Source organism: Miniopterus natalensis, chromosome 4 (assembly GCF_054644295.1).
Source record: "Miniopterus natalensis isolate mMinNat1 chromosome 4, mMinNat1.hap1, whole genome shotgun sequence".
Lineage (NCBI taxonomy): Eukaryota > Metazoa > Chordata > Mammalia > Chiroptera > Miniopteridae > Miniopterus > Miniopterus natalensis.
Window position 1 is genome coordinate 11,745,518 of NC_142084.1, and position 288,358 is coordinate 12,033,875.

A 288,358-nucleotide genomic window follows, 5' to 3' on the forward strand; every position below is an offset into this window, starting at 1 on the left:
GCCAAGGGGACAGAAAATATCTATAGTTCTAAGGAAATAAAAAGAATACAAACCAACATATATATCATAATACAGCGCTCTGAAAATAGCACATTTTTCAGGCTGAGTCCCCACCACCACCACCTGTTGTAAGAAGAAAAAATTCTGAACTATAACTAATGCAAAACAAACCGAAATCCTGGGAAACGTAACCTGAAGCAATGATGACGTAGCAGCCGCAGTCTTAGTGACCCCCAGGGAAAGAGTTCTGAAAAGGCACAGGGAGGTAGAAGAGGGGACAGTGTAACACACAAATTGCTCTAGGCGGAGGAGCAAGAGCTGGTCTTGAGGAAGCAATTACGATGCGGGTGAGTCCAGGCATTTCCCAGTGACATCGCTCAGACCCAGAAAGGAAACGGCATTACTCCTGGACCTCCTCTTTGTCCAAATTCCCAGGAGACATTCTGGCTGATTCTGCCCTCCAATGGCTTCCTCCCCTAAGTCAGGTGCCCACTTCTGGTTCCATCGCCTGAGGGGTCACAGAAGGACAAGGTCACGTCATCTAAAAAGCGATGCAGGAGCCCAGCCCTGCGGGAGGAGAGGACAGTTAAGAGAGGCAGGGGCTGGGAAGGGACATCTCCCGAAGCAGGGCAATTTTAGCACAAGACGGGATTAGAAAACAGGTCTGTAGCTCCCAGACTAAGGTTTCAACTACCAGATCACATCAGCACTTAGAATACAAGCTTTATGAATGAGGGTCACGTCAGCTAATTTTCAAAATCCTGCCAGCAACAGGGCACTGAGGTAAAGTTCAAGGACAATCTGAAGATGACTTTGTTAGTAAACAAAGAACGCTTATCCAGGCATGCTTCTGCGGGGGAGGGTGCACTGCACAGTGACAGGGCACAGATTTGGGAGTGAGGCCCCCTGCGCTCAGTCCTGGCTCTGCGGCGTGTCTCCAGGTCCACAGAAGCTCTCCAGTGCCACCTTGTATGTTTATTATCAGGGATACATGAAACAACCGATGCAAAGGACTCATCGCAGAGCCTGGCATTTTATTTTTATGAAACATAAACATTTCACTGCTGTTATAGCAGAAAAAAAAAATGTCTGAACCACAGTATTTCTTTCTCTCTGCCTAATTTCAGTTTTTAATCCCTAATAAAATCATCATCTGACATCAACCTTTTGCAGTATCAATCTGATCTCAGAAATAATTCCTTATTATAGATGGTGTCTTAGGACAAAGTGGAATGTACAAAGAAATCGTTACTTCATCATATAAGCATTGATAATTGACTTTGGTTTTTTTTAACTGATGAGAGAAAAGAACCTTTCTCGAGAAGGTCCCGCCTCCCGCAACCGCATCAAGATCACAACTAAAATACAGAACCACCATCACCCAGAACCTCCTGAGATCTGGCTGCACAGAAGCCCCACAACCAGGGAGCTGAAGAAGCAACAAGACAGGGAGGAGGGGCGGAGACGCGGGCGGATCGGGGCTGGATCCCAGAGACGCGCTGCGGGCCCACACCCGGTGCCGCGGGGTAAACCAGGAGGGAATCTCGGCGGCGGAGGTCTCCCGGAGGAGCGAGGGGTCCCAGCCCCACAGCAGACCCCAGCCCAGGGCTCCAGGCCAGGAAGAGACGTCCCCACAACTCCGGGCTGTGAACCCAGCGGGGACTGTCCCTGAGGGTCGCGGAGGCCGCGGGAGCCCCAGCAGCTCCCCTTAAGGGCCCGGCACAGACTCACCCGGACGCTCCCTCTGAGCCCAGCGCCGGGAGCAGCTTGAAAGGACCCGGGACACTCGGGGAGGAACTAACCTGCCTGAGATCCGGGCGAGAGGCGGAGGGCGGCTTCCTCCCGGGCAGAAGGGCTGGCGGAGGCCATGGCTCCTGTGGCGAGTCCTCCCCGCACAGACGGCGGGCAGGCGCCATGTTTGAGTCGCCAGCACCTGACTCTCACCTTTGGCCCCGCCCCGTGATTCCCGGAGGCCCCGCCCTCCCCACCTGCAGCTCATCCAGGCCATTTCCAGGGGCTTTTCTGCGCATGTGGCCTCAGGAGCCTCATGCTTAGGACTTTCCTAAAATCTCTCAAACAAGCAGCAGCGGGCCCCAAACAGCTTGACAAGTGGCCCCAGGCCTGGCACTAGCGGCAGCCTGCATTGGCTCATAGCTTGGCCTCTCCTGGGCACCTCCAAGCCCGGCACAAGGGGCAGCCAACTAGGTTTGCGTGTAGTTCATGCTGGGGGACCCTGGGCAAGGCACTGGCACAGGCTGACTTTGCACCTCCTGGGAGGCCCCAGAGACAGTGCACCTGGTGGTCAGACTCGACCACGCTGGATTACAACCCTACCACATCCACGAGTGACACACTCAAGGGGAGCACTTGGTGAACACCAAAGCTCCACTGAAGTAAATCCTGCTCCATAGGGGTGCCTCCAGCACAGCAGCTCTTTGGCTGTAGTTGCAGCTGGTCCTCACAGCCGATTGGCCTGGGGGTCAATTCCTCCCAGTGACACCAACAGCAACCAAGGCTCAACCACAACAGGACAGTGCACACGGCCCACACAGGGGAGCACCCAGAAGGCCCAGCTCAGGGGACTGGGGAGGCTGAGCCACTGGACCCTACAGGACACCTACTACACAAAGCCACTCTACAAATTCCAGGAGACATAGCAGCTCCACCTAATACATAGAAACAAACACCTGGAAGCAGCCAAAATGCAGAGGCAAAGGAACATGTCACAAAGGAAAGAACAGAAGAAATCTCTAGAAAAGGAACTAAATGAAATAGAACCAAGCAAGCTAACAGATACAGAGTTCAGAATTTTGGTTATAAGGATGCTCAGGCATATTAGTAAGAGTATTACGAAAACAACTGAGACCATCAATGACATAATAAAGTACCAATTTGAAATGAAGGCTACACAAACTGAAATGAAGAATAATTTACAGGGAATCAACAGTAGAGTAGTGGACGCTGAGAATCAAATCAGCAATTTGGAACATGAGGGAACAAAAAACACCCAACCAGAAAAGAAAAAAGAATCCAGAAATATGAAGATAGCATAAGGAGCCTCTGGGACAACTTCAAGTGGCCCAACATTTGTATTATTGGGGTGCCAGAAGGGGAAGAAAGAAAGCAAGAAATTGAAAACCTATTTGAAAAAATAAGGACAGAAAACTTCCCCTACCTGGGGAAAGAAATAGACTTACAAGTCCAGGAAGCACAGAGGGTCCCAAACAAGAGGAACCCAAAGAGGCCCACAGCAAGACACATCATAATTAAAATGCCAAAGGTTAAAGACAAAGAGAGAATCTTAAAAGCTGCAAGAGAAAAGCAATTAGTCACCTACAAGGGAGCACCCATAGGACTGTCAGCTGATTTCTCAACAGAAGCCTTTCAGGCCGGAAGGGAGTGGCAAGAAATATTCAGAGTGATGAAAAACATGGAACTATAACTAAGATTGCTTTACCCAGCAAAGCTATCATTTAGAATTGAAGGTCAGAGAAAGACCTTCACAGATAAGAAAAAGCTAAAGGAGTTCATCACCACCAGACCAACACTGCAGGAAATGTTGAAGGGTCTTCTTTAAGAAGAAGCTAATGAACAAAAGAATCTGACAAACTAAATAGATCCAGAGACATTGATGCATGCAATAGACGATCATATTTCAAAGGGAAGAGGGAAGGGGGGTGGAGGGTGGGAAGAGATTAACAAAAGAAGTTATATGCATATATGCATGGACACAGTCAATAATGGGGTGAAGGCCTGGGGAGGGGGTGGGAGCGAGGTGGAGGGGGTCAATTGGGGGGGAAAATAGCACACCTGTAATACTTTCAACACAAAAATTAAAAAAAAAAAAAAAAAGCAGAAGGCCACCCCCTTTTTCATCCTGAGTGCTCTAGCTACACAATTGTTCTAAACCAAAGCACAGAAAGAAGGAAAAAACCTAACCATTTGATATGAAGAACTAATTCACAAATTAGAATTTCTTTAAAACTGTTCACAGGAATAGGCAGAATTATGAGTTACTCTCAATTTTTATAATTCTGCAATAATTTAGGTCTTTTTGCAAAAAGCGCCCATTACTCTAGTAATCAGGAAAAAAACAAATAAAGATACATATCCACAAAGAATTTCTTGGGTCATGTACAGTACTAGGTCATTGTGGGGAGGCCAATGTTTAAAAAAAAAAGAAAGAAAGAAAGATAAGAACCTTTCTCACTAAACCCTGGTCCACACAGTGAATATTAACACTGCTGGCTGCTCCTCCCAGCCCCCCCCCCCCACCACTCCCACTCCCTCCTTCCTTCCTTCCTGTTAGCATCTCCCCAGCATTGTCCCAGCTCCTGTGATGTACCCTCCCAGGACTACCTTCAATAGAGGAAAAAAATACACTTTTTATTGATTTCATTTCATATACATTTATGCTGCTGGTTGGCCGCTTTCATGTTACATCCAGCCTTCAGAATCCAGGGTGAACATGTCATGCCACGGCATGCAGGGGGCCTGCCGAGAGAGCGCCCCTGGACTTTAATGGGAGCCAAGGACATTCAAAGGAAGAATTTTGCTTTCAGTGTATTTAACACTGTTTGCCTAGAGCTCTGTCCCCACAGGGGCTGACATCTGTGTAAGGCAGCGGGGAGAGGGGCTCCCGGCCTAGAACAAAGCCAGTACACCTGGGAATGAAAAGTCCAGAGGTCCCTAAGAGCTGTCACCCCTGCGCATCCCGACACTTTCACCACCTCTGTAGCGTCACTGAAGAATTCATAAGCAGCAGCGCCGTGCAAGTTTATACACTGGATATAAATGGCTTCATATCGCATGCATCCTATTGCTCCTGGTGATCCGCGTGTTTTTGAGATGTATCCGTGTCGCTCAAGCTCGTTCATGTTAATAGATGCATCGCATTCTATCATCCATAATGTTTTATTTCTTAAGCTGAGTGGTGGGGACCTTTGGTGTTTATTACATTATTTTCTAAACTTATACGAAGTCTGAAGTATCATGATTTAAAAATTAAAGCGAGTGCTGTCTTTTGGGTTTTCCTAGACACGTAATACCTCTTGCAGTAACGCCTGGCTGTCCCGGGTAGCAGAGGTCAGTTGTCCCCAGGTGTCCACGTTCCTGACTCTGTAGGCTTGAGCTCAACAACTAACAGTTTTATAATCATGCGTAGCTGTGTTTACCGAACATTTGTGCTGTGCCAGGCCCTGTGCCAAGTGCTTTGAGAGCGCGATCTCATTCAGTCATAACAATACTACGGGGGGGGGGGTGACTATGGCCCGGCATTTAGAGCCCCGAGGTGTGGTGGCATGGCCAACATCTGACAGCAAGGAAGGTGTGGAGCCAGTGTCTGAAAGCAGGCCTGGCGCCAGGGTTAGTGTGGCCGCCACCGTGCCACAGTCTGCCACGGCTGGGGAGGAGGGGTGGCTTCGGCTTGGCGTGGACCCTCAGTTGGCCTGTTCCCTCCACAAGATCCTCCCCCCCAGGCACCTCCCAACCCCGCCTTCACTGCAGGTCCAGTGACAAAAACACACTTCCCGACGGTCTGCTCTACACGTTAAAATGATTCCAAGGCCCAGCTCTTACCCGGTCCCCACTTGGGCAGGACACAGGCGTTTGCCCAGGGCTGTCCTCCCACACTAGGGCTCGGGCCCTGCCACGGGTGGGCCAAGAGGCTCTTCGGGGTGGGCCTGTAGGCCACCGAGGATTTTCTCCAATTGAGGTTATTATACCCAGAGTCGTCGTAATTGTTCGTTTCCCTCTTCTCCTCTTTAAATGCTAAAAGCGTTGATATTATTTAATGTGAAGGTTTAAAATATGCCGGTTTCAATCTCTCATTTTGTTATGTTTCTTTAAGACACACACGCACACATATATACACACACATCCCTGGAAGCACACACACAGCAGCGCCTGGACTGCTCAGAGTCTTGCTTGTGCTCTGGGGGGAGGGAAGGGCTGGGGTCCCCCAGGTCATTCCCGTGTGTGCTGGGAACCCCCATGGCGCCCTGGAGAACTCTCGAGCTGTGGCCACAGCCAGACAGAACGAAGCCTCTTCTGCATTCATATTTGTAGAGCAGGCCCAAGAAAGGCAACGTGAAAGAGACCAGGTTTTGTTCCTTGATTGTTTCCACCACATGTCTAATCCAAACTAGCACTGGCTGTGGATGGGTCGTTACCGCACATTGCTGTTGTGGGACCAAGGTGACAGGTAACACCTCCCATCTGCCACCTCCCCCAAAACCTACTCCATCGGTCCCGCAGCTGTTAATTCTACTCTGCAGCTGGACTACCAGAATCCAAACCAGTAGGTGGAGGAAAACAAAACACTTTATGCCCCTGAAAAAAATCCGCATTTCATTCATCAGTCAGTTGGACAAGATTGCTTCCTAGCCAGAGATCTGAGCTGCTGGTTTAATAATTCCAAACGTTCCGAGGAGGACCGCTGCTCCTTCTAAAAGACTGCGGTAACTTCAGGCACTTGTGACAAAACCTAGGTGAATTATGAGACAATTTCCTGCTGGGTTGCAGAGTGATTAACACAAGTAGCCTTGAATGATAGCATATGTTGTAAAGAGATGGAGCCTTTCAGTTATAAAAGATGTTATCAATCAAGGGAAAGAAAATCCAAATTAAAGTTTGATGAGCATTTGGATATTAATTGGTACTAACTCTGCTTTTCATGTCACTTTGATGAGGAGTGGATCATAAACATGGTAAGCGATACTAATAATGTATATTCACTTCAATGCAACGTTACGGCGCCGTTTATTAAAGGAACCGATATTGAGACTGAATGTGAGTACACGCGCGTGTACTCGTCCACTGTGCACCTTCACCTAACTCTGGCCACGCAGGCTCTCAGCCACGGCCCGCGGGTGCACTGCTGTTGGTTAGAAACATGAGTCACTGCCTAGTTTTTTCTTTATGCACCAATTCTAAATTATAGTGGAAATAAATCTTACGACAAACTAGGGCTTTATACTTTTTTTAGTGTTTTTTTTTTTGTTGTTGTTTTTTACAAGTGGTGTGCTCTTTTCAGAAGTTAAACAGCAAGTTCGAGGAAAACAATGTTATCTTAACACCATTAAGAAGGCATGAAATAGAAATGGTAGTGTAGTCCTATTTCAAATATAATCCCACATATTTTATATCAAATATAAAAGCAATTTTTTCCCAATTACAAAAATGTAAAAGTGATACATGATCACCTGTACAAGAACAAAAAGAAAAACTGTCTTTGAAAATTAAAATGACATCTGCAATATTTTAAACAAAAATAAAATTTAAAAATTAAAAAAAAATTGACAGCTGAATAAAAAAGCTGTGTACATATAAAAAAATAATAATGACAATAAGTTAAAATCTTGATATACTTTAAAATCTACAAATCACTTTTATATTTGTAATAACATTTTAAAAATTTGTTATCTTAAAATGGATTTTTTCTTAATTAATATGATTATTTCAAAAAATTTAAATTAAAATTAAAATGGAGCCCTAGCTGGTTTTGCTCAGTGGTTAGAGCGTTGGCCTGCGGACTGAAGGGTCCTGGGTTCGATTCCGGCCAAGGGCACATACTTTGGTTGCAGGCTCGATCCCCAGCCCTGGTCAGGGCATGTGCAGGAGGCAACCAATCGATGTGTCTCTCTCACATTGATGTTTCTTTCTCTTTCTCTCTCCCTTCCACTCTCTCTGAAAAGCAATGGAAAAAATATCCTCAGGAGAATTAAAATGAAAGCATACTGGATAATCAGTTTCATAATGTTCTTTTCTCATTTAGCAACTGATTGGACAACTCTTAAATTTCATTTCACCTGGATTCATAGCTGAGTTCTGCCTTTTCTTCACTGTGTGACCTTGGGCAAGTTACTTAATATCTCTGGGATTTCATTTTTCATCTGTAAAATGGGACAATAATATGCACTTTAAGGATTATTGTAAAACTAAATTTTTAAAGACATTTTGTAAAATATTATTTGACACTTAGCACTATGCCTCGTGTGTTCCAAAAGATGGCTATATTTATTATGACAATATTACTTATAACGGGTGGGGTATAGTCAGCTGTACTATAATGTATTAACTCAATCTACTAATACTGATCTTTCATTTCTCATTAATGTCTGACATTATTAGCTTGGGATAAATCTATAGGAGATTCCTTAGGATGGCTGAGGAAACATCTACGAAATACAGCTTCCCTTCCCTGCAGTGGTTTCCATTACGTAGGATTTTAGCACAGCCATGGAGGAGATATAAAATATATCACTACATGGGAGGCACTTACTTCTGTATTATAAACCTATTCTACTAATTTTGTTTTATTTATTTATTTATTTAATCCGCACCTAAGGATATTTTTTCCATTGCTTTTCAGAGAGAGTGGAAGGGAGAGAGGAACATCGATGTGAGAGAGACACGTGGACTGGTTATCTCCGCACGTGCCCTGGTCAGAGCTGGGGATCGAGCCTGCAACCAAGATACATGCCCTTGGCCAGAATCGAACCCAGGACCCTTCAGTCTGTGGGCTGACACTCTAGCCACTGAGCTAAACCAGCTAGGTCTTTGTTGTTTTATCTTTAAATCAACCACAATTTGCCTTTGGTTGGGTGAAGTGTAGCCCAGCTTAGAGCCAGGCTGAACATTTCTTGAGATCCCTGCAAAGTCCAAGAGGGTATTTTGTTGACATTTGGGGGATAAGTGTTGCCTACTCTGGGCATCAGAACCAGGCAAATACGGATGTGCATTTAATTTTTTTCATAAGAGGAAATCTAACTATTAATTAGGCTAAAGGTCTTAGGGGAAGCATTTCACTGGGTTATTTGCCTCAGAACCTGTGTTTTTTTATTGTTTGTCCATTAATTTGAACAGGTTATTTAAAGGGGATGTGTATTAATCAATAGCAAGGGAGGGAACTAAAACAAAATTGTGGCAAAGATTTCACTATACAAATATCAACTTAGAGGAAACCCCAGCGGGTAATGCAGTGGGACTTTTTACAAAGCACAGAGAGGAAGGGGGCAAGTGCAGAGGCGAGGAATCCCTGTGTTTTGGATCTGCCTGATTAAAAGACTGGGTTGTTGTAATATTTTGTAAATATATCCATACCATAAATAGTTACTACTCTTGTTAAATTGAGAAGAGAAAAAAAATACAGGTTTGTGTGGGAAACTAGAGAAACAGATCACAGAACAGACCCCCTGGGATGGAAGGCCCTTAGCAAACAAAAGACATGTGCCGCGTTGTCTTAAAGAGGTTTCCTTTCATTGCCATCGATGGACTCTGAAGTCGTCATTTTCCCTCCAAAGTAAATGGTCTATTTTCTAAATAGGCAGAGAGTCCCTGCTCCTCACATATGCTCTTAATTCAAGAAATATATCTAACTGTAGCCTAACAAGAGTCAGTTTCAGAAGAAATTAATGAGGAACATCCATTAATTATTTATGCTCTGAAACAGTAGGTCTGCTAATGTTCCTGCTAATCACCAAAGCTAAACAGATGTATCTTCATAAAGATAACCTTGAAGAACAGAAGGAGTATAAAAGAGGCACAAATAGAAAAAAAAAAAGTGTATGTATCGTGATGCTAGGAAACGGCAATAGTGGGTGGATTACTGCCCCTAAGACAGTATTTGTTCAAACCGCAAGGCACAGGAAAGCTGTCGGAGGAAGTTCTCTCGCGTTTTCCAGTAGTCAGTATTATATTAAGCAATAACAACACAAGTTGCATTACGAGGGCTAATACTAAGGTTGGAAAAGCACAAGACAGTTAATCTTTTTTTTTTTTTAATATATCTTTATTGGTTTCAGAGAGAGGAAGGGAGAGGGGGAGGGAGAGAGAGAAACATCAATGATGAGAGAGTCATTGATCGGCTGCCTCCTGCATGCCCTCCACTGGGGATCAAGCCCGCAACCCGGGCATGTGCCCTGACCGGGAATCGAACCCCGATCGCCTGGATCCTAGGTTGATGCTCGAGCGCTGAGCCACGCCCGGCCGGGCGACAGTTCATCTTAAAGCAGCGCTCAGAAGGCCCCACTTCCATACGCATTCTAAAATTTCTTTATTGACTTTAGAGAGAGGAAGGGCTGGGGGGGGGAAGAGGGAGGCATCAATTTGTTGTTCAACTTACATATTCATTCATTGGTTGATTCTTGTATGTACCCTGACCCGGGATCGAACCCGAAACCTTGGCGTATCCGGACAACACTCAAACCAACTGAGCGGCCGGGCCAGGGCTCCACCAGCGCTCTCAGCTCGGCTTCTCTCCTGCATGTGAACGAGTTGGTAAGGGTGTCAATTGTGAAATCATCCCGTACAAATCTGAAATGATTCACACCTTCATTTTCGCCTCATGCAAACTGGGTCAGAATAAAATCGGCCGGTTCCTTTTCGAGTTGCAAAGGCTGTGTTACAACAGCCCCCTGCGGTTCCGTGGTCTGTAGTATGGGGGAGCAGTTAAAGCGGGGCCTTTCCCAGAGCTGGGCCGCCTGGATTTAAACCCCGGCTCTTCCACTTACTTTGTAATACGAGCAAATTAACCTCAGAACCTCAACTTCCTCATGGGCAAAATGGGATACTAAGAGGACCCCTCTTAAAAGGTTACAAGTGAGCTCTTAGGACAACCGAAAATAGGCGGCTTTGTGGCGGTTGGTGTAAGACAGTGCTGGGTGTTTCACAGAGAATCTGCATTCCGTGCAGCCACGGCTTTCGTGACAGTGACACCGAGGCTCCACCTTGCCTCCCAGCTCTTCTTCTCAGTCGTGATGATGTTTCTCCTGACCCTCCGAAGAGAACACAATTCCCTTCGTGTTCCGAGGCGGGCTTACAGGCTGGTTGTGTCAAGGTATGGACTGGAACGGGAGCTGTGGGAACTGTGGGAGCCCCTGGCCTTTTTTCCAGAGCTCCCTCCTGACCCGCACTGGAGACTGCGAAGCTGACCCTTTCAAAGGCTTGTGGCACTCAGGCCCGGTTTACAAAGAGTCACAGGGGGTGACCCATCTTTGGGAAAGTGGCCAGTGCCCAGCCAGCCTGTGAATTACGTGTCATCAGTATATGGGGTGATCCCAGGAAGCGCTTCTCATGCTACACACCAGAACCACAGGGGGAAATTTTTTAAAACTATAAACACACACACACGTGTAAGTATGTGAGTGCATATATGTTTATATATTGCGTATGTGTGTGTATACTCAGGCCCCTCTACAGGACGCTGAACTAGAATCTTCTCAGCTGGGACCCGGTAACCTGTGTTCTTTTGGTTCCCTAGGAACCTTCTGGTGTGCAGTAAGATTTTGGAGCAGTTAGATTCAAAGGCGGGGATTCTCAACACCCCGCGTCACGGCGCGTTTGCGTGTCTCGCTTCGTTTGCTGTGGTTTAAAGCGCCTGATCTCTGCAGGAGTCTGGGGTGAGTGTGTGCCAACTGACGGGCCGTTAGCACATGCGGTTGAAATATTGTTTTATTTACCAGAAAATAATGATGGGGGGGAGCTACTTTCAGTAGCTGAGAGAATGCACTCACGAGACATGCGTCACCCGCCAAGTGGGGCAGGGCAGAGCCTGCCCTAGCCTACCTCAGGCCAAAGGCATGTTCCCTGTGGGCCGGAAGGGCCGTCTTCCCTTCGCAGCAAGAGCTCCTCGCTGGTGTGAGCCCCATCCACTCGCACTCGGTTCCCCCCTCGGGGCCTGCTCAGGGGGGTGGCTTCCGCCAAGGACCCGAGGAGATGGGAGAGGAGGAGACAGGAAAGCACACAGGAACGGGAGGTTCCTTCAGTATCTCCGTCCCACCCTGCTTTCCCCCCCCCCCGCAGGGCTCCTGGTCAGCGACCCCTGCACCAGCTGTTAGGGTGAGAAATTAAAATAGAAACGCCACGAAGGGAGGAGAGCCTATTTCCTAAAATCAAGCTCCCAAGTGGGGGGAAGCAGGCAGGGGCTGAGCAAGGCGCCGTGCCGTTGGCCGGCCGTACCAGCCGAATCCAGCCCGGCGGCGGCCCACGCTTCCTGTTCGCTCCCGTGTTCCACGAAGCAGCACAGCCTGTCGGCGCGGAGCTGGCGCTGCTTCTGGACAGAGACCCAGGGAATTCAAAGAGCCACTCAGGGGTGTGGATGCATTGCCTCCAGGTCCTTCTACCCACGCCGGTCACGTCTCTGTGGCCCTCTAACCCGAAGGACATGCTTGCTTTTCATGCTATCTGTAAAAACACAAACGCTCACAGAGCAGAATGTAATTAATCTGAAGTAGAATCACACACATTTAATAAATCAAAAGATGAAAACAGGTGGGGGAGTGAAGAGAGAGGTCGCTGGTTACCGCGCTAGCTGCGTGTTTTGTGCCACAGTGCAGCACACTTTCTAACGCGCCTAGGAAGGTATTCATGACCACAGCTTCCAGGCCACTCTGTCATTTACCTGATCTGCACCAACTTCCGCCCAGGCACTTTTACTTTAGGACGGATACAATCACCGCCTTTAAAAAGCAACCTCTGCAATTGTACTCATTACTAAAATATCTGCAGAGTACATTGCAATAACAGTTCAACCGGCTAGTGGGAGAAAGGAAGAAAACTGAACAGCTATTCCAGATCTCTCTTCTTCCCAGCGTTGCCAGCCTCTTATTGCTGAGATAACTTGTATAAAACACCTGAGCTTATCAGCCTTATTAGGAAATACAAAATCAACTCGCATGGGGTGGAGGGAATGGCAGGGATGACGCCTCTGTGTTTATAATATACCCCTGAAACAGGCAGACCACACTCTTGTTTCTGATGCAATGCAGTAGATAAGTTCTTCAAAAATTCTGTAAGTTGATTTTCTGTATTACCACCAATGCATAGAGTGACAAGAGTAAGTGATCTTTTCTTACATGAAAGCCCCAAACTCCCACTCAGCCGGGCATGTCTCGGCCGTTGAGCATCGACCTAGGATCCAGGAGATTGTGGTTCGATTCCTGGTCAGGGCACATGCCGGGGTTGCAGGCTCGATCCCCAGTCCAGGGCCGTGCAGGAGGCAGCCGATCAATGACTCATCATTGATGTTTCTATCTCTCTCCCCGCCCTCTGAAATCAATAAAGATATATATTTTTTAAAAGCCCCAAACTCCCATGAGATCTGTGACCCCAGGTGGAAAGTAACTGTGGCACTGTAACAGTTTGATGATAACCTGATTTGCAGGTTTGCTGCCTGGAAAGAGCACTGCGCTGGGTGTGAGATAGGTGTTTTTCCTGCAGGTCCTTACCCTTCTGGGTTAGTGCAGTGCTAAGTGGAATCCACAGGTACAGTCCTGATAGTGGAATACACCCTTCACCTAACGTTCCAAATCCAGTCCGGATAAAGCCATCATCAAAAACGTCACACCTGCTATCCCAGCTTGATTTTTATTTTTGAAATGCAACTTGGCCTCTGGCCTCTGGGTAGTCACGTTGTTCATCGCTCCGACCATAAGAGAAAATAAGGCAGAAAACAAAGGAGGGGCCCAGTGAGCGCAGCACAGTGCCCCTGCCACCCGGAGGGAGCCCGGGGCCGCTTCCTTTCTTCCTGAAAGGGAACCCTTTGCTCCAGGGGATGGGTTTTAAAGCAGGAAAAGTCTTGCCGTTTTACGCATAGAGAGGTGACGCCCTCAGGAGGTGTCAGGTAGAGACATAAAGACCTTCCTGAGGAAGAAAGTTTCCCTCTGGTCACGTGGCTAATGGGGTAAGCGAGCCATGAGGGGGGAGGGAGCACAGGAGACCATCCTTTCCAGGCAAACGTGCCTGTTTTAGAGTGTTTCAAACATTTTCACCTTCCAGAATGTTCAATAAATCAATACCTTTGTTTAAATGGTTACAACAGAACCGACTAAAGAGAGAAATGCTTAATAGTTTTAAGAACATGATTCTTTTCACAGTGTGGATCTTTGATAGTTTTATAGAGATGGGGGAAATGACAGCTGGCTTTTAAATATTTTTTCTGCCTTTTATCTAGAAACACAATTTTTGCAGTTACTTCACATACAGGGTACTAGTAACATATCTATTTAATAGCTAATTCTAGTGCCCCCCTCAATACACCCTGTATGCAAAATAGTTTCTTCAATTTTATTTTTTTAATCTTCTCCCAAGGATATTTTTTCCATTGCTTCTTGGGGGGGGGGCGAGAAATGTCGCCATGAGATGGTGAGATGCACACCTAGACTGGCTGCCCCCCATTCTCGCCCAAACTGGAGCCTGCGACGAGGTTCGTGCCCTGGGCTGCAGTCAAACCCGCCTGGCGCTCCAAGCGCTGAGCCAACCGGCTAGGGCGAATTTGACTGTTTTGGTTCCCGAATAGTCACACCCTAAAAGGGTAAATCACCGAGCCCCACTTTACATACCAGTATATACACTGTACAGAACTGTTAAAGCAAGGGGAAAATCTCGTCTTTCAGAGATTCACACTACAGGACCTATCAGGCGGGAGCAGATCCCACGGCAGAGAACAGCGGTGAGGCCGCTCGGAAGCGGGGCTGTTAAATGTCTCCAGGCCAGAGGGCTTGAGGCTTTGGGGATGTAGCATGTTACCTGAGTACGTAGAAAATACCTACGTTCTTCTGTGAAAGGCTGGCCAGGGGACTCCAACCATCTGCAGGAAGTGACTTGCGCCTGGACTCACCCCGTGGCAGATGTCACACACTTTCCATTGCTAAGGGTTAGAAAATGTCATTACCTGGAGCCTAGTTGTCTTCTAGCTAGTTGATTGAACTATTAAACTCGGGTATAAAGCATCCCTTTCTCTTTCCTCCAACTTTGCTGAACACACTTAGGCAGTTCCGCAAGATTCAATAGCCAATGTAGAAAATTCACCCAACTGTAGGTAAGAGTAACTCCATCCAGACAACTCAGTGAAGTTGAGGTCTGCTAATAGTTGTTACATTTCACAAAGTACTTTCAGAAACATGAACTCATTTTATGTTTATTGCAATCCTGTGAGCATTAGATGGGTACTAGTATTTTAATACTCGTTTTATATGAGTAAACTGAGTGTTTAAAAGACTAATCCCAGCTCACACAGGTAACTAGAATTGGGAGGTGAACACAGTATCGAGCAATGAAGTTAAATAGAAGCGGGATTCAAATATTGGCTTTGCTTTGAGGCGCTAAGTGACACCCCTGTCTGTGCCTCAGTTTCCCCTTGTACAAAAAGGAGAAAATCTTAGGATGCCTGAGAGTTGTTGAAAGGGTTAGGGAAGAATGTTTGAAAGCACGCAGCACCGTGGATCACATAAAGGTCACTGAAATGGGAGACAATGTTATTTTGACCCCAAGGCCGGGGCTCTCCTGACCACGCTACCTATGGCAGGGAAACACCACGGTTGCGGGAAACTGAACTACCGGATGCAGGCCTGGGGGTCCTCAGAGCTCTGCCTGCCATCCCTGTTTCAGACTGGGAATGCTGACATTAAAAGTACACAAACTGGCGCTATGCTTAAGGAAGGCAAGAATTAAATTTAAAAATAACTCATAGGGAATATATGGGGAAATAGTACTAGCTTTCATGCCCTGGCCAGTGTGGCTCAGTGGCTGGAGTGTTGGCTCAGACACAGGGGTTGCAGGTTCGATTCCGATCAAGGGCACATACCTGGGTTGCAGGTTCGATCCCCGGGCCTGGTGAGGGTGCAAGCAGGAGGTAACCAATCAATGTGTCTCTCTCACATCAATGTTTCTCCCCCCCTTCACTCTAACAATAGTAATAGTCTTCACAATTCCTTTTCCAAGTTTACAGTCATTTCTTAGCACCATTAAAACTGTGGCGAATGAAATAAAAATTAACTAAATAAAAGGCAGAGTTGTTTTTTTTTTTTTTATCACCACGGCTGGTTCTTCAAGTCATTTACTCGGGAGTTACTCAAGGGCTTCTGTGTGCAGAGTATTTTATTCTGTCTGATGTTTTCTTTCTTTCTTATTTATGGTACACACACAAAAAACACCGTGTTTCTCGTTAAAAACGGTTAGTGATAGCCCTACTAAAATGTTGAACAGAATCAAAACTCCATGCACTTTTCTCGTTTTTTAAGCGTGCAGATCTTCTGTGGATTCTGACTCTCACGGCCCCAAAGAAAAACAAGTGAATCCACTTACCATAACCATTTCTCCCACCCTCTGCCTATGAAGCATAAAACCACCCCCAGGGAAGGTAAACGAACCTCAAAATGAATGAAAAGGCAATCCTCCTGCGTTGTAAGAAAGCAGCAAAATATGTCGTGCAGTTTCCACAGACAATGCTCAAAGTTTTCTGAACATGCCAGTTAGGCTCTTTTTTCCCCCCAAGACATGGCCATTTCTGAGAAATTGATAGGTGCCTACAACTCACAAATAGCGTTCCAAAAATCTGAGGAACTCAGCACGGAAGCCTGCCATAAAAACAGGGCCCTTACAGAAGTAAGTTCTTACTTCTAAGTAGATTTTAGTCATTCACTTCAATCTTTAAAGAATTTTCTTCAGCTTTATCTGACTTATCAATTAATAGTCATTTGAAAACATAAAACTAAGAGTGGATGAAACTTCTTTGACATCCTTGGGCCTCAGCAGGCCGCGCACAGCACCGTTCTATTGAGATGACTCGAAATAATTTTCACATGAATGGGTAAAGTGCAGAAATGTATAATTTATTAGGATTTAAATAAATCACAGGGAGAGAAGTGCTTTAAAGTCATTGGCAGGAATTTTTTCAAAAAACAAAAATTATGATTCTAAGAAATTACGTTCTATGTATAAAATTCTTCCCCAGCTTTAATATTTCAAAGGAAAAACATGTAGATAATGCTTTAAAATCAGCACTCATGCTTTTTTAGCACTTGATGACAGCAAAGTATTTTTCAATGACACAATCCGAATTTTAGGGGCAAACACCTTTCTAAAAGCATGTACTGTAACCAGGAAAATAATCATTTTGTCTCAGCCATTTTCCTGACAGTTACCATATTGGAAATATCTCCAATGGATACTAAATTTGTCAAGAATAAAAATCTTTTTCTGTTGAATCTATAGGAGCATGCCTAGTCTTCTCATGATCTGTCCAAGAATAAAAATTCCCCTTCTCCCAAGGGTGCTCACATCTTTTCTTTCTTTTGTTTCGGAGACAATTACTACCATACCATTAGTAGTCAATGAACATTTTGTAGTTTCCAAAATATCTAAAATTGGAATTTCACAAGGATTAAGGACATTACTAAAATAAGAAACCTGGACATGTAAAAATCAAGTAATTCTATAAACAACAGAACATGAATATCAGTTTTATTCACTGAGAATATACTCTTTTAAAAAGTCTATGGCATAAACATAACTATAAATGAACACTGCTATTCTCAGCACTTTCTGCCTAGAAAATTCAGTATACTATATGAAAACATCATTAAATCAAAGCATGTAACTTATTTATGTACAACATTATTTTTTTAATGCCAAGGTTAAAAGGAAGAAGGCGCCAGAAATATTGAAAAACACAAAGAAACAAGGTAAAAATACTGCAAGATTATCATAATTCAGTTTGTCACGGGGAAAATATTTAAGATAAAATTGAAAATAAAATAAACATAGGTTATGATATAGCCAAATTATTGTGAAATGTATCAAACTGGCTGGCTGTACATTACGAAGGTCACAGAAAATTACTTTAAAATGTTTCCCCACAAATTAGCATATATAAACACTGTTTGCTATGGTTTCCAATATGCTACCTAAACAACACAGTGTTGCTCCCCCAGGGAGCCTGGTTCCAATCAAAGGCAGATGAAACAGATGCAGCCAGAACGGCAGTGTTTGACAGACACTAATAAAAAAGACCAGTGACATTCTACGGACTGGCAATATTCCACTTTATTAACACCAGCAGAGCACAGAGGTTAAGAGCTGAGCACTGGAGTCAGGCCTGTGTTCAAATCCTAGTCCTACCACTATAGGCTGTGTGACCTCCGGGAACTACTAATCTCTCTCTCTCCAAAACTCAGTTCGGAGCTGAACAATGGAGTTGCACCTTCTTCAAAGGGCTGCTGCAGACACAGGATGCAGGCAAACCACTGAGCCATTCCAAGTCCACGGTCTGCATTCAATACATGCTAGTTATTATTTTTAAAAAGTGAATAGTTTAAAATTATCAACCAGTTTAGCTGAAAATATTTACTTGGTACCATGGTATTACAGGAAAGTCAGGTTTTATTGCTTAAGGAACCCCAAAAGGAATGTACATGGACAGAGGACAGAAATACTGAAGTGTACAGTAACTTACATTTCCACGATTAGGGCTGATTTCATTCCTTTGCAGACTTAACGGTTTTCCTTCTGTGGATTTCTAAAGCTATGTCAACATTCTCATCACCATGCTCTTAATCTCTCTCTTTACATTTTAGAAAATGGGAAAGCTCAGACATATAAAGATACAAATGACACACTTGCCCAACAATAGGTAGCAAGGATTAGGTAATTATGTCTTCTATAGAGACCCATCAGCATCTCCTCTATTTCTTATAAACCTACAGGAGGATGTGTGTTGAACAGGGTGAAATGCAATGGCACAAGGCAGGAATGTGTACAATTTTCTCACAGAGATATCAAACTTGGTTTGTTTTGATGGCTGCTAGCTAAGGTGACTCTATATGTAAAATTGAAAGCCAAATAATCTTTGATTCAGACACTAAAGAGCTGTAGTTGTATGAACTTCACAAGCAGATCTCTTTTTTTAAACAAATTATTTCTGCAAAGTGACTTGAATTTCATAAAAAGTAGCACCAATATACTAGTATTCTATACTCCATTCCCAGGACAAATAACGGCAAAAATATAAAACTGCGGGCAAGTTTAAAAAGTCACTCACAGTTGCCTATTTTAAAAATTAAAATGATAAAATGCCTTCATGTCAAGAACATCAAGTAATCAATATAGAAATTAATGTATTACTTTCACTTTTAATTTCAGAGTCTAGGTTACTTTTCCAAGCAAGATACAGAATGTTACATCATTTTATACTCAAAATAGTATCGAGGATGTCACAGCAAGGAAGAGAGTGATTTAAAAATTCAGTTCACCATGGTACCTTAATAGGTTAGTGTTTTCCAAACTGCAACTTTGAAAGCCAAATAGTGAGTGCTGACAAGAATTAACAGAATAAAAAATACCAGGTGCACACTGAGTAATAAGGGTAAACTTTTGTTTGGGGTGTGTGAGCATATACATTGGATCGCAATACAAAATGCCTTTCACTGAGAGCGGCTGTGGGGAAAAAGATTCAGTCGCTGCTCGAAGGCCAACTAAATTTTGCCTCCTAGAGCCCCCTACAGGCTCTAAATGTTAAAAACTTGAATTCTACAGTAAGTAAACCTTTTGTTGGAGGGTGGTTCAGGAACTAAAACCCAATAGTTTATACAGGAACAGATGTTTACCCAGGTAAGTAGATAGTGTTTGGTCTAAGAACTAAACATGTGCACAGTCTCAATCTTGAGGCCAAATCATCTTCAAGACATCAAATTAATTGGGCAAGGTCTGTCTTCGCCCTTATCTAATCTAATTTAAAACTGGGAGATATGTATCAGTATCTCACATTAACAGCTGTCAGGGGTAAAACAAGATGGAATCACAAGGACTTTAGAAAACTGTTAACAAAACATTCACTTTTAGAAAGTTTTTACAAAGCAATAATGAAACAGAAACAGGGCCAGGCGACTGAAAAGGCTTGTTTCCACACCTCAACTCCCTGACAAAGAATTAACCAAATACTAAGCCAGTACCCCTATATAAAAAATAACTCTATTATTTTAAATTACCAATGGACCACTATATCAAAGTAACAGAACTCTATGAAGTGGTTAGAAAACTGAAGGGATGTAGAAAATACAGGCTTATTTTCATGGAAAACAAGTTAACAGGCTCTTGGATTAGGGCCTTCTTCCCTTGCCCCTCTTTCACAAGAAAAAAAATTAAAAAGAAAAATTAACGGCAATGTTTATCATGCTTAATGACCACCACCACCAAAAAGGCGGGGGAAGGGGGAGGATCTGTTTGCAGAAGCCTAAGAAAAAAGTCAACTCAAACTGCAACTATCTTGCAAACAGTCATCAAACACTATTCTGACCTTAATTTCACCTGTATCAAGTCTCCTGTCTCAGAAAGCTGGGATGGTTTAGTTAACCTAAGGTCGATTGCAGAACCAGGTAAGAGGCGAAATGGTAGATGATCCTGTAGAAAGATCACTTGGTAATAAAATCAATTTAGCATAAATGAAGGTGCTTCACAGCACATGCAATAGCAGTTGATAGCCCTGTATTTTTGAGTCAGTGCTCCCTGGACGCTCAAGTAGATCTGACCCTAAAAATGATAGGAAATGTGCAGGTCTGCCTTGTTTAAAGCAACCCTGGATCTTGTCATCTTAAAAAGATCCCAAATGTCGACATAAACGCTCTTATCATCTGTTTACTGTAACATAATTAGATCCAGGCTAGATGGTACACTGGGGCTCATGATTCAAAATTTATCCTTGGCTTTAGAATAATTTACATCAAAATCAGTACAAAATCACGTAAAACCAATAATCTGTTAATGAGAGGTGCATTTTAGTAAAATACTTGACTTAATTTTAAACAGCTATAACTATGTTCAGAATTATGCTTGTCCCCATTAAAATTCCCAGAACTAATGTTTATCATAAACATATACAGGATAAATTACCATCTATTCAAAACAAATGGTCACAAAGCGTATTTGCCATTTACCTAATTCATAAAATACATGTGAAATTTACTCCCATTCTTCAGTATTTTCCTGTATAAGCTGAGATGAAAAGAATGACTCTTCTTAGACAATGAATAATCATTTAAAGGGGAATTTTATAAGAAAAGCAATTTTTAAAATGAGAACTATGAGCCCAAGTGATATACTTCCCTTTCTCATCACTTCCCAGTCCGAAGAGGGTAGGATCACTTCCTTCTTGTTACTCCTTACGATCAAAGATCATCTCTTCAAGGTGTCCTTTCCCACCTCTCTACTGCACTTAAGAAAAACGCCCTTCCTACTGTTGGCAGGCATATTGAATATCGTCAAGATAACATTAAAATAATTGCTTTTATAAAATTACTTGTGCTTTATATCTGGGATATCAAGACCCATCGTGAACAAAGAAATATGGCTATCAAAGCTTACTTACAAGTAGTACCTTAATCCCTTCTCTTTCATTTCCAAGACTACCCTGTTGAGGGGGCTAGTCTACTGAGTACTTCACAGCCAGTGACTTCAGTGCCCAAATTCATGGAGTGGCATTCTCCCACATACATGAGCACACACACAACACACACACATCTCCACTACTCGCTCAGGCTCGCACACAAGCAAGCTCACACACACATTTTCTTTCTTTCCAGAACAAGCCAGAATTACAGCTCTTTTGGTGATTGTTATAATTTTTGGAATGGTTCATAAATTTTCCAAATTCTTTTAAATTCATAATACTTTTCTTTTTTCTTTTTTTTCCGATTGTGAACCATTCCATATTGCATCTTTATTGCAAAAGTCAACATGCTTCTTAGAAATTCAGATTGTAATTGATAAAACAAACATTACATATATGAATTTAAATGTATAAACAGTTAGAAATTCAACAATATCTCCTATTATACTATTACACAAGTTCACAATTTTGTAAAAACTATAATACAGGCATACTATACATAAAGAGGAACCACTATTCCTTTTCACATGATTTTTTTTCTTCTTTTTGAAATAATAATCCATCACTAGGACCTTTGTTTCACCCTAATAAGACTGTTTTCCAATTTATCATCCTAGCTAGTGACAATGTTTTCCCATTGTTACAACATGAAGAAATTGAGGGAAATTCTGCATTCCCTGGGGTTACCTTTTTACGCTTGGGCAGCAATCCACTAGTGAAGCAGGCTGACCAAGGCGGACTGGTCATCAGCTACTTAGAAAGACCTTATACACATTAAAGAGAACAGAGCTTGCCTCAGGTGGTATATGTTACCTCTGTAACTGAAGATGCCAAGAAAACAAGTCATGGTGTTTACTTTTAAGAGAAATTCTAACAGTAGGAGGTTTGAGAGTGGGGGTAAAAAAATCATAAAGGAAAAATATATATTCAACTATTTTATGCTGACATTAACTTAGATTTTCTATTATATTTAACCCATATTTTGAATTCATTTTTAAGAGTCAAAGAAGTTTTAGAATTCTTAGAACATTTAAAAAGTATTTTGGTCTTACGTAAGGTGTATTGAAAGAGAAGTTTTATACAAAGGGTCTCGAATCTTACTGGGAAAGTGTCTAGCCTTCACTCTAACACCCTTCTCTTTCACCCTCCACCCAATAACTAAAAGGGCAAACAAATCCTCAACTTTCCCTGTACAGTGTAATAAGATGTCAATTTTGAGGTTTTAAAAAAATCATATGAAAAGGAATCTCATTCTGTTGAACTGTCAGTCTACTGAAAATTTTCTTACAGCTCCATTATTTTACTGTAATTTTCAGTTTCCAAATACAAAAATACAACAATTCTTATTGAAATCTATACGCTGGTAGTTTTAGTACACAAAAAAAAAACCAAAAAAAAAAAACAAAACAAATTATTTACAAAATTATACAGTTTAAGAAAAAACTTTGTACAAAAAATATATAAATCCTTTGTTCCCTCTATCACGTTTAAACTGTCAGGACTCAAAATATTCACCACAATGAATCTTCCAAAATATATACCAAGTGAGCCACAGACATCAAGAACATTTCATCAGAGATGACGGAGGAGGAAGGAGCAAGACTGCTTATTCTAGATACCCCACTGTAACATTTCCCATCCTTTTTATAAGCTTATTTTAGTTTCAGTGTTATCAGAAATATAACCACCACCTACGAAGAGGAAGTCCTTGTTATTGTGAAGGGGAAGTTACATGAATGTAAAAATGATCCTGGTCTGACACATCATTCCAGGAAAATAGGTAGAAAAGAAAAGATAATCAGAATGTGGGATTTAACTTCGTGTAGCTAAGTAAATCTAGAGTCCTGATGGTTTTAAGTTTCTTAGTGAATAGTTTCTACTTTAAGAAACAGTCCTTTACCTCAAGAAACAAAATCCTTGATATAGTGATCACCAAGAACCTACCAAAGCCAACAGGGAGTTTTACATTTTCACACCGCACACATATAAAAACATAGATGTGTATGCCCTTGAAAAAGTGACATCCTATGTACATTAATAATTTTATCTCCCCAGGGATCAATACAGTGTAGTGTTGCTCCTCTGCTTTTCCGTCTAACATTCAGAACACAAGGACAGAAATTTACATATATATTTTACTTAACAGATATTCTGCTCTATAGTGTACAGTAAAAATGCACACAGTGAGGAAACTGCCTACTGAAGGATGCGTATGTTCATGGATAGCAATAAGCTATAAAATTATAAAAAAATAAGGTCATCTGATCAAAGTCAAGTCATGACTCCCATTTATTACTAGCACACCCATCCCCTACCCTACCCCAACCCCCACCCCACCCGTCACCTCACCATCATGGTTTAAATTTAGGAAAAGAATTTCAGACACTTTTTAAACCCTTTTGTGTAACTATTAACTAAACTGAAAGCATTAAAAAAGAAAAAGAAAAAAAAGCTGGTGACTGACTCTCCCCATAAATCTTTCCATTACTCTCATCAAAACACTTATTTATCAAGGTGCTGATTTAAACTTTTTATTGGGGGTTGACTTTTAGTGGCCCAAAAGAATCACTTCTCTCAGTAATGGGTAAGTCAGGCCTAGTAATAAAAAGGCAGAAGAAAAAGGGGGTGGGAAAGGGGCCATGGGTGAGAACCTTTTATATTCTGAGAACTTAAAAAACAACAACCCAAAACACCAACTGAACCAATACTCACTAATTTCAAAGCAAATTAAGGCTCAGCAGCAACAGAAGTCCAGGAGAGTTAATAAATGACAGAATGAAAGTACCATGGAGCTAGCTTCTATTACCTTATAGCATTTAAGAACACAGAGATTGTTATGGTTTACACTAAAATAGTACTTACTACTGCACATAACACACACACCCCAAAATTTAGGTTTAATACAAATTGGGCTCCTCCTCAGTAAAAAAAAAAAAAAAAGAGGGAAAAAAAGAAATTTTACTTTTCTTCCAAGACAACTTTTGAAAGCAAAAGGGCATTTCAGTTACAAATGTCTCTTACTGTCTGACGACCCATCCATAATAGCTAAGAGTTAAGAGATTCCAGGCAATTTTGACATTTAAAGAAATTTTATCAGCAGATTATAATCCAAAATAAAATTTCTGAACACCCTGTCATTTACATCATAATCCAACACCAATAGCAACAAAAACAGGTGGTGTGGAAAATAAGGCTCTAGAGATTATCCATGTCATTCCTGTGGATCTTCACAACTGTGTAAAAGTCACTAGGCCTTTGGTGCTTTAATATCATGAACAGTTATGAGATGTGTTTAAATAGCAAACTTGCTGTCCTTAAATCTACTGTGTTGAAAAGAAAAATAAAAAAATTTTTTTGGCTCATTGACGTCTTTAAATAATTTTAAAAGTTGTTCTTCTAAACAAATATTCCTAAAAATTATACAGCTCGCTTCAGATTTCATCTTCGCCATGAACGGGACTCATACTCATCTTCATCTTCATCGTCGTCATCAGGCAAAAACAAATCTGAGGTTTCTGTTTCCTGAAGAAAAGAGGAGAAAATCTGCTTAGTGGTACAAGAAAGTTAAATAAAATACTTGTTAGGACAAAGGACAAACAGACTAAATACAAGTATCTTTCAGAGCAAAAAAAGCTCAAAACGTTTTTTTAAAAGTACTGGGTGGGGCCCAGCCAGGCGTGGCTCAGCGGTTGAGCACTGACCTAGGATCCAGGAGATCGTGGCTCGATTCCCGGTCAGGGCACATGCCCGGGTTGTGGGCTCGATCCCCAGTAGGGGGCGTGCAGGAGGCAGCCGATCAATGACTCATCATTGATGTTTCTCTCTCTCTCTCTCCTCCCTTCCCCTCTCTGAAATCAGTAAAGATATATTTAAAAAAATAAACATACTGGGTGGGATAAAAGTGGAAAATACTACAGTAATTAATGAATAAAAATACAAGAATGAACTGTTCTGAGCACTCCCGACTGTAACCTGCTTTGCCCCACCCTGTATGTATAGTCTTCTCCCTTGCTAACTTTCTTTAGTCTTAACAGGAGAAGATTTCCATTCTAAAATCATCAGAAAAATAAAGTATATAGTATATGAACGTTTAGTAGGGAAAATAAAATACCTATAAAATGCTTTTGGTAAAATTAATTTAATTTTATTCCATTAACTTAAAAATGAGGCAAGCAAATGACCATTCAAACTCATAAACTGATTATTTATGAGGGGAGAATATACTAATTTCCCCACGACACTGACATTCCAAATCGTATATAAAAATGTAAAATGTTACACAAAGTAGAAGTATCTCCAAATAGTTCCCCAAATATCAAAATTTTTCTAACACAGGAAACGTTTCTGCTTTTGTTATATAAAACTACCCATATGGCTAGAAGACTCTTGATCAATCATAAATGCCAGTGATCTTTTAAACAAAAACTGTGGTGAATCAGGAAGGTCCATTTTAATAAACTAATTAGAAATATAGGAGTAAAAGAGCAAAATCAATTCTCTTATATTTTAGGAGGCTGATTATTTAGCACTTGTAGTATTTAAATCCTTGACTTTCCTAGTCTTCCCTTTTATGTCTGATTTCCTTACACTGCCATTTAAACCAACTATACATAGAAGGAAAGCAAGAAACTAAAACATATTACTTATGGAACCTGAATAAATGAAAAGCTTACACAACCAGCTAAAACTTAATTTGTTCATATAACCCATGTCTTCATTTACCTGAATCACAATATCTAGAGCCCAAATAAACGCCAATAAAAAACCCCCCAAAAACAGTCTCTCTTACACCAGAAAATAATCCCTCCAAGAGCTTTTTATGTTTATGTACCTACCGGTGCTTTAACAAACTTCTGGACTAGTCTTTGCTAACTGCATTCATGAAATAATTCGGTGTTTATTTTTTATACTATTTACTTTAATGTAGGGACAATGTAGAACTGGGACACAATCTCATGCAGTTCTTTCCTTTCCCCCCCTTTCTCTCGACCATTATGTTTACCTCCTCCTTGACTTCTTCTTCCTCCGTCTCTGTGGATACAGAAGGCACCTTGGCCTTGTGCCATGATATTTGTAGCCGACGGTCTTTGAATTTTGACCCTTGGTTTGCAGCCTAAAATAGATTTTAGAAAAACACAAAAGTGTGTACTCACATTTACTAATGATTCCTTCAAACTGTGTGTTACTTAAAAAGTGTAATGACTGGGAGAAAAACCTGTTAAAGTGGATCTATGAACAATATCAATGAGAGCTAGAAAAATGAAGTCCGTTTTAACTAGTGGGCCGTGTGTTCTGGTCTACCCAGAAGAGTCCATGATTTATTTTTCTATCGTGTAAATAAAACTTGTCTTGATTGAATGACAAATTTAAGTATTTTTTTTTAAACTGCCTATTCATCATATGGCATCTCTTATAGCCCCACCAATATTTGACAAAGCTATTTCCACCTTCTGTTCTAAAATGCTATACAACTATGACAACAAATGTTAAACATCTATTATCCCAACTCAAGGTAAACCTGCTCAGCTTCAAATTATTCCTCCGTACTACCAAATAACATTTTTTCCCTTCCCTGCACATTTCAATAAAAAGAGAAAGCAAACATTTAATTTTAAAGACAAAGCAACAGAGACAAAAGAAAGGGGACCCTACATTTTATGAAAGGGAAAATTTAGTTATTCCTATAGCTTTCCTATTAACCATGCAAAATTATAGAATACCCCCAATTCTTGGTTCAGTCCTGAAAACTGTGAAAGAAGAGGTTCTTTTAAATTTAAGGTTTCACTCTAGTTTTTCTAAGAAAAATGTTGATAAGGCTCATGAAGCATTTGCCAAATGTTTCCACATAACACTCAGATCACTGCATTGTAATAATGTATAATAGGCCAGACCCATAGCCAGTTAATTACTGTCTGCATAGAAACTGGCCTGTTCTAAGGAAAAATTCCCATTATACCTTGTGGAGGTTGACTGTTTATAATCTGACACCAAACATTTGACCCGCGGGACACAACTAAACTGACGTATCAAAATGGTCCAATCTAAATACACACCTATCATCTTTTAAAAATCAGGTAGTTGCTAAGAGTGGATCTTAAAAATTCTCATCACAAAAAATAACTGTGAGGTGATGGATGTTACCATATTTCAGTAATCACTTCACAATTATAGATATATCAAATCGTTATGCTGTACATCTTAAACTAATATAAACTAATAACATGTCAATTATATCTCAATAAACTGGGGGGGGGGATTGGGTAGTGTGTGTGTGATGGACATCCCTTGACATTACTCTGTCCTTTAACACAGAGCCCAACTATAGACAAATGGTTTCAGTTTGTTCATTTTTGTATTATTTGAATTCTACTTTTCAGTTTTATTAAGGTATAAGTAACAAATAAAATTGTAAGATACATAAAGCATACGACATGATGATCTGGCATATACACTGTGAAAGGATTCTCCCCATAAAGTTAATTATAAGTGCATCATCTCACATATTTACCTTTTGTTGTTTTGCTGAGAACATTTAAGTTCTACTCTTAGCTAATTTCAATTATACAATACATTGTTATCAACTATTGTGGCCATGTTATACCTTATAGACCTTATCTGTTATTTGAACTTTAAATTGACATATTACTTTTATAATCAGAAAAATATAGATATTTAACCTATATTAACTATGTTGTCCTCCAAAGAGGGGAGCAGTTCTGTTTTCCAAAAGGAACTTCAAGGAATTAAATATATTGCATATATGTATATTACTAAAGAATTAAAAATTTAATTTGTATGTAGTTAGTAACTAAAAATATAAACCCCAACTATCTAACTTATAACAAATTAGATCAGTAATTAGAATAAAGATGTACAGTTGACCCTTGAACAACATGGGTGTGAACTGTGTGGGTCCACATATATGGAGATTTCAAGGGTCAACTGTATTTTCAATCCATGGCTGGGACTCACTTCAGAATGAAAGATACATACAGACTAAAAGTAAAGGATGAAAAAACGATATTTCATGCAAATGTAAATGAAAAGAAAGCTAGGGTAGCAATACTTATACCTGACAAAACAGGCTTTAACCAAAAGGCTACAGTAAGAGACTAAGGAGGACACTACATAATGATAAAGGGAACAATACAACAAGAGGATATAACCCTTATAAACATTTATGCACCCAACACAGGAGCACCTAAATATACAAAGCAAATCTTGATGGATCTAAAGGGAAAGATCAATAGTAATACAATCATAGCAGGAGATTTTAACACCCCATTGACATCAATGGATAGATCTTCCAGACAGAAAAGCAACAAGGAAACAGTAGACTTAAATGAAACACTAGATCAGATGGATTTAATTGATGTCTTCAGAGCATTTTGCCTCAAGGTAGCAGAATATACGCTCTAATTTGCAAGTGCACATGGAACATTTTCAAGGCTAGACCATATGTTAGAATACAACACAAGTAACAATAAAGTTAAGAAGACTGAAATTATCTCACGCATCTTCTCTGACCATAATGGTATGAAACTAGAAATCAATCACAAGAAAAAAAACTGAAGCTCACACAAAGACATGGAGGCTAAATAACATGTTATTAAACAATGAATGGATTAACAATGGGATCAAGGAAGAAATCAAAAGATGCCCTGAAACAAATGAAAATGAGAACATAACCCAAGATATATGGGACACAGCAAAAGCAGTCCTAAGAAGAAAATTCATAGCATTACAGGCCTACCAAAAAAAACTGAAGCTCACACAAAGACATGGAGGCTAAATAACATGTTATTAAACAATGAATGGATTAACAATGGGATCAAGGAAGAAATCAAAAGATGCCCTGAAACAAATGAAAATGAAAACATAACCCAAGATATATGGGACACAGCAAAAGCAGTCCTAAGAAGAAAATTCATAGCATTACAGGCCTACCTCAAGAAACAAGAAAAATCTCAAACTACCTAATTTTATATTTAAAGGAACCTGAAAAAAGAACAAACAAAGCCCAAAGTGAGTAGAAGAAAGGAAAGAATAAAGACCAGAGCAGAAATAAATTAAGAGTCTTAAAAAAACAAAACAAAAGATCAATAAAACCAAGAGCTGGTTCTTTGAAAAGCTAAACAAGATCGACAAACCTTTAACCAGACTCATCAAGGAAAAAAGAGAAGGCAAATAAATAAAATCAGAAATGAAGGAGAAGTAACAATCGACACCACAGAAATATGAAAGACTGTAAGAAAACATTAGAAACAACTATATGCCAATATACTGGACAACTGGGAAGAAATGGATAAATTCCTAGAAACATACTGGATCAGGAAGAATCAGAACATCTAAATAAACAGATTACAATTAATGAAACTGAAGCAGTAATAAAAAAACTCCCAACAAACAAAAGTCCCCTTGGACTGGATGGCTTTACAGGTGAATTTACCAAGCAGCCAAACAAGAACTAACACCTATCCTTCTCAAACTATTCCAAAAAATTCAAGAAGAGGGATGACTCCAATCCTCATCTTACAAGGCCAGCATTATCCTAATTCCAAACAAGATAAAAACACTACAAAGAAAAAAGAGCATAGGCCAATATCCCTGATGAACACAGATGCTAAAATCCTCAACAAAATATCAGCAAACTAGAACCAGCAATACATTAAAAAGATCATATACCATGATCAAGTGGGATTTATTCCATAGATGTAAGTTTGGTACAATATCTGCAAATCAATAAACATGATAAACACTACATAATACTACATGATAAATAAACATTACATAAACAAATTAAGGATAAAAATACATGATCATATTAACAGATCAATAAAAATAATTTAAATCCAGTACCTATTTATGACAAAAACTCTCAGCGAAGTGGGAAGAGAGGGAAGAACCTCAACGTAATAAAATCTGTATGTGACAAACGCACAACCAATACCATACTCAATGAGGGAAAACTAAAAGCATTTCCCTTAAGATCAGGAACAAGACAGGGATGTTTGCTTTCACCACTCTTACGCAACATAGTACTGGAAGTCCTAGACACAGCAATCAGACAAGAAGAAGAAATAAAAGGAATCCAAACTGGAAAGAAAGAAGTAAAACAGTCATTATTTGCAGATGACATAATACTGTACAGAGAAAAACTTGAAGATTCCACCAAAAAATTACTAGAACTGCCCTGGCCAGGTGGCTCAGTTGGTTGGTACATCGTCCCATATACCAAAAGGCTGCAGGTTTGATTCCCAGTCAGGGCGCATATGAAAGGCAACCGACTGATGCTTCTATCTCACATTGATGTCTCTCTCTCTCTCCCCCTTTCTGTCTCTCCAAAATCAGTAAACATATCCTCGGGTGAGAATTAAAAAAAATAATAATACTAGAAATGATAAATGAATTCAGTAAAGTAGCAGGAAACAAAATAAATACCTAGAAATCAGTTGCATTTTTTACACCAATAATTAACTATCAGAAAGGGAAACTAAGAAACCAACCTCATCTATAACTGCATAAAAAAAAAACCAACAACAAATAAAATACCTAGGAATAAATTTAACCAAAGAAGTAAAAGACTTCTACTTGGAAAATTATAAGACAGTGAAGAAAGAAACTGAGGAAGATACAAATAAGTGGAAGCATATACCATGTTCATGGATAGGAAGAATTAATATTAAAATGCCCATACTACCCAAGCAACCTATAGATTCAATGCAATTCCTATCAAGATACCAATGGCATATTTCACAGAAGTAGAACAAACATTCCAAAAATTTATATGGAACCACAAAAGACCCAGAATAGCCACAGCAATCTTGAGAAAGAAGAACGAAGAAATCATGCTACCTGATGTAAGCTATACTACAAGGCCATAGTAGTCAAAACAGCATGTAATAGCATAAAAATAAACATAAGGATCAATGGAACAGAATAGAGAGCCCAGAAATAAACCCACACCTTTATGGTCAATTAATATTTGACAAAGGAGGCAAAAACATACAATAAGGTAAAGACAGTCTATTCAATAAATGGTAGTGGGAAAATTGGACAGAAACGTGCAAAAAAATATAACTACACCAGCTTCTTAGACCATACACAAGAATAAACTCAAAATGGATTAAAAACTTAATGTTAGACTTGAAACGATAAAAATCCTAACAGAAAACACAGGCAGTAAAATCTAGGCCATTTCTTTTAGCAGTATTTTTTTTTTTTTTTTTTTTTTTGACATATCTCCTCAGGCAAGGGAAATAAAAGAAAAAATAAACAAATGGGACTATATCAAACTAAAAAGTGTTTGCACAGCAAAGGAAACCATAAACAAAATCAAAAGACAACTCACTGAATGGGAAAACATATGCACCAATGATACATCTGATAAGGGCTTAATATCAAAAATTTTTAAAGAACTTACACAACTCAACACCAAAAAAACAGACAATCCAATTAAAAAATGGGCAAAGGACTGAATACATACATCTCCAAAGATGACATACACATGGCCAACAGACATATGAAAAGATGTTCAATGTCACTAAACATCAGAAAAATGCAAATTAAAACCACAATGAGGTATCACCTAACACCTGTCAAATGACTGTCATCAATAAATCCACAAAGAAGTGTTGGCAAAGATGTGGAGAAAAGGGAACACTTTTGCACTGTTGGTGGGGGAATGCAGATTGGTGCAGCCACTGTGGAAAGCAGTATCAAGTTACCTCAAAAAATTAAAAATGGGCCCTGGCCGGTTAGGCTCAGTGGTTAGAGCATTGGCCCGCAGACTGAAGGGTTTCAGGTTCGATTCCGGCCAAGAGCACGTACCTGGGTTGCAGGCTCAATCCCCAACCCTGGTTGGGGCATGTGAGGGAGGCAACCAAATGATGTGACACTCTCTCTTCCTCTTTCTACCCCTTCCACTCTTTCTGAAAAGCAATGGAAAAAATATCCTTGGGTGAGGATTAAAAAAATAATAATAATAAATAAAGTTCAAGTTTCACCCTATACCACTGAGTATAACAGCTAAACCACACTACCACAGTTAAAAAATCTTGTAGTTAAATTGATGCATATTGCTGATCAGTATTTCTCTCTCCCCCTCTCCCTCCCTCTCTCTGAAATCAATAAAGATATTTTTTTTTAAAAAAGTTCTACACTCACTAATTTTAATGTATAAATATACAAAATTCTACTTATATATTATTTCATAATTTTTAACTAAAATATTTAACATATAAAGTAATACAATAACATATATCAGGGGTCTGCAAACTACAGCCTTCAGGCCAAATGTGGCCTGGCACCTGTTTTTCAACAGCCTGTGAGCTAAGAATAACTTTTATATTTTTAAAAAGAAAAAGGAAAAGAGAGAGGTGGGGGCAGGTGAGAGGAAAGGAAGAGAAAAAGGAAATGTGACTAAGGGTATGTGGTCATCAAACACCTGAAATACTTCCTATCTGGTTCTTTACAGAAAAACTCTGCTAACCTCTATACGTAGTATTAAAATATTTATATATTGTTACATGTTTTATGCTGTTATATATAGCTTGCATTGTATATTAAATATTTTATATATTTTAAATTTGTATATACATTAATTTACACATATTTTTATATAGGTAGCCGGGACCTAAAAGCCCCAAATTAATACATATCCTCAAATTTGGTTTTAAAATACACCACAAAAATGCTGACACTTCACCTAAAAGTGAATGTGAGGTTAAAAGGTCTGATTTTAAAAGTAATATATGTTCATTTGGAAAGCTGGGAAAATAGAGAAGTGCTGAGAAGGAAAAAAATTAAAAACTAACTTGAATTTTGCCACCCAGAACTAACAATTTAATGCACTTTCATTTTTTTTTAATGTTTAATCTTATATCCTACTTTTTTAACCTAAAAGTCAATCCCTGAGAATTTTCTCATGTCACTATTTTTTAAAAACATGGTTTTTGTTGTTTTTTTATCCTCACCTGAGGAGTGAGGATACTTTTTCCACTGATTTCTAGAGAGTGGAAAGGAGGGGGGAGATAAAGAGAGGTGAGAGAGAAACCATCATCAATGTGACAGAGACACATCAACTGGCTGCCTCCCACACACACCCTGACGGAAGGCAGGGATCGGACCTGCAGCCCAGGTACATGCCCTTGACCAGAAATCAAACTCTCAACCCTCTAGTGCGCAGGTCGACGCTCTAACCACTGAGCACACCTGCCAGATCTAAAAATATGTTTTTAATAGCAGCAAAGTACTTGTGAGCATTTAGATTGTTTCCATATTTCACTGAATATAAAGCATGCTACACTGAGCCTACGTACAGATATTGTTTACGTACAACCCTAACAATTCCCTTGTGGTAAGTTCTTGGAAGTGGATTGCTGGATACAAAAATAAACTGAAGGACTCCAGAATTAGGTCCTCACCCTTCAGAATAACTTCACCAAAACCCATCTATCATCTTTCATACAGACATGAACCTTCCATGATCCTTTCACGATTGTTAAGGACAGTAAAAAAAATATTGAAAACGTACATTTTTTTACCTTAGGCTTTGTGGGATATAAAAGATCTCAAGAAAGAATTACCCTTTAAACTTGCTAAATCTATTTACACTAATATCTAGGCATATGTATTTCTGTATTTCTTTCAAAGGAAGCATACTATATTCCCCAAGTATCTGTTACTAGGGTAAATGTGTTTCTAGTATTCAAGATTGTCTGATAAGCACTTTATCAAAAACTAAAAAACAACAACAAAACACCATCAAAACCAATGGCAGTGTCTCTTCCTTGAACTTACCTATCTGTCTCAGCTTTGTTTCCTCCCTCCCCAAATGCCTGGGCATGCCCCTTTGCACAAACCGAATGCCCTGTTTCAGACCTATCAAATGCACTTATGTAAAACTGGTTATCAATAGATGTTCTAGAATGATTCTACTTATGAGAAGGAAAGAGATCCATATGAGCATAACTTCTGGGTTAAAACTTAAATATCTACATATCTTAAATTCCTAAGATTACCTACTTTTTATAACTAGAACTTTCTGCAGAGACAAATTTATAAAAATTCTATTTTACATCACACAGTATCACCTCAACAGAGCTAGTATTGGGTCTAAATGCCCAACTTATCTTTCCAACAATGAGGTTTTAATTTTATATACTCAATATTAAAAGACAAAAATTAACATTCGCCCAGCTTCCAGAGAATACCCTGCCCACATATAGTGCTCCAAATATTATCATCTTTATTTCTACAATAAGTCACTTAAAGCTAGTCTCCCACTTTATGAAAAAAAGAAAATAAGTGGCAGGCTAGTGAAATAACTGGCTCAAGAGTGAACAGGTCACAGCCCAAAGGTTCTAAAATCTGGACACTTTATAATCCAACTCTCCAATAGTCAGGGTGAAACAGGATTAACAGGCACCAAACTAATAAACTTTGAAATGAAGTCTTTCTCTAAGATTTCCCTCACCATCTTTAACACTTAATAAGACTGAAAATGTTTTCTCTTTTAAAAGTTGTCTGAGGAAGAGGGATCCTGATGCTATTAGCCAATTGTGCATTTCCCATCTTAGTTCTACCACTTATTAAAGGTTTGATCTTGGTTAACTTATATTTAAGCTTTAGTTTTCCCATCTGTACTCATGGGATTTCACATGCACTTTATACAGGTATTTAAGATTAAATAAGATCATGTATATAAATGCTCCAGCACAAACAACACAAAAAATATTTACTCAATGAATGAGTTGTTGGAAAGAGAATATACTGTTTATGCACAAAATAATAAAGACATTTACCTGTATCAAACCTCCATCTGCATGTTTGTTTAAAAGTAAATGGTCGCACATGTACACAGCACGTAACTAAATATGTCTCTTATCCTAATAAATTATTCCTTTGAATTGTGCCTCCATCCCAGATTATTTTCACTTATTAACTATAAACCAGGTAAACCATGTAATAACCCTAAAACAAAAATCAAAGATTGCTTTGGAACAATTTATCACTACAAATGCATTTATGAGGAGTATTATGGAATTAAAGAATATGAGCTACTTCTTGACCTTCAAATATATTAATAAAAAATTGCTAATACCCGTTTTTACTTCTTTTCTAATCTATAAAACATCTGACATTTATACAGAATGCAGCCAGGAAATGCTGGATACAATGTGTTTAGAGTTAGTACTTGCTGCTTTGAAAACTTACTGAGAAATGCTGCAGTAAGTCATCTTTTTCCTCTTCAATGAGTCCCCCAACTGACAGTGCTTTGGGCCGGTGGTCCACCACCATGTGATTGAGTGAGGCCCTTCCTCTTCCTCCACGACCTCGGCCTCTTCCTCGACCTTGGGAGGACATGGTCTTTCCACGACCCACTGGTAAGATGCCTAATCGTGCAGCCTGAATAACAATAACCGAAGGTAGAATAAAATATACAGTTAGACTAAACCTTGGAAAACAGAAAAAGAGAAAACTACTTTTTGAGATGTTAAATGCAGTGAGTCGGTAACTCCTCTTAAGCCTCACCTCAACCTGTAACTGACTGAGTTTTTTCCGTAACTCTGTTGTGTCTTCTCCTGAGGACAGCCTCTTGTGAAGGTCCAGTTCGGTATCTAATAGTTCTTTCTGGGCCTTTGGAAAAATTAAGAGTAAAAGTGTATTTTTTCAGATTACTTCCAAGATCTTATTCAGAATATTATTCTTACAGAATGACACACATCTCTTTTGGGAAAATGAGAGTGAAAGGGTGCAATACACATGGGGTGTTTTAGAGAAAGTAACTTTACAGATATAATACTGACATGTACAGAGTATAATGATATCAGTAAAAATAACAAGCAGTATTATTCCTTAAGATGGCCTAAAATTCAGACCTTGGAAACAGTCATCTGAGATGAGGGAGCTGAGAATAATTTTCACATAATAAAATATCACAAATAAAACACAATGGGGCAAAATAAATTATATTGTAAAAATTCATTCACAGTATAAACATAACAGTTACAAAACTGCTTTCAGATATGGACCCTATAACTATTGCCACACTTTTTTATTTCAGTAAAAGACAAATAATCAGTCTTTTAGGTAAGCAACTGTGAGAGATTCTTGTCCTCCCATATATATTCTCTTTAATTTTCAAAATATGCCCATGTTCTTTCTATAATTGGGGGAAATTTCAATAAAGACATTTTTATTATATTTTTTAAAAGCAATCTTAATGAAACACTTTACATTTCTGTACTAATAGAGGACCACAATTTCAAATGAAATATAATATTGTACACAAAAATTTGTGTTCTATATATGTATCTGACAACTTTATTCCAAGTTCTCAAAACGCTCAAAATTAACCTAAAATCCCACCACAGAGCTCAGTATAATGGAACCACTGTGTAAAGAAAGTATTCACCTATGATTAAAAAACCCAACAAATTAACAAAATTAGACTTAAATGGATCTAGAACTTCTGATTATTCTTTCCAAAAGAATGCCACATTTTTACCCGCATTAAAGCAAATGATATTTTTTGATTATAAGAAGAATGATTTTATTACAATAGTATTATAGAATTACACAAAAACTGCTGAAGTAGGAAGTAATCTCTTTGCTCGCTATTATTCTAGCAGTTTCATCTTCAACACAGAGAACCAAAAATTTTAATTAAAAAACACACACCTTTATTCAAACAGGGTACTATCACCTCTTTCAAAGAGAGTACATAGCATCTATAAAAATAGTTTTAAAACTTGTTACTATAATTGTCTCCTCCACAGACTATTAGCCACCTAAGGGTTGCACTGTACTTTCAAAGTGCCAAGCACATAACAGATGTTCAATAACCCTACGTTGAGTAAAAAATGCACACAGATACCTCTGTTTTGGTCTTCACTTTAGATGGTGTGGAGACCGCAGAAGATGTTTTTAATTCATCTTTCAGTTGTGAGATCTTTTCACCAAGTTCTTTCAAAGTCTTCATTATATTTGCTCTCTCTTCTGGTTTCATGTTTTTGTTTTTTTCTAGCTTGGATATCAGCATCTATAAAACAAACAGGAAAAAGTAAAACTATGCTTAGCAAAGCTTAATATAAATAACCCTTAACATTTTTACCATTAGATATCTCCGCAAAAATCCACTCTATACATCAATTCCAACAGGCAAATAATGAGCTCTAGTCTTACCTTCTGGCATTCTATTTGTTTTTCTAACACTTCTTGCCTTTTTTTCCTCATATCCTGTTGTAGCTTCATTGCTTCCTGCATGAACAGGTGAAGAAAAAGTTAGTGATGAATAACAAAATTTGCCAATGGTAAAGCCACTTTATTCTCAACTCATTTCTTCTGGGCCATCCCTATAAGAAGATAGATTTTCCTCCTAATCAAAAAATAGCTTAGCCAGCCTGGCGTGGCTCAGCGGTTGAGAGTCAACCTATGATCCAGGAGATCTCGCCTCGATTCCTGGTCAGGGCACATGCCCGGGTTGCGGGCTCGGTCCCCATCAGGGGCTGTGCAGGAAGCAGCTGATCAATGTCTCTCTCCATCATTGATGTTTCTGTTTCCCTCTCCCTCTCCCTTCCTCTCTCTGAAATGCATAAAGATATATTTAAAAAAAAAACAAAAAAAAAACTGAAACCAGAGATAAAAACTTTGAATATATTTTTCCCAACACTTCCAACATAAAAAGAGTTTACATTTATAACTGTACTTTTAAAAATATTGAACATTAATTAGCTGTACCTATGCAGTTTATTCACCTGAATGACCTAAGTGTACCTATGAGGAAAAACAAGAGGTGTTCTCACTTGCCAATAAGCCAAATCCCTATTTTTGAAGTTTAAAAATGTGAGATGAGGTACAGGTTAGGAACAATAGCAAAATCTATTGTTTTTGCCAGGAAAATGTTGCCTTACACCCTTCTGTTAATTAAACCTCAAATTATAGTGAGATAGTACATATAAATATTTTATTTGAAAACCTCTGTGAGTTTAAATCTAAGATGATATGAAACTCAGAACTGAATCATATAAATAATAACTACATAAATGTTATATTTTATGTGAAATATTATCCAACTTACAAAGCCAGAAAGAAAAAAAGAAAATAATGAAATAAAATGTCTCCTACTATCCCTTGGAGAATGAAAAAACATTACCTCAGTGTTATTTACTTTTACACAGAAAAAAGTCTTTCCTTGTGCTTGATGGCCACTAAAAGGCAACTGCAAAGCATTTTTTGTTTGTTCACCTTTTGTTCAAGTGTACACTGCATCCAGCAGCAGCTAAATACATATGATGATGGAGTTCCATAACATCAACTGTCAAAGTTATTAACATAATCCCTTAAGAATTCAGTGGGTCCTTTCCTCTACAATGAAAGAGCAATCAAAACTGTTACCTGCTTCTTTTTAAGAACTTCTTGAACATCATGAGACTTAGACCCTGAACAAAGTTTTGAAGGAGTCTTTAAGTTTGAGGAGCTGTAGATCATTTTTGGATGGCCTGGAGATGAAAATATCTGTGAAACAGGAAAATGATTCAATTAAATCTTAGAAATGCTTCAAAGTCATTTTTTATAAAGACTGCATATATTCCTTTTTGGGGAGTTAAATTTTATATATTACATTTAAAATAGACATTTATAAAACTAGTTCTTTATACATAAATTTAACTGGCACTCAAATAAAAAACCAAAAATTAACTTTTAGCAATAATGTTGTGTTTAATGCAATCACATATCTTTCTTCTTTTTGAAAATTGTGATAAAAAGAACTACAAGCTCTGACATCAAGGAGCAGGCCTGCCACTCACAGCTAGGTCCTCCTATTAAATATAAACAGTTTTACAGAGTATCAACCTCAAACAAGGGCACTCTTGTGACCATGATGAATCAAGACAATAACAAGATCACTCCATAATCATGACTAAATACAGAAAAAAACATGAATGCTATGCAAATCGTAAAAATGACTAACCAGCTCTCTCTCCTGGCTAACAGAAATGACTACAGCTTCTTTACCAATTACATTTCTCATTCTAGTTTTTCCTCCTTCTAGCTACACTTACTAAGATACCTGATCGTAGAATTACTCCTGTTTTCTTACATCCTGCCCCAAATCACCTAACACAGCCTAAACCTAAAAGTCCTTTCTAACACCCTTTAACTGAGGTGCCCTACAGTTTCACTGTGTACCTTCCCTCACTGAATAAACTCAACTTGTTCAACTACAGGTGTGTTCCTGGTGGTCTCTGGGTGAAGGGTACCACATGTGAAGTGTCAAATAAATAAAAACCCATGTTTCTAGTAACTGCAATTCTAAGAATTAAGATACTTTGTAATCATAATCAATATTATATTTAATCAAATGCTATATGAGTTTACAATCAAACGTAAGACAAGTAGTTAGCTCACAGATCTGACTTGCAAGCAAAGTGGTGGCCACCTTTATGGTGCTAGTTTTGGTAGTTAGATTCCTTTCCTCTTTTGAACAGATGACTCTCCAGTTAAACTTCCCCTTTTTAAGGCACAGCAGAGCTAGCTACATGTTACACCACAATCTCTCTAGTTCAAGTCTCTGCTAACACATTCAGCTCTTTTCTTTATTTTTAAATTAACTGAATACATGATGTAAGGGACACAGGATATATTAAGAAATTCATGAAAAATTCAATCATGTAAATAATATATCTAAATATAAAACTATTCTCAATCATACAATACTTAATTTATCCTCAAAATTAAACTACTTTAACTATGCAGGAAAGTAGTTAGAACACCTGCACAGTTGATGTTTATGTTTCTATTACTATTTATTAAAACAAAAATGACAATACTTATAATTTGCTGTGTGCTAAAACACTTATTGTGTGCTAAGCAATTTCCCTTCATGCTTTAAGAGAAATTTTTCAATCTTCATAGCAAATCAGTTTACTGAAAAGGAAACCAAGCCCGGCCGGGCATGGCTCAGTGGTTGAGTGTCAACCTAGGATCCAGGTGATCAGGGTTCAATTCCCAGTCAGGGCACATGTCCGGGTTGTGGGCTCGATCCCCAGTCAGGGGCGTGCAGGAGGCAGCCGATCAATGACTCTCTCATCATTGATGTCTCTCTCTCTCTCTCCCCCCCCTTCTCCTTTCCTCTCTCTGAAATCAAGAGATATATTTTTAAAAAAAAAAGGAAACCAATGTTCATGAGTTATCTAATACAGCTAATAAGAAGGCAGGATAAGTCAGGGCTGTCTATAATTGTGTGTGTTTTTTCCTATCTTTTAATGATGGAATTTTTTGAAACAGATAAAAGTATAGTAATATAAAAAACTTGATATGTCCATCACCAAGAAGCAACAATTATCAATATATAAAATAATACTGTTTTGTTTAAATCTCCAACTACATCTTTATACCAATATATCACTTCAATATGTAAATATTTCAGTTGTATCTCTAAAAGATAAGAGCTTCTAAAACATAACCATAATACCATCACCACACTTAAACAGTTAAGAATTCTTCAATGTCATTAACTATTGACATCTCCAGATTCCATTATAATTTTCTAAATATTTTTCCCACTTGAATTGGGATCTATTAAGGTCCATACAGTGTAATTGGTCACATCTCTTTAAAGTCGCCTTTAATTCTGTTCCTTTTCTCCTTCTTTTCCTTGGAAATTACTTGTCAAAGAAACCAGGTCACTCATCCTCTAGTATTCACCAGAGTATGGTACCCTTTAACTGTTCTTCTTTCCTCTAAATTTTTAAAAAATTGGTCACTAATACAGAGTTTTTATGACATTTTTTTCATTTTTTGACAGTATTCTAATAATCTTGGACAACTTCGATTTCTGGTTTGACAAAATATTCTAGAGTCATCTGAAACATTGTAGGTCCCAGATCTTGGGACAGCCATTTCCCTGGTTCCTCTAGGTGCTGGGGGGGGTTGGGGTGAGGACCATTACCATTGGGCTAGTCATTGTTCCAAGATCTTTTCAGTGAACAGAGTTAGGAAAACGTTTTGGAGGGGTTTTTGTTATTTGTTTTTTAAGATATAATACAATCTGAATTTATATTGATACTTTCGATTCAAATGCAGAACTACACTGTTTTACCTTAACCTTATCTTACATCTCTCTTTTCAACCACAATGAAAATCTCAGTTGTCAATGATACCAATATAATTCCTCATTTGATTTATCCTATTATGCTCACAAACTAGTTTCAGAATACCAGCAGAACCAACACTATAATTGCTGAGCTTTATAAACTGCTTTTTGTCCTCAGGATGTATCTCATTAGGTATAGTCAAATAAATGTGTTTTAAAGCACTCTCTATGCAGACATACTAGTTCACTTTTCTTTTTAATTTTCAGGGATTACTTTCATTTTATAATTCCATGCAGCATTTAAATGGTTTTAAGACAAGTCTACAAAACAAGATATAGCAAAGTTGTCTGTTTTCTTCCCTCCTTGTCATAACTACAAGATTTAAATTATATGAAGTTTTGTTTTTTTCTATTACAAGCAACTGCTTGCATGTGTTCACTGCACCTTTCTTATACCAACAGTGGCTGACTATGAGTTTTTGTTTCATTTTGCCTTTTTTACTTAATATATTCTAATGATCACCCCATGGTGTGTGTGTGTGTGTGTATATATTCCTCATTCCTTTGTAAAATTGCACATACGATATCGTGTAGCTGTACATGTGAAGTAACCAGTCCCCTACTGATGAATATTTGGATTGTTTCCAGTCTTTTGCTATTATATATAGTCTAGAGGTCTTGCACATGTCTTTTTATAGTTCGACTAGCATACCTTTGCATAGATTCTTACAAGGAAGATTACTGGTTTAGAGTAAATTCATACATAATTTTGCCAGATACTGCCAAATTTCCTTTCATGAGGGCTGTACCATTTAGCATTTCTATCAACACCTGAATCTCTCTTTTATATATGGCTATCCAGCTAGCCCAACACCCTATCATAAAGTCTGTATTTCCTCCACTGATCTGAGATACTGTGTTTGCAAATAAATTCCTATTTGCAAGTGAGCCTATCTTTAGATCTTCTATTCTGCTCAACTGGTCTGTCTCTTCATGTGCCAATATCAAATTGTTTCAGCTATACAGACTTTACAGTATTTTTTAACGTCTAGTAGAGTTAAACCTAAACCCCCTTGTAACTATTTTTCAGTTTTCCTAGCTCTCTTTGAAATAATCACCATGCTGGAGAGTCACAGTTTATAGATATATTCCTAAAAGGAAAAGAAACTACTTAAAATATATTTCAATGTTCAAGTTTAAATTATAACAGAATCACCTTCACTATGTTCATTAAAGAGAAAAATTTATAAAAGATATGAACTAATAAAAACATCTACCTATTAATAAATGGCTAAAATTCTCAAATTCCTACTTAGCTCTGAATAGAAAACAAATTTTTAAATGCAAATTTCTGGCTGAATCATGGAAATTAGGGAAGTATGCCTGCCACACTTAGGTTAGCTGTCACACTTATCTGAGAGAAACAAGACACTACAACTCCAGATAATTTTTTCATTTCTTTGTGTCACTGAGCACCTCTGGACATATCTGAGGCTCATAGAAACACATACCTGGCAATCCTCCCCAGCACCACCGGACTGATTTAACAAGTGTGCTGCATCACTCTGGTTAGCACTTGTGTGTCCAAGACGATGTTTTACAGGAACTTTGTTAAGAACATATGCGCCCGGTGTCTGTGGTTTGCTCATCACCTGTATATACAAAATAAACACGAATGTATGTGGTAAAAGTTTTTTATTAAATGCTCAGGAATAATACAAACTTAGGATAGTGACTACCCTGGAGAAGAAGATAAAAAAGAAAATGAGATGTGCCTGGCCAGTGTGGCGCAGTGGTTGTGATTTGACCCATGAACCTGTAGGTCATGGTTCGATTCCTGGTCAGGGCACATGCCCAGGTTTTGGGCTCAACCCCCAGTAGGAGGCATGCAGGAGGCAAGCGATGACTCTCTCTCATCACTGATGTTTCTCTCTCTCTCCCTCTCCCTTCCTCTCTCTGAAATCAATAAAAAAAACACATATTGGAAGAAAAAGAAAATGCGAAGGGAAGGTGCTTTAATTACCTCTAAGGTTTTATTTTTTAGGTGAAGTGGCAAATACATCAATGACTGTTATGTTATTATTCATACTTTTTTGGATGTCTGAAATATATCACAATAAAATTAATGTATATATGTATATATACTCAGAGAAAATTTTCTAATAATTTTTCTGTGTTCCCTTCAATATGTAATGCTTTGACAGACAAGCATTTTAACTGACAGTAGCTTAATATGAACAACAGTGTGTTATTCCCAAGATATAATACAATCTTAGACTGCATTAACATAACAGGTCTAACAATGAGGGGTGATGATATCACTCTTTTATATACCATTCAGCCAACATCTAGGGGAAGAATTCACCTTTGGGCCCTAACGTAAAGTGGGACCTAGACAAAAGAAATGCAGAGATAGGTGCAAATAAGGATGATGAATAAAGATAAGACTCTACAAGGAATACTTCAAAAAAAAATTGGAATGCATTTAATGCAAACAAGAAGACACCTAGGAGGAGATCATCATTATCATCGATATCTAAATGGCTCTAATGCATGGTGGTTTGTTCTTTCTTTCCTTCATCTGTCCATTCAAAGGTATTTTGGCAACATGTGCCAGGCCTTGTTTTAGGCAGCAGGGCTGGAATGAATACAAGAGACAGAATCCTCTTCTCTTGCAGCTTCCCTTTCAGTTTTAAAACAGAATTTTTCTACATGGAAAAAAGTAGGACAAAAGGTACAAGGGTGCCTGATTCTAACCCAAAAAACTCAGAAGTTCTAGGTTCAGAACTGTTCAGTGGTGGATGGTTATTATACTTCAGTATTGAGAAGAATCACTAAGGGTACTGCTTAAACATTAAGACTTATGGACCCTATATCTAGAGACTGACTGTAGGTTTTGAAACAAAAGGCCCAGGAATTTGTACCCAGATAAGTGATTCTGATGTAGAACAGTAAAACAGCACTTCTCAAACTTTAGGGTACAAAAGAATTACCTACACAGCTTGGGCCCTGATTCAGTAATTGGGGTGAGGCCCAAGAAATTGCTCCCAGGGGATCAGATGCTGTTGGTCTGCAGATCAAACTGAGGGGCTCTGGTGTAAAAGACTAAAGAACTGCAAACTGAGAGACACTGATCTAGAGGGTGGTACCAGAGGACCTCTAATTCCGTATGATCCAGTAGATTACCTTCTGGATACCTCCATGTACCGTTGCAGTAGGAGACTGCTGATGAAGGTGCTGTGGCAGGTGATGGTGCTGTTGTGACAAGTGACTAAGTGTTTGCTGCTGTTGCAGGAGCAGCTGTGCTGGGGACTGTAGAGCTGGTTGCTCATTGTTTTCTCTATGCCACAGGACTCGAATGAATCGGTTGTTTAGAACAGCTTCAGTGCTGGAAATGGCTTTCCTTGCCTCCTCATTGGTAAGATATTGGATGAGGGCTGCTTCTGGATCTCCCTTAAAAGCAACCTGTAAGAAAAAGCAAAAGCAACAACAAAAACACAGATATTAGCAAACAGTTAAGTGCAAATAAATTGATAAATAATTCAGAAGTAGAAAACCACCTGCTGAAATCCATTGTGAATATTTTGTAAATGAAGTTGTTTTTTGTTTTTTTTAAATATATTTTTATTGATTTCAGAAAAAGGAAAAGAGAGAGATAGAAACATCAATGATGAGAGAGTCATTGATTGGCTAACCCACAACCCAGGCATGTGCCCTGACCGGGAATTGAACCCTGATTGCCTGGATCCTAGGTCGATGCTCAACCGCTGAGCTACACCCGGCTGGGCTAAATGAAGTTCTTTACCTGCTAAAACACAACATGCCTATTTCAAAAATTATATATGGAAGAATGTTAGATTATTCAATAAATAATATCACTGTAAGCTAACCATCTGGGGAAGAGCTGTTAGATCCCTCCATGATATCTCACATTCAAATTAACTCCAGAGAGCAGAAAATATTTTACAATAACAAAATATCCCATAAAAATCCAGAAGAAAAAAGTGAGTATCTATATAATCTTAGGGTCTGAAAAGCCCTTTTATGCATACCTTATAGGTAGGGTCCATAAAGACAAGCAGCAGATTTGACAACACAAAATTTTAAACCTGTCAGTCCAAACATGCCATACACAAAATAAATGACAAATGGAAAAAGTATTTTTAATATATATGACAAGCAAAAGTTTGGAAAAGCATTATTCTAAATGCTTTCTTAAAAAAATGGACAAAGACAATGGACAGGTAAATATAAAAGAACTGTAAATGGTCTATATAAATTATAGTCTTCTACAAACAATTTTTCACTTAAGAAACTCATTAAAAAAATGTAATGAATCCATACTGATGTGGTTCTAGACACTGCATTTGGTAGTATCAACTAGCACAACCATTTTGGAGAACAAACTGCTGGTTCAAATAAAAAGTTTTAAAATTACCTTTAATTCAGCAATGCATCATAAAAAATAATGATTTATCCACAAGGAGGCTTACCACAGTATTATTTTTATATAAAATAGAAACAACATAAATTCTCAACAACAGAAAAGTTAAATACATTATAGCTAACTGCTACGGATTAAATTATGCTGCCATTCCCCACCCCCTGCCCACCCCCAGCCCAGCAGGTGTGGCTCAGTGGTCGAGCATCAACCTATGAACCAGGAGGTCATGGTTCAATTCCTGGTCAGGGCACATGCACGGGTTTCAGGTTTGATCCACAACGGGGGAGTGCAGGAGGCAGCTGATCAATGACTCTCTCTCATCATTGATGTTCCTATCTCTCCCTCTCCCTTCCTCTCAGTTTTTTTTAAAAAATCACGTGCCCCCCCAAATTCATATGTTGAACCCCTAACCCACAATGTGACTGTTTGGAAATAAGCTTTAAGGAAAAGCTTATAAGAGATAATTGAGGTTAAACGAGGTAATAAAGATGGAGCCCTAATCAGATAGGATTGGTGGCCTTACAGGAAGAGACCTCTCTCCTTCTACCATGTGAAGACATAGCAAGAAAGCTGCCATCTACAAGCCACAAAGAAAGACCTCACCGGAAACCATTTTGGCCAGCACCTTATTCTTACATTTCCCCAAAGTAAATTTATGTTATTTAAGCCTCCTAGTCTATGGGATTTATTATGGCAACCCGAGTACACCAATACACCCATCTACACTAAGCCATCTAATTTTTCTAAATAGCATAAATAATGATGAACTAGGAAAATTTTAAGAGAAATAAGGTAGAGACTTTGGGTATGATGATATCTTTTGTATTTTTTTAAGTGTGTGAAGCATTTTTAAAAAGAGAGAAAGTGTTTGTATGTACTCTTCTATGTAAATAAATATAGTATGTCTTTTCATCAAAAGGTTAATCATTGTTATTGCTAAGTGGTGAGATTTGAGTGACTGACTTATTTTCATTTAATGTATTCCCAATAATCTATAAAATTAAGCATGTACTACTTCTGCACTCAGGGGTAAAACTTGCTTAAAAATCTCTCAAAGAAGTTTGGCAGAACTCTGAAATACCAAGCCCCCCAACACTACTTTTTTTTAACCCTCACCCAAGGATACTTTTCCATTGATTTTCAGAGAGCGTGGAAGGGAAGGAAGGGGAAGAGAGAGAAACATCAATATGAGAGAGACACATCAACTGCTTGCCTCCCATATGCACCCTGACCAGGGCTGGGGATCAAGCCTGCAACCAAGGTACATGTCTTTGACCAGGAATCAAACCCGGGACCCTTCAGTCAGTGGGCCAACGCTCTAACCACTGAACCAAACCAGCCTGGGCCAAGGATATGTTTTTATTGATTTTGAGAGAAAGATGGAGACAGAGAGAGAGAGAAACATCGATGTGAGAGAGAAACATCAATCAGCTGCCTCCCACACCCGCCCTGACTGGGGATCAAACCCACAACCTAGGTATGTGCCCTGACTAGGAAATAAAACCTGCAACATTTTGGTGCATGGGACGACACTCCAAGCAACTGAGCCACCTGGCCAGGGCTACCTTCTTAAACTCAGTTATATAAATTATATTTTTATTTGATGGTAACACTATGTATCGGGGTAAATGACTGAAATTCCAACTTAAACAGGCCTCCAAGTACCCTCAATTACAGCAAAGCACTCAACCACAAATTCATAAATTCAAATATCCACTAAGTAGACAGCAAAATACAAAAGCTACAATTTGATGTTAGAAAGCATATTGCGCTACCTAAAATTCCAAGATTAGAACCACCCTTAACCAGTAACTACTCCAACACAATAAAAAAGTCAGTCAGTAAACAATCTTAGAAATTACCGCCCGGCCGGGCATGGCTCAGCGGTTGAGCATCGACCCAGGATCCAGGAGATCACAGTTTGATTCCCAGTGAGGGCACATGCCCTGGTTCGGGCTCTATCCCCAGTCTGGGGCGAGCAGGAGGCAGCGGATAAATGACTCTCATCATTGATGTTTCTCTCTCTCTCTCCCCTCTCCCTTCCTCTCTCTGAAATCAATAAAAATACATTTTAAAAAAAGAAATTACCAAGAATCTCACCTACCTAGTTAGAATACTAAAGCAGGCAATAAAGTCATCTGTCCAGAGATAAAACTATAAAAATCCAGTAACTAGCCCTAGCCAGTTTTGCTCAGTGTTAGAGCATCGGCCTGTGGACGGAAGGGCTCTGGGTTCAATTCCAGCCAACGGCAAGTACCTCGGTTGCAGGCTAGATTCCCTGCACTGGTCAGGGCACGTGAGGGAGGCAGCACTGGTCAGGGCACGCGAGGGAGGCAACTAATATGTCTCTCTTACATCAATGTTTCTTTCTCTTTCTCTCTTCCTCCCTGCCTTTTTCCCTCCCTCCCTCCCTCCCTCTCTGAAAAGCAATGAAAAAATTATCCTTGGGTGAGGATTAAAAAATAAGTAAATAAATAAAATAAAAACACAGGAACTAGCCAGGTGTCTCTCAGGGAAAGGTTGCCGAGAAGAACCAAGTCAATTTAAAAGAACAAATTCAGCTTCACAGTTCCATCATTAAGTTGGGCACGCAGACGTGCAGTGTTAGCAGAGATGACCAGACTAATCACTGGCTTGTTTAAGCAAAGTGAGCTGGTAGGAATATTTTGAAAAGATGCATAGAACACATGGATTCTGTCACAATCACAGCCACATTTACCTGGATGTTAACAATAGTTCCAAATTTGCTGAAGTGTTCATTGAGCTTGGTGATGTTGTTCAATTCCTGAGGGATTTTCTTGACTTCTAATTTGGTATTCGTATACTGATTCTTTCTCAAGAATCCTGGTTTACTCTGATTGTTATTCCCTTGCCTGAAATAAAAAATAATAAATCTTGGTTAACTCTCTCACTTTATGCCTAGCCAAGAGATATGTCAGCAAAGAGTGTAAGGTTACATTTATTTAAGTGTCTTTTATAAGCACTTAATATTCTTCAGAAAATACTAAATAATTTTCACATCCTTATTAAACGGGAATAGAATAGACAGAGAGAAAGAAGACTGAATGGCAAAAATCACAAAAGAGGAGGCCCGACTAAGATTAAAAAATCATGCTAAAAAGATCCACCGCGATCATTAAGGAATCTAACACATAAAGCAAGAAAAGATTATCATTTTTTATGGTGCATTTTTCAACTTCTGCCAAAGTACAGGGTTTTTTTCTTTTTTATTCATTTCCAGAGTCTTGATTCTTAATAGTGGGTTAGGCCTAGAAATTAGTACAAATTACTAATGTCTATTATAAATATTCTGTTATCTTTTCAATTTTTTAAGACATTCTAAGGATGCCTCTGGGAACCATAACTTTGAGACACATAGTTTGATAATCAGTGATTAATACCAACCCTTAATTATATAAATTTACTAATGCAAACAAAGATAATAAAAGCACCAATTAGATGTTACTAATTAGCAAAGTATCTTACTTTCCCAGCCAAGGTTTCTTTGTGAGTGGCCCTTCCAAGCCACCCACAGCTCTTTTTCGGCTATCTGGTTCAAGAACTACTCTGGTTATGTTGCTATTAATTGAAACAGGAACGGGTGGTTCAGTCTGGATGACAATGTTAGCAGCTGTTGGAAACAAAAACTAACATTACTGACAATGCATTACATTTGGGGAAATTTCAAAATGATTAAAAGCTAAAAAGCACTGTGAATAGCACCCAACTACAGCCATTTCCTTTTCAGAAACACCTAAGCAACAAGGAAAACTTAGCAATTGCCTCCTTTTCCTCCTTTTTAAAAAGAATACGGTATCTAAGCTTAAAAATAGGCAAAATAATGTAATAAATAGGAAACCGCAATGCAGTAAGTGATTCAGGCAAGAATCATTAATGGATGACCCCCAACCCCCCAGCCAATCAGTGAAAGGCTGATGGAGAACAAGATATTTATCTGGTGCTAAAGTACCACTCCACAAATTATTTACTTCACAATGGAGAGATTGAGTAATTGTCACCATAGGCAAGTAATCAAACTTAGCACCATAAATACAGTAAAATTATCTGCCTCATGACATGATTAAACAAGAAGTTTACCTGGACAGGATGTTACTACAGAATCACGATTTTCTTATGTGTGACAATAATATTGTGCGTGTATAGACTATGTGTTATTCTTAGATGTAAACAAAAATGTCCCAATCTGCAATTTCAAGTGGTTCAAGAAAAAAATGTGGGAGGATGAAGAGGGTAAAGGGGACTAAATACATGGTGACAAAGGAGACTAGACTTCGGGTGGCGAGCACACAGTGCAATATACAGATCATGTGTTATAGAACTGTAATCCTGAAACTTATATAATGGATTAACCAATGTCACCTCAATAAACGGGATGGAGCCCGCAACCCAGGCATGTGCCCTGACCAGGAATCAAACTTCAATCTCCTGGATCCTAGGTTAATGATCAACCACTGAGCATACCAGCCAGGCAATAAATTTAATTTTTTTAAAAAGACAAAAATGTGAGGGGGAGGAAGAGGAAGGGGAAGAGAGAATATTCTATGGGCACAGACGCAAGCATTTGTGCCCAAAGGTGACAAGCGTTAACAATTACTGAATCTAAGCAAAGGTATTTAGGTGTTTATTGTATTTCTTTGATTTTCTGTAGGTTTAAAAATTTTTTAACTCAAAAGTTGAGAGGAAAAGTCCAAAGCCAATCTTGTAAACTGGCACATTTCCCTGACAAGTTAAAACTAAAATGCTGTAACAAACGGACCTTACAGTGGACTGTCTGTGGGTGGGAGGACAATAAACAAAAAGGCAAACACACAAACTGCGCCTGTGACTCGGAGTGTCCTCTCCAACTTTAGCAGCTCCACCAAAAGTACGATCAGCAGCTAAGAATGACATGTAGGACTGGATGTTGGGGTAAGAGTGGAGGTTGCTAGCATGTTCCATTTCATCTGCGACAGGAAAATTATGATGCAGACTCATTTGTTCAACATGGATCCCTTGAGCATCTGTTATAGCTCAGCAACTTATTACACCTTGGGTATAAATTAGTGAAAATAAATAAATATCGTCCCTGCCCCTGGGCTTGTGTTTTCAGGGGATAATGGATGAGAAAGCAGTTGTGATGACATAAAGCATTCGAGAATGTGGGATGCCATTTTCTCTTCCCTAAAATAGTTACCACCACCTGACACTGCCTAATGCTTTTCTTTACTGAAGTGCTTTATAAAAAAGAAAAAAGACATAGCTAGAGATTAAGTGATTGCCCAACATGACAATGCAAGCCTGTTGTATAAAAACCACTTATCTTCTATACTGAGAGAGATTAATGGATTGCTGTATATAAATGTACAGACAGACCAGGCTAGTGACAAAGAGAAGACTTGAAATTTTGAGATTACCTTCCTACTAATTTCCATAATCTGGCAATCATATATACTTTATAACACAGAAGGTAAGAGCATAGTCTTTGGAATTAGGTAGACCTGGATTCAATTTCCAGTTCTGCCATTAATAGCTGTGTGACCTAGGGTAAGTTCTATAAACCCGAGCATCTTTATCTGTAAAAAGAGAATAAAAATAGCCTGGCTGGTGTGGCTCAGTGGGTGAGTGTCGACCCCATGCACCAAGAGGTTACCGGGTCAGGGCACATGCCCAGGTTTCCAGCTCGATCCCTAATGGGGGACGTGCAAGAGGCAGCCCAACGATGTTGATATTTCTCTTTCATCTATGTTTCTCTCTTTCTCTCTCTCTCTAAATCAATAAAAACATATTAAAAAAGAGTGAGAGAATAAAAATAGTGCCTTTTAATAATATATATAAAAGCATTTGGTTTAGTAGACACAAAACTGTTTGACCTGTAGTGATAATGTTATTAGTGGCAGTATAGAAAAGTTAAAATCAGGATAGGAAAAAATAGAAAAATGTTCACCATATAATTAAAGCAGAAAAACATGGTCAGGTTGGCCCATGGCCAGTCATTCAAGTTGAAATTAAACATTGAAACTTTACCTATAATAATAAAAAATTAAAATCTCATCAAGTTCTTCACCCAAACTTTTTTTTTTGAGAGAAAGGAAAAGAAAGGTATCAACTTATACGGAAGGTAAATGCTTGCATTTAATCTTTTAAGGTTTGTGACTATGCTCTCTAAAGGTCCTAGCATATGGCTGTATATCATAAAAACTAAAAACAGTCAAATAATTTTACAGCAAGATTTTATGTTCTCAATCGTTACTAGTGCGAAGGACAGCTCTTATGATACAAAGTAGGCCCTTAAATGATCAATTCTTTGAGGGCAAGGAACCATGTCATGTCATCTTTCTATGCCTATATCTAGAACAGTGCCCAGTATAGCTAAACAGCCTAAAGTCTTACCAAAAAAACAACACATGCAATTAAATACCATTAGTATTATTTTTACTTAAAAATACTTTGATTATAGCTTTAAAATAAACTCTGAAGATAAAGTTATTCGAAAACATTTATTTGAGGTGACTATATAACACCCTTTAGATATAGTGTGTGTAACTCTTACATAATACTTAGCATCAGAAAAAGTTCAAGGTGCTCTCACCTCTAGGATTTGCATCCATATCTCCAGATGTTAGGCCAATGAGGTTTGGGCGCTGTGTCTGTGTTCTTGAAAAGAATTGTCTGTACTGAGATCTACCAGAACTGGTAATACTAGGAGCTTCTGGATTATAACCATCTGGTTCATACGTATCTGAGGAAAAAATAAAACAACAGAACTTTACATAAGAAATCAAAGTATTTAAATAATTTCTCATTACTATAAAGTAACTGCCAAAAAATGAATTTTAATAAATATAATTAGATCAATCCATATATATTTCTGAGTTACAGTATATAGATACACCTATTAGAAGGGAAAGAAAAAAAGTACTTCATCACAAAACACAGACACACAAATCCATTAAGTGTTGATATATTTCCAAGTTCATTTAACTAGTCATTTTTATACTGTATATTAATCACCTTATCGAAACTTCAGTATACATTTTAAGAGGGATTTTCACATACATGAAACACTTTATATAAAAGACTGGTTGAGTTTCCTCTGTTATGTCTCACCAATTTCTAGGTACTCTTTTAATTAGGGAAAAAACAGATCTATTAATTAGGTTATCTGCACTTTAGAGAGATAATAGCTGATTTCATACATAACGCATATTTCAAATGTTTTATCTCACAGTGGTAAGATAAATTTTGTATTTATCAATGTAATCATTATCTTACTACCACCCACCCCATCAATGCCATTTTTAGCATGTCCCCTGTGTTTTCTCTACAATTTAATTTTTAAAATTCTAATCCTAAATAACAATTTTATTAGTGTTAGAATGTGTTGCTCTCCAAATGGTATATATCCTCTTCATCCTACATAAAATGAAAGGGTGAAGATTGAGTGAAGACGCTGATTTTTGCAATTGTGACTTAGAAGTCATTGCATCTTTTTTTTTGTTTCCTGAATGGAAAAATTCTTTAGGTTATTCCTATTCAATTTCAGCTACAAGATCTTTATTATTGACCAATCAGTTCCATGATTCAGAGTGTAAGACCATCAAATTATGATAAAATACCACTTGATTCAGATATCACTTAATTCTCTTGACAGGAAATCTAAAGTTAAGTTTTAAAGAAGTTACATAATCAAATGCTCTTGGTTCTATAATTCCTAGGAATACACAAACTCAGAAACTTAAAAGTCCTTTAGTTAATTATAATGAACTGAAATCTAAAGGCAAAGTGAAAAATATTAAAAACTTCATGAGAAACCCACAAAGCACTCCATAGATCTTCAAAATGTACATGAAATAGGAGAAAAGAGTTTTCAAGAAATCACTACATTTTACAGCCAGTCCATACAACAAGGGGCAAAGGAGGGGGTATGTTTATCTACAATCAGCAAGAAACCAGATGTTTTTGTTTTGTTTTAAAGAAAAATTAACCTAGTTTTTCTTGTAATATATAACTGATTAGAAAACTTACAAGTATATATTCTCTTCCTATCTATCAGATTAGAAACTTAAAGCACAAGCATGACTTCTGTTACTGAGGCAACGAAAGTAAATACAGAAGAAACCAGAGATGATAGACACACAGGAAGCCTAATCATCTAGCAGCCACTAGGGACAAATCAAAGAAAAACAGAAGAGAAAAAAAACTATCTACGAGCTTCACTGGGAATTTGTGACAGCAGATCAGGATGCCAGGTCATCTCTTAGTCTGGCCAGCTTATGATACAAAAGGTCAGAGAGGTGGATGGCCATCTGTAGCAAAGCTTACCTGGGACCAGAGGGGTGGGGCTGGAGACTGAGGTATGGTACCCAATGGAGGATCCCATGAGGTTTCGAGGTGGCACCAAACGAGCTGCCAACAGAGGAGGCGGTGTCCCCAATTGAAGTCGCTCAGATGCAGCAGCACCATGTTCACGAGAGTACATGGGCTGTCCTATAGAGGAAAGAATAGGAGGGCAGCTGGATTCCAGAGTCACAAGCTTCTCTTAGGTGATGAGGTACTTCCCGAGACTCAAGCCAAGAACAGAGAAAGTACATGAATAGGAACAGTATTCGAGAAAGAGGTTACTGAGATTCTTTCTAACTCAAGAAACAGACATGCAAACTGGTCAAGATGCACTGAGGTATAAAGAAAGAGTAAGAAGTAGGTGGTGTGCCTGCATAACCCTCATCTTTTATAAGCTTACGTAGAACAACTATGTGCTAATTTTACCCAAAACTGATCAACCATACCAAGTTATTAGACAAAGGAACCCTGAGCTATTATGCATGTAGAGTTTTGTACCCAATGAGACGTGGTTATAAAGGCTGTCACATCCATTAAAAAACAAACAAATACACGTCTCCTCAAACTCACATAATTTCAGGTTGGCACAAAATATCCCTTATCTGGGAGCAGAAAAAACAGAAACAATAATAGAAGAACTTAAAAGTATAAAAAAGAAACATACCACCACAAGCATAACCTCACAGAGAACAGGAAATGTTCAAAAGAAAAAATAAGATAGTGAAAATTTGTTATCCCATGAGCAGGTGGATAACAAATACAGATAAAGAAAAGAGAACAAACCCAGATGGACAGACAGACAAGTCACTGTACAAATGAAATTATCTCAATATTAAGAACCACTTTATGAAAGAAGCACATTTAGAGTTTATATATATTAATGCAAGAATGTCAGACACAATGAAGCCAAATTTTGTAGAACAAGATTAAAAAAGACAAGGTATCAAGGAGCAAAACCTCCTTTTGGTTGGTCATTTAATAGTCTCTTTTTCACAGACGATCCCATATGAGACCTACTTAGAAGATTTACTCAGTACCTTATATCTAACATCAGTCATTCATTATGACACAAGACAAAATAAAGTAAATTTAGAATCTTTTTAAACACCTGATAAAATGACCTTAAAACTTGTAAAATTCCAAAAGATTTTTAATACGCCTTAATAGGACAAGCAACCAAGCAACCACTTGATTTCATAGTAAATGTAGAATGGAAACGGAGGTGCTAAACTTTATTACCTTTCTTCCCCATATATGGAACAAAGTGACACATACAGTATAGAGCTGACTATATACTGTGTGCTCAGCACCAAACCCTTCAAAATTTACATTAGCAAAGGATTGCAAAAACAATTCAGCGTATCTTCAATGATCTAAAACTAGTTGTGAGAATGACCTACTGCAGACAATTCCTTGCAGAATGTAGTGTGCTAAAGTAAAAACGAGAAGTACAATCTCAGTCCCATGTGACCAGTTTACATTTACAATACAGCACTCAAACGTGCCAAGTATATTTAAGTAAAAACTATCTCAAAGTAAACTGGAAATTAAAAGGCTAGTTTGCACAATGTCTTTTTTTAAAACAAACAACAAAGAACATGTGTTCAAACACTTCAGAAAGATGGCTAATTTCCTTCAACACATGCTGAAGTCTCCAAACACTATTTCAAAAATAAACAGTTCTTTGGATAAAAGGCTGATTCTAGGACAGGGCAGACAATTTATAAGATGAGCCTGATGGTGCACCTTGGTATACTGTATCCTTCCAGAAGCAAGATGGCTATCAAACACCAACATGTCAAAGACAACATGCAGGGGCCAACTGCTCAAAGATGAAATATGGACATGGAAAAGGGCTGTAAGGGAATGAAACATATCAAATGCTAAAAATCCACGAGTTCATTATCATACTTAAAAAAATACAGTGGTCCCCTTTGGAAGATGCTAGGAAACCAATTCATGATTCTGAAATTGGTAAAGGAAAGGAAATTACCCTGTCTTTCCTGTAAAAATTTCATTTCAGGTTAACCAAATAGTTAACACTGCCCAAGTTTTACTTTGTAGAATGCTAGCTAATGAATGAAGAAATTATGTAATTGTAATATCACACTTTTATAACCCCTAATGAAACAACAGATCTAGGCAATAATCACAACGGCTGCCAAAACCATGAGCAACTGTTAAAATGGATGGATCAGGATGAAAGCACCTATACATGCTGATGAATATTTATAACATAGAAAGGAGACAACTCGGTATTATGTACGTAATGATGTACTGCATACTGCAGTAGGAAGTATATAACCCCATCAATAAAATATTCATACCCTAAAAAGAAAAAGCCAAATGTGAACATAATTAAGTCTCTAGATCTAACCTCCAATTTTCAGGGGATAGAGGAATGTTTTAAATGACACCAGGAGATGCAATGTGCCAAGTCCAGAATGTAAAAAAAAATTCTTCAGGACAAATCATCTGTTTCTTTGACAAATAAAAGGGGGGGAGGGGGGGAAGAAAGTCAGGGGAAATTGTCTTAAAGACTTAAGAAACATCAACTAAATATAATGTATAACCTTGTTTGGATCCAGCTTCAAATGCATCAGCTGTAACAAGACATTTATGCTATAACTGGGAGACATGAACACTGCGTATCTGACAAAGGATACCTGTTACACGTTTGGGGAAGTGTGACTGTGTGTTTACCCTTATCTTGTAGAGACATGTAATTAAGTTTTTACGGATGCAATGTTATATTTGGGGCTTGTTCCAAAATAATCAAGTCAGGGGTAATAGATGAAGCAAGATTAACCATATGCTGATAAACACTGGAGCTGGTAAACAATTACATGAAGATGACTATACAGTATTTACTCTCCTGGGTATATGTGAAATTTTCCATAATAGAAAGTTTATAAAAAAAATCAAATAGGTTACAATAATGTTGAAGATGAGCCATTCACAATTTATATGCATTCAGTTTAATCACTGCAGTGTGTGACTGAATAATTCCAAACTTCAAACATGCCAAGTTCATGTTAAGTTGTTCATATCTTACATGCCCGACAGCAACATTTTCACATTAACTCTAGTGAGGTAAGGACAGTCTTTATTCAAACTCAAATTTTAGCTATTCTTTGTAATTTTCCTGATTTTTATCTTTAAGAATATTCACAGGGGAAAAAAACCCTAAGATAAATTTTAAACTAGAAGTCCAATTAGAAAAATATAAAGCTATACCTTCCAATTATTGGCCATATTTATCATGTGTCTTCTCTATTAGCAAAGCCAAGGTATCTGGCACACTTCCTGAAGCTCCAGGGCTTACACTATGCCTGGTGCATAGTAGGAACTCAATAAAGAGTCATTTAAAGAAGAGATGAAAGCTTATTTGTTAAAAGTACCCCAATGACAATTATTCCTTTGGATTAATAACTCTATGTTGAAATAGGCAAAATGACAACTAATGCAACACAAATCCAAGTAAGACACAAGGGGAGAAAAACTCTTTACAACACACAATGATTCTGCTGGAGATGGATTCACTTCTCTGAACATCAAAAACCATGACTCTGCACAGAAAGATAATATACATTCCACAGAATTAACTAAGGAATCTTGAGTTTAGGAATGTAGTGTTATAATAATTTTACATTGTTGATAATAGGAAATGTATTTTCAGAAATAAAACTTATGTAAATTCATTTGAAGATGGACAACTGTCTTCAACCTAAGAATCAGTCTCTAGAATCCAAGATGTTATATTCTACTATTACTTTTCCACACACCTAGTACAGTGAGCTTAGCAGTTATAAAATATTTTTATTCTGTCTTCAAAGAAGCAACAGACACAGACCAAATTTAAGACCGAAAAGAGTCCATTTAAAAATGATCCTATGAAGCCCTGGCCAGTGTGGCTCAGCGGACAGAGTGTCAACCTGCACAGTGAAGGGTATCAGGTTTGAGGCCCCATACCTGGGTTGCGATTCCATCCCCAATCCAGGCCCCGGGGGTGGGGAGCAACCATCGATGTGTCTCTCTCACATGGATGTTTCCCCCCCTTCCCTCCCTCTCTCTTTTTTTCTCTCCAGTCCCCCTCCCTCTCTCCCCCCAGCCCCCTTCCTACAAAAAAAAAAATCATGGGAAAAATATCCTCAGGTGAAGATTAACAAAAAAATGAAATAAAATTAAATGATCCTGTGAAAACCAAAATAACAGATACTGAACTGACTGACTTAAAATTTGGGTAAAGTGTTTAAATACTTCAGAGCAAATAGTTGATTTTTTTTTTTTTTTTTAATATATCTTTATTGATTTCAGAGAGAGGAAAGGAGAGGGAGGGAGAGAGATAGAAACATCAATGATGAGAGAGTCATTGATAGAGCCCGCAACCCAGGCATGTGTCCTGACCGGGAATCGAACCCTGATCACCTGGATCCTAGGTCCACGTTCAACCGCCGAGCCACACCTGACCGGGAGCAAATAGTTGATTTTTAAAAATCTTTTTAAAAAATGTTTTTAGTGATTTTTAGAAAGAGAGGAAGGCAGAGGGAGAGAGAAACATCAATAGGCTGCCTCTTCCACACCCCCTATAGGGATCAATCCCGAAATCCCAGCATGTGCCCTGACCAGGAATCGAACCAGGTGATGCTTGGAGGGCAATAGTTGATTTTAATAGGTATATGATATTGTCTTTCCAAACAATTCCAGTTACATCTCATTTCTCATTATTTAAGTCCTTTTCAGAGTACCTGACATTTTAACAAAAACAGCAAAATTGCAAAGGTAAACCAGAACCATCTGACATTAACTTTTAAATAGCATACATTTGCCCTGGCCAGTTTGGCTCAGTGGTAGAGCACTGGCTTGTGGACTGAAGGGTCCTGGGTTCGATTCCAACCAAGGACACAAATCTCGGTTGCAGGCTTGATCCCTGGCCCTGGTCTGGGTGAGTATAGGAGTCAACCAATCAATGTGTATCTCTCACATCAATGCCCCACCCCCCCCGAAAAGCACTGGAAAAAATATCCTCAGGTGAAGATAAATAAATAAATAAATAAATAAATAAATAAATAAATAAATAGCACACACCCTACCTAGTTTGACAGTGGGTTTTTTTTTTCTTTTAACACTCAATTTTCCCTTTCCAAAACAACTGATAATTACAGACTAGATGAAGGTTTCATTTTTAGCAGAATTAATTTCTTTGTCACTTGTGTTTCTGAGGCACTCTGTTCATTTAGATTTAATACACTGTAATTTGTTTTGAGTTTTGTTGTTGTTTTTACATATTTCTTTACCACTATTATATTTTTTTGCTTAAGAGAAAAATAATTCCTTACTCATCAGTATATTCTCAGTATATTGAGCACAGTCCTATTTTTACCTCAAAAAATCTAGATTTCACATGTCTATATTTACTTTGTGTCCCTACTGACATAATTTTCACAACTAAATACTATTGGATACCCTGTTTTTCACTTATACCATATTCTGGGCTGTGAATTTTAATGATAATAAGATATCCATAATTTAAACTTTCTCAACTTGTTAAACTTTGGGTATAGTTCAAGTTCTCTATTACAATGCAAACATACATTTAGCTTTTTACTTCATTTGAACTGTAGCAAGCTCTAATTGTTTTGAAATTACTGATCATAGTATTTATAAAACTAAGCGAATACTTCTCAAAGGCATTTTTAGTAAAACACAAAAACAATTTTTTAAATCAACTGAATAGAAAGATATTTTAATAAGTATGATTGGAAAACAATACTACACCAAAAAAAATTTTTTTTTTAATCCTCACCTGAGGATATTTTTTCCATTGTTTTTCAGAGAGAGTGGAAGGCAGGGAGGGAGGGAGAGAACATCAATGTAAGAGACATGTCGATTGGTTGCCTCTAGCATGTGCCCCGACCGGGGCCAGGGATCGAGCCTGCAACCAAGGTACATGCCCTTGACCAGAATCAAACCTGAGACCCCTTCAGTCCGAGGGCCGACTCTTTAACCACTAAGCCAAACCAGTTAGGGCCAAAAATTTTTTTAATGTTTCGATTGTTATCAGAAACTCTCTCCAGCCCGGCCGGCCGTGGCTCAGCAGTTGAGCGTCGACCTAGGATCCAGGCGATCGGGGTTCAATTCCCGGTCAGGGCACATGCCCAGGTTGCGGGTTCGATCAATGACTCTCTCATCATTGATGCTTCTATCTCTCTCTCTCCCTCTCCATTCCTCTCTCTGAAATCAATAAAGATATATTTTAAAAAAAAACAAAAAAACTCTCTCCTAAGTTTTCAAATTTCTCTGTCAATTTTAGAATCAAGTTTTAATTTTCAAGAAAGGAAAAAAACAGATTACATAGCAGAGCTTTAAATTGTCCAATAGGGATATTTCTAACTTTCAAAATATTCAGTCGCCAACCAACTAAATCTCTTTATAAACACTGATACAGCACATAAAACTATCCTCTAAAGCAATAATTCCCAAATGCAAAAAGGAAGTTATCACCTTTTATTGATCTGAGACAAAATGGGAAAATACATAATTAATATTTTGTAAAATAAAATATAAAAAGATTGTCTTTTATTTTGATGCTGTCTTTTTGGCGTGTAAAATGTATTTTTAAAATTGAAATATTAGCTGTTTTCATATAAAGCCCTTAATGTGGCAAAGTAAGAAGTTGCTAACTATATTGGTCCCCTAAATTTTCTTAGAAATGTTGCCAGCCTCTGAAAAACAGAAGTTTGGAATGTCTGTTCTAAAAGGCCTTTACTGATATACCACAAGGTAGTCTTACTTTTAAAAAATAATAGAAAATAGTCTCCAAGAAACATGAGATCAGATGTCTTAAGTCATCTTGCCTCTTTAGTGTCTAGCACAATACCTAGCACATAGTAGGCACTCAATAAACACTGAAATGATAACTACCAGGTTTTTAAAAATTAAAATCAAAATGGAATTTTTATAATAGGGTAAGTCACAATGTTAAATTTTAACAATATTAAAATAAATAATATTTTATTTATTTATTATGCCAGATTTTTTAACAAGTCAAAAACAAAATGGGATTTTTATGAGTTACAATGCTAAATTTGATAGTATGAAGATGTGCTATATACAACAGACTCAACTCTCAGATAAATAATCCATTTTCATATTTACAAGTTCAAAGGCATTAAGAAATAATGTTAAGAGCTGATTCGGTGGGAATAGATAAAAAAGGATTGATAACTGTTGAAGCTGGGTGACTAAGTACATGGGAGTTCATTATAACTATCTATATTTTTATATGTTTTGAATTTTCCTTAATTAAAAAATGAGATTCGCAGTAAAACAAACAAGCTCTGTATAAAGACGCTATAATAATTAGAAGACTATGAGCCACTAAGTATGAAATACGAAGAACCATTACTTAAGGACCAGACACGGTTTCTGTTCTGAAGAAGCTTGGTTGAACATAAGATTTACATACATGAAAAGAAATCAAACAATAGGCCTATATACAATTTTATGTCTTTATGTAACAAATGCTTTTTGGTACTGTAGTTTAGAACATATCAATAATGTTCCCCATGTACTTAGAAGATTTGGGCCTTAAAAGAATAGGTGAGCATATTAGTAGGAATGAAGACAGAAAAAGAAACTTGATCCATGACGGGGCATAGTCAGGGCATAACTGGCTTGACCAGAGAAGGTGCATGGTAGGAAATGTGAAAAAACATTACCAAGAAGGGAGAGGTAACTTACAGAAAGAGTTAGAAGCCACAGGGAGAGATTCATCTATGATTTAGAAGGAAATAAGTGGCCACTGAAGAGTTCTCACGAGGAACTCATTGTTTTTCTAGGAAAATTAGTTTAGCAACATTATGTGATGTGACTTAGTGGGGTGAAACATAATGGAGTCAAAAGGACAATAGCAATAATCCAAATGTGAGGTGTGATTCAAGTGCGGATGAGGGCCAAAGCCACAGCAGGAATAGAGAGAAAGGGCTACTTCAAAGGAAAAAAGAAAAACTTTAAAAAAAAAATTAATTAGGTATAAAAAAGCAAAGCAATCAGACAATCATGTCAAAGTTTCATTCCAGGTGATTAGGTGGGTGGCATTTCTATTGACAAATAAAGACAGGGATGGTGGAGGTAGAGGCTTAAGGAGAAGATAATAGGTTTGATTTCAGAGAGCCTGAAGCTTGACAAGGCAATAATAACTACAATAATGTAATAACTAACCCTTATATATAGTTTACTAGATGCCAGGTATTGCTCTAGATGCTTTATATGTATTCATTTATTCCTCAAAATAACTTTAATGAGGTAGTTATTATGACCTCCATTTTACAGAATAGGAAACTGAGATACAGAGAAGTTAAGTAACTTGTCCAATGTCATAATGACAGTGAAGGGATGAAACCAAGGTCTGAACCTGGGCTTAATTACTTTGCTGAACTGCCTCTCCATAACATGACAGAGATGAAAAAAATGTTTATGATAAACACAGTTACGTAAAAAATAAATTTATCCATAAAGTTACCTGGCTCTGCAAACAAATTCTCACAATCTAACATTTTTAACAGCCAACTACCTTATTTTTATGTTTTTGGAGAAAGAAAAATTTTTAAAAGCCTTAACTAAAAACAACAAAAAAAGTGCCTAATAAAAAAAAATTAGAAAAACATACCACTACAGTTAAATATAAATACCACAAACAGCCTAACCTAAATACCACAAATAGCCTAACAGTTAAATATTACAGTTTAAATGATGCTCTCTACCTTCACTTCAGCATACAAGTTAAATAATTATTAGGCACATTTCATCTCACCTTTTGTACACTCTTAGGAGATAAGCTTTATGTTTTGGAAATTCAATCAAATGAACAATTTTTTAACAGAAGCTTCAAAAGAAACTTCCTTTAGAAAAGACTAAATGTTACTAATCTACAGCAGAGTAGACTTCTCCAAAACATAAGACATTGCTCTTCTCTCCTATTACCACACAAAATTAAAATCCAGCTATATAGCATAACCACACAGTAAACTACCTTGTAAATACAAAGTTTTATACAGCACAACCCATAAGAATACAAATTGTATTTTAAAAAGTATAACATTCATATGAAAAACCTGACTTCTCTATAGCCTAGCAATTTTAAGTCAAACAACATTTACTTACGTTCTGATACTGTATAAAGGAGGTTCTGGGGTAAAGGAGGAGGTAGTCTTGCTCCCACTGGTGCAAGATTGGGCACTGCACTCGTCCCAGGCTGGTCACGGTTGTTTATTAAGCTTGACTGTGTTATGGGTGGTCCTACAGGTAACAAAAAGTGAAAGACAGAGCATTAATATTTCCTAACTAATAAAAATACTCATGCCCAGCGAGTGTGGCTCAGCTGGTTGGGCGTCATCCCATGCACCAGGAGGTCACAGTTCAATTCTTGTCAGGGCACCTGCCTGGGTTTTGGGCTCAATCCCCAGTGGGGGGCATGGAGGCGTAGGATTTATGTTTCTATCTCTCTCTCCCTCTCCCTTCCTCTCTCTGAAATCAATAAAAATATATTTTTAAAAAACACTCACTATACAAGTACTAATGTGGATATTAATATTTAAAATACTTTGACTTAGAATAGAATTAAGGAATTTGATATATGCTGGCTTAAACACTGTGAAGTTACATAATCAAAATAACATTTTAGTTCTAGAATAGACAAAACTGATCTAGGGTGAAAAAAAGCAGCATTGGTTGCCTCGGGGGGTAGGAGTGGAAAATGGCTGGGAAGAGGCCTGAACAACTTTCCGGGGTGATAGTCAAGTTCTATAGGACACTTAAGCTAATGATAAACATGTTTTAAGTGTATTAATGACTGTAACATACTGTGAAATAAAAAATGAAAATGTGATAACACAAATATAGTAAAATGTTCATTGCAGAACCTAGATGGTGAGTATATGGGTGTTCAATGTACAGTTCTTTCAACTTTTCTGTTTTCTTAAAATTTTTCATAGCATAATGTTGGAGGGAAATGACAATCTTGGATTTAACTTTTAAAAAGTTATATTCCCACACTGAGGTAACTTTTATTCTGAGAATTTCTATACATGAAGATTCTATTTTACCTGGGAATAAAATCTCAACTTAAGCTTTACAATTATACCATTTATGTGAGGATAATAAATATTCACAAATGCTAAGTTAAAAGTACCATATTTTTATTAACCAAATCTATGCACTAAATGTCTCAAAACCTTTAGCAACTTCAATGAAATGTGTTCTATAAAGAACACTGCTGCAAGAAAGCTAGGTGATAGATGCACAGAATCATGCTAAACTATTTTGGCAATTTCTTGTGAGTCTATTATAATGTCAAAAATAACAGGTATATAACAACTGGCCAGTGTAGCTCAGTTGGCTGGAGTGTCGTCTAGTACACCGAAAGGTCCAGGGTTCTATTCCTGGTCAGGGTGCACGCAGGAGGCAACAGATCCATTTTTCACTCTCTCTCTCCCTCTCCCTTCCTCCCTACCTTCCTTCTTCTCTCTCTAACATCAATAAAGGCATGTCCTCAGGTGAGAATTATAAATAAATAAATAATAAATAAATAAATAATTTTGAAAAGTACTTTACCACTGAAATTGAATGGCAATCATTGTTTTAAAAATAATTTGCAATCTCCTAGCAATGTTAAATATCGAAAGTATTTTCTTATACATTTGCACACATGTAAACTGTTCACCCCATAATTTTTTCAATTAAATTTAAAAAAATTTAGTCTTACTTCTGTTTCTGATAAATTAGCAACTGTTAAGGTTTTTTAAATGATCATTTTCAAACATTTCTTAATATTAATTTTGGAAGATATGATAATGGCACATTATTTTTTTATGAAAAACAAAAACGAACAAAGAAAGTGCTTTCAGTGAAGAGATTCATACTGAAGTATCTACTGGTAAAATGATATGAAACTTGACATTTACTCCAGCAAAAAGCCAAAAATAATGTGTGGGGAGGTTAGGGGAACCCAGTAAGACAAAAACAGATGAATATTGATAATCCACTGAAATTAGGTAACAGTACATATGGTGCATATATTATTCTACCTCTATGTATATTTGAAATTTTCCATAATAAAACGTTTTTGAAATTATTTCAATATTCTTGAAGAAATTTTCTTTAAAGACTGGAAAATTTCATTAAACTACTGGCATGTTTTTTCTTAATTGATTTTAGAGAGAGAAGAAGAGAGAAAGAGAAGTATCGATGTGAGAGTTATATGTCAATCAGTTGCCCCCTATGCACTCTGACCATCGAACCCAGAACCTAGGTATATGCCTTGACCAGGAATCGAACCTGCAACCTTCCAGGGAAAGGATGAGGCTCCAACCGACTGAGCCACACCAGCCAGGGCATGTTCTTTTTTCTGACATCTTCAAAGCACTGGCTTTCTTAAGATGCTATCACGAGCAAGACTCTTACTTCAGATCAATATAGCTTAGGCTACTACTGATAATATTTACACTTGGAGGTGCTACAAATAATGCAATGCAACAATAGATGAAACAAAAAGAAATAGCATCTTAATTATAGAAATATATTCTAAATTCTATTATTTACTTTTCAAAAACTTTAAATGTAGTGTCAAGTTAGCTGAAAGGAATAGACTGTTTGAAATATAATTCTGCAACAAAGAAAGAGTCAATGAACATACACTTACTTGGTATGGGAAGCACAACAGAAGGTGGAGGCTGGCCATGTCCTTGGGGAACAGGAAGTCTCATATTGTGGCCTGGACCTGGACCTGGACCTGGGCCTGGGCCTGGGCCTGGGCCTGGACCAGGGCCTGGGCCTGGGCCTGGGCCTGGCATTGGAGGCATTAACATTCCAGGAGGTGGTGGAGGAGGAAGCCCAGGAGGAGGTGGAGGGAAAGGAATCATGCTTGGCAGAGCAACTTCATCAACAACTAGGGGATCATTTCCATGATCAAACTGACAAAGGTCACCAAGTACACAAAATCCTCTTTCTGTAAGAAGAGAAGAATATTATGATGATCTACTTAGAGTTCAGAAAACAAAACAAGTCCCTGAAACACCCATCAATCTGAATTATAAAGTGTTTTTTCTCCAAGGAGTCCAAAGCCTCCTAAAGTATTATTCTGTTTAATCATCACATATCCCTAAGATCAGGGCAGGTGAACTTTACTTTCTACACTATGAGACTGATTTGTCAAGTTAGCAAACAACAGTCAAGAACAGGCTACTGGTCCCTATTAACCCATTTGCTATGAAATTTTCACAATAAAAATTCAGATATTTTAAATGATTATCAATTTAACAAAGGCTGGGAGTGGGTGGGGGGAGATCAAAGACTTTAATTAGATGATCAAATTTCCACTACCTATTTTCATGATATTATTCTAAAGCCACCATTCTCGCTCTATCTGCAAGCTGAAATTTTAAGAGATTCCAGTGGGCATCATGTACCAGGTTATTCACTGCAGCACTGTCTGTAACAGCAAAATATAAGAAGTACCCCAAGAGTGCATCAATGTGAATAGGCTAAATACATTTTTGTACATGTGCAACACTAAAAGCCTAAAAAATATTGTGGAAGCTCTCTATGCGGAGCCTATGTTTGGAAAGATATACAAGAAATTAATAACATTAACTTGGCCGTGGGAAGGAGAGCTCTATGGCTGAGAGATCAGAGTGAAAGTAAGGTAACACTTAAATTATGATCTGATTCTATTCCTTACTTAAAATAAAATGTAAAAACATACACATTCTGTATTTATAGAAAAAAAATTACAGTGACTGTGATTTGCTTCAAATAGTACAGGCTATGGAAGTGGTGGGAGTACAGATGAAAATGAGTTCATCATTGTTGAAGTGAGGTCATGGATACACCAGGGTTAATTATATTACTTTGTCAACTTTTATAAATATGTGAATACTTTCTTAATTAGGAGTTTAAAAAAATACACACTGATTCATTCATTCAAATGCAAAGTCAGCAAGTAACAAATTCCCAGCACCAAACATCATGAAGTTATAATTCCTAATGCCTACCAAGTTATACTTACAGTGTCTGAAGTAACAACAACAAAAAACAAAGGGTCAAATGTGAACATTCCCTTAACAAGAGTCAACCTACTAAATCAAACAAGTAAATGGTATATGCCAAAAAAGATTCACCTCATTCATCCCTTTTAATAAGATCTGAACTACAATGAAAAGGTATGCAACATGAGCAACATCTGCTTTACTAATACTTTTGGGTATAGCATAAAAAAGAATTTTTACCATCATAATCTCTGCATCGCCTCTTTGGTGGTGGGTTTCGACCAAAAGAATTGGAAGAGCTATGATTGTTATAGTAATTAGACCAACTCTCTGTTGTGTTTTCAGAGTGGTGCGCAGGTGCGATCACAGTAACAGTGCTGGGAATAGACTGGGCCCCAGAGGAATACTGCTCAGAAGAGTTTGGGGGTGGTGCAGACACAGGCACATATGAACTCTCCAAGTCGTTCCTTTCACTCTTAAACTTGGATCTTTCCCTGTGCTCTGCTGTAGAAAAAAAATAAGAAACAAGTCAGATCAGACATTTACTATTAAAATGTTTATTTTTTCACTTAAAAAACAGGAAAGGAGAATACTGAAGTAAATTTACTGAGCTATCAATATTTCAAAGTGTTTTCATTATTAATATATCCTAAATGCAGGAACATCAACAATGTGACCTATCTTGACCAATAACTTGTGTAAAATTTCCTTTCATAACATCAACACCGATATATAATAAAGGCCAGCTTCTCCACTGATATTTAATAAAAGTGCTAAGAATTGACTTCCAAAATGACATCCCCGGAGATCAGTGGTTGGGATCCCAGTAATATTTTTTTCCTTTTTAATTTTATAAACTCTAGGCAACCTTAAAGCAAATCAATCCTTTCCTGGAGGAGTGGAGGGAGGACAGGAGCCAGCAATCCTCTTCCCACCAAGGACAGCTTTGTTGATTATAGGACATTCGTTTCAATTATACAAGATAGCTTAAGTTTAGACATGTACATACTGTAACAAACTTACGAACACCTTCTTTTGAGTCAAACTGCTCTGACACTATCCTGAGAAAAGAGCCCTGTTTTTGTAACAAAATCAATATTAAGTTTTTGGAGACAATTACAGATTTTACATTGCTCAGCTACATTAAAAGTACATTTACCTTTAAGGAAAGTGCTGGTACTCTTGTGATATAGCAAGATAAGCAGCTACGGAGTCTTTAGCAGGAAGCCTCATCTACTCACCAACATTCCTATTTGGATCCCGGTCTTTGCTGCGCCCCCTACTTCGGCTTCGACTTCGACTCAGGCCCCGGCTCTTACTCCGGCTTTTACTCCTGCCTCTTCTCCAGTCATACTTCTCACGGTACAATTCATTCCGCTCAAAGTACCTGTCATAGTCTCTCCACTTGCCATCTTCTCTTTTCTTCTCACGTGTCCTATAGTACACAGATATAAAAGCCATATGTACGCTATAGAAACCAAGTCTGCAAACAAATCGGTGATATGAAATGTCCTCCTTGATGCATCAAAATTCATGAAAGCCATAAGACCACCACATAATGTCTCTAGTCCACTATATAAAAAGAAACAACATTCCCTCAAGTATACTGGGTGGGGAGAAATGAAAAAAAGAGGTGAATCCAAAGTATAGGGAGTGGTGGGGGGAAAACTGATATTTAAAACTAGAAAAGGAAAAAAGGCTCAAAACAAAGTTTTCCTAAACAAAGATTAATTTTTTGGTGGTAGGCTGATGATTCAAAATACAAAATGCACTAACTGTAACATAAAATGCTATGATAATTTAAATACTAAGCACCCCTAACCAAATGGAACATTTCATTATTATTCTCTAAGGAGACTGCTCCCACCCCTGAGCTCTTGGGGAAAGCACATAATGATGCTTGTTTATAAAAGGAAGACAAAGTATGACAAAGACAAAAAAAGAGAGAATGGAAGACAGAAGGTAACTTTCTCTTTCTTTAATCAGTTCACAGAGGGAGAGGTCAGTTCCTATTTTTAAAATCCTTTTAATGCCCTTGTAATGTAACTGAAGAGTGAGTTATCAATGTCCTCCTAATTAAAAATACACACAAACCTTCGTTCATTAGACTCTGAACGAGTCTTCTGGGGACTAGGATATTTCTTTTTTCTGCCATCTCGTTCTTCCTCTGCTGGCTCCTGAAATACCTACATGAAAACACACATCAGAAACAAGAAGAGTCCTTCTACAAATTATAAAACATATCCACCTAATGGCACTCTTTCTGGTACAAAGAGGGCACAAATAAATAAAGATGCTGAAATTACCAGCAATATGTTAATTTTTAAGTGTTAATTTAAGGTAGAAAATAGCAGTGTAGGAGAAAAACAAAAATTCATTCTTTAAATTCAAACAGAAATAGCAAATCTCTATTTCTAAGCATCATACAGTAAAATGACTTGTGTTTTCCTAATTCTAAAGTACACTCGTACATATAATTCCCTTGAGGAGAACTTTAGATTGATTTCATAGAAAAGATTTCAGGAACAAAAAGTTAACAAGTGCTATACAATGGCAGCCACAATATGGCAACCATATGGTGCTGGCAAAAATACTATACAATCGTTAGATTAGATTAGAAAATAATTCTCTAGCAGTTTACAGGAAATACAGAGGATATATTATTCCACTGGGATGCAATCAGCAAAATCCAGACAGTAAAAAAACTCTACTGGACAAAAGACTGAGCTTCTTCAACAAAATAAAATTTAAGGAAAAGAAGTGGGTGAGGGAAAGAACAGGATACATAGGTAGGTATGAAGAATTAAAAATTGAGATTTAAAAGACATCAACTTGGAAATCTTTTTGCTTCTCTACATTCCTCAAGGACTTTTTTGATGAACACGTATTAATTCCTAATGAGAAAAACTGTTCTTAAAAAGTCAAAGGGTTCTGGCCAGGTAGCTCAGTTGGTTGGAGCATCGTCCCAATATACCAAGGTTATGGGTTCGATCCCCAGTCAGGGCACATACAAGAAGCAACCAATGAATGCATAATAAGTGGAACAAGTTATTGTTTCTCTAAGTCAATAAAAAAAAAAATTTTTAAGTTGTTCTTTGTTGTGTATCTGACCTCAAATTTTAATTTATTTATTTTCTTTTTAAATATGTTTTTACTGATTTCAGGGAGAGGGAGAGGGAGAAATAGAAACATTGATAAGAGAGAAACATCCATCAACTGCCTGCTGCACGCCTCCTACTGGGGATCAAGCCCAAAACCCAGGCATGTGCCCTGACCAGTGTTGCCAGTGACCTGGCGCATGGGACGGCACTCAAATGAGCTGCACCAGCATCTATTAGAAGTATGATCATTATACACATATTTAACAAGTTTTCATTATTTATTATCTAAGTCTATCATGCTACACAAGTCAGACCACTTTAGATACTGGGCAGGAGTGGCCTTGGGTTGAAGAGTTGTTAAGGGTAGGTGATGAATACATGGGTATTCACTACAATATGCTTTCTCTTTTCAATGTCTGTTGAAAATTTTCTATAATAGGTTTTTTAAAAATTAAAATGAAATAAGGATATTTCCAGACAAACCAAATGGGGGAGGGGAAGAACTGTGCCAGAGGTTCTCATGTTTCTAGTCATAAATCCATGAGTTGGATCTAAGAAAACTACCTTCTAATATTTCAGATGATCATGGTATAGTGCAAATAAGGAATTTTAATCTATTATCTTCATGGACTGTTCTTTTATATGTTCATGAACTCAGGTTAAGGGTTTGATAACAACCAATTATAACTACAGCAAATTTAGAAGTAATTTTCCAACTGTACATAAAATGCATTGTGCTTCATAAATCATGGCACATATCTCCCAAGTGTTTTTCCAGCATCAAGATGAGTTGTTCCAATGATCCAAATTCTTTCACGTGGTTCCTCCTGTGACTAACAGTCTAATTGTTAAACAACTGATGGTATAATATAGCTGGGACCAAGAAAGAAAGTCGAAATGGCTAGTCCTTAGATGGGTTTGCTCCTCTGTACCCTGCTCAGAACAACTGCATCAAATGAGCACAGACCAAAAGGAGTCAATTAGCCAAAGGTCTGTGCTGCCTCAAATGCCTTTCCATCCACATTATCTAACAGAATCACTACAAACTATTATATTTATACACTATTATATGAGCTATTATTTACATCAGTAATAAAAATTAAGTTACATATAAAATCTTAGAAAATGGGAGAAATGCCAGAGAGCATCACTTGGGGTAGCAATACAAAGTAGCTGATATCCATTTTGCTCAATTTTCGAAATTTCTATTTACTACAGAGATACAAAATAAAATAATGCAATTATTTTTTTAAAACTTCTTTCAAAACTCAAGATAATCCAATTTTTCCCTTATATTCCAACCAGGTGTCTTTCAAATAGACATTTATAATCCACTGACCTTCAATGACAATATAAATGGTCACTTGCTATAAAAACTTTAACTTATTATAAAAGATTTAACCTATACCATAGACCAAAATTATACACTATCAAGTATGAAAGAAAAGTGTCTTCCTATTTCCATTATTTGAAAAAACACACCGGGAGCCTCTTCTAACTTTAAAGACTTTATGAGACAATTAAAGGGCATAAGCCAAAAACAAAAAAAGTGAAAGTAGTCTCAACTGATCTTAAGTATAGCCCCTTTTTCTTTTCTTTTAATGTTGAATCAATTCTACATCCTAGCATTTAAAAATGTATCACATGATCTCACTTATATGTGGAATCTAAAGAACTTAATAAACTAATGAACAGAATAGATTCAATGACATGGAAGCATAGATCAGACTGATGAATGTCAGAGGGTTGGAGGAGGGCGGGTAGGTGGAGGGGAAGAGATTAACCAAAGAATTTACACATATATGCACAACCCAAGTACACCGACAATGGTGGGGAGAGGGACTGGGGAGGGGTAGGGGATGGGGTGGAATGGGTCATTGGGGAGAAAAAGGGATATGTGTAATATTTTAAACAAAAACAAAACAAAACAGAGAATCAAAAAATGTATTGGAAGTGACAACTAAATGCAATATGTGATCCTTAGAATGAATCCTGCACTGAAGAGAAAAACACAAGCTATAATAAAGGGACATTGTTGGTCCACTGACAAAATTGTAATACAGACATTAGATTATTTTATCGACGTTAAACTTACTGTTAAGAGAATATCTTTATTCTTATAAAATACACACTGAATATTTAGAAGTCAAGGGTGATGATGTACCTGACTTACTACCAAAGATTAAGAAAACAATAATTCTGGGTATGCATAAAGAGAGCAAATGGGGCAAATTTTCAATAGGTAGATGATACATGGGTGTTTGTGCTACTATTCTTGTAAATTTCATATGTTTAAAATTATTCCCAAATAAAAGTTTATTAAGTAATTATTAATAAAACAAAAGTTGGGCACCGAAAGGTTGCTGGTTCGATTCCCGGTCAGCGTACATGCCCGGGTTGCAGACTCGATCCTCGGTAGGGTGTGTGCAGGAGGCAGCGATCGATGTTTCGCTCTCACATCGATGTTTTTCTCTTTCTCTCCCTCTCCCTTCCTCTCTCTCTAAAAAAATCAATAGAAAATAGTTTTTAAAGAACAGTTGGAAAATATTTCTGTACAATAACCAACAATTTATGTGTCAGGTACTAGACTAGGATGTGTGTGTGGGTCTAAAATCTCACTTAATCCTCAAAGACTTAAGTCCTACTATGATCATCATTTTGCTGATGTGCAAATGAAACACCTAAAGTAGCTTAGTTTAGACCTACTACTTTAACTCACGCAGCTTAATCTTCGAACTTATATTATTATCATAATAGTATGTTATCTATACAAAGGAAGAATTACATGAACTTTGTAAAATCTCTTCCTTATTCAAACAATTCAAACCATATATAATCACACTTTATATTTCAACATTGTATAAACAATTTTTTCCTTCTTTCCTATGAGTGACGTATATAATTACATTAACTATAAAAACCTCTATGTGGTTAAAAGAGGGAATAATTTCTCTATTTATATAAAAATGTGTTACCTAATGAGCTCTCTTGAGGCTTCATTAGTACTTTATTTTCAAGTAAGCCTCCATATTTAACCAAGTTTTCTTTTTCTAAAAGTCGCTGGATAAGATTTCTGAGTTCCTCAATATTACTAATATTTCATGGATCTCTAAACAAGTTATCTGAAATTCTTCCAAATCTTCAAGTCCAAGGAACTAAGAAGCCCTAAAAAAGACTCTGTACCATGCACACATCCCACAAGTTTCAATCACTTCTAAAGAGGTCAACGTCCAACTAATAAAAACACTGGTATAGAACCTAAGATTCCCCAAAAGCAAAAGAAAATTTTGCATTACCTCTTCTTTAATTTCTTCTTTTTCTTGGACTGGTGGTTTTGGCTCAGGCTTAACTGGCTCCAAGGGTGGAAGGTAGTTCTTAGTATAGAGACTTTCAAATAGTTTATCCACAAAACCTGAAGTTTCTAAGGAAGATAAATAATATATAAGTGTTATATAAACAGAACACCAAAAATCTGACCACATACACTCTATTGGCAAAACTGAGGTAAATGGGAAATCTCATACACTGCTGGTGGGACTGAAAATGAGTCTCACGCTTACTGGGGAAGAATCCCACTTCTGGGCTTTTATATCTTTTGGACATACTTGCACATGTACAAAATGATATATATGTAAGATTATTTGAGTATGTAATAATAAATGACTGTAAACAACCCAACTTTGCATGAATAAGAGATTAAATAATTTATGTGACAGACATATAAAAGAATACACAGATGTGAAAACAATGAGTACTGATACTATCAGGTCTCAAGGATATAATAAATATTTACCGTTTATATTTGCATAAAACTCTGATGAAAGGACACAAAAAATGTGTACTGGAGGTAGGAAGAGTGCAGATGAAGGACGGGTGAGAGAGACTTTTCACAGTGCACCTTTATATTGTTAGATTAAATGTACAGCCTACTCAAAAATTTAATTTACAATATTGTTAGCCCAGCCAGCATGGTTCAGCAGTTGAGCACTGACCTATGATCCAGGGTATCCCAGTTTGATTCCTGGTCAGGGCACATGCCTGTGTTGCAGGCTCCATCCCCAGTGAGGGGTGTGCAGGAGGCAGCCAATGAATGTTCTGCCCTCACATCAATGTTTCTCTCTCTCCCCTTCTCCCTTCCTCTTTCTCTAAAAATCATTAAAAATAAAAGTACAGCCCAGCCAGGCATGGCTCAGAGGTTGAGCGTCGACCTGGGATCCAGGTGATTGGGGTTCGGTTCCCGGTCAGGGCACATGCCCGGGTTGAGGGCTGCAGCCAATCAATGACTCTCTCATCATTGATGTTTCTATCTCTCCCTCTCCTTTCCTCTCTCTGAAACCAATAAAGATATATTTAAAATAATAATAAATAATAATAATAATAAAAAATAAAAGTACAACACAAAGCCCTAGCCGGACAGCTCAGCTGGTTAGAGCATCACCTCGACAAGCCACAGTTGTGGGTTCGATCCCTGGTCAGGGCACATACAAGAAGCAACCAATGAATGCATAAATGAATGGAACAACAAATTGATGTTTCTCTCTTTTTCCCTTTCTCTCTCTAAAAATCAATAGAGTAAAAAAAAAAAGTACAATGCCTGGCCAGCATGGCTCAGCAGTTGAGCATCAACCTATGATCCAGGAGACATTGAGGTTCGATTCCCAGTCAGAGCATGCACACGGGTTGTGGGCTCAGTCCCCAGTGGAGGGGCATGCAGGAGGCAGCCGATCAGTGACTTTCTTATCATTGATGTTTCTATCTCTCTCTCACCCTCTCCCTTCCTCTCTCTGAAATCAATAAAGATATAAACTCTGCTTATACTGTAATTATTACACATTTTACATAAATAGCTATTCCTAAAACATCTAATTAATTTTCCTTCAGAAAAGCATCTTTATGTTTTTCATCTGTGTGGTAACTATTTTTCATGATTACAAAACTGTTCTCTCTTTTTAACTGTTACACATAACTTTAAGAAAATAAATTAATCAGACCCTTCAAAAGCCTTTATTTTTATGATCAGTGATTTTCTCTCTGGTGGCCAGTATATGGCAATTTATTTTTTCTCCTTTTAAAAATGTTCTTTAAAATTCTTCCTCACGTGTATTGCTTTTGTAATTTTTTAAAAAGTTACAAAAAATCTTTAAAGCTTTTGTAAAAAAATTCTTAGATGCCTAAACATACATTTGCCTCTTACCTCAAATGTCTTTGCAATGTTTTAATTACTTTTTTCATGGCTCTAAATTTCACATGATTCATCTTTAATGGAAACTGAGTAATATAAACTAATATATTGAGTAAAGAAAATACTCATCTGTACTGGGGAAGAATTCTGTAAGTATTAGATTTTTTTTTTAACAGAAAAGATCAACCAGTAAGTGTGCATTATCCACATTCCTGTTCATCTATTCAACAATATTTACTAAATATCGTCTATGTGCCAGGCACTGTCGGTTGTAAGTCTCCACTCAACAAAGGAAAAGATAAAACAGGGTTGGGTGGGGAGAGACACATATAAACAGGCAAATCAACATATAACATGACAGGGAATGACAAATGCCAAGAAAAAAATAAATAAAGCAAGGTTAGAAAGAGGAGAGAGTGACTAGGGGCATGGGGTATACTATACCGTATACAGGGCATTCAGGGGAAACTACTCTAAGACAGCAATTTTCAACTAGTGTGTCACAAGAATTTTTAAAACATGCAATACTTGACTACTTAGTCAGGGACACTGACCTCTTTTCCCTTGGACTATCAAATAAAAAAAAGACAACAGCCAACACAGCAATAGCTATTCAGTGTGAATGAATCAAAATTATACCTCCTATTTTGGTCAGATCAGCAAAAAATAGATTTTTTTGGTGTGCCACAGAATTTTAGTAAGTAGTTTATGTGCCATGAAATGAAAAAGGTTGAAAATGGCTGCTCTAAGATGACATGTGAGAAGAGACCAGAAACCATAAGGGGAGAAACCATGTTTCAAGGAAGGGTAAAGAGAGTTCAAAAACCCCCGGGTTGGGAACATGTTTGCCATTGTTGACAAAAACAGCATAACAGTCTTTTCGGCTAGAGCAGTGAGGGGACAGGTAAGAAACGAGGTCAGAAAAGCAGCAGGGAAGGACTCTGGGAATCTCTGTGGGCTGTAGAAAGGACTTTGGTAAGAAGATGGGGGGGTTAAAGGCGTAAAGAGGATCATGCCCACCTCTTCTTGGATATCAAAAAGCCCCAGCCAAGAGGGAAAAAACCCAGAATGCTTCACTGCCTTAATAAACACTAAGAATAAGTAGCTTCATTATCTTAAATTGTTACCCACCCCCCACCATCAAGTAGGCTCTGCCACAAGCTGCAAAGGACCTAGTCACCTAAAAAGCATTAGTTATCACTGCCTCAATATCGGAAAGAAATGCAGAAGAAAAGGAAAGGGAAAAACAGTTTTGCCAAAATACATGATAAATAATTATGCATGAATGGCTATATTCAAATATTAAAGGGCCCTGAGCAATTTCTTTCCTTTCAAGCTTGTATCTTTAAGATTTTATCAGGAAGTTTTCAAATGAAAATCTTAAATACTTGACAGAAGGCCTATAATACTTACCTTTTTGTAAAAAGACGTCAAGTTGATCAGCACAAAAGGCTTTCAATTCTTTCTCAGGTTTGTCCTTCTTGACCAGTGCAACAACATAGTTGGCTAACGCTGAAGGGTCAGCATCACATCTAGTGAGACAGAGAAAAATACAAAAATTTTAAAACATTTTTTTCAAATGTGGTATCATTAATGAAGTCACCCCTATTTCAAAAATCTAAAGGTTTTCAAAAACTTTAAAGTGACTGCAAACACAGGCAACTATTATTAAAGCATATATGTAATGCAAGTAAGAGTTTCCTTTTCTGCTTATTTTCATAAAATAGTTTTGTCTCCTACTTTCAATGTTCTAATTATACCCAGAATTTTGAACCAAATCTGTATTTATTTGCTTTCTCAATGATAATAAGGAAAAGGTAGCAACTGACCCTTAGCTTCAGCCTGACTCCCAACTGTTCCATGGGACCAATGAGGCAAGAAGAGAGAAAGTGAGAGGACAGTTTTCCCCATTCCCTATAACCCCAGGCACCAGCATCCAAAAATGGAGATCAACTCCACTCCTAATCTTCTCAGGATCGTTTTTTTTAAAAGTGAGAAACTAGAAGGACAGTACCTTAAATATTACTGGCAAACACTTTATTAGCTATAAGGAAGAGAAACGAACTGGGAGTCAGAACAGAAAGGTTAAGAAAAGTGGTGGAAGGGCAACAGCGCCAACCTTTACCTACTTCACTTTTTTCCCCCTCCAATCAACTAGTAACCTGACTTTGACAACGTAAAGTATTTCCTATGCCAGGGCAACACATGATCTTTGAGGTGCCAACTCCTGACATAGAGTAATCTGTCAGACTTAACATTTTATCTACATTATATGAAACTGAAAGTTTTATGTTGTAAATAATATGTATTTTTAATATTCTATTTTCCTCATAAATATACATTTAAGTAACGCATTATCTTTTGTGGCTTCATAGAGTTGTTGTAAAGGTAAAATGAAAAAATTCAGAATGGCAGTAATTAAAATCAACATGCAAGCATAGTGATCATATCCCTGCAAAACACTATTTCAATCAACTAATCTTGTTGGACCTTCACTGTCAATTAGAAAGTTAGTTTCAGCTCTATTATCAATCATATTTCCGACAACTTTAGGAGATTAACAAACAAAAAAAAGACCAACCACAAGCACCTTTACTTCCTTCTAATCTATGTTTTTAGAGTTCATAATTCAACAAAATAGAATTTTTTCATTGCCAGTTTTAATATTTTGTGAGAAAGGCTGGTTTTTAAAACATCTATGCACATTTATGCACCAAATTCTAAGAAAGCAAATTTCAATGACTCTCAATTTTACAAAACTCAGACTTAATAAAAATACATCATGGGCAAGAGTCAAAGTGCACTAGGAGAGACTATAAGTGTCAAAGATGATGAGTTACATATTAATAAAAACATGCAATTTAAAAGAAAGCTAGGCCTGGCCGGGTGTGGCTCAGCGGTTGAGCATCGACCTAGGATCCAGGCGATCGGGGTTCGATTCCCGGTCAGGGCACATGCCTGGGTTGCAGGCTCAATCAATGACTCTCTTACCATTGATGTTTCTGTCACTGTCTCTCTCTCTCTCCTTTCCTCTCTCTGAAATCAATAAAGATATATTTAAAATTTAAAAAAATAATAAATAAAAGAAAGCTAGAATTTTTCTTAAGCAAAATACATAAATTACATTTTGGAGAATTATGAGCAGTTACCTTAGTAAATCCAACTGCTAAATTCTAAAAATGGACATACAGCATTTCCAAAAAAATGTTACAGCCCAGCCAGGCGTGGCTCAGTGGTTGAGCATCAACTTAGGATCCAGGAGATCACGGTTGGATTCCCAGTCAGGGCACATGCCCAGGCTGCGGGCTCAATCCCTAGACAGGGGCGCGCAATAACGACTCTCTCATCACTGATGTTTCTATCTCTCTCTCCCCCTCTCCCTTCCTCTCTCTGAAATCAATAAAGATATTAAAACAAACAAACAAAAACGTGACACATGCCATGTCGAATTTGGCTATTCCATAAATACCTCAAAACAGAGATATGTAGGTAGACTTAATTTCACTCCTGAGTACACTAAGATATTTGATCAGTATAATTCTAATCAACATTCAAATGAGGGGGGATCACATTTCTACCTTTACTTAGGAAGTTCAGATTCTAGATAAGAAAAATATTCTAAACACAGAAAGAAAAGGATTTTTAAAAATAAGTAAGAATGGTATAAAGAGGCAATGTTATTTTCTCTGGTGCTATGAGAACTTTCAGGGAGACTCACAACCTGACAATATAATGCTGGGTAAGGATATGAGGGTTATAGTTAAAAACAAGCAAAACATTCAGATTACTGGATAAACGAGATGGGTTAAACGTACCCATATGTCTTATACATATATTTAGTATTCCGACTCTGAAAAACAAATGCAGAGTTAGGCTGTTCCTGATGACATACATTTTGATGTGATAGTGCTAAAACTCAAGATTAATAGTTACGAGAAGGTAAAAGAGTAGAAAAAGGCAAGACACCAAGAAAAGAGAGTGATAGCAGATTCTAAATATTTATTTAATGTAAGTGAACTAATTGTTAATAACTGATAGAATTCTACACAAAATACAAAAGCATGTTTATAGCCAAAGGAATGGGGCCATTTAAATTAATAGCTCCTAATATGTATCCATAAAGTGCCCTAGGAGGGAAATTGGCTGTCTGAAATAATAACTGACACCAATTGAATGGTGAAACTTAAACACATTGAGGAGTTTTATGTTGTAATTTCTATATGTTTATGTTTGTTCTTATTTATTCTTTCACTACCCCTTACTATATAATCTTTAAAAACTAACAATACTGTAGTAGCTATGGTAGCATGCTAATAGCAGCCCAACAAGACATCCAGCAGTGTCATAAAAATGTGTGTATGTCTAAGATCTTTGACAGATTACAAGGCAAATACAGAGCCACCTCTTATTTCTCTTACCCAAGAAGTAATACCTACCAAGAATAAAACCTTTCAGCTATTTATTTGTAACCAAAGCTCATATGAAAATTCATTTCTGCTTAACTATAGGAACAAGCATATTTTGGAATAAAACAGATTTGAAAATTTTAGATCCATGGCTATGTTAAACACATTTCTAGACAAAAAAGGGCTTCTATTATAACAAAGAGATTTAAAGAGGTAATAATATCTATCTAAAATTACAATTCTCTTAGAGTCTTTAAATAGTCTTAACAGCATAATCAATGAATTATTCATTTTACCAATAACCAAATTTGCATATCTTAGACAAATTAAGTGATCTGCTCAAAATCAGGCAGACAGCTTACCCCAGGAATAAAACTCAGCTACAATTCCACATGAGTAAAATCTATTTCACAGCACATACACTTTTCTAATGTATATCTACATGTCAAATTAATGTATCCTAAGTCTCAACCAACAGTTACCTTTCAGTTAAAAAAAACACACACAAAAAAAGAAGTTCCTGAAGTTTAATGGAAGTTACAAATACAAGGACCTTAAAATTCACATCTTGCATAATAATGTTCTAAGACCATGTCTCAATCAACTATCTTTTAAGTTATTTAAAAAATAAAAAGCAATTTGGATTAATTTTTATCAGGGGAAGTTAACAGAAATATCACCCTAAAAATATCTTACTGTAAAAACCTCAAATTTGTCTTTCTGCTCTTTACTGAAATCTCCACTGCAGGTATATGACATATCTGATAAGCTGGTGCATCAGCTTTACAGATTTCAGGCGCACACCCAATCCTAAACTCCAGAAGTAAAGGTCCTTCCTTATGTTAGGTCCCAAGCCAAGAAGCACCACTAACAAACCACTCTAGTCTACCTGTCTCAGGGAAAAGCCAGGACTACTTAATTCTTCTTCACTTTCAGGAGAAAAACCTACATTTCTGAATATGGGTTCAATTTTAAGTTTTACTTTTGTGTGATTTTTGTTTCAAAGGTGAGATACTTAATGAATATGCCATTGGGCCTACAGGGGGTAAAACCTCCTGATCCTAATGTGTATCTACAACCATTAAAAATGTTCACATTTTTTGACCTGCATAGTAGTTGTACTTATGGGAAATTAGTCTCAGAATAAAGCCAAATATAGAAAATACCGCTGGTGCCTAAAAGACACTAAAAATATACAGATATACGTTTACTGTATAAAAACAGCATTATTTTTAACAGAAAAGGTAAAGTCAAGATAACCATTCTTATTGTTGAATGTTTATGAAACACTAGGCATTCAAAGTGATGGTTATAAAAAGCAATACACAAAATACAAAAAATGCTTCTGATGTAGTCAATTGGAGAAATCAAGATAAAAAACTGTGCATTTGAGTCTGATTACAGCTACAAGAAAGTTCACACACTGAAGAGAAACTGGAAATAAATACACCCCAAAACGTTTACTCTTTTCTCTCTTTTCTGTATTTGCTGTAATGCAATAATGCTTTTATTATTACTTTATTTTTAAAAAAAGTAAATAAGAAAACAAAAAGTCTGCCTCTAAGACTTGTGTTCAGATTATTCCTTTGATAAGACAGTGCTGGGAAAATAAGTAAAAATCTGAGCTCATTTGACCCAAGAGGGTAAGGAGTAACTATTGAGGTCTGAGACCATGTTAACACATGTTAAAGAGACATAAGTGTTAGTACCTCTACTTCTTTTCAAATAGGAGCTTTCAACTTTCCCTTCATTAGGGGCCTATATGAACAAATATGACGTGAAATAAAATACCCACAGATTTATTTTGGGAAAAATACATATACATACATCTGTCAGCTGCAAACATCACTTTGATATTTGGACTATGGCTCCTAGAGCAGCAGTCACCAAACAAGTATACCCAGAAAACTGGACTATTTAAAAAAAGAAATCTTGCTTTTCTAATTGTTCACCAACCGAAATACACATATGAGCACATGCATCCATTTAAACATTTACTGAACGTTTACTAAGTGCCGAGCAGCTTGCTAGGTAATGGAATTACTTTGAACAAGACAGACTTTGCCCTGCAGTCCCTGGCCAAGAGATGGGTGTGAAAACAAAGAATTACAGTACAAAATAACAAATGGTTAAAAGGGGGCTTAATAATGAAGTAACAACACTGTGAGAGGGTGAGAGAAGACAGTGGTAGGAAACACAGGGCTATAAAAGCAACTTCTGGCTTCTAGCTTTCAACAACTGGGCCAGGAAGAATGAAGTCAGACATACTTAGGAGTCAGACCAAAAGACATAAGAACAAATATGTTCTTAACTTAGAATACTAAAACTTGCCAAGAAGTTTTCTGGTCAAAATGAGTCCTTTTCTATGAAACAGTGAATGGTCTCCTCAAACAAATCCCACAGCACTTTAAAGGCACACTAATTCTTCGAAGTCACTAAGTACATGGTAGAAAATTATCAGTACTTTTCAACCTTAAGAACATACCACCAAAATACTCATTTCACCCTAGCAGTTTATTTATCAGGGAGGTCAGGTCTAACAGCTGCAAGGTGATCATTTTTCCTACCATTTGAGCAACTGCAGAGATTACTAGTCAGAGTTTAACTTGATAAGGATTGCAAATCTATATCAGCATGTAAACTCCATAGAGCTAAACCACAGTATACCCCCCCCGTGACCACTGAACCAATAAATATGAACCAATAACCTCAGTCTATGAACTTTATTGCCACCTTTTCCATCAGAGATGGCAATATATTCACCTCCTAGTACACTTACAAAGACCTTGATATGGCCTGATTATGGCTTTCACTAGCAATACCTGTTCCTGCCTTTTCAGACTGCAATGAGACTCTAGCTCTGTCACGCACTAGACTATTATTTTGTAAGTGGCAGTGGTGCTTAACATTAGTAAGTAAAATATTTTTGCAGAAAGAGTTTAGTATATTTTCCTATTTCAAAACCATGAAATTTCATTTATATTTAATGATTCTGAGGTACACAAAGCACTATTAAGTCTGCATCATTAACAGTCAAACCATGTTTGTGAGGTAGGTAGAAGGCTAATAAAATTAACTGTTTAACAGAAAAAGGTTAGACAATTTCTCCAAAATAGCGCAGTGAATTGAAGACATAGAACTAGAAACTAAATGGCCTGATTCACATAATCATGCCTTGCTAGGACGGACGAATGGATGGATGGATGGGTGGATAGGTGCAACTCTCCAAAAAGTATTACAAACCCTTCTTTAAAAAGACTAATTTTTACAATAAGCCAAACAAGCAGCAGTGAATTGCATATGTTTATATATATATATATATATATATATGTGTGTGTATATATATATACACACACACACACACACACACACATATATATATAAAATATATACAAGTAACTTAAAACAGTCCCCATTAAAGACATTTTTGGTACTAATGCATGTTATTGAAAACTGATTACCTGAACTTTTTCTAAACTTGCAGAAATTTCTTCATTGATTCATTTATCCCAAAGATTTACTTAGAATCTTACTTTTTAGGGATTCCCATACTTAAAATGAACAGTTATTTCTGATAGAAATCACAACATCTCCTAATTGTGCATAATCCCTACATAGCTTCTATGACTAGGATACCTAGGATATTTTTTCAAGTTTTTTAAAAAATATGTTTTTATTGATTTCAGAGAGAGTAAGGGAGGGGGAGAGAGAGAGAGAGAGAGAGAGAGAAACATCAATGATGAGATAATCACTTATTGGCTGCCTCCAGCACATCCCCTCCTGGGGGTCAAGCCCACAACCCAGGCATATGCCCCTGACCAGGAACTGAACCCTGATCTCCTGGATCATAGGTCAACCCTCAACCACTGAGCCACACCTGCCAGGCTAGGATATTTTTAAAGTGAGAAAAGATGAGGCCCCCCAAACAAGATCTGTGATTTCAGTCTGTTTATGCAGCAGTAGGAAAAGAGATAGAAACTTCTTGACTAATATGGTTTTTCTCCCCTTTACTACATTGCCAACAAAAACGGCACTGGGTTTTTCCCAGCCAGTTAAGGAGTCATTTCTTCCAGGCTCCCTCCTCCTGTCTTTCCTCTAGTACAAATAATAGATATGTCCCACATCTACAAAAGGAGTGGAAGGTAACAGATAGCTCTTAACAGCACATGGTATTTCTAACTTGTCTATAGGGAAGAATCACATGTAAACTGGATTGGTTTACAAATACCTCATTACATGCCTTTGTTTCACCAGTGATAAGCTGTAACATGCTTAAAAACCCCTAAAAATGAAAAATTTTCATAAATTTAGTTAACTGGAAATTAAGCTAAATAAGAAAATGCAGTGGGAAATCATGTGCCATCGTACCATTCCAACATACCCACTGCAACTACAGTTATCTGAAAGCTTAACAACTGCTCTGAAATGCTATGTTGTAGCAACATGCCAATCAGCCATGAAAATTTCCTTAAATCTGGAATATGCAAAAAGTAAATTTACAAATACAACCCTCTTTAGCATATCATTTATTACATTTCAGGATGTCTAAACAAACAAAAATAATCTCCCATAACAACATACTAAGAATGAAAATATATGTGATATCTGCATTTACTATTTCTTATTAACACTTCCATCCAATACCATTATTTGAGTTAAAAGTCAGTATTTTGCCCGGCCTGTATGGCTCAGTGGCTGAGCGTCAGTCCATGTACCAGGAGGTGATCAGTTCGATTCCTGGTCAGGACACATGCCCAGGTTGCAGTTGCAGGCTTGATCCCCAGTGGGGGCATGCAGGAGGCAGCCAATCGATGTTGGTGGTTCTCTCTCATCAGTATTTCTCTCTCTCCCTCTCCCTTCCTTTCTCTCTAAAAAACAACAACAAAGAAATATGTATTTTTTAAAAATATATTTTTATTTTCTAAATCTATGAATGCCACTATATTGTTAAAGTCTAAGTTGTAGTAATTCTATATCTTTTTTAATTCTAAAAAAGTAACAAAAGTTAAAGAGAATAGGAAGAAACGAAGTATGATATGTGCTTTAAGTTGAACATAAACTGAAAACAAATGGGGAAACTAAACTCAATCATTTTGAAAGATAATTTTTACCCATGAAAATTACTGAATATCTATGAACACTTACCAAAATGAACAGCCCAAAAAGCAGAATGAAAAGACCCTTAGGAGACTTAACTTCCTACCCAAACTAAATTTTGACATTAAGAAAAAAACAAACAAAAAACACTATCAGAGTAAAACATTTTAGGGAGCTTTAAAAAAAAAAAGCAACTAACTATAATATTAATACTTGTCACCTTCTACCTAAGACATAAAATATACATTTAATATTTTTAAAAGGATCTCTACCCACAAACAAAACCAGAGCTTGTATGAAAAGTTGTCACACACACACACACAAAGGCAACATAAATAGCAGGTGTACAAAAGCAAGAGACACGTTTTTGCTTTTGTTTTTTAATGTTAAATAGCATAAAGATAAAGAATTTTTAAACACAGACTTTTTTCTTTTTCTCAGCCTTTTCCACATATGGTCAATTTTACTAAATCAATTTCATTACTTCTCACCTTCATCACAATCCATCTCCATCTCTGTGCTCCAAAACTTTTTACTGTTGAAAAAGTAGGATGCACATTCAGGAGGCCCAGTTCGCCTACAAACCTTCAACTGTGTCAGTAAGTCATTTTCACGTTAACTACATCACTAATGTAAGACTCAGAAGCCCGTAGTGTACGTTTACTCACACCTGTGCTGCACGCACAGCCTCACCTTCAGAAAGCAAATACCACACCACGTCAGACATCCAAATTCCTTCAGTGCTGCCTCCCTCATCCACCCAGCCGTCCCGAGGCTGACACACTGGGCTGCAGATGACTCTCCTCCTAGGTGTTACCATCCCACCTCAAGAAACCAAAGCAGCAAAACAACAGGAGTGGGTTAACAAGATTTCTCAGGAGGACCAAAAAGTAAACAGGGAAGTAGCTTTTCATCACGCCTCTGAAAAAACTCCATTTTCCCACGAATGTGACCTGATTGAATGAAGCAAAGCCTGCCCATTTCTTCCTCTACCCCTTTTCTTTCTGCCAGAAAGCCCTCACCTCCAGGAAGCCCTCACCTCCAGTAGGAAGAGCAGCAGCAGAAACGAGGAGGGGGGCTGGAAACTCTCCTTTCCTTCCCTCTCCTTCCCCAAGAGGGTTAAAGATACCACTTCTCTCCAATCCTCCCTTCAGCCTTCGGTCTAGATGTGTTTCAGAGACCAGCTATGTAAACCTCAGCAGACCAAATACACACTCCTGCCCCTTTAAAATGGTTACAAAACAAACAAAAAGTTGATACCTCCGCTCTCCCTTTCGTGGGTCCCTACTACTTACCCCAAAAATCTTTATTTTAAAACAAGCCCCTCCTTCTTTTCAGCACCTCCACAATAATCCTACGCCTCAGTTATCTCCAGCTGCCCTCTCAACAATATTTACAAAGCTCTTATTCTGTCCACTACCCCTTTTATTCCTCCAAAAATCGCGAGATGCTGCAGGGACACCCCTTGCAGCCCCTCCTCCAAAAACAACAGAAGGTGGCAGGGAAGCCCTTACAACCCCCCAGTCAAACGCATAAAAACCTCAGTTTTTCCCCAACCCCCTATGGTATCTAAACATCACCAATTCCCCCAGTACTATCCACTCCTCCATATTATTTCTGATCATTCAAATCATTGCTCTCATACGTATCAGCTCCCCAGTAATTCCCCCCAACACTTCAATGCCTACATTTCCCTTTCATCTCACCCCCGCCCCCCCCATTTGTCAGATACTTTTTAATATTCCTGAACTCTCAGAGCTCGTCCGTCATGGCTGTAAAGCCCTCGGGGTCCCTGCCCTCCCTCCCGGCCCTCATGTTTTGAAAAGGCCCTGGATACGCTCCGGTTTCTACAGCTTTCGGTCCCGGAACGATATTGTTTGGAAAGCCCTCGACGTCCTGCTAGTCCCTTCAAGATGCCAATTCTCCACACTTAAAAAAATCCCTCGATAGCCCTGCTATCAGTTCTCAAACAGCAATGTTTTTAATTCCCTCACGGTTCCTGCTGCCCCTTCCAGCACCCCAAGATTTCCACTTTAGAAACCCCCTTCCCCGGAGGCCCCACAGCCGCACGGTCTCCATGGCCCTGGCCGTCCCTCCCCTCTCCTCCCCTCCCTCCCCTCCCTCCCCTCTCCTCCTCTCTCCTCCTCTCCTCTCCTCCCCTCCCCCCCACAATGGTGATAGTACTACAGGGAAGACGACGCCGGGACCTCCGGACCGCGGCCCCCCGCGGCGCCCTCCCTCACGCCGCCTCCCCTCCCCCACGCCCCCGCGGGCCCCCAACGCCCACGTTCGCCAGCCCGGCCCGGCCGGGCTCCCTCACATCGGCTCCAGTAACTTGGCCAGCCAGGACTTGAGGGCATCCACATCCTCTATGAGCATGGTGCAGGGAAGGCGGGCTCGGCCGCCGCTCTCGTTCGGGCCTGCCGCGGTCTCCCCTCGTCGCCTCCTCACGCCTTCTTCACAGCCCCCGGTGCCCCAGCCCACCGGGCATCTTACGAGACTTCTACCTACTCCCCCGGCCGGGGCCTAACAGGAACTAACCCAAGAGCCCTCACTCAACCTAGCTCAACGGCTCAGGAGGGCGGGAGTTAGCGCCGAGTGGCGGGCGCCAGGGCCAATCAAAGAGAGAGGGCCGTGCACGCAAAGCCAATGAGAAGGCTCGTTCGCCCCGCCGGCCAGTCGTACCCAGTTAAGGAGGGATATAGCAAGGTAGGTAGAGAGCTTACGTGAACTCCTGGTGCAAGATGGTATCTTGGAGAAGGTGCTGTGCCTCTTAAAGGGGCCGCGGCGCCTTTTTTGACCATGCCGCCGCCCGCCGCGGAATCCTGGTGTCTGCTGCCGGGAGTGCCTGGGGGAACCCGGCGAGCCCCTCAGCCTGCTTCCTTCCTCTCCTTTTTCCTGGAAACACACACTAGTGTCCCGAAATGACTCAGCTGTAGGAAATCTACAGCACAACATGCAACACGTTCACGCTGCAAGGAATGCAAAATTTTACCTTTTTTCCTTGCACCCTCATTTTGCTCGGCGCACACGCTTGCTTTTTTTTTTTTGCCGCTCTGCTTAAATTACCCAGAACGTTTCTGACAACCATGCCTTGGATTCCAATAATCGTCATTTTTAAAACGTGGCGCACGGATGCAAAAGGCTGAGGCCATTTCAATTTTACCAGTTTTTTTCATGTATGCTTTATTTAGGCAGAAAAACTATTCCAATATATATATTTTTAAATTCTCTTTTCATTGCATATCTAAAATTCAGTGGGGGATTTTTTTTTTTAATTTTTATTTTATTTTATTTATTTATTTATTTTTTGCAGGGAGAATTTTGGTCAGTAAAAAAGTCTTTTTAAATATTTTTTTAAAAATCTAAATTACCGAAATAGGCAACTTAGCTTGTACTAGCTGAGAAATTCCTTTTGGAGGTTTGAAATTGGCTCGGCACTGGTGTTCAAATGTTTATTCAACAACAAATACTGAGCACCTGCTCTACGCCTGCACCGTGTAAGGCACTAGGATTCTAACTGTGAACAAAGCAAGCCCAGTCCCTCTTCTTAGGAAGCTGGACAGTTTATGGGATTATGCATTATAATAATATTTTGAAAAATACCCGATGAGCACACATCTCATATAAAAGAGAGGGGTCAACTCAAAATAAGCAGGTGTACTCTATACACAATGGGCAGGTATGGGCAAACTTTTTCTGTAAAGGGGTAGATAGTAAGTATTTTTGGTGAGGTGGGCCAGGCGGCCTCTGCCCTCTTGACATGACACAGACCACAGGTGATATGTAAACAAACAAGGGCAGCTGCCTCCCAATAAAGCTTATATGTAAATTTCAATTTTAGATCATTTTCACATGTTGCAACGTGCTATTCTCTTGATTTTTTTTTTCCCTTCAACCACTTAAAAGTGTAAAAGCCACGGTCACTTCACAGGTGTGCAGGGACAGGCGCCCATGGGGTTCGGCTTGCCGGCTTCAGTTGGTGTACCCCTTGATACAAAGTAATAAAAAGGAAATGCACTTAGCAATCAGCTAATAAACCACCCTCACTGACATCTCTCTCCAGCTTTGCCAGTGAGGAAAAAGCAGGGAGACTGCGTGGTTCGCCCAGCATCACACCCGTCTGCAGGTGGAGCCGAGTAGCAACCAGATCTTCTCACAAGCCCTGATCTTTCTCACATGCAACTGTTGCCTGTTTTTCCCTCTCTCCTACCCTTCCTTTATGCTTTCCTACATTTCCCCCTTTACTTACTTCCCCTCAGGAGATAAAATGTTATGCCAAAAGGGCACACATTTAAAAGAGAAAAATGTAAAAGTGATTTGACTAGGCCTAAGGCCGGACAGGAGCTTGATAGGATGGTAGAAACGGAACAGGAATCGCCTTTGTCACAATAAATCACTCCTCTGCAAGAATTTCAAAGTGCTTTTCAAATGTATTTATAGGACAAATTTTGCAGGGCCTTGTGTCAGAGGTGAGGGTGCCGAGACACTGGCTTCCGAGCGACCAAGGGCATGATTTGCACGTTGTAGGGAGTGAAACAGCCAGGGTTACAGTAGTCATATTTGGGTTGGGGGACCCTGATCATCTTTTTTTTTTCTTTCCTCTATTTTTTCAAATTGTGACGTTATTATATTACTTTTCTAGGCTGAATACATTATTGAATTAATGTAGATAGTGAATCCCAAATGACTCCTTGAAAAAGTAGCACCTGTAGAAGAGTTGCTTTTCCAGAAGTGGAAGGGGGCACATTATAGTCAATCCCGCTCTCATTGCCTGGCTCACTCCATTTGCTAAATAGCTTGTTCAAATTTGGTCAGTAGCCATGGCCCAGAATTTTCCGTATACTGTACGTTATTCAGTAGCATTCATCCCATGCATAGAACTGACTCATTTGCAGTCCATGAATGAATGAGGCCTTGATTTCAGTCATACAGTTATTGGGCTCTCCTGAATGCAATGCATATGTATATGTATTAATTCAACGCACTGATATTGAGTGCTGGTTACCATATGCCAGATTCTGTGCTCTGGGCTGGGACAGAGACAGAAGTTTGAAAAGTTATATCCATTCCCTGCCTTTTGGGAATTCTGATTCTAGTGGTCTAATGGGCATTGGAAACCATAATCCTAGCCAAAATTGTTGAGTGCATGCCCTATGCTAAATATTTTAGTGTATGATTGCCTCTCATCCTCACAGTACCCCTGGGTAGTAAACAATATTTACAGACAAGAAAATTGCACCCCAGAAAGATCATGAAGCCAATGAGTGGAAAGGCCCAGCTTTGACCATGTGTGTTTGACTCCAAAGCCCACACCTATAACCATCTCACTATCAAACAACGAAATTTGAAATATGTGGATCCTTCAAAAGTCATTCAACAAATATGTATCAAGCCCATTACCATCTTTAGGCACTGTTCTTGAATAATAGACAGTAAGACTGATTTATTTTTTCATGTGTTTTTATTGATTTCGGAAAGAGGAAGGGAGAGGGAGAGAGAGAGAGAGCAACATCGATGATGAGAGAGTCATTGATTGGCTGCCTCCTGCACGCCACCCCCCACCCCGGGGATCAAGCCCACAACCCTGGCATGTGTCCTGACCAGGAATCTAACCTACTGGTTCATAGGTCAACGTTCAACCACTGAGCAAGACTGATTTTAAATAAATGTTCTTTCCTTAATTAAGGTGGGTGATAAAATAGATACTTAACAAAGATTGACTTTTTCTCAGTTTTATCTTCACAGGAGGAGAGAGAAAGAGAGGTCGATTTATCTAAGAACAAAGAGATTATTAACATGGGGCATTGAAAAGAAAAGAGTGACTCCAAGAAGAACAGACATCTCAACCATCCGTATTCAGGGCAAGTTCCCTTTCTCGGCTTGAGGATAACTGGGCCTCAACCAGAAAAAACTGTCAACAATGAGATTTCACACGAGCATTGACGGGGCAGACAGGCCTTCCAGGATAGAGTAGGTCATGCCCACAAATTGTTTTGTTAAGTCTGTACTTAGTCTCTACCCTGTGGCCAGAGCTGTCCCAGATGTACAATAAAAGAGCTTGAGAGTCGTTTTCCAGTTTTCTCTGTGAAATTTACGCTCACAATGTGCTTCCCTTACATGCAATTAAACTAAGCTTTGGTTGAATTACAAACTAAGAAGCTCATACTTATAAGCAGGCGCTCTCTTGCCTGTGTATTTATAGATGATAATTTAATTAAACAATACAACCATCAAATATCAGTCTCTTCTGAGTCTAGGTAACCTGCAGCAGTCCAGCTGGCTCAGAGAAAAGTCATCTCAATAAAAGTCGCTTGAATCTTAGTTATACAAAGACAAGGTGAGTTGGCCTACAAACCAGTCAACCCGATAGTCTCTCTTTGTTATGGAAATGTAGATTTGTTTTCTTAGAACTATGTTATAAGTTTTTTTAAATTGCTTCACACTACATAACTATAAAAACGACTAATATTTTAAAAACTGACGATGCTGAATACTGATAAAAATGCAAAGAAACTGGATCACCCATACTTTGCCGGTATAATGTAAAATATAGTACAGTCGCTCTGAAAAACAAATTGGTTTTGGTATTTTCTTTAAACACTAAACCTGCAACTACCATATGACCCAACAATTACACTCCTGGGCATTTATCCCAGAGAAATGAAAACTTATGTTCACACACAAAAATCTGCACATGAATGTTTATAGCAACTTTATTTATAATAGTCCAAAACTGGAATGAGCCCAGATGACCTTAAACAGGTGAGTGGTTAAACGAACTGTGATACGTATGTAGCAGACGAAGCCACTCAGCGATAAAAAGGAAGGAACTATTGATACATGCAACAATTTGGATTAATTAGGCTGAGTGAGGAGACAAGCCAACCCCAAATGTTACATATTATATACATGTAGATATATATCCATTTATGTAACATTTTGAAAATTATATAATTTTCAGAGCAGAGGAGGGAGATGGGGGTGTGGAGGGAAAGTGGGTGTGGTTATTAAAGGGCAACATGAGGGATCCTTCTGCTGTTGGAACTGTTCTGTATCCTGACTGTGGTAGTGGATACAGACACTACAGAGGTGATAACATTGTATAAAATTTAATTTATATATATACACAGAAACATGCACAAATGAATACAAGTAAAGCTTGTATCAAGGTCAGTATTTTTAAAAAATATATCTTTATTGATTTCAGAGAGAGGAAGGGAGAGGGAGAGATAGAAACATCAATGATGAGAGAGTCATTAATCAGCTGCCTTCTGCACGTCCCCGACTGGGGATTGAGCCCAAAACCTGGGCATGTGCCCTGACCGGGAATCGAACCACAATCTCCTGGATCCTAGGTCGATGCTCGACCGCTGAGCCACGCCAGCTGGGCTCAAGGTAGAATTGTGACTATGATATTATGCTATCATTTTGTAAACAATAACTGTTAGGGAAATTGGGAAAAGTGTACAAGAGTTCTCTCTGCATTATTTCTTACAACTGCATATGACTACAAGTATGTCAATTTTCAAAAAAGTTGCTTCATACAGTTGAGAGTAGTCTTGCCAGGAAGAAAAGATCCAAAGTGGCATCTCTGGGTGTGCACATACCAGAACCAGTCCTTGCCTATTTGCTGAGGGCTCCATGGGTTCCTGCTGGACCTAGGGTCGGGGGGGGGGGGGGACACCCAGATCTGACAGCCTTGCAGATTAGAAAAGCATCCAGGAGAAATGTGCACAGCTCCACCGCAGTAGTGACATTTTTCATTTGCAGCAGGAAACAGCAACAGTAGTGGACTGACCAGACTCCAAGTCTCTCTGGTTATCTCTCTGATATTAGGAAAAAAACTGCCCTCTCTTCTTTGGATTGAATAGCCCCTTGGGACTTGGACACATCATATAATAAGAACTCATATTCCTTGTGTGCCAGGTGCTCTGCCAAGCAACTTTGCATAGATTGGCCTCTTTCAGTGAATGCATTCAGCCTTTCTTTCTTTCAAGAACTATTGATTGAAAACCTATCATAGGCAAAGCACTGTTTTAGGCCCTGGGGATACAACAGTGAAGAAAACAGGCATTCTCTGGGAGATGGATTTTAACAGGAGGCGAATGTTGACAAATAAATAACTATAATATGTCAGGTGGAATATTCCTCTAAAGAAAATAAGGCAAAATGAGAAGATTGAGAATGATGAGCAGGCTAAAGGGACTCTGAGCAGTGGTCTGGATATTGGGACCTTTGAGGGAAGTGCAAAGACCCTGAGGCAGCCCCTTGACATGTTTCAGGAAAGAGGAGGAAGCAATGGGGCTGGAGCAGAGTGAGCCAGGAGGAAAGCGATAATAGAAGAGGTTAGAGAGGTAGGTAGAGGCCAGGTCACAGAGGACTTTGTTGGCCACAGCAGGGACTTTGGATTTTTATTCTGAGTGAGACTGAGAGACACTGAAGGTTTTAAGCAGCGGGATAAAATAATCTGATCTAGTTTTTTGGTTTTTTTTTTTTTTTTTAATGGGATCATTATGGTTGCCTTATGGTCATCAGACTGGAGGACACAAAAGTGGAGGTAGGCAAACCAGTTAGGAGGCAATAAAGCAAGTGAAAGTTGATGGTGGTTTGGACTAGACTCGCAGTGGAAGAGATGGTGAGAAAAAGTTGGATCCTGGATACATGCGGAAGGTAGGCTCAGTCAGTTTCACTGACACATTGTCAGCATGAAACACAAAGAGGAATCGAGGACGACCCCAAGATATTTGGCAACCTGACCCTAGTGCCCATGCTCTCAGCACTATGGGGAAGAGCAGACTTAGGAAGATGCTGACTTCTGGCTGCCACACTGGGGGCCAGAGCAACTAAGAGAAAAGATAGTAGAACCGTGGTTGCGGCCCCAACTTATGTAGCGTAGACCTCTCTGACCTCACTGATACTGTAAAAATAGGCATCGGAAACATCCTAAGTGCACAGAACACATTTTAAAAATACAGAAATTAGAATCTCAATGATACGTGACTGGTTGTCTTTACTTGTTTCTCTAGGCCCCCCTCCCTCCCTCCCTTCCTTAAGGAGTCCTTGGACTTTTCCACCACGGTGATGGCTTTGGTGGTGACAGCAGGGTTTTGATGACCCGGGTGTCACGTTTCCCTGCCATGCTCTGTGGCATGTTGACAGGGTGGCTGACTGAAGCTTGTGGATCCTGCGTCTGGAGCAGCATAGCATGAGTGAGGGATTTCTAATTCCTGAGAATGACAAATATTACCACTTTAGAAGAAAATTAGGCAAGAGGGGTTTCTCAAAATATTGGTACCCGAGAAGTGCCGCTTCTCTAATCTGGTTTCATGTGTCTAAATAAAGCTCTTCCTGATTAGCACGGCGACTTGGGCCTAGCTCGTGCCAGTCAGGTTTAGAGTTTCTGGTAAACCACCGACTTCGTCCGTCCAGGCTGCTACAGCGAAGTACCACAGGCTGGGAGGCTTATAAACAACGGAAATGTATTTCTCACGGTCCTGGAGGCCTGAGATCAGGGTGCCAGGGGGTTGAGCCAGGGCCCTGCTCTGGGTCACACACTTTTCTTTGTATCTTCACAAGGCGGGAAGGGGGGAGGGGAGTTTGTGGGGGTCTCTTTTATATGGCACTAATCTCGTTCATAAGGGCGCCATCCTTTGGACCTTAGCACCCACCTCTTAATACCATCACATTGGGCCTTAGGGTTTCAACAGATGAGCTTTGGGGAAACACAGACGTTCAGACTGTAGCACTGATCACACTGGCTTCCGGTGTTCTCCGCTTTTTTGCCTGTCTTTCTTTCGTCGTGAGCTTAATGTTTCTTGAGCCCTGACATTGAGCCAGCCATCGGGCTGATCGCCTGGCTTGGTAGAGCTCATTTGCTCACAGCAAGCCTAAGAGGTAGGTATTACGATCACCCACATTTTACACTTGAGGACCGAGTCCTGAGCGGAAGGAATAGAGCTGGCCTGGGCCAGAGGCTCGGCTCAGACCCAAGCATCTTACTCCAAAGCCCGTTAGCACAGCCACGCACACAGCCTCCCTCTGAGGCCCGTTAACCGTCAGGGTCACACAGACAGCACCCCCAGGGTCAGCTAAGCCCATGCGCCCCAAAAGGATCCTTCATTCTTCTTTTTATATTATATTCATTCCTTGTATCATTAAAAACATAAAATAAAAATCTGTTCACCATTCAGGAAGCATATCAGTAAAGGTAGAACACTAATGGAGAGAAAAAAATCATTTAAAAACAGAAGGTGTTTAGTAGCGTAAGGAAGTGACACCCACGTTCCCCGAGCGCCACTCGCTTGCGGAGCAGAAGGGTCTAAGGAAAGGCCCCCAATGTCTTCCTTGACCGCGTCATGCCAGGGTAGAGAAGTGAGGTAAATATGCGTGAAAAACAAATACAGAAGTGATCAAGGACAAGCCAAAGCTAAGTATAGCTTTATGGGCCTAAATTTAGAAATGCTGACTCAACTGAGCTGAGCAGAGTTCTGGGGGTTTTGAAGCATGACGGTGATGCTGGCTGACCGTTGGGGACGGACCCCACACAGCTCCTTGCACAGCGACAGCGAGCTCAGTGAGGCCCGAGAAGGGGTCATCATGGGGCACAGGTAAGACTTTTCTATTGTAATCAGACCACTGTTTATAGACCAGCTTTCCTAAGATAATAATAAAAATATCTGGCATTTTAAAGTGCTCACGATATTCCAGATAGATATATGAGGTTTGTACACATACGATTTCTTTTCTTTTCTTTTTTTTTTTTAAATGTCTTTATTGATTTTAGAGAGAGGAAGGGAGAGGAGAGAGAGAGAAACATCAATGATGAGAGTCACTGATCGGCTGCCTCCTGCACGCCCCTGACTGGGGATCGAGCCCGCAACCCGGGCCTGTGCCCTGACCAGGAATCGAACCCCGATCTCCTGGATCCTAGGTCGATGCTCAACCCCTGAGCCACGCCGACCGGGCCATACTATTTCTTTCATCCTCATAGCAATCCTATGAGGTTCTTACTATCCTCACCCTTATTTTACAGGGTGGCTCATTGTGTCGCCCGAGGTCCCCTAGCTAATCCAACACGACCTTGGTCTGTCTGAGCCGTTCCTCCATACCCAAGCTTTTCCATTTCCCTTATCGAGGGAAGGTATTCCACATGGCCCAGCAAAAAACCCAACAATTCCCAATGAAAAAGCCGTGTGACTAGGATACATTTTATTTTCCAAATATCCCTGGAATCTGTTCACGTTTCTCCACCTCGACAGCCACCACCAAAGTGGGAGCCACCGTCACCCCTCACCTGGACCATCGCAGTAGCCCCCGGCTTCCGCTTTTGCTCCCTCCCAAGCCTTTGGAAGGATCGTTCATAAAACACAGACAGAAACATGTTCCTTCCTTGCCTAAAATGCTCCCGCGGCCGCCTCCCATCCCTGCCATTGCTTCATGCACGTCTCTTCCCCTAGACGGCAAGGCGGTCACTGCGGGTGACTTGTTCAAGTGCTGTCCCCAGCATCTGGCAGAGTGCCCTGCCCGTGGCAGAAGGTAAACAATTTTTCTTGAATGAATGGGACCCAAATGAGCCTCGAAAGAAGAATATTCGTCTAGTCACTTAAATCAGAAAATTAAAAACGATGACGTCGGAGGCAGGGAAGTAGGTTTTGCATAGCCTTCATACTTTGTAATCACAGGATTACTTGTTTATATTCCACTGGAATGTCCCTCTAGACTGTAAGCTCCACGAGGGCAGGGCCCATGCCTGTCTTGTTTCTTACTCTACCCCAGCTCTATCTCAGGCTCCTCGGAGGTGCTTGTAATAAACATTTGTTGTATGAATAGTTTCAGTTACCAATGTGGATCGGAAGCTGATGAGTCAGATTCTTTCATTCGTTGGTTAAATATTTATAAGGCACCTACTACGTGCCAGGCGCTGTGCTAGGCAGCCTCTGCTGCCATGGAGCCTACGGTCAGTGGTAAACAAACGGGTAGTTAAAATTCAGGGAGACGACTTTCCCAAGGGAGGGCAGGAGGGGGGTACTTCAGGGAACACCTAGGAGGGGACGTTTAAGCCAGACTTTGGCTGTCAGGAATTCATGTCTAAATGGTCAGTAGCTACAGGAAGAGGGTGTGGAAAGTGATGGAGAGTGTTTGTGGGCGTAAGAGCCCAGAGGCAGGAGTGCCACGGGTAGGTTTCCCTACGGCCTAAGCTTCCTTCGTCCTTTCATTCAACACATTTTTATTGCGCCCTCGCCGGGTGAGCACGTGCCAGGCATCGTGTTAGACCATCATTAGATCTGTACTTCAAAACTAGTTGTTGAAAACTGTACATGTGAGTAGGGTGGAAACACAATGAAGTCGCTGCAGTCAAGCTGCTACACTACTAAAACAAAGTAGGCCGAGGCGTGAGGAAAGGATTCTGTTCTTGTTTTAACGAGCCTGGGAACTTAGTTTTGAACTTTCCGGTCCTGCACCGACACCTAGATGCACGTAAGACCTCCAGGTAACCCTCTGATTACCCCCTGAAGGACTAAGGAAGGGATGTTCACGTATCAGACCGCCTGACGTCCGATATTCAGACCACCAGTCATCTAGAGGATCACCAACCCAGGGGCTAAGAATGCGGGGTTGACTGGTTCTTCTCTAGAGGGAATGCTTAGCTTTGTCTTCCCTTTAAATACGTCTTTATTGAATTCAGAGAGAGGAAGGCAGAGAGAGAGAGAAACATCAATGATGAGAGAGTCATTGATCAGCTGCCTCCTGCATGCCCTCTGTTGGGGATGGAGCCTGCACCCCGGGCATGTGCCCTGGTGGGGAATTGGACAGTGACCTCCTGGTGCATGGGCCCACACTCAGTCACTGAGCCACACCGGCCGGACCGAATGCTTAGCTTTTCTTTCATCTTCAGACTGCTCTGGGTATTGCCTAGTTGTGTTTATGTTTGCAAGCCCTAAGACCCTTAAATAAATTATCATTTATTTCTAGTCAAAGTCTCCAGACTCGGGTTTTTTTTTAAGAAGAGAAAAAAATCCACTTTTATTTATTTACTTTTCAATAAGTCCAAATCCTTGAGGGGTACAGCATTACATGGATTCTGTGTCCAACAGCCTTAGAAGGAAGGTAGATTTGGAATTTGCTACAAACCATGCTGCTGTTTCTATGAGCACAGGTTAGTTACCTTTCCCCAGATTACCTGGGTTTTGTTCAGTTTGCCACCAGGTGTCACTGTGTAGTCCTTTGCCTTGTACACGTAAGCACATCTCTTGCCTAGATAGAATTCAGTTTCAGCTCTAGCATAAACACCTTCAATTTTAAGAAGAGCTGTGTGCTCCCCCTGGCTCGAGAGACTCCGCTAATGGCCAGCAAAAATGGCCTTGGACCACAGCCTCTCAGACGTATTTGCCTCTTTGGAAGTCCTGTTCCCAGCAGGTCTCCACAGGCTGCGAGATGGTGAAAAGAGTCCAGACTTTTTTTGAGTTTGTTTCACAATATACATACATATTACACATATAATTTTAAATTTATTTCTATAAAATTTTTCTTTTTTCCTAGGATAAAATTCTACATTTTTATTTTTATTGAATTTATTGGTTGACAAAATTATACAGGTTTCAGGTGCACAATTCTGCAAATACATCATCCGTACACTGTATTGTGTGGTCACCACCCCAAGCCAAGTCCCCATCCATCACCATTTATGTTTCCTGTACCCTCCTCATTAAAAAAAATTCCCCAATAGTCCTTCGGGAAGACACACTTCTGGGTTTCCCCCTCCCCCAAAGCGCTTTGTAGATGCTTAATAAGTGTTGACTCAATTAATAAATGAATGTATGTGAGAGTAACTAATCTGACCACCAGAAAGTGTAAAGCCTTGGATCACTACCTTAAAAAAAAAAAAGTAGAAACATCTTTAAAAAAAATTGAGAGAGAGGAAAGGAGAGAGAGAGAGATCTGCTATTGCACTTATTTATACGTTCTTTGGTTGCTTCTTGTATGTGCCCTGACGGGGGACTGAACCCGGAACCTGCCAGGGTGATGAACTGTCTGGCCAGGGGGAATTACCATTTTCAACACATCTTTATTTGATGATGAAATGTTCTATTACTGTCTGATGATATGGTAAGCACTAGCCACATAAACTATAGAGAGCGCTTGGAAAGTGGCTAGTGCGACTGAAGAACTTAATTTTAATGATTAAGTTTATTTATTTAATGAAATGTGTCAACATTTGGTAGACCTACATAACTCCTATTTTCTGAATGACCAATGCATGGAATTCTTTTTAAAAAAATTTATCTTTATTGTCAAAAAGTATTACAGATGTCCCCTTTTGGCCCCCCCATTGATCCCCTCCACCCAGTACCCCCCCTTCCTGCCCCAGGCCTTCCTCACACTACTGTCTCTGTGCATGGGTTATGCATATAAATCCTTTAATTAATCCCCCCCCCCCCACCTTCCCTCTGACCCCTCAGTCTGTCCCATGCTTCTGTGTCTCTGGATCTACTCCGTTTATCAGTTTATTTTGTTCCTTAGATTCCACATGAGCGAGACCACGTGATGCTTGTCTTCCTCTGCCTGGCTTATTGCACTCAGCATAACACTCTCCAGGTCCCTCCACCAGGCAGCTCAGCCTCGGATGGCAGCACAGCTGAAATAGTCTGAGGTTGGCACTGGGAGCCGGTAGGTTACCAGCCTCTCTCTTAAAAATGGAGATTGTTAATAAATGGTTATAAAATGCCTAAATTCTGGGCTGCTGAATGCCACCAGCTGTAATAAATATCCACTGCACAGTGGCAAGCCATAATTAGCACTTGTCACTGAAGACTAATAGACTTTGCATCCTGCCACCCTGACAGACACCCAGCCAGCAGAGGGTGAAAAGGTAAGGCTCCGGGCTCCACCTCAGTCTGTCTGCGACTCCGAACTGCATCATGGACTTTGTAGTTCAAGGTGCCAGCGACATCACTACCGGTGTCATCTTAGAGTGGCCTATCGGATCAACTTCCGGCGCCCCGTTGTTATCTGGGAATTGTAGTCAACAACTGCCTTGTTGGGACTTGGTGTTTAGCGGCCTTGGAACTACAATTCCCAGCAGGCTACTAGATGCACCCGGTGGTAGTTATTGGTGAGCCGGCTATTGCCTCATCAGGCGTGTGTGCTTCACTATCTTGGGAGACCTCCGTGCTCCCAGAAGGAGGGAGGGGTAAAGGAGGTAACTGCTCCTTTAGGGGGTGATCGCCGAGGTCGTGGGTTTGCATTGCCGACTGAGCAGCGCCATGGCGGTGAGTTTTTCGGGACGAGAGTCCGCTTGGCCGGGCCTTAGAACCCACTGATGTGTGTGTTCTGCAAAAACTAGAGGCTGCATGCGGTAGCTGTCCAGCTGGGAAGAATCCTTTTCTAAAGACGGGGGGAAGGGGGGACTTGCCCCCCACGCTTAAGACGTGTCCGTTGTGAGGATGTGCCTTTCCTAGATAGCCGCTGAGCCAGGAACTGTCTTGAACTTCACAGACTCCTTAACGTCCTGTGTTGCTCCTTCACCGAAGTTTCTAAAACCGGAGTAGATAAACCTCGAGTCCTCCTTTCAACAAAACATCGAGCGCGTCCCGGTAAAACGGACAGAAATCTCTGCATTCGTGGTGTTTATATGTGTGTGTGTGGGCTACATACTGAAATATAGGGTAAAATATGTCAGGGGCTGCTAAGGGGTAAAGGAGAAAAAACAAATAGAGCGGGCAGCGGGACTAGGGAGGGTGGGGTGGGCTGCAGTTTTACAAAGTTGGTCCAGAAAGGCTCCGCTGAGAAGGTGGCGTTGTGGCCCAGAGGAGGCGGGGAGCGGGCCGTGCGCGTGTCGGGACGGGGAAGAGGTGTGCAGGAGAGGCTACGGCGGGGAGGCTTGTATGTCTGAAAGGGGGTCTGTCTGTCCAGGGGGAGATGATGGTGCTGCTGCTGCAGGAAGGAGGGAGGAGGAAGAGAGTGAGTTGGGGGGCAGGGTTCATGGGGGGGGGGGATGCAGGTTGCTGACTGAAGAGTGGGCCCGGCGTTCAAGAAAGAATGGGAAGGGAGGCTGGGGATAGTGAGTGCGGGCGCCTTGCGCGCTGTCGAGGGACGCCGCGGGGTGGGGTCCTCGGTGAGGGCTGTCTAACACGGTGCCTGCACGCTCGGGGGAGCTCCGGCGGAGCGCGGTGAGGGCTGTCTAACACGGTGCCTGCACGCTCGGGGGAGCTCCTGCAGGGAGGCTTGCAGGAGCGGGGTTCCTGAGCCGCGCTGGAGGCGCGGGAGCCAGTGCACCCGAGGAGGGGTTAAATAGGGCCACAGTTGTCTATAGTAATAGGAGAGAAGGCAGAATAAATGGGTACAGGTGCCTCTGCGTCGGTCGATGTGATGGGGGGAGGGCTGCGGAAATTTCCCGTTCACCCTCTCTCTCCTCGAGGAATTAGGCACCAAGATTATCGGCTACAAGGAAGGCTGGGAGGGGACGGGTTGGAGGTTAGAGGAGGGAGAGAAGGTATGGAATAATTGTCTAAGGCACTGCTTTCAGTAGAACTTGGGCACCGGCTGATCTGGTAGCCACCGGCCGCACGTGGCTGTGGATCATTCGAGATGTGGCGAGTGCAACGGCAGGGCTGACTTTGAATGCAATTTTAAAATCACGGTCACGCGTGGCTGGCGGCTATCCCCCTGGCCAGTGTGTGCATTTCAGTTTGAGGAGCACCGGTGTGACTAACTGGAGTGACTTAACTGGGTCTCAGAAAATAGTAGTATTGCTGGGCATCAGTTGAAGTTAGTGGTCATGAATTAAATCGAGATTAATCCGCACTGGCCAGGTAGCTGGATTTGTTAGCTCGTCCTCACGATACGCCAAGGTTGTGGGTTGATCCCAGGTCAGGGCACATACAAGAAGCAACCAGTAAATGAATAAATAAGTGGAACAACAAGTCGATGTTTCCCTCTCTCTCTCTCTCAAATCAGTCAATAAAAAAATAAAAAAATCCAGACTAGTCAGCATGGTTAAGTGTTTTTTCTCCTGCGGTTGTCAGCTATCCGTTGAAGATGCGGAGCAATGCCTAGGAGGGTTGGAGTTTGTTAGGCAAGAATGATGAAGACAAGGGCAAAGGAGCGATTGATTCTACAGATGAGCTTAAGGGATAGAAGTGAAGACCTGGGGTGGGAGGGGTCTAAGGATTAGTGAAGAAGGGGTCAGGATCAGTAGTTCTCAGTGGGGTTGAAGAATTATTGAAATTGGAATTGTAGCAGACTTAAGACTAATCATGTCAATAACATTTCGTAGGTGTTACGCTTTGTGTTTAGTGTTTTATTTGCACTATCTCATAGGATCTTCACACTAATCTGAGGTAGACAGTCTCACTCTCTGCAGTTTACAAATGAAGAGACCCACTTAGTTACATTGCACTTAGGGAATGTAACTGACATAGCTAGTACTGTACGTGATGAAAGTGGATTAGAACGTGAACTGATTGACTCCGTTCTCAATCACTGTGCTGTGGTGCTTTCCTGGAAAAACCAGGCCTTCGGGTTCCTGGTCCAGTGCTTTTCTTTTGTTCCAGGCTGCTCAATGCCTCGACACCAGCCCCATCCCACATTGGTGGTATTCTTAGCCAGTGCAATTTGCAGGTCCTTTTTTTTTTTTTTTCAATTGGCATTAATGGGAATGGGCTTTTCAATTTATAAGCCCTTAATACATTTCCCCCTTCTTTTATTTTATTTATTTACTTATTTATTTATTTTTATCTTTATTGATTTCTGAGAGAGGAAGGGAGAGGGAGAGAGAGAGAGAGAAACATCAATGATGAGAGAGTCATTGATCAGCTGCAGCCCGCAACCCGGGCATGTGCCCTGACTGGGAGTTGAATCCTGATCACCTGGATCCTAGGTCGATGCTCAACCGTTGAGCCACACCCGGCCGGGCTCCCCCTTCTTTTAAAGTTTTATATAAGGAAACTGGCACTGTTTATGGCAGATGATATTGTTTCACTTTATTCGCTTCTTGGCCTTTGAAAATATTCATCTTTTACACTGTCATGATATTGGTTAGTTTTCTTGGGAGAATTCAATAAGAGAGCCCTTTAGGAAAAAACAAGTAACAATGATAATAATAGCTAAAATGTATCGATTGATTATTCTGTCAGCACAACCCTATGAAGTAGGTGCTGTCATTATCCTGATTTTACTAATGGGGAAAATAAGGCATCAGATCTTCTAAGAGGAGAGGTGGAATTTGGTTAATTTGGTCCCATTCTGGAGCCCCCCCCCTTTTAAAAAAAATATATCTTTATTGATTTCAGAGAGAGGAAGAGAGAGAGATAGGAACATCAATGATGAGAAAATCATTGATCGGCTACCTCCTGCACCCCCCTCACTGGGGATCGAGCCCACAACACAGGCATGTGCCCTGACTGGGAATCAAACCTCGATCTCCTGGATCCTAGGTTGATGCTCCACCGCTGAGCCATGCCCCCAGGCAGGAGCCCATTCTTAATCATTGTGCTCTTCCTAATTGTGAACTAATTGGGGAATTTCTTTTGCAAACACCCTCCCATGAGGAAAGTTTTCTTTTTTCCAGAGGAAACCTTACCAATAGTAAATTGTGCGAGTCAGTAAACATGGAATAGCATGAATAGAACATTAGTTTTTATTTTATCATTTAATTGTAAAGAGGAAACAATATTTTCTTTTTATCATAGGAATATTTATTTTATAGTGCTTTTGACAGTTTTAATCCCTTTGAGTTACACAGTATGTCAGCCTTTTAGAGGGACCTGAGGATGTAATGTAATAACGATAGTAGCAAACTTTAAAAAATTTATTTTTAAAATTTTCATTTGGAAAATCTAGTTAGTGAACAAAGTAGAGATAATAGTATTCTGTTCTTGTGTGTACCCATAACCCAACTTCAATAATTGGCAGCTCAGGGACAGTCTTGTTTCATATATTTTTCACCCGAATCCTTGCCCCCTCAGGTTTTAAGCTAATTTTTAGTGTACTATTTTATCTATACATATTTTAGTAAGTTTTTAAAAAATATAATAAGTTCTCTTTTTTTTAATCCTCACCGGAGGATATTTTTACATTGCTTTTCAGAGTGGAAGGGGGAGAGAGAGAGAAACATTGAAGTAAGAGAGACACATCGATTGCTTGCCTCCCGCACGAGCCCCGACCAGGGCCGGGATGAGCCCGCAACGTAGCTACGTGCCCGTGGCTGGAATTGAAACCAGGACTCTTCAGTCCACGGGTCAGCGCTCTAACCACTGAGCAAAACCGGCTAGGGCCATACGTTCTCTTAAAACAATGCCATTTTCACACCTAATAAAAAGCACATGATGTCTAGTTGTCTCTTTGTGATCATGGTTAACATTTTTGAGCATTTACCATGGGTCCAGCACCGCGATAAATCCTTCATGTGTATTTTTTCTTTTCTCATAATAATAATAATACAAGGTAGGTATAATTACTACCCTCATTTTATAGATAGAGAAAGGCAGGCCTAAAAAGATTAAGGAACTTGTCTGGTGTTCTACAGCTAGTAAGTGGTGGAGCTAAGATGTGGTCAGAGTACCAAGAGAAAGCAAAAACAGGAGTCAGAAGATGACTCCAACTTGACCATTTAACAGCAAGCATGCTGATCTGAGCTTGAGATTCGTTGTCTTGGAAATGATAATCTCTGGTCTGCCCACTTGTTAGGTTGTTAAGATCAAATAAATTAATGTTCATGAAAGTGTTTTAAGAATTGCATGATACTATGAATATATGAAAAAGTTTATTGTGTAGTTTAGTGTTTCTTTACTGGGAGTGATTTTGTCTCCCAGCAAACATTTGGTCTGGAGACTCTTGGTTGTCACAACTGGAGGGTGTGCCACTGGCTTCTAGTGGGTAGAAAAAGCCAGAGATGCTCCTACACATCCTGCAGTACTCGAGACAGCCCCCGGAACAAAGAATTTGGCCCAAAACATCAACAGTGCCACAGTTTAGGAGCTCTGATCTAGTTAAACAACCATTTAACTAATTAAAATAACCAATTGCCTAGTTGAATAACCAGTGAAGAAGTTGAGGCTCAGATTGATCCAGCGACTTGCTCACAGTTATACAAGTTGGTGCTGGGCCATTATCAGATTTCATTACAATCAACCTTTGTGAGGTTTGAGGAACAAGTTTTTCTGAGAAGCAGAAACCTCAGAGAAGACCTTTGTGCCCTTAGCATGCTCAGTACTTAGAAACATAGTTCTAAGTAATTTGTGAGGACTGCTGCTTTCATGTTCTTTAAAGTGGGTGGCATGGTCCTTGTTTTTAAAAAAATGAGTTTTTATTGATTTTAGAGAGAGGGGAAGGGAGAGGGAGAGAGAGAGAAACATTGATGGGAGAGAGAAACATCTACTGGCTGCCTCCTGCACACTGGTTGAGGGATCCAGCCCTCAACCCCGGCCTGTGCCCTGGCCAGCAATCGAACCAGCAACCTTTCCGTGCACAGGGCAATGCTCAACCAACCAAGCCACACCAGCTAGGGTGACATGGTTATTTTTTATTTTTATTTTTTAAGTATATCTTTATTGATTTCAGAGAGAGGAAAGGAGAGGGGGGGAGAGAGAGAGAGAGAGAGAGAGAGAGAGAGAGACAGAAACATCAATGATGAGAGAGTCATTGATCGAGCCCACAACCCGGGCATGTGCCCTGACCGGGAATTGAACCCCGATCGCCTGGATCCTAGGTTGACGCTCAACCGCTGAGCCATGCCCAGCCGGGCGACATGGTTATTTTTAAGCAAAAAATATTTGTCATGTAACTTCTGTGTCTGTGGCATTGTACTTGGTGCTGAGTTGGCTGTGAAGGATTTAAAAGTTGCCGCTTGCCAGTTCACAAGCCCCCTGGGTAAATGTCTTAAGGATCATTTGGTTGCGTGCAATGGAAGTGAACTCAAGCCGGTTAAAGTAAATTTAGTAATAACGCAGTGGGATTTCCTGTGCCCATGACCCTAGGGTAGAAGGTATAACTAGGCTTCACGAGACCCTAGGTATTTTGGCTTTGTGGACCCTTTTCTCTGTAAAAAAAATATTAAAAATTATATTTTATAACTATTTGGCATAAATGGGAGTCCCTGTATATTAGAGTTGATGACAGGGATTAGCATATATTGACAGACTGGAGGAAGCAGGTTACCTGTTAAGAGGGTTTTGCAGTAAGGGGGAAAGGATCTGGAGTCTCAATGAAGGTGGTTAGTAGCAGGAATGGAAAGGAGTACAGGGCCTTATTTCTTGGAAAAGGAAATACTTTCTCTAACCAGTTAGTTTTATGGAAATTCTTGGGAAAGAGTCCAGATTGCTTAGCACTTTGGTTCAAATATGCAACCCAGTTCCTAGCCTGTGCTATTTTTTTATGGCCACAGTATGTAAAAACAGGCCATGTGTTACTTCTCTTTTAAAATCTTTAAGCATTCAATAAATATTTGAGAGCCTGCTGTAAGCTAGACATTGAAGATAAAATAAAAAACAAGACATAGTCCCCACCATGAACAAACTTACAGTCCTGTGGCTAACATCGCTGTGTGATTAGGGCTATCATAGGGGAAATATTGGTGGGTAGAGACATTAAGCATGACATCTCATAAACTCTTGGAGCATCAAAGCAGGTGATTAGCTGAATCCTGAAGGATGACATAGCCAGGCAGAGTGACTGGTGGGGTATGAGAGCAGAGGTAATAGTTTGAAGAAGCGATAGGCATTGTACCAGGGGAGTAGCACATCCTTCAGGACATCCCGGGGGGGAACGTCCCGCCTTCCTCCTTAAAGCGGAGGTTTTCTGCTCTCACCAAGGTCGCCTTGGCAAGGTCTCCTGTCTAGTGGGTTATGGAAGTGGGAGTAGAACCCAGGTATTTTCTCTTTGCAAAATCTGGAAATGTTAGCAGGTAAGAAGTGGAAGAAAATCAAATTTCAGTTCAGATATTTTAAAACTCTAGAAACTAATATTAAATTCTCAAAACAGAATTAGGTTTATGTACGGCCCATTGGTATCCAGATTTCACCCCAGCCTGTTCCCTAAGTGCTGTGTTCCACTCCACTATCAGCACACTTACTATAAGCAGCCCATTCTTTGCAACAGATTCACACACTGAGAATGAAGCTCTAACCCAGGGGTGGGAAACTGTTTTTCTGCTAAGGGCCATTTGGATATTTATAACATCATTTTTGGGCCATACAAAATTATCAGCTTAAAAATTAGCCTGCTAGATTTGGTCAAACATTTAATTAACTCACCCCTAGTGTGATGGCTGGAACTGCTTCTCTTTGTTGAGGCCTTGGCAGGGCCACACCAAATGATTTACAGCCCGTGAGCCGGACATTCCCCACCCCTGCACCCATCTTCTTTCTTTAGAGGTAGAGTGATGGTGCATGTTTTGTCACTTTCATCCAAGGGTGGCTTACGGGATGATAGGACTGTTGCCAGGCAGATCCAATATACTAGAGGCATGTGTGCCATTCTGTTTCATTTTAACTTCATAGTAATAGTCTGATAACCTTTTGGAAAGAAGTTCTTCATTAGTTTCCTTGAAAAAAAGACCATTCCCCCCCCCCCCCCCCCCAAAGACCATGCCACCTCTAATCTATCCTTGGGGCCTGAATGCCCTCTTTTGCTGGGTATGATTGCAGCTTGGCAAGCAGGCATTGCTCCATCCTGTACTTTATTTACTAAGTACAGGGTGAGGCAAAGGTAGGTTTACAGTTGTCAGTATGTGAAATACAGAGTTTATTATTATTTTTTAATTTATTGATTGATTTTATAGAGGGAGAGGAAGAGAGGAGAGAGAGACACTCATGGAGACACACACAGAGAAATACCAATTTGTTGTTCTACTTATTTATGCATTCACTGGTTGATTCTTATATGTGCCCTGACTGGGGATTGAACCCACAACTTTGGCATATCGGGAGGACATTCTAACCACCTGAGCTACCCAGCCAGGGCCAGAGTTTATTCTTGTATTATTACTTATTAATTAGTGTATTATTTTCCATACTTACAACTGTAAACATACTTTTGCCAACCTTTGTGTTTACATATTTTAACTAAATAGGAACATTTGACAACAGTGTTACATTATAGTATCTAATTTTTAAAAAGTCTTTCAAAGCTCTTTGTATATTTAAGTAATTCTTTAACCATCCCTTTGAGGTCTGAAGTGTACAGGTCGAGATAACACTAATTTTTAATCTTGTTCATTGAAATTTCAAGATAACCATGGAAAAATTGATCTATCAGTAAACAGCTCAATTATGTGTCAACCCATTTTTTTTTTTAAAGCAAGCCTGTTGAACTATAGAGTGGGTTATTCTATCTGTTTTGTGTCTAATAGGAAAGAAAAGGAACAGCCAAAGTGGACTTCTTGAAGAAGATTGAGAAAGAAGTGCAACAGAAATGGGATACTGAGAAAGTGTTTGAGGTCAATGCATCCAATTCAGAGAAGCAGGCTAGGTGAGTAATAGTTTGTAAAGTTCTGCACATTGTAGTTTGAACTCAGTTGGCTTTATGGTGCAGAAACTGCTCCGTGGAAAACAAAACGCAGGCTGTATTTAGAATGTCTGAGATGGACTAAGAGAGGTGACTTCCATATTCTGCATTTAAAAATAGGATCTTTTTTACAGAATTCTTAAAGGATATTTTTCTACATATAGGTTTTTCCTAAAAACCAGTTTTTCATATTCAGACAAAGGGGATGTTTTGAAGTTTTATCTTTGCTGACTGGTAAAAGGAAATCCTTCTGTTAGAGAGATTCATAGTATAGTGATAATTGTCTTCTCGGATACAAAATATAAATTTTGAAAGGTTTGTGTATTGAAGATCTTATTTCATAAATACTGTAGGGCCTCGGTGTTAAGAATCACTGATAATAAGATAAACCATACACAATGATGTGATATTGGGGAAAAACAAAAACAAAATAACTGCTTCAAAACAGTACCACAATAAATACATGTGTCAATTATAAGATGCATCTCAATTTCAGATATGTTGAAATGCAGAAAAATGTGCTTCTTAGAATTGAGGAAATGCGTTGATAACAATAATAGCTAACATTGAACACCTATTGTTCAGAATGCCAAGGCAGCAGGAAATATGCCACTTTCTACATGCAAACTCTCATTTAATCTTCTTAATAACCCTTTAAAGTTAGCAATATTTTTATCCCTATTTAATAGGTGAGGATACTGAGGCACAGAGAGGCTGAGTAACCATCTCAAGGTTGCATAGCTAGGAAATGACATGCCTTGACTTCTTTTCAGGGCTTTCTGATTCTAAACTCTACCCTCCTTTCTACTAAGCTCCACTCTACCAGAAGCTTTTTTTAAGAGAGTTTGCTATAATATGAAATCTCTGGTGCTATACTTTATAATTTGAAGCTTCTATTTGGTTCTAGAATTTTGGTCAAATTTAAAGCAATCCAAAGTGAACTGAAAAAGCTGCTTTGTTCAGTGAAAGAAAATGAACTACAGGTTATCTCTGCTGAGAGAGTGGGGAGGAACACATAGGTAGCTTCGGTGGGTTCAAAGTTGTATGGTGCATTTACAGGTGTTCATTTTATTGTGCCACATAACATATATGTTTATTAGATACACTTGATTGGATAAAAGAATATAATATACTAAACAGGTTTAAAAGGTGCTTTTTATATGAATTTACAACATATAATGCAATACTGAGGATGTTTTATTTTACCTGAGGGACTTTGAATTGCTTTATATATCTAGTAAAAACAAATTTCATTTAATCAGTAAAACATTAAGTTTATTCAGATGCCTAAGAGTCTTAAGAAAATTAATTTTTAGTATTTTACCTTTATTCCACATTTTAGCTTAAGTGAAATCTACAAGTATATTTATTTCTTTAAAAAATTATTTTAGAAAGAGAGAGGAAGAGACAGAGAGAGAGAAACATTGTCCATTTGTTGGTTCCACTTATTTATACATTCATTGATTGATTCTTGTATGTTCCCTGACTGGGGATCGAACCTTCAACCTTGGCATATCAGGACAATGCTCTAACCAACTGAGCTCCCTGGCCAGGGCAGTATATTTATTTCTTAATAGCCACCTATAAATGTCTTATTCTTTCAAAAATAAGTTCTAATTTTAGAGAGCTTTTAATTCGGGGGTATATAAATTTAATTTTGAATAACTGAAAGTTTAAACAAATTATTTAAAGCAAGCATTTCCTTCATTATGCTCCTTCATTGTAAGAGGAACCTAACATTTTCCTGTCTTTATGCCTCTTTCCTATGGTGGTTTTGCAGCAAGGGCAAGTTCTTCGTCTCCTTCCCGTATCCATACATGAACGGGCGACTGCACTTGGGACACACGTTTTCTTTATCCAAATGTGAGGTAAAGCTCCCTCTTTTACTATAATGGGTTATGGGACGGCAGGTCTCTAATAAATACCAACTGGAAGAAACTAGTATTTATAGAATTTATTTCCTGTTAAGGGAATTTAGACTCCCTTAATTTTAAGCATAATTTTTATATTTAAGTAATTTAATGTTTATATTTAATTTGCATATACTATGTGTGTATATGTGTATGTCTGCAGGGGTCTAGGTTTGTATGTGCACAGGTAATTCCTAGGTTGGTGAAAAGACACACAAAAGGGATAGTGGGTTCGAAATTTGGAAAGGCTATAAAATTTAGGTGATGTTTTAAAGGTGGATGTGAGGAGGAAAACTGAACTGATGCCCTTTGTGAAAAGTCAGCATTTTCCGTTCAACTAGCATTTAAATTTGTAATTTAAATTTAATTTTCTTTCTGTAGTTTGCAGTAGGGTACCAGAGACTGAAAGGAAAAATTTGCCTGTTCCCCTTTGGTTTACACTGTACTGGAATGCCTATTAAGGTAAGATTGCTTTGGGGATTGGTTTCTACTCTTTTTGGCTTAGACCAAATGGAAATATCTAGTTCAATGGTTCGATACAGGATTTTCAAGTGCTGCTATATTAAAGTGTTTTTTGAAATGAATTTATTATGGTGAAAATTACATTTTTAAAAAAGCATTTCAAGAAGTGCTTAAATAAAGGGCACATATTAAGGTTTAAGTGATTTCTAAGTAATTTTGATATCTTCTTGTCATCTTATAGATTCATATTTTGGTTTTAGAATTACATAGTAACTATGACCAAGTAAAATATGCAGTGTTTTGAGCATTTGTGACATATATAGGATGTTGGCATAAAGTAATAAAAACACTTGTACCCTATTTTGATCATTTTTGCAAATGTCTTCATTTGTCATAAATTTATATTAAAAATAATTTTTAATAAAGAACAGGCCAGAAAACTAGAGTTGAAAGGATTCCCTAAATGTCATAGGGTTGGGAAATTTAACTTACTTTTTTTATTTTTCCACCTTTTATTTTGAAAACTGTCAAACCTGCAGAAAGGATAGTACAGTGAGCACCATCCACCCTTCACTTACAGTTGCCAAGTATTAACATTTGCGTAGTGTAGTTCTGTCTCTCAGCACACGTATGGTGCATGCATAGTTTTTTCTTGCCTTCTCTATGCACTCTTTGAAAGTAAGTTGCAGGCATCATGATGGGTCAGCCCTAAATACCTCAGCATAATCTGCTGAGAGTGAGGGCATCTTCTACATTATCACAGTAGCATTATCCCCTCGGAGAAATTTAACACTGGTGTAATATTGTCTCAATCTGATGTCTAGTTACATGTTGCTAAATTGTCTCAAAATGTCCTTTCTGGCTGTTTTTCACTTCTTATTTTATTGCATTTTGTTATATTGATATCTTGGAAGAATGTAGGCCAGTTATTTTATAGAAGGTCGCATAATCTGAGTGAATTTTTTTATTGTTTCTTCATGATTAGATTCGGGTTAAACATTTTGACAAGAATACGTTGATGAGGTGTATACGTCCCACGTATCATATCAAAAGGCATATAATGGCACTTTGTCCTATTTTAGTGATACTAAGTTAATACACACCAGATTTCTTTATTCTAAAGGTGACTTTCCCCCCTTTTTTAATTAAAAATTGATCTGTGGGGGAGGGAGGAAAATAATACTTTGTAAGCTTCTGAATATCTGGTTCCCAATAACCCAAGGTTTTTGCATCCTTTGATGATCCTTGTCTGTTTCAGTTATTGAATTGGTGGTTGTAAAATGGTATCATTCTTTTCTGATTTATTAACTGAAATTCTTCTGCATAAAAGAGTGCACTCCCTTTTTAGAATTCACAATTCTATATTTGTGTTTTTTAAATAACTTAACGCTGTCTACTTGGGGTCAGCTTTTTTTTTGACAGTGGACTCCTTAGGGTATAACTAAGAACTAGGGTGGGAAGCCCACTCCTTAGGGTATAACTGAGAACTAGGGTGGGAAGCCCGGGTTCATGTGTTAGTTTTGCTGCTTACTAGCTTGGCAAGCTTGGGTAAATCACTTCATCTCTGTGTCTTTTTCTAACTTCATACCTCCTTGTGATGGTGACTAATAGAGTATATATGACAATCAATAAATTGAGAAATGCTATTATTAATGTCGTTATTCAGAATAATAACACGTTACATCTTACATATCCTTGTACTTTGAATGCTTAACATATAGTCTACTACATTGAGTGTCTTGCTGAGTAAATGAAGTAAAATACTAATTTATAAATTAGTGAATTTGGGGGTACATGGTTTGCATCATTTGGGGTTTCTGTAATGATCCACTTATAGATAGATGATAGATAGATAGATAGATAGATAGATAGATAGATAGATAGATAGATAGATGATAGATAGATAGATAGATAGATAGATACAGATATATTGCAAAAATTCCACAGTCAATTTTAGTTGGCCATAAAAGCAAGAAAAACCCCCAGATGATTTCTCCCTTGAATTGTAAACTGCTGTCTGTGATGTTGTTTGTTCAGGCATGTGCCGATAAGCTGAAGAGAGAACTGGAGCTCTATGGGTGCCCCCCTGAGTTCCCAGAGGAGGAAGAGGAGGCGGAGGAAGCGAGGGCCGGGACGGAAGGCGTAATCATTAAGGATAAAGCCAAGGGGAAGAAGGTATGGTCGCTGGCGATACTTACTTTGGTTGATGTTTTATATTTATGCTTGTCTGATTTATTCATTCCAAGTACCAGCACAGTATGTATGTCTTTAAAAAGCTCACGGTGCCGGCTCCATCGCAGCTCCGTGGGACTCCTAGCATTCTAGTCTCCCTTTTTCTCTACAGCAAGAAACCTGACTCATTATTTACAATATATTTATTTTTTTGTTCAGTCTTGATGTGTTAATAGTTAAAGAATTGCTAACCTATAACCCTGGGAGAAATAGTTTTACTAACTAAAGGACAGTGTTTGTATATAGTTCTTTTTATCTTTTAGTTAACACACTGTTTTTCAAAGTTACTTACATAGCTCCTTTCTTTCCCATCCCTTCAGAGTGGTTATGTCATATTTTTATAATGTAATTAGATACATTTATTATATCCGCGGTTCCTCCAACATTCTAGTTGATTTTTTAAAAAAATTCACCCTCGGACTTCTGGTCAAGATGGTGGAGTAGGTAAATGCTGTGCTTACCTCCTCCCAGGATCACACCAAAATCACAACTAAATTATAGATCAGCTGCCCTCGAGAACAACTTGAAGACTAGCTGAACAGAAGTCCTGTAACTAAAGGTATAAAAGAGAAGCCATATGGTGACCGACTATTAGTCAGAAATGAAAATAAACTAGATCATAAAGGTAAAATGATTTAAAAGATGGACATTTAAAAATAATTTACCCTTTGAGCCCAGTGGGCGTGGCTCAGCGGTTGAGCATCAACCTGGGATCCAGGTGATCGGGGTTTGATTCCTGGTCAGGGCACATGCTCGGGTTGAGGCTCGATCCCCAGTCAGGGGCGTGCAGGAGGCAGCCGATCAGTGACTCTCTCATCATTGATGTTTCTCTCTCTCTCTCCCTCTCCTTTCCTCTCTCTGAAATCAATAAAGATATATTAAAAAATAATAATAATTTACTCTTTGTGCTGTAGAGCTGTGTTGGTTTGACAAATGCGTGGAGTCATGTTTCTACCACTACTGTACCATATGGAGTAGTTCCATCACCTCCAAAATTCCTTGTCCTGCCTTTTTATAGTTTAATTTTTTGCCTACTTCCAACCCCTGGTATTTGGTTGCCCTTTTGATATTGGTAAAGACTGGAAAACAAGCAAACTCTTGTGAGTATGATCTAAGCTATCACAACTAAAAATGAAGCATGTGATGTTGGGAGAAGGAAATAGGAAGGCTTGGTGTCGAGATCTTATCTTTGTGATGATGGTTCTTCATGGCTCCACCCATTTGGTAGTTTTCCTTAGTGTCAGAGTCCTGTACGCTTTGGCACGCAAAATAGTACATCTGAATCCTGCAGTTTTCTGACATACCAACAGCATTGTTTTAGAATTTAAAAAGTTACCAAATGGGATTATTCACTTACAGTTATTGTGGTCCTAGAATTTGTTACCAAGTTGCTGGCTGTTCTGTGATGGAGTGTGTTTTTGCTGGTCATTTTCAGAGTAAAGCTGCTGCTAAAGCTGGATCTTCTAAATACCAGTGGGGCATTATGAGATCTCTCGGTCTGGCTGATAACGAGATAGTCAAATTCTCTGAAGCTGAACATTGGCTTGATTACTTCCCACCACTGGCTATTCAGGATCTGAAGAGAATGGGTTTGAAGGTATGCTTGTAACCCTGTAGTTTACGAAAATATGAGGAACACATTTGTATTTATGTGATTCCATGAGATTTGGACCACCTCTTAATTTAGAATATGTTTCACCTGAATTCCTCTAATGATTTGGTACTCATACTGTCAGGTTAGAACCTAATGGGCCTCTTTGTGAGCAATAAAATACTTTGGTATTTGTTGTATTGGAATATATGTCGATATATTAGTATTTAGTAAGAAGGAATTCTGTTCAAAGAATATGAAGGAACCTAAGTCTAACTTGAATATTGAGGAATACTTAAAGGTGTTATTTAAATGTTCCTTTTTAATTTATTACAATTCCTATATGTTTAATATATAAATGTGTGTGTTTAAAAATACACATTAAAGATTAATAATTGTGATATATATTTAATAGGTGAAGCTTAACAATTTTGTTTTTAATATTTGATATAGTTGTTAGTTGGAAAATAAAGAATAGAAGAGTAAATAATTGATTCATAGGAATTCTCATTCATAGAAACTATATGAAACTCAAAAATTACCTTTTCCTTTCTCCTGTAGATAGACTGGCGACGTTCCTTCATCACCACTGATGTTAATCCTTACTATGATTCGTTTGTCAGGTGGCAGTTTTTAACATTAAGAGAAAGAAGCAAAATTAAATTTGGGAAACGGTGAGTTTGTTGTCCTTCAGTATAAAAAAGCAAAATTCATATAATTCTTGCATTATAATTCAGTGCCCCATAGCCTACCTTTTTCTCTTATCCTTTCTCTTTTTTATGTTTTCTTTCTTTTTGTTCTCTTGTGTCCTTTGTTTTGTTTTTGCCTGGCCAGCATCTTAATTTCTCTGAGCTGCTTAGTGTTTATGACAACCAGAACCAGGGAGAATGGGAGTGTTGGCTTTTATGATCTTACTAAAGATTCTATTCAGTATTCCCAGCCAAACAGAGAAATAACAATTTTATTTGTGTTTTAGTTTATTCTTTTGTTCTATGAATTGTTTCTCTTCTTTGATTATGTGGATTAATTAAAAGCTATTTGCATTTCATAAGTGAATTTAAATTTTAAACTTTTTTTGATGAAGGCAGGAATCTTTCATTAAATAACTAGATTGGCAATAGAACTGCCCATAGCCTGGCCAGTGTGGCTCAGTGGTTGAACTTCGACCCATAGACCAGGCTGTCACTGCTTGATTCTGGGTCAGGGCATATTTTGGACTCCATCCCTGCAGGAGCTCCATCCCATTCGGGCTCCTCCTGCAGGAGGCAGTGGATCAGTGACTCTCATCATTGATGTTTCTGTCTTTCCCTCTCCCTTCCTCTCTCTGAAATCAATTAAAAAAAATTAAAAGAAAAAAAGAAGTGTTATTTAAAAAACGAAAAAGAACTGCCCATAAAAGCATAAATAATAGATGTAGACATTTGCTCAGTTAGAAGTTTTAGTTAGAAGAAATATTGTAAGATGTTAGGAGCAACACTGGCAAATATGGTAGGCTAAAACGTGTATATTACAGTAATATCTGTCACTTGCTTATTTTTTAGGTATACTATTTATTCTCCAAAAGATGGACAGCCTTGTATGGATCATGACAGACAAACTGGAGAGGTATTTATTTGTGACATAGAGGCGTTATCGTTAATAATTTTTTATATGGCCATAGAGTTTAAAAAGTAGATCAGAAGCCTAAAAAATAACTTTCTTCCAGTGCTAAAGTGAATAGTAGTGATACCCTGGTGACGGTGAAGAGGGAGGCAGAATGTCATTATAGGGACCTGTATCTTGCCGAGGACCTTGCTACTCCAAGAGTGGTCCTGGACCAGCTGCCTCAGCTTGTGGTAGAAAAGCACACAGTAAATTTTTCCTAATTTTGTGAATTGAGTGAAGTAAGGGTAAATGATTTGCCTGAGGCGTTGGTCCAGTAAACCAGCAATGCCAGGATCTGAACTTAGGAGTCCCAATGAGTGTGTCATTGTTTGTTTCCCCCTTAGAACACATTTGTTGTCTAGTGACTACCTTTCTTTCTTGCTTTTTTTTTTTTTGAATTTTCAGTTTATTGATTTTAGAGAGAGAAAGGAAGGGGTGGAGAGAGACATTGATTTGTAGTTCCACTTATTTATGCATTTATTGGTTGTTTCTTATATATGCCCTGATTGGGGATCGAACCCACAACCTTTGTTTATGGGGACGATGCTCTAACCAACTGAGCTACCCAGCCAGGGCCTAGTGACTACTTTTCAAAATCAGCCCTCACTTTGGATAGAAGTGAGAGTTGATCAAAAATTGGGAAGATTCGAGACACTTCAGAAGGCCCAGTTTACTGACTTTGTTAAGTTTTGTATAGTCAGTGGTAGCAATGTCCTAAATTGCAGCAGTATATTATAATTTTTCAGTGCATTTCCCATCCATTATCTTCTGTGTTCCTCATGGTAATCCCGTGTGAGGCTCACAGAGATTGTGACTCCCTTGGGCCAAGCCGCTAGTAAGGGCCCAAGCTAGGTTTTGATGCACATCTTCTGACCCCTGGCCCAGTGTATGTCTGTGATGACTGCTCTGTGGTATTGCTATCTTCTAATTCTCATTTTGGCAAAACCCCTGTTTTAATTAATTACTCTGATACACCTTTTTTTTTCTGTTGTCTTGTCTCAAGGGAGCTCTCAGCAAACATCCTTATTTAGTTGAGCCTGGGTCTTCTTTGCCAGTCCTGTGGGGCTGAAGGGTGGTCCCCCAGCTCACTTCTCACGCACTAGACTTCCATGTGGATACGATCAGACACCACTGGCAGTCTCTTCATTGGAAGAAAAAATTAGTCTAACAATGCAGGGACTCATTTTAGAAATTTGAATTAGATCTCTTACATAGGTGTAACCCAAGTCTTTTTCCCCCTCAGTTTTTGTTTTGTTTATTTGCTTAGGGTGTTGGACCTCAGGAATATACTTTAATCAAGTTGAAAGTGCTTGAACCATACCCATCCAAATTAAGGTAGGTTTGCCGAAGAGTTACTGCTTCAGCTTTTTGAATATCAGATAGCTGCAATAGAATCCACAACATTTTTTTTTTTTGCTTTACTATGTCTTTTTCCTTCTTAGTGGCCTGAAAGGGAAAAATATCTTCTTGGTAGCTGCTACTCTTAGACCTGAGACCATGTTTGGACAGACAAACTGCTGGGTTCGCCCTGATATGAAGTACATTGGGTTTGAGACGACGAATGGTGATATATTCATTTGCACCCAAAGAGCTGCCAGGAATATGTCATACCAGGGTTTTACCAAAGACAGTGGCGTGGTGCCTGTTGTTAAGGAATTAATGGGAGAGGTAAGTTGGGTAGCAATTTTAGTGCATACATTTAGAGGAAAAATTTCAACAGTGAAGATTGAGGAAAAAGCATTTTAAAAACACTTTGTAATTGAGGTATACATATAGTCAAATGTGTAAATCATAAGTGTGTATTTTGGTGCATTTTCCTATGTGTATACACTCATGTAAGCATCACCCAAATCACAATAGAGAACATTCCAGTTTTCCAGAAGGCTCCCTCATGTCCATTTCATAGTGAGAACTCACCCCCTCCTGCCAAGGTATTCCACTGTTTGGCTGCACCACATTTTAGTTAGCCATTCGCTGTCATGGGTATTTTGAATTGTTTCCTGTCTTTTTCTGTTATAAGCAGTGCTCACATCTCATTAGTACCTGATGTTGTTCCGTCTGAGCAGTTTTTGGGAACAGTATTAATGACACAAATTTTTAACTGTCTCTAATGCAACTTCTTTCCATGTTAATTTGAGCAGATTCTGCAGTGAGGAAAATGAAAAATTCTGGGTGGTATAAATTAAAAATAGCTTTCAGCCTTTCATACCCTTACAGTAGTTAGCCTTTACCTATATCACCGTAAGTTCTGTAAAAGCAGCTTATCTGTACAAATAAAGTGGGATGGGTGGAAACTGTGGAACCGAAAAGTTCATTTCTCAGCTAAACAAGCAGCTATAAGCCATTTTTGCATATAACAATATGGGTCCAATATTGTTGGATCTTCTGAATTTTTTTAAGAGAAACTAGACACATCTTTTAAGTTCAATTTGTCTTCCCAGTTATTTAAAATGGATATATAGTAGTCTAGCTTGTTGAAGGTCTCATATTTTATTAAATAATTTTTCTATCATTTAAAGTTTTATTTGTTCCCATGTTAACACAGCATTGGGCAGACTTCTCAAAGAAAAACATGTGTTTTTTTTTTAACTTTGAGGTAAATTCAAATATTGGATTTCTGGGTCTGAGTTGTGTGAACATTTTTGTGGCCCTTGTTACGTATTCTGTGTCGCTTCCCTCAAGAAGTGTGATCTCACGAGCAGTGTGTCGGTGTGCTCGTTTCCTTACTGCCTGAGTAATTACTTACAGTTAGTTTTGGTCTCGCTGGTATACAAGAATGAGTTTTGCTTTCCTTCATATGGTTTTGACTACTAGAATCTTGGACTTAAAAAGTAACAGTGTTTTCAACTTCACTGGTTAAAATATGCTTCTCTACCTCTTATGCTCACCTTTCTCGTACACAGGAGATTCTCGGAGCTTCACTCTCTGCGCCTTTAACATCTTACAAGGTGATCTTCGTTCTCCCGATGCTCACCATTAAGGAGGCTAAAGGTAAGGGGTCTGCCTCTGCGTCGAAATGCCGTGGTCATCACGCCTGGCGGTGTTCATCAGCTCCACGCTTTGTTTTATAAGGCACTGGTGTGGTCACAAGTGTTCCCTCGGACTCCCCTGACGATTTGGCTGCCCTCAGAGACTTGAAGAAGAAGCAGGCGAGTAGCTGAGTGTCACATCCTTGTTTGCTCGTCACCTAACTGGTCCGGTGCCTCTGAGCTGCGCTGCGGGATTGGGCCAAAGAGCCAGGCCTGTAACTTTCAACTGCAATCTCCAACCTCTTTCTTGATGTTTATGTATTTTCCTGTGGTTTGAATTTTGAATATAATGTTTCGTAGAATTTTTTTTTTTTTAAAAGGCTTTATTTTTTTAGAGCAGTGTTAGGTTTACAACAAAATTGAGAGGAAGGTACCGAGAGTTCCCAAGTACCCTCTGCCCCAGCACACGAATAGCCTCCACATTATCAACATCACTCACCAGAATGGTATGTTTTTTACCAAGACAGACCTACATTGACACATCTTAATCACCCCAAATCCCTAGTTTACCTTAGGGTTTGATCTTGGTGGTGTACATTCTGCAGGTTTGGAAAGATGTATAATGACATATATCCATCATTATGATTCCATACAGGGCATTTTCACTGCCTTGAAAGTTCTCTGCGCTTTTCCTGTTCATCTCTCCTCCCTTCTACCACTGATCTTCTGGTCTTCATGCTGTTACCTTTTCCGGAATGTCATGTAGTTGGAATCATACAGTATCTAGCCTTCTCAGATGGATGTCTTTCACTTAGCAACATGCATTTAAAGTTTCTCCATGTCTTCACAGCTTGATGGCTTCTTTTCTTTTTCTTTTCTTTTAATCCTCCCCAAGGATATTTTTTCCATTCCTTTTTAGAAAGTGGAAGGGGGGGGCGGGGAGAGAAAGAAAAAGAAACATTGATGTGAGAGAGACACATCAATTGGTTGCCTCCCTCATGCACCCAGACCAGGGCCAGTGATTGAGCCTGCAACCGAGGTATGTGCTCTTGACTGGAATTGAACCCGAGGCTCTTTGCTCTAACCACTGAGAAAAGCCTGCTAGGGCTTGATGGCTTATTTCTTTTTAGTGCTGACTGATCTTCTGTTGTCTGGATGTACCATGGTTTACCTGTCCATTCACTTACTGAAGGACATCTTGATTGCTAACAAGTTGGTTGGCAATTATGAATAAAGGTGCTATAAAGATTCATGTGCAGTTTTTGTTTTTTTTTTAAAAAATATGTTTTTATTGATGTTAGAGGGGAAGGGAGAGGGATAGAGAGATAGAAACATCAATGAGAGAGAAACATAGATTGGTTGCCTCATGCACACCCCCACTGGGGATCAAGCCTGCAACCTGGGCACGTGCCCTGACCAGCAATTGAACCGGCAACCTCTTGACTCATGGGTCGATGCTCAACTACTGAGCCACTCTGGCTGGGCTTTGTGCAGTTTTTTTTTTGTGTGTGTGGACATAACTTTTCAGCTCTTTTGAGTAAATACTATAAGAGAATATGTTTAGTTTTGTATGAAACTGCCCAACTGTCTTCCAAAGTAGCTGTACCATTTTGCATTTTCACTATGTGAGTGTTCCTGTTGCTCCATGTCCCCATCAGCATTTGGTGTTGTCAGTGTTCAGAATTTTGGCCATTTTAATAGGTGTGTAGTGGTTTCTCATTGTTCTTTGATTTATTTTATTTTAAAAGAATAGTTTATTGATTTTTAGAGAGAGAGGAAGGTAGAGGCAGAGCGCGAGAGAGAAACCTCCGTGTGATCGGCAGCCTCTTGCATGCCCCCCACCAGGGATCAAGCCTACAACCGGGGCATGTACCCTTGACCAGGAATCGAACTTGCAGCCTCCTGGTGCACAGGAGATGCCCAACCAACTGAGCCACACCAGCCAGGGCTCATTGTTGTTTTGATTTACATCTCCCTGTGATGACATCTGATGTGGAGCGTCTTTTTATATGCTTATTTGCCCTCTCTACATCTTTAGTGAGGTGTGTCTGTTAAGGTCTTTGGCTCATTTTTTAATCTGGTTGTTTTCTTATTGTTGAGTTCTTCATATATTCTTGATAACAGCCCTTTATCAGATGCATCTTTTGTAAATATTTTTCCCCAGTCTGTTGCTTCTCTTGTAATTCTTTTGATATTGTCTGTTGCAGAGCAGAAGTTTTTAATTTCTTATCAATAATTGAAGTCCAGCTTCTCAGTTATTTTTTTCATGGATTCTTTGGTATTGTATCTAAAAAGGCCATATCCAAGATCATTTAGGTTTTTTCCTGTTATTGTCTAGGAGTTTTATGGTTTTGGGTTTTACATCTAGGTCTGTGATCTATTTTGGGTTAATTTTTGTGAAGTGTGCGAAGCCTGTGTTTAGATACATTTTTTTGCATGTGTATGTCCATTGGTTCCAGCAATAGTTGTCTAAGTGACTGTCTTTGCCTCATTGTATTGCCTTTGCTCCTTTGTCAAACATTCATTGACTGTATTTATGGGGATCTATTTCTGGGCTGTCTGTTCTGTGTCACTGATCTGTTTGTTCTTTTGCCAGCTCCACAGCGTCATGATTACTATAGTTTTATAGTAAGTCTTGAAGTTGAATAGCGTCAGTCCTGCAGCTTTGTTCTTGTCCTTCAGAATATAGTTGTCTATTCTAGGTCTTTTGCTTCTCCATAAAAACTTTAGAATTAGTTTGTCAATATCCATAAAATAAATTGCTGGGATTGCATTAAATCTATAGGTCAAGTTGGGAAGAACTGACATTTTGAAACTATTGAGTCTTTCAACCCATGAACATGGGATATTTCTCCCTTTTTTTAGCTCTTTGATTTTGTTCATTAGAGTTTGGTAGTTTTCCTCATATAGATAGATCATATATATATTCTATTAGGTTTTTCACCTAAGTATTTAATTTTTTCAATGTTAATATAAACAGTATTCTGTTTTTAATTTTAAAGTCCACCTGCTCTTTATATAGGAACACAATTGCCTTTTGTTTATTAACCATGTATCCTGCAATCTTGCTATAATTATTATTAGTTCCAGGAGGGTTTTTTGGTTGTTTTGATTCTTGTTGGATTTTCTCCATAGATGATTATGCCAATCTGTATACCTTTTCTTTTCTTGCCTTATTGCATTAGCAAGAACATCTAGTGTGGTGTTAAAAAGGAGTGATGAGAGGGGACATCCTTGCTTTTACCTGTTCTTAGTGGGAAAGCTTCGAGTTTCTCATCATTAAGTATGATGTTAGCTCTAGGTTTTTTATAGTCTTTATGAAGTTGAGCAAGTCACTCTCTATTCTAGTTTTCTGAGAGTTTTTACCATGAATGGGTGTTGGATTTTTTTCAAGTGCTTTTTTCCCCATCTGTTGATACGGTCATATGAATTTTTCTTTTAAATTGATTAATGTGATAGGTTTCATAAAACTTTTGAAAAGTTTTCTGATATCACATTTTCATTGCAACCTAGAATATGAACCTCGTTTTAAGTGTTCTGTGTGTGTGTGTGTGTGTCAATTTTTGCTTTTGACTATACACTTTCATCATTTAAGCCATTCATTATAACTTAAACTGTTGAGTTTTTTAAAGTAATAGATCCCTTCTTGAGATATTTGCTAAAGATAAAAAATTGCTCTGTATGGGAAGGAGAAGAAATAATAGCTTTTAAAAAAGTTTGGAGGTTTCTCCTTTCAGTGGTTTTATCAATAAATTGTTGTTCATTAACGTTAACTTTCAAATTTTTTTGTAGGCCTTACGAGCAAAGTATGGAATTAGAGATGACATGGTCTTGCCATTTGAGCCAGTGAGTACATTCAGTGTATTCATATCCATATCTTTACCAGAGGGAAAAAAATAGAGCTAGCATTTTCTGGTTACAAAATTAAATAATTAATGGACTATGGAAATAAGAGGGAATTTACTTGATAGTTTATTTTAACTTGATGTCATCTGTGGCAGGTAAGACTGAGAGAAAAACTAACAATAAGCATTTTCTTAGCACCTGCCACCTGAAATTCTGGAACAAACAAGTGGCTTTTTAGCATCATCAATTTTATAGTAGCTTATTTTGCTAGTTTGGCCAATTTCCAGGCTTCTGAGGACAAAATTTTGCCATATTACTGAGGAATGTTTATGTTTTCATATTAGTACCTGCAGAAGAAAAAATTTAAATTACTAGCAAATAACTTTCATGAAAAATCCAGAAGACTTATTAGAAACCAAAAACAAGACCCTCCAAAAACTTAGTTGTTTACACAATTTTGCTAGTTTCAGTGTTAAATGTTTAGTTAATTGGATGCCGGTGGAGGCATGAGAGCTGGGGAAGGTGTATGTGTAGTAAGGGAGGGGCAGTGTGGGGCTTGCCGCACGGGATCTGGGTACTTGCTGTGGAGAGGAGCAAGACAAGTTCACACCTGGAGGTTTACTTGGTAGTCATTCTGTGGTTACCTAGTGTTTGGTACTGCTGCGATACATAAAATCGGAAATGACTTCTGTGGACAGTAGAGGCAAAAGGACTGTGCCCCGTAGGGCTGTTTTTGTGTTCATTAGGGGTGAATGAGTTCCTGACATTTTTGTTCTTTGCAGGTGCCAGTCATTGAAATCCCAGGTTTTGGCAGTCTTTCTGCTGTAACCATTTGTGATGAGTTGAAAATTCAGAGCCAGAATGACCAAGAAAAACTTGCAGAAGCAAAGGAAAGGTTATACCTAAAAGGGTTTTATGACGGTGTAAGTAATAATTTTTTATTGTTTTTGTTTGGTTTACTCCATGCTCTGTGATTTTCTTCTTAATGATTTAAAAAATACATAGAAAAATTCAGTAGAGTTTCATAGGTCATATACTGACCTATGACAGATTATTATGAGATTAATAAGGTATTCTTTTATTTCCAAACTTTTTAAAATCTTTTTTTAGGGGGATAATAGTATTTACAGAAATTACATTTTTGTGTCCTGTAGGAGTCTCTTAAGGAATGAATTTCTTGAGAAGATATTTAAAACGAGCTCATGTTATTATGCACTAAACTCCAAAGAATTGCGTGGATAATACTTTTCCCTTCTTTTGCTCTTTAAATTAAGATGTTCATGTTTTAAATAAGCAGTTTCATTCAGTTCATTACTTTACTTGTTAACGTCTGCTAAATGCCAGGTGAGCACATCAAGCATGATCTCAGCCTTAACTGTGCACATGTTAATGTCATTTACTACATTCCCATGGAAAAGACACTAGGTTAGAGAAAGTAAAAGTTCAACTAATGTGTTAGTTGCTTGAGGTTAAAGTGAAGATTTAAAACAACGTTTTTCAATTATTGTTGACATGCAATATTATATTAGTTTCAGGTGTACAATGTAGTGGTTAGACATTTATATAAGTTATCAAGTGATCACCCCGATAAGTCTGGTACCCATCTGACACCGTACATAGTTAAAATGAAGATATTGAAGGACATAAATGAGTTTGTTTTTTTTTTAACCTTTACTGTCATTTTTCTAGATAACCAAAAATTGGTTATATGTCTTTTAAGTTACTTACACATTTTGAGTGATAATAAAAGCCAGCACTTATGTAGTACTTACATATTAACTTATTTAAATCTCAAAATAACCTTAGGGAGTAGTAGGCACTATTTTCTCCATTTTACAGATGAGAAAATCGATGCACTAAGTGATTAAATAACTTACCCAGGATCAGCCAGATAGCCAGCAAGTGACTGAACTGAGATTCAAACTAGGCAACTTGGCTCTAGGATTTGTGTTCTTAACCACTGTATTGTAATGATCGAGAAGTATGACTTCATAATGATGAATTAAATAGATATGAAGCATTTTGGTAATGGTAGAGGATTGGAAGGTTAAAAAAGAACTTGTGTCTTTCACCTAGAAACTGTTTGAGAGAGACACAGGAGTCAGGAGGTCAGTTTCAACTGGAAAGGGGATGGTGGCTTAGAGCTTTGACAACAATGGCAAGCTAATACTTTGCCCTAGAATTAAATTTCCCCACTATGTAAAAGGCAGAGCTGAAAAACAATAGCCTTCCTCCAGTCTAAGTTTATCACATGGCCGAGCAAAGGAGACTGCTTGCTGGCAACGGGTAGATTTGGAAAGAGAAGCCTAAATGGGGCTGAGCTGAATATGCTCAGTCCCTTCTCCCAGAGCCTTCAGGAATGAGGTGAGTTAGTGTAGTGGAGTTACCTGCACACAGAAACCTGAGCCGTGAAGAGGAAGTGAACGCTTCTTTCTAATCTTGTTCACGATGGCTGTCCTAATTATACTAAAGGAAAAACAAATGTGTTACAAATATGAGTTTTCCAGCTATGCCAAAATAAAAAGTTAAGGTTATAAATGTGATAAATGTCACCCTAAAAACACTGTGGGTTTGTGGGTGGAAGTATATTTAATTAGGGAAAAATTTGGTGGGGGGAACTCAAAGCAAATTTTAATGATTTTTTTATGATTTTTTCCCTTCACTCTTATCCTCTTAGGTAATGTTGGTGGATGGATTTAAAGGACAGAAGGTCCAAGACGTAAAGAAGACCATTCAGAAAAAGATGATTGACGTTGTAAGTGATGGGCTCTCCTCTGAAGGCTGTTTTAGGAGAAAAGGTTTTAGTTACTAGACACACTTTCCAGCGTTAATGAGCAGTGAGCCTGTAGTAGAACCGTGAGCTTTATTAAAGGTAGTGTAGAGCTTTGTGGCAGAAAATAGGAGAGCTCTTTGGTAATTCATTTAAGGAGAACTTCCCGCCTGCATTGCTGATGAAAGCAGTGGCGTGTCATCCCCGTGTTCGCTGTGATCCTCATATCCTCAGCTTTGCCCTCTGCTTGAGAGGCTCTCTTACCCTCTCCAGAGAGTGGACCTTCACTGCTCGCTTGCTTCCGTCGGCACAGGGAGGATCAGTTCTGTCTGCAGAGTGTGGTGTTAGGATGTCTGGGGCTCTAACGCCTCTTTAAAAGACTTAGTCTTCCTCTTTTCAGCCTCATCTTACCTCTTTCAGAACTGCCTTGTGCCTTTGATTCCTGAGTTTTTTGCAGGTTCTGCAGTGCAAAGCGGATCGCTTATCAGCTTTGCCTGCTGCCGGCCTGGAATTCAGCTAGCTTCTTTCGGCCTGCTAACAGTTAGCACCCGTCTTGCTTTCTTGTCTTTTTATTGGTGTTGTGAGAGGGAGCAGAGTTAAATGCCTGTTTTTAATTCACTGTCTTTGAACAAAAGTCCCAGCTATTGAAGTTCAGCATGAGGAACTGCATTTAAGAACACAGAGCAACGAATCATTTTATGAATAATAATGCTGAATATTATTTTTAAAAGTTATCCTTGCTTAACAAGTTTGGGACCATAATACATTAAGAGATACTTATATAGGGTGTCCCCCCAAAAATGTATACACACACTTTAAGTAATTATAAAGACAGTGTTTATTAAATACATTTCATTTTCAAAATGGAGCTGTCAGCTATTGAAGTGTGTATACATTTTTTGGAACACCCTATATTTGATAATAAATAGAATTCATAGTCAGTTTTCCAGTGGGAATTTTTCATGACACTGTAAGTCTTTAGTAACAATGTTCTCTAATTTTTGTGCATCTATTTTTTAAAAAAGTCTCATGCATTTAATTTTCTATTTTCTTTATATGGTTATTGTAACAAAGATAAAAGGAGGACCTCGTAGGCTGCCTAACCTCCAAGCCATCGTCTTAGAAACAATTAACCTTCTTTGATTTTTCCATGGAAGAGGAGTATTCTACTTAGAGAAGGTGATCCATTTGACAAAAATGCACACCTTTTCAAAAACAAGTGTTGTATAGGTTTGGATTTCTGGCAGGCCCGTCCCCCTGGGTCTCTCACAGTTCTCTGCGCCAGAGCAAACTGGCCTTGAACCATGGCCTGGCCTCTGCCTATAGGCTACAGGCACTGAAATGGGTTGCACAGTGGGAAAAACCCCCAAAACCAAGCGTTGAATAGAAAATAAGGCAGGTAACTTGACCCTGGGAAGTAGGAAGATACAATGAAAATGCACTTAAAAAAAAGTTATATTTATTATCATTGAGGAATAGAGATTGACTTGATATCTATTTGATATATTTTTATTTACTTTCATTTAGGGAGATGCATTTATTTACATGGAACCAGAGAAACAAGTTATGTCCAGGTCTTCAGATGAATGCGTCGTGGCCCTATGTGACCAGTGGTCAGTCAGTCTCTTCTGTAGCAAGAAATTTCCTCCAGTCACTTTCTTTCCCCTTTTGACTTGTATTTTTTTCTAATCAATTTGTGGACTCCCAGGTACTTGGATTACGGAGAAGAGAACTGGAAAAAGCAGACATCCCAGTGCTTGAAGAACCTGGAAACGTAAGATGGGAGGAAGTGATGAGGGAAGGGAAAGGAGGTGAGAGACATGGAAGATAAAAGTGAAGAGAGACACTGTATTTTTTCCTCTCTCTAGATTCTGCGAGGAGACCAGGAGGAATTTTGAAGCTACCTTAGGTTGGCTACAAGAGCACGCTTGCTCAAGAACTTACGGTTTAGGTGAGCAAACCTCAAAGTTTTCTGTTGGAATGACTTTGGCAAATTAACCCTTTTACCTTTTCCCCCTGTCTTCTAGGATTTTTCTGAATTGGAAGTGAGAGCCTTCGGTTCGAGGGTGAGGGAAACTGAGATGTGGTTTCCCTACCCTCTACCCCTACCCTCTAACCCAGTTTGCTCTTTATTTACCATTTTACTTTTATTAATTATTCAAGAAATTTAAAAACTTTCTCTGTAAGCCGCTTTATAGATGCTATAGAACTATTCTTAAAATGTGGATTTATAGGTGAAGTGTCTCTTAGGTCCTTCTTGCATTAATTTTCTTCTTTTTATCTGGCAGGTACTCGTCTGCCTTGGGATGAACAGTGGCTAATAGAGTCGCTCTCTGATTCCACTATTTACATGGCGTTTTACACAGTGGCACACCTGTTGCAGGGGGGTAACTTGCGTGGACAGGCAGAATCTCCACTGGGCATCAGGTTGGTAAATGGATGAAGGAAAGAAGCCTAGTTTGTCAGCAAGACGTGATCTTTTGATTCATGTATTGAAGGTTCTTTTTCCATATTTAGTCTTCATAAGAATTCATTTATCGGCCCTGGCTGGTGTGGCTCAGTTGGCTGAGCGTTGTCTTGTGCACCAAAAAGTCGCCGGTTCGATTCCCTGTCAGGGCACATACCCAGGTTTCCGGTTCGATTCCCGGTTGGGGTGTGTGCGGGAGGTAACCAGCTGATGTTTCTCTCTCACATCAATGTTTCTCTCTCTCTCTCCCTTCATCTCTCTAAAAAACCAATGAAAACATATTAATAAACATTCATTTGAACTGAGAAAAAGTAATAATAGCCCCTCCTCTGTTATTATTATCCTTCCTTCATTTTTTATGGGAGTTTATTGTCCTCGTTTGTTACCCTAACTACATTGAGATTCCTAATTTATGGTTAGGTTGAAATACTGATTCTTTCTAAAAAAATTATATGTATATATTGTTGCTGTTATTGTTTGTTTTACTTTTAATACAGACCACAGCAGATGACCAAGGAAGTTTGGGATTATGTTTTCTTCAAGGAGGCTCCATTTCCTAAGACTCAGATCCCAAAGGAAAAATTAGATCAGCTAAAGCAAGAGTTTGAGTTCTGGTATCCTGTGGATCTTCGAGCCTCTGGCAAGGATCTTGTTCCAAATCATCTTACATATTATCTTTATAATCACGTGGCTATGTGGCCAGAGCAAAGGTGAGTGCTAAAAAAGATGTGGACTGAATGTATTGCTTATGGACACGGTGTCTCATGGCTTCAAATGCATGAGAAGTTATTGTGCAGAGTATAGATTTGCCAATTGCCCTGGCATCAGATATCTACAATTATTTATATTTTACTTTATACAAAGATGCACTGTTGTAGACATTATTTCCGTCTTGTTTTTTCATGTAATAATACACTTCTAAGATCTTTTTATATCCATATATAGCCCTGCCTGTGTTTTTTAAATACTTACATAGTAATTTACTGTATGTCTGTCTGCACCATAGTTTTTATAACCAATTCTTTGCTAATGGACACTTTAGTAATTTTTATTTGTTTCCTGTTATAAACAGGGCATAATAAATATCCTTGTACATTTGTTTTAGCAAACTTTTACGAATCTTTTAGCATTTACCTCAAAATTTCAAGCCTAAAACACAGTCTTTAAGGTTTTTTTTCTGTCTTTAAACATTTATCTGTAAAGTGACAAATGGCCTGTAGCTGTGAGAGCAAATGGACACCTCCTCCTCAACTCTGAGAAGGTAAGGCTCATTGAGAGTTAAAAATCCTGCAGAAAGCTTTTCAGATTTAGGAAGTTATACTTTTTCATTAATGAAATAAAGAATATGAAAATCATAGAGTTAAAATATCTTACATTTAAAATGTTTAAGACTACCGGCATAAATTAAAGTTTTATCTTTAAAACTGAGTGTGTAGCCTGACCAGCGTGGCTCGGTGGTTGAGCTTTGACTCATGAACCAGGAGATCACAGTTCGATTCCTGGTCAGGGCACATGCCGGGGTTGTGGGCTCTATCTCCAGTCAGGGGCGTGCAGGAGGCAGCCGATCAATGACTCTCTCATCATTGATGTTTCTCTCTCTCTCTCCCTCTTCCTTCCTCTCTCTGAAATTAATAAAGACATAGTAAAAATAAATAAATAAAATTGAGTGTGTAGCCCAGCTGGTGTGGCTCAGTTGATAGGATGTCATCCCCGTCGCCAGGTGGATTCCCGGTCAGGGCACATGCTGAGGTTGTGGTGGGGGGCGTGCAGGAGGCAGCCAGTCGATGTATTGTTCTCACATTGATGTTTCTCTCCCTCCCTCCCTCTCACTTCCTCTCTCTCTCAAAATCAATAAAAATATTTTTTAAAAATAAAATAAAATTGAGTGTGTAGATAGTATTAATTGAAGGGAGGGACCTATTATAACATTTAGTTTCACAAAAGGTGACATGAATTGTGACTGGAGCAGAGAGAGAGACAAAAAGAAACAGAGACAGAGATAATAAATGCGAAGGCCTTAGAGTGTCTTTTCCATTAAGTTGAGAAAATAGTTTGGTGAGTTTTGTTTCCTGTTTTATACTGCGACTGGTCACTAAATTAGAATAATAGAATTTTGGAGTTTGTTGTAACGTGACATTTTCTTTGGTCTCAACGTTGTTGTATTATACACTGTACTGATTTTATTAGTACAAGATACTTTATTGCCGTGTAGTGGAAAATTGATGTAATAATCACCTCTCTTTGGTATCACCAAAGTGATGATAAAGGCATAAAAAATTTAAAATAATAAAGATTACTAGGTTGTGCACTGTGCCTCCTTAGATGTGCTGCCCTCAGCACAATTTAAACCAAATATTGTGACCCTAATGACAGGAAGGTCCCTAAAACCCCAATAACTGAGCCCATGGGTTAGTCCATTTATTTCTGAATGACTAATTAATATAAAGCAACTGAAGTGTTCCAGAGTTATGGTGGAATAATTCCACATGCGTAAACTAATAGTATAGTTTAATGGAAAGAGCAGTGGACTATTCTAGCTCTCATTCACTGGCTGAGTTACCCACAGAAGTCACCATCGACTGGACTTCAGTCTTCAGCTCTGTAAGAGTAGTTTAGGGTATCTTTTTCTTTTCACCTTTCTCGCCATTTTTGTCTTTATCTGATTGTGGCCAACCCACTTAATTTGACTTGGTTGATGGGGTCTGTTTCATTTACGTATAGTCTCACTAATGCCCACTCACTGGCTTTCTATTCCAGATGTCAAAATCCACGGGCAACTTTCTCACTTTGACCCAAGCTATTGAAAAATTTTCAGCTGATGGTGAGTATACTTTTTTTTTTTAAGAATAGTTTATTTAATTTTAGAGAGAGAGAGGAAGGGAGAGGGAGAGAGAGAAACATCGATATGAGAGCACAACATTGATTGGCTGCCTCCTGCTCGCCCCCCACTGGGATTGAGCTCGAGACCTGGGCATGTGCCCTTGGCAGGGAACGGGACCGGCGACCAGCAGGCCACACCAGCCAGGGCGAGTATACTTTTTTATTATTGCTGTTGTATAGGGTTCGATTCTTTTCAGATTACACAGGCAATTTAAAATTGTTTTAATTTTATTGCTTTTCTCTTTTGCTTTTACCAACACATTAAAGTATTCATGTTTTCTTTGTATACAAGTGCCATACTGTTGAAAACATAAGAATTGCCAAGACACAACAATATTGAAAGTAGGCTAGTTAATAACCCTCCCATGGCCTCTAAGTGTTCAGGTGAAAGGAAGAGACGCACGTCTCTCACTTTAAATCAAAAGCTAGAAATGATTAAACTCAGTGAGGAAGGCATGTCGAAAGCCGAGATGGGCTGAGAGCGAGGCCCTTTCCTCAGTTAGCCAAGCTGTGAGTGCAAAGGAAAAGTTACTGAAGGAAATTAAAGGTACTACTCCAGTGAACACAGGAGTAGTAAGAGAGTGAAACAGCCTTATTGCTGATGTGAAAGTTTCAGTGGTTTGGATAAAAGCTCAAGCCAGCCACACCAGACCCTTAAGCCAAAGCCTAGTCCAGAGCAAGGCCCTGTAACTCTTTTTAGTTCTCTGAAACCTGAGAGAGGTGAGGAAGCTGCAGAGGAAAAGTTTGAGGTTAACAGAGGTTGCTTCATGAGGTTTAAGGAAAGAAACTCCATAACACGGTACATAGTTTCCTACTCTTTTAGGAGCCACGCAGTGTTCCATTGCAAGGATGTCCTATAGTTTATTTCATTAGGCTCCTATGGCTTTTTTTCAGTATTTTAGAATGGAAGATTTTGGTTGAAAAGTAAAATTTTGTTAGTAGAAAACTTGGAAGACTCTACTCTGAGGACTAAGAATTAAATGTATATTTGTATACACAAAGCACAATGTGTGTTCTCATGCATTAAGCATCATAATATTTTGCTGACTCTAAATGAGACTGAGATGCTGATAGGAATGCCTGTCCCCAGTTTATTATTATTGTCCGTTGCCTCGTTGGAGATCACTTTATCTCATTAACTCACCATGCCTGAGAAGGAACACATTGATGCTAAGTGTATGCAAATTAATACAGATGGCTCATATTTTAACAGCATTGTTAGGGATTCTACTTTCAGTGATTTTTATTTTTGCTGTTGATCCCTGGCAGTCCTTCAAAGCACTGGCTATTTCTTAATTTATATGTAGGCCTCACCGTGTGCCCAACTGGATTGGATGCATAGTTGATATTCAGGAACCACGTTTTTCAATCACTGGTTGTTTTTTCTCTCCTCCCAGGAATGCGCTTGGCCCTGGCTGACGCAGGCGACACTGTCGAAGACGCTAACTTTGTGGAAGCCATGGCGGATGCAGGTGTTCTGCGTCTGTACACCTGGGTGGAGTGGGTGAAGGAAATGGTTGCCAACCAGGACAGCCTGAGAAGCGGGCCTGCCAGCACCTTCAACGACAGAGTTTTTGCCAGGTAACCTGTGGACTCCAGCCACTTTGTACTTTTGAGTGGCTTAGTCCTGGTGCATTTTTAAGTTTTCCTTTTCCACCCTAAAATAAATTGGATGGTAATAATAGCTGCTTTTCTTTGAAAGCTTACTCGTGCCAGGTACAATGCTAATTACTTTGAATCCATTATCTGATTTGAGCCTCCCAGCAACCTTCTATAATAAAGATATTTTTAGCTCTTATTTTATGAAGACACTGAGGCTTAGAAAAATTATTTTATTAAATGCCATAAAGCAAGTCATTTCAAACTTGGGATATGAACTTGCTTCTGTCTTTTTAAAGCCCATTCTCCTAACCATTTACCATGCTCTCTTGCATCAAGGTAGGGCAGCATGGTTCAAGGAAAAGTAGATGAAAAAAATGAAGAATTGTCATTTCCCCCCCCTCCAAAAGACATTTATCAACCTCTGTGTCTCAGGAACCGTCCTAAGCACTGGTCTTACAAAGATGGGTAAGACTCGGTCCTTCCTTGTCTAGCAGGAGAGAAGACCCTTACCCCACCAATTATAAGTGTAATAATAGGGGTTGAGGGACTTCAGATGGTGTGTGAGGTCTGGGTTTCTTGAAAAAGAAACAGGATTTTTGCAAGGAGAGGAGAAAGCCATGGGAAGAGTATGGTATTTATTTGAAATACAGCATGTGGAGGGCCGAAGTAGGAGGTGCACCAAGTTGGGGCCAGGTTAGGCATGTTATGAAAGGCCTGCAGTGGCATGAGGAAATCTTTCCTGAGTATCCAGTGTCAGTTGCTTAGAATGCAACAGTCAAACGTGACTACAGCTTTAGTAAGCTATTTTCATGTTGCATTTTGGGCTTCATAACTAAGTTTCCATCGAGGAATTTTTAAGTAAGAACTTGGATAACGGTGTTGTCATAAGCGGGAGCTGTAAGCAGTGTCAGGTGACAGATGGGGGGAGGCGGCAACAGGCCGCTTTGGGGAACACAAGGCGGTCTTGTGGAGCAGCTTCGAATGTTCCAGGCGTCGTTCTCATTTTACTGTCTGAGTGTATGCAGCAGGTTTTTATTCCTACCTGTACTTGCCTTCATACCCAGTAACCTTTTTTTCCTATTCAATAGTGAAATGAATGCAGGAATTATAAAAACAGATCAAAACTATGAAAAGATGATGTTTAAAGAAGCTTTGAAAACAGGGTTTTTTGAGTTGCAGGTATGCTGTTATTTTTTTTAGTAGCTATAAATTATGTCAGTGTGAATATTGTGTATTCTTGCCCCTTTCCCCTCCTTCTGTATCATAATAACTCATTTAAAGTGGAGACTAGAAATTTCGTTAAGAAATTTTAAAATTCTTCAATAGTGTTGTAAATAGTTTCCTTCGGTACTTTTTCTGTTATGTTCATGTAACATAATTCTGTTTCTAGTTCAGCTGTGGGCATTCATAAAGAGATTAAATCTAAAAATCGGTAATACTTTCCAGAAAAACATTTCTAAGTTGATAAAGAAATAAAGGCATAAAAAAATAAAGGCATAATTGTAATTAATTGCTTTTAGTTTGAAAACAAACATTTTCTGAGGTTTTCCACAAGGTGTCAGTATTTCTTCAAGTTTGGCAGTTCAAGTGCTTAAAGTAAAAATGTAGCTTTACTCAGTCAGTTTTGTAAAATATCTCATTGGGATTTATGTAACTTGGTTTTCATAGATGTGGTTAAATGAGGATAAGTGAGGAGCTTAGCAGTGTGTCCTGTGTGTAGCCTTTCTGATACTTAATATCTTTTCTATATCCTGCTCAGAGCATTGCCCTTAGAATACAGCTTGAATTGTTCAGTTTTTATGTCTGTTACAAAATGTTTTTTCAAAACCTTTTTCTTGAGACTCATAAAACTGCAAGGATTGGTAAACTTTTACTTGGAAATTGTTAAAGCAATACCTTTAAAAAAATTCATTATGGAATTTTAAAGGGCTGAAAACTTAAAAATGCATTAAAAGAGAGATACTGAATTTTTTTCTCTTTACTTGTATTTTAAAGAAGTATGGGGAGAGAAATGGTAAATAATTTCAAATTTTATAGGCTGCAAAAGATAAGTACCGTGAACTGGCCATTGAAGGGATGCACAGAGACCTCGTGTTCCGATTCATTGAAGTTCAGACGCTTCTCTTGGCTCCATTCTGTCCACATCTGTGTGAGCACATCTGGACACTCCTGGGAAAGGTATCTTTATGCATTTAAGATGTGGGCAGTTTTGATTTTTGTCTCATTAAATAAATGTTGTGGTAGTGTTGTCACTTAAGAGAAAAAGACTGAAAATGAGTATTTGAAGAATAATGCTGGATTCATCATTATAAATATTGCAATTGGTTAAACTGAAGCTGCCTCCTGTGTAGACGGATGCAGCACATGTGTGCCTCTGTATGCACACAGTGTATATATTTGAGAAACATTGACTATGTGCATGTTGTTTATCACCTAATTCCTGTTAGGAAATGTTATAATACATTTAAATATATTCAGATACACATTTGAATACATGTTTAACTAATATTGTCTTTCCAACTGTTTGTTAAAGAGGTGGAAATATTGAGAAAGATATAAATGTTATGAACTGCTTATAAACAAAGATAGAAGTGTATATTTGCATAAATATTCCTGTTTTAGATAAAATTCCTGGCACATATAGGGCTGCATATTCAGGGATATTATATTAGCATTTTTACTGTGAAGATAAATTTAATTATTTCTCCCTGGCTTGCAGATAAACAGATTGGCTGGTTTAATAACTCCTTTCCAACCTCATTAGCCAGGCTCCTTTGTATTTTCATTGCGCAAACAATACAAGATGTGCTCCTGGTGCATATGCCACGTAGCAATACTTTCAGTACTGGACATATTAATAGGATAAAAACTGGGAGTGTGCGTAATTTCTATAATAATGATTAAACTTAGGCAGATTGGCATGACATAATTTCCTTAGAAAGTGAGCATATGTGTGTGGGTATTAATATGCTCGTACGAATGGATGCTAATTAGAATGTAGAGTCCGGCTTCGCAGCTTGAGTCCTAGGGAACGTTAGATCAGGGGCCGGGGAAGTGTGCAGTGTGGAGTCATGGTGGGAACTTCGAGCTCACCAGTGCAGATGGCAGCCTTGGTGGGAAACTAATCACGAACATAGAGTAGCTGCATTGTCTAATCTCCACGAACCTTTCTTTGTTTCTGTTTAAAAGCCTGACTCCATTATGCGTGCTTCATGGCCTGCCGTGGGCCCCGTGGATGAAGCCTTGATACGCTCCTCGCAGTATCTTATGGAGGTCGCACATGACCTTAGACTGCGCCTGAAGAATTACATGATGCCAGCTAAAGGGAAGGTGAAGTCATTTTCTGTTTAAAGGTCATTCCTGAAAAGTTACCAATAAAGTAATATTTACCAGTAACGAAAAAACGAGGACGGCTTCCATGAAAATGTGCAGGGCCGTCCTCATTGCTAATGCAGTTCTGCGCTGTACGTGTTTCCTAATGTTGAAGGCAGTGATGTTATCTCCCAGGGGAGGGCTCTTTTCATTTTGGGTTTCGATGAAAGTGATCAAAGTTTTTTCCTCTTTTTTACCCTGTAGAAGACTGACAAGCAGCCACCGCAGAAGCCTTCCCATTGCACCATCTACGTGGCAAAGAACTACCCGTCCTGGCAACACACCACCCTGTCAGTTCTGCGCGGTCACTTCCAGGTGATGCTCTCAGCTGGCTCCCCCAGCCTTGGCATGTCCTGCCTGCCCTCTGTTGTTTTCAGGATGTTGACAGTGTCTTTCAGCGGGGAGACTGGCAGCTTTGTTTAATTACCTGTAGGCATGGGCATCTTTTGTTATCCTGGGTGGCTCCTAAATGGATGCCAAGGGAAAAGCTGCTCTTTTTCATACTTTTTGAAACTTTCGTACAAAAACTCACTGCATCTAGTTATATGTAATTAAAGCTGTGGGGCTTTTTCACACATGCGATTAAAATTATGAAGAAAAACACTGAGATTCATGAAGCCTTAACCTTATTATGCTTGAAAACTTGAAGCCTGGCTTTTGATACATAATTAAAAATTCAGTTTAATAATTACCCATAAAAATGGAGAGCTTGATGTTGTTTTCGGCTCTTTTAGGTAAATAGCTATTAAATATGATAGTTCTATAGTAAGGAAACTCAATATTTAAACTTAGTTCTTTAAACTTAGACTCAAACCATGAAGGTACACTTAGAGATAGAGAGAGAGGGGGAGAGAGAGAGGAAGACAAGAGAGAGAGAGGGAGGGAGAGACAGAGAGAGATTATGGCCAAAGCATAAAGTGATAACATAAGGGGAAAATTCTTAGCTTTGATTTCATGGACCTTTATTCGAACTTAACCTCAGTAATTTTTGTAGTTAAGAAATGCTCGGAAAAACTTCTGCGTTTGCAGAATTTGATGTTTTTCCGTCATGAGCCAGTTTCTGTGGAGAGCTGCTTCCCTGTGACTGTGCGTGATGGAAGCCGAGGGGGCCTGTGCGCGGTCCCAGCTGCCGCAGAGGTGGGCGGCCGGCCAGCGGGGCCGGGGCGGTGGAACTGAAGCGGCTAGTGTCCCAGGCGAAGAGGAACCGTCCCTTTAGAGGCTCTGCTTTCGCTTAGTATTCATTGACTAGTTATTACGTAGTTTCAAAATGACCTCATCTTTGGGTGTTGGGAATGATTTGCTTCCTTTAAAGTTTTTGTTTTCATCCAAAAGACTCAAAAGAATGTCAGTTTGTGATCACGAAGAACGTGCGTTTGCTGAATGCAGCACCTCTTTGTGACGTGAGGAAAAGGAGCGTTTCTTGCCCTTTCCTTTCCTCTTTCATCTGTATTTCAAAGCAACACATTGACAAGTAGAGAAAAAAGTTTTCCCTGTACCTTACTTAGTAAAGGTTAGAATGGAAAGTAAATGGATTATTGGAAACTTTGATTTAGGTTCATTCCCAGCCCTTGCCTTTGATACTGTGCCTCCACAATGGGGAGAAAATGAGTCACCCCAGACTCTGAAAAGGCCGGTTGCTTTCTCCTGTTACAGGGGGCAGCTGATGTTTACAGAAGCGAATTTAGATTCGGGTAGCACAGCCCTGGCCAGTGCGGCTCGGGGATCGGAGCTTTGGTCCGCGCATGGAAGGGTCTTGGGTTCCATTCCTGGGCAAGGGCACGAACCTGGGAGTCAGCCAATCGATGCATCTTTCTCTCATATTGATGTTTCTCTCTCCCTCCCCTCCCCTTCTGCTTTCTCTAAAAATCAGTGGGAAAAATATCTTCGGCTGAGGGTTAAAAAGAAAAATTTGAGTTCAGGCAGCACATTTAGGACTTAACGCCAGTGAGTGATGTATGATACAGACACTTGGTTTGGAGTAGATACAAATAACACTGTTGTTAACACTGGATAGCGAAGTGTGCCAAAGCAAACCTACAAGTCTGTGTGACGGTTGTATGTACTTTTTCATTTTGATATAACTAATGAAATGCATCTAGAAGTGTATAAGACCATTTTGCTTCCTCACCAGATAAGGCCTAATGTTACATTCCTGGAGGTGCCGTTGTAAGAAAGTTAATGTTCAGCATGGTGCCCCTGCTTTTCTTTTACTCTCAGAGTCGCGTGTTGTCTCGCTTTGAGGAGTAGCAGAGTCCCTTCTGTGCTCTTCCTTCACCTTTACTTCCTCGTGGAGCTAGGGCGGCCCCCTCTCCGCTGTTCTCCAGCAGCCTGGTAGAGGTCATTCTATGTCTGGCCAACTTCGTACAGGCACATCAATCCCCCATCATCTTTAAAATATTTTCCTCTACTTTCCTCTCCAACTCTTTATTTTTTAGAACAATAACGGAAAATTGCCTGATAACAAAAGCATTGCTAGTGAGCTGGGCAGTTTGCCAGAACTGAAGAACTTCATGAAGAAAGTGATGCCGTTTGTTGCCATGGTTAAGGTAAGCGGCGGGCCTCGTAGGGCTGTGACCTGGCTAACGGTCAGGTGGCCAGCAGAGGGAGAGGGGACGTCTCCCCGAGAGAGCCGCCGAAATGGCACTTCTCAGTGCGTGATTATGGGAAATGAACAACCGGATTTGGGGTTTACCTGTGGAAGTGCTGAGGACGTGGGGGGAAAACTGTTCTAGAAATGCTGCACTGAGTGATTCTCTTCAGGTTCTTCCTTCCCTTCTTTTCAGTGTGGGGAGGAAGCATATTCTTTTGACTCATATTAGAGTGTTGTTGCTAGATCCTCTTACTGGAACCAAGATCCTACATTTGTATAGGTTTAGTGTAACAGGATAAATGTTGTTTATGGTGTTGAGACCAGGGTTTCTCAACAATGGCTCCATTGATATTTCGGGCCAGATAGTTCTTTGTTGTGGGAGGCTGTCCTGTACACTACAGGGCTTAGCAGTATCCTTGGCTTCTACCCAATAGATGCCAGTAGAACCTCCCCCTCCCCCTCCTCAACCTTGACCAAAAATGTTCTTGAGACATTGCTAAATGTCCCCTGTGGGCAAGATCAGCATCCCCCCTGCAGCTCCTCCATTCGGAATCATCGGGTTAGACTCTTACTTTTCTCCCTGTACATAGCCAATCTATTGGATCCCTTGACAAAGAGAAATAGAAAGAAGGCTGTATGTTGCTTAAGATCTCAGGCTCTATGGTCCGGCAAATCTTGTTCCAAATCTTGTTTGCCTGTTACTTCTTAGTTTTGAGGCCTTAGGCAAATCACTTCAATTCTTTAGGCCACAAGAATTTCCATCTATAACATGAGAAAATTAATAGAACCTACCTTTTAAGAGTGCCGTGAGGAGTCAAAGAAATAATAGTTTTAATACACTTAAACATTACCTGTCAGGAAGTAGGCTCAGTAATTTTTTTTTTTAATGTAAATCTGTCTTCCAGCCTGCTGGGCACATAATGGTAATTCTTGTACTTTATAGAGTAATTCCCGAATCTTCTAGGTTACAGATGCCTGCCTGATGGAGACTCAGGCTCTTAGCTTGTCCTGCATTGGAGTAGATTGTATTCTTTGGAGAGCCTTTTAAATCTCCTAGACTATCTGAACCTTATGGTATTTCAAGTTTGAGAAATTTAGAATTCGGGTTGACCTATCAAGTTACAATATGTTTGCTGGTATGCTCCTTCGTCATCGGTCCCAATGGTCACATTGCCAGATCCATTGTCAATATATGAATTCAGCAAACCATCCCATTGCTGGTTGCAAAGACAGCTCATTTTGATGATGTGCATTAACAGAATCCAGAGAGACTGATTTGAAAAGTAGTTACATGAATTTAGATTCAAGAGTTGGCTTTTTGAAAAAGCAGTGCCAGACTATTTGAGTAGTAATATATTTTTTTCAGTAGTATTGATGATTTGCCAGGCATAAAAGTGACGCTGAAAAGTGTTTAATAACTCTGATAATAAGAAAATGGCTTTTTAGTACTTTTTTTCCATGGGAAAAGAAATAGAAGTGGATGGTAAATGAAAACAGTAACTATTTGGAATAATGTCAGGTTACTTTCACTCAAGTACAACCTGTTCTAGGCAGTTAGCTGTTTGTGCATGTGAATTGACCCTCCAAGGTTACATTTCGAGTTGGCAAATATTTTATTTCATGTTCAAGAAAATTAAGAAAATTGTTTATTATATGCTATAGGATTACCTGAGTATCCATATAGTATGGCTTTTAAAATTTTATTTTAAAATTTACCGGAATATGTTAGGGAATTTATTATTAATTCACTATTCTCTGAAATAGCTTTAAAGATTTGGTATCTTGGAAAATTTTATTACTATTACTTTTTTGGTTACCTGAAGGGATATTTTCACACATTTGTTTGGTTCTTTTGGTTTTGCATATTAAATCAGTCTAAATAAGCAGTGATAAAATCATATTTATTTTATGAATCTGAAAACCTTATCCTTCTAGTCTTTTCATTGCTGCCTTAATCTTATCGCATTTTAAATGATAATTACCCTGAGCTAGTAATTTCATTAACAAGCAGACATAGATAAGGGAAACTATGAGTCCAAGGCCTTTCCTTCAACTGTTCAAATTTGAAGATTTTATCAGTTGAGAGAAGAATTATTGCTTTGGAGGAAATGTATTCTTTTCAACATATTCTTAATGTGATTTTGTTTTTCAAAACCATTTTGGCTGTTAGGAAAATCTGGAGAAGGTGGGACCTCGTGTCCTGGATTTGCAGTTAGAATTCGATGAACAGGCAGTGCTTATGGAAAACATAGTCTACCTGACCAATTCCCTTGAGGTAAGAGGGGCTGGGCATTGTAAGGACTAGTTATCTGTAGTACACATACCTAGTTCTTTTGTTTTATAATAAACCTTTTATAAACTTCATCTTCTATGTTTAGTAACTTTGCCAAGTATGTCAGTCAAATTTTTTTTTTTGGAGGGAAAGAGAATGGACGGGTATAGAAGTTGCAGGAAGAAAAAATAATCTGTTGTCTTATTTCCCTTATCAATTATTCTATACATAAAATACTAGCTGTATATAGCTAGATTCCAAAATTATCTTTTAAAAAATGAGGATAGACCTTATATTCTACTTTCAAAATGTCTTATATTATGGGATACTCTGAATTCCTCTTCCCCCCCCCCCCACGCCCCTTACTTTTACACCACAGATTCATAGAATTGGGTTCATTAGAATACTTGGTTCATGATATATTATTATTGGTCATGTTTTTAGATTTAAAATTTAAGAAAAATTTTTATTCTGGAATGTAAAGCTCTTTTTAATGAAAATGTAGTTGACATACAATATTGTGTTAGTTTCAGATGTGCCACGTAGTTATTTGACATTTATATATGTTATGAAGTGATCACCATGAGAAGTCTAGTAACCGTTTGCCACCTTACAAAGTCACTATTGACTATATTCCCTGTGTGTGCACTGCATCCCCTGCTTTTTAAAACTGATAATAGAATGAACTACTACTAACTCAAGAACTAGAACGTTACCAATAACTTTCACCTGTTCTTCCTGTCCCACCATCCTGCCCTAGTCATAACTTCATGTATCGATTGTAAAAATGCTGTCTCTCACACAGTTTAGGCAGAAGGAAAGATAATTTGCTCTAGAAAAACTGTTAGAAGACTCTAGTGATAATGGAGACACTGAAGTAAAAAACAAAACAAAACAGGTTTAGAGTTTAAATAAAATTGTTTCATGAAATATTAGAATGAAGGATGCTTATTTCTAAATAATCATTTTATGTCATGTAATTATAAGTAAGTTAATAATTAAATTAATAAGTATTAATAGACATCTATTTTAAGGCTGTTTCTAAGTATTCATATATATATTCATGGAGGTCAAAAACTTCTTGGATCTTTGGGGAATGGGGACACATTTAGGATCATCTTATATTCAGGCATATACAGTATATTATATTTCTGAGTTTATTTAAGTGGAAGCCTTTTCTTCTCAAATGCTAAATTTCTGAACTTTAAGTTCAGCCTTCTGTGCTGATTTTTTATTTTCTCTTATTACAGCAGGTAGATCCCAGATTTCATTATAGAAAATGTTAAATATGACTATATAAGTAACAGTACTATGAAACAGCTAAGATAAGAGTTAAATAATTCATCACAGATCTCACTTAATGTTTATATGGGAAATAATAAAATTGCACAGACCATTTCCTGTTAAGTGGAGAACGTAGCTTTGCTCTTTGGTGAAATGAGGTGATGATTAATTTCGGTCCTATTAAGTGATACTAATGACTTCCATTTCCCTCCTCTATTTAGCTAGAACACATAGAAGTCAAGTTTGCCTCCGAAGCAGAAGATAAAGTCAGGGAAGAATGCTGTCCCGGGAAACCACTGAATGTTTTCAGAACAGAGGTAAGGTGAAAGAATCTCACCGAATCGTTGCAGTTTAGAGCTGGAAGAGACCTTACAGCTCATCACATCTAAAACCATCATTTTAAAGATGAAGGAAATGAGGTCTAGAGAAGTTAAGTGATTGGTTTGGTCCAGGCCACATAGTATGTTAGAAGTGGGGGTGGATTTGAGGTTTCCTAATTCCCTGGTTGGTGTGATGCTCACCTTTCCTTACTCTGCTATAATGGATGGCATCAGATGTTATTTGTGGGTTTAAAAAATAAAAATATGGTTTTCAAAACCTGGTTTTTGTTTTAAAAATCACAGTGGAAATTGAGATGTGAGACTTTTTTAAAAGTGAAAAGGTGCTTTCATTCTTTGGCTGAGTCTTGGTTTGATAATGTTGTTCAAGATTTTTTGGTTTCTGGCGTAAATGAGATTGATGCATTATCTTAAGTTATGCTGGAATTGATTTCTTTCTCTTATTTTTTGGCCATTATTGGTCAAGATTAGTAGCTTTTGGAGTTTGGAGGATTCTGTTTATTCTCCAAGAATCCATTCAGAATGGCAGCAAAGTCCAGTGGACTGCAGTTGTGAGAGTCCGTAAAATGCCCTACTTTTCTTGATAACCAGCGGACTTAGATATATTATGTTACCTTTACCATGTTTAATTGAAAACCCAGCAAACAGAAAAATTCCATTTTGAAAGAATGAGGTAATCGTGATGACGAGACTTCCTGAATTTATATCACATAATGAGTACTCATTACTTAAGACAGGTGGCTTTTTAAAGTACAGTCCTTTGGGCCAGGGAGATAGGTGCTTGAGGTAGTGTTCCATATACAGGTATGCTTCTTCCAGGCCACTTTCAGACATTCCATTGAGCTATGCGTACGTGAGTCTTTCACAAGACTCAGCTGCTTTTTCTTCACTTAAAATAATGAGCAGGGTCTTTGACTATATAGTGTATATAACGTGGGAGGTAGTATGGCACAGAGCTGGTCTAATCCTGGCTCTGCCTCTTTGGTTTTATGACCTTGGCCTCCTTTGTTAATCGCTCTAGTTCTCAGTTTCTCACCTGTGAAATGGGATCTTAAACAGCTACCTTTTAGGATATAAGAATGTCTCTAAACTGCCTAGAACAGTGCCTTCCACGTAGGAGAAAGTCAAATAAATGATGGTAGTTGCAGAAGAGAAAATATAATTATTGCTGTTATTTATTATCAATATCTTATAAGTAGTTGTCATTTTTTATCTAGGCCTTTGGTTGTATGCATGAGCTTTGTGCATCTTTTCTTTCATATTTGAGTATCCTTTTGTCATGATTTTAGAATACCAGAATTAAATCTGTCTTTCTTTGGACAGTAAAAATGTAGCAGAGATTCCTCTTTGCTCAACAATATTCAAGTTTGATTTCCTATAACAGTGATTTTCTCCTTATTTTCCTAAGCCTGGTGTGTCGGTTTTCATAGTGAATCCCCAGCCAGCCAATGGCCACTTTTCAACCAAAATTGAAATCAGGCAAGGAGATACGCGCAATTCTATAATCAGGCGGCTAATGAAAGTGGACCGAGGAATCAAAGGTGAGTAGTTGCCCTGCACATTTGGCAGTAGCTTGTGGATTTGATGGATTTTAGGCAGAGGGGGAGGAAGAAAAGTAACTGGCTTGCTACGGGACAGCTGTGTAACATCATGGGAAGATTATTGGACCCAGAATCAGGAAACCTGTATTTTCTTTGGGACATTGTGACTAGGTAGCTTGGTGACTTGACCATGTCACGTAAGCTCTAAACTGATCTCCCTTTTAGTAAAGTGAGGACACTGGATTACATATTTTTCTAAGACTCCATCTAGCTTTCAAATTGTAACAAGTAACTTCTCTCTCTTGGAGGTTTTCAGAATTAAGAAAGACATACCCTTATAGTCTAAACTAACTCGCCCAGTTGGGTCTCTTCCTGGGGAAAGAAGAGAAACAGAATAAATGTTATTGAGTGTGAGCCACGTGTCAGCCATTTAACCATTTGCACCACTATCGCATAGAGGGGGTTACTGTTCCCCTTCACAGATGACGTGGAGGTCAGAAAGGCTAAGGAACTGCCACGTTCATTCAGCTAGTAAATCCTCGAGCTGAAATTCAATCTCAGGTCTATCTGACTCCAAAGCTCATTCTTTCTTCTAAAAAATGTGCCTACAAGGGCCTGCAGAGTATTATGCTAAGGAAAATAAGCCCGTCAGAGAAGGACAAGTATCACGTGATCTCACTCATATGTGGAACCTAAGGAACAAAATAAACTGACGAGCAAAATAGAGTCAGAGACATAGAAGCATGGGGCAGACTGAGGGATCTCAGAGGGATGGTGCAGGTGGAGAGATTAACCAAAAAACTTATTATTGCATATATGCATAACCCATGGACACAGACTATAGTGTGGTGAAGGCCTGGGTGGGGGTGGGGTAGAGGGAGCCAATGATGGTAAAAAAGGGGACATCTGTGATACTTTCAATGATAAAGATAACTTAAAATAAAAAATAAATAAAAAATGATTCTCCAAATAAAATATATAAATAATTGTAATTTCTTAACAAGATTAAGTCAAGATCTTCTATGATTAAATTTAATACAATAATTTTTTGTCTCACCGCCCAGCCAGGTCTAAGGCTGATCGTAGTGCAAAGGGAGTCAGTGTGTATATTATTTTTTATTCCTAATTATGAAGACAAATTAATGTTGAGATTCTCTGTTTTGCATTCTCTCTCTCTCCTTGATATGCAATCAAGAGGTGATCGGGGCACATTCTATCAGTGTAAACTTCTGAAAAGATTTACAAATCCCAGACAGTGACCTAATTTATGAAACTATATTCGGGGTAACAGTGTGCCATTAACATAGAAGACTTGATACAGCCCTTTGGAATTCATTCTACCATGTTATTTTTTGTGCTCTTGAAGTCATTTGTTCTCCTTCTGTGGACACTTCTTTTTTTCTTTTTAAATATTTTTATTGATTTCTTGAGAGGAAGGGAGAGGGAGAGAGAGAGAAACATCCATGTGAGTGCAAAACATCGATTGGCTGCTCCTGCATGCCCCCTGCCTGGGACTGAGCCTGCACCCTGGGCATGTGCCCTCTGGGACTGGAACTGGCAACCCTTCAGCACGTGGGATGATGCCCAACCGAGTCACCTGGCCGGGCTCTGTGGGCATTTCTTGATTAACTATCATGTGTAGTGTATGTAGTGATCTGTGTGTATGTAGAGACTCCGATGTACGCACCAGGGGGCTTGGGGAGTCCACAAAGTACCGTTAGGATGCTCCATCTAGTGAAGGAATAGGGCACTAAGCTATTGACATACACGATCCCTATGTAAGGAGAAACTGCTGAGTGCAGTAAGAGAGGTGTAGGTAAGATTTACAGCACAGAAAAGGGTGGGATTATTTCCAGCTGTGGTGGTCAGGAATAAATTTATGGGGAAAATACTTTGGATGGGGCATGAAAATTGTACTGTGAGGGTGAGGGGAAAGGGTGTCTAGCGGGAGGGAAACACTAATACTTGTTTCACTGTGTATCAGCAATATATTAGGGCTAGAGATTTTGTTGTTTTTAGACCTTGTTTTAAAATTGTGGTAAAATATACATAACAAAATTGACCATTTCAGTCATTATTAATTGTACAGTTCTATGCCGTTAAACACATTCACACTGTTCAGCCATCACACTATCCATCCCTAGAACTTTTCCATCATCCTAAGCTGAGACCCTGCATCTATTAAATTCCAGCTCTCCATAATTCTGCCTCTCTCTAGTCCCATGTTCTACTTTCTGCCCTTATGTGTTTGACTGTTTTGGTACCTTATATAAGTGGAACCATACAAAACTTGTCCATTTGTGTCTGGCTTATTTCACGTAGCAAAATGTCTTCAAGGTTCATCCATGTGGTTACAGGCATTTATCCTGTTCCCTCAGTAAACCAGGTCCTGGTCGATGATAGCGCCATCCTTAGAACCGATAGCTATAGCAAGAAAAGGTTGAAGTATAAATACATAGCATGCCCTTCTGTGGCTTTATTTCGCTGTTTTATGTCACATATATGCAGCCATGAGAAAGTTTCCTGGTAGGAAGAGCTCTTGGTCCTGAAGAACAGTATGGTGGCTTTTAAAAAAAAGAGATTTGTGTGGACCCACTGGGTTGGATTATCACAAAGCTGTAGCACGTGAGCAGTGCATTTCTGTGTATAAAAATCCCTGTATTATATAACATTAAACCTGCCTCTCTGTGCAATATACTCAGATACAGCATTGGCGAGGTTCTTCAGAATTGTCCTGAAATGTGTTTTCTACATCCTGTCTTTTCTCACCGAGCCTCAGGCATAATTCTTACATCCTTTGCCATACTAGCCATGAATAATAATATCATAAAGTCCTTCAAGTTTGGTCTTGGTAGCTGCTGTGAACTTTAGAAAATAGATAGAAATGTTAGGGGAGTTTGAAATTAATATTCTTCCAAGCATCTACAGAGAGCTCTAACTGTGAGACTTTTCCAGAAGCCCGCAGGCTGCTTTGATATCTAAGGGGGCTGAGTATATGAGATGGGAAGGGAGTGAAATTCAATAACATTTCTGTCTGCTGCAATAACCAGCAAGTCATCCAATTAGTGCCGATTGTATTGAGGGTGATTATGATCCAGGTCCAGGAGGAACTGGGCTAAAGCCATCATTTTACACCACAAAGACCACTGAGCAACTATTTGATGGTAATGACTTTAAATCACTCACAGCCCATGCCACATATGAACTAATAACTTGTTGGTGAGAGGCTCCATTTCACGTTATCAATCCCTAGGGACTTTCAATTGCTCTCATCTCTCCTCTAAGTGCCTTCAGTCTTGTATAGTTGCATACTGAGATTTCAACATTTTCAACAAGGTCTGGCATAAGAAAAGATAGTAAACCACGAAGAAAGCTCCGAGATTTAATGGCAGTAATGAGCTACATGGTGAAACATCAAAGCAAATGTGTTTTGTCATTTAGAAGCCTGATTGAATATCAGGGCTTCTTTGAAATAGTTTGATTCAGAATTGCTCGGAATGATGAGGGAGGTCTGTTTTAGAGGGGGAGAGAAAGAGAGGGACGGACACACACACAGGCAGATCTGCAGGAAAAGGCCTTGTGTATAAAACCTGCTGGCAGAACTTGTCACTGCTTCCATAGCAAAATAATTTGGTATCGCTGATGTGCACGTTGAATTGCAATAGCTGTTAAAATGAATTGTGTTTTCCCCCCAAATGAGACCCTGGCTGTCATGTAGGCTGGACCTGCTCCTTTCTCATTATAACTTTCGGGGCGTGTGCTGTATCTGGGGATAGATTGCATGGCCTCTGCAGAGACTCTCAGGCAGAGTTTGCCTTCCTGGTAGTCACAGGTAATTGCTCTATAAGCCCAAAGATCCCTCCTCTAAACTCTCAGCCCTTCAGTCTTTGCTTCCCAAGGAGGAGAGAATGCCCGGATAACTTGTCTCTTGGCATAGCTGCCGGCCGCTCTAGTGTCTCCTTTTATCTCTTATCCCTCTCTTGGTAAGCCTTATACTCTCAAAGCAACATAACTGGGAGTGTAGCTCACGGGCCACCCAGCGATTTACCTGAGAAAGGCGTGGGAAGTACTTCGGAAAATATCCTCTGTTCCCATAGATGAGGTTAAACATAACTGCCACGCCACAGACTGAGATGCAAACCTGGAATCACCATTTGTAGCCACTTATTGTGTTTTTCCACCATATAAAATAAAACTTTGGTATTGGGAAGTCTTGGAATTGCTGAAATAAATAAATTTTTTCGGGCTTAATTGTTGGCAGGATGGTTGGATCATAAATTTGATCAAGGGACAAGTGCTTTCCGTGCCAGGAGCCACCTTATCAGCTTGCACAGAGCAGATCAGGAAATGCTCAAGCAGCGGAGGTTGGCGTGCCTCCCAAAGCTTAGGCCTCTGAAATCTGTGCCCTCTGCCCTGCCCTCCCTCTTCCCGCCTTGCCTCTCGTCAGTGTGTTGATGCAAACACTTTCATCTGTTGAGCAGAACGAGAAGCTGGTAATGCTCTGTATTAGAATAGTTATTCTTTTTTCCAAGAGTACCTTCCAAAAAAAAAAAACAACCCAGCAGCTCTTACAGTTCTAATCTATTCCAGGAAGCAAGACAAGAAAGAGAAATGTTTTAGATTTTCCAGTATTCTGAAAAACGTTAATTAAAGCATGTAAAAAGTGATTTGAGAGACCCTATAGGATAGTGCTCAAAATTAGACTCAACCCTTCCCATGGGTTTATGATTCCAGGGCATGTGCTATACAGAATCTTTCCATCGTTGGTCTGGGTAGAAGCTGACAGAGTTTGAAGATCTGTTACATTTAGCTTTGCTTGCTGAGATGGGGTCCTATTTAATAATCTGATGAAAATATGTTTTAGATGTAATAACCAAGGTGTGTAAAACATGAATTATCAGATTCAGGACATGGGTTTGAGTCAGTGACTGTAATTAAGCGCTCATATCGATCATCTTTTTTGCTGTAGATCTTTGCAAAGTGACACTGATGAGATTTGATGATCCAGTGTTGGGGCCACGGCGAATTCCTGTCCTGGGAAAAGAGCAAACTGGGAAGACCCCCATTTCTGAGCATGCCGTTTTCTACGTAGACCTCCTGAGCAAGAAAGTTCATCTCACTGAAAATGGGCTACAGGCAGATATTGGTGATACAATGGTCTATCTGGTTCATTAAACTCACACAGATTGAAGGTTTACCCTGGCTTCTGGGGATTCTACAACTTTGTGCCTACAGATGGACTGTGAGACCCTTAGGCTGGACCTAAATAGATTTCATTTTTAACCATCAAATTCTGCATGTAATCATATTATATATACCAAGTCATCTTGGATTCCTGGACCTAATAAATTTCTTTTTCCTTCTTGGGGCCTCTAAGAGAAATAGTTTATACCATACTTTTTAAAAAACAGCAACTACAAATTATTGCTAATTCCTAGAAGCTTCTAGTCTTTCACATGAACACAGAAGTGTCAGCAAGCTTCTTTCATGAGGTGTACTTTATACTTATGAAGCCTAAGGAGTGTCAACAACTTTTTATATTATATCCATTACAGAGTTAGCTGTATTTCTTCTGTAAAGAGAAAAAAGTAGATTGACTAGTTTTGCTTTTCTAAAGAAAGGAACTCTCGTGACGGTGTAAAAGAACAAATGATAATATTTTGACTTGACTGTGATCGCTAAGTATTTTGTGGAAAGAACAAAAAGGTCTTATATTTATGAGAACTTTTTAGCTTTAATATATTCACTTAACCACTGATAATGTTTTCCAAGGCTAACAGCAATAGTTTATAAACAGTTTATTTCAGCTCTACTAAATTTGGGCATTTTAAAAGAGGGGATTTCCCCCCCAGAAAATTGCATTTATCAAATTTGTCTTGAGTCCAATTTTGTTTAAAGACCATGCCGACTGAATTGCACTTTTTTTTGGTATTGCTGGAATGTCTTTTGATATTGTCTGTGCCATCTGTCTTCATAATGAGGAAAAAATATGCAGTATTGATTGGCACAGGAGAAAAACATTTCCATATCTTGAAGGGTTCAGTATGGAGAAAGACCAGTTCTGAGAACCCTAAGGAGCCTGAATTCTGACTTTCAGGTCATGTAAAGAGATTTTATGGAGTTTCTTTATTTTGCTGTGTGCAGTTTGAGATTTCTGGGCCTTGTTGAATGCTTTGTCATAGATTCATTAAAGCAAATGATAGAATGTTAGAGCTGAAAGAGCCCTTAGAGATAAGTGCAAATCATCCTTCACCTGCTGGGGCAGGCACTGTGGCCTAGCAAGTAAGATTACGGGGCTGAAGCCAGGCCAGCTAGGTTAGATTCCCATTCCTTCCGCTGGCTACTTGGGTGACCTTGGCCAACCACTCAGCCCGTTTCTCCATCTGTAAAATAGAACTAATAACGTACCCACGTTTCTAGGCTTATTTCACCTTATGCTGACGTGGAAACATCTAGGAAAATCATATACAGAGTGTAGTGTGTGGCAAATGGCAAGGTTTCCGTAATGTTATGATGATGAGCCTTCAGTGAATGTTAGTGATTAATAATAACAACAACTAACCAGGGTGTCGTGGCTTAATCAGGTCACTGGTGTCGGTGCCTTTGGGGCAACTGTTCCGTCGTTTGCCCTCCTGTAGGTTGTTCCGCTGCTCCCTCAGTCCGCATAGCCTAAGTTACTCCCCACTTCAGAGTAGGTTTTCCCGGTGCCCAAACACAAGCCTGTTCATGTTTCACTGAGGACAGTTAAACTGCGCTTGGGGAAGAACAGAGAAAGGAAAACAATGTTAATATTGTGAGTGACTGTGCCTGTGTATGAAATGAGCCTGTGAGCCTTTGCTGCCTCGGATTAAATGTGCGTTGGGATCGTGGATGCTCAGTTCCCTCAGTCTCCCTTCCGGAGTGTTTCTGAGTGAGCATCTTGTGGACTGAATATGCCTTTTGTGTTTAAAGGCACATAGGCGTTATATGAGGAAGCCTGTAAGCAGAAGCCGTTACTTCATCTGGTGCTCAGCTAAAAAAACAGCCATTCATTGAAATGCTTAAGGAGAAACAGGCTGCATTGGGCTTATTGTATTGTTAGGAGATTCGTCCCTTCCTAAAGGGTTATAACTCTTTTTTCTTTTTTAAATGTGTGTTTATTGATTTCAGAGAGAGGAAGGAGAGGGGGAGAGAGAGAAACATCAATGATGAGAGTCATTGGTCAGCTCCCTCCTGCACGCCCCCGACTGGGGATGGAGCCCGCAACCTGGGCATGTGCCCTGACCGGGAATCGAACCGCGATCTCCTGGATCCTAGGTCGATGCTCAACCGCTGAGCCACGCCGGCCGGGCTATTTTAACTCTTTTTAAACTGTGAAATGTAATGGACACACACAAAAAGTGAGCAATAGCATATATATAGCATACACACAAAATGTGTAAGATACGCACAAAAAATGAACAACAGCACACCAATTTATCAACAAAGCAGAATCTGTATAATCACCACCCAGTCAAGGAGCAGAAGCCAGCGCCTCCGAAACCTGCCTCATGCCTCTTCCCATGAAGACAAGCTTACGGCCAGGATGTGACCCAGTTTTTATACATGTTCCTGGTGAGTTTGAAAAGAACGTGTATTCTGCGATTGTAGAATCTCTGTGCACTCGGCTATAGTTGCAGATGGAACTGTTCAAATCCAAATCATACTGTTTTATCAGTGTACTCGATTTTTAGAGGTATACTAAAATTAAAATCTCTTTGTCCATGGATTTACTTTTTTCCCTTACAGTTAAAATGGTTTTTATTTTATAGTTTGGTACTGTGTTACTAGGCACATATAAATTTGGATTTTGTTGTCTTCTCAGTAAATGGAACTTTTTCTAACTAGGGAATGTTTCTCTATTTTTAGAAATATGTTTTGCCTAAAGGCTACTTTGTCTGACATCAACATAACAGCACTAGTTTTTATTGGGTTAGTGTTTATGTGGAATATCGTTTATCATCCTTTTACTGATAACTTTTGGTAGCTTTATTTTCTTTTAACATTTGATTTTGACAAATTTTAAGCCTACAAAAAGTTGAAAGAATTGGCCAGTAAACATCCATATACCTGTCAGCTAATTTACCAGTTGTTAACATTTTGCCACATTTGCTTTCCCTCTCTCTAAACACACATTAAAACTTTTTTTCCAAACCTTGGAATAGTTTCAGATTTACAGAAACGTTGCATCCATTACATAGAGCTCCTGTATACCCTTCACTCAGTTTCCCCTTATGGTAACATCTTTGATAACCTTGGTTCAGTTGTCAAAAATTAATTGACATTGGTACATTACTGTTCACTAAATTATAGGCTTTACTTCCCCAGTATCTTATCAGTAATGGTTTATTTTAACCTGCAGGGCCCAGTCACAGGTCAAGCATTACATTTTGTGGCCATGTCTCTTGGTCTCCTTCAAACTAGGACAATTTCTCAGCTTCCTTTAGCTTTCTCTTTTTGGATTTTCATGACAGTAACGTTGTGAAGACTCCATGCCAGTTGTTAGTAGTTTGCCTGTGTTCCCATGTTTTGATTGCTTCCAGAACTTTCCATTATAAAGATACATATTTTTAAATCACTTCCAGAGCTTTTGTTGTAAAGATACTTTAAAGAAATACTTTGAGACTTTCTGAAACTCTCCAGAGATAAGATACATTATTCTTTTGCAACTAGAAATCTGTGGAGCGAGGTTTCCACACCTTGGGAGTGAATGTCTTGTTCCCAGTTTTTTACCGTATGGCTTTAGTGCCCCTTGAAGACACTGTCCTGAAGAACATATGTTGGGAGCTATGCAAAGTGCTTATTTTCTAATGCTATCATTTCTTTTTCATAATTAGTTGTCATTCTTCTGGAAAGAAGAACATCCCTTTCTCTTGTTTATTTTATTTTTAGGTGAAGGAGCTGTATGGCATGTGGATCAGTCACTTCATACAATAGATGTTTGATTAGAAAAGTTGGACACAAATGAAATTTTAAAATACAGGATTCGGCTTACACATAATTGTTGACTCCTCAAAGGACTTACTGTAAATCTTTGCAAAGCAAGTAATTACCTCTTAATTTTTGTTATTCTTATAAACTTGAATTTCATGTATACCACATTTACTCGACACATTATTGAGCGCGTATTATGTTTCAAGCACTGTGTTAAGCACTTGGGGTGGGGGAAAGCCGAAGAAGCATGGTGTCCTTCATGTAGATGCTTTCTTTTAGTTTTGAAGACAGGGTTGCCCAGAACCCAGTGAGCGAAGGCAGTTATGAAGCTAGACCTGGAGAATCTTGATTTGGGAGGTATTGTATAGGTTTTTGTTGAAAACCTTGCTCAAGTAAATGCGTTGAAGTTTAGAACCCTAAGCAGTCATCTCTGTGTCTGATGACAATATGTGGTAGATAGTTGACAGTTTCTTCCTGTCGTCTTTTTAATACAATATTGAATTATGATTGCGGACCCCTCCCCTCAATGTGCAGTCTTGTCTAATTTTTATTTATTTATTTTTTTGCTTCTAAGGACATTTTCCAAGTGTTTTGGAATTCACACCTCCATGAGGCATGCCCTAGAGGCATATTTCAGAGGCTCCTAAGACCCTGACGGTTCAGAGCACTGGGGAGGCAGTCACCAGCCTTTGTTCACTAGATCCCCTTTGGGCATGATCAAGAGGTCCATGAGGAGGAGATTTCTAGAAGTTCTCAAAAGTTAGAGGCTGAGCCCGGCCGGGTGTGGCTCAGCGGTTGAGCATCGACTTAGGATCCAGGTGATCGATCGGGTTTGATTCCTGATCAGGACACATGCCCGGGTTTCGGGCTCGATCCCCAGTGGGGGCGTGCAGGAGGCAGCTGATCAATGACTCTCATCATTGATGTTTCTATCTCTCTCTCTCCCTCTCCCTTCCTCTCTCTGAAATCAATAAAGACATATTAAAAAAAAAAAGTTAGAGGCTGAGGACAACCTAGCATAGCTCAAACCAGGAGACCATCTTTTATGAGATGGAACCAAGTACAATGTCTGGGGTGAAAGACCTTTCTGTCCCTGCTTTCAGGTCATTTACGGGACTCATCGCGCCGAGTTGGACCAGCAGGCCTGGGGTGATGAGGGGCCCCTGCTGCTTCTCCCTTACATTAGGTGGCAGAAACTTACAGCCTCTGAGTCCCCTAAGGGAAGGTCAAGTGACACTTTGCTATATAAATACTAGAGTTATCTCTGAAGGCAAAGGGGTTTTCCACCAGTGATTTTTGTTTTGTTTTGTTTTTATATCTTCAGCAGTATCTACCTTCAGATTAGTAAGCTGGACATGCCCACAATTAGGCGTGTACCTGTCTCTAAAGAGGGAAAGTGCCTGTCAGTTGCCCTGCTATGACCTCAGGTTCCAGAATATCCAGGCAGCATTCCGTAGAAGAGCCGTTCCCCTCTGGATCGCACCTACACTTAGAATCAGCTTCCTGCCAAAGGGAAAGGATAGCCCAGTGACCAGAGAACACCCATCACTATGAATTGTTTCGGAAGTGACTTCTCGAAGCTTCCCGAGGATATGTGCTTACTCAATATACACTCTCCTCTGTCGCTTTCACTCATAGCATCTGAAGATGAACATTTTATTTCCAACTGGAGGTAGGGAGTTCGGTGCCCACCCCCCCAGCCTTTGCTCTTCGGTTGGAATATCAAATCACTCTCTTAAAAGGAGCCAAGGCAAAAAGGTGGGCTAGGGAAGGAAGTAGTTGTATCGTTTCCCCTGTGTGGTTCAAAAGGGGGCAACTGATTAGTTCCTTCTGGCCTTGCTTGGCTCATGCGTGAAAAGAGAAGGGCTGGCTTGGGTGAAAGGATAGCTCTTTATTCTTAAATTGTTGAACCCTGACCAAGTGAAACTATTTCTGATGGCTGCCAGTAATTCCCACCGTTTTGAAATCAAATGGTCCTATAACATTCTCTGGGATACTAGAGCTGAAAGCTGTGCGGGAAAAGCTATACAGGAAGCCAGCATAGCTACATTAGTCCATCCGTGTAGCGCCCCCTGAATAATTATTCAGATCTTAAACCAACTACCAAGTGCCTTGTACATAGAAAGTGCTCAGGGAAGGGTAGCTATACTTGTTACTTTTTTTTAAAAATCCTCAATATGTTTTTATTGATTTTTTTTTATAGAGAGAGAGGAAGGGGGGGAGAGAGAAACATTGATCAGTTGCCTCCCATATATGCCCCTGACCGGGGGTAGAACCAGCAACCTGGGCATGTGCCCTGACCAGGGATCGAACCCGCAACCTTTTTGTGCACGGGGCAATACTCCAGCCAACAGAGCCACCCGGCCAGGGCTATGCTTGTTATTTTCATTATGACACATGAGTTTATAATCTTGAACTGAAATGTTTTAGCCAAAGCTTGTTAATTCAGATGTTTTAATATAAAAGTCACCAAAGAATCAGGGTGTAAAGGAAAGAAACTCAATAATGTACTTCTTGAATTCAAAACTACGTAAAACACCCCCTAAGACCCAACTTTTATTTTCACTTAGGAAAATCTGTTCTTAGTTGTTTGATTTGGGATAGGTGACGGGCTGCCTTGCCATAATAAAAGGTGTTACACACATAATGCTGAGTGAGATAGAAGCAGAAAATCCTAGTTGAGGGCTGCAGACTGTAAATGACTTATTTCAGGGGAAAATGGAATCCAGAGGCTCAGTGCTGAGCAATTCATCTTATTGGAGATAATTGGCAGCTCCTAGAATAATGACGGATGCACCAACCTGTGGGCATCAACACACCGAGAGGTACACCCTCGGATGGTGTGGAGGGAGGCAGGGAGCTCCTCGGCCACTCTGCTTTATTTCATCACCACAGCTGAGAGTCGTGCCCTTCCTAGAGGATGGCACAGTGAGAGTCACCTCGCTTAGAGCTAGGCTTGAGGAGGGCTCAGATATGACGGAAGAGACGTGTGAATTCAGTTTGATCCAATTCAACAGGTACATGCACCCCTGGGTTGAAGGTAGCACGCGGGAGCCTGGGGCTCCAGGGAGGAGCAGCATGTGCCCTGACCTCAAGGAGCTTACATGGACACAGGAAGGAGAGAAGTGTAAAGGAAGTTTTCAGGGCCAGTTTGAAATCCTCTTGGGCTGCCATAGCAAACTAGCGTAGACTGGGTGGCCGAAAGAACGGAAATTTATTTTCTCACAGTTCTGCAGTCCAGAAGGTCAAAGTCAGGGTCCCAGCATGGTCGGGTCCTGGTGGGGACACTCCCTGGCTTGCCCCCTTCCCCCTGTCTGCTTACATGGCCCCTCCTGTTCTTACAAGGCCAGCAATCCTGTTGGACCAGGACCCCACCCCATTCCTCATTTAACCTTAGTTACCCCCAAAAGCCCTATATACAAATACAGTCACCCTGGGAGTCAGTGTCAACATACGAGTTTGGGGGACACAATTCAGTCCATAGCAATAGGTCCTCACCCACATTACAACAAATATCTTAAAGTGTATCCATACCATACATTATATATTTTTGTGGGGTTTTTTTGGTGTACAGTAAGTGAAAGGATTTTTATAATTTTGCGTTTGAAATTATTTGTCTGAGTCACGATTGGTTGCTGCTTCTCAGCAGTCCTTCATACTTGGGTTTTTTTTAAAAAAGTGACAGAATTGTAAGTTGTTTCCAAATATAATAAAATGTTTGTGAATCCTAAATTTGACGAGTGAGAGTAATATAATGCTGGATTTTTGTGTTTAATGGAGCATTAACTGATTTCTATTTTGCAGTTTTTCTATCTTGGGGCCAATACTTTTTTCCAGGTCCCACTTTTGTAGGCTCTTGAAAAGCTCGTTCGGCCCTGGAGCATTGTCTGTGACGCCTAATGGCTCATGAAAGGGCCCCGCTTTCCACTTCTGCGCAGGTGGCTCCCACTCTCACCTCTGCCGCAGCACCCCCAGCTGTCTGCCGCCGATGTCTCACTGCCCGTGTCACACGCACCCCTTCCCTTCCAGCCTGCCTCCTGTGCTGGGCTTTGAACTCAGGCCTCTTGATTCCAAATTTGAGACTTGACTATTATGAAGCACTGAGAACCACCGAGGAAGCAGACAGGACGTTGAATTTGAGGGACAGGATTTGGAATAATAATGCTATTAATAGAGGTGGGGCAAAAAGTCAGAGAAGGTATGATGGGGGGGATGGTGAGGTCAGCTTGGGCTTGGTGTCACCAGGTCCGCGTCTCCTCTTCGTGACTCTGTCTTGGCTTAACAGCTGTCCTTCTGAACCAACTTCTTTGTCTCCTAATTAATCACCACCCTTGATTCTCCAGGAGCCATGTGCCAGCCCAGGCTGTGGTGAGGCAGCCTGTCCGGGGAGCCAGAGGCAGGACCGCGGTCACAGCCATTGTCCAGACGGGTGGGGACTGGAGCACCAGCCTCTTCAGTGTCTGCCGAGACAGGAAAATTTGTATGTTTCCCTCTTCATTTAAGTTCTCCTTTACTATATTCTTTCCCAAGACGCCAGTGGGTGGAAAAGCACCATCAGGCACAAGGACAGAAATTAAATGGTTTTAGAATAACTGGACTAATCCTCTAGTGACTCAAATGAGTTTCTTGGCAGGAAAAAGCTTGCCTTTCAGCGCTGTGGATGCTTTTATAGAATAAGTGGTGACTTAACAATTTTTTTAAAAGGCAAAGTACACTGTTGGCAAAGACGCTCAAAACGGGCTCCCGCATCTGTGGGAGTATAAATTCGTACAACCTTCCTGGTGGATGGTTTAGCAATATGTGTAAAAAGAACATCGAGTTATACGTAGCTTTTGACCCAGTAATTACATTTTCAGGCATTTAGTCTAAGGAAATAAATCATGTGCAGAGATTTAGCAGCAACATGAAATTTTGCAGCATTGGTTATTATGGCAACAATCCGGACAACTAAATGTTCAGCGAGGGCATCATGCAATGAATTATTATACAGCCATGAGAAGGCATGTTGTAGAGGAACATTTAATGGGACGGAAAGATGCTTTGGATACATTTTTAAGTTAAAGAGGCAGATTGCAAAACTATGCACCTTAGGCACCATTTTGGGGGGAAATACTTAGAAAAATATCTGGAACGGTAGAAATACAAATGTTTGCAGCTGGTGTCTCCAGATGGTAGGCTAATGAATAATTTTTATTTTATTTTTGTTTATCTCTCTAGTATTTCTGTGAGGAATGTGTGGCACTCATAACAATAGGAAATGTTACAAAAGAAACCCCCTTGATTGACATCTTTGCAGATTAGTCATTCACAAGTACCAACGACACTGTCCTCCAGCCACGTGACTTCTTCCCCTTGGGACTGAGGTTCCTGGCTCACTGATTCTATTTTTACCTGAGGACATTCTGACCCACCTCTGGTGCCACAAGTCAGTACCCCCTTCCAGGGCCTCATGCTCTTGCCCTAGGGAACAATTCGGTCACCGAAATTTTCTTGGAGTATGTGTGTGGTTGGGGGTTTCCTTTGAAGGATGAGGGATAGTCTCTGAAGTTCAAAATCCAACATACCCTAGATCTAATATTTCTGAAGACCATGGCTCTCCCCGCTCTTCACAGGCTCTGGGAAGATCTGAATTTGTCCCAGAGTACGGGGTGGATCACTGAAGAGCACTGAACTGTTACATGACCCACGTCCTTCAACCAAGAGTCTTGCGGAGGGAAGAGCTCTAACACTTTTTGGTGCCCTGGACATCCAGGCTTACGCGTTCACTGCCTGGGCCTCACAGAGAAGGGACTGCCCGGCCCCAGACCCGGCCTTCCTCCTGTTCCTGTCTCTTCGCCCATCTGCCCCAGAGCTCAGCAGGTTTCTTCCTGCACCTGCTGCCCATGTGGGCGTCTGACCAGACAATTGTGGCAGTTCTCTGATTTTCTCAGGATCCTTCCCGGTTCTCGTCCAGATTTTCTGACTTTGGTCGTCACCTAGTGCTGAGGTACAGAGAAGGCAGAACAGCCACGTGGAGATGTGAAGCCCCGGTCCCAGGTTGGGGAGTGGACCATACTCCTTTCATAGCTTGCGGCTGGGGGCTGGGGAGCCACTGATGCATTTCCGAGGAGGTCAAAGCCTGGAATACAGTGTGCTGATTGGGAGAACACGTCTGTACGTGATACAGACCTTGGTCTGAATCTTAACTGCCTCTTACTAGTCATTTGACCTCAGATTTTCTGGGTCTTCATCTTCCCACCTCTGAAATGAGACTGATGGAGGCGTCCACCTCAAGGGTTGTCGTCAGGACTAAAGCAGATGGTATAGACGACCCACTCCTAACAGTGGTTTGGAACATATGTGGATCAGAGGGGTTTTGTTGCATGTTGGACTGAGTTGAATAGTGACCCCTCAAAATTCATGTCCGCCTGGAACCTCTGAACATGACCTTAGTTAGAAACAGAGTTTTTGCAACCTAATCAAGTTAAAAAGAGGTTGTAGTGGGTTAGGGTGGCCCTAACCCCATGGCTGGTGTTCTTGTAAGAAGAGGAAAACTTGGGCACAAACACACAGAAGAGGGAGGCCATGTGGGGGCAGAAGCAGGAATGGAGTGATGCCTGTAGAAGCCCAGGAATGCTGAAGATGACCAGCGGCCACCAAAGCTGGAGAGGCACGGGACAGACTCTTCCTTGGAGCCCCAGAAGGAGCCGATCCTGCCTGCACCAGATCTCAGATTTCCGGCCTCCAGGATTCTCCAGGGAGGGAATCATTTCTCCAGTTTTACGATGGCCAGCCTGCGGTGTTTTGTTCTGGCAGCCCTAGGAGAAGACTCAGGCAAACGTTGGATTTCACTAGATGGCGATGGGATAGCTCACAGGATCAGAAAACCAACCGGAAGCAGCTCGGGAGGGATGCGATGCGTCGCGAGGAGCTAGCTGACAGGCTGGTCAACTCCCAACATTTTCACTCTCTTGTCTTCCTGTCCGAGAACCGATGTTCAGCAGCCAGAGCCCAGTCTGTCTAGCTTAGGCCATGTGCTGTCACTTGGCCGCGCCCGGGCACTTTGAATGACAGTCCTGCCAATATTGCCCTCAAGAAATAATTTTCTAAATTTTTCTACTGCGGTGCTATTACCAGGAAGATCCCTATATATATATATATATATATATACACAATAATGCACTTAGTGAACCTTAGGTATTAATATTATTATCATACAGTTTTATTACCCTCCAGCATGTGAAGAGCAAGGAGTAGAGTCAGGGGACTTAGACTGGCTGCTACACAGTGAGTTCTACCCGATCCCAAGAGAACCTAAAAAGTTGGTCAAGGAAAGGAGCGCTGCTCCCCACCCCTCCGCCTTAAACACGGCCCCACTGCTTAGCCCTGCTCCCCACCCCATCGGTGTTCGAGGTCACCTGCTTGTCCATTTGAGCGCCCACTCTAGGGGCAAGGAGAGAAGGGAGGACATGTGAAGAGATACGGACACTCTCCTTTACAATTGGCCATGACCCATGGAGGACAGGCCGTGAGTATACAGCACAGTGATCTCGAATGTTCTGTGTCCTAATCGTTGCTCCCAGATGGGCGTCTGTTTTGTGGCTGCTCATGGTTTCTCCAAGGCAATCGTCTCAGGAGAAAATGTAAAGGCAACGTCCCTTTATCCACTCGTTACCTGTGCCGTCCTTCCCCGGCGCAGCTGGCGTATGCGCCACGACCCCGGGCTTCTCTCCTCCCTTGCTCAAAAGGGCTACTTCATCCACAAACCTTCATTTCCAGCAAATCGCTGTGAAAACAGATGTGACAAAAGTGGGAACAAAAAGGAGAGCTTCTTGCCATGACCTTGTTCCAGGTCCGGTTCCCACGCTGGGATAGTTTTCCATTAAATGCTGAGAATTATTGCTACAGTTTGCCATCCGTTAAGCGAAGGGCACATGAGGAACAGTGATGATTTCCGTTTCTTTTTGCCATTTTGCTGCTTCATTTTACCGTAATTATATTCTTTGAACCGCCTCCCTCTCCCGGCCCTGCGCTTTTGTCTGAATTCGCTGCGCGCCGACATCAGCAGGCGGCTGCCCCGCGCCCTGTGCAGACGTGGGTGCTGCGCGCATCGTGGGCAACGTGCGGGGTGTCCTGGCTTTGGGAATGTTTGGGACGTTGCCCCAGAAGGAGGTTCGTGTGGAAGGTGTGACCAACATTGATTTGTAATCCGACCGACATTGACTGAGTTCCTACCTATGTCTGGACACGTGGTCGGCGTCACAGCCAGAACAGTGAGTGAGACAGAGGCGGGTCTTGGAGGAGGCAGGCAACGAGCAGATAAATCAGTAAACGGATAATTGCAGCGGTGCTAAGGACAATGAAGGGAATAAACGGGGTGCTGTGAAAGGGGGTTACGGGGGTGTGGGCAAAGGATGGTTCTCCGAGGACTGGCTGAAGCCGATACCTGAAAGATGGGAAGAATCGGCCTTCCCTGTGCAGGGCACCCCGAGCAGCGGGCAGGAAGGAGCCTGGTGTGGACCAGGAGCCATCAGATGCCCAAGGTGGGCAGAAGGAAGTGGGCCAGGAGTTTCTTTGGTTTTATGGAAGAGGAAGGAAGCATGGAAAGGCCGCAGACTGGGGTTCATGTACCCAGACTGTGTCTTGGGTGAGGGGTCGGCTCCCTGGAAGCAGGGACCACCCTGTCCCGCTCACTGCTCGGATGCCCAGCAGAACGGGCGCTCGGCCTCTGGGAGGTGGTTCCCAGGAGGTGTTGTGTTTCACGCATGAGTTTTAACCCGTATTCTCACTTGCCTCTTCTCACACTTCACTGAAAGAATCACAAGGCCTCACAGTTAGAAGGGCCAGGGGGTCAGCTGGTCCAGCCCCTCAGCTGCTTATCCAGAGCCCGTCTGCAGGGTGCACGGCGGGACCTGGCAGCCTCGGCCTCTGAGCATTTCCAGGGAGCAGGGCTTCTCCCCTTGGGAGCCAGCTCAGTGCTTTAGTCAATGCTTTTGAATGATGCAAAATTCAGAAGTACCTGCCCCTTCGGTATATGGAAAGCAGCTACTCCATCATTGCCCCTCTCTACCCAGCTCTTCCCAGAGCCAACCACCCTTACCTGAGTCCAGACATGCTTGTAAAGGTATGCAAAAATTCAAATAAAAATAGGTTACTTTTTTATTATAAATATATCATATAATCATTGTAAAAAAGAAAAATACAAAGTAGTACATGAGAAAAAAGTATTCTGAAATCTCAGCGGTCACAGGTCACCATGGCTACGACGCTGGTATCTCTCCTTTCAGATTTTTTTGCTCTATGTGCCTGTATATAGTTTACACAAAGAGCAGGGTTCTGAACACACTGTTCTGCATATTTGTTTTAATGACGTAGGTCTAGGCGGTCAGACCCTATCAGCACTTCTGGGGCTAATGTTTTAAATTGCTGCATAGATTCCATTGTATGAATGGACCATCATTTATTTTTTATTTAATTATTTATTTTTATTTATTTTTTGTTTTTATTCTTTAATTTTATTTTTGTTTAAAATATTACAGATGTCCCTTTTTCTCCCCAATGACCCATTCCACCCCATCCCCTCCCCCTCCCCAGTCGCTCTCCCCACCATTGTCCGTGTCCTTGGGTTGTGCATATAAATTCTTTGGTTACTCTCTCCCCCTCCACCCACCCACCCTCCTCCCTCCCTCTGACATTCGTCAGTCTCATCTGTGCATCCATGTCACTGAATCTATTCTGTTCATCAGTTTATTAAGCTCCTTAGATTCCATGTATAAGCGAGATCATGTGATGTTTGTCTTTCTCTGCCTGGCTTATTTCACTCAGCATAATATTCTCCAGGTCCATCCACACTGTCCCAAAGGGTATGAGATTTTTCTTCTTTACAGCTGCGTAGTACTCCATGGTGTGAATGTCCCACAGCTTTTTCATCCACTCACCTACTGATGGGCACTTGGGCTGTTTCCAGATCTTAGCTATTGTAAACTGCGCCGCTATGAACATAGGGGTGCATATATTCTTTCTGATTAGGGTTTCAGGATTCTTAGGATACATTCCTAGGAGTGGGATCACTGGATCAAAAGGCAGCTCCATTTCTAAGTTTTTGAGGACCCTCCATACTGTTTTCCATAGTGGCTGCACCAGTCTGCATTCCCACCAGCAGTGCACTAGGTTCCCCTTTCTCCACACCCTCGCCAGCACATGTCGTTTGTTGATTTGTTGATGGAGCCATTCTGACAGGGGTGAGGTGATACCTCATTGTGGTTTTAATTTGCATCTCCCTGATGATTAGTGACGTTGAGCATTTTCTCATGTGTCTCTTGGCCATCTGTGTGTCCTCTTTGGAGAAGTGTCTATTCAGGTCCTTTACCCATTTCTTAATTGGGTTGTTTGTCTTCCTCTTGCTGAGTACTATGAGTTCCTTGTACACTTTGGAAATTAGCCCCTTATCAGATTCATCCTTGGCAAATATGTTTTCCCAGACCTTGGGGTTCCTTTGTATTTTGAGGCTGTTTTCTTCTGCTGTGCAGAAGCTTTTTAGTTTGATGTAGTCCCATACGTTTATTTTTTCTTTTGTTTCTCTTGCCCTAGGAGATGTATCAGTGAAAACTCCACTACGTGGGATGCCTGTGACTTTACTGCCTGTTTTCTTCCAGGATTTTTATGGTTTCGTGACTTACATTTAAGTCTTTTATCCATTTTGAGTTTATTTTTGTGTATGGTGAAAGTTGGTGGTCTAGTTTCATTTTTTTGCATGTATCTGTCCCATTTTCCCAGCACCACCTATTGAAGAGACTGTCCTTACTCCATTGGATACTCTTGCCTCCTTTGTCAAATATTAACCGACCATAATGGGTTGGGTCTATTTCTGGGGTCTCTGTTCTGTTCCATTGATCTATATGTCTGTTGTACCAATACCAGGCCATTTTGATTACAGTGGCTTTGTAATACAGTTTGAAGTCCGGCAAAGTGATCCCTCCCACTCTGTTCTTTTTTCTCAAGATGGCTGCAGCTATTTGGGGTCTTTTTTGTTCCATATAAATTTTCGAAATGTTTGTTGTAGGTCTGTGAAATATGCTGTTGGTATTTTAATAGGAATTGCATTGAATTTATAGATTGCTTTGGGTAGTATAGACATTTTAATGATATTAATTATTCCAATCCATGAGCATGGTATATTCTTCCACTTGTTTAAATCTTCCTCTATTTCTTTTTTCAGTGTCACGTAGTTTTCCGAGTACAGGTCTTTTCACATCTTTGGTTAAGTTTATTCCTAGGTATCTTATTTTTTTAGTTGCAATGGTAAATGGTATTTTTGTTTTTTTTTTTTTTTTTAGTTTCTCTTTCTGAAAGTTCATTGTTGGTGTATAAGAATGCCATTGATTTCCGGATGTTTATTTTGTATCCAGCTACCTTGCCAAATTCGTTTATCAAATCTAGTAGTTTTTTGGTGGAGTCTTTAGGGTTTTCTATGTACAATATCATGTCATCTGCAAATAATGACAGTTTTATTTCCTCCTTTCCAATTTGGATGCGTTTTATATTTTCTTCCTCTCTGATGGCTATGGTGAGGACTTCCAGTACTATGTTGAATAAGTGGTGAAAGTGGACACCCCTGTCTTGTTCCTGTTTTTAATGGAAATGGTTTTAGTTTTTCCCATTGAGTATGATGTTGGCTGTAGGTCTGTCATATATGGCCTTTATTATGTTGAGGTATGATCCCTCTATTCCCACTTTGCTGAGAGTTTTTATCAGAAATGGGTGCTGGATTTTGTTGAACGCTTTTTCTGCGTCTATTGATATGATCATATGGTTTTTGTCCTACATTTTGTTTATGTGATGTATCACATTTATTGATTTGCAGATGTTGTACCAGCCTTGCATCCCCAGAATAAATCCCACTTGGTCATGATGTATGATCTTTTTAATGTATTGCTGGATCTGGTTTCTAGTATTTTAGTGAGGATTTTAGCATCTCTGTTCATCAGGGACATTGGCCTGTAATTCTCTTTCTTTGTAGTATCTTTATCTGGTTTTGGCATTAGGATGATGCTGGCCTCATAAAAAGAGTTTGGGAGTTTTCCGTCCTCTTGAATTTTCTGGAATAGTTTGAATGGAATAGGTGTTAATTCTTCTTTGAATGTTTAGTAAAACTTGCCTGTAAATCCATCTGGTCCAGGACTTTTGTTTGCTGGGAGTGTTTTGATTACTGCTTCAGTTTCATTAGTTGTTATCGGCTTATTCAGGTTTTCTACCTCTCTCGATTCAGCTTTGGAAGGTTGTATGCTTCTAGGAATTTGTTCATTTCATCCAGGTTGTCCAATTTGTTGGCATATAGTTGCTCATAGTATTTTCTTACAAACCTTTGTATTTCTGTTGGGTCAGTTGTTATATCACCTCTTTCATTTCTGATTTTATTTATTTGGGTCCTCTCTCTTTGTTTCTTACTGAGTCTGGCTAAAGGTGCATCAATCTTATTTACCTTTACAAAGAACCATCTCTTGGTTTCATTGATTTTTGTATTGTTTTTTTAGTCTCTATGTCATTAATTTCTGCTCTGATTTTTATTATTTCCTTCCTTCTACTTCCTCGGGGCTTTTCTTGCTGTTCTCGTTCTAGTTCGAGATAGGCCTGTATGTACCATCATTTATTTAAAAATTCCCACTGTGGATCTATATGTAGTTTCCAGACATTTTGCTGTTCAAACCAATGCTCTGTGAATATCCTCAGACCCATGTCATTTTGCAGGCATGTGACTTTATCTGTTGGCTAGTTGTTGTAAACTGTACGTTTAAACGTACCATTCTAAATCTTGCTGGTGTTGCCAAATGGCTCTCTATTTGGAAGTTGTGCTGATTTACATTCCCACCCGCAGAGCATGAGTGTTCCCCATTCCTGTCGGGAGCGACCCACTATCAGATGGTTCCGCTTTTTGTAACAATTATCTGAAATGTGCCTCGTTGCGGTTTCCACCCACCTTTCCCACGTTCACTCTCCAGGCTCCACACTCAGGTTTCGTGTAGGCGTCTTCTGATCTCGGCCCCCCTGTGAGTTGGAAGGATGAATAATGAACCTCAGCCCGTGCATGGGGGTGGAGCCCCCCTCAGGGAACAGGCGCGGAGCATTTGGGCGCTGGGAACTCACATAACCACCAGGCCTTTGAGTAGAAGAGCTTCAAAGAGGCCAGATTTCTGGCTCAAATCCCTTGTGAGCCTGAGCACCTCAACTCTAAGCAAAGCTTAAATGGTAGTACACTGTACATTATTACAGGTTTATTTTTAAACTCACAGTGTGTCTCAGATTTAGCTCTGTTGGCACTTAATTGATCTTTCATTGCATTCTCAATTATGGTATGATTCACGCCAGCAGGTTTGGTTACATTTTCATCTGTTAATGTACATTTAAGTTATTTTAAATGTTAATGCTACAGTGGACATCCTGTACCTGCCTCCTTGTGAGTGCATGGAAGCGCTACTCCAGGTTGGATACTGGGAAGTGGAATTGCTGGGTCCTGGGTTCAGACAAGTCGCCTTCCAGAGTGGCGGTGCCAGTTCCCACTGTCATCACTGCATAGAGCGCCCATCTTGCCATGGTTCCCCTCAACATTTGATATTAAAAAACTTACGAACATTTGCCATTCTTAGGGGTAGTAACTGCTTTCTGATGGTCTCAATCTGCATTTCCCTGTTGACTAACAATGAACAACTTTTCATATTTGCTACTGGCCACTGGTATTTCTTCTTTGGTGAATTACCTGTTCATGTCCTATACCCATTCTCTTCTTCTGTTTAATCCTTTACATATTGATTTTTAGGAACTCTTTGTATATTCTGGATACTTACCCTTGACCTGTGATATATGTTGCAAAGTTTTCTTCTAGAGACTCTTTAAGAAAAAGATGCCATCGTCCTAGCCTTGTGCGTTTGTCTTGCGGTGCGAGCCGACTGTGTTTGTCCCACTGTAGACCAGTGCAGTATAGGGCAGTAACACCTCACACAGAGACCTTTCCTGAAGAAGTTGAATGATTTAAGACTGTCCCACAGGAGTAAATATAAAGTAGTGGTGGTGAGGATGCTGTGTTGGAGTACACAAATCCACAACCGTTGTGGCGTACTAGATACATATGTAATATTAATAAATGTATGAACTTGGGCAAATTACTTGAATCCTCTGGGCATCAGTTTGCTCATCTGTAAGTAAAATGGGCATAATGAGAATATCTAATTTATAGGATTATTGTGAGAATTAAATGAGTTAATGAAAAGTATTTTTAGCAGGGGTTGGCCCAGGATGAAATTTGTATGAGCATTAGCTATTACATAATAAAAGTCTGGCTTTCATAGTGTTTGTTATCATATCTGATTCCTGCCCCAAGTCAACTGGACTTGGATGTGTTTCCTTTAGCATGTAGTACCACCTCTTAATGAATACTTTCATAAAGTCATAAAAATAACATACAGGAGTTCCACTGCACAAAGCAGCAGTTTCTTTATAATATACTTACTGAGGATGATAGACGTTTCTCTTTGCCAGTCAAAGTGGTGCCACTCAGGTAATTGTGTAAACACTATTTATTATTCACTTAGCTTGCCAGCTTCATAATTCTGCAATTTTTGATTAATTTCTTATTTGCAGGGATTGTTACACTATTTTTGTAATCCATGCATACAGTGGTATTGGATTGATTTTTGTGTGTCATGATTTCAAAGTCCACAATTCAAGGTTGCGTATAGAATGACCACTGTGAACTTGCTGTAAGTTTACTGGGTCATTTACTGTCCTCTGAGTTGTTCCTACCAGTTGTTAGTGCTGGGTGGGGCCTGCTGATTTCACTGGGAGTACTGATTTTTTAAAATTGTGGAGTGAAACATTCCAGACCGATGCAAGGCTGAATTCAGAGTTTGTTTTCAGCCATGTGATGCCTACAGAATGTGGTGTCGCCATTATCTTAAGATTTCTGAACGGATGAAACAGGTGTTCTTCGAAGATGGGTGGCTCCTTGTCAGCCGCCCCCCCCCCCCCCAACCACCCCAGCCCTTGTGTTCCTTGTGTACCTGCTACTTCACTCCTGTGTGACACTGAAGAAGTCCAGAGTTCTGCCGCATCCCTTGGAGGTTCTGAGATAAAGCAACATTCCTAGCTTTTTGTTTCTTCGCCACTGAATTTGGGAATGGGACTTTGCAGTCCTCGCTGTTGGGGAGGGAGAAAAGGACAGGTAGGCAAGGAAGAGCCTTTGATAAGAAGTTCTTCTAGTGGGCTAGTGACCTGGTACGTGAGCCTTTGTGTCTGGTGCACTAAAAGGCTGTGATCACTACCATTTCACACTCATTAGAATGGCTAAAATAAAAAGGACTGACAATAGCAAGTGTTGGTGAGGAAGCAGAACAATGAACTCTCATACATTGATGGTGGGAGTGTTAAGTGGTACAAATACTTGTGAGAACTCTTTGTTAGTCTCTTGTGAATTTAGACATAAATGTACCCCAGTGACCCAAGCAATTCCACTTCCAGGAATCCACCCAAGTGAAATGCCCCAATAAAGACTTGTATATACATGTTCATAGTACTTATTCATAATAGCAAAAATTGGAATAACCAATGGGAGAATGGATAAACAATCTGTGGAATACTCATATGTTGGAATACTATTGAACAATACAAAGAATAAACTACAGATTCACGTAACAACATAGATGAGCCTCAAGAAACGTGACGTTGAACAGAAGAAGGCAATTACAAAAGTAAATACAGTTCCATTTATTGAAGTCCAAGAAGAGGTAAAACTAATCTATGGGAAGAGATATCAGCACAGTGATTGCCTCTGGAGTTGGGGTGAATGGTGGGGGGATCCTCTGGGAAGAGGCACTAAGGCACTCCAGGGTGAGGGCGATGTTCTGTACGTTCGGTTATGTGAATGCGATTGTTAAACTCATCTAACTGAACGTTTGTGATCTGTGCATTTTCTTGTATATATATTACGCCTCTAACATTTATTGAAAGCATTTTAAAGGTTATGATTAGCTTTCTGTTTCATAGTCCTGATTACTTGTGTTCATCAAGGCTGTCATCTTTCCCAGTGCGAGATGACATAATATCTTTACACCAGGGGTTGAATCCTGAACCCCGTGGAACTGAACGCACAGTTTTGCATGTCGGGGTGCATATTTTCCTTTCCCCTTGAGGAGCGAGTTCACAGCTATCACCACACTCTCAAAAGGGTCTGAGACCCAAAACGTATTTAAAACGGAACCTCTGTGTTAGATGGTTCATGCAGAGCGTGTAGGAAGCAGTATCAGTAGTTAAAGATGAATGAGTGATTAAATGACAAGCTGTTTCCAGTTGACGTTTAAAGAACCAAGTCTCTAATAGTTCCCAGATTAAAACTGGCAGTTATCAGCGGCTCCCCTAAACTAGCAAAGATTAGAGTAACCCCCTGACCTGAGGAATAGAATGAAGTCCCGGTGAGACGAGCAGTCTGAATCAGTGTACCACGCAAGAGCTTTCAACCCCGGTTATGGAAAAAGATGCCTGTTATTCAAAAGTATCACATACTGTGTCTATTTTAAATATTGAAATTGGATAGGTAAACATAATAGAAGCGGCTGCTGTGATTCAACCGGAAAAAAAATTATTGAATGTTTCTCTGGACAGGAAAAAACAATTACCATTGTGACCGCGAACAGACCTGTTTCAGGCTCAGCGTTGCCAGCGTTTAACAGGAGACTTGACAGGGCTCGGTAGGGTCATTTTCATGCCCCGAGTTTTGAGAATTGGTGGCTCCTTCGCAGTCCCCGATTGCAGGGAGATGGTGCAGCATTAAGCTGGTGGCTAGGGGTGTAAATGCTCTTCGAGGGGGGAAGCTTCTCTGATCACATCTGAGCACCTGGGCTTTCTTTTATGTGGTTATTGACAGGTTTCTGTGGCCTGTTTTGTCCTGTGTGTCTTGAGTGCGACATCGCCAGGCATTACGGAGAGTGTTTTTGTTGGCCGTTGTTACCTGGGTCCACCTTTGCGCTAAGAGTTGGCACCAGAGAGAGACACAAAATATGGGTAAGTGTGTTTGAATGTAGGTGTGAGCCTGGGTCCGTAAGAGAACCTAAATGTCCTTCCAACCTGTACCCCGCCCCCCTCCCGCCCCCCCGAAAGCGAAGAAAAGTCTGAGCAAGGATGCTTAAAATCACACTTAGTGGAAGACTCTGGGAAACGGAAAGGAAGGCATTTCTGATTTCATTCATTACTAGGGTGTATGTTAATCAAAATGTCACATTGTGAAGGGTATTTCCAAGGGGGGTTTATTATAATGCAGGTTATCGGTCAGTGGGCCATTCCTGTTTCTCTGATTGCAACAAGAGAAGATGACAATTAGAATTGCATCAAATTTAGCAGCTATATTTGGGATGGCCTGACTTAAACTGCAGTCTATGAGGCATGTGCAGAATTCACTTTGGGGGCTCCCTGGGGCCCTTCACATTTCCAGTGCAGCTGAGGCTGAGTTGCAGTGAGACAGTGAGGACAGACAGTAAGATGTGGACAGTTAAAAAAAAGCATCTCTTTATATATTCATATGAAGTGGTCCCTAAGATATATTTTTAAGTGAAAAAAAGAGTGCGGCCTAGAAGTATGCAATTGTCTGCATAAAAGTCTCTACGTATACTTGTGTAGATGGAATTTATTTGGAAGTGTGGATGACAAACTGCCAAACACTGCTTGGCGCTGGACTGGTGCTGAGTGGCTGGGGACACCTGTGGAAGGGGGATTGACTTCTTCCTTCCTGTCCCTTCTTACTGTGGGAATTTTGGACCATGTGGACTCATTACCCATTTCAAATAAATAAATACAATAATTATAAATATTAAGTCCTAAACGGAAGAAAGAGATGCTGACAGGGAAAGCAGTGGTTTCAATAATGAACCTGTGTCAGAAGTCCAAGGACCAGGGCTTTGAATGACAAGGACTGATTAGCAGTTGAGCAGCTTGGGGCTTGAGTAAGCCAGTGGAGCTGTGTCCCTGCATGGTGCCTTGGGGGCATTGGTGTACCTTGGAGGCTGTGCCACCAGATAGTACTGTAGAGGTCCCTGGGTGATGAATGGGCCTGTGGGATTGCACCAGGTAGTACTGTAGAGGTCCCTGGGTGATGAATGGGCCTGTGGGATTGTACCAGGTAGTACTGTAGAGGTCCCTGGGTGATGAATGAGCCTGTGGGATTGCACCAGGTAGTACTGTAGAGGCCCCTGGGTGATGAATGGGCCTGTGGGATTGCACCAGGTAGTACCTAGAGGCCCCTGGGTGATGAATGGGCCTGTGGGATTGCACCAGGTAGTACTGTAGAGGCCCCTGGGTGATGAATGGGCCTGTGGGATTGCACCAGGTAGTACCTAGAGGCCCCTGGGTGATGAATGAACCTGTGGGATTGCACCAGGTAGTACCTAGAGGCCCCTGGGTGATGAATGGGCCTGTGGGATTGCACCAGGTAGTACTGTAGAGGCCCCTGGGTGATGAATGGGCCTGTGGGATTGCACCAGGTAGTACCTAGAGGCCCCTGGGTGATGAATGAACCTGTGGGATTGCACCAGGTAGTACCTAGAGGCCCCTGGGTGATGAATGAGCCTGTGGGATTGCACCAGGACAGACACTGGGTCTCCCCGCAGGGCACACTGTGTGAGGACTGGCTGGCCGTGCACTGCTGTTGGCCTTTGTCCATCTGTCAGCTGGCCCGGGAGCTCAAGATGAGGACCTCCCAGCTCTATGAAATCTCAGAAGCCCCTTCAACGAAGGACACCTTTATCTGACAGAGCAAGAAACTCCTCCCCATTCCCCCTTGCCCTCCTCTCAAAACCCTCTCAGTAGAGAAATCATTTTTCTTGTTAAGTTTTCACTGGAATAGAAAATAAATGACCTCCCCACCCCACTGTCTTTACTGTTGTTCTTTCTTCACATCTCCCCAGTGAAGAGGATATTATTTGTCTGCATTTGCTCTGCCTGGAGTTGTGGAAGGCTGAATTTTTCACCATCTTCCTACCGCCGCTCTTTCCTGAGGGGTGTCTGGGAGGCTGGGAGGATTGCTGTATGGCTTTCTTATGCTAAGCCCCCTTTTCCAAAAGCACCAGTGATGGGCAGGAGGTGGTTAATTTTCATTAGCACCTGGCCTGGGCACTGAACGTCACTGAAATACAGAAGCATTATCCCCACGCCTCCAGTCCTGACTGCGCAGAGGAGAAAGCCTTGGGCTGCCGCTCATCTTGAGCACCTCCCTGGAACCTGCAGATCTTCAGCCCCAGGTCAAAGCCTTAGTCAGGCAACTGTTCTGGGTTGAGTTGAATTGTGTCTCTTCCCCTCCCCTTCCCAAAGATGTGTTAAGGCCTAACCCCTGGTATCTGTGAATGTGACTTTATTTGGAAGTAGGGTCTTGCGGGAATAATTAATTAAGATGGGGTCGTTAAGGTGGACCCTAATCCAATATGATTGCTGTCCTTAGAAGAAGAGAGACCTAGAGACACAGGGAATGCAGCCACCGGACCATGGGGCAGAGACTGGAGTGATGCTCTCCCAAGCCAAGGATGGCCTGCGGCTACCAGCAGCTGAAAGAGGCGAGGCTTGGGAGGGAGCGTGCCCTGCCAACATCTTGATTTTGGACTTCTAGCCACCAGAACGTGAGAGAATGTTTCCGCTGGGGTGCTTTGTTGCAGCAGCCCCTAGAAGCTAATACACCCACCGTCTACCGTGTGAGCAGAATACTCTTGCTTTTGTTAGGGGGCTGCACAGCACGGTGCTGAGGAGCCTGGCTTCGGAAGCCTGAACTGTCTGCTTCATATTCTAACTGTGTAACTGTGGGCAAATTTGCTACTCTTGTGCCTCAGTTTCCTCATCTGTAAAATGACAGCGCTAACCTCAGAGGGCTGTGAGGATGCTAACAAGTTGCAGGACTCAGGACGCGGGCTGCTCTGCGGCTACCTGGTGCTCCTGGCACATCAGACCAGTTTTCCATTCACTGTTGAGATATAAAGTTTTTAATTAAATTTTAAATTGAAATGGAGTCAATTAAAGAAAGACTATTAAGTAAAATAATAATATGATATAGGATGTATTATGGAATTGTACACTTGAAACCTATATAATTTTATTAACCAATGTCACCCCAATAAATTTAATAAAACATTTTTAAAAAGTAAAAAAATAAAAATGGATGGTTGGTGGATATGGCAAATCTTGTGGTGGCAAAACGTGAATTCTACTGAGTACTTGTATGCACCAAGCACTGTTCGAAACACTCTACATGTTTTCAGGCATTTAATCCTTAACATCCCTCAGGTAGGTGCTGTTATATCTTCATTTTCCAGAAAAGGAACTGGAGCCACAGAGAGGTTGAGTGATTTGCCCAACGCCACACAGCTGGTAAGCGACAGGCAGCCAGGCTCTTGAGACTGTGCTCCTAGCGTTTGTGCTAAGCAAGCAGAGACTTCTGGCCCAGGGGCCTCTGTGGGCCCTCGTGGTTGTACAACCTGGGCTTGTACGACCTGGTGACTCAGCCTGGTCGAGAGGAAGTGTCAGCCATCCCCACCGAAACCAAGCAGTGCCCCTCCAAAGGGAGCCCTCTCCTCCCAGCCCTCCCTCGTGGATGTCCAGAGCAGCTGCCAGAACCACAGCCCTTTGGGAAGATTAAATGCTCGATGCTGATGTTTAATCTCTGACGAAGTACTCCCCTGTCCGAGCCAGCTACTGAGAAAACCAGGCCTGCGGGACAGCTCTATTACGTGAAAATAAACCTGTTTTATTGTTTTTTATTAAAGCACATATCGGGCTTCACAAGCTCACAGCTGGGAACAACATGCGTTTTTGGCAAAGGAGACTCGGGTAATCGCTCCACTTCCACATGAGCGAGCCCTCCCTGCGCGGAGAGCAGATGGTATTTCGCGCATCGTTCCCGGCCCACTCCTCTGGCTGATGCAGGAGGTGTGAGAGGAGCCCCCTTCCCTCCCCCTTTCCTCCTCCTGATCAGCCTGGGTGGTAAAGGCAAACTTAACACTTCCTTAGAGCCACACGCCCAAACAAGTAAAACCCTGGGCTCTGAAAGCATCGGGTCTGTATCACCGAGTCAAGAACATAAAACGGAGAACTAGCGCATGGAGAGTTCTTGAACTCTGGTGCTGGAGTGTGGTCCTGAAGCAGGGTGGTTTAGGGCCTTCTTCTGGTCTCCTCCAGAACATGTCACGTCCAGCAAGAGAAGGGCTTAGCCAAAGCAGGTGACTCCTCCCAGAGAAAAGATGTCCAGCACCAGGTACTTAATCGCAAGACAGCGCTGATACAAAGCCTCCGTCTCCTCGGCCTGACAGCAAGCTGCCGGGGGCCAGCCCCCAGTTCCCGGCAGGGAGGCACGTTCTCTGTGCTTGCTTCTCGCTGGGAAGTTCCGTTTGCTTCTCTAAGATGCAAAGTGCGGAGCGGACCTCCGATGACCCCATGTGGGTAAACACCACCGACACCCGCAGCACACATTGCACAGTCACCCAACAGTTACAGAACCAGAAAACCAACGAACAAGCCCCACCAAAGCTCTCGGCTTTACGGCGGCCTGTGCTAAGGCAATAAGCCGCCACCCTGGGATTCTACTTAGGACAAAGACATGAAAAGTTTGGAAGTCCTTACGTGTCCACTACCCTATAAAAGGATTTTTTATATGTTTATATATTTTATATATCTAAGGTTTATTTATACAATAGTCCATAATCACTAACATATTATATACTCTCTTTATAAACATTATTTGCACACACATTTCCTCGTAAAGATTCTCTTTTGGTCTATTAAAAACTCTGTACTTAAAAAAACAAACAAAAAAAACAAGTAGAGAGACAGAGAGCCTATAGCTTTTCTGCTTGTATTTTCCATGGAGGAGAGACTTTTCTCCCCTTCCATTCTTTCCGTTTTTTCCCTAAACAACGCCCTCTCCCTCCGACCCAACGTGTAGTAATAAGAAGCAACGGTTCCAGCAGATGAAACTTGAACCTCCCGGTTAGCACTCTACTCTGGGGTAAACTGGCCTGACCGCATTCTATTTTGTAAATATGTTTTTACTGATTTTAGAGAAAGAGGACGGGAGAGTGAGAGTGAGAGAGAAACATCGATGTGAGATGAGAACATAACATCGATCAGCTGCCTCCTGCACGCATCCCAACTGGGGATCGAACCCACAACCTGGGCACGTGCCCTGACCAGAAATTGAACCAGTGACCTTTCCGTGCTCCGGACAACATCCAACCAACTGAGCCACACGGGCCAGGGCTTGTGCTGACCTCATTCCAATCATTATAGTTCATCCTTGCCTGCAGCCCCGCCACCTCCACTACGTTTTGACTCGTGACTGTTTGGAATCTATATCCTAGAACTGACAGTCCAGACATGAAAACTTTAGGATCTGGAGGAGTTTTTCTTAAGTGTCTGGGTTTGGCTGGGAAGAAATCAGATTCTTCATTTTGTGTTTTTAAGAAAATATTTGATTTGTTGGTTAGGCAGGTTCAAGGGAAAAGCTAACTCTCCAAGGAACTTTCCACCATAAATCCTGGAACGTTCCCAGAGACGACTTAGAAACCAGCCAGCGTAAAAATCAAGAGTGGTGGTTCCCTTGCTTTAAATATGAGGGGGGTAAGCCAGTGTAAGGGGAAAGCCTGAGCAAGACGGCCTGGAAGACAAGGCTGTCATCAGCCAGTGTGGCGTGAAGCTACCTGGTCTCCCCCGGTTTATAGAGCTTGCTTTTGTGTGGGCCGCTTGCCCCTACCTAACCCCTCTGTATATCATCTATAAAGTAAACTCCCTTCCAACTCTGACATTCTATGACTTTCCCCTGGAAAATGCAGTCCTGGAAGTCTGTTTACAGGTGGGCTGTAAGGCCTCATGGTGCTAACACGTAGGTTGCAGAATCTGAAGGCGGCATCTCTGTACTCATTGCTGCTGAGGCTATCGAGGAGCCAGCCAAGCCCGGATTCATCCCAGAGGAAATGTAACCTGCATTTCAGTCCTAGTAGCTGAGAGAGAAGGGATGACTGACAGTTGGCAGTGCCATCCCTGACCATGTGTGAGGAGACGTCGTCCCTGAATTATCCTGTCTGTGGTCTCACCATATTGCCTTTCTCATTCACCACTTGGCAGATGAAGCCAATACTTTGGGGCTTCTTGCTGCCCCTGAGGTTAACCGAGAGAAGGGTGTGGTTAAGAAATCCAAGCCCTGTGAAGAGATGGGTGCCAGCTTTACGTAGAAGAAAACATTTCTGTAACCACAAAATGCGATCCTTCCTCTGCTCACGGTCGGCCTGATGTTTGCTCCTGCTTACAAGCAGGCCCGGATGGGAGACCGAGGGTGCTTCTGTGCCAGGCCACGATCCTGAACTTTACAACAGCCGACCTATCCAAGGCTGCCGCCTTCCTGTCCTGGGCTTTGGTCATCAGGAGAGCACGCACTTTAAAAATGAAATTCTTCTTGATGCCTTAAGTTAAGGGGAAAATGAATGGCTCAAAGAGCCTCGGGGCGTCTTTGAGTTGCATTTATCTGTGTTAGCACAGATGACTTAAAATTACAATTTTTGAAAACCAGGGGTAGACGATCTTCTAATGACTTGTCCTTCAGGGTGACTCATTTCTGAACAAGAAAGGATGCATGCTTGTACCTTCAGCCCTGAAACAGCCTCTGTAAGCATTGCAGTCTGTGGCGTCTCTCTCACGACATCACAGGCTGAGATTCTTTAAGTGCCAAGTCCTTGCTTCCCTGGTCGGGATGTTCTAGCAGAAACCCCCTGGAGCTGGAGGTGTCGGAGAAAGACAGGATGGAATCGGAACGGAAAAGGCTGGGGACGTGGCGGAGGGAGGCAGGGCGCTGGGCCAGGAGTCGGGAGGGGTGAAGGTCAGGGCCACCGTGAGGAAGCACCGGCCTCTCCGGCCCGACACCCGCAAGGGGAACATTGTGTTCTTCCCCGCGCTGCTCTGAATCCGAGCCGGAGAGACAGGCCGGTCACAGAGCCGAGAGGCACTCGATGTCATTTGTCAGCGAGCGGCCGAGGTGTGACAAATTGGCACGATCGAGTTTGGCTCTGATAACAGAACAAAGTAACAGGAGGGACGGGAGCCTGGCGTCACCTGAAACGGCACACGGCGTACTTGCTTTTCTCTCTCCTGGCCCCCCACCCATTGATCCTGGGGGTGAAGAGAGATTGGTTCCCTCTCCTGTCACCCTCTGTTTGGAGGCCAGCCCGTTGGTTGTCCTGCACCATCCCGAGGTCCAAGCAGTATCACAGGGTCCACAAACTCTCCGCCGAGGGGTTTCCGTCCGATCAGATCGGTGGTTCTCGCCAGTCTCCCCGCTGTGGCTAGGTCCTCCTGGAAGACGACCAAGGCAGGGCCTGTGAGGGGGAAACAATTCGGAATCTCTGTGTGAATGCGTCCTGGGGGGACTGTAGTTCTCTAAAATTCTTACACATCTATATAAGAGAGAGAATCAAAACAGTGAAATGTTCATACCTAGGGAACCTAGCTGAAGGGTGCGCAGGGCTTCTTTGTACTATTTTAGCAACATTTTTATAAGTCACAAATTCTTTTAAAAATAAAAAAGTTAAGACCCACAAGACACCAGGATTTCTCCAAGGCCTCAGATATTCTATTTTGGTTACCAAACTCAACCTGCATCTCTATCAGCCCCGCATATGTAACCAATGTCCTCCCCTCCCCGACCAGCCCTTGCCCCTTGAGGCCGAGAATGGTCACAAGCAAGTGCAGCCAGTCCCCCCTCCGGCCACCGGGGTCCAGGCGAGGGCGGGTCCGAATGCGCATCACAGGAGTCGGCTGCCCCCTGTGACTCTGCTGCCAGCGCTTGGTCTTGGCAAACACAGTCCCCACTGACCATGCTGGGGACGGGATGATAGGAAATTGGTCCAATAACATTTAGAAAGACTTGCCTTCTACAGGACCCAGCCTCGGAGTCTGTCCGCAAGTGAGTTCCCATGAAAACCCAGGAACACGGGAAGTGAGTGGGAGGCGGAGTTTTCCATCTCCTGCCCAATTTCTTTCATCTGAAGTTTGATTTCTCTTCTCACCAAGGGCTCTGGGGGAACTTTAATAGACGGTCACAGCCTCATTCTTGGAGGGGTGGCGTGGGACAGTCAGATCTTACCGGCCATGTTTATGGGAAGCGCCAATTTGGGGAGTCTTAGCAGAACTCCCTCTCTCCAAAGGCAGAACCGTGATCTGTGGCTCCAGAAACTTGGGGTACGGGAGGAGCCCGAGCTTCCAGCAGGCAGCCACCCCTCGGCTCAACCCGAGCTCTCGGAGCCTGCAGGTGCCACAAGGCACTAACCCCTTTGCCGCCCGCCCCACTCAGCGTCGCAGCAAGTAAGAGCCGGGGGCTGCGTCACACTCCGCGGGAGGAGCAGGCCTGACGAAGTCTGTGATTATTCGGAAGCCTTCTGCGTCCCCCACACCAAGAAGTCACATGGGCCCTGGCTGGTGTGGCTCAGTGGTTAGAGTGCTGGCCCATGCACGGGAGGGTTGTAAGTTCGATCCCGGTCAAGGCCACATACCTGGTTTGATCTCCCACCTGGGTAGGGGTGTGTGCAGGAGGCAACCAATCAATGTGTCTCTCTCACATCGATGCTTCTTTCTCTCTCCCCCTCCCTCCCACTCTCTCTAAAAATCAATGGAAAAATATCCTCTGGTGGGAGTAACAACCACCACCACAAAAGTCACATGGATTTGGAGCTGTGAGTCCTCGCTGTGCACCACCAAACTCAGGCGGGAGTTTCATCCCGCCCTGCGCGGCTGTTAGTCCTCGAAGGGGAAGGCGCCCGTGTTAGACGTAGACCGCTTCTCTCCCCTGTGCCTAGGCGGGTGCCGGGCCTCTGGAGACGGCCAGCCTACTTATGTCGCGGTGGGCCCGGAAACGGCCGCTTCGATCTGCAGATCAGGCCTGGCATCAGAAGCTGGGATAATGCCCCTCGGGTGGGAGGCGAGGCTTTTTGGGATTCCTGCCCCTGTTTGCTCTTTTAACGACATTTGTCGTGATGTAGCGTTTCTGAGGGAGCGCAGGGGCAGGAAAGTAATAAGGGAGCAACCGCCCAGGGAAGGCTGGCCGCACATGGATCTGACCTTCCAGGTTGTGCTAAATGGTGTAGAAAGAACCTCAACTCTAAGATCCACTGACATTTTAATAGGCACCTGAAAATCCCGTCAATGGCAGGAGGCGTGCATCCACCTACAGCAGGCACTGCGCGGTGCTGGGTGGCAGCCCTTGTTAGTGCTATGCCTACAGGCTGGGGATTTAGGATTAGGCCGGTGATAAGTCTTTGTGTACTGAGCACTCGGAAGACAAGTCTATCTGAAGGAGAAAATTCAGGAAAGCTTTGCATCCCAGCTTGAGAGGTGGCATGCAGCGCAGACCTGAGTCAGACTGCCCGGTTTTATTCCTAAACTCGAATTCCTAGCTGTGTGACACTGTGGAAATTACTTAATTGCTCCAGGTCTCAGTTTCCCTATCTGCAATATGGGGATAGTAACAATATTTACTTTGTATGGTTGTGGCGAGATTTTTAAATCAGTCCATGTACGTAAAGCACATAGAACAGTGTGTGGCACATAGCAGGAGCCTATGATTGCTGGCTCACGAGTATTATTATAAATTAAGAGACGTCTTGAAGGCTATTTACTGTGATCCTGCTTCTTGATGATCTCAATGGGAAACCCTCCAGGTGGATATAGATCATCCGGCGGTCTCATTGTCACACTCATTGCTAGAGTTTAACCTACAAGACGAGGCTGATGATAGCTCAGTATTTATTTCATATCGTCATTGTGGGGTGGTCTTTATTTTTTAATTCCATTTTATGGGTGAGAAAACTGAGACTCAGAGAGGTGAAGTGACTTGCCCAAAGTCACACAGAGTCACACTTGTTCTATAGCCTGAGGTCTTAACTGCTGGGCCAGAGAAAGGTGGGGGAAGACCAGGAGAGGGGTGGAGAGGGAATGAGGAGTGAGGGTGGGGGACAGGGAGAGAGACTCACAACTAACAACCAATAAGTAAGTATTTTCAAACGAATAAGTGGGCGTGGAAATTCAATAAATATATCCTAATAATAACAAATGAGATGACATTTCACGTTTTGTCTACACAATTCCTAACAACCACTTTGCTTAAAAAAAATGACAGATTGCTTTTGACTGGCTGTGCAGCCATCAAGGAGCTTCGAGGCCCAACTCCTTTGGAGGAAGGTGAGTTCTTAAGCTCCTGCAGCCTGGGAGAAAAGTGCTGTGACGTCACCCATAAGTCATCCTTCTTATGAAGGCCCTGCTGGCACCCTCCACTCACTCAACACCTATTTATTGTACGATCAAAAACATCTGAGTAACAAATGAATTTCCTCGACGTGTTGAACTGGTTCCTGTTCACCTTGTCACTCGGTATGTCTGGTTCCTCCTTAGGTTTCAAATCTCAGTTCAAGTGTCACCTCCTGGGAGAAAACTCTCCTGGCCACCCTTACCAGATCGCTCAGGCCCCTCAGCCATTCTCTGTCCCATCACCTTGTCTCTAATATGTCATGTAGAAATAATTCTGTTTGCCATTCACCCCCCTTCACAAAGGCAGGGACCTTACTTGCATTGTTCACGGTAATACCCCAAATGTATGGAACAAAAGCTGGCACACAGTAGGTGGTCAAGCAATATTCGTATAATGAACACGAATGAGGTGACACTGATTTCAACACAGGAAGAAAAGGGTCTGCGACTTTAAATGCAGATGGAGTGAGAGGTGGGACGGTGGCCTGGAGCCCTTGGTCATAATGACATGTCCAGCAGGGGTCTGACTCATCAGCACATGCATTTTCTGAATTACAAAGTGTGCCAGGGACATTTAATTTCTGTTAATTGGCACCAAGGAGGAGGGGTTGTTATTGAAATCGCCAGCCAGCTGGAAGCCTGTCTGTGTCGGACCTATTTGCAAATCAGAATAGACATTTCCTAAACCCCGTTAACCTTGTGAAGCTGCAAGTCCCCAAGAGGGGCAGCACCAATGTGCTCCCGGGCCGCAGACAACCCTAAACCTTAAATCATCAACAGGTGAGGAGGCGAGGTCACGGGGACAGCCAGAAGAGAAAAGACAGATGAGGGCTATGGCATAAGAAGCATTTAAAAATAATTGTCATGTTGCCTCAACCCCGGTGCCATTTACCAGCTTATCTGAAAGGCGAGGAGCGCAAAGTGACTTCAGAGCCCGCCCCACTGCTTCCTCCCTGTGACCCCAGGCAAGTGATTGGCTCTCTGAGCCTCAGCTGCTTGATGTATAAATAGGGGACAATGACACTTAACTCCTGGGGTGCTTGTGAGGATCAAAGGAGCAAATGCATGTAAACAGCAATGATAACTGACTGCAGAGCGCTTTCTATGTGCCGGGCACCGTGTCGATGACCTCATTCACATCATCTCGCTTGATCTCCCCCAAAGCACTCAAGGAAAACACAACTAGCACCTGCATTTTACAGGCGAGGGAGCTACAGTTTGGGGAGGTTGAATGACTGGCCCTTGGTGACCCAGGGGGGAATTTAGTCACCTGACTCACTGCCCTTGGCCACCCTGTAACTGCCCCTTGACCGGGTTACCGCAGTTCCTGGCACTTAGCACACATCTAACGTGTGGCGGCCACTGAGATTCTGTTCTTAGAGTTAGCGTTTCCCTAGCTCACCTGCCTTCAAGCCTTGGTCACGCCTGCAGGCTCCTTCTCCCGCAGCCGCCAATTCTAGGGTCCCTTCTGCTCCCGGGCATCGGGCCTACCCGGCTCCCTTGATCTTCCCAAGCCCTACAAAGTGCCCGTTACTGTTTCCACTCTTCAGGGGAGGAAATGAAGTCTCAGGGGGGTTAGTTAACTTGGCCCAAGGCCACACAGCCAAGAAGTGGTGGGGCCAGGATTTGAACTCAAGGACACGCGGTTCCAGAACCCAGGTGCCTCCCTCTCCACATAACACTTCTCCAAGCTGCCTACCACCTTTCAGGACCTGCTTCTCCTCAGTGAAGCCCCCCTGACAGCCGAAACCCCCTCGTTGCTGCCACTCCCTTTCTCCCGCCTGCACGACAGAGCCCAGGGCTTTATCACGCTCCCTGGTTTTGAACTGCGCCCCCCATCCGCTTATTGGGAACAGCTGGCGCTCACTGAACGCGTCCATGCACCCAGTGCCACGATCAGAGCTGCACTTGCACCATCTCCTCTAATCCTTCCAGAACCTCTGAGGTGGAGAGACTGATCCCCATTTTACAGAAAACAGGTTCAGGGAGGTGGTGTAACTTTTCCAAGTTTCTTTAATCATTTGCCAAAGGAAACATAACTAGTGACAAAGCTGGGCCAAAACCCCAGATGATTCGGTTCCAAAGCCCATTATCCTCACTATTATATTATTATATTATATTATATTATATTATATTATATTATATTATATTATATTATATTATATTATATTATATTATATTATATTATATTATATTATATTATATTATATTATATTATATTATATTATATTATATTATATTATATTATATTAATTATATTATTTTATATTGCTTCTCTGTATCTTGTAAGGTTCTAGTGGGCTGGCAATTTAGCTACCCCCGAATCCTCGTTGACGGATGCTTTAAAATCCAGTCCTCTGTTGGAGGTCTCCATGATGAAGGCCTAAGCTCGCAAACCTGCCAACATCTAAAAACAACTTAAGCTTATAAAAGAATTCCACTCATAAATAGAATGTGCAAATGGAGTTTTTGGAAATGTGGTTCTGATATCTAAAATTAGCCTTCCCTTCCAAACAGTGTCACCCCTCTGACTGGCTGCTCTGTTCCTTGCCCTGGAGGCTGCTGCTATCTCTCTCGAGCTGTGGCTGACGTGTCCTGTTCCTGCAATGCAGTTCTCTGGCTCTCCTGGACTGAGATGGAAAACATCTCTCCCCAAGGAACTGGGGGGGAGGGGGCAGGAATCGGGGTATAACCCTTTGAAGGTGATATTTATTTGACTTTCCCTTTGGTCTTCCAGGCATTTTCACTGCCCCCTTCCTTACATTTTGATTCCAGCTTGCTTTTGCTTATTTGTGAGGGTCTCCTGAATGAAAACAGCTCTCACCATCCTCTTGGATGGTCCAGGGAGTCGTTGTTTCCATGGCAAGGACATGAGGATGGCTCTGGCCTCTAGGACACTGCTGGCCTCTCCAGCAGTCAGGCTCTGGCGTTGCAAATGGCCTTCATCAAGTCAGTGGGTCACGCTAGCGCTTTTCTAATAGCGTTAGCTGAGGATACACAAAACGGCCTTTGCAAATGCCTTTTGCCATTTTCCCTGGGTCCTGGCTGGCATCCTCTTAGTCCTTCCCAGGCTCAGCTCTTGTCCATCCAGCAGTGACCCTATTTGCATAATTAGTTTGCATCTGTGGGGATGTATTTACCCCCCTAAAGCAATTGCCTTTGAACTCTGGATAAATACCAGCATGGACCACTGCACAATGTCAGCTCTTGAGCCCTCTTGTTTCCAAGGAGAAGCTGAAAGTGGGGGCCATTTTGGACATCATATCCCGTTGTGCTCTGTACCCCTTACAGTGAGGACAGGCCAAACCAGAAATGAACTCACGAAGAGGGAGAGATCTAGGGATGCACAGCGATCATTGCGTTTTGACGTCAATGATCCAGAACCACACTGTAAGCTTCAGTTCTTTTTCAATTCGCTTGGCTGTGTCTGGCCGCCCTTGCAGCAGGGGTAGAATTGCTTTGGGGTTTTCTGTATAGAGCACTCTGTTACCTTCCTTCCCACCCCTGCTTCTCAGATGACAAGACCCTTGTCGTTTTATTGGAGGGCTTGACCCTCTGAGTTAAAGCATCCTCCCACCCCTGTCTCCATCCTCATGCCTATGATCTCAGCATTACATGCCCACTTGTCCAACCTCTCCAAACTCAACCATGTAATGTGTTTATAGTTGCCATTAAAGAAGAGGGATGTGGCGAGATAAGACTAAAGTTTGGGCTTAGAGTCCTGGGTTCTATCTAGTCCTTGCTGCTTTGGACAAGTCACTTGAGTGCTTAATTCTAATTCTACAGTGGGATAACAGCAGACCCTCCCCTCATTGGGTTGGGTAGGATTTGATGGCGTAATGCATGTAAAGTGCTTGGCACATAGTAGGTGCTCAGTAAATGGTGTCAATTATTGCTGAATGATGATCTATATATATAGTCTCCCTTCCACCTCAAACTACTTATGTGACCTTAAGCAAGGCATTGAAACATTCTGAGTCTCAGTGTTTTGATCTGTAGTCTGGGGACAGAAGGAGGTTTCCCCTGAATACTTCACAAGGTTCTTAGGGGAACTTGTCAGTAGCAGCAACAAGATCTGTTTCAGTTTCAGATTCTGAGGACCTGCTTCTGGTTTCTGCAGTCAGCTACCCAGAGGTGCCAGGCAAGGCCCAGAGGAGAGCTGCCTAGAAAGCCCTGTGCTCCAACAATTTGGGCCCCAACCCATATTTTCTCTATTCAGGAGCAACAAGATCTCCCAAAACAGCTGTACTTGGAAGAATTCTTGTACAAATCCCTCTAAACTAGAACTTTTCAAAACCAGACATGCTGGGGCATCAAAATCTCAATTCCTAGCAATGAATCAAAAGCTCAGAATCCCAGTGATGGAAGCCAGGTGGGACTTTGGATACTCAGGAGGGGTAACTAAGGCCCCAGGTTGCAATATTTGCTTTGACTGGTGTTTACTGAGCACCACCGTGAGCTGCACGTGTGAGGAATTTACAAGAGAATGACAAGCATGGAGTTTAGGACAGTGGCTGGGAGGAGAGTGGGAGAAGGGGAAGAAAGATATGAGAAGCGCACACAGGCTTCAATGGTATTGGTAATAATTATTTTTAAAAAGCTAGGTGGTAGGTGTATAGTTGTTTGTTTTATGATCTTATATAATTAAATATATATATATATATATATATATATATATATATATATATATATATATATATTTAAAAAGGGAGAAAAGCAAAAAGAGATCCTCAAATCCAGAAAACATTACTGAGGGACCGCACTCTTTGAGGGCCATGTGTATTTTACCTGTCAACCACTGTATGCCCATTCCCCTCACGGAGCCTGGGACAGCGTGGGTGATGGATACTGCTGTGGGATGGACGGATGGATGGATGGATGGATGGATGGATGGATGGATGGATGGGCAAATCTGTAATGCTCCTCCATGCCCCCAACCTGTCACCTTGATCCCACCTCTGCTGCATTCTATTTGTCAAAGTGTAGGCCAGGAGGCAGAGGGCTCCCTGGGGACATTTTATTTCTGTTCTGGTCTAGGACACAACACTATGACCTGGCAAACAGATGGCCTGATGGTTTAACATTGCTCTATTATTTCAAGCAAAACGTCCTGGAGAGACTGATTCTCAGTGACTCCCGCCTGCTGCAAGGATCTTCAGAATTAACTCCTCTGGTCGGGTCCCGCCTGCCAAACACATTCCCTGAGTAACTGTCTTTCGTGGTCGCCTGAGAGGCTGCTGCAAACGCAAACACTCCCTGCTCTTAGCCAAAGGGAGAGCTGGGGCTTTTACTCTTGAGGCGTAAACAGGAGAAGCGTCAGTGGCAGCAGCTGCTGGCCCAGGAGGGCCCAGCTTGCTAAGCACTTGCTCCCACCTGCAGAGACTCAGAAGGGCTTTTCCATCCTGCCTACCGCAGCTGCGCCCCCCCCCCCCCAGGACAGCTGGGGGTGTGGGGCTGGCCTCTGGGGACGAGGCGGGTGAGATGAGGAGCCTGGGTGCCTGCTCATCTTGTTGAAACAAATGACTCCCATGCCTGCCGAACCCATGCGAGAGGAGCTGGGACCTGAAGGGCATTGCTTACGGCCGCGAAGTATCAGCTGGGAAAGGTGGACTGGGGAGCAGGGGGCTTGATGAAGGTGATGGCTGAGGGCTGGGCAGTGGCAGGGTCGGGGTTGGGAAGAGCGCTGGGCTTGACTGCAGTGTCCTCAGCCTCTGGGGACTCTCTGGGTCTTATTCTTGACAACAGGGTAACAGTCAAGACTTTGAACCCGTGTGGCACAGGCGCTGCCAATCAGAATGATGAGCTTTCTTGCCCGCGGTCTCAGCTGCACCTGGCCTTGGCCCCTGCTGCTGGAAGGTGGAGTGCAGGGAAGACTTGGAGGAGGGGCCAGGGTGCAAGAGGGGCGAGGCCTTGGGGAGCTCAGCAGCCCAGGCTACCCATCAGTACAGGCCTGTTTCAGTGTGCTAACAGCCAGTGTGGCCATACTCCTGCCGAGTGTCAGCTCTGCTATAACACATGAGAAAGGCAGGTTCGGTCCTCACATTCTATGTGCATAAGAGTCAATGGGAAGCTTGCTGAAAACACAGAGGCCGGGCTCCCCCCTCGAGGCTACTGAACAACACTCTCCAGGGCCCAGGTGCGGCCCACTACGCTCCCGAGACTGAGTGCCCGGAATCAGCTGTCTCTACTGACTCTAAGGATCCAGCTCTAAGTTTCAAGGGGTTTATGAGGACTCTGGAAGGCCAAGTCCATCCAGCACACGGTCTCTAGGGGAACATGCCCAGTTCAGTGCAGGTCCTGTGACCGAGCCAAGCCCTGGCATGTCCTTTGACTGAAGCAGCCTTAGCCCTGACCCAGCTCCCCCTGGATTCTGCCACTCAGGAGGGCAGGCCTGGTGTGAACAGATCTTCTGAATTTCCAAAGGAAGCTGGAAGTCTGTGAGCCACGTATGTGTCCTGCATCTCACCGCCTCACAGGTAGGACACTGCTTTAAACTCTTCCAGCCCCAGAAGCCCTGTCTATGGGACGGTGAAGGGTAGAGGTGGTGTAACTGGTCCCACCTGAGGAGGGAAGGAGACAGGCCAGTAAGGACCTCAGAGTCTGCCCTCAGCTGGTTGTGTCCTCCTTCTCCCCTCAGATGTCTTGCCTGCCCCCATCAGAGTCTGCCCTCAGCAGCTCCCTAGTGCTGAGGTGCCAGGTCTGATCACAGGGCCAAGGGGCGCCCTGCCTAGGGACTCTGAGTCTTAGCTGGGGGAGAGGGCTCTCACAGGATGGAATGTTTGGCTTCAGACGTGAGGTTCTAGGGTTCTTCCTGGGATCCCTGGAATGTTCCACAGAGGAGTGGATTCCTCTAAGTATAAGAGAACTTGCCTGCATCGCTCCATTTAAACTCAATTGCCAAATGTTTCTTCGCCTGGTTGGGACACCCTTTCTCCCACCCCTCTCTCTATCTGAATCTCACTTGGCCTCCAGGCTTCAGCTTATGTTGTGCTATGACCTCCACGAACAGGCCATGTTGGTCTCCTTTTAACACCACAGCCCTGGGTGTGCCCTTACGTTAGACTTTCTCACCTGGAATCTCAATGGTTTGCTTACTTAAAAACATTCAAGTCTAACATTTGTTGGGTGTTCACTCTGTGCCAGCTTGGTTTAAGTCACCCTATAGTGTCATCTCAGCTAATCCACAACAGCCCAACGAGGTGGGCACTATTATCCTTTCGATTTAAGAAAGCAAGGCTCAGAGAGGCTAAGTAGCCTGCCCAACATCACACAGCCAGTGGGTGGTAAACGAGGACTTGAACCCAGCCTGTGGGCTGCAGAGCCTCCATCTGTGACCCTGGCACTATGCTGCCTCCAGCAGTCTGGAGTCAGCATCCTGGGTTCATGCAGCATCCTCCCCAAGTTGGGCTTTGAAGTGAGAGAGCTTGAACTCAGGGGTGTGGGCAGCTATCAGGCTCGCTCTCCATTATCTGTGGTTACTCTTCAGGCCTCAGTGCCCTCGGCTTTATAATGGGGACAATTTACACCTGCCTTGTAAGGTTATGGTGGAGATCATTGCGGTGCCTGGCACACAGGCAATGTTGAAACGCTTTGGTGGGATAAATGATTGGAGGCGCCAGTGGGTTCAACTTTTACTTGGAAATAACACCCTCCTGCAGTTTTCAAATCCTCATAAGACTCCTCAGAGATGGGATTTGGTATGATGCTGGACGCAGGTGAAGAGGCTGGATGGAGTGGGAGGGGCCCGCCTTTGGAGTTGTTTGCAGTTTTCAGAGAGGGGTTTCATGTGGAAGGCATGGATTGTGTCCCTATTACACCAAACAACCTACTTGTTAAGAATTAACAACCAACAGTTAAGAATGAACTGGGCCTATTGCTTGAGTTGGCCGGTCATTTCCTATACCTGCCACTCCAGATGTAGACTTGATTGCTAAACTTATCAAGGGTGCTTTTTTGGGTACAGATGAGGTGTAGGAACTCATATTTTGACAAATCACCTCGTGTTTTCCTGTCCTTGTGACTTTTCCCCATCTCTCCATGTGGATTATTTAGCTCAGTGAGGCATGGAGTTGGGCATGTTGATTCTGTGGAGCAGACATGGGTCAGACACAGGTCTTGCATCTGCAACACTATTCCTTGACAGGATTGTTGTTTTGTTTTTGTCTTATTAAGGCCTGGAAAAGTCTGTGGACAATTCACTTTGTCAAGTGTGTGCGGGCGAGTATGTAAAATATATGTTTTTGTATCGGGATCTTGAAGAACTGGGAATTCTTCAAGAAGGGAACATTCTAATCAGACCTGCCTTTTCGAGTGGCACCCACCCTTAGCAGCAAGTGGCATTTACGCACTAAAGTGCCCACATGGATGGGCATGCAGTAAGTGTGAAATCACAGCAGTTAAGCTTAATGAGAACGAATGGCTGGTTTCAGCATTGCCTCGGCTCTCTGGATGCCCTCTCACCCCTGTTCACAAGGCTCTGCCGGGGTGGCCCCGCTCACTTCAGCCCCTTCTTAGCGAGGTCACCTCATTTTACAGACTCTGCCCTTTCCTCCACCTGTCGGGAATGTCAAGGCCAATCTCTCTTCTCTCACCTTCTTTCCTGATGCTTTTCCCAACCCTCTCGCTTTCTCTCTCCTCACACCCTCGCTGTCTGTCTCTGGTATTTTCCTCACCCTCTTCTTTTCCTCTCTGACCTCCTTTGTCCAGTCCCTCTAGGGCGGCTTTCCTCTAAGAAGTGCCCCCACCCCAGCCGTGGGCTGGCATCTTCCCACTCTCAGCGCCGCCTTTCCTACCCGTCAACCAGTGGAACAGCCGCTCTGCCCCACGTGAGAAGGAATCAGAAAGTAAAGATCGTCGCAATGCAAACATATCATCTATCTAAACCCAAATCCCCACCCTGACACATTGTTTTGAAGCATGCTGTGCTCTCTTGGGGAAATCAGACGACAGAGCCAGGACGCACTGCCCACCCGGGCCCACCCAGGCCCACCCGGGCCCACCCAGGCCCACACCCACAGCTGCACGCCTCCTGCTTCCCCCTCGTGTCAGATTCAACGTGGGAACATGGGTTGGAAAGCCTAAAGCAGGGTCATCTTTTGGTAGCAGGTAGTCAGCTTTCTCTCTGACCTTCTTGTTTGGAACAAGGCCTTTGGTTTCAAAACGTTCAAAGTATCCATCTCACGCCCTTCCCAGAAATTCTCCCTCGGCCGCTGGGCTGTGACTCTTTGGAGGGGAAAAGATATGGTGGCTGCTAGTGGCCAGAGTACAGGCCCGGGACACGGCAGAAGCGGTGCTGATGCTTGTTGGGAGCATGGTGGTGAGGTCAGAGAAGCAAGGCCACATTCCACCACTGTGCTCCCCTGAGCGCCTAGGACACCGTGGAAATTCCACACAGAACACAGGCCGTGAGGGCACACACCAGGCTGGGAACAGGGTGGGCGGATGGGCTCCCACTCTTTGGCCCGAGCAGGGGGCCTTGCTCCTTCGGATCCTTATTTTGGAAGCCACCCGATCTCTCCTCCCACCCAGGGCAGGAATCCCTGCTCCCACCTTTCCTTCCCCGGAGGTAAAATGAGCAGAACAAGGACCCAGGCTCGAGGACCCAAAGAATGGCAGGACACCCTCAGTGGAGGCAGACTGTATTTAAATGCAATTCACCTCTTTGGGGTCTAGGAAAAGCCACCTGTAGATTCATTTGCTGGGAAACATGGTCTGTGTGGCTGAGGCAGTGGACACTGGGGTCGCCGTCTTGCTGAAACCTGGCTTCCTCCGGGGGTCTGTCTGCTGTCCAGAATGGCAGCCACTTCGGTGGGCAAATAGGATGGTCATCTCTGGGCCCAGGGGGGCGGCTTCAGGATGGGATCCCTTGGGGGCGGCTGGCTGGTCAGGCTTTCCGGAGGTGCTGTGCTTGGCGGGAGGAGGGCTGTAATTCTGAAACCTCACGGTCTTCACTTGCTGCAAGAGAGCAAAGAGCAAAGGGACACAGGTGAGGGGGAGACGTGCTGCTGTGCCCTGGGACACGGTTCCTGCTGCTTCTCCTCACAGGTGCCGACCTGAAAGCCTCCTTTCCATGTTCATTCAGAAAGCACGTGGGTCTACTACGCACCACGCACCCCATTAGGAGCTGTGAACCCAAGAGTGAACAAAACTGTCCTTGACTAAAAGACAATTATGACAATAAGTGCCATGATGGGGAAGAATAGATGCTAAATGCAGAAGAGTAGGAAGCTAAAGCTGGAGGGGGTTAGTCAGGGAAGGCTTCCTAGGAGCAGAGCTACTTAAGCTGAGAGCTGAAGAACCATGAGGAATGACCTAGAGGAAATCTGGTAGGCCTACCTGGGAAAGGGCCTGAGGCCAGAGGCTATGATCTATTCTGGAAAGAAGTTCACTTCCCCTCTCTCCTCTCTGCATGCCTTGAAGGCCTATCTCAAGGCTACCACCTGCCAAGGCCACCCCCGCTGATTCCATCTAGAGAGCTCCGTAATGGCCTGAGAAGTCCTCAGAGCAGTTTGCAAACTGGACACCTGATGGCTGAATTTAGTCTGCAGAATGTCTGAGGGTTTTAGAAAATTGGGAGATTGCATATCAAAATCAGTCTTTTATATGTCTCGTAAAAAAAAAATCAGGGATCTGGCACACTGGGCCTGTGCCCCATTTTGGCAACGACTGGCTGGAGCTGATTAGGAGTCTCTGTCCACATGGGAGGCATGTCTCCTGTTTGCACAGGCCTCTCCTCCTCCCTTCCACCTCTCTCCTAGCCTGTTATCTACCTGCCTGGTGCCAATAGGTATTGGCTTTGGTCAACCCCTCTCTTAGGGCTTAATAAAGTGCTCTGTGGCACTGCTTAGGAATGATTTCTTTTTTCCATGAAGTTTGATCCAAACCCCCCCCCCCCCCCCGAGAATCCAAGTTTCTTCCTACTTTTGACCTTGACCATAGCTAGTGGAGGTTTGGGCACTTCCTGAACTCTTACAGTTTGAAGGCTGTATCTAATAGCTTGGGGGAATGGGCAATTAGGGCCTGGAAGATTTTTAATTTATTTAAAAGCTACAATTCAGAAAAAAACATTCCCGATGTTTCCATCAGTCAACACTAACGTTTTCCAAAAGCCGTTCCCTATAAGCTACAGCTGAGCGTCAGGAGCATGAGTTTTCGCGTTCGATCTGGATTCCACTCTAGACACTCATGTGTGTCAGCTGTGCGCCTTTGGGTGCTGCACTGGAACTCCTTAAGCCTCCAATTGCTCATTTTAAATGCGGATGACAATAGTAACACCCACTTCGGAGGGTTGTTGTCAGGGTTAAATGAGATAGAACATGCGGAGCGCTCAGCACAGTGCCTTCAGTAAGTGTGTGGCAAGGAGCAGCGGGCTGGGGGGCGGTGGTGGTGATGCTGAGACGCTCAATAAACTAAGAGGTAATAAGCATCGCCTAATTTCCTAATGTCACCTCCTCCGTCCACCGTCACTCCTGCTTCCAGGGTATTATTGAGAACATAAGCATTTTACAAAATCTCTCACGTCTTCCAGTGGGAAAAGGCCTGAAGCGGTAGTTAACAGATCTGACCTCTGCCCCAGGGGTCACAGTGACAGTTTTGGAGTTATCATAATTCAGTGGGACCTTCTTCTACACCTTGAACAATTAAGTATCACGCCCTCTGTAAGCGCTGTGCACGTCTTATCTCATTTAATCTCCAATCCAATCCCATGAGGCTGTTACTATTCTTACCACCATTCTAGGTCTACAGGTGAGGCAAAAAAAGAGAAAAGTCTCAGAAAGGTGAAGTGTTTTGGCCAAAGTCACCAGCTTGCAGGCAGCAGAGCTAGAGTTCAAATCCCGACTTGTCTGAGGCCAAAGCCATGTTTTTCCCAAGCCACCTTGTGCCTCTGAAGACGTATGTATGAAATATTCAAGAAGCATAAAGGAGACTGGGCAACACCTCCAGGGCGGATGTGAGGGTGCGGAGGGGTGACACCTCCAGGGCGGATGTGAGGGTGCGGAGGGGGTGACGCCTCCAGGGCGGATGTGAGGGTGCGGAGGGGGTGACGCCTCCAGGGCGGATGTGAGGGTGCGGAGGGGGTGACGCCTCCAGGGCGGATGTGAGGGTGCGGAGGGGGTGACGCCTCCAGGGCGGATGTGAGGGTGCGGAGGGGGTGACGCCTCCAGGGCGGATGTGAGGGTGCGGAGGGGGTGACGCCTCCAGGGCGGATGTGAGGGTGCGGAGGGGGTGACGCCTCCAGGGCGGATGTGAGGGTGCGGAGGGGTGACACCTCCAGGGCGGATGTGAGGGTGCGAGGGGTGACACCTCCAGGGCGGATGTGAGGGTGCGGAGGGGGTGACGCCTCCAGGGCGGATGTGAGGGTGCGAGGGGTGACACCTGCAGGGCGGATGTGAGGGTGCGAGGGGTGACACCTCCAGGGCGGATGTGAGGGTGCGGAGGGGTGACACCTCCAGGGCGGATGTGAGGGTGCGGAGGGGGTGACGCCTTCAGGGCGGATGTGAGGGTGCGGAGGGGGTGACGCCTCCAGGGCGGATGTGAGGGTGCGAGGGGTGACACCTGCAGGGCGGATGTGAGGGTGCGAGGGGTGACACCTGCAGGGCGGATGTGAGGGTGCGGAGGGGGTGATGCCTGCAGGGTGGATGTGAGGGTGCGGAGGGGTGACACCTCCAGGGTGGATGTGAGGGTGCGGAGGGGTGACACCTGCAGGGCGGATGTGAGGGTGCGAGGGGTGACACCTGCAGGGCGGATGTGAGGGTGCGGAGGGGGTGATGCCTGCAGGGTGGATGTGAGGGTGCGGAGGGGTGACACCTCCAGGGTGGATGTGAGGGTGCGGAGGGGTGACACCTGCAGGGTGGATGTGAGGGTGCGGAGGGGGTGACACCTCCAGGGTGGATGTGAGGGTGCGGAGGGGGTGATGCCTGCAGGGTGGATGTGAGGGTGCGGAGGGGTGACACCTGCAGGGTGGATGTGAGGGTGCGGAGGGGTGACACCTCCAGGGCGGATGTGAGGGTGCGGAGGGGGTGCTTGTGCGGGTTCCTCAGGGGCTGTGACTTTGATTCCTGTCCACTAAGACGAGAACCTCAGGAGCCGGGACACTGGGCCACGTCGGGGGTCTCGAGTCTCGCCCGCCCAGGTGGGCTCCCTCCTACCTTTTCGCTGCCGTTTCTGGAGTTCTCCGGCTTCACCAGGATGGACGGCGGGGCGGAGGCAGGCGGCTTGGGTGGAGGCTCGCTCTTGATGGGGCTTTCCTTGCCTTCCATGATGATGGAGCCGGCCGCAGAGTGGATCCTGGTGTCGCCGCCCCTGCTGACGCCCGTGAGGGCGGGCTCCCCCGTGGGGGCCAGCCTGGGCCCCATCTCCGCCACCACCGTCAAGGGCGAGGAGGGGGCCGCCTGTGGCTGGTGGAACGGGAACTGCTGAGGCCGCACGACCATGGTGGGGCTGCGTCTGAGGGAGCCCACCACAAGGGTGGGGATCCCTGACGGGGCGGGTCTCTGCAGGGATCCATCTGGGGGTCACATGACAGAGAAATCAGCCGGGGGGGGGGGGGGTCCTGGCAGCAGGCCGCGCTGGGGCTGGGTGAGCGGCTACCCCGATATCCCGGAATAGCTAAGTGCTCTCTCAGTTTGGCCGCACGCACATCCTCTCAGGGTCTTTCAAAGGTGACCTGACTCTATTCTTAGTGCTGTTTGCTGACGCTGGCAGCGCAGAGCGGGCGGGCGGGCTGAGTGTTGGGGCGGGTGTTGGGAGGTATGTGACTTCCATTCTCCCCCCCCCACTCTCTGCCTCCGACCTTTAGGATGGAAAGTGAAGAAGACAGGCCTAGAGGCCCCTTCCCAGGGGGAAGCGGACACCGAGGCGTGCAGACCAGAGAGGAAACAAAGGCCGGAGAACAAGAGAGAGAAGGGAGACCGAGAAACAGCCCCTGCCTGAGGAAGCTAAGGAAAGCTTTAGGCTATGGTGGCGGGACTGCTTTCAGCTGGGGCTTCAGGCGGGAAGGGTGGCTGGGATGCGGAGAGAGTGTGTGTGCAGGCAGGCACATCTGGAAAGGTGACTCCGGAGGTGGGGGCGTGTGGGGGTGAGCCTCTCATCACAGGCCGTGGAATCAGGTCTACTCCCGGGGAGCCCGGGACAAGGCAGTCACCTCACCTCCCTGCACCGCAGTCCCCTCATTTGTAAACCGGAGCTAAGAACAGCCCCTCATAGAGCTGGTGTGAGGATTACTTTTTACGATGTATGCCAAGTGTCAGGACAGGGCCTGGGACCTAGTAAAGAGCCCGTGTCTGTTAGATATTATTTGTGGGTAAAGGATAGCAAACCCTAAAAATGCAAGGTCTAGGAGTTTGGTTTTGGCCATTCCCTAAGCTCTTTTTTTTTTTTTTTTGGGTTAACAAAGATGGTCCCCCTCAGTAAAAGGAGGCCATTCCTTTCCCTCACGTCCTCTGGGGACAGGATCCCCATCTGCTGGGAATATGTCCTGTAGGTACTTGGGGAATAATTAGGAGCTCACTGTGCTCGGGGGCAGGGGGAGGAGACACCCCTGAGAAGCACTGTGGCCTTTTCTCCATAAGGGTCCAGCGTTAGAGAGCCACAGGTGGCATCCAGTCAGAGAGGACACGTGTGTGAGTCAGTCACCGATGTCCAGTACGGGGGCCCGTGCCAAGGCCATGTTCTGCGCTGTGACTGCATCGAGCCGGATATGATCATGGGAAGCAGGATGCTCACCACCCACAGGTGGCCTTCCCAGACTCTGTGAGCAAGCCAGTCCCGTTTACAAGCCTGAACTCTCCACGTAGACATTTATTTCCCACTGTCAGCCCTGTGGGGTCATTTCTGCTGTCATTTCTCTTTGCTTCAGGGAGACTGAGAGCTCAACCAGCCTCATCTTGGGAAAAGGGAGAGAGAAAGCCTCCGGGACCTGGAAAGTCAGAGTGGTGCTGGGCAGACATGGCCTCAGGCTCCCAGAAATGTGTGAAAAATTGGTTTGATGTCTTACCTATATTTCGTTGGTTCCTAACTTCCAAGAGAGCTAATGCTTTCTTATTACACATGCGTACAATGCAAGCAGTCAAAGCTCCAAGCTAATCGAGATGTGCGCAAAGGTAGGGAGTGAGCCCGTGAAAGGAGATGGGAGCAGTTGCCAGTGGGATGCACTGCTCAGCATTCCTAAGCCGTCCAGGCTGAGTCTCAGTGAGCTCATGCTCTGGATGGAGCAAAGATGATCTGCTTAGTGGCAGCAGCAATGATGAGACTGATAAAATAATATTACTCTGAAAATAGCTAATATTTCTCGAGAGCTTATTATGGGCCAGGCACTGTGCCATCAGTCTTATGTGGATTATTTTATTAAATCCACACAGTAACCCTGATGAGGTTGGTACTGTTTTCATTTCCATTTTACAAATGAGAAAACGGAAGACTGAAGAGGTCAGTAACTTGCCCAAGGCTGTTATGATGGGATCAGTTGTGTGCAGTGGGGTGGGGTGGGGGGTAAGGTGGAGGAAGGTACTGGAGGGAGGAGGGGGGAGGCCAGCCGGGTAGACCTGAGAGGCAGGAGAAGTGGCACTGAGGTCCAGCAGGTGACCAGATGAAAGCACTGGGAGTAGGTGGAGCCAAGATATACTGACTTTTCGAGGGACATTTTCCTGTGTGGCATACTGTCCCACTTTTTTGCTCTGACTAGTTAGTCACATTGCATCTTCCCATTGAATCATTTTTTTAAAGAGAGCAGAACCCAGTTTAAATCAGAGGACGCAGAGTGAATCTAGTTTACTTTGCTCGGCTCATTGTCTGCTTCTAGAGTGGTGTATAAATAAATAACAATCTTGCCGTTTTTAGAACAGTGGGTTTCAAACGCTTTATAAAACCCCTGAAAATGAGGTCTTAAGTAGAAGTCCAATGTGTTAGAGATAAAAGCAGGGCTTTTACAAGGAAAGCTCTATATTACTGCCACTTGTGCAAGTGGCTGCTATATAGGAAAAAATAAAAGCAAAACGCAGAACAGTGCAGTGATCGGAAGAGAGCTTGAGACTGGAAGTTAAGGGTATGAAGGAGACTTACTTCTGTACCATATAATTTTTTTTTTTAACCTCATGCATGTATTAGTTAAATAACAAAGTGGGATTCAGGGGCTCTTAGCATTGTCTTCTTCACTTTCATTTCCTCTCCCCCCACTTCCTCCCCTTGTTTCCCTTCTGACCCCCCCAGGGGTTCCCTGGAACCTAGTTTGAGAAGCCCGGCTGCAGCAAGTGCGTTGGTTGCTCCCCCTGGATGAGAGCCGGCATCCGCCTTGGCTGTGTTCTGATAACAGGATGGCGCTCAGGGCTGCCGTCATCAACATGCATGTGCGAAGGGACCGGAGGACGGTCAGGCTCACCCAGTAGGACAGCTCAGTATTTGGGAATCGTGAGACCCCCCCACAGATCCCCGTTTCCCAGCCGCTTAGCCCTGCGCACGCACCTCTCTGCCACCACTTACTCTTTCTCATGCTGCCCCGCCCTTTCCGAGGAGGGCTCTGTCCCGGAGTCCCCAGGCTGGCTGTGCTCCGCACGGGGCTGACGACGGCTGTGGGCACGAACACGGACCTGAAGGGGCGGCTCTGTCGGGGATCACCTTCTGAGATGCTGCCTTGCGAGGACACAGAAGAGCTCGACAACGTCCATGTGGCGTAGAGCCCAGGGCCGCGGGAGTCTGGAAAACTAGATGTCTTTCTGCGGGGGGGAGGGAATTGTTTTCAAAAGAAATGGAGAATGGTCAGGGAAGAGTCCTGTGTTTAAAAATCAGCCCCCAACCATATCCCAGATACGGCTGTTCCCCCCCCCCCCATGGAATCCGCAAGGCCCGACCCCGTAGGCCTCAGCCCACACCCTGCTGACTGCGGGGTGCTGAAGGGGGCAGAGGCGCTCACACAGGGCCCCCCTGTATTCCCCTTGCTTTGCAGCACTGAGTCCTCGCTCGTTCAGGGACTTTCCCACTCGATTTTGAACTCTTCGGAGGGAATTTTATACGGCTTACATGTTCTGCAGATCTTAGTTACGAACCAGTGTTTGCTGAATGGCTGTCACGAAGGTTTGGGCTCTGAAGCCAGTCGCTCCAGCTAACACACACGGAGCACTTACTGTGTTCCCCGGCAATGGCCAGGGGCTTTGCCCACATGATCTCATGGGTCCTTTGCAACAGCCCTTGGAGGTAGGTTACTACGAGTGCCGCTATTTTATAGATGAGAAAAAAAAAAAGGAGATTTCCAGGTACTTGCCCAAGCAGCTACTGTACTTTTGAACCTAGGTCTGGGCCGGCTGGCTGCTCTACCACTGAGCTACATCACCTGCCCTCAGGCCACTGAGCAGCACTACCTTCCGGCTAGTTAGAGCTTTCATCACTTGGTAGCAAGGAATACCTGCATCCTGCTTGGAAGAAATGAATTAAAGCAGTGGGAAGGCCCTCCACGTGCCTCTGTAAGACACTAATTCTTTGATCTTGGGGACTGATTTTAAATGCCCGTATTAAACTTTTTAAAATAGCAAGCAACCCCTTCTGCATTGTTCCCAGCCTGCAAGTCCTTGAGCTCCGCGGGGAATGGCTGTCACTCTACATGCCTTTCTTGACCTTGTACCAATTCGACTCCAACATCACAGCCTCTACTAAGCAGTCCATCAATCACTGTGTCACTCTGTTGATGAAATAGCCTCGGCTAATTACCTGGGAATAACCAACTTGACCATGGCCCCTGGCACAGAGATGCCCTCCCTCCTGGTTTCCTGCCTGTCAATGCCTCTAGGTTTCTCTTTAGGTAATTTCCTCTTATTTTCCCCCTTTTCTTTCCTTTTGCTTAAAAGGGTATGTAGTTTAATAACGAGCCGGCCAGTGTTGTACAAAGATGAATAAGGCATCATTTAATGTGGCCAACCCTGCCCAGGATGTGCGGCCTGATCTGCTGCCTGCGGCAAGGGGACTTTGCCCTTAGCGATCAACCTGCATCTGGCCCCTGGTGACGCGGACAGTCGAAGGGGAGTGGGCGGCCCACCAGGAGCAGCGCAGGCTGCAAGGAGGCAAGGGCTGGGCGGTGAGAGAGGCCCCAGCACTGGCTTCCATGGCAGAGTCTGCATCTGCCTGTCTTTTGAACTGAGGCCTTGAGGTGCTGGGTGCTGCAAAACAAACTGAAAGCAGGAGAGAATGGTTCCAGAACTGTTCCAGTAGCAGCAGCAAGGACACGATACAGTTAACCAGACCCACAGCAGCTTCATTCTGTCCGCCCTCTCCTTGCATGGCTGTTTATAGACTGAGGTGCAGCCTCCTTTCTCTAGCCCAGCACTAGGCTGATTCCAGAAACTCCTAAACCCCAAGTCCTCTATCTAACATGGAGTCCCCTGTTTCTTCTGGCCAAAGCTCAGCACTTCCCTAGCACTGTCTTCTGACATCAAAGCACGTTGCTCACATATATTAATTAATCCCCATGATACCCAGACCTGCAGACGTCACAATGCTTGTTTTCTAGATGGGCAGACGGAGACATTGTGGACTTGAGTGCAAGGAGCGCGTGTGCCTCCCCTTGGCTCCACTGTGCTGCTTTAGAGTGCAGGCCCCTGGGCCGCCCTTTCCTATCTGTGACATGAGCCCTAAGAACTTGCCCAGTGTTTGAAAGGGGCCATACAGATGCCGTGTTCCCCACTGGCAGTAGCCGCACGGTGGAGCGGGAGCTTGGGCCTTGCCAATTTTTATGTAGTTCTGTGTAGAAAGTTAAAGGGAAATGAGTGCTGGCCCCTGAGTCGCCAGGAGGCACATGTGTTGGGTGAAGTTTGCAGGACAGAGCAATGCCCTGGCTAAGGGGGCGGAAGGGAATGTCTGGGGAGGATAGCAGGGTGTGGAAAAGGCTCGGGAACAGGTCCGGGGAGGCTGCTGAGGAGCCAGAGCAGGAAGGGTCTGGCGGGTCAGATGTCACTGCTTGTGCTCTCGCCGTGAACGGTTTCAGCTCGGCCTCCCTTCTTTCCTCCCTTGCTCAGGTTTCCAAATCCCGAGAGGCAGTGTCAGGGTGGCTGAGCCTGTCCCTTAGCTATGGTGATGGGTTGAGGAGTTCATTTCTTCAGCCTCTGAAAAGGGAGGAAACGTCTGCCTCCCACCAAGACTATGCACAAGGAGGAAACCTGAAGGGATGCTGGTGCTATTGAGAAGGGGTTTGTATGACAACCTGAGCCAGTGGGTGCCTCCAGGAGCTGGGGAACACGTCCCGGTGGCAGGGATTTAGTTGTGCTCAACACAGGACAGGTCGTTGGTGTCACCATCTGGCAGAGAGGGCTGGAGCTCTGGGCGGCACAGCAGCCTTTTCCTCTCTTGGTAATTAAAAGGCTCACTCGGTGAATCTTAAACTAAACCCTTGGCATGTCGGTCAGCTCTGCCCTATCCACAGCTAGTCCTGAAACTCTGGCTGGCTCAGTTCATTAGGGGTGATGCTAATAAGAGCAGTGGTCCAAATGTTCAGGGTGCACCTCACACCTTCGAACCCTGGCTATTTATAAAACTTAAAAGCTATATGATTTTATTGATTTGAGAGAGAGAGAGAGAAAGACAGAAACATCGATGAGAGAGAATCAGCAATCAGCTGCCTCCTGCACGCCCCCCACCAAGGGGGCTGGCTCCAGTGCAGAGCCAACGCTGCAAACAGAAAGCTGCGGGGTGAGGGCGCTTCACACACACACAGAGCCAAAGAGCAGAAACGCGGTGTCCACCCCTCGATTCCAACACAGCCTGTTTAAAGGAGCAGCAACGCGGCCGACGCAGGACAGCGTCATTCAGCCCTACGAAGGGGAGGAGCTGAAGCTCCCGCAGTGGGAAGGAGGCTAAGAACAAGGGTGAACTGGCCCCGGACAGACAAACTGGACATACGTCATCCATGTCCAAGATTAGCGGGGACAGGAACTTTCTCTGTGTCAGGGAGGCCGTCAGGGAAAAGGTAGACGTGCAGAAAGCATTGGTCCTCTGTCGCCTAGGAGGCCTCAGGAGAATATCCTATGACAGGGACTTGTTTTTGGAAATGCTGGTTCTCTAGAAGCGTCCGTAGCACCTCAGTACAGGTGTATGTTCAGATTCCTTCGAGCAGGGGCGGGGGAGATGGACTCAGTGGCAGGCTAGCGCTGAAGCTGTATTCATGGTCTGACATGCAGCCGTACCGGGGGGCGTGAGTCTAGATGCTCTTGATGTGCCCACGACCACGATAGGAGAGCAGCCGAGGAGGCGAGAAAGGGAAGCCGGAGCCCCGAAACACACCGGGACGGGATGGGACCCTGCACACGCTCCAGCGAGGGCGACCACACGTCCGGATTTCCCAGGCGAGCCCGTTTACACCCGCTGCGTTAAGGGCCCCTCTCTTATCTCAAAAGTGTCCTAGCTTGGATGGTAAATTATACGGTCATTCTTATTCTAACGGTTCTTTCACGGCATAACCGGGACTTTGGGCTAAGGCCTGCCGTGTAAGCAAACGCCCTAGGAGCAGGCACGGCCCTAGGGAATTCACGTGAGATCCAACGGAAGAATCTGTCCATGAGTTAGGGTAGGCGTCCTCCGAGCTCCTCATTAGCTCTTCTCGACCATTCTCCCACCTTCCTCCACAGCGCCCAGCTTTGACTCATAGTATCAGCCCCCTATGGTCTTGTTGCAGTCAGTCATCATTTCTCCCCAGGCCTCTCCCCTCATTCCTGGAAGATTTCAGCTCCTGGCTCACTGTCCCCGAAACACACCAAGACGGGATGTCCCCTGCACCTGATCCTACCATGGTGATTTCATCTAGAGTTAGGGCTTTAAATGCCACCTCAAGCCCGGACCTCTTCCTTAAACGCTAGCCTTGCACACTTAACCAACGTCTCTACTAAATACTAACAGGCATCGAGAGTTAATCTGTTGCAAACAAAGCTTTAGCTTCCATTCGTCCCCCAAAACCTGTTCCTGTTTTATTTTCACCTCCATCTCAGCAAAAGGCCACTCCCTCTTCCAGTGACTCAGGCACAGAGCTTGGACTCACCTCGAACGCTCTATTCTTTCACACCCGATGCTTGATCGGTCAGAAAATCCGGTTGTCTCTTCCTTCAGAGCAGAGACAGAATCTAACCACGCTTCCCTCCCTCCGTGGCTCGCACCCTGCTTCAGTTCACCATCACCTCTCCCCCGGATTATGACAATATTTCCTCAGCTCGTCTCTCTCCTTCCAGCTTTCCCTCTCGACAGTCTATTCTCAACCCAGCAACTGGAAGGATTCCGGTTCAGGTTTAAGTTAGATCATGTCATTTTTCTGTTCAAAACACTGCAGTAGGGTTCAAGGCAAATTCCTCATTGTGACCTAGGAAATTCTCTATGATCTGACCCCCTGTCACCATTCTGACTTCATCTCCTTCTAACCTACTGGCTTTAACCCAGGCCTGCTGGCCTCCCTGTCAGGCACACACCCGCCCCAGGGCCTTTGTTCAGGAACTTGCTGTCCCTTTGGCCTGGAATACACTTCCTTCGAGACCCACACGGCTCACCTCTTCAGTTCCTTCATTCCCCCCTTCATTGGTCTGTGAGGCCATCCCCCCCCCCCAACCTGCTAGAACTTCAATCGCCCCCGCGAGTTCTATGCCCCTTCCCTGATTTACTTTTCTTCTTAGCCCTTAGCATTAACACACCACATAGATTACCTATACATTGCTTTCTGTCTGTCTGCTCCACTAGAATGCACTCTCCTGTGGGCAGGGATTTTGTGTATTTTGTTCACTGGTGTTTCTCCCAGTATCTAGAAAGGTGACTGTCACCTGTCAGTGCTCAATCAATATTTGTTGAATAAATGAATTAAAGCATCAGTTATAGACACCCTTAGTTTGCTTTTGGAGATTTTACAACTTTCTAATGAAATCCAAGAACCTTCCTTTGAAGGGAATAATAATATGATCTTGTGTTCCAACTTTCTGCCAGTCTCTTTACGCAAGCCGGGACCTATGGGGACCCAGACTTTGCCTGTACTCTCCCTAGAAAGGGGGTCCACCACCTCACCGGCTAGCCTGATGCGGAGCCTTTTAATGAACCACAACCTTCTAAGCTGTAGCCACTGGTTCACTGCCCCCTCGTGGGACAAATGTTTCCTGGCCTGCACAGTCTATGATGGTCCCTCTGGCCCTTCTTTCTACACCTTACACAATAGCCCTAGTTTATTGGTTTTTTCCGTGATATGGCTTTGTCTCCTCACCATCCTTGCTGCCCTCCTCCGGACTCAGTGCCTCACCTACGTGAAGGTCCCCCAAACTGAACATATGACTCCAGGCGTGGGCCCCATGGAGTACCATGAGGTTATCACTTTCCTCGGGATTATGACTCTCTGGGATGTCATAAAGACAGCATTTGATGCGGTGATGGCCTCACGGCCGTGGCTTTGCCTGGGCCGGTGGGGGTGAAGGTGGGGGGGTCGTGGGTAGTTTGGGGCTCGCGTGCTTGGTGGTTGTGGTAGGAGGTGGCTACACGCACTGTGGGCGGTGAAATGATCAGGTCCCCCAGAGAATGCCCGAGGGTGGAAAAGCAGTTTTGGATGAAGACCCGCAGGGTAACTAACATGTGGCCTGGGGTGCGGATGGTCGGGGAGCGGTCTGAGTTCACGGAAACTCTGCTCAAGGCCCAGCGTCCTGGGAGGGTTCCTGGGGCACTCGGGTGTCATCTGGCCGTCACATTTCCCCATTCTGCCACTAGATGGAGCGTCGCAGTGGGGACGTGAGGTGGGAGTTTTGGTGTTTGTACAGAAAACCTGAAACCTAGTTCCTGGCCAGGTTGCTTAACTCTGCACATCAGTTTCCTCATTTGTAAAATAATATCTACCTTATGGGGGGCGGGGGGAGGGGACATCTGTAATACTTTCAACAATAAAGATGAATTAAAAAAAAAAAAAGGAGCCCTGGGCATAGATAATACATTAAAAAATGCTAAAGAGCTTGTCACCTGTGAAGAGCTATAGAAAAGACAACTATTTTTATTATTTTCTTTTAAAATTAAAGCGTCAGGAGGGCACTAGAGCAAAAGCTGTTTCCTGGCCCACACTCTGAAAGAGCGTCGAGTCCTTCAGCAGTTCAACCCACAGGTGGCTCTGGCCTAGGTGACCGGATACCCTGACGCCCGGGATCGGAGGGGACGCACCTGAGAATGGGGATGACGTAGTTGTTGGGGAAGATGCCCGCTCGCCCGGTGACCAAGGAGACGCCCCTGAGCCAGCCGTCCTGGTGCTTCCCCAGGACCCTGACGCCTTCTCCCTTCTGCAGGTCCAGCTCGTCGGGTCCGTGGGCGGAGTAGGAGTGCAGGGCTACGAACCTGGGGGGGCACAGGGAACAGGTGAAGGGTGAAGGCGAGCGCCCCAGGGGAGGGCAGGGACGCAAGCGGCAAAGGGCCAAGGGAGACGGCACCTCAGCCCAGTGGTTAGCAAGAACAGCCTTTCAAAACTGACACCTCAGCATAAGGCAGATAAAAGTGGCAGAAGCTGGCGAAAACAGCAGCAGAGGGGCCCCGATCCCTGCCCTCTCCAGGTCCCCTCACCTCCCTCTGGAGTGTCACACAGCTTGACAATGGCAAGGGGAAGCAGGGTTAACTTTAGTTCTTTGGCACACGGTAGAATGCTGGCTGTGTGGCGGGATGGAGGGAATGGGCTTAACGTGGCAAAAACGTCCCCGGGTTAGAGCAGTGCTTTCCACTCAAAGTCCACAGGGTCAGGCGGTCGGTCACGTCCAGGTATGAGCTGGGGTGGAGACCCTAGGGAGTACTGAGGCTGTGGAAGTGAGACTACCTGGCTGGCTGAAGCCTTAGAAATGACCCACTTGGTGCCAGATTCAGGAGTTACCAGTCTGTGGCCCTCAGGCTAGACCTTAGCAAGTCCTTCTAGGTTCTAGAGCCTTGAGACACTGGAGGGCTGGGGGCAGAGTGTTCTCATCTGCAAGGCTGCATCTGAAGGCTTGTTTTGGGGTTTTTATTCCTCTCTGTTGGCTAGAGACTCAGTTACTACTCAGTTTGTGGTTTTGGGGGAAATAAAACTAGACAGTTGTTAGCGTTTCAGTTAAAAAAGACAACCCTTGTGGTCTGTCATCCTTCTATAATCATCCTTTTATGACCCCATATGGCGAAAACTATTTACACTATTTGCATATAAAAAATATTTTAGCCCGGCCGGGCGTGGCTCAGCGGTTGAGCATCGACCTAGGATCCGGGCGATCGGGGTTCGATTCCCGGTCAGGGCACATGCCCGGGTTGCGGGCTGCAGCCGATCAATGGTTCTCTTATCATTGATGTTTCTATCTCTCTCTTTTCCTCCCCCTTCCTCTCTCTGAAATCAATAAAGATAGATTAAAAAAAAAAAATTTAACCTTTAACATTAAAGTGTGTGGCAAAACCCAGAAAGCATCCAGCATGAATGCAAGATACTTTCAATAAAGAGTCAGTTACTTAGTAGGTAGTAAAAAAAAAAAAGTTTTTATCCCCCCTAGAAGATGCTACATTTATTTTTCAGTGATTACTAAAGCAACATCTATTTATAACCAACATTTTGAATCTAAAGGAAGGCAATAGAAATGGCTCAATATGCAATTTCCCAGCAATATTTTGAAATGTAACCTTCCGGTCTCTTTCTACTTTGTGAAATAATGAGCTCGGATAATGAGCTCTGCTAATTTGTATTTTCCACCTTTATTTCCATTGGCGATTTTAAAGGTGGGGGCAGCTGTTGCCTCTGGATGGGATAGTTTGGGAGCGGTGATGCTCAGTGGCAGAGGGACGGCAGCGATGTCCCCTCTGTGCCAGGCCCGGGGGCGGAGGGCTGAGCTTTTTACTCACATGTTAGCCGCCAGGTGTTGCTGGGAGCCGGGCAGACTGACGATGGCCGTGGCATGTCCTGGGGAGGCGGGTGTGGCGTGATACATGCTGACCTACACAGGCAGAAAAGAGGCGCGCTGAGCCAGCGGGCACCGCAGGCAGGCCCGCGGCAGGCAGAGCCGCTGCAGGAAGGCCTGACGCAGCTGGCACCCGGGGCGCGCCCAGCGCCGCCCGTCGTTGCCACCTCTTCGGTTGTGGCTGTGGGAAGAGCGGGGCGGGGATAGACTGGGTTATGTCCTGGGGGTGGGGTGGCGGGTGGCGTGCCAAGGCTGCGTTCCAGGGCCGCTCAGATTCGGCAGGGGGTGAAGGCCAGTCGGATTTTCAGGCAAGGGCACTGCCAGGCCCCTGGCCCCTCCCCGCCGGCCCCCCAGGGCCCGCACCTGCCTCTGTGAAAACCTCTTTCTCTCGGAATATGATGTTGATGGAGAACTTAGCACTTGCCAGGCGCTTCGAAGTGTTTTACAAGCAAATGGAGTCGTTGTTAAACTGTTATCCGCGTTTCTGGATGAGGCTGAGAGAGAGCTCACCCAGGCAGTCCAAAGCCAAATGCGACACCAGGTAGTACAGGCCCTGCCCACCTCGCGCGTTCATGAGTCCGGGGTGAAAGGGGGAGCGGCACAGCTCCAAGCTCCTGGAAACCGTCTGCTGTCCCGGGACCTCGCCTGTTATCTCACCTATTACTCTGCTTATTTCCTCCTTGGCATGTGTCACAAACGAGGCCTGTTTTCTTATTTACTAACCATCCCCCCATTAGACTCCTAAGTCCCATGAGGGCAGGAGCTATGTCTTGTTTATCACTGTTTCTCATGTGCTCAGTAAGTTGTTGTAGCTTAAAGAACAAATGAATGAAAAAGCTTTCCTGCCCAGTACACCAGGGACTAATGAGGCCTCACCCGCCTCCATGCCATCCAGAGTAAATACGTTCACCCTGCCTTTAGGTCCCTGCCCGTGAGGAATGGGAACTATATCTAATGGCGTGCCTTTATAGGGCTCTGTTTTGGGGTACAGTTATTGTTGTGCCTGAGTGTTTGGGCGGGTGTGAATGCATTATTGAGTGCATGTGGCCCTGGCTCTCTGTGCAAGCGTGTATGTTTGTTCGGAACCCATGACAATTGTATGTAGATGTGTGATAGCAACCGGCATATTGTATGTCTGACTATGTTCATATATATGGGACTATAAATTGATACGCATATATGCTGTGTGTGATTATATGTATGTATGGTTGTATATATGATTGTACATGTCTATCTGGGAGTCTGTGTGTATGTATGTGAAATCTAGAGGTACGCGCAGGTATGTATGACTATAGTTTTGTGTGTGTCTGAGTTGATGGTTGTGTAAGTGTATCTGTGGTTGTGTGTGTACGTGTGACATTATGAGAATCCAGTTACAGGATCAGAAACTATTCCAGTCAGATAATAACAAGTGCTGGTGATAATGTAGAGAAACTGAAATTCTTATTCAGAGCTGATGGGAAGGTAAAATGGTGTAGGCCCTTTAGAAAAGTCTGGCAGTTCTTCAATAGATCAAACATAGAATTACCATATTACCCAGTAAGGCCTCTCCTGGTACATACCCAAGGTCCACACAAAAATTGGTACACAAATGTTACAGCAGCATTATTCATAATAGCCAAAAGAGGTCAATAACCCAAATGTTCATTGACTGGTGAATGGATATATGAAATGTGATATATGCATACAATGGAATATTATTCAGCCATAAAAAATGATGTATTGATACATGCTAGAACATGGGTAAACCTTGAAAACTTTATGCTAAAAGAAGCCAGATGCAAAAAGACTACATCACATGACTCCATGTATATGAAACGTCCAGAATAAGGAAGCCTATAGAACTAGAAAGTAGATTAGAGGTTTTTAGGGGCTGGGGACAGAGGTAGATATGGGGGTGATAGTTAAAGGGGGTACAGGGTTTCTCTCTGCAGTGATGAAATGTAAAATTGTGGTAGTAATGGTTGCACATATCTGTGGCTATATTAAAACCCACTGAATTGTATACCTTGATGGATGAATTGTATGTATGTGAATTCAATCTCAATGAAGCTCTTAAAAAAAAAGTGTTCCGTGGTCACACATCTGGTGCTCCCTGACACTGCATAAGGTGTTCTGATCTTTGCAATGAGGTATTGTCACACCGGTTCCCTCAAGTAGAGAGGAAACGGAGCTGGACTTTGGGCTAGGCAGCTCCTTCCCTGTGACTGGGCAAGGTATCCTGCCAAACTCGGGAGCTGTGCCAAGGGAGAGCCTTGTTATGCGAACAACTAATCTTATGTTTGCAGAGTCTGTTGAAACACTGATTAGGCAGCATGAACTTCACCTAACAACTTTCCAATGTTATGTTTGAGTAAAAAGTCCTTCTAGCCATAAACACTATTAATCTCTAGGAAGGAGGGAGATGCCAGAATGCAAAGCCGCCCCTCCATCGCACTGGACTCTCTCTTTCCTTCTCTCGGTCTTCCTCTGGGGAGGGGGTACTTCCCCCTATTTGGTCCATGGAACCTGGCCAGGACTGGAATTGGTGGGCTTGTGATGGAATTCTTCCTTTCTTTTTCAAATATGTTTTTTATTAATTTCAGAGAGAGGAAGGGAGAGAGAGAGAGAGATAGAAACATCAATGAGGAGTCATTGATCGGCTGCCTCCTGCATGCCCCCTACTGGGGATTGAGCCCACAGCCCGGGCATGTGCCCAGACTGGGAATCAAACCCCGATCGCCTGGATGCTAAACCACTGAGCCACCATGGCGGGGAGGAATTCTTTCTATTATGGAACGGTAAGGGAGGTCAGACTCTCAGGTTCTGTGGTGTCTGGGAGGGGAAGGGAGAACACGAGTGAGCAGGAGGCAACGGAGAAGAAGGGGGGAAATGGTGGGTGACTGAGAGTGGGGGAGAGTCAGACAGTGAGACAGAGGCACAATGGGAGAAAGAGACAGATTCAGAGGGATAGAGGGAGGGAGATTAAAAAGCGATGGGGGAAATTCTTACAATTCACTCAGAAAAAGACTACCAACCCAATAAGAAATGGGCAATAAGCGCATAAAAAGATTCTCAACATCAACAGCTATAAAAAAATGCAAATTAAAACTATTGTGAGATACCACTGTAAACCTAAGGGAATGGCTAAAATGATAAAGACGGACCACACCAAGTGCTGGAGCAACTAGGACGCAATACTGCTGGTGGGAATGTACATGGTGCCACCACATGGAACACAGGTTGGCCATTTAAAAAATAAAGTTAAATATACATGTATCACGCTACTCAGCAATCCTGCTCACAAGTATTTACCTAAGAGAAGTGATAACATATGTCCATACGAGGACTTGCACATGAATGTTCATAGCAGCTCTGTTCATTTTAGCCCCAAACTGGAAACAACCCAAACGCCAATCATCTGGTGAAAGAGCAAACAAATTGTGGTGTAATGAGGGGCACATGCCTCAGCAATGCAGCCAGTGACATACGTGAATCTTAACACCATCCCAAGCAAAAGAAGCGTGACACACAAGACTACGTGCTCTGTGATGCCTTTCATATGACATTCCTGAAAAAAGCCACAGCTATAGAGACACAAAAGAGATGAAAGATTGCCAAGTGCCGGGGGTGGGGAAAAAAGATTGCAAGGGCAACTACAAAACTGAATAAATGAATGACCGGATGGGTGCATGATTGGAGTGATAGGTAAAGAGAGGAAGATAGATAAAGACAGAGGAGAAGGCAGCTGGCAGGGAAGGAGGCAGGCAGACAGAACAAGACAGAAATGGAGGCCCCGTTCGGGAAATGAAGACAACTGCGTAGAAGGCCTGCTTCTGAGGAGCAGGTCTGTTCCTGCCACTGGGATCAAAGTCGGAGGCCCAGCCCCCCTGAGTAAAGAGCCTAGTGAGTGGCTCCCTGGGGTCGACTGTGACCTCAGGTCCCCGTGCCGCAGAGGTTTGAGGCTGGACGTGAGGTCCTCCAGCAACCGGTGCTCCCTGGCCCAGGGTTCGGGCACCTGAGCAGCGTGAGAGAGTGGCTGTGTATTTGAGGGTGGGTATTTCTGCTACAGTCTAAAAACATTTTTCTTCCTTTTGAAGGAAATGACTCATTTCAAAGAAGTCTTTATCAGAAACAGAAGAATCCACAGCTGTGTGGCCTCCGGGTGTTTTCGGGCCCTGAGGTGTTAAATGAGGAGGAAGGTGGCATGGGGCCTGGCACAGAGCTGTTCCAGCTCTCGGCTGGCCCCGCCGCCTCTCCCATAGCCGCGCGGTGTAGACGATGCGGCTCCGCCCCGGCATCTGCAGAGAGGCCTGGCTGCACGCTCAGGCGTGTGGCTCGAGCGGTCACCAGGACTGTGATCTGGGGCGAGTGATGGAATTCTGGGGACCCTCCGTTTCCCCGCCTGTACGATGGGGCAATAGCGGTCTCTCTCTCACAGAGCACTTGTCAGGACATCGTAAGTGCTCAATAAATGTCACTTGTTCGGATCTGCAAAGAGAGTAGCTGCTGCATATAGTGTGGGGGTGGGGGGGATGGAGAACCTCCTTTTATGCCACAGCTCTGCAAGGCCTTGGACTGAGCAGGACCCAGAGTGCAGTGGGGGATGGGAACAAGCAACCCTACTCCTCTCTTCTGGAGGATAATGTCCCCAGCTTTCAAAATGTGAGTTTGCTGTCCCCCTCCCGGCCCCTACTGTGGCACTGGGGGGTGACGGTCTTCCTCAGTAGAGTGTGCTCTGCTCCGGAGGAGCCCGCCGCGATCCTGCCTGTCAGTATTCCCAGGAGCCGACAAGGGCCTGGAGCCTACATAGTGTTCCTTCAGGGTTGGGAGGAGAGCATGTTAGAGACAGAAAATTAGATATTTTCTGGTAGTTTCTGTGCCCACCACTATGGATAATTTGGAGTTGACCACCTGTCTCTGTAAAGTTAAAAACACCTTCCTCTCTATAGATCAAGGGACTTAAGAGCCACATGCAGGAACTGCAATGTGTGAACCTTATTTGGTCCTAAGCACTGGGGTTAATGCAATAAGCAGAACACACAAGGCTCCTTCCCCATGTGGAACTCACCATCTATACCCTGGAAGGCAATTAAATCATGATCATATGAGCACCGTGCATGTTGGGTGGGGAAGTTCACGGTGCTCTGGGCCATAGCGCCAGGAGAGGCTTGCCTTGATTATCAGGAGGTAGTTCACTCTCACATGCTACGACTCTAGAGCTAACTTATTGTACACAGGCCTCAATGTCTTTATCCCCATTTTTAAAGAGGAAGAAACTGAGATAAAAAGATTACATGATTTTCTGCAGGTAGCCAGCAAATGTGTGGTTCAGTTGACACCAGAAGTAAGGACCTTAGGCTTGAAACGCTTTCTGTAGGAAACCAAGATTAACACCTGGTTATGTTTGCACATCCCAGAAAAACAGCATCCAGCCAAATTCAATGTTCTGTTTCTAAGCCCCTGCGTGTGTTGTGTTCATGATGACCACTGCTCCTGCCTGCCACTGGGATCAAAGATGGAGGCCCAGCCCCCTGAGTAAAGAGCAACAGATCTTGTAATATGCAACAGGTCTGGCGGCAAATGGAACGTTATGTTGTTTTTGTTTGTTTTTCTCCCTTCCCTGTCAGAACTGAGGCCCCAACTCAGTTAGAGCTCCTTCTGCCAGACTGCTCCCCTTCCTTCCCCACCTAAGCCTGCCTCAGAGCGCCCCCAGCCTGCCAACCCTCCCTGCTCTTGATAAGAAAGGAGCAGCCGCCCAGTGCTATTCATTTGCCCTGAGAGTAAGCATTGCCTGAGCTGTGAACACTACTAAATTTATATCTGCCAGGTAGTCATCGAAACTTAGAGCAGTCTGTGATCTGGCTCCTGCTTCCTCTCTGGGCTCCTCATCCCCCTTTCACTTCTTCCCAGGTCTTGGAGCAGGCCACACTGTTTCTGTCACTCCTGGCCTCTGCACACCTCCCATCCCCACCCCTCCTCTGTTACTTCCTTCGTAATTAAAAATTTAAAATTATAAATACATTATGCAGCCAAATAAACGTATATAACTTTATGTACCATCTAAAGAATAATAAAACTGATACCTGTACACATGCTACCTGACTTAAAAATAGAAGAAAAATTGAAATTGAAGATTGTGCTTAGAGCTCCTCTGCATATTCTTCTATAATCAGATCCCCTCCCTACCCACCACCCCACCTGCCCCAGGGTAACTACAATACTAAAATTTGTATTAATCATTCCAGTGCTTTTCTGTGTAATTTTTACCACCTTGGAATATATCCCCAATGTTGTTTAGGTTTGCTAGGTTTTAAATAGACTTTAGAAAAAGTGTTATTAATTGATATTTAGAAAGAACAAGGGAGAGGGAGAGAGAGAGAGAGAAACATTGGTCAGCTGCCTCCTGCACGCCCCCTACTGGGGATCGAGCCAGCAACCCGGGCATGCGCCCTGACCGGGAATCAAACCGGCAACCTTTCAGTGCACTGGCCGATGAGCGACCAACTGAGCCACACAGGCCAGGGCAGGTTTGCTAGTTTTTAAACCCAGTATGAACACATTCACATTGTGTGCATTCTTCTGCGACTTGCATCTTTTGCTCAACACTAAGTTTTTGTGTATATTTGTGGCTAATTTTCACTGCTGTCTCATATTTCATTGTATGAATATGCCATAATTTAACCATTCTATCATTTATGTGTCACTTGGGAGATTTTCAGTTTGGGCTGCTATGAATGATGTTGCTGTGAACATTCTTGTATATGTCCCCTGTGCCACGTACAAGACTCTTTCCAGCATATACACCTACAAGTGGAATTGATGGGCCATAGGGTATAAGCCTGCTCAGTTTTATTGGGTAATAACAAACTTTTTCCCAGTGTAGCTGAAACAATTTACACTTCTGCCAGCAGCAAATGACAATTCCCGTTACCCCACAATCTCACCAGCATGTGGTAATGCCCAGCTTTCTAATACCTGCCTACGGGGGGTATGAAGTGATATCTCATTATGGTTTCAAATTAATTTATCTGAGTACTAATGAGCTTGAGTTTCTTTTCAAATGTTTATGGGCCATTCTTGTTTTTATGTTAAAATTAAATTTATTGGGGTGACATTGGTTAATAAAATTATATAGGTTTCAAGTGTACAATTCTATGATACATCATCTGTATCTTGCATTGTGTGCCACCACCCAAAGTCAATTCTTCTGCCACCGTATATTTGACTCCCTGTTTCCTATATGAAATACCTGTTCATCTTCTCTGTCTATTTTCCCTTCTTACTGGGTTATTATTTTCTTATTAAGTTATGGAGTTCTAATATTTTGAATATGAACTATTTGTCACTTGTATTTTTACTCTGTGATGTCTTTTGATGAACAGAAGTTCTTTTTAATAGTAAAATTTATAATATATTCCCTTATGGGAATCTTGAACACAATTTAAAATGATCTTGAACATGATTTTTTAATCTCAGGGTCATAAAGATGTACTTCTATATTGTCTTCTAAAAGCTTTATAGTTTTGCCTTTCACATTTAAGTGTTTAATCCACCTGGAATTGATTTTTGACAAGGGGAATCCAATTTCATCTTTTTTCCACATGGATACCCAATTAGCCCAGCACCATCATGTATCCTTCCTTCTGATTGGCACAGCGCACTCTGTCATAAATCCAGTCTCCATGGTGTGTCTATTTCTGGGTTCTCCAGTATGTTCTGTTGGCTTAACAGAAACCTTGTGCTAAATGCACCCTCTTAATACTCTAGCTTTATAAATAAAATCTGATATTGGGTACGATAGATCCCACTCCTCACCCCAACCAAATTCCATCATCATCATCTTTAGAAGTAACTTGGCTGTTGACTTTTTGTTCTTCCATTTAAAATTTTGAATCACCTTTTGAGTTACAAACAAACAAACAAACAATCCACTGGGATTAGAATTTATAGGCAGATTTTGGGCGAATCAATATCTCTAAGACATTAAGTCTTCCAATCCAAGGGCATGACATAACTCTTCGTTTATTTTAGGTCTGGTTTCATGTCTTTTAATAAGATCTTTGTAAATTTTCTTCATAAAAGACTTACATGTCTTTTGCTGAATTTATTCTCAGGGACTTAAAGAATTTAGTTGCTGTTGTAAACGGTATTTAAAAAATTATTTTTCTAATTATTTGTTTTTGTTTTAGAGTGCAGAAATATAATTTGCTTTCCTGTACTGATTTGTGTCCAGGATACAAGCTCATGCTAAGCTCACACTTATTCCTAATACACTTTTCTGGTTCTTTGGAGTTCCTTATATAGAGAATACTACCATCTGCACATAATGACAGCTATGTTTCTTCCTTTCAAACACTTGACCTTTCATTTTTTTTGCCTGCTTTATTGTCCTGGCCAGGCACTCTGGGAGGGACAGAAACACAATGGACATTCTGTTTTTTTTGTTCATTTTGAAAGGAATGACTTCAACATTTCATCATTAAGTATGACACTTGCTGTGGATTTTATATAGATTCCATTGATCGTGTTAAGGAAGTTCCCTGTTATTTCTAGTTTGCTAAGACTTTAAGAAGTAGAACGAATGGATATAGAATTTTATCATTTTTCTATATCTAGTGAAAAGGTCACTTGGTTTCTCTCCTTTAATCTGTTAATATAATAAAATACACCAATTAATTTTGTAATATTAAACCAACCTTTTCCAATCTTGGGAAAAACCCAACTTAATCGTGATATATTTTATTTTCATATATTCCTGGGTTTGGTTGGCTAATAGACACAGGAAGGGTTTGCATTTAGGTTTATGAGTAAAGTAGAACTCAAAATTTTCTTTCTTATGTTGTTGGTTTTCTGGTTTCGATATTAATAATGTCTTAGCCTCATGAATACATTGGGGAGTGTTTTCTCTTCTTCCATTCTTTGGAAGCGTTTGTGCAAAGTGAAAGCATGGCCTCCTTGAAAGTGTGAAAAACTCACCTGGATGACTGTCTGGGCCTGGGGTTTTCTTTAGGGAAAGATCTTAAATTATTGATTCAATTTCTTTAATGGTATAATACTATTCTGCAGGGTTGCCAAGAGCTATTTACCAGATATAAAGTGTTTTTTTTCATGAACCCTGTTTGCTGAAGATAAATCCTGATTTATTTATTTGCCTGATGGCTTCTGTTCAGGAGAAGAGGGGATGCCTGGAATATCTGCATAGAGGCTTGGAAAGCTCCAGCCGGTGTGGGTCCCCATGCTGTCAGTTCAAGTCCTTTGAGAGCCCTGGGGACACTCACTGATTAGGTGGATTTCCGTAACTCCCTGAGACACTATGCAGCCATTGCTAAGAGAATGGATTTTGGGGGCCGTCTGAACTGGGTTTGAGTTTTGACACTGTGACCTACTGCTGGCTTGTGAGACTCAGACTTGAAACCTCTGAGCCTTAGTTTCCTCATCTATAAAAGGGGGCAATAGTAGTAGCTACCTCATAGGATTCTTGTGAGAATTCAATCAGAACGTGCATTAAAGTTCTCTGCACAATGTCTGGCTCTTACGAAGCACCAATAAACAGCTTCCATTGTTGCTGCTACGAGATGGGAGACACAAGGCAGATGTACAGGGAGAAGAGGCAGGTGACAGAACTTCCTCAGGGGACTGGGTTTCAGAAGAAAAGATTCATTCTCTGGGACACAAGGGCCAGCCCCAATAGTCCAGACTCCCTCTGGGTAGGATCCAGCGATGAGCCATTGGCCCTAGGTGTGGGGACATGTTGTTGGGAATCTCTTTCCTGACACTGGACTGGGATATTCTCATGCACCCTGGAGGGTGCAGTGAAGGGTGAGGGCTGACCCTCTATATAGCTGTGCTCTGCACTGGCTTCTTGGGAAAAAGGCAGAAAATGCAACCCTCACCTCAAACCACAGTGACAAAATCCTGTTCCCTACGCTGAGTCCTTTGGTTGGTTGGGCACACTGTGTCCTCAGCCCTGTCACTCCCCGTTCTGTTTCCTACCCCATGCTTTCCCGAGCCCAAAGGGCCTGCTGCCCTCCAGGCAGGATTTTAGCACCAAAGCAGAGTCTGATGGGTGAGGATTATTAGTGGTTTTTGAAATACCAAAACCTTAATTATAACCCTTGTCCTCCTAGCCATAACAGTCCACTCGAAGAAGTAACTGCTTGGCCATGATTGTAATTAAATCCTCTTACTAGGCTTCATTAAAGGCCATAAAATTTAAACAAGCAAAGTTCCTGTTAAGTCTGCCGTGGGTCCCATCGAGGCATTTACTCATAGAAGATGCTTGTTGCACATCTGCTAGGTATTGGCACCTTGCTAGAACCTGGGGACTGGCGACAAAGGCCACTGCTCACTAGGACAGTGCAGACCATGCGATAAGCCTTCTGTCCATCCTTCCCTCACGTTGTCCAGACAGGAGCATCCCAAAGATGAGCAGTCTCTGAACATCTAGAAATGTTCATGTTCACCCATCTCTGATACAGGCTACATGACCTTATGTCCTTAGAAAGTAGCTTTTTGTGGTGCAGAGAGTGGGACTGACAGCTGTTTCCTGAACTAAGAAGCATGGATGTGCAGGTAGAGTTGGGCGGGGAAATAGCAGACCAAGACCGGTCAGGAGACACCACCGCGTAATCGTTAGGAACCTGGGCTCTGGATTCAGACTTTCCTGGCATGGCTCGCTGCTTTGCTGCTCTTCTGCCAGCAGCCCTGGGCAAATTATTTAGCCTGCCTGGTCCTGACTTCCTTCCTCTGGTCTCAGTGAGGTTTAATAGGCTTTTCTCTGAGGACCTGTCAATTTTTATAGGCCTTCAGTCTCACTTTGGGGGAGATAGCTGGAGAAGCAAATTGAAGTAGGACTGCAAAGGAAGTAAATTGGGAAAAAAATTCCATTCTGAAGAATTTAGTGAGCCCAGAAATCATCTGACAATCTCAAGTTCACTTGGCATCTTGGGAAAGTTAACTTCTTGACATATATTGGTTGCCTCTTATTATTTTTGAAAAGTCTTGAAGGATATCACAGCAACCACAGTGGACATCCTTAGAAAGAAAACAAAGCTAAGTGCTCACCGCCCCACTAAATTGTCAAAGCAGATGTCTTGTTCCCCTTGAGTAACTAAGCCCCCTCGATAAATGAAGGATTTACAGTCTTAGAAACTGTAGGACCTGGACCGTGGTACCCTGAAACACTGCCTGGTACCTTTCTCGTTGGCAAGGCTGTTTCCTCTTCTGGATCACTATTGTAGGAGACCTTGGGAAAACACCCCGCTCAGAGGCCGAGACCTCTAATGTGGCTGGTCAAGTAACCATTTTCCCTTCTCATGGGACTGATAGGACATGGCTGCAAAGTCCACCAAGATCCTGGTATTCTTTCTAGAGACAAGCTCAGGGATCTACAATGAATGAAAAGAACACCGGGCATTTCCAAAGCCACTGCTTAAAGCCTCTATCTGTAGAGCAGGCTTGCTGGATTGAAAGGTTCTGCAGAAATCAGGAGAAGCTTGTCCCTTACTGTCTCCAATTAGATTTAAATAGTTTTGATTGGCAGCCACTGAGGCCACCATCCCTGCCCCAAAGGCCCAACCTCTGGTGCCCAAAGAGGTGTGCCCACCTTGCGAGCAGGCCCTCTGCGGCCTTCTCCCTTCACTTGGCGACCCCGGCTGTTTGCATCTCACCTTTCATGGGATCTTCACAACAAACCAAAGGGCTATATACTATTATTATCATTCCCATTCCCATTTTACAGACCAGAAAGTCAAGGCAAAATGGTAGTAATTTGTCCAAGGCCATAGAGCCAGCAAGGAAGCAGAGCCAGGAATCAAACCTAAACCTCCTGACTTCAGAGCCCCTACTGTGTGCAAGGCACAGGCGCATGTTGGAGGAAGGAGGGAGTGCTGGCTGTCGGGGCTGGAGGGGTCTGCAGGAGTCCGTGAGGGCTGGAGCCTCAGACAAGCCCCCCTAGCTCTCTGCACCCCGTGGCTGGGCTGAGTCAGGAGTTTGCCCAGGTCCACCTTTGGGAGAGGGGAATCACATCTTGGTACTAGTTCAAGTGGTTGGTTTACTTGACTTGTTTTCCAGACCACGTTTCACTCATTTTCAACAAATATTTATTGAGATTTCTGTGTGCTTGGGCTCTCCCCTCATGGAGCTTTTATTCTAGTGAGGGAGTCGGCAAAACAGCAATCACACTCAAAACAAAAAGCAAGGAAACAGACTAATCAAATATGCGCTATAAAGGGAACAGAATAACTGGAGGGACAGAGTATTTCCTATTCTGAGTAGGATGACCTTGGCCATGAACTTCATCCCACAGTGGCCTGTTACCCATTCCTTGCACCTGGAAAGCCTGCCTTTGAGGGGACACTCAGCTTTAGAAACAGGCCCTGCTCACCTGTAGTGCAGGGAAGGGACGGGGCTGAGGACACGTCAGCTGCGGGCACACTTTTTCCATGTAAGGGAGGCCAGTCTCCAGGGCGTGGCTGACTGGCTCCATGCCCAGGGGTGCAGGTGCTTTGTCCTCCTGACAGAAGCCCCAGATGCTAAAGTGCTAAAGCACAAAAGCCTGGGCACACCCTCAGCAAGGGAGGGCACTGACTAAGCTCAAAATCCCCACGTCTGGCAGGGCATGAGCAAGCAGGGAAAGTGATGAGATCAGCAGAGCTCGGCGGTGACACCCTTTATCCCTGCTATGTGCCATTTGCAGAGACCCCATAGCCTGCATTTACTTGCTTACCCACCCTGTCAATCACATACATATTTCTTTATTGCTCATTCTTGTAAGAAATCCCTCACTCGCCCGGTCAGGCGGGGCTCAGTCATTGAGCATTGACCTAGGATCCAGGTGATCGGGGTTCGATTCCTAGTCAGGGCACATGCCCAAGTTGCGGGCTCGATCCCCAGTCGGGGGCCTGCAGGAGGCAGCCGATCAATGACCCTCTCATCATTGATGTTTCTATCTCTCTGTCTCCCTCTCCCTTCCTCTCTCTGAAGCCAATAAAGATATATTTAAAAAAAAAGAAAAAAGAAAAAAAGAAATCCCTCACTCATCTATACCTTCTTTCTTTCATCACACCCTTCAATCACTTACCAATCCATCCATTATTCAGTCTCATGTCTACGCTCGTGGACGCATGCACATTGGTACATATACATCCACTGGGCTTTCCTCGCGTTTTCGTGCACACATTCAGCACAAGCCTTCTCTGAACGTTTCTCCATGTTGGGCTCAGCTGGCATTGACCCTGGAGGGGCCAGGGGCACCGGCTACTCTATCCTTAAAGGGTCGGATAGTAAGCGTGTGTAGGGACTCAGTAAATCTTTATTGAATGAATGGAAGACGGCACATGCTAGGTGCACTGTGTTTGCAAACAGGCCCCGGAAGGCCAGCGAGCCTTCTCTGATCGCCGTGGCTCAGGTCAAGGCCAAGGTGGCAGGGAAAGGCCCGAGAGCTCGGCGGGGCCTTTTGAGCGGAGCCAGCGAGAGGGAATAAAGATTTGTTCGCATTTCTGACCCTGTCCTCTGTGTCCTTGGGGCTGCCCCAGTGTCAGCCGTGAGAAGGCAGCCTTCCCCGGCTGAAGCGTCTGGAGACAGGCTCCGGGGTTCGCAGCGTTCTTGCATATGTAAGCAGGTTTTATTATGCATCTCCTAGTGCAATTTTCCACCAGGGCTTGATTGTTTTGAAGTGGGAAGGGGAGGATGGGTATTGTATCTCCCAAAGCCCCTGCTTTGATCTACAATAAACATTCCTGGGGGGGAAAAAATGGTCCATTTCCTTAAAAATGTCTCTTTCCTCTTCTTTTTGGAGAACATTGTCGCCCACCCCAAATAAAATTCCTGAAGCATTAACAAAGGGCTGTGGGAGGGGCCCGTGTCTCGCTTTTCCGTGCAGCAATCTGTTAGGAACCTGCCTGTTTTGTGCCCTCTGTAGACACCGTCGCGGGGAAAGCCTGTGGGGACCCGGTTTTCAGTGCGTGCCCTAAGAAGGCCGGTGCGGTAGCTTATTTGCTGAATAAGCCCAGGTCTCTCCCAGGCCCACTGTAGCCCCAGCTGGGATGGTACAGAATCAGTGAGGCTCAGATCCTGGGCCTGTAATAGCTGCCAGACACATGGCAAAAGTGCCCCCATTTCCTGCTGCCGCCCCAGAGCCGCTCCTAAATTCTCCCCGTGAGCAATTAAGTCAGCACGTGAAAAGCCCCATTCCCGCCACTTGGGTAGAGAAAGAACATGAGTTTGAAGGACAGTCAGACCTGGTTTTTACCCAAACCCTGAACTGTACTTGCTGAGTGACTTTGAGCCAGTTACTTAGCCTCTCTGAGTCTCAGTTTCTCCATCCAAAGCAGAAATAATAAAATCTCTTCACGTACTCACAGAGGCCGGTGTATGTAAGACCTGGCATTAGGCCTGGCCAGGGAGCTCAGTTAGTTAGAGCGTCAACCCGATGCACCAAGGTTGCGGGTTCGATCTCTGCTCAGGGCACATCCAGATAAAATCAGTGAATGCATAAATAAGTGGAACAACAAATTGATGTGTGTTTTTTTTCTCTCTCTCAAAATCAATAATATTAATAATAAAAAGACCCTGGCACTGGGCCTGGCACCTGCTACCCACACCATAAAATTAGCTCCTTTTTCTTTAAGCTGAGCAGAGTGGAAAGCAGACCTATTGCAACAATCTGCTTAATATGCAGAAACCTTCAGCTTCTCCAGCCAGGGGCACATTGGTCTCTGTTTGCACATTTCTAGCAACAGCATCGGCATGTCTGCCTGTCCCACCTTTGGAAAGTTCCAGGTTTCTCCAAAGTCCTTATATTCTTGGCGTGTATTTGGAAAGAAGGGTCTGCTGGGGCTATTCAGAAGGGCATTTGTCTCCCAAAGGCCTCTTAGCTGCCATTAATTCTGCGTTTACTATATGTCAGGCCCTGTGCTATGTCCTGCTTATCAGTGGTTTTCAAATGGGGCCCATTTTAACCCTGGGGGGACATTTGACAATGTTGGGAGACATTTTTCATTACCACAACTGAAAGGCGAGTGCTGCTGGCATCTAGGGGGCAGAGGCCAGGCAGGCTGCTAAACATCCTGCAGTGCACAGTGCAGCCCCTACCACAGAGAATGTACCTGACTCCAGATGTCAACAGTGCTGAGGCTGAGGAATCCTCCTGTGTGCAAACATCTCAGTCAGCTCCCTAACAGGGCTCCACGAGAGATGCTAGTTTCCCCATTTTAAGGCAAGGAAGCTGAGGCCTTGCAGGGTTGGGCCACTGTGTCATTAAGGAATGTCCGTGCCCCCGTGTTTCCCTTTGTCCCCAATGCTGCCCTGTACACACCTCTTTTCTTTCTCTTGCCCTTCTGTTTTATTTTAATTCTCTTGTTTTTCTCTCTTGCTGAATTCTGTGAGGGAGAGAATGTGTGTGTGTGTGTGTGGCAGGCCAGTGGCCTTGGATATCAATTATCCCTGCTCTAGAGCTATAGAGCCTGAGCTAAAATGTCTGAGGTTCAGGCTGGGCTGCTCCCTCTTTCACCCGGGCAGGGCTGGGTCTCGGAGCAGCTCACCTGCCAGGATTAATTGGGCAAAATGATGATGTAAAGCTTAACCTCTCATTGGAGAAATGCTGACTCAAGCAAGCAAGCCGAACAGCAGGGTTAATTACTGAATCTGCTTCGGTCACCAGAAACTAGAAAGGCTGTGCCCCGGAGGACCCCAGGGAGCTTGCTCAGGGCTGGGGATCTGGCTACAGCAGGCATCACAGGCGCCAGGAGGGCTGGCGTGTTCTGGTGTGACTTTGGGGTACAGGGAACTGGGCTGCTGGGCCTGCAGGGCCTCATCTCACCTCCCTTCTTCACCTGGCTGACTTCTGTTATCCTTCAGGCCTCCATCTGAAGACACTTCCTCCAGGCGGGCTTCCCTGACCTCCCAGGCGAGGTGGGCCCTCCCTCACAGACTCCATTCCCCGTTCTTACACCTCATAGCTCTTTGCACATTCATAATCTTGTAATCACGTATTTATAATACTTAGTTTAGTATTTGTCTTCCCTGGAGGGTCCATGAGCATAGGGACCATGTGTGTCTTGTACACGGTGCACGGGGACACCCAGTAATTCTCTGTTGGCTGCTTCACTGAGGGGTTTGGGCAGCCAGGACCCTCCATCCCAGGTGAGATGAGCTCATAGGAAGAGCTGACAGGTGCATACAGAAAATGGTGGGCAGATGGCCCTGCCTCCGTCTCAATCCTGGTCTCCTCCTTTCCCAAAGTCCTTTATCCTGCACTCATCCTTGGCTTTCCTCCCACGGGTCCCCCAGGGATTACAGCCAAGGGTCTGAGCTGAGCAAGAGCAGTTGCCCTATGGGCCCCCTAGATACAAGCCCAAAGCCACACTCCTTCCGTCCTTCTAGAACTGTCACCGCCTCTCCAGGAAGCAAAGGGGCTTTTGGGAGCCTCTGCTCCGTGAGGCAGGCTCCAACAGATCGCCCTGAAGTGAGTGGCTGGTGAATGTCGTTCTCAGAAGGGCCTGTCTGCACCTGCCAGCCCTGGGGCGGTGGGGGTGGGGGAGAGTTACAGCTTCCTGACTTGACCCAACAGTAATGATGGAGTGAACAGCTATGGAGCTCTTCACCGCTGCCAAACCCTGGCCATTACCTCGTGTACCCACACTGCCTCCTTTTATCTTCACAGCAACCTTAAGAAGTTAAAAAAAATTGTCATCAGCAGTTCCATCTTACAGATGGAGAAGCTGAGGCCCACAGGGATTATGTAGCTTGCCCAATGTTATACTGTTGAATAAGATGCAGGGTGTGGGTTCCATCCTAGAGCTGATGGACCTCAAAGCTCATATTTTCTCACTATTCTGCCTGTATTAGAAAATCTTTGCTAAAAATCTCTCTGCTTCAGAGAACTCTACCTGACACCTGCTGGGGCTGGGAAAGCTTGGGAGGAGACGGGAAGGAAACGGGTCTCTTGTGTGAATGGACGTGTGCTCGAGCAGAAGGAGGCATCGTGACAGTGACCAGCATTAACTAAAAAACAGGAACAGCTCCTCCTGGGGGTCTCTGTCTCCAGAGTGTGCTGTTAACTAATCAAGCAACAGGATACTCTGCCAGGCCAATTTTATCATTCCTGGAAAACCAGAGAACCGGGACCGGGAGAGGCAAGGTGCCTTGCCCAGGGCCATGCAGCTAATGGGTGGGGGGCAGATCAGATTCTCGTAGGCCTAACTGGTGACTGGATGGGACCTCAGGTGGTGAGGGCTCCTGTCCTGTGCTGGGAATGGCTGCCATGACTATGTGGCTCAGAATGAAGCATTAAATGATATAGGGCCTCTTAGTTCTATCTTAAATTGCAATTAGTTTATTTAATAGGGGGAAGACCTTGAGTCTGTTATAGAAATACCTTTTCCTGCAGATTTTCTTCTATATAAAGTGAGACAAGGCCACTTCCATGTCTGCCAGTATTTGTGAAAAACACACCTTAGGGAATTCAGATAGGAGGCGTCATCTAGACTTTGAAAGGTGCTTGGCTCATCCCCTGCCTTAAGTCAGGGATTCTCCTCACTCATACTAATGATGAAACACTCCAAAGGCTCTGCATGGAGGGAAGGAGGTGACAGCAATGGCTATAGCTTACTGAGTGATGGCCAGTCCTTGCAAAGGCCCTGCATGGAAGGACCTACCCATTTTTCAGATGAGGACACTGAGGCTCAATAGGGTGAGGTACTTAGTTCAATGTCAGTAATCAGGCGGCAAAACCATGGCAAGAAGCTTTGCCTGACTCAGAGCCCTTTTATTTATCCTAAGCTGCCTTTCTCTGCAGGGAAAAGTAAAAAGCAAACCAAACCCCACCAAGAAGAGTTTCCACAGGCTCCTTCAGCATTTTCAGTGCTTGGTTTCTAACAATGTGTGTGCGAGGAGAGATATCTCCCCGGACCTCATGAAATCCTTCATGTTATGATGTAGGCCCCTTTTCTCTTCTGGCCCCAGGAACACAAAACCAGTATATAAACTCAAGTTTGGAAAAGTAAAGCCTTGCCCATCCCTGCGTGAACCCTGCTGCACTTTCTCCAGGCTGAACAAACCAGGCCTTTTTTCTCCTGGTCTTAGCTCGGGGTTGGGGACCAGACCTCAGGAGGGCGGGAGAGCAGACACAGGGCCGAAGGGGCCAGGCCCCAAGGCCAGCCTGCGGGCAGTGACAGGGATGTGAACAGGGACACGGGCACGGCAGGTGGGGAAAGATTAGCCCAGCTGGCAGTGGCCAGTGGAAAAAAGGGCAGAAGTTCAGTGATGGCAAACATGCCAGGCGGGAAGGTGGTGAGAAGTGCGCCCTGTCTTTGAGCTTGGGGAACAGCCAGGAGAAACAAGGGGGGAAGGAGAGGGAAACAGAGAGAGAGAGAGTATGTAGTGGTTGAGTCATGAACTTTGGTTGCCCCACTGTGTGCCGAGGGCCTGTGATGTGCAGGTTGTGAGACCATCATGAGATAATTTAGGTAAAACTCACAGGACAGCATCTTATACATAATCAGCTCTCAGAAAGTAGTCATCAGTTCTACAGAAGAATTGCAGGAGAAATGATAGTTTGGCAATGTCACCGTTTTCAATCACAAATGCAGCATGCTCATGAATATACCTGAATTCATTAGGTGAAATGCTTTTGGAGAATCTTATCATGGTTGGAGAAAGCTGCCAACACCTGGATCTGAAACAATTTGAACGCAAACGAGAGGCATTCTTTTACATATAACGAAGGTATTTGGACCCCACCTCATGACCCATCCAAAAATGAACTCCAACTGTGTCATACAACTAAATGTGTTAGAACTAGAACACTCCTACAAGGAAACATAGGGGTAAGTCATGTGAACTTGAATTTGGCAATGGTTTCTTAGATATGACACCGAAAGCACGAGAAACAAAGGAAAGAGTAGATAAATTGGATACCAGCATAATTAAAACATTTTGGGCTTCAAAGGACATCACCAAGAAAGTGCAACGGCAATCCACAGGCTCATAGAAAACTTCTGCATCATACATCTGATAAGAGACTTGCGCCTACAATATGTCGAGAATACTTACAACTCAAAAAGAAGATGCTAACTAACCCAATTAAGAAATGGGGAAGGATATTAGTGGACAGTCCTCCAAAGAGCACATGTCCAGTAAACACAGGAATAGCCCCTCAATGTCATTAGCCACCACGGAAATAAAAATCAAAAGCACAATGGATACCACTTCATCCCCACTAGGGTGCCTATAATAAGAAGACAGATAGTGAAACAGGGGTCAGTGAAGAGGCGGAGAAACGGGGACCCTCATGCACCGCGGGCAGGAATGCAACGTGGGGCAGTCACTTTGGGGAACAGCTGGCAGTTCCTCAAACAGTTAACCACAGAGTTACCGTAGTATCTAGTAATTCCACCTCTAGGTGTACATTTATTCCTGTAAGTTACCTTAGAAGGAAGATTAGCTAAAAATCTCAACCATAAATTAGACTGAGAGTGTGTCCAAGGGAAAAAAAATTATCTTAATGCTTAGTAAAAACCATCTCTCACGGCCCTCCTGAGTGCTGTAAATTTGGGCTGGGAGATTCCTATGACAGATGAAGACAAAGGGACACACTGGGAGAGGATCTGGGCTTAATGGTTCAAGTTCCTTGGACTTGAATATAGTGAATAAAGAAATTATTCTATTCAGAATATTTCATAATATAGGATCTAAAAGAAAATGAGCTTTCTAGGCCTCAGAATTCCCCAAGTGCCTGACAGCCCATCTTCCCAGGGGCCCAGGGAAGAAGCTGGGATTTGTCATTGTCATCCTGGAACGGGATGGAGGAGGGACGGAGGGGGGGGGGGCAAGGAATTGCATTTCTTGCACTGACTTCTGCAACCTGCCTTTTCCTCTGTCTTAGCTCTTGCTTTCTGGATAACCGGACAAGGGGAAAGGGATTGGTAATTATTTAAGTAAGTCAGCAGCTGCTGCTTTGGTTTTCATTCTTGAGGCAAAATATATTATTGGAAACCTTTATTGGAGTTTTGGAAAGTCAACAGCAATGTAAATGAATGAAACACCGTCCCTGCCCTTAAGTGTTCAATCTAGTTAGCAAGGTGGTAAGATTATACATGGTATTTATAGTACAAAGGACAAGAGTGTGAACCATGCACTGTGACTGCAGGGGAGAGAGGTTAATTCTGCAGAAGAGAGGAAGCCAGGGGTGCCGTGAAGAAATGGTAGGCATGCAGGCTTTGGGGTATGGGGGGGATCGGGGCAGCAAATGCATCAAAAATAAATTCCTGGAGGAACAACATTTATTTATTTCACAGACATTTGTTCACTACTCAGAATAATGCAGGCACTATGTTGGGTACAAGGACAAAAAGCGAAGAGGTGGCCTAGTATATGCTGTGCTTAGGAGTGTTGAGTAGCTCACTGCAACTTTTGTGTGAGTGCACATTTGTGTGTGGTGTGTATGGGGGCTGAGGGTGCTGAAAGGGGGCTGTAGCCAGGTCATGGAGAGTCTAGAATGCCTTAACTTTTTTAGGGGGAAAAGCACAGTCTGTCCTCAAATTCTGGGTCTGTTTCTAGCTTTGAGACTTTGGGCGAGTTACCTAAACTTTCCTTTTCAAAGATTTCCTAGTTGGTAAAATGGGCATACCAATGCCTACGCTAGTCATAATGTTTGTAGGTGACCTATTACTGTTTCTAGCTCTTGAAGGCCATGGATGGTTTGGGGCAGGGAAGCAGCTGAATGGATTTGGGTTTTCAAGAGATCCTTATAGAGGCCATGATTGGAAGAATGAATGGGGGTGGGTGGGGTGAGGTGTTGTGATTGAGCAAGGTTATGGGAGACCAGGGCTAAACCAATAGTCTAGGCAAGAGATGGGGGCCCAAACTGAGGCAGGCGGATGGGATGGACAGAAGTAATAGCTATTAAGGTGGCAAAATGAGCTTGCTGACTAACTGGATGTAGGGGGTGAGGGACAGAGAGAACTCTGGAATGACAAGCTTTCTATTGCACAGGGGTTCCACTAACCTGGATCTGTGACACTGGGGGAGGGGCAGCCTACAGGAGGGGGTTTGGAAAGACTGACAGTGGGGCGAGGAGGGGAGGAAGAGGCAGAGTTTCCTGGGAGGTAATGGAAGGAGCAGAACTTCCTAGGAAGGCCAATGTTAGAGAAAACATTGTTCTCTGGGCGTGGGACACAGGGGGTAAGCAGGCACAACACCCCAAAAAAGTCAATTTTAGAATTGCCAGGCAGGCCTGGATATTGGGACTTCCACTTAAAAGGCTTTGATGAGGGACTTCTTTCTAACTCGTGTCCCATGCAATTGACACTCTTTCTTCTTTTCGGTCCTTCTCAGGTGGACCCAGAGGTAATCTCCAGGACTCTCCCAAAGGCCAACTGCCCATTTAACCTCTAACATCAGTTTCTCATGGAACATACTCAGTGTTTTCAGGTCTAATTCTGAATTGTTTTCAAGTATAGTTGTCTTTATTTTTACTTTTGTGACACTGTCCCTTCCCCTTCCCAATAATAGTGGGACAGAAGAAAGGGAGGAAAATACCCGGCAGTAGTGGAGTTGGGGTGAAATCCAGTCATTGTGTAGGGAAGGCACAGCTATCTTTAGTCCAGACTTCGTCTTTGAGGTTGTCTCCTGATGTCCTACCCAGATGTGTCAGGTGGTTTCCCACAGGTGAGAAGACACAATGACAACTGGAAAACCAAGTTCCTTGCTCAGGCTCCTCTTAATGAGAAGGTAGCAATCACTACCCTTTGGTGTTTAGAGCCGAAGGAAAACCCAAGGCTTGTCTTTAACCTGGAAGGCGCCCAGGGCTATATAACTGGGATGATTTCAGCAATGTTTTCAGGAAACTGACTCCTTGCTCCTCCCAGTCCCCTCTACCTCGTTCGTGGGGCCTGGGCGTGCTTTCAAGAGACTGTTTCCTAAAACATTTTCCTGGGCTTTCCCCTCCAGAGTTGCAGAAGGGACTAACATTCAAATAAATAATAAAATCATACAATGTGATTCAATTCAGAGGTGGGCAGTGGCTTGCCCAGAGCTCTGAGCCTGAGACTTGCTCTCTCGCCTTGCTAGAGGGAGATTAGCAAGTGGTGGAGAGGTGTTCAGGACAGACTGAGACCTTCTCCATATTCTCAAGGGGCTTGGGGGGAACTGAAAAGGGAATAATTTTCTCAGTCCACAGTTCTTTGTTGTTAACTTCCGAGGCTCTTCACCGCCTAAGTCAGCATGGGTGCCATGAGGGTCCTCATGTCCCTTTAGGAAGCCTAACTCTGCTACAGTTGGTCATTTATTTTTTTGTACACCTGCCAGATGGTGAGTTCGTTAAGGATAAGAGCTTACTCCTGGTGCCTTCAGTACCATACACAATGCTTGGATACAGTTGGGAGTGTGTAAAGGAACAAAGTGACAGCAAATGCAAACCTCTAGGTGCAGATGACTTAGGGCAAAGCCTCCATTGAGGAGAAGAGAATGCTGGAAGGCCTTGGAGTCAAGAGAAGATTCCAATGCAGGTACCCAAGGCAAACTACCCTGACAAATGATGTTGCCTGCTGAGGTCTCTGTTGAGGGATAGTGCAGTGACAGAGCTGATGCTCCAAAATGAGACAATTCTAGGGTCCATCTAGACCCTCACTGTTCGCTAATTATAGGAACTTTGGCCAAATCATTCTTTTGTGGACTTAATCACCTCGTTGTAAAGTGGTGATACTACTTCCTTACAAAGGCTCTTATATTTTAGGATGGAGGTCAGGACTCAGGGGACTGGTAATAAAAAAAAGACTTTGTTATCAGAGGAAATCATTCTACCTATCATCTATCTATCTATCATCTATCTATCTATCTATCTATCTATCTATCTATCTATCTATCTATCTATCATCATCTATCTATCATCTATCTATCTATCATCTATCATCTATCTATCATCTGTCTACCTTATTTATCTATCTATCATCTATCATTTATCTACCTTTATCATCTATCTATCTATCATCTATCTATCATCTATCTATCATCTATCTATCTATCTATCTATCTATCTATCTATCTATCTATCTATCTATCTATCTATCCTCTATCTTATCTATCTATCATCTATCCATCCATTCATCCATCTTATTAGTTTCAATAAGTGTTTGAGATTATTATTGCTGTTCTTGTGGTTTTGGTAGTAGAGCCCCCAGTACTCACCATGGTTACTAGTACATTGCAAGCACTCAATAGATGTTTATTGGTTGAAAGAGTTACACCAACCTGTGATCTTTTATAGGAAATTATCCCTCCTTTAGTATTCCCTAAGTATATGTCATCACCATCTGCCCAGATGATTAAGCCAAAAGTCTTGATTCCTTGATTTATTGAGCACTTAGTAGGGTCTAGGCAGGGCACCGGGATGAGGAAGGTGGGGCGAGCTTGATAAGCTAGACCCAACCACAGCTCTCCAGGATGTGAGCGAAAAAGGAAGCAGGAGAACCTATCCTTTGTTTAGTTTTCCATTCATCATTAGATGTAGCTTATACGTGGGACATTTTAAGAGTTTTGATACCTGGGCAACAACGTAGAGATACTTATAATCCACAGCCATGTGGATCGAGAAAAAGCTGCCAATACCGTGCAGTGGTTCCTGGGACTAGGATATGCATAGGCCACGTTTTGGAATTCTCACTCTTCGTGAAAACTAGAAAGAAATACTACTTGTTTTGAATTCTACTAGGACTCTCACTCCTGTCCCGCCTCTCTGTAGATGAGCTAAATGAGCAGGCAGAAGAATTAAAAGGACCCATGGACAGTGATTGGACTACATCTTTTGAGAAGCCAACTTACAGCTGAGCTCGCTCGCTTGCATCTACTGAGAGCGGGCTGTACTTTCTCTATCTCTGTCTATGTCTAAAGAAGAGTTTCAGAAAAGTTCTGCCCCTCTCTGGCTTCATTGTGAGTCAGTAGGCCCCGTGCGTGCGCCTGCGGGTGGCCGGCAGAGTTACGTGGTCAGCCAGCCCCGCGGTGACCGTGGCACGGGTGGGTGTGAAGTGCTATAAAAGGTGACTTCCTTTGAGACCAGCACACGGGCCTCTCAGGGGCCCTTGGTTTCACCCTTTCCCTCTCTTGTTAAAAAGGGATTATTGTCCAATTAAGCCATTTAATCCCAAGGTAGAGATTCGTGTTTGAAAACAAGATTCACAGCTTTAAAAAAATGCATCAGTGCAAGTTGAGGTCCGTCCTGCCAAGTTGCCACCTGCCCGGTTCCAGGGTGTTTCCCGGGGCGCCCAGCTCGCCCTCCTTAATTACCCTGCCCCGCACCTCCGGCCCTGCACCTCCTAAAGTGCCCTTCAGCCTGACGGGCCGCACGCCCTCAGAAGTCCTTCTGCTTCTCAAGTGCCGGTCGCCCCTTGGGTCGTCTCCCTTCAGCTGACGGCTCGGTGCCCAGGCTTATGAATAACGGTATTAGGAGCTAATGCCCGTCGGGCGCTTAGTCCGTGCCTGGCCTGGTGCTAAGCACTTTGCGCGCAGTATCTTATTAGACGCCCCACAGGAGGACACCCTGGCCTGGCTCCGTGGGTGTGGGGCATCTGCGGCCATGGGCTCTGTGCTCAGAAGGGCCCTCCTCGTGGTTTAATGCCCTGCTGTGCCATCCTGAAATTCTTACCCACTTCTGAGCAAGGGAGCTGCATTTGCATTTGCATTTGCACTTCCCACCAGGCCCTGCAAATTATTTCAGGTCCTGAAAATGCCCAATAACCCATAAATTCTTTTTCTTCTTTTCTGCATGATGCCTAATACCTTGCCGGGGGAGGGACCAGTACATTTCAAATTGTGATGCCAGGAGCCCCTCTGGAAGGTGGGTGCCATTACCTTCCTAAAGAGAAGTTCTCTAAGGGAAAGGAACCATGTCAGGGCTCTTAGTGGGGAAGGCAAAGTTTCCGTGAGAATGTGACAAGTCGTTAAACTATACGCCTCGGTTTTCCCATCTGCAAAGTGGGTGACAATAATCACACCTAAGCCACAGGCTGTTTCAAGGTCGAGATGAGGTCACAGCTTTGACACACGATACAGTGGCATTAGTTATTGTTATGCATTATGGATGCTTAGCAGACCATCCAGTTTTGCTTGTGACGTGGTGTGAGTCACTTGCCCAACTGCATGGTCCCCTTATCCCAGGGGTCTGTCCCCTACCTGTCCCACAGGGCTGGGAAGAGTGTCCGCTCTCTCCACGTGCTGGCCGATCACAGAGGGGTTGCTAGAGCTGATAAGCACCGGGGTGCTGATCTCCACCATGTGGCGCCCCGAGGGAGAATGGACCATCCTGTTGAGGGTGTTCAAGGCCGTCGTGATGGAGAACTGCCCGGGCCCCTTCCTTCTGGACCCAGGGCCCCTTCGGAGGGTGGACGCATTGGTGGCTTTGCCTCTGGAGGGCGAGGGCACCAGGGACAGGCTTTTTGTGCGGGACACCTGGCGGCCTTTGTGCTTCTCCAGCAGGTGTCTGGCGGTGAGGTTTGGCTGAAAAGACCAAAGGTGGGGTGAGAAGTTAGTCTTCCTGGTCTAATATGAGCAGCGAAGTCTTACTCGGGCTAGTCTGAAGCCAGTTCAGATGCCACCAGCTCCCTCGCCAGCCCTTGGTCAGCTTCCACCCTTTATCAGTATGCTCCAGTTTCTTCACCGTATCAGTAAGTTCTCCCAACCCTCTTGCAAAGTGTGTCTACTCTTTCCCTCTTTCCCAAGGTCCAATGGGTTACAAATAAGCCATGATATTCTTTCCTGATCGGGACCAACTCCTCCCTTACTCTTCCTCCCAGCCACGTCCCAGCCCTTTCCACCTAGTGGACTCCTGCCCGCCTCCTTCAGCCACCTCTCAATGCCCCCCGGTTGGCTGCGTGTCCCCATGGCCCTGTGCTTTCCCATCACGGCAGCTTTCATCCTCTGCTGTAATTACGGACTTTCCTCCCCCCTGGACTGTGAGCTTCTCTGCTGCACCCCGCAGTGGAACCTGAGTGAGTGTTCGTGGAAGAATGAGTGGATGAAGTTGCTCAAGTTCATTTATTTGATAAGTGTTTGAGCCGGAATAGAAATCCTTCAGGATCCTGAATCTTTGTGCTCAGACCATCTTTTACTAGTTTCTTTAAATACTTCCATCTTATCACCATTCTCTTTTGCTCTACGCCTCTTAGCGGTGTGCTGGTAAACCAGAAGAACAAACAAGCAAAACCCTGATTTGTAGAGTCTACCAATATCTGTGGTGTAAATATCTACCAGCGGTTTAACAACTGGCTAGCAAGAGTCCTGAAAATATAACAACCAGCTCTTGCAGTCTAGCACCAACTAGTTCTAGCACAACCACTGACTGCATTATATTTTGAGTACCCTTGCGAGTGCAGTTCCTTCAGAAACCTGAAATATGTTAGCAAAACAGGGGTTTGTATCAATAAAATTTTCCAGAACAAGTACTTAAATTTGCATCGTTATGTTTGTTACCAGTCACCCTCTAAAACCACGTCTGTCTCATTATAATTTAGAGATTCAGCTATAGAGGTAAAAGGGACTATGCCCGTCTAAGAACTTTTCAACAACAATGTACAAATGATTACAATGGCCAAGATAGAAGATTTAAAACAGGTGTAGTTTCTGCCTCAAGAGGCTTGTAATATTTTGGAAAAAAGTCATCAAGTAGGGGAGGGAGCATTATAATGTCCACTTTAAAGATAAGAAAGCTGAAGCCCAGAAGGGGTGATTTGTAAATGGTCAAGCCAGCATGCAATAAGCAAACAAGAAAATATCCAGTAGTAATAAGTCTTCTCCTGTGACAGAGAGTGACTGGGGGAGGGGGCTACTTTATCTATCTATCTATCTATCTATCTATCTATCTATCTATCTATCTATCTATCTATCTATCTATCTATCATCTATCTATCTATCTATCTATCTATCTATCTATCATCTATCTATCATCTATCTATCTATCTATCTATCTATCTATCTATCTATCTATCTATCTATCTATCATCTATCTATCTATCATCTATCTATCTATCTATCTATCTATCTATCTATCTATCTATCATCTATCTATCATCTATCTATCATCTGTCTGTCTGTCTATCTATCATCATCTATCTAGCTATCATCTATCTATTTATATCTATCTATTTATTAAGTAAACACATACTTTAAAAAAACACACATACTTAGCATCCAGGCCTGCAATTCCACTCCCAGATAATTACCCGAGAGAAATGAAAACATATGCTCACTCAAAAAAATGATATGCAAATGTTTATAGCAGCTTTAATCCTAGTTGCCAACCACTGGAAACAACCACAGTGTCTTTCGGCTGGTGGCTGAGTACACAGACCCCGGGGCATCCGCACAATGGAATATTATTCAGTCCTGAACAGGGATGAACTACTTGCTACATGCTACCTGCAACAACGTGGATGGGTCTGAAACGCATTATGCGAAGCGAAAGCAGCCAGGCTCAGCAGGCTGCATTCTGTATGACTGTTTCTATGATGTTCCAGAAAGGGAAAACTATAGGGACAGGGAACAGATCAGGGAACAGATTGCCAGGGGCTGGGAGTCAGGGAGGAGCTACCCCCCCAGGGGCAGCATCACCTCGTGTGTTTGGGAGCGCTGGAACTCCTCTCCATGTCGATGGGGGTTACCCTGACTGCATTTACCAAAACATGTACAGCTGGACACCGAACGATGTAAATTTTACTGTATATAAGTAAGAATAAGTACAGAAAAGCTGTTGTTCCAGATTACAAGGACGGAGACCAGTTAGGAAGTTGCTGAAGTTGTTTAGGCAGGCCCTCACAGCCTCCGATTGGGGACAGTGTCCTTCCGTTCCCCAGAGCGCCTGTCCCTCCATTGTCCCCCCTGTAAAGGGACAGTGTACGCTCTTTGAGTTGAATGAGTGACCACAATGAATTCACAGCCACAATGAATTAATGTTTTTCTGCTTCCACCTAATTGTCCTGTGGCCAGGTGAGCAACACCATCAGCGTTTCCATCAGCATCGCTGACCAAGGAAGCTGGGTGACTCCCCGTCTGTGCTCTGCCTACGTGACTAATGGCTCATTTGGGGAAGGACTGCACATCTCTTAAATATGTGCCCGCTCATTTGAAACAGTGTCCTTGAGGTTCATTGGGCCGAGCAAGATTCACTTAACCCAGGGACGCCCTGTTGGAGAAGTCCTGACAAGAGTGGTGTAAGCGCAGGGTTTGTTTTACCGCCCTTTTATCTACGTGCCATTCAATACATCAAATGCTACATTAACAAGAAAAATCCTGCTTATGCCAAAACACACACACACACCCTGCTTGGCTCTCATGAGAAAGCTTTCCTTCCTTCCAGTTGCTTTGCATGGCCCTGGAAATTCAAAACGTACTTAAGAGTCCTCAGTAAGTGCTGGTCTTAGTGAAACGACTGAAGTCAAAACTGAGGCACTGCCTTAGGAAGCTCAGTTTAGGTTTCAAGGAATTTTGGAAAACCAGGCTCCCGGATTAGAGAGACCATTTATTATCTTTCTTCCCCTCCTTTTATTTGTTTGAAGAACAAATAAAGCAATGGCTAATTTGATGATAATCTTGAGGGTTCTTGTGATGACCAGCTTTAGAGGTGAAGTCGCGGGGAGAGTAGCCAAGTGAATAATTATTAAAGGCAGACGTTTGGGGAAAGAAGGGTGTCAGAAACGGGTCATACAATCATCGGTGCCTCTCCCCAGTCCCAGCTATGAAGAAGCTTCTTAAGATAACGCGGGGGGCTGTGTGAGGTCTCATCTGCAAAAATCCCAGCTTTCCTGGGTGTTCAGCTAGACACGAGCTGTAGCTCCTCTCTGCCCTGAGAGTCTTAGCCACTGTCTCCAATCCACGTAATTGTTTCCCTTCAGCAGGTGTTGCCTGACCCAGCAAGTGGCTCCCCCACCGACCTAGGCACACGGATCAGAAAGGGGGCATGATCCTTGATCACCTCCTCTCCTCTCCTCCCTACTTCTGTCAGCCTCCTAGCCTGCTGGGCCTACCCCCAAAAAGGCCCTCGAATGGGCAGATTCCGATCTACAGGTCAGAGCCACCATCGCCTTCTAACGGAGCCACGCAGTAGCTCCTGGCTGTTCTTTCTGCGTGTTTTCTCTCCTTCCCTTTTCAAATCATCCTTCCCCCTGTAGCCAGAGCAGTCCTTGGGAAACCCAGACCTGCGGGAATCACTGCCTCGCTTAAAACCTTTCGATAGCTTCTCCTGACTTCTGCATCAAGCTCGAACTTGGCCTATGACAGAGACAAGCACACTCACCAAGTACCCCCTCTCTGTGCTCCCCCTGTACTCAAGCTGACTTGAAGACACGTAGGGCTCTGTGACTGGTTCCGGCCAACGGGCTGTGAGTGGGACTGACAGGTGTCCCTTCTGAGCCGAGGCATTGGCTGATATACAACCTGCTCCTCCTCACACTTCCCCTGCCACGGAAACTAGGAAGTCCGTGTGTTCCAGTTGGTGCCACTACAAGATGCGCCGGCCTTACTGGCCTGGGTCCCTGCGTGACTCATGTGAGCAGAGCCTCTCACCATTCTGGGTCGAACATATAATGTGGGTGAGAAATAACTTTTTCTTTGTTAAGCCACTGAGATTTTGGGGCTGTTGGTTACCTTGGCATAAACTATTATTAACACAGGATGGTTTGTAAAGCTCTCTGAATCTGTCCCCCATTTATTTCCCTGGCTCCATTTTGGGGTCACTTTTTTACTCTCTAAGCTTCAGCTCTAGTATTCTTTTGGTCCATGGATATATCACAGTTCCTCAGCCTGCAGGACTTTTGCACGTTACCCCCATTCCCTATAACACTCTTTCCTTCATCCTTAGCTACGTAACTCCTAATCATCTGTCAGATCTTGGCTTAAGAGGTATTTGCTGATCCCCAAACCAGAGAAACTGCACATCATATCCTCTCTCTCCACAAAGTTCCCCACTTTATTCTTTGTGTCATTCATCACACTTATAATTGCTTGATTAATGTCTGACTTCACAATCTGAAAGTAGGGACCCTGTCTTGTATCTTTGGAACTTAGCACAGGACCTGACATAGCAGGCGCTCAGTGAAAAAGTAGTCGAATGACTGAATATATGTTTAGAATGTGGTCACATTGAATGGTTTGTTCTCTAGTTTCTTTCCAAATTACTCTGAGAATCTCCTAAATATTTTTTTTCATTCATTCACTTGTTAAGCAATGTTTCTCTTATGGAGTATTTGTTCTGTGTTAGGCGAGGTGTTCAGAGAAGAGATAAATGAGTGTGCAACTGGTTGCTAAGATTTTATGGGGAAAGTGGGTTTCTAGGTGCTCCTTGTTAAATGAGTGAAATTTGAACAGGAGGAGGGAATTGGGTGGCTATGCCTGGTGGGGGCCTCAGCAGGAGATAAAGCGCTGGGAATGAGGCCTTATTAGAGATAGACCAGCCTCTCTGGACCCTTCCTCCTTCCCTCCATTCCATTTTCATCCCTTCGACACTGATGGAGTAGAGGGGGTACAGAAAACCCTGACAGCTGTGCAGCATTCTGGACACAGCCTTCACTTCAGAACCTGCTTTGGTTCTTAGGAATGAAAGAATTGGCTCCATCTCTCCAATCATGCCGCTGTTCTGTTTTCACCCCACTCTCTCTGCTAAGATGGCTGGGAGTATGCCTTTTATTTCTTTTCTTTTTTTTAAGAAAATATGTTTTTATGGATTTTTTTTAGGGAGAGAAGGGAGAGGGAGAGAAACATTGATGAGAGCAAGACATTGATGGCCTGCCTCCTGGATGCCCTCTACTGGCAGCCCTCTACAGGACATGTGCGTGACCGGGAATCGAACTGGCCACCTCTTGGTGCATCCGATGGAGCTCAACCAACTGAGCCTCACCAGCCAGGCCCTTTTACTTCTTTCATAGCTCCCCACTGCTTACTTTTACTGCTTTATGGTTTGTAAGCACCCAATAAATGCAGTTAATCAATGAATCTTCTCCTTTAAATTTGTAATGACCTGCTTCAAGCTAGGGTGAGGCTGAAGGCTACAGAGGTTAGGGACTCAGGTCATATTGGATAGAGAGTCTAGCATGTGTTCTTTCTTTCTTTAAAAACCAAGTGATATGTGCTCATTTCAGAAGATTTACAAAATATAAGCCAGCAGAAGAAAATGAAAATCATCTAGAATCTCACCATCCGGTGATCATCACCATTAATATTTTGGCACATTTCCTTTTAGCCCTTTATCTACTAATATATACACACATATATTTATAGGGCTAGTTTTATATAGTTCAATTTGTTTCTTTTTATTGTGGCGAGAACCATGGAACATAAAATTTGTCATATGACCAATTTTTAAGTGTACAGTTCAGTAGTGTTAAGTATATTCACATTGTTGTGAAACAGATCTCCAGAACTTTTTCTTCTTCTAAATCTGAAGCTCCATACCCATTAAACTTTATTTTTTAAAAATATTTTAAAAAATTGATTTCAGAGAGAGGAAGGGAAAGGGAGAGAGAGATAGAAACATCAATGATGAGAGAGTCACTGATCAGCTGCCTCCTGCACGCCCCCCACTGGGGATTGAACCTGCAACTCAGGAATGTGCCCTGACTGGGAATCGAACCTCGATCTCCTGGATCCTAGGTCAATGCTCAACTGCTGAGCCAAGCCGGCCGGGCCATGAAACTTTATTTTACTTAATAAATCATAAACATTTTTCCATAATACCAAATACTCCATGATACTGAATATTCTTCTCCAATATTATTTTTAATAAGTATATATATTTCCATCACTATTATTTTTATTTTTTACTTTATTTTATTTTTTAAAAAAATATATCTTTACTGATTTCAGAGAGAGGAAGGGAGAGGGAAAGAGAGAGGCAGAAACATCAATGATGAGAGAGTCATTGATCGGCTGCCTCCTGCCGCCCCCCACTGGGGATCGAACCTACAACCCGGGTGTGTGCCCTGACCAGGAATCAAACCTCGATCTCCAGGATCCTAGGTCGATTCTCAACCACTGAGCCATGCTGGCTGGGCATCACCATTATTTTTAAAAACTAAACCTAATTGTTGTTTTTTTAGATTATTTCAGGTTTTGTTTTGTTTTGTTTTTACCATTACACACAACGCTACAGTGAATACTTTCGCACATCCTATACATATATCTCTGCATTTGTTTGAATGTTACCTTACCATAAACTCTCACATGTGGAATTGCTGACTCAAAGGAGATGAACATTTTTAACATTCTCGATATGAGTTTCAGTTTGAATATGAGGGATTACACCAGTTCCCATTCCTATCAGCAGAGTGAAAGGCCCCTTGCCCCACACTCTTCCCAGAACTGGATACTATCATCTGGCATTTTTAATTTAGGGACTTTAGTTAGTTCTGAATACACCTCAGATCAAATAGAAATCGCCCTCAGGAATCACTGCGGTGCATGCGTCTTTCTGGGAAGCTTGAAACAGATGTAGGCTTAATACTCACGCACCTCAACAAACAAGATTGGGAAGATGCCTATTTTGTCTCCCAACTTTCCTTCTGCCCAGTTCTCATCCACTCGGCTGATCACAGTGATGATGTCATCCTGAAAGAGAAAAAGTCCCATGGTCAGCATTTATTCGCAGTTTTCAGGTGGCTAAATCTTGCAGCGGACATCAGCTTGGAGTCCCAGGTGGTACAAGGTGCAAGGAATGTGGTTCGTTCATGACTTATTTACAGAATTTTCCTGCTAAATGATCTTTCTCCGTAAAGGGCCAGATTTGGATCACAAAGACACATGAGAAATAGCAATAATTTGAAGGGTCAATGGACTCCAAAGGAAAACTTAGAAATATTTCTAATTTTCAATCACCAGCAGGATCGGGGCTTTTCATTTAAATTAATCTGATGAGGATATCAGGATGAAAGTCACAGGGAGACAGACTTTTATTTTAACAAAAGGAAGAATGAATTTCATTCTGATTTCGAAGACCTCTCAGAACCCATCAATATTTCATGTATCAAATGTAAAGTGCCTTTTAATTCAAAATTTTCTTATTATGAAAGGTTATATGTAGATTTGTAGAAACATTTGAAAACACAGATAAGCAAAACAAAGAAAAAAATTCTACCACAATATAGGTACAACCACTGTAAGCACCTTGGTTAATACCTTTTTTCCAGATTCTTTTCTATGAAGAGAAAACATATATACATGTGTCTATAAACATGCTAATTTTAAAAATCTTTTCCAAAAAAATACACAAATGAATGTAATAAAGTACATACATGTTAGATGTATAACTTGATGAATTTTTATGTGGACTCTGTCTGACCCTCATCCAGATCAAGAGTTATAGAACACTCCAGTATCCAGAAGGCTCCTTCGTACCCTTTCCTATCGCCCAGCAAGAGGTAACCACCCTTCTGACTCCGGGTGTTTACGTTCATTTTGCCTATTTTTGTACTTTGCACAAATGTAGGACACATTGATTTTGCACTTAATACCCCATCAGGGGCACCTTTCACATCTATACCTGGTCACCAATCTAAACCTGAATAGTCGTCACTGATCTCTTTGACCTTCTGATCCATGCCCCTGGGTAATTTAAATGAGTCTGAATCTAAATCCATTTACTGCACTGTATCTTTTCTTAACCTTTCTGTCCTTATTACAATTTGCAACTACGCTTTTAGAGGTTATTGCTTCTTTGATGCCTACCCACCCCATCAGAACGCAGACTCCACATGTGCACGGCCTATGTCTGTTTTGCCCAGTTCCATGCCCCCAGCACCTAATGCGGTGGCACCCCCTTCGGGAGTCATCCAAGACATATTTCTCGAATGTGTGCATGCATGAGTAATGACTGTGTGAATAAATGGTACAATGTAATGGTTTGGAAAACACCAGGGAAGGATCACGGGTTTAATTTGGATACGCTGAGTTCAGAAAGAGCAGACTAGCGCAGACTCAGCCTCCCATACCCCTCCAGAATGGATCGAATCCTGTCTTCTGGATCCTTGTCATAATTTCCCACTTATATGTCTGTTCCTTCCACTAGACTGCTGGCTCTGTGAAGGCAGGGACGGTGACTCGTCACTTTGTCCCCAGTGGTCAGCTTGGCACATGGATGGGCTCACTGAATGAATGAGCTGGTAGAGTAAGTGTCTCAGTGTGCGAATTCCCAGAGAGGGGGAACCCCCCCAAAAAAACACCCAAAACATAATGCTTCCTGCCTATGTCTCCCTCCAGCTGTGTCCCCAGAGCTCAGTATCTAAATACTGAAAAAATGCTTCTGGAATTGAACTGTCCTTCCCCTGACTGCGATTGAAATATAGACTTTGCAGTTTGGGCTACAGAATGACCTTCCTCAGGGCACTCACTTGGAGGTGCCAAGACAAGAATGATCAGTATTTCAGAGTGTGGAGGGCAGTGAGGTTATCTAGGAGGAGGGACTGGAGAAAATCTCATTTCTGGCAGCAGTGGGATAAAAATCTTTTACAGAACAGAAGACCTTTCCTGAGCCACCTTAACGGTGCCACTTCTTATATGTGATTTGCCATAAGCAGCAAAGAATGAAAATCACCCCAACTATGGTTTCTATGAGAAAATGTGAATGTTTAAGGAATGATAAATACTAGACACAGAATTAAAGTCGTCTAGACTTTAGGAGAGGTATGAAGGCAAAAAACTTTAGGGTAGTTAATGTCCTTGGAAAATATGTCTTGTGAGAGGTTAGTTATCTATACAAAGGTATAATTATATTATGGTGTGTGTTTGGAGTGTTTTGAATGCGGCTTTTACAGCAAAACATGGTTGAAAATGAGAAGAATTAGGTGCTAAGCACTTGGTCAGCAAGGCTGCCTTACAGATACATGATAAAGAAGTAAGGACTGTAGTTTTGCAAGCATGTTATCAAATTGTGTCTGTAATTTTCTGCCCCCGTGTCTGTTCCTCCCACTACTCTGAGGGCAGGGACTGGGACTCATTCAGGCTGTAGCCCCAGTGCCTGCAAAGAAGAGGTGCTCAAAGTGACTGTAGAATGAATGAATGAATGAATGAATGAATGAATGAATGAATGAATGAATGAACGAATGAATGAACTAACGAATGAATGTGTAAATGCTTATTTTTGTTACTGCAATAGAAAAGGCTTAAGGGTTTCTATAAAATTGCTATTAGTAGATTTCTCTAGTGTAGTTTAAATTATACACACATATTACATGAATAAGCACCTATGTGTATTCACACATACATACATATATACGCTTATGTATAAAATAGATATAGTTGAAAAAAATAAGCAAATATTAAACAAACAACTCCGGGTCCTGCCGCAGTCTCCGCGCGGTCCCCAGTCGCGTCGGCGGCCGCCCGGAAGCCCACCTTGAGGAAGGTCAGGCAGTCTTGGCTGTCGCTCTTGTCCTTCCGCAGGTCGAAGTTGTAGAGGGCCCGGCACAGTGGGGGCGGCTGGGGCAGCTGCTTGATGACTGCCACCGAGCTGGCTGGGAAGAAGCCGCTGACCCCGTTGACCTCCCCCTGGTACCAGTTCTCGTCCAGCTGTCTCCGCAGGAGGATGACATCTCCCTTGTTAAAGCTCAGGTCGCCGGGGTTCTGCCCTCGGTAGTTGCATAAGGCCTTCGCTCGAGGCACCTGCCAAGGAAACATGCGCTTGGCTTAGAGGCTGGAGGGACAGAATGAATCATATTAATAATCACCTACGGAGGGCTCCCGGTGTGCTAAGTGCTGAAGGCGGGTCGCCCCGCGGGTCTGTAAACACCGAATGCAAGGCTGACAGCCAAGGAGGCTGCTGCGAACGGGCAGAATTAGGTGGCGAATTACATGCAGAATCACATGGTGGAATTATACGATCTGTGGGCCGTATCTTTGGGATGGGCTCTAATCATCCCCGTTTCTAAGTAGGGCGACTGAGGCACAGAGTGGTTTAATGACTTGCCTGAGGTGACACAGTTGGGAAATGGCCACCTGATTTTAGAGCGCCTGTGCTTAACTACTGTGCAGGGAACAGGACCTGGGACTTAATTCCACAACTACACGCCCTTGAGTGAGTCGGTGACTCCGGGGCCTGGATACTGATTTTGAGTTCTGGCGCCACCTCTTTTTCCTGTGTGACCATGGTCAAGTTATTTAGTCTTTCGTAAAGCATATTCACGTATAAAATGGGGGTAATAATAGAATAACCTCCCCCCCCCCCCATTAGCGTCGTTGTGAGGAGTAAGACATATTCATAATACTTTTAGCTTGTTGCTTGGTACGTAGTATGTGCTCAATAAACGACCTCTCTTATTATCATCACATATAATGGAGGGCTTATGACACCAATTCTATATACTCCTCAGTATCGATGGGAGGAAAACTGGGCTGAAAACTCCGCGAAAATAGAAATTGTTACATGAGGGTGAATCAACGTAACACGTCTTCAGCGTTCTCTAGAAACTGCAAACCTCACGAGTGTTGGCATCATTAGGAAGTGCAACTGACACACATCATTAGTCAGAAATCAATCATCAATTAAAAAAATTTAGCTAAAGTATCATCATTTGTCAAATCTGTTGTCCGTCTAAATAATTACTTCAGTCAAATGCATTTTTTTTTTCCCCCGAATCAAAACGGTTTCTGCACGCAGAAATGGCCTTGCTCTGGTCTCCTTGAAGTCAACCTGGCAAAGTGAGAGTTCTAATAACTTAGGTTTAATAGAAAGCCCGTCCGTGGCACCTGGGACTGTGTTTTATTTTGTGCTTTTCTCAGCACTAGGGTGAAACAGTCCCCTCTCCTGGGGGCAGTCTTGCTATTCGTAAGGGGGTGTAAGAAGGCATTAATTCAGTTCTTCATGGACCTCCTGAGTCTGCTGTGTTCGTTTGAAAAGGAATTTCAAGCAGCTTAGGGGTAGAGACAAGACCTGAACAGCATCGTCTTGCTGATGGATGGCAGAGCAAGCTCTTCTGCCGGTCCCTGGATACAGGAGAGGGAGCCCAAAGGGGTAGGAAACTAGGGGAACCCAGCTCACCCACAGGAAACCAGCGAGCAGAGGTGTGCGTGCTAGGAGGTTTACTTAGTACAGTGCCGTGGATAAGTGGAATTGGCTGAATAAATATGATGCACCCATACAATGGGCACCCTGTGGTTATTAAAATTGATGATGCTGATCTATAATTAATAACACTGAGTTACTCATAATATACTGTTAAGTATAACAGAAGAGATTAAAACAGTTGTGTAGACTAGGCTTTCATTATAAATGAAATCTATAAATATCTATCTATCATCGATCTATCTATCTATTATCTATCTATCTATCTATCTATCTATCTATCTATCTATCTATCTATCATCTATCTATCTATCTATCATCTATCTATCTATCTATCTATCTATCTATCTATCTATCTATCTATCATCTATCTATCTATCTATCTATCTATCTATCTATCTATCTATCATCTATCTATCTATATCTAAACATATATATATTTTTTACCTGGGGAAAAGACTAGATGGCTATACACCAACATTTTGTGGTGAGATTTCTGAATATTAAAAACATTGTTCCCCTAAGTGCTTCGCTGTGTTTTCTAACTTTTCTACAATGAAATGACTATATTGCCTATTAAAATTGGATTGTAAAAATAAAATAAATAACACAGGGGGATGAGAAGCGAAAGACTTGGGAGGGATTTGGAGAGAAAATGAGCCACACTGGGTAGGATCAGCAAACGACGCAACGGGCTTTTTGGAGACTCCCCTTGCTTGACAAGGAAGCAGGTCGGCAGACGCAGGATGAGAGCAGAAGACGTGGGGAGGGGTCGGAATCTGTAAACCCCCATGTTGGCTGGATCGGGGAGCAATAGTTGCCCCTCCATATCCCTTCTCCCCCGTTTTCCATGGAAATAAATCACCATTTTTTTTTTCTTTTTTCTGGTTACGTGACCATTTAGAGCAGTGGTCAGGTTTTCCAGGGGCCCGGGCAGCTCCGTGCTGCCAGGGGGGTGTAGGTAACTTTTCGGAAGGGTTCTTGCTGAGACAGGCCCATTTCCCCTCCCCTCCGTTTGCCACGTGGGCTCAGCTGCCATCCCGAACAAAGGACGAAGGTCACGCCCAATGGGAAAGGCAGTGGGCTGGGTCGCAGAGCTGCTGCTGGCGTCCTGAGCTACTTGGCTTCCAGGCTTTTTTGTCTGAATGATAAATAAACGCCCACCTTGTCTAATGCACTGTTATTTTGGGTTTGTAAAAGGAAAAGAAAAGACAGGAAGAATTTTAAAATTAAGGAAAAAGTTAAAGCCCCCTTTCACTTTGCATAAGAATAATAGCGATAGCTAATATTTATTGTTTTTTCCTGTATGCCAGGCACTGTGCTAAACACTCCACAATACATTTATAATTTTCATAACGAACTGTGACTAGAAAACTGGGTATCAGAGGGCGTAAGAAGTTGCCCAGGGTCATGAAGCTAGAAAGTGGTAGAGTTAGGATTTGAACTCAGGCCTGCCTGCCTCCAAGCCAAGCTCTTAACCAGTCGGCCAGTGTTGCTCACAATGAAGTCAGTGGGTCACGGGCATCAGAATCCTGACAGATGCTAAAAATGCAGGTTCCTCACCCCATCCTTGACCTATTTGACCAGAATCTCTCTCTTTTCTTTAAATCCTCACCCGAGGATATTTTTTTCCATTGTTTTTCAGAGTGGAAGGAGGAGGGAGGGAGACAGAGAGAAACATCGATGTGACAGAGACACATCGACTGGTCGCCTCCCGCTCACAAGCCAGCCCGGGCTGGGGACTGAGCCTGCAACCGAGGTACGTGCCCTTGGCCGGAATCAAACCCAGGACCCTTCAGTCCGAGGGCCGACGCTCTAACCACTGAGCCAATCAGGCTCGAGCTGATCAGAATTTCAAGTGTGATTCAAGTATCTGCATTTTTATCAAGCCCCCCCCCAGCATCTAAGTTTGATGACCCCTGGCCTGCGTTAAATCTTACTCTAATTAGGGGGGGAGCAATGAAGTTTTGATGTGGTTTTGTGAATGGCTAAGCTGCTCTCTTCCTTTCTTTTCTGGAAGACAGCCAGTGCAAATGGCTTACGCATTTTATTATTTTTTTTAAAATTTTTTTTAAAAAATATATCTTTATTGACTTCAGAGAGAGGAAAGGAGAGGGAGAGAGAGATAGAAACATCAATGATGAGAGAGTCACTGATCAGCTGCCTCCTGCACGCCCCCCACTGGGGATTGAACCTGCAACTCAGGAATGTGCCCTGACTGGGAATCGAACCCCGATCGCCTGGATCCTAGGTCGACGCTCAACCGCTGAGCCACGCCCGGCCGGGCTGGCTTACGCACTTTGATGACTACTGAGCATGTGTATACAACTGAAACTGCACTAAATGCTTAAACCTCTTTGAAGATGTAGTAACTTGGAAACCCTGAGATAGTGCTAATGGCTTTGTTGACCATGAATGACCCTCGGGCTCTGGTGGACTGTCCAGCGGGAGTTGGAGGGAGCCCATAACATCACGACGTGTTGTCAAACGTGCTTCACCTCTAGTATTCTGACACCAAATGTCAACCGTGGTACTTTCTTCACCTAGGATGTTAATTCATAATTGTTTCTTTTTGTTGATGGCCGATACCCTTTCTGTTGATTTAAACTTATACATTATTTTTACTCCACATGCCCAGCAGTACTCATATATTCCAAAGCCGCTGGACCACTTGAGAGCGTCAATGCCCCTGCTGAAGGAAATACGTATATATTCGGGTCTGTAAACCTCGCAGTGTGAACCTGGAGTACTTCCTGCAGATGACTCTGACTGCTGGGTATTGACAGGGACCAGGGTGATATCCAAAAGAAAAAGACTTTTATATTTCTAGGGGATTTCATTGAACTATATAAATTGGGCATCATTCACTGTATTTACTCTGCCCCCCAAGCCCATCACCTTTTCTCTCTCTCCCTCAGTATGCGTAAGTATTGTGAAAGTTAATTGCAAATTCTACTTTCAACACCCTCTTATCTTCTTTCTTTTCCTCCCGCATTACCCCTCCCCTGGCACTCTCAGCTCCTCACTCACGGCTACAGGAAACATTGGCTTCCAGGCTGTAAAAAGGGGGCTAGAGAAGGCGGAGAGAGAGAGGAGGGTCTGAAAGGGGAAGGAAAGGAGCAGTTAGCGTGGCTCTGGCAAGCCACAGGAGGCTTCCCGACGGTATTCCACCACGGCACTTCCCAGGTATCGTCTCATTCATCCGACCCCCAAGCCCAGTGAGGCAGGTGGCATCGCCCCGTTTCACTGAAGACGAAACACACTGGGGGATGTTTGATGTCGCGGCGCAAGGTCACACGGCGAGGGTGTGGCAGCCCCCAGACCCACTTGGGCTCATCTGACCTCAAAGCAGCCTCACTCGTTCAACCAGCCGAAGTCGCCGAAGTATGTTTCCCATCGTAAAACTCACCGGGGGCCCTGCTTCGTAATCAGAATCGGAACGTGCTGGCCGCATTAGCATGAATTATTGAGCTCCAGGGCCCTCACATAAAAGGTAAGCACCTGAAGAGACTCAGCTGGCTGATTCTATCCGGTCCTCAGCTGTTCTCTCAAGGGAAAGTGACTCCAAGTGCCACATCAGCAATCAGCGTCGCCTTGTTGGTAACGTCGTTCGTCACCCGTAGAATAGACGTTTTCCCAGGTGCAGGCGGGGGGGGGGGGGGGGGGGCGGGCAACAGGGCAGCTGGGAAGGCCTCGCAGCCGGGTCATTACCACGCTCTCTTTTCTGGTGTTTCCAGAAAGTCAGATAACCCAGCGGAAGCTGGTGGGTACCTAAAACGCTTTCCTTTGCTGAGATTCAAAAGGCTTAAGATTTCTATGCTCCTGCAATTTTCTATTGCTGTGCCACCTCCATGGGGTCTGGAAGCCACAAGGGCCATGCTTCTGATGGAGGGATGAAGCACAGAGCCCACAGACAAGGACGCAGGGGCACGTGGAGATACTCACAGTAAAATTACGGTGGAGTAATTATGGCTATTAGTAGTAAAACTATGGCAAGCATCCCTTCTTTGAGGAACCTGCTTGCTCTTCTGATGGGCATACCATTCACTCTGGCCTCACCACACACACAGGGTTATGTGGTCCAGGTGGACCAGTTAGAGTCCCCAAGTCCCCCTCGCACAGTGCTTGGTACAGGTCAGGCATGTGCCCCAAACAAGGCCAATTAGAATCTTCTTTGAAGTTTGATAGATAGATGCCAAGAAGTGAGTCTTCCTTTTGGATCTTGAGCCTTGAATGGTGAGCTGTGGGCTATCAGTGGTGATATTTCCCAACCAGTAGACACACCTTCCTGAAGAAAGCTGCAGAAGGCAGCAGAACCAGAGATATAGTGAGATAGGTAGGTAGATGGAGCCTGGATAATAATGATTGAACACCTAGATCCAGCTGTGCCTGAAGGATACACAGTTAAATGAGATTATATCCCCAGTGTGGTACTTATCACTGAAATTACCTGGAGTTATTTTATGACACTTTAAACTGAGCAAGTCCTGAATAACACATGTAAAAAAACCCAGAAACAACAAAACCATCTAACAATGGAATATTCAAATAGCAGACTTCAGAAACAGCAGGAGATCAAGCTGCCAATGGGCCCTGAGTTTATTCCCAATTTGAAAACAATGAAGGAGGCATGTGGATTGATAACAGGGTACAGAAAAGGAGCCCAAGTGGAGCAGAACCACCGAAGTCAGGCACACACGGAGAAAAGTGAGCTGGAGGTGAGAACTCAACCTGCTGCTGTGTGAGCAGCTCTTCACCATGCTCTAGTGACATTTCCCACTCATTTAGAAAGGGCTTGGCCTGGTTCTCTCTATTCCTGGCATAGGGTGGGGCCAAAACCAACATGCTGAGCTAACTGCTTACTTCCCCGAGCTGGCCATAGCATCACCCATCACCACAGAAGGAAGCCAAGAAAAAACACCCTGGCCTTTGGCTCAAGTTATCCACTAGGCTATGAATTTTCTGCTGGAGCATTCAGGGCTTGTGTCTGAAGCACCTCTGTATCTCTGCCTCTGAGCCCTGAACATAAACAAGTGTTTAATAAATGCTTGATGGATGAATGAATTTGTGAATTAATCAAGAAACAACCAGGAATTACCAGTCTTGTAGCATGCGAGCTTAAGAAATATGACTGATAATAATTATTTGAAATCAGATCATTTGGTATGAGCTGGAAAAAAAAAGGAAAAAAAAAAAAGGAGAGTTTGGTCATATTTGCCAGATTGCCCTGACTTAATAATTTGGTGCTATACACACTCGAAAAGTGTTCAATACTCAAATAAGCTCAGGAAATACTGAGTTAAAGTCACACAGATTTCGTTGCTGACTGGCTTCTCAGAAGGTTTACTCTGCTGATGTGATTTGTGCTTGCATCGGGCCCACTTTGCAGGATTAGCAGAACAGGCCTTGGGAATGTTGGGTAAGGTAAATGTGACTTCCCCGTGGTTTCCCTCTACTGGTGAGACAAAGGGTCAACTAACTGTCCTGGATCCCAACTTGCTAGTTTCTGCTTAGCCAGCGGAGCCACCTGCCTCCCTCCCTCCCTGATAATCCCTCTGGAGTAGTTTTGTTGGGGGCAGTGGAGTGTGTATTAGAAAGTGCTGGCCGGCCCTTGTGCACGTTTCCCCTTCTCCTCTGGGGAGGGAGAACTACCCACAGTCACTCAACAGGATCAGATCTGGCTGCTCTTGGCAAAGCCCAGACCATCTGCTGCTTAGGGGCTTGAGGTCACCAGAAGGCACACATTACTGTGATCTTCCTAAGTGTAAATCCCTGAATGTGGCCATCCATTTTGAGGCCAGGCTATGAGACACTCTATGTGAGTTTCTTTTTTCATAGAGAATTTTACTTGTTCGGGGAGGTACTAGGGTGCAACAGCGCACAGGTATTGGAGTCAGGTCGGATGTCGGTTTGCATTCTGGCTTTTGTGACTTTGGCCAAATCACCTCTGTTTTTTCAGTCCTCACCTGAGGATATTTTTCCCACTGCTTTTCAGAGAGAGTGGAAGGGGGAGAGAGAGAGAGAGAGAGATGTGAGTGAGGCACATTGATTGGTTGCTTCCCACACGTACCCCAACTGGGACTGGGAATTGAGCCTGCAACTGAGGTACATGCGCTTGGTTGGAATGGAACCCAGGACCCTTCAGTCCACCGGCCGATGCTCTAACCACTGAGATGAACTGGCTAGGGCTGGTCAAATCACTTCTTGATTCTTAGTTTGGATCACCCACAAATTGGGGGTGCAGTAAACTCAGTTAAGTTTAGTTTATACAAATTGTGCATATTCCAATGAAAGTTTTGGCCCTTGACCTGGGAGATGACCTCTAAACCCTTGAAATATCTTGCCTGATCAGAGAGATTTTGACTGCCTGGGGCCTTGGGACACAGCAGAGTCTAAGCTAATGATGTGATTTAGGGTGGTGGCCTTGGGTCATGCAGTAGAACCTTGACTTCTGGAGGGGCTGGAGACTAAGGTCAACCACCTGACCCAAACCCAGTGAAAGTCCCTGGACAGCCGGTCTCTGGTGCGCGTCCTTGGTCGGCAGTATTTCATGCATGTTGTCCTGAGCTGTTGCTGGGCGAAATAAGTGTTCTCTGGGAGAGGACAACTGAAAGCTCGTGCCTGGTCCCTCCTGCACTCTGCCCCATGTAGCTTTTCCCATTTCTGGCTTCAATCTATATCCTTTCACTGTAATAAATTGTGACTGTGAGTATAACAGGGTTGCTACGTTCCGTGAGCCCTTCTAGTGAATCGTTGAATCCGAGGGGGGTCTTGGGGACCTCTGAACACACTTCAGAGGTTTGTTGAGAGGACTAATGAGATAAATTACATGGAGTACTTACCAGTGTGTCCAGCAAATAATCATCCAATCAACAAAGATTCTTAGAGATTTTGCCCAAGGGAGGAGAGGGGGGTCATGAGCTTGCTGTTAACTCCCTGGCCTGACTTTCCCAGTCCTAGTTGTTATTCATTCTTTCTTTCAATAATTTTTTGAGTGCCAACTATGCCAACCATTGTGTAGTTGGAGAGCGAAAGACCAAACTTATAAATAAACAGATAAATATATAATTACAAGTTGGAGTAAGTTTTATGGAGGAAAAGAAGAGTGAGGTGAGAGAAATGCTGAGAGTTGGGGAGGAAACTGATGTAAGTAAGATTGTTATTCCTGGCCCTGTATCTGCATCTGAGACTCTATTCTGTTCTGTGATTTTTGTCATGTGTTTCTCTCTTTGCTTCTCCTTCCCTCAGTCTTCTGTCTCACACCTGTCTTCCCCCAGTCCTGGGTAGAGAGCTGGGACACCATGGCTCTCCAGTTTCCTTCTTTATTTATCTTCTGCTACTTTGAGCCAGTGGGCATGACATTCTTTCCTTCCTCTCCTTTTTTTTTTTAAATCCTCATCTGAGGGTATGTTTTTATTGATTTTTAGAGAGAGAGGAAGGGAGAGAGAGAGAAAGAGAGAAACATTGATCGGCTGCCTCCTGTTCATGCCCCGACTGGGAATTGAACCGGCAACCTAGGCATGTGCCCTGACGGAGAATCGAACCTGCAACCTTTTGGAGCACGGGATGACACTCCAATTGACCAAGCCACCTGGCTAGGGCTTTCCTTCCTCTCTTAATAAAATATTGACTAAGCACTACTTTCCCTTAGTTCCAGGATATGCCAGACTTCTTCCCCTGGTTCCCCCTGCCTCCCATCAAGGGCCCTGTAGCAGGAGAAAGGTGAAGGAAGCAGGAATTTACCCCAGTGGGCAGAGAAAGAACAACTCACAATCATTAGCCCCTTCAGCATGCTTTCACTTTTCCCTCCAAACACTTCCCTGAGATTGTTTTGGGGTGATTGCATTCCCCCATCATAGGAGGTAATCCCAGACATGCTCATAGCCATATCCCTGGCTCCTGACAAGAGCTGGTTCTAATAAATAGCTTGGCATTGCTTTATTATTATTTTTAAAAAATATGTCGTTATTGATTTTGGAGAGAGGAAGGGGGAGGGAGAGAGAAACAACAGTGATGAGAGAGTCATTGATCGGCTGCCTCCTGCACGCCCCTAACTGGGGATGGAGCCTGCAACCCGGGCATGTGCCCTGACCAGGAATAGAACCCCGATCTCCTGGGTCATAGATCGATGCTCAGCTGCTGAGCTATGCCGGCTGCGCAGCGTTGCTTTAGAAATGGGTTGGGTGCCAGGTCCCAGAGATGCCCAGCGGGATAGCTCTGAATTGTCCAGAGAACCAAAGCATTTCCATTGCCATCTCGTGCTCCAGGAGGGCACAGGGCACCCTTGAGGAAGGACCGGAGGCGTGTGGCAGCCTGAAGGACAAGGGAGGAGCTATCTCACTCGTCCCAGGAGGTCATTCTGCTCCCTTCTATTATCTGCATCTCCAGAGTGAGCTCTTCCTAAAGGCATGGCTCCTGGTGCGTGAGCCTCTTTCCATATGGCTTGAGAAGCTGAGCCAGATCCACCACGCAGAGGGAGGATCCTCTTGCTTAGGAAAATAAAGCTTTGGCTACATGGTCACTGGCTTTCTCCCCCAAGTTGTTTCTCTCTCTCACCCCCATGTGAAGATTTCTGGAGCTGAAGGAGGAATGACTTAGTGACAGCATGACCCAGGCAAACGCAAAATGTTTCTGATAATGGGGCCATCTGGTCTGGGGGCTGGGGTTGGCCCCTAGATGTGATGCTCAACTAGAAACTTGCATTTCTGGGTGAGGCACTGAACCTCAGCTGCAAAGAGGTGATTCTTGTTACCTCTCCTTCCAACTCTAAAGCTAACAGGATGTTAAGGTGAATGATCAGTGCTCCAGGAGCATCTTTACAGTAGTACAGAAATAAAGGTGATGGATTTGAAATGGAACTAAACTGGCAACATGTAGATAACTACTGAGATTTGAGTCATGGGTAGAAGGCAATTTATTGTACTCTTCTCTCTACTTTTGTGTATTTGTTCCTCCTTGGAATTGCTGCTGAGGTGTAGGTGCCACCAGCAGGCCAGCTGCAGTGGCGGGGAATGAAATGACTGAATGCTCCCAGACCCTTGGGGAAAATGACTTTGACGAGGAGAGCTGAAGTAGCTGGGCTTGTCCTCTATTGTCCAGAAAGTTGCATCTTGATTTCGAATGGATTATTTCTTAATTGGTCTTCACCCTTCAAGGCTTGCATGTTTGTGTGTGTGTGTGCGTGCATACCTACAGCTATTTGCACTTTAATTTGGTGATACCATGGGGAAAAGCCTGCATGACCCGTGTTGAAAGCAGCAAGCCTGGGAAGTTAGAACTCTTCCCTCTGGGTTCAGCTGCCCTCAAAGCCAAGATGTTCACCCCAGGACCTTCTGCAAATCTGCAACTTGTCTGCCTCTTTCAACCCAAAATTCAGAGCATTCCTCTCATTTATACCAAATGGAACAGATCTGACCTTGGAGACAAAGTACCTTGCCTGACTATAGAGCTGGACTCCATGTTAGGAGTGAGTGTATATCAGAAAGATGCTAAGGACCCACGTGTCATCTGTCCCACTAGGCACAGGGTCATTTCTTTCAAGTAGGAATCCTGAATCTAGGGAAACCCTCGGGAAGTCCCTGAGAAATGGAAACGTCTCCTATGATTAAGCTATAACGGTGTCTTGCAATCATTTTTCACTCGGGGATAGAGTCAGTAGTCCTAGGCATGTGAGCTACTGCAGAATGTGTGGGCAGTTCTTTTTCCCATCAGGTCATATCCAGACAGGAGCCAAGACCCTTGGCATTGCCTCCATGTCTTCTGCATCGTTGTCTTCAGGAAGCCCTTACTGTCCCCCAAGGTGAGCTGGGTCTCCTTTTTTGTGGGCCATTGGACCCCATTCTTGCCCTATCACGGATTCATCACCGTGCCTTGTAATTGCTGGTTTACTTGTCTGCCGGCCCAGCAGATCTGAACTCTGCATGGTCTATGACTGTCCATCTTAAACTCCTAACACCTGGCAAGCGATGCCATCCACTCATTCACTCAGCAAGAATGTACCAAATGCCTGCAATAAGTAAGCCAGACACAGTCTCTGCCTTTCTGGGACTTACATTCTAGCTGCATCTAGTGAGCACTCAGCAAGTATTTGTTGAAGGAATGGATAAGTGAATGAATCAATGTTAAACCTCGCGATGGCACTTAAACCCAATTTCCACTTTGATATTTTGCCACCTCCGCTCCTGACATAAGGTTCCAGCATGCCCAGCTAGTTATTTTTCCAGAATTGGGGAGTATCCAGGCATGTTAGCCACAGTTACAAACAGTATTTTTCTAGGTCACCCTTTAAAAAAAAGACCCCATTATTCAAAATGTGCTTTGAGCTATGCCCATATCCCAGTCTTTCCAAAGGACACCTGCCTGGGAGACTCCTCCCGTTGAGGATGTCTCCTTTCCCGCATGTCTTCTTCATCAAGTGTATAATCTCTACCGCAGGCAGCCACGATGAGTGACACAAAATGCCAGCTGGCAGCTCCAGGAAAGGAGCAAGGAGATATCTTTTTCTGCCTATTCAGAACACTGAAATCCAATTTGTCGCCACATGAGCCAAAGAAAGCAGCTCTCAGCAGCTGTTGATCTGAGAGGCTCCAGCTCGTTTCCATGACCTGGGTGGCATGCTCCTCAGGCACGTCTGGGAGTGGGTGGGCATGAGGGAGTATCCCTCCTTTCTCTTCCCTAAGGGCTGGCCTTGGGGTGGGCCTGTTTTCAGGTGGCAGAAAAAATGATAGAGTCACTCTTTCAAAAACCTTGTTTATTGTGGATGGACATTCCTCGATAATTGCTGTCTTCTTATTACATTTGCCCTCACTCGGTGGTGTGCTGGTAAACCAGCTGGGGGTGGGGGACTCTGATTTGTGCCCATTTCTGTGGTGTAAATACTCCTACTTTGACTACCAACCTGATGTCACTGAATATGGAATTGGGAAGACATAAGACATGTGTGTTATTGCCTTTGGTGAGCCAGTAGGAGCCTGTTCCAGCACCACTAGATAGCTGCCTGAGTGGCACTCGCCCCAGAGGTGAAAGATTGCTCTAGACTAGCACCACTGTCTTTCTACAGTTGAGGTTTTAGGATATAGTGGGTAAAATCCTTTTGCATGTGTTATGTCATTGGGCTCTGAGCACAACACTGCCTGGTAAGAATGAAGATGCTTACTTGGTAGAAGAAGAAACTGAGGCACAGGGAGATGTGACTTGCCTCAGCTCACGTAGCCGGGGTTTCCTGGGTTCTTATCTCTCCATTCTGGACTCTGGCCATTGTCCTCTCACACTGACCACTGCAGCCAAACCGGATGTCATTTTGTGCCATCAGGGCCTCCTGCACTCTCACTCCTTAGGTTCTTCCCAGAATTCTACCCTCGCCCTCTCCTGCCCACCTGCTGCTTGTCTTTTGGGCCTCAGCTTAAACATCAAGTCCCCGGATGTCCATGTCAGGGTCAGGGGTCCCTCCTGCGCACGTTTATGACACTCTCCGTCACCCCCATCATGGTTCGCAGTCACAGGGTGTTGAAGTGGCTTGTTCATTGATCTGCCTCCTCTAGCAGGCTGTAAACCTGGCGAGGGCAGAGGCTTCATCCAGCTCACCGCTGAGCCCGGTGCCAAGCACAGAGTCTGGCCCAATAAGTATTTTTAGAATGAATGAATCTCTGAACGATGTCCTCCTAACCTCAGACTCACTGAACGTTTGTTCTCTGCACTGTCTCCTATCAGGACTCCGTGAGTCCATTTCCTCACAGGCTGGCTGGGGTTTCTCAGGAACCTGGGGGGCCCCTGCCTTGCCCCGGCCCCTCCGGGCTTTGCAGTGTCGCCGAGGCAAGCTGAGAAACCTGTTTGGTGCGCTAGGAAATGTGCTCATTACACGCATGCCAAGACAAAGACACAGGAAGAAGGCTCCAGCCAGGAGCACCCGAACCTCCGGGAAAGGAGGAATGTTCAGGAATATTCTGGAACTCGCATGTCCTATAATGACTGCAAGACTAAGCCTTGTGGATTAGCCTTGATTCCCTCAATTTCCCTCTGCGGAGGCAGGAGAGGATCAGGGCCGCTTGCACGCCAGGATCTGCTGACCCCCCGGCACCGCAGAACCTCGTGCATACCCGAGGCATTAATTACAAACATTTAATCGCCTTCTGGAAACACGGGCGCCCGCCCCTTAGGACAGGCAGGCGCAGAGGCCGGCGACACTCGCTCCTTCCCTTGTGTCACCTGAGCCTGCCCAGCCATCAAGCCGCAGGGCGTTCAGCTTTGCTCTGGAGCATGCATGAGAAAATAATTAATTCGCCAGTCGTCAGAGGATCTGGTCATGCCTCCAGAAGCACTGAGCCTGGCAGAACTTTGTGCGACACTGAAATGTGCCACTCTGCCCAACACGGCAGCCACCAGCCACGCGTGGTGACCGAGGCCTCGCCAGGCGCTCGTGCAACTGAGGAACCAGATTTTAAATTTCACTTCCTTTTCATTAATTTAAATTTGAAGTTGAATAGCCACACATGGCTAGTAGCTACTATATTGGACAGCACAGCTCTCCATGTAATTATCCTTCTGTCTTTTTCTAGGAGATGAGAGTTCTACCTTTTAAAGATAGATTTATAGATTTATATTTATACTTCACGGTCACAGGAATTACAGAGGGCTGAAGAACAGTTAAATTATACCTCTGGGCTATAATAAAAAATTCATAAAATGGTTAAACTATAAGACAAGTGCGATAGCAAGGAATAAAAGAGGAGGGGGTGTGTGTGTTTGAAATCTAGAGATTAAAAGAGACTTAGGAGGCATATCAACCAAATGCAATGTGTGGAACTTGGTGGATCTCAATTCAAACAAACCAATTATTTAAAAATTATTTCACAATTGGGGACATTTGGACATTGGATATTTGATGATATCAAAGAATTTTTAGATGTGATAATGATATGGAGGCTTTGTTTAAAAAATAGTTCTTATCTTGAAAGGTACCTATTCAGTTGTTTACACAGGAAAGAGGGTGACTTGGGCTTTTTCTCAGCTCTACCTGGTCCGGGGAGAAAGTGAATGGGCTATAGATGAAATACGATTGGTTTTATGCTGATAATTATGGAATCCAAGTGATTGGTACATAGAGGCATATTATTATTATATTATCTATTTTTATATTTAGAAATTTTCATAATAAGAAGTTTTTTTAAAAAAATCATCAGAGGGATGCCAATATTGTTGAGAGATGGGCAAACAGGCACGTTCCGTCTTAAATGTTGGGAGCTTAACATTTCTTATTGGGAAGGCAATTTGGGTACATTGATCAAGAAAGACAAGTATCACATGATCTCACTCATATGTGGAATATAATGAACAAAATAAACTGATGAACAAAATAGACTTAGAAACATAGAAGCATGGGACAGACTGAGGGGTCTCAGAGGGAAGGTGGAGGTGGGGGAGTGGATGGGGAGAGATTAACCAAAGAATTTACATGCGTAAATGTATAACCCAGGGGCACAGACATTGGTTGGGAAAAGCCTGGGGGTGGGGTGGAGGAAATCAATGCGGAAAAAAGGGGACATCTGTAATACAACAATAAAGATAAATAAATTTTTAAAAAAGATTTAAACTACATGTGCCTTTTGACCCAGAAATCCTGGTTTTAGGAATTTCTCCTGGAGACACATGCAAGAATCTGTGTAAAAGCTTGTGAGGTGCAGGGTTGTTTATAATGGTGAAGAATTGGAAATAGCCTAAATGTCCTTTGGTCATGGACTGGCTAGTAAATGATGGCATGCAACTGCTGTGGAAGGATAAGCAGATTTAGAGAGAGCGAGGCAGATCAGTGTGGACTGCCAGCAGAAAGATGTTCATGATATACTCTTGGGTTTACAAAAAAGCAAATTTCAAAAAGTAGCAGTGTGACCCAATAAAAGCTACATATGGATATTTATATATGTAGATCGGTGTACAAACACAGATAAAGCCTGGAAAAAACATACATCAAATTGATCTGGGGAGGGGAGGAGCTTACAACTCTACTAAAGTGAGTCTGAGTTGCTGTGTTATCTGTGGCTTTCGATTAGCTACAGACTCACGTCATCTGTTTCATGAGTAATCAACAACTGGCTCTCCCATCAGGCAACCTGGCTGCCATGGTCTGAATGTTGTGTGTCCCCCAAATTCATATGTTGAAACCCCCAAAGATGATGGTATTAGGACATGGGGCCTTAGGGAGGTGCCTAGGTCCTGAAGGTGGAGCCCTCATGAGTGAGATCAGTGGTTTTGTGGGGGACACCCCACAGAGATCCCTACCCTTTCCACCATGTGAGAAGACACCGGTTATGAACTAGGAAGAAGGCTCTCATCAGAATGTGGCCATGCTGGACTTCCAGCCTCCAGAACTGTGGGACATAAATTTCTCTTGTCTATAAGCCACCCAGCATATGGTATTCTGTTATAGTAGCCCACATGGACTAAGACACTGACCCTTCCTCCCAGGAGAAAATGAATGTTTTTGTGACTAAGAAGTTTCATTCAGCACAAACTGCTGGTCCCTAACCTACTTCCAAAGCAGAGAGGTGTTTAGAAAGTTCATTTCCATCATCATAGCTGCCAGTTACCGAGCAACACCCTGTGCCAAGGATTGTGCTAAGAGGTCTTTGCACATGTCTCTCACTCCCGGGCTCTGGAATCAAACTCAGATTCTCCCACTTGCTATTTGTGACCTTGGACTAGTTCCTTCAGATCAATTTCCTCGTCTATAAAATGGAAGAAAAAATAGTCCCTATCTCATGGGTATGAGAATTCAATGAGATAATGCATAGTAAGTGCCTGGCACATTTAATTGCTTAGCAAATGTCCACTCATTATTTTCTCACTTCAGCATTCCAACAACCTTATGTGGTATAAATAGTATTATACACCCATTTGGCAGATGAGGAAATGGAGTCCTAGAGACAATGATGTGCTGGCGCCAGCTCACATGGGCTTATGAGAGCAATTTGCTAAATTTTCACAAATATTTTGAGTTGGTCGCTCATCATGTTGGTAGCTTGAAATTAGCTGTGGTGGAATGTGAATATTTACACCATGGAATTAGCAAACACTACATTTGCCCCGAGAGCTGTTTGTTGAACATTATAGGCACACTGCTGCTTAAATAGTTAAGTCACTTGTCTAAGGCCCCATGGCTGGTGTGTGGCAGAGTCCAGATTTGAACCCTGCTCTGCTCATTATCCAAGATCTTAATGCTTGGATATACTTCGTGTGAGGTATAAATAAAAATATATAAATCTCTCTTTAAAAGCTAGAACTCCCATCTTCTGGACAAGGCTAGTAGGATAATGCTTTTCAACATCATGTCCCTAGAGAAGTGGTTCTCAAATTTTAGGGTGCATCAGATTTCCCAGAGAGGGTGGTCGTTGAAACCTACATTTCTGGGCCCCACTCCCAGAATTTCTTATTCATTTTTTGGGTGGGGTTCAATAATTTGCATTTGTAACCAGCTCCCAGTGATGCTGGTCCTGCTGGTTTGGGGGCCATACTTTGGGAACCATTGTCCAGGGCAAAAGCTGAAGCTCTGTGCCGCATATCTTGCCGTAATCCTACTAGGGCCGTGGCTTTAGCAATTCTCTCATCTGAAGACAGGAGGGTTGAGATAGTGATACTGGGCCCTGAGCTTTCTGCAGGAGGCCATTCTGGGAAGAGAGCTGTGTTCCCAGCATTGGAGCACAGGAAAACAAGAACCAAATCTTGGTGCCTCTCTCCAGTTGGCTCTGTTTAGCTTTGGCCAGTATCCCAGGAGCCTGAGCCGCTCCCCACACACAGCAAGAGGCAAATGAAAAAACACACACACCACATTTCAAAGTCTATCTTTAAAATCTGGCAGAAAGCTGCCCTATAATTATACTAGGTGAACTAGTTACAACTTCTCTTGTATTGATGTAGGATTATTGAGAGATTGCTCACACAGTTGTGTGGAATTCAGTTAATGAAGTTAGGGATTTATTTTAAAACCACTTCTCTTCTAACCACCCCTGGCCTCCTAAATATTATAGAAAACAAAATCACGAAGGAAAATGACATAAACCCTGAATTAATGTTCCCCATCAGAATATTTTTGCTACTTTAGAAGCACAACTCTCCCAGCCTAGTTTTCTAACTTGAGTACCTCATGTTTTGTAAACTCTTAGGGGAGAAGGCAAGAGGGCATGGAGGGACATACAAAAACTCACCTATACACAGAACTTCAAAAGAATTGGGGGAGCCAGGATGGGGATTTGCCATCCCAAGTTTGCACAGCTTTAATTCATTCCCTCTGCAACAGTGTCCTATGAACACACCTGGCCAGTGGTATATGAAAACAGACCAGGCCAGTGGACCTTGGTGGTCCAATTTTATATCCTGGGTTTGGGAGAAAGGACAGGCATTCTTGGCTTAAAAGGTGCCATGAGCTTCTACCATTTGGACTTGCTTTGATTGAGGAAATCAGAAAATATGATTCCGGGAATATGAATTCTGGCAGACAATTGGAATCCCAGTTTCTCGAGAGTAGGAAGTAAATCTTGTTAATATTTGTAGCTCCACATCCTTGAGCACATAATTAGGGTTCAATCAACTCAACAAATGCTTGAGGACGACAGAATGTTATCCTGGAAAGAATGACGGCTTTAGAGTCACAACAATTTCCATTAAAATCCCAACTATACCTCCTACTATTTGTGTGACTTTAAGCGAGTCACTTAGCCTCTTCGACACTCTGACCTGTAAAATGGGTCAGAAATGTACTGAATGCGGGTGTGTGCTGACACTGTTCTAGACACTGGGACTAAGTCAGTGAGCAAGGTGGTCAGCATTTCTGTCCTCAAGGTGTAATTTTAGAGCCTATCTCAAGCTGCCTCTCAGGAAGGCCACATACGGGACAAGGGTCAGAGTACCTACCCTATCCTGCTCTGCCACTAACTAGCTGTGACATCGCAGCAAGTGAATGATAGCGGGACCTGCCACATGGGAATGCTGTGAGCCTCCGCCACGCATCAGTAAGCACTTGCCTTTGTGCATATGTGGAGAAGACGTTTCTTTGGGCAGGTGAGTTAGACAAAGAGGCACTCCTGCGGCGGAGCTGATGTGGTCCCATTTCAGGGCTGGGTAAGCAGAGGCTGGATTCAGCCTCCAGTGTACCTCCTTGGCTGGGTACCTTGTGCAAATATGTGTAAAGCCCCTCCAACAGTACTTGGCATAGAGTAAGTACTCAATAAATGCTAGCTTTTATTCTTGTAGGTGTGTGACAAGAATTTAATGCAAGCAAGAAGTCAACAGTATACAGCTGATATTCAATAACTTTAGTCTCCATCCTCTCAGTGTGTGGAAAAATAGTAACTTACACATCACGACAAAGTATAGGTGATGGGCAACTATTAGCTATCTTGTCTTTTCTTTTGTTATATAGTATGTGCAGGAGATAGTTTGGCCTAAGAAAAAGAGCCCTGGGCTGAAGGCTTGGGTCTGGTCCCAGTTCACCCATTGCTTGCTCTAATTGCCCAGGTGAACTTCACCAAGCCTCAGTTTTCTCATCTGTCAATGGGATGAAGGTGTGGGTTGGCGTAGGTCATGGGCTGGTATTATGACATCAATGCACTTCACTGTAACAAGTTCTTCCTTTGCCCAGTGGGGTATAGACACATATGGGTCTGAGACAGTCTCAGGAAAGTGGTGAGTGGGTGAAGGAGTCTTAGAGAGACTTTCTGTTTCAACATGCTTTATTATAAAGCACTAGTGGAGTGGGACTTGCCCAACATCACACAGTGGGTCAAATCTAGAGGGTTTCAAATGACCTTAAACTTGAAGAACCATGGGGAGAACTGGCTAGAGAGCCTAGCTGTCAACTAGCTGGCTTAGGCATGTGAGATTCTGTCTCCTGGTTTAGGCCTGCTTGGGCTAACTGGGTGATAGAGACTCAAGCACTTCTGGTTAATTTGGTCTAAGGTTCTATCCAGCTCAGATATTAGTCAGTGACTAATATCTTCCATTTCTCATTGACTTTTCCAGTGAGAACAAGGCTATTCAAATTCCCAATCAGGCCCATGAATGAGGCCTTCTTTCTCTCAGTTTGCAAGGTGGTTTCTGAGCAGTTGGAGATTTTAGCCTGTAGGCAAGTGCATTTCAGAAAATGCCTTTTGTTTCCCCCTCTTAACTCCATTAGTTCATAAAATAATAAAAGTCACCACTAACTGAGTGTTTGCTGTGGTTCAGGAACTGGGCTAAAAGTGCATTTAGATGCAACGTCTCATTCAGCCCTTACAACCAGCCCATAAAGCAGGTATTACTGTTATTTTACAGGCAAAGAAATTTGAAGCTCAGAGAAGAGAAGCAACCTAAGATCATACAGCTGATCAGTGTAGGGTCTGAGGATAAAGCCTGGCCTCTCTTCTCTGCAGCATCCTGCCTTTGTTAAAGATCCCTCTCTATGAAGCATCATGTGATGGGCTTTTCTGTTGTAGTTGCCTAATATTCCAGGTCAACTACTGTTTTACAAATATTTGCTAAAAACCCACCACGTGCAAAGCAAAGTTCTTTATTGGTGTGTATGTGAACTGTCACTGTCTTACTCGAGCCGCACAGTTATATATTTGTATATGATGTTCATCGAAGACTTCAGACTTTTCAAAGGTCAACACCATTCAGTCCTTATTGAATGGCTACTCTAAGTTGCATTTATTGGTTAATCACTCAGTATCTCATCTAAGCCTCACAGCAGCCCAGGAAGTAGGTCCTCTTATCCCCGCCTTCAGATAAGAGATGTGAGCTGCAGAACAGGGTTTTTCTATAGCCCCACAGCTTGCTAGTGGCAGGCCAGGCATGAGAACACAATGTCTTCTGCTTGCTTTGACTCTTCATTAAGGTCCAGTGCTCTGCATAAAATCTGGACTCAATATAAGTTTATTGCTTGGTTACACTCCAGCAGGGTTGACTGTGAACCACAGGACCAATGGGTTTACTCGTTTCTCCCTCTGGGCAGGTGGGAACCAGCTGGGGGGGCGTTGTCAAGTCAAATATGTAGTGCAGGCAATTGGGGTGGGCCCCGGGACTAGCCAACCTGCCTGCCCTGAATGGTGCAAGAGGGATCTAATTTCTAAACCCTTCCTTTCCCCCACACTGCTGTGAGTCATCTTGTGTCTGCACGAGGCTTCCCATGAGTCTGCAGCTCCCCTTTAAGTCACTAAGAGGGGAGTCAGGGGTGCGCCATGTTCAGCTGCCCTTCTTAGAATAAGTGTTGAAAAATGCTAATTTCTGAGGACGGATGTCAAGTAGCACTTTCAGAGCCGTCTTGTTAAAGTGGCTCTTGGGAAACTGAGCTCCAGTGTCAGTTGGGAAGGAATGAGTGTCCAGGAATAGAACGGGACATTGCAAATGAGCTGCGAAAAACAAGCCCAGGCCCTGGCCCAGCCGCCTGGGCTCAGATGCTCTCCTGCAGAAATTTGGCAGAACATGGGGGTAGGACGCCGCCTGGGTGAGCTGGGTGTCTCCAAGGTCCTGGGCACAGCTCGGTTGTAGTATTTAGCTCTAGGTTCTGAAAAACTCAGGTGGGCCAGGGAAGGGTTCAGAAGCATGAGACTCATCTATGGTTCCCCTGGCGTCAGCTCAATATCATGCTTTTCTAACTGGCTACCTCCTGTGGAAATCAATCCAATATATTTCAGACCTACAGGTTTCCTTATTGATTGCCAACTATTTCAGGAACAAATTTGCATTCGTTTGGAAACTGTCCTCTCTCATTTCTCCTTGCCTCCATTTCTCTCCCCTTCTCTGCTCTCTTAAAATACAGCATAGTAGTTATAAACTCGGGCTATGGGATCCAATACAAATGAGTATGAATTCTGGTTTTACTTTTTATACTATGTAAACTTGAGAAACTGACTTAAGTTCTCTGAATCCTAGTTTTCTCTCTGTAAAATGGGAATAATAGTAACAACTACCATTCAGGGTTTGGAAAATATTAAATGATAAAATGTATGTAAAGATAGTTGGCACAGTACCTTGCATACAATACATGCTTAATTAATGTTATATATACATAGATCATTTTCCTTCTCGTATTCTTCTCTTTTCCTTCCCTTTTCTATCCATCTGTGGCTAACAGGCTCTAAGGTGAGTCCGACGATCCCCCACCTGAACAAAGATGTCCATGCCTCTGTGTGATCCCCTCCCCTTGAGCGCAGGCGGAACTGTAACTTGTCTCTAACCTACAGAACACGACAAAGTGATGAGATGTCATTGCTGTGATTACTTTCCTTTATGTAAGACTCTGTCTTGCTAGAGATTCTCTTGCTGGCTTTGCAGTGGTAAGTGGCCATGTTAGGAGGTCCGTATGTCAAGGAGCCGAGGGCAGCCTCTGGGAGCTGGTGGCGGCCTTGAGTCAACAGCCAGCAAGAAGCCTGGGCCCTCAGTCTTACAGCTACAAGGAAATGAGTTCTGACAACAACCCCAGGGAGCCTGGAAGTGAATCCTTCCTCACTCGAACCTCCAGATGAGAACCCAGCCCTGGCTGACTCCTTGATTGCAGAGGAGCCAGCTGGTTTTGCACATTTGTGCACAGACTGCTGATCCACAGACACTGTGAGATAAGTGTGTGTTGTTTTATGATTCTAAATTTGTGGGAATTTGTTACACAGCACAGAAAGCAAATACATCTTTTCTAATTATTCCTGTCTCCTTTTCACTGTCCATGACTTTCATAATTGCCTTGTATATGTCTTGAGTAAAAAATGTAGTAGAACTCATCCATATACCTATTGCTGAAGTATTTAGAAGACAATTTTGTCTTAAGGCCAAAAACAAAAACAAAGAGAAAACCAAAGAACACAATCAGTGGAACGGGCTCAAGTGCCCTTGGAGAAAGACCTAGGAGAGCCGCAGTTATTTTTATGGCACAATAAAAGCAGCATCTCCTTCCTCCTTCATGGGCCAACAGAGATTTCAGCAACTTCTCATCGTTCTTAAAAAGATGAATCTATTTTTGGACATTTCAACAACCACTACATATGTAACGAATAGTTTGAAGGCATGAAGGAGACTCAAAAGACTTATTTTGGAGAGAAGCTCAATTGCTTTCAGATCCATTGTCTTTCTTGGATGGTATGGAAGATAATGTTGAAAATGCCCAGTTCCTAAATGATCATATCACTTTTTTGCTCAGAACTCTTCAGCAGTCTTTCCACTGACCCCAAGATAAAGTCCTGATTCCTTAACGTGGCTTAAAAGCCACTGTCAACTTCTTCAGCTCCATTGTTCCGATTTCTTTCTCTGATGTCCCAAGTTCTCTCTTGTTTCAGGAACTCTGCACACGCTGTTCCTCTGCTCTGAACCTCTTTGTCATAGTCTTTAACTGGCTAACTCTAACCCATCTTTCTTATTTATTTTTCCAGTTGAGATGTCACTCACTCAGAAAGCCTTTCTTGATTCCTAAGCATGTCAGGGGTTCTCTCCATGGGACCCTTTACTTCCCCAATCACAGCCCCTGTTACACTGCATTTTAACTGCATGTTAAATGTCTGTCTCACTCCACCAGACCGTGAGTTCCCTAAGGGCAGGGTTTATACCCCGTTTCCTCTTGTGTCTTGCATGCCAGCTGTATGCCTTCCATTGCGAATAAAGCAGTGAGCAAGCCAAGGTCTCACCCCCCACGGAGCTCACCTAGGATCGGGATAAAGAACATTTCCAGCCCCAGCTCCACTTTGGCCCCAGTTACCCTTAAAATCCCTCTACGAACTAGGCCAAGTGACTTGCCGTGATGGCACCTAGCCTCTGTATCTCTGGCAAGGGTGCAAAGGATGGAGGAGCAACTGCAGAGCAGAGGCCCACCTCTGGGATGACGAAGCCCAGAAGGTACTTGGGCTTCCAGTGACATTCGCCCCTTGAGGCTGTGCTCAGGTTAGGGAAGGACTTCACATCCAGTCCATTGCCCCTCCTACGGCCCTAGGCGATCGCCAGCGATCGATCGCCAAGCGAATGGCCCCCCGGAGCCTGATCTACAGGGAGCAGATCAGTCCTGCGGCTGAGCACTGGCGGCGGCAGTGAGGCAGCCGCGTCCTCCTAACAGCGCCTTTGCGTCTGCACTCGCTCCCTTAGGGGACAGCAAGCCCACCTGTCCCGAAGAGCGGAAATGGAGCCTTTGCTGTTCTGACGGGATGCTGGAATATTCCCTGTCCTCTCCACCTACTATAATTAAATCAGGACATTTCTTTTCCTTCCTTCCTTCCTTCCTTCCTTCCTTCCTTCCTTCCTTCCTTCCTTCCTTCCTTCCTTCCTTCCTTCCTTCCTTCCTTCCTTCCTTCCTTCCTTCCTTCCTTCTTTCTCCCCCCCCTTTCTCTCTCTCTCTCTCGGTATTACTAGGTTTATTTCTTTATTTTGCGGATGAACTGATACAAGTTAAGTAAACATGCTCTAGGTCATCAGATAATGAGTAGTATAGTAAGGACTCTAAACCTATCTGGCTCTAAATCCCAAGACGTATATTCTTTGAAGAAAGATCTGGATTCACCCCCCAGCTTTTCCACTTCTAGCTGCGTAAACTTGGCTCTGTCTCCTCTTTAAAAAATGGGGGTGCTAATAACACCAACCTCATACAGTTGTGGGATCAACGAGATAGCCCATATTCAATGCTCAGAACTTGATGAATGCTCAAAATCATTAGTCATCCTTCTCATGAGTATTACTTCCCGATTATCCCAAGCCTCATGCTTTGTCTTATGTCTTAATCTTGAGGACTCATCTTAGTCTGGCCGTTCCAGAAATGATAACTTTGCTTTATCAACACACTGCTGGAGTCAGCTAGGACTAGGCAATTTGCTCCCTCACCACGACATCTAGCACATGGCTGGCCGCGGCAGGTGTCCTGGTCAGTCCTTGTAGACTGACCGTCAGAATGATCAAACTTCATTCATGCTTACCTTGGCCTGGATGCTTTATATTTCTGCTTGCCCCTGCCCTCCCACTGTAGAAAATAGTACAGTATAGAGGAATGGACACAGGCTTTGGAGCCATTTGCCAGGTAGGAGACTTTTAAAAAATAACCTCCCTGCTCTAAGCTCTGGCACAGTCACTGTGAAGGTGAAATGACACATGGTAGGAGCCCTGTATACGTTGGTTCCTTCTGTTCTTTCCTCAATCAGTTTCTGTAACTAGAACAGTCACTTTCCGAGGCCTGGATTTGGAGGGAAGGACAGAGGCAGACTGTTTACTGGCTCGTTGCTTCATTTACTTACAAACCAATAAAGCCTGCTCATCAGCTTGTGATGGGTAGGAAAGTTTCCAAGCCCAAGGGCTTGGTTTGTAGATGAAAGAAATACGGCTTCTTGCTGAGTTCTCAAGTTCAGACATGGCCATGCGGGAAACGTTCATAGGTTGTTTGGGGCTGGATTTCCAAGTACTTACAAGAGCAAGGGAAGCCCTGGTCAAGGAGAACTAGCCCGATGCAAAGAAAACTTCAAGGCTGGAGACTAAGTTTGGAAGTCCTTGGAACCAAGTTCCCATTAATATTCCTTAGGACTCAAAAATGATTCCAATTTCATAAAGAAGTTGCTCTTTTTTCTCCCTTTTTTTCAAATTCTCTGAGAAGAAAAGTGGAGATCAAATTGGGAACCACGTTCATTAATTATCAGAACGTCTTCTGATATACACCAAGTCTATATGGTTCACTTTTCTCTTTAAAAAAAAAAAATCCTCCGAGCTCTGAACTCATGTAAGGGGTTGGGAAAACGGAAAGAATATTTTCCTTATACTGGCTGTCTTTGCAGTTTACTAGGATAATACGGGGCCCAGTCAATAGCTAAAAGGAAGGAAATCAGATATAGCATAGGGGTCAAGAGTACTGGCTTGGGTTCAGATTATATCAAATACCAGCTCCAGCCCTTACTGGCAGTGGGAATCTGGGCAAGCCAGCCACTTAATGTTCCTGAGTCTCTATTTCCAGTGTTTAAAATGTGATGGTGATGGTAAATCTGCCAAAGCTTTTCTGAAGATTAAGTTAGTGCATGTAAAACCAATGTGAGCAAGGGCTTAGTCATGACCAAACATTGCTATTTTTAGGCAGTATGAGCAGATTTCTTTTGCACCTGAATTTCTCCTTTCTTGGTAAAGTAGAGAGTTTTAAGATTAAGGACACGGGGAGGGAATGGCCCAGAGCTCTGAAGAATGTGCTCATGGTACGCGATGTGACTGTGTGACCCTGCTCGTCCAGATCCTGGGATCCACACACCCATGGCAGAGTCTGTCCTGACCACCCCTTCCCAATTTATCTGGTATTCTCTGCCAACTCCTGACTTGGATCTTCTTTTACTCTAACCTGCTTTGCCCTCTCACCTCTGTAGCTACTTAAACCAGGTAGAGAATCGGGAGGTGTCAGTGTCCCTGTCTATTTTCTATCTCTTTTCATCACCGGTCAGTGACAAAGGGGAACTGAACTCCACCGGCTCCACTGGCCCACAGGGAGCACCTGCTGTTCCTCCTCCTCTCCTTACCTCCCACTCCCCACCAACTCCCCTTTCTTTGTCAGCCCTGCACTGTGCACTTGGGGATGGCATTAAAGGCCTTGAGTTCTTTCTCTGTTTTTTCCATAACTAAGACTTTTCTTCTGGTAGAATTCTAAATCCAAGGGCAGGAATTGTGCCTAATGCTTCTTTATAGCCTCCATGGGGTCTTGCTCTCACTGTGATTTTTTTAATCACACCGTAAATTTTTAATAAACACTTGATTTATCTGCTCGACAGCAGCATGTATGTATTTACACACCTTTGGCCATGAACCCCTGATGTAAAGGATGTTCTAGCCTGGGTAGGTTATCTGGTTAGACCTGAGAAGCAAATTCAGGTACCTGTGTGTTGCTCCTAACAGTTCTTTAAAATATAGGTAAGTATGTAATTAAAAAGTAAAAAAGAAATATATCTTCTCTATTAAAGAAACTAGTCACTATAGGATATAAAAAGAAAAGCAACCCCCTTTTTTGCTCTCTCTTCTATCCCGTTTCCTCCTGTCTCCATCTGCAGTTTGATGCATGTGCTTCTGGATTTGTACGATCCAATGCTGTAGCCACTAGCTACACATAGCTCTTGAGCACTTCAAATGTGGCAAGTCAAATTATAATGTGCTTTAAGTAAAAAATACACACTGGATTTCAAAGACAGTATGAAAAAAAGAATGTAAAATATCTCATTAATATTTTGTATTCATTACATGTTGAAATGATATCTTGATGTATTGCATTAGATATCGCTATTTAAAAATTAATTTCAGCTTTCTCTTTATTTAATGTGGCTACTAAAATTTTAAATTATATGTGTGGCTCGTACTATATTTTTACTGGAAAAATGTTCTAGATTTTTTCTATGTATAAACACCTACATACACATGCAAACACACATATAAACAATTTTTAACAAAAATATGTATATAGTGTATGTAGATATGTTCTGCAACTTGCTTTTTTCATTTTGTTTTGAGCCATTGCCTAAATAGGAATCTTAAACAGTATTCAGCACAAACTAAGACTTCTGTTCCAATATCATTGTTCTGACTGGCAGATTTTCACCTGAAGTATAAAAGCTAAGGATTCCTTTGGGGAGTCTTTGGGTCTTTTTTTTTTTAAGGATGTTTTATTTTATTTTTATTTTTAAAATATATCTTTATTGATTTCAGAAAGAGGAAGGGAGAGGGAGAGAGAGAGAAAAACACCAATGATGAAAGAGTCATTGATCGAGCCCACAACCCGGGCATGTGCCCTGACCGGGAATCGAACCCCCACTGCCTGGATCCTAGGTCGATGCTCAACTGCTGAGCCCCGCCCGGCCGGGCACCTCAAATACTCTTGCCCAACTCTTTAGTTGGCTCATCCAACTTACGCTTTGCTTCCTCAGAAAGTACATTTGTAATTACATCTCCCTCAATAGGCCAGAGCTTTAAGGCCCTCTTCCCCCCTGATTTCCAATCACACCTTAAAATGACATATTTCCTTGTGTGTTTCACTACATAACATTTCTTTGATGAGACTGCATATTTCTTAAGAGCAGAAGCTGCCTCTGTCTTTTTCTCTACTGCATCCCCTCCAGGCCTAGTCGTCTGCCTGGCCTACGGTAGCTGATAAATAAATGTTTGCCGAAGGGATAAATGATACCTGGAGTCGTTGGTGTAAACACGGATGATCTTAGTTGTTTCCACCTGGAAAGCCCCACAACACCCAGTCTAATGCTCTCTGTGCCAAAGTCAATGTTTGTTGAAATGAATCCTATTGAGCTTCCAAGTTCTTTCTCTTCTCTGATTTTAGCAGAAGACTGCCGTCACCCTAGTCCAAAACAACAATGGCTCTAGATAGCAAAATAATGACTACTCAGAATAGTTTTAGGATAATTTATAACAGAGTGTGTCAACTGACAATTGACTATGGGCCCCAGAAAAACAAGTGAACTCATATCATTCTTTCCTTGATGGCCACCTACCAAATCAGAGGTAACCTGAGGGTAAAAGCCACTGACAAAAACAGGGCAGTGCCATTTCCAGGAGGAAAACAGAAAAATTGCAATCGGCTGAAATAGGGGTTTTCGAGTTTTCGCTATTTGAACAGCCTTGTCAGAAATAGCAAAAGCCTCAGAAATGAGTTTGCCACCTCATGTATTCTCAGAACGTGTAAGAAAATGTCTTTCTCTTGGAGCATTTTTCTTGAGAACCAAGTGGAGCCCTGAGGGGCGATCGCGGAGGATCCACAGTCACAATTGACAAGGGCAAGTCTCTACAACATGTCACCTCTCATTTTTGCTGTAAATAGAACTTAACTTGGAACTGCAGTTTTTGAGTTTTTGGACTTTCTGGTGCTAGGGAGAGGCAACAATAAAAACCTCCAAAACAATTAAGGGGTACTCCAAGGAATCAGAGCTGGGGTGAGGGGATAGAGTCATAAAAAGTCACCTGATGTCACCTGATCTAGCCCCTTGTCCTCAGGGAATTTAAGTAGTTACAAGTGATAATAGGAGGGGTTTTGGTGTTTCATCAGCTAGGCAGGAAGTAGTTTTTCACTATTTAAAACAGATTCTCTTGTGCCGTTGCTTAAATGCACTGTGTTCCATTTGTTTTCCATGTGGCTATGACACCTTCGGGTATATTTTTGGTTGCTCACTTAGCTGATCTTAATCCCTTCATTCTTCGAAACGCTTTCATACTGGGGTAAGGGGAAGGTTTATGTCACCTACAACTAACTCTACAAAGCCATCCATCCATCCATGCATGCATCCAGTAGTTACTGTGTGCAAACTGTGAAAAAGGAATGGTTGAACAACATAGAGTCATGGTTCTCAAGGATCTGAATTCAGAAGGAGAAACAGGTGAGAAAAGCAGGTCGATGGAGGGAGATAGTGTCATGGCGGGGGAGGTATGCATCGGGGGCCTCCTGACTTGGCCTCTTTTCTTTCTTGCCTCATTATTTTTCTTTTGAAGTATTTTCTGAGTTTTAACCTTGTGGTGGTGGTGGAGGGGGTGAGGTATAAGGCAAAACCCTGCATGTATAAGACCTAGGAAGGCAGGACAAGCTAAGTGCCAGGTGAGTTTTGCTGTAGGAACTGAAGAGGGATTCAGCATCTCAGAGGGGGACTAACAGAAGATTTTTTTTTTTTTTTTTTTTTTAAAAAGAGGTAGCATTTGAACAGGACCTTAAAAAGTGTGGGCAAAATTCTTTTAGACTGATTTGTGGGGTGGTGAAGGGGTTGGAGAGAAAGTCAGAGGGTTCGGAGAAATAAACAGGCACTGGGAAGGTCTTTCAATTTTGGTTCCCATCTGCTTTTAACTGCCATGCATAAAAAATTTAAAAATCTCCAAAATGCACCTGTGATTTAAATGCATTCTTACTGAGACATCTGTCTGCACAGAATTGCTTCTTTTGTGGACCACCTGTCCTTCATTCCCTGCTAGTAATGCTCAGTCTCCCTAGTGCAGGTGGGCTGACCCTGCCCTGCCCGCTGGCTTCAGGGTGGTCAAGTGACTTGTCCTGACCCATCAGAGGGTTCCTCATAGTCCATCCACAGGCAGTGCTCCCGATGCACACAGGACCCCACGAAAGCTAATTGGAGTCCCCTTGGCAGAGCTGTCACGGAAGACACCCTCAGTTTCACTAAGATTAAGAGATTTAGGAATGGTGTAGGCCTTGGCTGCCAGTATTTTTCTCCTAGAAAGAACCTTCCTGAGATTGAAGAACATAAGAGAGGACTGAGCTGGGAGACAGAGGGACGGGATTTGGCTGACCTTGAACCCATGGATTTCGCCATGCCTAACGTCTACTGTTCAAATCTCCATGGAATTACCAACCCTCTAGTCTCTCCCCCCCCCCCCACTTTTTTTTTTCCGCTTAAGTCAGTTTGACAAGGAATTTTACAAAGCACCACTAAAAAGTCCTCACACATAGAGTTGATAAACTGTGTTAACCACAAGGGGAATTTTCTTGGATAAGTTGCTCTTAAGTATTAATAAAAACTGACACTTCAGGTTAACATCTGGCTTGGCCAGCTTTTCTTTCTTGCTGAACCGATGACCTCCGTCAGAGACTTCAGTTAAAATGATAAAACCACTGTGGTTATAGCCCATGGCCGAGGGCATGTCTGGACTTCTATTTTTTAGATCAAAGCTCCAAGATTCTTTTAACATTTTAGGAACTTGAGTCCTTTCATTCTTTGGAATCCTGAAATAGTTTCCTATCTGTGCCTGGAATTCTGTGAGTGTTACTTCATCTACATCTGAAATGTTCTCTCTCCCCATGGCTTTCTCCCTCCCCCAGACCAGAAACAGGCAGTGGTGGCCTGGAGGAGTCAAAGAATGTGCTTTCCTGAGAAAATCCGAAAATCCTAAGGAGTCAACATATCTTTATTTCTACCACCAAGTTAGGGAGACTGTCACAAGTGACAACAGAAGATGACCTGCCCCTCAGGAGTTTCGCCCACTACAAACTCTTGGGAACTGACATGAGGCAAAAAATAAATAAAAAATAAAAAAAGTAAAAATAAGATGCAGGAATGTGGCTCCTGAAAAATCCTACTATCTTCAAAACTGATAGATCAGTTTGCCCTCTTCATGTTCTCTCTACGGGCCACTCTGCGGCAGCCAAGGCTGGGCGGTGCTCACGGTCGGGTGTGTTAGCAAAGCTAACTGCAGCGTCCGTGTCAAAATTCCCATCGGCCTCTTGCAGCTCTCAGCGATCACACTACCTGTGGAAGCCCTTTGACAAGCTGCATTTTAACTCCCTGCCCTGGTTTTTGATGAAACTAAGGATTGTATTTGCCATCTGCTTGGCTATTGGGTTCATCTTGATCCCACTTTTGATCCTGCTAATGTATCTTCAAGTGCCAATGGCAATTTGAGGTCCTGCTACCATTCTTCCTGCATAAGAATCTCATTTCGTATTTCAGCAGACGTCTGTTGGTAACAACGCCAGCTTTCCATTTATCAGAAATATTATGTCCCTCCCCTGCCCCACCCTGAAGAGAAATTAGACAGCCACAGAAGTTAAACACAAGTGAGGAAGGTCAGCCTGCCCGTCTTTAAGCAAGAGCTCAGGGAACAAATATTTTAGACATAAGGAAACTAGGGGGACATAGGACTTTAATTTCATCTTTTTTTTCCATAACAAAGTTCAAGTGCTTATTAAGAACTAGAAATGCTGTAAATATTTTGTCGGTGCTACACAGGAGTCAGGATTTGAAACCAGGCCTTGTTTGTTAAAGCTTCTGGATTCAGTCCAGCAGGTGTTTACTAAGGGCGAGGCACTGAACTGGGTGGTGTCAAAAGAGACTTTCCTTTTTCTCTGCGGTTGGAGAGCTGGGAAGATGTAAATCTGAGCTAGCTGTTTGTTGCTGTGTTTCTTGTAGTACAGATTTGTGGCTTGAATGTCCTGCCTCTGAACCCCCTTTCTATGTTTGGAAACTCACCTACCTTATGAGTTTTGGTGGGTGGCAGAAACTGTCTCAATATTAAGAAGTCGAAAAGGCCAGCCTTATCCATATTGCTTTCAGCCAGGGATCTAGGCGTTGTCAATTATCGGGACCTGACTTGAACTTCGAGTTGGCAGTTAGTGACTCAAAGAGGGGACCAGGAAAGACTTGTTTCCACCTCTGCGGGAAGGTGGAGGCGGCTGCCACCAAGGTTGACCTCCAGCCGCAGCCACAAGTGGGGCCCACGGAGGCCTCAGCGCTCAGTGCCAGCGGGGTCAGCCCAGAAGTCAGCACTCAGTCACTTGGAGCACTGTTCCTGACAAGGTCACCTCAAGTCAGGCTTTGTGTCCCTCCCCGAAATTCTGTGAACTACCTAATATCCTTTTTTATTAATCCCGCCACTTCTTAACTCTTTTTATGCAGTGGGTCCTATTGTTTGTGACTAAAAAACCTGGGGGAAGCACCTTCTTCAATGAAATGCGTGGAGAATGTCTTTGCAGTTGGAGAGCATGACACCAGAAGATAGAAAGAGCGGGGTCAAGGCAGAGGGGAGCTATCCCACAGGACAGTCTGGGTTTTTAGAGGCCCCGAGACAGGCTTGAGCTCTGAACTTCCCATTCTGGGAGCCAGCAAATTCCCACTTTGGTTTGAACTAGTCCGGGGTGCGTTCCTGTCACTTGCAACCAAGAGTTCCGGCAAACGCAGATGGAACTAAATTAATATTATGTATCAGGAATCTCGAAAGGATTCATCCCCTTTGACCCAGTAATCACTTTTCTAATCTTTGGAAATAATTTAAAATGTTGAAAACAAAACCAAAATAGTGGGTGGGCTTGAGCAAATGGCTCATGAGAAAGTGCTTCTAGATAACAACAGCCGTGAGGTTGGAGCCACCTCCTTCCAGTTCCATGATCACATTTTTCATGCCTTTGGCTTCATGCTCGAAAGATTTTTTTTCTTTCATTGCCACCTTAGTTTTATTCTCTGTCTTTCTGTATAGCCTGTCCCTTGTCCTTTCCCCTGAGTCTTTGGAAATTGCTTTTTGAGGTGTGAGATTTTAGAGCACAAAGGAATTAGAAGCGCCACTCAGTCCTGCACACGTGGTTGGTACCGCACAAGTCTGGAGTGACAAGATCTACACAGGTAACATGACTTGACAGGAGTTTATTTTAATAATGCCATGTTAATAGATAAAAAAGGTATATGCTCTTTGCATAAGAGAGGCAGGGCCCCTGTGAACCAGCATAACGTGATGGTCAAGAACGTGGGCTTGGACTTGGTTTACACGGGACACTTTGGACAAGCTAGTCAGTACTCCTGAGCCTCAGTGTCCTCATTTTGTAAAAGACAAAAGATGAGTCTTAACTGCTCTGTGCATTAAATAAGCTTTGCAGGTGAAGTACTTAGCACAGGCCCTTGCACACTGTAAAAATGGTAGCTATTTTTTTAAAAAACATTTCAACTTATATACACATTTTTCTTAAGCACATAAATGCAAACACTCCTGTGTCATTTGCATATTCTGTAAAATACAGAAAGGACACATTTTAAAACTGAGCTGATGGAGTCCCGAGACTCAGAGGCTCTAGGACTTTTTCTATGACCATAGGAATTACTAACGTTTATTAAACACTCAGCTATAGTACATGTTACACGGTTGGTTCTCGGCTAAGACAGGATTAGGAGCCGACTTTCCTGAATTTCAGGCTTATCTGCCCTCACCTTTAATGGACCATGTTGTCTACCCAGATGACAGGTCCCTGAAGGAAACGGGCGCAGATATTTTGTCCTGACTCTGTTTACGGTTCAGGAAAAGCAGACACGTTAGGATCAGAGCTGGCCATAGCTCCCCAGGGAGTCCTCCCTTGCACATTTGCTTCTGCCGTCAGCTTACCTCCGTCCTTCTTGGCTTTTGCTGCCCCGGCCTAGATCTTACGTGTGCCTTGTCTGCCTCCCCCTGCCCTACCCTCCTCTTTTCTCTGACTCTATTTCCCCCTCTCTTGTCTCCCTCTCTAGTCACCTAGACTCACTTGTACTTCTTAAATCCTTACATTTCTGAACAAGTGGCACCTGGCTAAGACACGGCGTCATCATTAACGTGGAGTTGGACTGGCTACGGATGGCATCATGCTCCGGGAGATTATGAACATCGGAAGGGTGGCGCTGGTGCCCACGGGCACTGACCAGCACAGCAGGCAGCGCAGGGCTCCCTGGGGCTCCAAGGGGACAGGGGATTTGCCTTAACCCTGACTGACCTGCTTAAGAGCCCAGACCCTGGATGCAGGCAGACCTGGTTCGAATCCTAGCTCTGCTGCTGCTTAGCAGGTTCTTCACCTGTAAAGTGGGATCATGCCTCAGGCCCCCGAGGGCTGTAGGGGGATTCACGGAAGCCTGGCTCATTCTGCCCAGTGTCTGGCACATGGGGTGCATTATGTGATGGTGGGAGTTACTGAGGTGATGGTTAATAACTGTCCACTTCTCCAGCTTCTCTCTTCCCTGGTCCCTCCCTTTTTGCCCAAGCAATCAGGACAAATACACCATGCGATGGAGTTTGTTTGATTCTTTAGGCCTTGGGACACGAAGCGGAATGGAGAGGTTAGGACACCCAGGACATGTCTTAACCACAAAGTTTTATGGTTATGAAAAAAATCCTAGTGTTTCAAACTTTCAGGAAATGAAAACAAAACAATAAAAAAAAAAGGTTTAATCGCAGATTCTTTTCCAATATGAAGGGAAGTAAATGGAGGAGATGGGAAGTGTTCTTTTTGTTAAAATTCAGGCTGGCCCGGCTGGGTGTGGCTCAGCGGTTGAGCATCGACCTAGGATCCAGGCGATCGGGTTCGATTCCCTGTCAGGGCACATGCCTGGGTTTCGGGTTTGATCAATGACTCTCATCATTGATGTTTCTATCTCTCTCTCCCTCTCCCTTCCTCTCCCTGAAGTCAATAGATATATTAAAAAAAAAATAAAATAAAATGCAGGCTCCTGCACCCTGGGTCCTTTGGACAGCCTCTCAGGAGGAAGCGGACACTGTCGTTTCCTTCTGTCCTGCAGTCATCATCGCCTCCTTCCTTCGAACATCAGCCACCTACTTAGAGTCCCCTCATCCATGGCGAGTCGCCGCTCCCAAGAGAAATCGGGGATCCAGAAGATGACCCTCATGCTTCTCCGGAGAGCGAGGAAGGGAAGTTTGCTCTTCCAAGCCTCCGTTTCTCTGCGATCCCTGGTTATTAAGCACAAGTCCCAAACGAGATGTGGCAGCCCTGTCCTCGTGCCCAGGCGGCTGTTAGTATCCTAGCCGAGCACCTCCCTGGTCACGGCTCTGCAGAGCCCGTCCCTGCCCCGTGCCCACGGGCTCGGCCGATGGCCTCGGCAGCCGATGCAAGTGCTTCTGTGCGCGCGGCGATCCCGCCCTTGACCCTGCAAACCAGGGCCACTGCTCGGAGGGCTGCCAGCGGCTGCTGCTCTGCGCTCCCGTCTGACTCCTTTTCTCGCCTCCCAGTTACCTCCCGCCCCCTGCGAGCCCCTCCATGCCGTTCCCCACACGCCTGGCCTTAAGTCAAGACACAGGACAGGGGCTGGAAGGGATGCTGGGGACAAAGTGGCTGGTGTGTCTCCCTTCCTCCAGCCCCAGGAAAGGCACCGGGAGCTCCTGAGCTGCTGAATCTAAGAACAGTTTCTTACCATATGGTGAACGTGGCGCACTCAGCAATTAAATATTTATCAAATGCTGGCTGCGTTTCAGGTGCTGTGCCGGGTACAGAGGAGAAAAGACAGCTCCTTAACCCCATGGAGCTCCTGCGTGCTGTGGAGGCCGGGGGTAGCACTGGGGGCTCGGGGAGCCCAGGGGGAACTGTGGCCCCGGCGCGGGATGTGGGACAGAGGGCCGACTCCCACTGAGACCCGAGGGTGGGCCGACATCAGGCGCGTGAGCCAGTTTCCCAGTTAGGTGGAGGGTTTCCTTCTTGCCTGTTCTCACATTGGGGGGCTTGGCGGACACCTCAGCTGGGGTGCTTGGCTTCAGGCACCCCTGGGGCGTTGGCCTATTTTTCCTGTCTCCAGGCTAAAGTTTTCCTGTCAGCCTTTCTGGGAAGGGTCCCAGAGAGTGAGCCGAGTTCTCTCACCTCTTTTCTTGGCTCCCCGTGTTGCGCATGGGAATGGTGGCTGAGAGGCACCTTTCCCCAAACTAGCAGCCCCGGGATCGTGACACCAGGACTCTCAGTGTGTTCTGAGGTTTGCAGCCCTTAGGGTCATGGGTTTCTGTGATTGCCTGGATTACAGGACTCAGATCATTTGCATTTTTAAAAAGTGCAACCTCAATAACTACCCCAAACCCAACTACAGGAATGTTAACTCTTGATCTGTAACATTATTGAGCACAGACCTCTTATGTGTAAAGTAGAGAAAACAGTAACCTCCATCTCAGTGGGCTGTAGGAGTTCAATGAGATTCTGTAGGTAAAAGTTCTTTACCCAGGGCCCGACACATAGTAAGTCCTTCGTTTAAGATTTATTAAGTGCACCATAATTACTAGTTTATGTGGCCGTCTCCCAAAAGACCATGAGCTCTCTCAGGGCAAGGACCGCATATTACTTGCTTTTGTTCTTCACAGGAACCCAGCAAAGGGTCTTATACATAAAAGGTATCCTGTACCTGTCTGATGAAGGAATGAGACTGAAAATTAAAATAATGATGCCCCAGATTTATTGTCACTGAGCTCGCAGTGTCGCATCCTGTGCTAAGAACTTCACAAGAATTATCTTGACTTACCCTCCGAATGATGCCACGACCGGTGGTACCCCCATGTCTACAGCTCAGTAAGGCAGTGGTCCAGTGTGTTAGCACTTTAAGGGGTTAACCTACCTGAGTGAGTGAGAACAGTTAACCTTTCCTGGGAGCTTGCTTTGCTCAGACCCTGTCTAAGCACTTTGCAAGTATCATCTCATAAAATCCTCCCAATAATTTTATGAGGCGAGCTTACTATTTCCAATTTATAGCATCAATGTCCAGAGTTTCTGTGTAACCTGCCCAGAAGCACACGGGCAGGATGTGCGAATGGAGAGACTTTGTTCTGAATCATAGTGTTATCTTGTTTACTCATTTCATTGGAAGCCTAAGGTCAGGAGCTGCAGAAAATTGGAATATGTATTTTAAGTGTGATACTAGAATACCATTCCTCTTATCCAAAAAGAAGTTTTGCACCAGGGGCAATGTGTGTGGGGGGGTGGGTATTACTGTTTAGCGGGTACAGAGAGCCAGTGCAGGATGATTTAAAAGCTCTGGAGGTGGGTGGTGGTGATGATTGGAGAACACTGTGAATGTACGGAATGCCCCCGAACGATACACATAAAAATGACTAAAATGGCAAATGTTTTGTTACATGTAATATATATATAATATATGTGGTGTAGGTTTGCAGCAAGAGAGGGCCACGTTCCTACCTGAAGCGCTGTCTTCCCTTTATATAGGAGGCCAGGACAATCTAGCTCCTAATTCAGTGGCAAAATCTTTGAGAGACTCTTCCTGTCACTAGTGTCCCCGTGATTAAGTGTTAATGAGCCCCAGATTAAGCGTTTGCCCCAAGATCAAAGGAGCCTGTGGGATCTGTGGTGGCTGGTGCAGGAGTTTGGCCATACAGAGAATGGCATTTCCCTCCTTCTAAGGGCTGGTGACTCACGAGCTAAGCGGTTTTGAACCTGGCCCACTGTGTTTTCAAGAGAGTACCATTTGTCACGAAAAAAGGTACTTGAAGGATAATCCACATCTAGAACATTTCTGTCACCACATGACTTTATTATGCTTAATATAATGCTCTGCTCATTTCTCACAGAGCTCTGTAATGGCTTGACTCAGGAAGGCATCATTCTATGACTCCATGAAGTGTACCATTTATTTATTCACCCGCTCCAAAAATATTTTGAGGTTCCTAATACGAGCCAAGCTGTAGGCTGGGTGCTCTGAGCACAGTATTGAGATAAGACAAGTTGCCTGTTCTCCTTGTGCTTGTAAAAAAGTCTGGAGAAATGAGAGAGCTCAGAGGTGAACTCAGCTACTATTTGAGTCCTGGAGTCAGAGCCCATGAGCATCCCTGGAATGAGCTTTCAAGACAGAGCCTAGCACAGAGCAAGCCCTTACGAGCAGTCTGTTGAATGCCCTGGCTCCTGAGCTGGAGATCTGGAGTGGTGTGACCTGGGGGCTGACACAGACCCAAGCTGCAGGAAGCTGCTCATGTAGAATGGCCTTGCCTTTCCTTGCCCGTGTTTCACCACTTACTTTGGAATTGCTGGCTGGTGCTCCTGCATGTGAGGGTTATAAGGAAACCTGACCATTTCAGTGGAAGAGAATGACTGTCTGCAGTGACGTGGGGCCTGTTTCTCAGTTACCCAGTAAGCTCAGCTATCTGCTTGGAGCAGAGATACCTTGCTTGGCTGCATTGAACCCATCAGGTAAATACAGCCCATGGGCCATGCGATGACATGTGACCGGTTTGGCTGTGGAGAGACTTTATTATGGAATAATTGACATGTGCCTTCCTAGTGGTGGTTTTCAAGCAGGTACCCAGTTACCCAGTCTCTTCTCCATCTGTTTCCATCTCCCTCTCTTCCCACTGCCATTCTATTTGAAATATCCTGTCCTGCCTTTCCCAGGGTCCACGTGTCCCGAGTAGACCCTGCCTGTTTGTCCTCTGACCATGTCCTTCCTGACCATTAAAACACCTATTTTTTCCCCCAGGGAGCTTCTTTTTATTGGCCAAGCTTCATTCCCTCAAACCTTACTGCCTGACATTTTCATAGAAGGTCATTTCTTTCGTCTAAGACTTTGTCTTAATGGACTTTACTGAGTTGTAATTTACATACAAAAATTCACTCTTTTTAAGTGTGCAGTTTGATGAATTTAGACAAACCTATGTACCATCGTATAAAACATGTGCATTATCCTCCAAATCACCATAGTTTATAGCTTTGCCATTTCTAGAATTTTATATAAATGGAATCAGACAATATGTACTCTTCAGTAAGACACTCTTTTTTTCATATCTTAATGCTTCTAAAATTGGATGTATCTTACAGTGAATATCTGACATGGTGGTGTTTCTTTTTCCCCATAAGAGCTATACCTAATAATGCATCTTACAATGGATAATATCTTTAAATCTATAAGATGTGTGTATATATATATTTATAGTACACATGTGTGTATTCATGTATGTACGTATATGTACACAGATGTATACTGACTGGTTGGTTTTACCATTAGACAGTAGGCACTGGGAAGGTGAGAATCTTGACTTGCTGTGAGATTCCCACAGTGCCTACAGCTGGACAGTAGTGGTGGGAGCTAAATAATTACTGCCGAAGGTGGTGACAAGGACTTTCAGTTTTCCCAAAATATCTCCTAATGGCAAGAACTTACCAAGAACTCCTCTTGGAATGAGCCAGGAGTCTGTAACTACAGTAGGGGTTCTCTCTGGGGCTCAGCTATGTCTGCGTTAGTATGAGACAGCATTTTCCAAAATTTGTTCCGCGGACAATTAATATTACTCAAGGTGCTAATAAAAGGAGAATGGAAGGTACTGCTGTCGTGGAAATTTAGGAAACGTTTCTTATTATAGTCTACCACTTAGACATTCACAATTCATGCTAAAAGTTCTGAAAAGTCCTGCAGCTAAAAAAAAAGTTTAGCTCTGTGTTAATCTCTGGTTTGCTTGACCCTGGAGCTCTCTGGAACACCCATTAATAGCTTACAGTATATACTTTGTGGAAGACTGGCCTACTATATAAGCATGAATTAAAATGAGAGAGAGAGAGAAGATAAAGACATTGAAGAGAGCTGTGTTTGAGCTGGTCCCAGCTAAGCCCAAAGCTATGTCATGGCATCTGGAAGTGGGTAGATGATGATCTTCTTCTCAAGTCAAGGGCTAAACAAGCCCTTTCCCTCATTCCATAATGTCTTTAGAGTACGAAGGGACATGTGGTAGGCAACCCTTTACAAGAGGAAATGAAAACAACACAAAAATAGGCACTGCCCAGTTTGTTAGGTTAGATGCCCCCAGTGGATAGCTGAGGTTGAGTAAGGAGAACCTCCTGCCCTACCCCTCTCACTAGGCCATCCCACGGGCTGGGGGAGGTGTTTGGCCAGGCGCCTTTCACTGGTGAGGAAGATGAAGCATTTAACAGAATGGCTGGCTGAAACAGGGAGGAGCCTGCGTGTAGGAATTACCCTGGTCATTTAAATGGTGGCGAAGTCTTTCTCAGAAATAGCATTGACCCAGTACACACAGAGATGAAAGGAAACCAGTGGGCTAGATGAAATCAGGCAGCGTCTAAAATAAATGTACAAGAGCTACCTTTTCAAAAATATTTTTAAAAATATTTTTAAATTGATTTTGAGAGAGAGAGAGATAGAGAGAGAAACACTGATGTGAGAGTGAAACATCCATCGGCTGCCTCCTGCACGCCCCCTAACGGGGATCGAGCCCACAACCCGGGCATGTGCCCTGATCAGGAACTGAACCAGCAACATTTCGGCGCATGGGACGACTGCCATCCAACTGAGCCACACCGGCCAGGGCACTTTAAACATTATCTATCATACAGTAAAATTGACTTTTCCCCTCTGGCATATATTCCTATGAATTTTAACACATACATAGATTCATTGAACTGCTACCACAGTTAAGATACAGAATAGTTCCCTCACCCCCCAAACCTCCCTAATTCTCTTTATAGTTACATCCTCTCCCAACCCACAACCCCTGGCAACCCCTGGCAACCACTCTTTTCCATCACCGTAGTTTTGTGTGTGAAGCTGGAGAACCACCTATCTCCTGACTTCTCAACCCCAGTCCTGTCTGTACGCCTTCCTCCACCTGCCCCGCGTGGTCCTCGCCGACCCAGGTGGCACCTGCTTGCTATTTTCAGGGACTCGCGATGGCTTCAGTCCCTTTGCCAATGTAGCAGAAACCGCCGTCTGTGTGCCAGCTCTGCGGCGGGACGCAGCCGCTGAGACTCAGAAGCGGGGCTGGGTGCCTTCTGGTTTCTCCGCAGCCTCAATCCCCCCACGCGCTCCCTGACCTCGTTTTCCCCCCTCGGTCGCTTGCAACACCAGCTGAAAAAGTTTCTGGGACACAGCCACCTGGGCTGAGTGCTGGAGGTGGCAGGTGTGTTCTCGCTGAGACAGGGCGAGTGAGACAGGAATGTGTGTGGTTGGCACGCTGCTTAACAAAGGAGGGAGAAAGTCAGGCCCTGCAAGACCCAGGGCGGCAACCTTTGTGTTGGGGATGGTGGGGAGCAGGGGAAAGGAAAGATAGACGTTCATGAAGAAGGGGTGATGCTGGGAAGTGGCCCAGGTTCTTGCCCCGCCTATGGTGTTGCTTTGAACTTTCTCTTTGGGGAAGTGAAGTTGGCCACCAAGTTTGCTCCTAGAATCAACTCATAGTTCCCGAAGGGTCTTGGAAGTGAGCTGCCAAGCCAGTGCACGCCGGGCGGAATCACACCCCTGAATCATGGCCATGGGTCATTTGGAGACAAAACAAACCAGAAATCAGGGTACCAGGGAGCATCTGTGGAAGACACCTAATTAACAATTAAGGGGGTGAATGAAAGAGGGCGTGTAATTTGGAGTGGAAAGTGTTGAGTCACTTCAAAAACAATAACAGGCAACACTTATTGAGCACTTAATCTGAACCAGTCACTGTGCGAGGAGCTAATTGACATGAATCACCTCATTTATTTCTCACAACAACCCTCTGCAGCAGGTATTACTCTTACCTCCAATTTACAGTTGGGGAACCGGAGGCCCTGAGGTCCAAGTGACTCACTCACATTATACAACCACTGAGGAGAAGCAACAAGATTTGAATACTGATCTTTTTCAAACCTAAGTTCCCAAATACTTAGCTTTGCTGCTTTACTGCCCATCTTAATTCAGAAATACTATGAGAGGGTCACAGAGGAGGGGGAAGGGAAAGAGATCAGCTATTCAGGAGCCCAGAATCTTCTCAAAGGCTCGCAAAGTTCCTTTGGCTCAGCTGCAGTCTGCGAAGCGATAAGAACCAGCGGGACTTACAGCCAGGGCCTCCCAGGAGTCTGTTGATCTTACCTGCTGGTCTGATATAATTGCATGTGGTAGAAACCTACAGCCATTTCTCAAGTTTCCTTTTTTACACAATAGGCTTGGGAGGGTTTCAGACAGGTAGGCACAATGGCCTATTTTTTTTCTGTCTTGGGCTGGCACCACCAAGTGTGACTATTGGTTCCACCCTAGCATACTGGCTGGCACATGAAGCACCAGGCCTCTCGGAGCCAACACAAAGATCTTGATGAGCTTGTTCACCAGAGGAGCCTATGTGAGCAGGACAGACGCTGGACTTAGAAAGCTCACGGACTGGGAGTTGAATGAATTCCTTCGAGCTCCAGGTTAACATCAGGTCCTCTGGGGGAGGTGTTTTACAAATGGTACCCTGTGACAACAGCTTGTTTATATCCTGGGGGACGAGTACTTTATACTTAGTATTATCCTGGCCTGGACTCATCAGAGACTCAAGTTCAATAATAATACCTATTATACTCTCCAGCAAGGGCTATCACTACTGTGTTTTGTGGAATGCCTCATGCACAGCAGGGTACAATAAACAGTCAATAATAATGTTTACTGTGATAAGGATCTTCCAGGTGCCTTTCATCTAAGGATCTCAAAGTGCTTGGCAAACACTAATTAGTGAAGTCTCTCAATGGCTCTCTGTTTTTACAATACATTTTCCCATTTTATAGAAATTTAAATTGGGACCCAGCGAGCTTAAGTGGCTTGCCCAAAGTCATACAGCAAGTTTAAATTAATGATAATGATGATGCTTTGCATTTCATGTAATGCATATGCATTCCACAGGAAATGCTTTCTACGGTGCTGTGAGTACACGGGAGAAGGTGGGTAGCGAGGATTATTAACTGTTGACTAGACTGGGTAAGCTGAGGCGGAGAGGGCAAGTCTTAGTGAGGATGCAAGTCTGCTCTGCTAGCTCTCAGAACAGAGCGGCAACTTCTGCACTGAGGGAGGCACAATTGCTCTCACACTTACAGGGAAGACAGCTACATTTTGGAGCAGAACAGGCTGCAGAAGGACATATTTACATCCAGGAATAAGTCTTTTCACATCCCCATTGAGACATCCCCAATGAAGGAAACGGGGGCCGATGGTGGTGGCCGCCAGCTCTGCTCTCTTGCATCTTTAGGAAACCAGGTGCTGCCTGAAAGCAGAACCCCTCAAGGGCTTGTTTCTGTGTCTTAGCTTCATGGACAGGTCTTGGTCCTGGGAGACTCCGGGGATGGCCGTCACTGGCACCGTGCTCTGATGTTACAAGTCCCTGTGAAAGAGTTCCAGGGACATGCAGTATCTTAACGGCTGCCTCTTACGTGTGACCGGCTCTCCTCCCCATAACTCCCTCTGCCAGGAATCCTGGCAGAATCCTCTAGGGTTCAAAAACTTGGTAGCTATGGATCCATTCGTTGCTACCTTTTCTTGGCAACGCAGCCACATTGAAAAAGACAAAAACATGAACAAAAACATTCAGAGGCGATAAGGGATTTGCCTCCTCCCAGTCTGGCAACACTTTCGTAGTAAAAAAATGATACTCTACCAAGAGGCAAGTCAGACTCTGCCGAGTGGGGGAGAGCAGAGGTTGCTCGGTCTTGGGAATTTAAAGGGAGATTTGCTGGCTGGAGTTAGAGCCCCTTCTCTATGAGATTTTCTATAAACAAGGCATATCTGGGAGAAGCTGGCTCCCCTACCCCACCCTGCCTTTTCCAAGCCTGTGGATTCTGACTGATGGCTGGAGCTAATCGGGAGCCTTAAAGAAGGGCGCCAGGACCTTTTCTGGGATGTGTTTCACACACACAAGCGCAATGGCCGTGAAAAGCCCTAAGAAATCACGCCAATGCCGGCTTCTTCCCGCTCTCACTTTTGAATGTTTGCACACTTCGCGGCGGCTGGAAGTGCAGTGAACCAAAGGAGGGCGAGCTGTTGCAGGAAATACTTTATACGGTTGTCTGAATGCACATCACAAGCCTGCTCTCCTTCGCTGGGAAGGAATCTGGACGACCCTCCCCTCCCACCCACTGTTACGCTTCCCAGCAGGGAGCCCGGGACCCTGCCGCTATTAGTACTAAGACTTTCCAGAGTGCAGCTCTGACTTTCTAAGTATGCCAGGGACTCAGGCCACAGCTTGCCATGTCCGCATTGGCACACTGACTCCTGGGGTGACAGTGCAAATAATCCCGCTGGCCTCGCAAGGACCACATCCTTCTCGAGAGATGTGCCCTCGCACAGCTTCTCCAACGAGGCTCCCAGCCAGGTCGGACAAAGTCCTCGGGATGTGCTTGCCCGGCCAGGCAGAGCGAGCGCCCGTTTGGGTTTTTACTGCAGCCTCTGATGCGCGCATTTTACGCGTTTTATCCATTCGGTAAAGTAAGACACATCTGCTGCACTCCGCAGCCCACCCTTCCTATCAATCAGTCCACCCACACGGCCGCTTCCCTCCTGCACGACCTTCGGGTGCCAAGTGCCTTGATGGCTTTGAATGGATTGTGAATGAACATTGTCATCATGGCACTTTACGACCGGCTTGGGGTGGGAGGATGGATTTGGGTAAAGTTCAAACTAAACCTGACATTTAGAAATTTCTCAGAGATCCCCAAAGCAACAAGCGGTTGGATTTGTTCTCTCTCTTTCCCATTCTTCGTGCGTTTCCCATGCATTGGGTTGGCCTCGGAACAGCAGAAGTGAAAGACCAAAAATATAATAATCAAGAAGGCTTTCTGATCCTACAACCCTCTGCACAAGAAACGGGGTAGCTGTACCAATTCTAAGAATTCCAGGAAGCATTAGAGGCTCAGGGTTCCACCAAACTTCAGCGAAGGGTCACTGTGCACAGAAACTTATCTTTGGGGATTCCTGGCAGCACCTCTTTTGAATCGCAGCCGAAAGAGACAAAACCCCAACTGCTGGCGTACACAAACCCAACCTCCCGGGGCACATCATATGAACAGACGAGATCGTTCTTACCCCATCCATGTGGATTCTGATGTTAGGCACGAGCCGGAAAGGGCCGGACTGCAGACCTCTGGGGTGAGCCCTGCTTTTCCTGCCGTCCTGCAAGGCCAGGGCGCCGGGCCTGCGGAGGGAGCCCCTTCTGACCGAGCCCTGCCCCGAGCGCACACTGTCCAGAAGGCGCACAAGCAGCAGGTTGGCCGGCAGCGCCTCGATGCTGCAAAACACCAGGGTCCTGCACTCGGGGCACCTCAGCTCCTTGTGGGCCTTGGAAATCCTCTGGAGACATGGTTTGCAGAAGGTGTGCTGGCAAGGGAGGACTTTGGCTGTGACATCGAGCTTTTCCAGGCACACGGGGCACTCCAGAAGATCAAGTAACGTCAGATCATCCATCTTATTTTAAAACTCCAGCCCTGACCCGGAGGGGCAGCGTCCACATTGTAGGGTCAGCTGAGCCAAGGGGGTCAGAGCCGGTCTCTTGAGAGCGTCACAATTCCTGCCTGTTTGAAGGAGAAAGGGAGAGAGAAAAAAAGAGATTGCTCTGGAGAGATCCCGCCTACGTGGAGGCAGCGTCTCATGAGGCAGTTTGCAAGTGCTCTGTGCCAGCACCAAGTTTCAGTGACTCATCTGGATGCAGCGCCAGCAGGTACAAGACCTGCCTCCTGCCTGCCGGAGGACCCAGGGGGCGTTGAGCACAGCGACCGCGTGCTCACCGCCTCTCCTTGCGCAAGGCAGGAGCAGGGACGCAAAACTGGCCTGCGGAAGGGGCCTACCCACGCCCGGTCCCAGCCGGGGCTCCCAGGGGTCCTTTACCCCTCCAGACGGCCGGTCCCGGGCCTCAAGTCCAAGCGCTCTGGGAATGCACTGCCCGTGGCGCTAGCTGCTGGCTGTCCGTCCTTCCCCCCCAGGGTTTGAGTTGCCCTCTGCAGCACGCGCACATCAGGTCAGCGTACACAGTTAAGTTTCCCTGAAGCTCATGCAGGTGGAGGAATATTTCCTCCACAGAGCGTCTTGCCCCTCCGTTTCGTGCTAGCCAGGTACGAGAAACGCGGCGGCTAGAAACCCGTTTTCGAAGACAGAGACAGTAGCCTCAGAGACAATAGCCTCAGAGACAGAATTCCTCCCGCAAGAGAAAGCCAAGCAGCCTGTTTAGTTACTTTGACAGTTGTTCTCAGTCTCAACTGCAGCAGGTAGGAATTCTGGATTGTGCGAATGCCAAGACCGAGCGGCGTATACAGGTGTGCGTGTGCGCGCGTGTGTGTGCGTGTGCGTGTGTGTGTGTGTGGTTTCCAGAAAGTTTCCTTTCGGATGAATGAAAAGAAGTCTCCAGTTTAGAAAAGCCTCCTGGGAGCAGGTCTCCTGTCCCTTGCCAGTGCCGAGGCTTGGGCGAAGGAGGCAGCAGCCGGGGAGGGCGGGTGGCCCCCCGGGAAGCAAAGCAGACCCGGCCCAGCGGGACGGGAGATGGCGCCTCGCCTTCCCGGGACAACTGCCCCGAGATGTCGCGCTGGGGAGGTGCGCGGTGGCCACTAACCTTGAGCTCTAACCCCAGCTGCGCTCAGCTCAGCGCGGTCCTCCGCTCCGTCGGGCTCCCTCCAGCTGGCTTCCTTGGCCACCCAGCCAGGCCGCCGCCTTGAAAACTTGAACAACTCTGCGTCCTGCTCCTCGCCAGGGATCGCCTTACCCAGCCCAGTTAACCCTTTCACCGCTGGGCGGCCCGCAGCGGTTTCCTTTCGGTTCACTCTCTGCTACGGATCCTTCCTTAAAGTAACAGTCGGTTTCTGGGAAAAGCATATTAAGGGGCAAAAATACAAGGCAGCCCGGAAGGCCAAGTATTTACAGTTTATATTTCCACCTTTCTCCATGTCTCTCCTATCCGAGAAGTTTGGAACACGTTCAGTTATAAACATGCAAAGGCGACTGTGTTTATTTTCAGCCTTTATAAGGAGTAATGGAAATGGTCAAACAGATTAATGGGAGCTATGGTAACAAAGAGAAGCCGGCCACCTAAAAAGTACTGTTCCCTAAAAATCCTAGTCAGTCCTTGAATTTAGAGGTTTGAGAGAGACTTCAGTGGTCTTTTTGTTCAATCTATTTAAATAAATAAAAAAAAATAGTGTCATGGCAATACATAGAAATTCTTGAAAAATCAAAGCACAAAAGGGCTTTAAAAACAGAAAGAACAATGGTCCCAGCTCTCCCCCTGCCCCCTGCCCCCTACCCCCTGCCCCCTGCCCCCTGGAGACTTCTCATAGGCCCCGATAATGCTTATACTTTTATTTTTTGATTTATCAATAATATATTTCATATAAAGTTACAAAGGTATTTACTAAAGTAAATAATAATACTATTACTTAAAACCAGAGCAGCCCTTATCTGTGCCAAGCACTGTTCTAAATACTTCGCTTCCATGAACTCATTTCACCCTTTTAACACCTGATGATACCCTCGTTTTACAAAGGAGCAAACTGAGATGCAGGGAGATTAACTAGCTCCTCGCAGGAGTCACAGCTAGCAGGAGGCAGGTGGCCTGTGCTCTCAGCTGTCACGTCCTGCGCTGATACAGCTTTAAAGGGAGGAGAGAGGTTAGAGGGAGCAAAGCTTCGGCTGGTATGGCAGGAAGTCCAAAGATAATCGCCCGAATTGGCCAATCAGCTGCTTCTGCCGATGAGGCAGCTATGCTCAGACAGATCAAGAGATTCCTTGAAGTTGCCCAGTGAGCTAAGGGCAGAACTGGGACGAAAAACAGGGTGTTTCTTTTTCCTGGGTCTTCCCTCTCAACATAGGATGGCGTGTCATTATTGCGCAGAAAGCACGTAGAGACAGCTCCTCGGGCAAATCGTAAGAGCGGAACAAGAGGCCTGAGGACAGATTGCGGTGGTTCACGTTTTTCCAGGTTCTTCCGTATCAGATCTGAAAAAGGAAACACGAATGAAGCTCAGCATAGGGAGAGTTTTAGGTTGGAGCAAAGGAGAGGCCTAACTTGGGTATGTGTCGATTTTAGAGACCTTTTTTTTTTTTTTTTTTAAATATATCTTTATTGATTTTAGAGAGAGGAAAGGAGAGGGAGAGAGAGAGATAGAAACATCAATGATGAGAGAGTCACCGATCGAG

At 42.9% G+C, this 288,358-nt stretch overlaps 4 protein-coding genes, 1 non-coding gene and 1 pseudogene across 6 annotated transcripts; 3 read left to right on the forward strand and 3 right to left on the reverse strand.

Moving 5' to 3' along the window:
- Positions 1 to 21,374: 21,374 nt before the first annotated feature.
- On the reverse strand, positions 21,375 to 87,303 carry RBM27 (RNA binding motif protein 27). Of its 2 annotated transcripts, XM_087816287.1 has the most exons (21): positions 87,198 to 87,303; positions 76,788 to 76,906; positions 73,489 to 73,613; positions 69,186 to 69,277; positions 68,333 to 68,526; positions 67,332 to 67,595; positions 65,747 to 66,052; positions 63,211 to 63,345; positions 54,028 to 54,192; positions 52,295 to 52,444; positions 49,192 to 49,336; positions 48,425 to 48,578; positions 44,448 to 44,726; positions 42,773 to 42,913; positions 38,561 to 38,680; positions 37,349 to 37,423; positions 37,041 to 37,205; positions 35,696 to 35,800; positions 35,378 to 35,569; positions 26,163 to 26,273; positions 21,375 to 24,682 (listed from the first exon to the last, which is right to left on the reverse strand). In XM_087816287.1, exons 1-21 carry the CDS (start codon positions 87,254 to 87,256, stop codon positions 24,599 to 24,601), a joined length of 3,180 nt encoding a protein of 1,059 aa, XP_087672413.1. In that variant the 5' UTR covers positions 87,257 to 87,303; the 3' UTR covers positions 21,375 to 24,598. The 2 variants fall into 2 exon arrangements, with proteins under 2 accessions (XP_087672413.1, XP_087672414.1); XM_087816288.1 differs by lacking the exon at positions 54,028 to 54,192 and having other exon boundaries at positions 87,198 to 87,302.
- A 10,615-nt stretch (positions 87,304 to 97,918) lies between these two features.
- Positions 97,919 to 98,363, reverse strand: LOC107529466 (large ribosomal subunit protein eL33 pseudogene; annotated as a pseudogene).
- Positions 98,364 to 100,077: 1,714 nt separating this feature from the next.
- On the forward strand, positions 100,078 to 151,899 carry LARS1 (leucyl-tRNA synthetase 1). Its single transcript, XM_016202920.2, has 32 exons — positions 100,078 to 100,149; positions 108,228 to 108,346; positions 110,163 to 110,250; positions 110,674 to 110,754; positions 112,792 to 112,929; positions 114,422 to 114,583; positions 115,139 to 115,251; positions 116,119 to 116,182; positions 117,489 to 117,556; positions 117,664 to 117,889; positions 119,125 to 119,212; positions 119,294 to 119,370; positions 122,983 to 123,036; positions 123,819 to 123,959; positions 125,714 to 125,791; positions 127,334 to 127,419; positions 127,515 to 127,580; positions 127,675 to 127,757; positions 128,095 to 128,233; positions 128,771 to 128,983; positions 129,477 to 129,534; positions 131,031 to 131,094; positions 132,551 to 132,734; positions 133,844 to 133,934; positions 134,793 to 134,933; positions 135,945 to 136,085; positions 136,332 to 136,442; positions 138,563 to 138,673; positions 140,888 to 140,992; positions 142,495 to 142,590; positions 144,020 to 144,152; positions 149,122 to 151,899. Exons 1-32 carry the CDS (start codon positions 100,144 to 100,146, stop codon positions 149,325 to 149,327), a joined length of 3,531 nt encoding a protein of 1,176 aa, XP_016058406.2. The 5' UTR covers positions 100,078 to 100,143; the 3' UTR covers positions 149,328 to 151,899.
- LOC148093185 (small nucleolar RNA SNORA42/SNORA80 family) lies at positions 127,031 to 127,162 on the forward strand. The gene has a single exon (XR_015714459.1). It is a non-coding gene; the product is annotated as a small nucleolar RNA SNORA42/SNORA80 family (small nucleolar RNA).
- A 2,183-nt stretch (positions 151,900 to 154,082) lies between the features above and the next one.
- On the forward strand, positions 154,083 to 171,871 carry PLAC8L1 (PLAC8 like 1). Its single transcript, XM_016202903.2, has 4 exons — positions 154,083 to 154,776; positions 157,448 to 157,584; positions 169,996 to 170,132; positions 171,731 to 171,871. Exons 1-4 carry the CDS (start codon positions 154,655 to 154,657, stop codon positions 171,869 to 171,871), a joined length of 537 nt encoding a protein of 178 aa, XP_016058389.1. The 5' UTR covers positions 154,083 to 154,654.
- Positions 171,872 to 175,249: 3,378 nt separating this feature from the next.
- SH3RF2 (SH3 domain containing ring finger 2) lies at positions 175,250 to 286,836 on the reverse strand. Its single transcript, XM_016202921.2, has 11 exons — positions 286,779 to 286,836; positions 285,263 to 285,747; positions 240,617 to 240,883; positions 237,740 to 237,835; positions 230,417 to 230,740; positions 205,212 to 205,303; positions 203,532 to 203,702; positions 196,866 to 197,098; positions 193,538 to 193,896; positions 190,047 to 190,343; positions 175,250 to 177,466 (listed from the first exon to the last, which is right to left on the reverse strand). Exons 2-10 carry the CDS (start codon positions 285,638 to 285,640, stop codon positions 190,080 to 190,082), a joined length of 2,184 nt encoding a protein of 727 aa, XP_016058407.2. The 5' UTR covers positions 285,641 to 285,747; positions 286,779 to 286,836; the 3' UTR covers positions 175,250 to 177,466; positions 190,047 to 190,079.
- Positions 286,837 to 288,358: the final 1,522 nt, after the last annotated feature.

Bases quoted from the DNA above. Each gene is read 5' to 3' on its own strand.
- PLAC8L1 (XM_016202903.2), top strand. From the start codon at position 154,655: ATGAATTGTTTCGGAAGTGACTTCTCGAAGCTTCCCGAGGATATGTGC. The intron at 154,777-157,447 runs GTAGGGAGTTCG...TTGATTCTCCAG, and splicing joins CATTTTATTTCCAACTGGAG to GAGCCATGTGCCAGCCCAGG. The intron at 157,585-169,995 runs GTATGTTTCCCT...GGTTATTGACAG, and splicing joins CTGCCGAGACAGGAAAATTT to GTTTCTGTGGCCTGTTTTGT.
- RBM27 (XM_087816287.1), bottom strand. From the start codon at position 87,256: ATGCTCATAGAGGATGTGGATGCCCTCAAGTCCTGGCTGGCCAAGTTA. The intron at 67,596-68,332 runs GTGAGTAGATGA...TTTTTTCTACAG, and splicing joins GGATCCAAATAGGAATGTTG to CAGAGCACAGGGAAAGATCC. The intron at 38,681-42,772 runs GTATGTGTTTCT...CCTGTTTCACAG, and splicing joins GTGCTGGGGAGGATTGCCAG to ATATTTTCATCTCCAGGCCA.
- SH3RF2 (XM_016202921.2), bottom strand. From the start codon at position 285,640: ATGGATGATCTGACGTTACTTGATCTTCTGGAGTGCCCCGTGTGCCTG. The intron at 205,304-230,416 runs GTAGGGGACAGA...CTGCCTGTGTAG, and splicing joins TTCCCAGCCCTGTGGGACAG to GTCAGCATGTATCACGCCAC. The intron at 197,099-203,531 runs GTGCGTCCCCTC...TCCCCCCCGCAG, and splicing joins TACGTCATCCCCATTCTCAG to AAAGACATCTAGTTTTCCAG.
- LARS1 (XM_016202920.2), top strand. The intron at 117,890-119,124 runs GTAAGTTGGGTA...TCTCGTACACAG, and splicing joins TTAAGGAATTAATGGGAGAG to GAGATTCTCGGAGCTTCACT. The intron at 131,095-132,550 runs GTGAGTATACTT...CTCTCCTCCCAG, and splicing joins TGAAAAATTTTCAGCTGATG to GAATGCGCTTGGCCCTGGCT.